This window comes from Cherax quadricarinatus, chromosome 19, assembly GCF_038502225.1.
Source record: "Cherax quadricarinatus isolate ZL_2023a chromosome 19, ASM3850222v1, whole genome shotgun sequence".
NCBI classification, from domain to species: Eukaryota; Metazoa; Arthropoda; class Malacostraca; order Decapoda; family Parastacidae; genus Cherax; species Cherax quadricarinatus.
The window spans coordinates 455,272-700,000 of record NC_091310.1 but is presented as its reverse complement, the minus strand read 5'-3'; the positions used below and the strand labels follow the sequence as shown (position 1 = coordinate 700,000).

At 41.4% G+C, this 244,729-nt stretch overlaps 1 protein-coding gene across 31 annotated transcripts; it reads right to left on the bottom strand.

The window, feature by feature from the left end:
• Nucleotides 1–118,250: 118,250 nt before the first annotated feature.
• LOC128690345 (uncharacterized) lies at nt 118,251–244,240 on the bottom strand. Of its 31 annotated transcripts, none has more exons than XR_011392170.1 (8): nt 240,188–240,296; nt 181,198–181,293; nt 180,011–180,081; nt 167,177–167,269; nt 145,305–145,381; nt 142,343–142,441; nt 140,695–140,735; nt 118,658–118,756 (listed from the first exon to the last, which is right to left on the bottom strand). XR_011392170.1 is itself a non-coding variant. In XM_070086534.1 (7 exons), the coding sequence occupies exons 2-7, from the start codon at nt 181,206–181,208 to the stop codon at nt 118,394–118,396; spliced, it is 678 nt and encodes a 225-aa protein (XP_069942635.1). In that variant the 5' UTR covers nt 181,209–181,293; nt 244,195–244,240; the 3' UTR covers nt 118,251–118,393. The 31 variants fall into 31 exon arrangements, 29 of the variants coding, with proteins under 29 accessions (XP_069942635.1, XP_069942633.1, XP_069942618.1 ...); XR_011392171.1 differs by having other exon boundaries at nt 118,681–118,775; nt 240,188–240,297; XM_070086534.1 differs by lacking the exons at nt 145,305–145,381; nt 240,188–240,296 and adding an exon at nt 244,195–244,240 and having other exon boundaries at nt 118,251–118,756.
• Between the last annotated feature and the right edge of the window lie 489 nt (nt 244,241–244,729).

The window sequence follows — 244,729 nt, the reverse complement described above, 5'->3', positions numbered from 1 at the left end:
ATCCATCGCCCTGGACGGGCTTCCCTGTCAAATTTAATCTAATTGGAAAGGTTTCACTGTCATATTCCATCGCCCTTGACAGCTTTCCCTCTCATATTTCGTCGCCCTTGACTGGTTTCCCTGTCATAATCTATCGCCCTGAACAGGCTTCTCTTTCATATTTAATCGGCATGGACAATTATCCAGGTCATATTTCACCGCCCTGGACGGGTTTCCCTGTCATATTTCACCGCCCTGGACGGGTTTGCCTGCCATATTCCATCACCCTGGACAGGTTTCCCTGTCATATTTCATCGACCTGGACAGGTTTCCCTGTAAAATATCGACGCACTGGACAGGTTTCCCTCTCATATTTCATCGTCATAGACGGATTTCTTTGTCTTATTTCGTCGCCCTGGACGGGTATCCCTGACATATATTGTCGTCTTGTACGGCTTTGCCTGTCATTCTTTATCGCCCTGGACTGGTTTACCTGTCATATTTCGTCGCCCAGGATGGGTTTCCCAGTCATATATTGTCGCCCTGGGCGGATTTCTCCTTTATGTCTGTTCGCCCTGCACAGGTTTCCCTATCATTTCGTCGCCCTAGACTGGTTTGCCTTTCAAATTTTGATTTTCTGCACGGGTTTCAATGTCTTATATTGCCACCTGGGACAGGTTTTCCTCTCGTATTTCACCGTCCTGGAAAGGTTTCGCTGCCATCTATTGTTACCCTGGACAATTTTTCCTGTCATATTTTACCACCCTGGACAGGTTTTACTGCATAATAAATCGCCCTGGAGAGGTTTCCCTGACATATTTCGTCGCTTTGGATATGTTTCCCTGTCATATTTTAGCCCTAAACGGGTTTCCATGTAATATTTCGTCGACCTGGACGGGTTTGCCTCCCACATTTCGTTTCCTAGACGGGATTCCCTGTCATATTTCACTGCCTTTGACAGATTTCACCGTCATATTTCATCGCCTTGGACGGGTTTACTTATCATACTCAATCGCCCTGGAGAGGTTTCCCTGTCATACTTCTTCGCTCTGGACAGGTTTCCCTGTCATATTTCATCGTTATGGGCGGATTTACCTGTCGTATTTCGTTGCCCTGGACGGGTTTCCCTCTCATGTATTCTCGCCTTGGACAGGTTTACCTGTCGTATTCCATCGCCCTGGGCAGGTTTTCCAGTCAAATTTTGACGCCCTGGACAGGTTTCCCTGTTATATCTCGTCGCCCTGGGCAGATTTTATTCTCATATTTCATCGCCGTGGACGGGCTTTCCTCTCATATATGGACAGGTTTCCCTGGCATACTTCGTCGCCCTGTAAAGATATTCTGTCATTTTTCACCGCCCTTGACGGGCATCCCTCTCATATTTGATCGCCCTGGACAGGTTTGCCTGTCATATTCCTGTCATATTTTCCGTGTCATATTTCGTGGCCCTGGTGGGTTTTCCCTGACATATTTCGTCGCCCTGGGCATGTTTCACTGTCATATTTCCTCACCCCGGACAGGTTTGCCTGTCATATTCCATCGCTTAAGACAGATTTCCCTGTCACATTTCATTGTCTTCAACAGGAATCCTTGTTACATTTCGACGCGTTGGACAGGTTTACCTGCAATATTTTGTCGTCATGTACAGGTTTCACTCTCATATTTCATCGCTCTTGCTATGTTTCCCTGTAATATTTCGTCGCCCTGCACTAGCTTACCTATCATATTTTGTCGCCCTGGACAGGTTTTCCTGTAAGATTCCGACGCCTCGGAGAGGTTTCTCTCTCATATTTCGACTCCCTGGACAGTTTTCTTTGTCATATTTCGACTCCCTGGACAGTTTTCTTTGTCATATTTCGACTCCCTGGACAGTTTTCTGTCATATTTCGTCTCCCTGGACGGATTTCTTTATCATATTTCATCGCCCTAGACGCGATTCCCTGGAGAGGTTTCCTGGACCGGTTTATCTGTCATACTCCATCGCCCTAGACTGGTTTCCCTGAAAATTCGGACGCCCTGGACAGGTTTCTCTTTCATATTTCATTGTGATGGACGGATTTCCTTGATATATTTCGAAGCCCTGGACGGGTTTCCCTGTCATATTTCATCTGCCTGGACAGGTTTCCCTGTCATATTTCATCTGCCTGGACAGGTTTCCTTTTCATATTTCGTCGCACTAGACGAGTTTCCCTGATATATTTCATTGCCCAGGACAGGTTTCCCTGATATATTTCATTGCCCAGGACAGGTTTCCCTGATATATTTCATTGCCCAGGACAGGCTTCCCTGATATATTTCATTGCCCAGGACAGGTTTCCCTGATATATTTCATTGCCTAGGACAGGTTTCCCTGATATATTTCATTGCCCAGGACAGGTTTCCCTGATATATTTCATTGTCCAGGACAGGTTTCCCTGATATATTTCATTGCCCAGGACAGGTTTCCTGATATATTTCATTGCCCAGGACAGGTTTCCCTGATATATTTCATTGCCCAGGACAGGTTTCCCTGATATATTTCATTGCCCAGGACAGGTTTCCCTGATATATTTCATTGCCCAGGACAGGTTTCCCTGATATATTTCATTGCCCAGGACAGGTTTCCCTGATATATTTCATTGCCCAGGACAGGTTTCCCTGATATATTTCATTGCCCAGGACAGGTTTCCCTGATATATTTCATTGTCCAGGACAGGTTTCCCTGATATATTTCATTGCCCAGGACAGGTTTCCCTGATATATTTCATTGCCCAGGACAGGTTTCCCTGATATATTTCATTGCCCAGGAGAGGTTTCCCTGATATATTTCATTGTCCAGGACAGGTTTCCCTGATATATTTCATTGCCCAGGACAGGTTTCCCTGATATATTTCATTGCCCAGGACAGGTTTCCCTGATATATTTCATTGCCCAGGACAGGTTTCCCTGATATATTTCATTGCCCAGGACAGGTTTCCCTGATATATTTCATTGCCCAGGACAGGTTTCCCTGATATATTTCATTGCCCAGGACAGGTTTCCCTGATATATTTCATTGCCCAGGACAGGTTTCCCTGATATATTTCATTGCCCTCGACAGGTTTCCCTGATATATTTCATTGCCCAGGACAGGTTTCCCTGATATATTTCATTGCCCAGGACAGGTTTCCCTGATATATTTCATTGCCCTCGACAGGTTTCCCTGATATATTTCATTGCCCAGGACAGGTTTCCCTGATATATTTCATTGCCCAGGACAGGTTTCCCTGATATATTTCATTGCCCTCGACAGGTTTCCCTGATATATTTCATTGCCCAGGACAGGTTTCCCTGATATATTTCATTGCCCAGGACAGGTTTCCCTGATATATTTCATTGCCCAGGACAGGTTTCCCTGATATATTTCATTGCCCAGGACAGGTTTCCCTGATATATTTCATTGCCCAGGACAGGTTTCCCTGATATATTTCATTGCCCAGGACAGGTTTCCCTGATATATTTCATTGCCCAGGACAGGTTTCCCTGATATATTTCATTGCCCAGGACAGGTTTCCCTGATATATTTCATTGCCCAGAACAGGTTTCCCTGATATATTTCATTGCCCTCGACAGGTTTCCCTGATATATTTCATTGCCCTCGACAGGTTTCCCTGATATATTTCATTGCCCAGGACAGGTTTCCCTGATATATTTCATTGCCCAGGACAGGTTTCCCTGATATATTTCATTGCCCAGGACAGGTTTCCCTGATATATTTCATTGCCCTCGACAGGTTTCCCTGATATATTTCATTGCCCAGGACAGGTTTCCCTGATATATTTCATTGCCCTCGACAGGTTTCCCTCTCATAAATCATCTCTTTGGACAGGTTTCCTCGTGAAGTTTCGACGCCCTGGAGATGTTTCCCTGTCATACTTCATCGCCCTTCACAGGTTTCGCTGTCAAATTTCGACGACCCGGAGGGGTTTCTGTGTCATATTTCGTAACCCCGAATCCGCTACTCTTTCATATTTCGACTACCAGCACGGGTTTCACTGTCATATTTCATCGCTCTGGACAGGCTTCCCTGTCATATTTCGACGCCCAGGACATGTTTCCTTGTCATGTTTCATCTCCCTGGACAATATTCTCTGTCAAATTTCGACGCACTAGACAGGTTTTCCTGTCACATTCCATCTCCCTAGTCTTGTTTCCCTGTTACATTTCATTGCCTTGGGCAGGTTTCCCTGTCAAATTTCGACGCCCTGGACGGGTTTCTTTTACATATTTCATGGCCTTGAACAGAGTTCCCTCTAAAATTTCGTCGACCCAGAAGGTTTCCCTGTCATATTTCGACGCCCTGGACAGCTTTTCTTCTCATATTTTCTCTCTCTGGACGGGTTTCCCTGTCATATTTCATCGCCCTTAACGGGTTTCCCTCTCATATTTCGTCGCCCTGCACAGGATTCCCTGCCATATTTCACCGACCTGGACAGATTTCACTCTCATATTTCATCGCCCTGGACGGGTTACTCTGTAAAATATGGACGCCCTGGACAGGTTTCCTTCTCAAATTTCATCGTTATGGACGGATTTTCTTGTCATATTTCGAATACTTAGACGGGTTTTTCTGTCATACTCCATTGCCATGGAGAGGTTTCCCTGTTATATTTCATATCCATGGACAAGTTTCCCTGTCATATATGGGCGCTATGGACAGGTTTTTCTGTCAATTTTCGACGCCCTGGACGATTTTCCGTGTCATATTTCGTGGCCCTGGTGGGTTTTCCCTGACATATTTCGTCGCCCTGGGCATGTTTCACTGTCATATTTCATCACCCCGGACAGGTTTGCTTGTCATATTCCATCGCTTAGGACAGATTTCACTGTCATATTTCACCGCCTTGAACAGGAATCCTTGCTATATTTCGACACGCTGGACAGGTTTGCCTGCAATATTTCGACGCCTTGGACGGGTTTCTCTGTCATATTTCATCGCCCTAGACGGATTTCCCTGTCATATTTCATCACACTGGACGGGTTTCCTTGTCATATATATTGTCGCTTTGGACGGGTTTCCTGACATGTTTCGTCACCCTAAACAGGTTTTCCTGTCATATATCATCGCTCTGGATGGGTTTGCGTTTGAAATTTTGACAACCTGGACAGGTTACACTGTCATATTTCATCGTCCTAGACAGGTTTCCCTGTCATATTTTGTCGCCCTGGACAGGTTTCCCTGTAAAATATCAACGCCTTGGACAGGTTTCCCTGTCATATTTCGTCTCCCTGGACAGTTTTTTTGTCATATTTCGTTTCCATGGAAGGATTTCTCTATCATATTTCATCGCCCTAGACGGATTTCCCTGGCATATTTCGCCGCCCTTGAAGCGAATCCCTGTCTTATTTCACCGCCCTAGAGAGGTTTCCTGGATCGATTTATCTATCATACTCCATCGCCCTAGACAGGTTTCCCTGAAAATTCGGACGCCCTGGACAGGTTTCTCTTTCATATTTCATCGTGATGGACGGATTTCCTTGATATATTTCGAAGCCCTGGACGGGTTTCCTTGTTATATTTCATTATTTTACACAACTTTTCTTGTCATATTTCGTCTCTCTAGACAGGTTTCGCTGTCAAATTTCTACTCCCTTTACAGGTTTCCTTCTCATATTTCTGCGCCCTGGACGGGTTTCCCTGTCATATTACATCTGCCTGGACAGGATTCCTTGTCATATTTCATCTGCCTGGACAGGATTCCTTGTCATATTTCATCTGCCTGGACAGGTTTCCCTGTCATATTTCATCTGCCTGGACAGGTTTCCCTGTCATATTTCATCTGCCTGGACAGGATTCCTTGTCATATTTCATCTGCCTGGACGGGTTTCTCTGTCATATTACATCTGCCTGGACAGGTTTACCTGCCATATTTCATCTGCCTGGACAGGTTTACCTGCCATATTTCATCTGCCTGGACAGGTTTCCCTGTCATATTTCATCTGCCTGGACAGGATTCCTTGTCATATTTCATCTGCCTGGACGGGTTTCTCTGTCATATTACATCTGCCTGGACAGGTTTACCTGCCATATTTCATCTGCCTGGACAGGTTTACCTGCCATATTTCATCTGCCTGGACAGGTTTCCCTGTCATATTTCATCTGCCTGGACAGGTTTCCCTGTCATATTTCATCTGCCTGGACAGGTTTACCTGCCATATTTCATCTGCCTGGACAGGTTTACCTGCCATATTTCATCTGCCTGGACAGGTTTCCCTGTCATATTTCGCCTGCCTGGACAGGTTTCCTTGTCATATTTCATCGCCCTGCACAGGTTTCGCTGTCAAATTTCGACGACCCGGTGGGGTTTCTGTGTCATATTTCGTAACCCTGAACCCGTTACTCTTTCATATTTCGACGCCCTGCACGGGTTTTATTGTCGTATATCATTGCCCTGGACCGGGTTGACTGTCATATTCCATAGCCCTGGCCGGATTTCACTCTCATATTCAATCGCCCTGAATAGGTTTCTCCTCTCATAAGGAGTCGCCCTTGACGGGTTTCCCTGTCATATATTGTCTCCCTGGACAGGTTTCCCTGTCATATTTCATCTCCTTGGACAGGTTTCCCTCTCATATTGCGTGGCCCTGGACCGGTTTCCCTGTCATATTTCATATCCATGGACAACTTTCCCTGTCATATATGGGCGCTATGGACAGGTTTTTCTGTCAATTTTCGACGCCCTGGACGATTTTCCGTGTCATATTTCGTGGCCCTGGAGGGTTTTCCCTGACATATTTCGTCGTCCTGGACAGCTTTCCTTGTCATATTTCATCTCCCTGGTCGGGTTTTCGTCTAATATTTCGTCACCCTGGACAGGTTTGCCTGTCATATTCCACCGCCCTGGACATGTTTCACTCTCATATCTCGACGCAATGGACAGGTTTTCCTGTCATATTTCGTACTCCTGGGCAGGTTTCCTTTTCATATTTCTACTACCTGGACGGGTGTCGCTGTCATATAACGTGTCCCTGGACGGATTTCCCTTTTATATTTCATCACCCTGAACGCGTTTGCCTGTCATATGCCATCGCTCTGGACAGGTTTCCCTGTCATATTTCATCGCCATGGGCGGGCTTCCCTGTCATTTTTCACTCTACTGGGCAGGTTTCACTTTCATATATCGTCGCTCTAGACAGGTTTCCTGGTAATATGTCATCCCTTTGGACAGGTTTCCCTGTCAAATTTTGGCGCCCTGGACAGGTTTCCCTGTCGTACTTCATCCCTCTAGACGGGGTTTCCCTGTCATATTTCGTCGCCCTGGTCATATTTACTTTCGTATTTCATCTCCCTGGACAGGTTTCCCTCTCAAATGTCGTCGTCTTGGAGAGGTTTTCCTATAATATTTCATCGCTCTGGACAGGTTTCCCTGTCATTTCTCGTAGTCCGGTACCGGTTTCCTTGTCCTATTTTGACGACCTAGAAAGGTCACCCTGTCATATTTGGACACCCTGGACGGGCTTCATTGTCATATTTCATTGCCCTGGACGGTATTCCCTGTCATATTTCGACGCCCAGGACATGTTTACTTGTCATATTTCGTCTCCCTAGACAGACTTCACTGGCTTATTTCGACGCCCAGGGCAGGTTTCTTAACAAATTTCGACGCACTGGACAGGTTTCCCTGACATATTTCATCTCCCTGGACAATATTCTGTCAAATTTCGACGCACTAGACAGGTTTTCCCGTCATATTTCATCGCCTTGGGCAGGTTTCCCTGTCAAATTTCGACGCCCTGGACGGGTTTCTCTTACATATTTCATGGACTTTAACGTGTTTCCCTCTAATATTTCGTCGACCCAGAACGTTTCTCTGTCGTATTTCGTCGCCCTGGATAGCTTTTCTTGTAATATTTCGTCTCCCTGGACGGGTTTCCCTGTCATATTTCTTCGCTCTGGACGGGTTTATCTGTCCTCTCGTCGCCCTGCACAGGACTCCCTGCCACATTTCGTCGCCCTGGACGGGTTTACCTCTTATATTCCATCTCCCTGGAAAAGCTTCCCTCTCATATTTGATCGCGCTGAACAAGTTACTCTGTAAAATATGGACGCCCTGGACAGGTTTCCTTTTCATATTTCATCGTTTTGGACGGATTTTCTTGTAGTGTTGCGAATACTTAGACGAGTTCCCCTGTCATACTCCTTTGCCATGGACAGGTTTTTCCCTGTCATATTTCGACGCCCTGTACAAGTTTCACTTTCATATTTCGTCTTTCTAGACAGGTTTCCCTGTCATAATAAATCACCTTCTACAAGTTTCCCTGTCATATTTCAACGCCCTGGACAGGTTTCATTGTCATATTTCGTCATTCTGGACGGGTTTCCCTGTCATATATTGTCGCCCTGGAAAGGTTTTTCTCTCATATTTCGGTGCCCTTGAAGTGTTTCCCTGTCACATACTGTCAATCTTCACGGGTTTCCCTGTCATATTTCATCGCCCTGGGCAGTTTTCATTGTCATATATCGTCGCTTTAGACAGGTTTCCCCTGTTACATATCATGACCTTGTACAGGTTTCCCTGTCAAATTTTGGCGCCCTTGAGAGGTTTCCCTCTCACACTCCAGCTCCCTGGACAGGTTTGCCTGTCAAATTTCGACGCACTGGACAGTTCTCCTAGTCACATTTAATAGCTCTAGCCGGGTTTCTCTGACATATTTCGTCGCCTAGACATTTTTCCTTTCGTATTTCATCTCCATGGACATGTTACCCTGTCAAATGTCACTTCATTGAGAGGTTTCCTTGTCATATTTCATCGCCCAGGTTTGCCTGTCATATTCCATCGCCCTACACATGTTGCACTGTCATATTTCATCTCCCTACATGGGTTTCTCTGTAATATTTCCGAGCTCTGGAAGGGCTTTTTCTTTTATACTTCATCGCCCTCGACGTGTTTACCTGTCATATTTCACGTCCCTGGACAGGTTTCATTCTCATATTTCATCGCCCTGGTCGGGTTTACCTCATATACTATATCTCTCTGGATAGGTTTTCCTGTCATAATTCATCGCCCTGGGCACGTTTCCTTGCCATATTTCGTCGTCCTGTACAAGTTTCACTCTCATGTTTCGTCGCCCTAGATAAATTTTCCTGTCAAATTTCATCACCATGCTCATATTTCCCTGTCAAATTTCGACGCCTTGAACATATTTCCCTGTCATATTTCCTCTCCCTGGACAGGTTTGCCTCTCAAAATTCGACGCCCTTTACAGGTTTCCCTAATATTTCGACGCCCTGGACGGGTTTCCCAGTAATAATTCGACTCCCTGGACTGGTTTCCGTATCAGATTTCGACGCCTGGACACGTTTCTTTGTCATATTTCATCTTCCTGCACAGGTTTCTTTGTCAAATTTTGACGCCCTGTACAGGTTTTCTTATCATATTTCATGGCTTTAGACGGATTTCCCTGTCATATTTCATATCACTGGGCAGGTTTCACTGTCAAATTTCGACACCTTGGACGGGCTCCTGTGTCATATTTTGTGGCCTTGGACGAGCTCCTGTGTCATATTTCGTGGCCTTGGACGGGCTCCTGTGTCATATTTCGTGGCCTTAGACAGGCTCCTGTGTCATATTTCGTGGCCTTGGACGGTTTTCCCTCTCATTTTTCGTCACGCTGGAAGGGTTTGCCTGTCATAATCCATCGCCCTGGACAGGTTTCCCTGTCATTTCATCGCCCTGGTGAGGATTCACTGCCATATATCGTCGTTCTGGACAGGTTTCCCTGTCATATTTCGTCCTGGAAGGTTTCCCTGTCAAATTTTGGCGCCATTGACAGGTTTCCTCCCCATTCTCCATCTCTCTGGACAGGTTTCCCTGTCCAATTTTCTACGTGCTGGACAGTTCTCCCTGTCATATTTAATAGCTCTAGCCGGGTTTCCCTGTCACATTTCGTCTCCCTGGAAATTTTTCCTTTCGTATTTCATATCTTTGGACAGGTTTCCCTGTCAAATGTCGACGTCCTGGAGAGATTTGCCTGTCATATTCCATCGCCCTACACAGGATTCCCGGTCATATTTTGTCGTCGGAGACAGGTTTCCTAGTCATATTTCGACGACCTAGATAGGCTACCCTGTCATATATGAACGTCTTGCACGGGTTTCCCTGTCTTATTTCATTGCCCTGGATTGGTTTCCACTTCATATTTCGATGCCTTTGAAGTGTTTCCCTGTCACATATTGTCGCCCTGCACGGGTTTACCTATCATATTCCATCGCCCTGGACAGGTTTCCCTGTCATATTTCATCGCCCTGAGCAGTTTTCACTGTCATATATCGTCGCTATGGACAGGTTTCCCTGTTATATTACATCACCTTGGACAGGTTTCCCTGTCAAATTTTGGTGCTCTTGAGAAGTTTAATTCTCATACTCCATCTCCCTGGACAAGTTTCCCCGTCAAATTTCGACACACTGGACAGTTCTCCCTGTCATATTTAATAGCTCTAGCCGGGGTTTCCTGTCGTATTTAGTCGCCCTGGACATTTTTCCTTCCGTATTTTATCTCCCTGGATAGGTTTCCCTGTCAAATTTCATCGCTCTGGGCGGGTTTGCCTCTCATATTCCATCGCCCTACACAGGTTTCCTAGTCATATTTCGACGACCTAGATAGGTTACCCTGTCATATATAGACGCCTTGGACGGGTTTCATTGTAATATTTCATCGCCATGGATTGGTTTCCCTGTCACATTTCATTCCCCTGGACAGTTTCCCTGTCAAATTTCGACGCCATGGACGGGTTTCCCTCTCATATTACATGGCCTTGGACGGATTTCCCTCTAATAATTCGTCAACCCAGACTGGTTTGTCTGTTATATTTCGTCGCCTGCACAGCTTTTCCTGTCATTTTTCGTCACTTTGGACCGGTTTCCCTGTCATATTTCGTCGACCTGGGCGAGTTTACCTGTCATATTTCGTCGCCCTGAACAGGTTTCACTCTCATATTTCATTGCCCTGGACAGGTTTCCTCTTATACTCCATCGCCCTGGTGAGGTTTCCCTGTCATATTTCATCGCCCTGGGCACGTTTCCCTGTCATATTTCGATGCGTTAGACAGGTTTCCTTGTCATATTCCATCGCCCTGGATATTTCGATGCCCTGGACGGATTTCCCTGTCATATATTATCACCCTTCACGGATTTACCTGTCATAATTCATCGCACTGGATAAGTTTCCCTGTTATATATCATCACCTTGGACAGGTTTCCTTGTCAAATTTCGATGCCCTGGACAGATTTCGTTGTCATATTTTATTTCCCTAGATAGGTTTTCCTGTCAAATTTCAACGCCCTTTACAGGTTTCTCTCTCATATTTTGTCGCCCTGCACCAGTTTCCCTGTCATTTATTAACGTCCTGGACAGGTTTCTGTCATATTTCGTCGCCCTGGACGGATTTCCTTGTAATATTTCGACGTCCTTTACAGGTTACCCTATCACATTTCGACTTCCTTGACAAGTTTCCCTCTCATATTTCACCTTGCTGGCCAGGTTTCCCTGTCAAATTTCGACACCCAGGACAGTTTTCCCTATCATATTTCGTCGCCCTGAACATTTTTCTATGGCGTATCTCATTTCTCTGGACAGGGTTCTATCTCAAAAGTCGACGTCCTGGAGAGTTTCCATGCCATATTTTTTCGCCTTGGACAGGTTGCCTGTCAAATTTCGACGCCCTGGACGGGTTTCTCTGTCATATTTCGTCTCCCTGGATGGGTTTCTTTTTCATATTTCGCGCCCTGGACGGGTTTGCATGTCATATTCCATCGCCCTGGACAGGTTTCAGTGTCATATTTCGTCTCCCTAATCGGTTTACCCTGTAATATTTCAGAGCCCTGGACGGCTTTTTCTGTCATACTTCATCGCCCTCGACGGATTTACCTGTCGTAGTTCATCGCCCTGGAGAGGTTTCCCTGTCACTTTTCGACGCCGAGGACTGATTTCAGTGCCATATTTCGACGTCCTGGGCAGGTTTCCCTCTCATATTTCAAGTCCCTGGTCAATTTTTCCTGTCAAATTTCGACTCATTGGACAGGTATCCCTGCCATATTTCATTGCCCTGGACGGGTTTCCCTCAAATATTTCATCGCCCTGGACGGGTTTCTCTATCAAATTTCGACACCCTTGACAGGTTTCCCTGTCATATTTCTTGGCCTTGGTTGGGTTTCTCTATTACATATTGTCGCCCTGGGCGGGTTTCCCTGTAATATCTCGTCGTCCTAGACAAGTTTTCCTGTCTTATTACATTGTACAGGACGGGTTTCCCTGTAATATTTCGTAGCCCTGGACGGGTTTCCCTGTAATATTTCGTCTCCCTGGACGGGTTTCCCTGTAATATTTCGTCTCCCTGGACGGGTTTCCCTGTAATATTTCGTCTCCCTGGACGGGTTTCCCTGTAATATTTCGTCTCCCTGGACGGGTTTCCCTGTAATATTTCGTCTCCCTGGACGGGTTTCCCTGTAATATTTCGTCTCCCTGGACGGGTTTCCTGTAATATTTCGTCTCTCTGGACGGGTTTCCCTGTAATATTTCGTCTCCCTGGACGGGTTTCCCTGTAATATTTCGTAGCCCTGGACGGGTTTCCCTGTAATATTTCGTCTCCCTGGACGGGTTTCCCTGTAATATTTCGTCTCCCTGGACGGGTTTCCCTGTAATATTTCGTCTCTCTGGACGGGTTTCCCTGTAATATTTCGTCTCCCTGGACGGGTTTCCCTGTAATATTTCGTCTCCCTGGACGGGTTTCCCTGTAATATTTCGTCTCCCTGGACGGGTTTCCCTGTAATATTTCGTCTCCCTGGACGGGTTTCCCTGTAATATTTCGTCTCCCTGGACGGGTTTCCCTGTAATATTTCGTCTCCCTGGACGGGTTTCCCTGTAATATTTCGTCTCCCTGGACGGGTTTCCCTGTAATATTTCGTCTCTCTGGACGGGTTTCCCTGTAATATTTCGTCTCCCTGGACGGGTTTCCCTGTAATATTTCGTCTCCCTGGACGGGTTTCCCTGTAATATTTCGTCTCCCTGGACGGGTTTCCCTGTAATATTTCGTCTCCCTGGACGGGTTTCCCTGTAATATTTCGTCTCTCTGGACGGGTTTCCCTGTAATATTTCGTCTCCCTGGACGGGTTTCCCTGTAATATTTCGTCTCTCTGGACGGGTTTCCCTGTAATATTTCGTCTCTCTGGACGGGTTTCCCTGTAATATTTCGTCTCCCTGGACGGGTTTCCCTGTAATATTTCGTCTCTCTCTGGACGGGTTTCCCTGTAATATTTCGTCTCCCTGGACGGGTTTCCCTGTAATATTTCGTCTCCCTGGACGGGTTTCCCTGTAATATTTCGTCTCCCTGGACGGGTTTCCCTGTAATATTTCGTCTCCCTGGACGGGTTTCCCTGTAATATTTCGTCTCCCTGGACGGGTTTCCCTGTAATATTTCGTCTCCCTGGACGGGTTTCCCTGTAATATTTCGTCTCTCTGGACGGGTTTCCCTGTAATATTTCGTCTCCCTGGACGGGTTTCCCTGTAATATTTCGTCTCCCTGGACGGGTTTCCCTGTAATATTTCGTCTCCCTGGACGGGTTTCCCTGTAATATTTCGTCTCTCTGGACGGGTTTCCCTGTAATATTTCGTCTCCCTGGACGGGTTTCCCTGTAATATTTCGTCTCCCTGGACGGGTTTCCCTGTAATATTTCGTCTCCCTGGACGGGTTTCCCTGTAATATTTCGTCTCTCTGGACGGGTTTCCCTGTAATATTTCGTCTCTCTGGACGGGTTTCCCTGTAATATTTCGTCTCCCTGGACGAGTTTTCCTGAGAAATTTCATCGCTCTGGACAGGTTTCAATATCATATTCTAATGCTGTCATATTCTTTCACTATCATATTCTTTCACTATCATATTCTTTCCCTGTCATAATTCATCGCCCTGGACATATTTTCCTGTCATATTTCGTCTCCCTAAACGGGGTTTCCTGTAATATTTCGTCTCCCTAAACGGGGTTCCCTGCAATATTTCGTCTCCCTAAACGGGGTTCCCTGTAATATTTCGTCGTCCTAGACGGGTTTTCCTGTCATATTACATTGTCTTGGATGCGTTTCCTCGTCATTTTCCATCGCTATAGACGGTTTTCTTTATCATGTTTCGACACCCTGGACAGGTTTAGCTGTCAAATTTCGACGCCCTGGTCAGGTTTCCTTGTCATATGTAATCGCCCTAGACGTGTTTGCCTTTCAGATTTCTTGGCCTTGGACGGGTTTATTTATAATATTTCGTTGCCATGAACGGAGGTCCCAGTCATATTTCATCGCCCTCGACGGGTTTACCTCTCATAAACACTGATACATCCCAGTACATAATAACAGTATGGGAGACATTAACACACAGTCGTACTGGCCAGGTTGTGGCAACACACAGTCGTACTGGCCAGGTTGTGGCAACACACAGTCGTACTGGCCAAGTTGTGGCAACACACAGTCGTACTGGCCAGGTTGTGGCAACACACAGTCGTACTGGCCAGGTTGTGGCAACACAGTCGTACTGGCCAGGTTGTGGCAACACACAGTCGTACTGGCCAGGATGTGGCAACCCACAGTCATACTGGCCAGGTTGTGGCAACACACAGTCGTACTGGCCAGGTTGTGGCAGCACACAGTCGTACTGGCCAGGTTGTGGCAACACACAGTCGTACTGGCCAGGTTGTGGCAACACACAGTCGTACTGGCCAGGTTGTGGCAACACAGTCGTACTGGCCAGGTTGTGGCAACACACAGTCGTACTGGCCAGGATGTGGCAACCCACAGTCATACTGGCATTTATGGGTTTGGAAAGGCGTATGATAGGGTGGATAGGAGGCAATATGGCAGATGTTGCAAATGTATGGAACAGGAAGTAGGTTACTGAAAGCATTGAGGAGACTTCACAAGAATAGTGAGGCTCAGACAAGAGTATGTAGCAGAGAAGGAGATTATTTCCCAATAAAATTAGGATTTAGATTGGGATGTGTGATGTCACCATGGGGTTGTAAGAGAAGTGAATGCTTAGGTGTTGCAAAAGTTGTGGGAGTTATCACAGTTGCTCTTGCTTTTGGGAGATTCTGAAGAGAAGTCACAGAGGTTAGTGGATGAGTTTGGTAGGGTATGTAAAAGAAGGAAATTAAAAGTGAACATAGGAAAGAGAAAGTGTTGAGGATGACAAAAAATTTAGTTAATTAACGATTGGATATTAGGTTGGAGGGAAGGAGTATGGAGTAAGTGAAGGTATTCAAATATTTGGGAGTGGACTTGTTAGCAGATGCGTCTGTGAAAGACGCGATGAATCAGAATTGATGAGGGGGGGGAGGTGAGTGGTGCACTGATGGGTGTGTGGAAGCGAAGAAGGAAATGTATAAGAGTATAGTTATACCGTCACTTTTATATGGGTGTGAAGCATGTGTGGTGAATGTTACAACACTGAGAAGACTGGAGGTAGTGGAGATGAGGTGTCTGCAAGCAATGTAGTGTGAATATAAAATTCGTGGTTTGAAAATAAGGAGGACGTGTGGGGTTTTTAAAAGTTTTATTCAGTGGGCAGAAAAAGGGCTGTTGAGGTGATTAAGACATTTAGATAGGACGAAAAGAATTAGAATGGCTTGGAGAATGTATAAATCTGTAGTGGAGGGAAGGCGGGGTAGGGTTCGGCCTGGGTTAAGTTGGAGGGAGGGGGTGAAGGAGGTTTTACATACTCCTATCATGCTCACGCACCCGTGACCATGATAGATAGGAGCGAGTGGAGGGAAATGGCTTTTATGATTTGACGAGCTATTAGAGTGTGAGCAAATAACATTTACGAAATTATTATTATCACGGGGAGCGCTAAACCGGTAGGAGTATACAGTAAACTGGAACACAGATCCAATTCCCTAGATCAAGAGCCCCTCACCAGCGTCAAGGAATCTTCCTTGAGGGCAGCATTTAAAAGATTTAGGGAAACCAGCAAGCCAGACTTGAGTCCTGTACTTAGTACAGTGCCTGCGCTCTGAAGGAGAGGTGTTGATATGTTCCAGTTTTATAACTGTAGTGTAGACACCTCTGACAAGACAGTGATGTGCTGATTGCCGATGAAAGTGTTGCTATATTTTTCAGGTCACCTTGCCTTGGTGGGAGACGGATACCTACTTAACCTTATTATAACAAGCGCAATTTAATTTAGCCTAATCAAACTAAATATATTTTGGGTAAGTTTACAATAATTTAATAAAAAGACAAACACAATGAAATATATTTTCTTCGTTAGGTTCAGAATGATTTTTGCAAAATTATTGCATACATAAGTTTTCACTTGCCTTATTTGGAAGAAGAGAATTGCTTTCTAAGCCAAAATCGCAAGTTTTACCTATTCAGCACGATATATATATATATATATATATATATATATATATATATATATATATATATATATATATATATATATATATATATATATATATATATATATATATATGTATATATATATATATATATATATATATATATATATATATGTATATATATATATATATATATATATATATATATATATATATATATATATATATATATATATATATATATATATATATATATATTTATATATATATATATATATATATATATATGCAAAACAACCACTCTGAAAGAATAGAGAAATTCCAAGCGCTTTCGTGACTACTCACATTATCAAGGAACTATGAAAGTGAAGCATCCAAGGAAGCTATATAAGGGGTCCGGCCAGCACCTCACTATCAGATCCCACAACGGTTAAACACGTGACGCGCGGCGAGCCAACTTGGATAGGTCCTTTGCACAACTCACCCCCAAGCTATTTATTTGTCCAGTGTATTATTAAATTCTTCCCAAATTCTATTAATTATAAATGGATCTAATTTATATAAACCAAAGGAAATATTCATATTATTGTCAAAACTGCTTTTTATGAAACAAGATTCAATTATATTCCTGTCGACCATGGACTTGCTTGATACTACTTTCTCAACTTTTTGAAAATCAATTGGATGGTTAAAATCTCTTACATGAATAAATAGAGCATTGGAATCTTGTCCAGTTCTAATGCTATATTTATGTTGTTTTAATCTTAGTTCGAGATTTTTACCAGTTTGACCGTAATAAACTTTATCGCAAATTTTACAAGGAATCTTATAGACACATCCATCAGCATTTTGGGGGAATTCTTTATCAAAAGTTTTTTACTGTATCAAGATTTTTGAATACAACTTTAATATTAAAAGTCTTAAGAAGAGAAGGCATATCAACCAAGTTTTCATGGTAAGGGAGAACCAACATATTTTTAGTAGAATAAGGCTGGTTGCCCCTTTTTGGATTGTAAAAAGTGTTTCTAGCAACTTTAAAAGATTTATCAATTACATTTCTTGGGTATTTTAAATCATTACCTATTTCATAAATTTTGGATATTTCCTCATCTATGAACTCAGGACTACAAATTCGTAAAGCTCTCAAAAACATTGATGAGAAAACAGACAGTTTGACTCTTTCAGAGTGGTTGTTTTGCATATTTTGAAATCACCTGTTTACTGTGATCTTATTGCATATATATATATATATACATGTATATATATATATATACATATATATATATATATACTGTATATATATATATATATATATATATATATATATATATATATATATATATATATGCGTATATGTCTGTAATTCTGTCGGTCCCGTTTCCCACTGGTCCTCATTAAGGCTGTGTGTCAACAGTCCTGTAATTACCCACACACAAGGGTAATTAGTAGTAGTAGTAGTAGTAGTAGTAGTAGTATTAGTTGTAGTAGTAGTAGTAGTAGTAGTAGTAGTAGTAGTAGTAGTAGTAGTAGTAGTAGTTGTAGTAGTAGTAGTAGTAGTAGTAGTTGTAGTAGTAGTAGTAGTAGTAGTAGTTGTAGTAGTAGTAGTAGTAGTAGTTGTAGTAGTAGTAGTAGTAGTAGTAGTTGTAGTAGTAGTAGTAGTAGTTGTAGTAGTAGTAGTAGTAGTAGTAGTAGTTGTAGTAGCAGTAGTAGTAATAGTAGTAGTAGTAGTAGTAGTAGTAGTTGTAGTAGTAGTAGTAGTAGTAGTAGTAGTTGTAGTAGTAGTAGTAGTAGTAGTAGTTGTAGTAGTAGTAGTAGTAGTAGTAGTAGTTGTAGTAGTAGTAGTAGTAGTAGTAGTAGTAGTTAGTTGTAGTAGTAGTAGTAGTAGTAGTAGTTGTAGTAGCAGTAGTAGTTGTAGTAGTAGTAGTAGTAGTAGTAGTAGTAGTAGTAGTTGTAGTAGCAGTAGTAGTAGTAGTAGTAGTAGTAATAGTAGTATCAGCTAAACATATATACGGAATTATATATGAACTTAAATATTCTCTGTTGAGTTGTTACTCTTTAATTATGTACAAATCTTCATGTGTAAACAGCATGTGTAGTGAACTTGGTGATTTAAATCAAAGATCAGCTGGTGACTGTGATATAACAAAGATCAGCTGGTGACTGTGATATAACAAAGATCAGCTGGTGACTGTGATATAACAAAGATCAGCTGGTGACTGTGATATAACAAAGATCAGCTGGTGACTGTGATATAACAAAGATCAGCTGGTGACTGTGATATAACAAAGATCAGCTGGTGACTGTGATATAACAAAGCTCAGCTGGTGACTGTGATATAACAAAGCTCAGCTGGTGACTGTGATATAACAAGCTTGTGTGTGTGTTGATATCTTATGTCTGTTTATTGTGTCTGTGTTAAGTCTGATGTGTGTTAGTTTCTGTCTGTTCCCTGTGTATGTTTCTTGTGTTTAATCTTTGTGTCTTCCTTGTTTCTCTTCCCTGTATCTGTTCCTTGTTTCTGTTCTTTGTTTCTATTCTTTGTTGCTGTTCTTTGTTAGTGTTCTTTGTTTCTGTGCCTTGTTTCTGTTCCATGTTTCTGCGCCATATTTCTGCTAGTTGTTTCTGCTCTTTCTTTCTGTGCCTTGTTTGTGTTCCTTGTTTCTGTTCCCTGTACCTGTTCCTTGTTACTGTTCCCTGTATCTGTTTCTTGTTTCTATTCCCTGTATCTGTTTCTTGTTTCTGTTCCCTGTATCTGTTTCTTGTTTCTGTTCCCTGTATCTGTTTCTTGTTTCTGTTCCCTGTATCTGTTCCCTGTATCTGTTTCTTGTTTCTGTTCCCTGTATCTGTCTTGTTTCTGTTCCCTGTATCTGTTTCTTGTTTCTGTTCCCTGTATCTGATTCTTGTTTCTGTTCCCTGTATCTGTTCCTTGTTTCTGTTCCCTGTATCTGTTTCTTGTTTCTGTTCCCTGTATCTGCTCCCTGTATCTGTTTCTTGTTTCTGTTCCCTGTATCTGTTTCTTGTTTCTGTTCCCTGTATCTGTTTCTTGTTTCTGTTCCCTGTATCTGTTCCCTGTATCTGTTTCTTGTTTCTGTTTCTTGTTTCTGTTCCCTGTATCTGTTTCTTGTTTCTGTTCAATGTATCTGTTCCTTATTTCTCTTCCCTGTATCTGTTCCTTATTTCTCTTTCTTGTTTCTCTTCTCTTCCTTGTTTCTGTTCCTTGTTTCTCTTCCTTGTTTCTGTTCCTCGTTTCTCTTCCATGTTTCTCTTCCTTGTTTCTGTTCCTTGTTTCTGTTTCTTGTTTCTGTTCCTTGTTTCTGTTCCTTGTTTCTGTTCCTTGTTTCTGTTCCTTGTTTCTGGTCCTTGTTTCTGTTCCTTGTTTCTCTTTCTAGTTTCTCTTCCTTGTTTCTCTTCCTTGTTTCTCTTCCTTGTTTCTTTTCCTTGTTTCTCTTCCTTGTTTCTCTTGCTTGTTTCTCTTGCTTGTTTCTCTTGCTTGTTTCTCTTCCTTGTTTCTCTTCCTTGTTTCTATTCCTTGTTTCTATTCCTTGTTTCTCTTTTTTCTTTCTCTTCCTTGTTTCTCTTCCTTGTTTCTCTTCCTTGTTTCTATTCCTTGTTTCTCTTCCTTGTTTCTCTTCCTTGTTTCTCTTCCTTGTTTCTCTTGCTTGTTTTTCTTGCTTGTTTCTCTTCCTTGTTTCTCTTCCTTGTTTCTCTTTCTTGTTTCTCTTCTTTGTTTCTCTTCCTTGTTTCTCTTCCTTGTTTCTCTTCCTTGTTTCTCTTCCTTGTTTCTCTTCCTTGTTTCTCTTCCTTGTTTCTCTTCCTTGTTTCTGTTCCTTGTTTCTGTTCCTTGTTTCTGTTCCTTGTTTCTGTTCCTTGTTTCTCTTCCTTGTTTCTCTTCCTTGTTTCTGTTCCTTGTTTCTGTTTCTTGTTTCTCTTTCTTGTTTCTCTTCCTTGTTTCTCTTCCTTGTTTCTTTTCCTTGTTTCTCTTCCTTGTTTCTCTTGCTTGTTTCTCTTGCTTGTTTCTCTTGCTTGTTTCTCTTCCTTGTTTCTTTTCCTTGTTTCTATTCCTTGTTTCTCTTCTTTGTTTCTCTTTCTTGTTTCTCTTCCTTGTTTCTTTTCCTTGTTTCTCTTCCTTGTTTCTATTCCTTGTTTCTCTTCCTTGTTTCTCTTCCTTGTTTCTTTTCCTTGTTTCTCTTCCTTGTTTCTCTTGCTTGTTTCTCTTGCTTGTTTCTCTTCCTTGTTTCTCTTCCTTGTTTCTCTTCCTTGTTTCTCTTTCTTGTTTCTCTTCTTTGTTTCTCTTCCTTGTTTCTCTTCCTTGTTTCTCTTCCTTGTTTCTCTTCCTTGTTTCTCTTCCTTGTTTCTCTTCCTTGTTTCTCTTCCTTGTTTCTCTTCCTTGTTTCTCTTCCTTGTTTCTCTTCCTTGTTTCTATTCCTTGTTTCTGTTCCTTGTTTCTCTTTTTTTTTTTTTTTTTTTTTTTTTTACACAGGGTTTGACAAGGTTAAGGATCCCTAGCTTTATTGACAGCTATTTACAGGTTAAGGATTCCTAACTTTATTGGCAAGCTAAGAGCTGTTACCTACATCAGCTCATTTGAAAGCATTTTTATTGTTATGAGACATACAAGTAGGGAACAGGATGAAGTTGGAGCCATCTGTGGGCCAGCATTTTCATTTGATCAACTGACGTTATCTCGTTGACATCATTATGCTGTACGAATGTGTTCCATACTCGAGTCATCCTGGGTATGTATGATCTCAGATGGAGTGATGTTCTGGAGAAGGGTACAGCCAGAGTGAAGTTGCTGCTTTCTGCCCGTCTTGTGGCATAAAAGCTTGTTTCACGCTGTCCTCGAAGTGGATCCAAGTGTGGTATTTTGACAATATTGGCCTTATACATAACAGTAAGGCCACCCACATCCCTCCTATGTTGAAGGCTCTGCTGAAATGACAGATCTATCCAGGATGGGTCCAGGCGAGAGATGAGACGTCTTGCTCTGTTCTCTACTCTGTCAAGCAGTCGCAGATGAGAGGGGGGGCAGGCAAACCAAGAAAGTGGAGCATACTCAAGGTGTGAGCGTACTTGTGCCTCGTACAGGATCTTGCAACCCCTACTGTCAAGCAGATGCGAGATACGGCGAAGTGCTGTAAGCTTCCTGGCTGCCTTGTTTGCAAGATTTACAACATGGTTCTTCATGGTTAGTTTGGAGTCAAATTTCACCCCAAGGATATCAACTTCTTCTCCAGGTGCCAACATCGTCCCATTCATCCTTACTACTGCACCAGCATTACCATCATGGTGCCTAGAGACGATCATCATTTGCGTTTTCTCAGGTGCAAATGTTACTTGCCATCTATTTCCCCAAGCTGATATAGCTCTCAGCTGGTGATTGATGTAGTTTAGAGCAGCTGGCATTTCTTCTCTTGGATAAGTGAATGTCAGTGTACAGTCGTCTGCATATGCATGTGATTCTGGGATGAGATGAAGAAGGTCGTTGAAGTAGACATTCCATAACAGTGGACCCAGCACACTTCCTTGTGGAACGCTTGCCCCAATAGGATGCCTTGCTGATTCCGTTCCATTGAGGACTACACTTAGAGATCTACCATGTAGGTAATCACTGAGGAGACATAGCGTAGAGCCTGCAATTCCCAGTGCTTGAAGTTTTGCTAAGAGGCCCTGGTGCCACACCCGGTCGAAAGCGCCAGCAATGTCCAGTGCTACCACACAGCTGACTTTGGATTCATCCAGTGACTGGTGCCACTTAGTGGAGAGGTTTAACAACAGATCAGCAGCAGAGTAACCTTTCCTGAAGCCATATTGACGATCACAAAGTAGTGAGTGGTAGTCAAAAAAATCTGTCATTTGTCTTGAGATTATTGTCTCAAGGATCTTACCAGTGATTGACAGGAGTGACACTGGTCTGTAGTTGCTGATTTCTGCTCTGCTCTTCTTTTTGTGAACAGGGACTACATTTGCCTCTTTCCATGGAGAGGGCCATTTGCACTGTACTAGGCAGTGCTGAAAGATGCGAGTTAGAGGTGCTGCTAGCTCGTCTGCACATCTTCTCAACAATCTTGGGCTCAACTTGTCTGGGCCCACAGCCTTTTCCTGGTCAAGTGATTTAAGAAGGAAATGCACCTCCTCCTGCCTTATTGTCACCACTGACAGTTTTGACACAGTTCTTGCAGCTAGCCAAGGAGGGTCCCTTGCTGGATCAGGAACTTGCATTTTGGTAGCAAAGTGTTCAGCAAAGAGGTCCGCCTTCTCTTGACTACTAGTAGAGGTGGTCCCATCCTGTCGATTTAGAGGTGGAATAAGTTCATCAGGCAGATAACCTTGTCTGTCCTTGACCAGGGACCACCAGGTTTTGGAGCCTACCCTACCTGATGCTAACTTTCTTTTAGTGTCCACCTCCCATTTAGCAATGGCCCACTTTTGAACATCACCCATATGCCTACAGGCTTGCATGTGCAAGTTCCTGTTATAGGTGGTAGGATGTCTCTTATACCTTCGCCATGCTTTGTACTTAGCAGTAGCAGCCTCTCTACAACGAAAGCCAAACCAAGGCTGATCTGTAGGCTTTGTCACATATTGCCGGTGAGGAATGTGTTCTTGTTGCAGATTAAGGATGTGTCCAGTGAAGGCTTTCACTTGGTTGTCAACATCCCCCTGGAGAAGAGCATTCCAGTCGGTGGTGGCGAGCTCAGAGCAAAGGGCTGGCCAATTACCTCTTTCCCATAGCCAGGTTGTGCGTGTGGACTCCTCACCTCGTTCTGTTGGGATCTTAAGTGTGGTAAAAACAGCCTTGTGGTCAGACGATCCAACGTAGCCGAGGGGTTGACAAGTGACTATGCCTTCTGCCAGATCACTCACTACTGGGTCAAGGGAGGAGCCAGAGATATGAGTAGGGAAATCAACAAAGTTTCTCATGTCAAACACTGCAAGAAGGTCATCAAAGTCCCTCTGTATAAGGTGCTGGTTGAGGTCACCAACAATTATAATATGTTGACAGTTGTGTTGTAGCAGAAGGGAGTCAATATTTTTCATTAGGAAGTTGATAGGGTCTGCATGTTGCCACTGAGGTCTGTACATTGCACATGCTAGTACAGAGGTACTAGTGTTTATACAGAGCTTGAAGAACATCATTTCAAGATGTGTAGGGGTGGCAACATCTATGTGCTGGGCATGAACACTTTTAGAGAAGCACACAGCAACACCACCTCCTTGCCCTTGCCTGTCTCTTCTCATCCATGAGGTGTAGCCAGCAATTCTTGCAAAATTTTCTGGAGTCCTGTCATCCAAAAATGTTTCAACAACAGCTATCATGTCTGGACGTCGAGTGTTCACAAAGCTATGTGTGAGCTCTCCAACATTAGTAATGAAACCTCTAATGTTGGCCGACAGGATGCTGATAGACTGGCTCCTCATGATGAAGTGGTCAGCTTGAGGCGGTGGGTGTGTAGGGAATGTAAGGTGCCTGCCCTTGAGAGAGGTAGGGTACTGAGGCAGCTGCAGGGATGTAGGTCTGTGGTCTTGTATAAGGCCCAATCCCATCTGCTGGGCTGGGATAGGAGTAGCTAAGTGGGTGACGTGTGAGAGTGTTTACCAATTCAGAGATCCTGCTGGTTTGTTCTGAGAACAGGTCTCTAAACAGGTGGCCCTGTCTGTCAAGTTCCTTTTTCTTCCAACACTGGTCCTCCTTATGTCCTTTCTTGTAGCAGTAGTTACACCTGGTATCTCACAGGCAGTTGTTGGCAGAGTGCCCCTTCCGGTGACAGCGAGAGCACAGCCTAGGTGCCTGGGAGGGTGGACTAGGATTTGTTGCACCTCCTGTGTTTCGCAGATTTGTCCTCAGATTCTGCCGCTGGAACTGTGTTAGTGGAGGGTGAGACGGCTGTAGATGTCTTCCTCCACCACGTCCTCCTCCACGTCCTCTACCCCGCCCTCTACCAGTTCTGACAGATGTGTCCCTGCTGTTCGTACTTCGGCGCAGTAGGTGATCAGGTGCAGTGATAGTTCCCTGATCACTAACTGCACCGTTCTCTGGTGGAGAAACTCCTGGCTCAGAACTTGCTGTCGAAACACTACTACCAGATTCTAGAATAGTATCGGCAGGTGTGCTGACAGGTGTAGGATCAGAGATGGTATGTGCACTGTCAAGTAGACTGGCAGTGGCTGAAGCAGAGATGTCAGGTGTAGGAGAATTAACAGATCCAAGGCTTCCCACGTTGCTGGGAAGAGGATTTGTTCCCTCTGTGGTGGTCAGAGGAATTGTGTTAGAATTCCCAAAGGTAGTGTTTTGAACTCTGCCAGTCTGTGGGACCTTAGCGATGACAGAATTCCACCAGTCGTTTACCCCTGAGTTAAGCTCAGTGTGGGACTTCCAGTCTTTGTCAATAGTGTCGCCATCAGCTGAGCAGCTTATGTCACTTGATGCAGGCTTGCACTGACCTTCTACAATAGCTTGTAGGTTATCTAATGATTTGAGGAGCTCATGAAGTGCTTCCCTGTGATGGATTATCTTAGCTGCAACTTTACAACACAGCCCAAGAGGGCAGTCTTGATCTTTGGACAGGAGTCCCTGAGGTAGGACTTCTGAACCTTCCTCCTGTAGCTCCAGGCTTGTATCCACATATACCACAGGATTATGGATATCCTTAAATTTTCTGAAATTTTCAACCTGGCTGCAACAAAATTCTCCTTCTGGAGTGCAATCTGTGTGGCAGTAGTTGGAACAAGTAGGCTCCTTACATCCAAGAAGATCTTTGTCCCTTGTGGTATACCCACAAACACTGCAGTATCTACTGGGACAATAGCCAGATAGCGTAGATAATCTTGCTATTTTGCGGTGTGAAGTCATCCCAGAGGAGGCTTGTAGGTTTGAAGTTCACAGGAGAGAGAGAGGGTGGGTGGTGATGTCGTGGGGTGGAGTGTGGGTGGGTGGGGGTGTTTATAGCCGGTGGGTGGTGAGGGCGGGCGGCAGTGGGCCGACTAGCTGGAAGTGTTGCCTTCTCACTATCACTTAATAAACACTGTTTATGCTATCCACTTTTCCACTAAAGGAAGATGTTACACAAATCACTGTGTTGCATTGTACCAGCCACGTTGTTATAAAGCACCAGATGCTAGTACATAGCACAAAACACATATAATATTAGATGCTCACTCTGAAGGCAATAGTGAAGTCACTCCTAAGGCCTGCCGCTGTCCCCTCACTCACACCATGCCTTCACCATACCACACTTAATATCACTGATATTGCTTATATTCACTTCAGTGGAGGAGTTGGCTTACTTGTACTAATGTGTTGTAAGTAGTACTACGTCACTGAACAGTTTTTATCCACACCAACCCTCGTATTTAAGTAATATTAAGAAAGTTTGTGGAGCACACTGTGACACGTCTTCACCCTCCCTCTTCTCTCTCTCTCTCTTCCTTGTTTCTCCTCCTTGTTTCTGTTCCTTGTTTCTATTCCTTGTTTCTCTTCCTTGTTTCTGTTCCTTGTTTCTCTTCCTTATTTCTCTTCCTTGTTTCTCTTCCTTGTTTCTCTTCCTTGTTTCTCCTCCTTGTTTCTGTTCCTTGTTTCTATTCCTTGTTTCTCTTCCTTGTTTCTGTTCCTTGTTTCTCTTCCTTATTTCTCTTCCTTGTTTCTCTTCCTTGTTTCTCTTCCTTGTTTCTCTTCCTTGTTTCTGTTCCTTGTTTCTCTTCCTTGTTTCTGTTCCTTCTTTCTGTTCCTTGTTTCTGTTCCTTGTTTCTGTTCCTTGTTTCTGTTCCTTGTTTCTGTTCCTTTTTTCTGTTCCTTTTTTCTCTTCCTTGTTTTTCTTCCTTGTTTCTGTTCCTTGTTTCTGTTCCTTGTTTCTGTTCCTTGTTTCTGTTCCTTGTTTCTGTTCCTTGTTTCTGTTCCTTGTTTCTATTCCTTGTTTCTGTTCCGTGTTTCTCTTGCTTGTTTCTCTTGCTTGTTTCTCTTGCTTGTTTGTCTTGCTTGTTTCTCTTGCTTGTTTCTCTTGCTTGTTTCTCTTCCTTGTTTCTCTTCCTTGTTTCTCTTCCTTATGTGTGTTCCTTTTTTTCAGCTTCAGGATCTTACCGACTCTATCCCTTCTCCTCCTCCTAGCATTCCATCCCTTTAATTTACCTTCCTCCTCTTCACTCTTCTTACCTTCTATACTCTGGCAAGTCAGCCTCAATATTTGCCAGTCTTGCTTCTCCTCCAACAACCCCCTCCATCCCAATGACCTTCCACCATCTCCCTCAATCTCCATCAGTCTTCACTTGGTCTGGGAGGAGAGTTTCTTCTGGTAAGACAACTTCATCACGGCTTCCAAAACAACGTAAGCTTAAAAAAATCTGATGGCGGAATTAACCAGAAAATTGTGTTGTTACGGACAAGTTTAACGAAGAACAGGACAGATTAATGTTTCTTCGTTAGTCACGTTTATGGTATTATACATTATATTATTTATTAATATAGTCTTCTACTTCTTCTTCTTCTTCTTCTTCTTCTTCTTCTTCTTCTTCTTCTTCTTCTGTTTTCGTTATCATTATTTTTATTAGCATTTTCATTATTATTATTATTATTGTTATTATAATAAGCCAAGTCTCTCCTGCTGCTACTACTGCTGCTGTTTCTCTCACCTGTTCAAAGCACCACCAAGAATTATTAAATATTCGCCGGTATTCTCCTGGCCCGGGCCTCTTCCAAGTGGTGGCCCGGCCTTGGCTCCCTCTTTAGGGAGTGTTTGAGACCTAAGTCTCCCATGGGAGGAGGCACAAGTACCTCCTCATCTTTGGGACCAACTGTCCCCAGGCCTAGCCACAAGCTAGGCCTCTCTGGTCTGCCATCCCCGCCCCAAGGGGGCTAATGGGAATGACAGTCTTGTGAGGTGTAAACTCTGGCTCAGACACCTACCCTGCCCTAGAAGGGTTAGGCATGGTGTCGATACCACCAAGAATTTTTAAGTTACAATTCTGAAAGTTCTCTTGAGGAATTCCTTCTTCTCGCCTATTATACAAATATTACTATAATAAAAACTACATGTTGAGAAACTAAACACTGAGACTATAACCATAAAATAACATACACATATTTACAAGATCATAAAGAATAATAACCACAAGTGATATTTAAAGATGACAGAGGCCGTCAGTACAACATTACATATATAAATAAACATAAAAAAACCTGTGATCACAAAACCTGAAACTCATTACTGTTACAATAATCCCTATGCTAAATCCCACACAAAAAGAATGTGTCTTAACACTCGCTAGATATATCTGTGTACCACAGAGCTACAACCTTCATGTAGACCATCACAGTGTGTACCACACTGCTACAACCTTCATGTAGACCATCACAGTGTGTACCACACTGCTACAACCTTCATGTAGACCATCACAGTGTGTACCACACAGCTACAACCTTCATGTAGACCATCACAGTGTGTACCACACAGCTACAACCTTCATGTAGACCATCACAGTGTGTACCACACTGCTACAACCTTCATGTAGACCATCACAGTGTGTACCACACAGCTACAACCTTCATGTAGACCATCACAGTGTGTACCACACAGCTACAACCTTCATGTAGACCATCACAGTGTGTACCATACTGCTACAACCTTCATGTAGACCATCACAGTGTGTACCACACTGCTACAACCTTCATGTAGACCATCACAGTGTGTACCACACGGCTACAACCTTCATGTAGACCATCACATGTGTGTACACACAGCTACAACCTTCATGTAGACCATCACAGTGTGTACCACACGGCTACAACCTTCATGTAGACCATCACATGTGTGTACACACAGCTACAACCTTCATGTAGACCATCACAGTGTGTACCACACGGCTACAACCTTCATGTAGACCATCACAGTGTGTACCACACGGCTACAACCTTCATGTAGACCATCACAGTGTGTACCACACAGCTACAACCTTCATGTAGACCATCACATGTGTGTACACACAGCTACAACCTTCATGTAGACCATCACAGTGTGTACCACACGGCTACAACCTTCATGTAGACCATCACATGTGTGTACACACAGCTACAACCTTCATGTAGACCATCACAGTGTGTACACACAGCTACAACCTTCATGTAGACCATCACAGTGTGTACCACACGGCTACAACCTTCATGTAGACCATCACATGTGTGTACACACAGCTACAACCTTCATGTAGACCATCACAGTGTGTACCACACGGCTACAACCTTCATGTAGACCATCACATGTGTGTACACACAGCTACAACCTTCATGTAGACCATCACAGTGTGTACCACACGGCTACAACCTTCATGTAGACCATCACATGTGTGTACACACAGCTACAACCTTCATGTAGACCATCACAGTGTGTACCACACGGCTACAACCTTCATGTAGACCATCACAGTGTGTACCACACGGCTACAACCTTCATGTAGACCATCACAGTGTGTACCACACGGCTACAACCTTCATGTAGACCATCACAGTGTGTACCACACGGCTACAACCCTCATGTAGACCATCACAGTGTGTACCACACAGCTACAACCTTCATGTAGACCATCACAGTGTGTACCACACGGCTACAACCTTCATGTAGACCATCACAGTGTGTACCACACAGCTACAACCTTCATGTAGACCTTCACAGTGTGTACCACACTGCTACAACCTTCATGTAGACCATCACAGTGTGTACCACACGGCTACAACCTTCATGTAGACCATCACAGTGTGTACCACACTGCTACAACCTTCATGTAGACCATCACAGTGTGTACCACACAGCTACAACCTTCATGTAGACCATCACAGTGTGTACCACACGGCTACAACCTTCATGTAGACCATCACAGTGTGTACCACACAGCTACAACCTTCATGTAGACCATCAATATATATGTTGTACATCAAACAGTTCTTGTAATTTTAATTCATTACTAATTTACAACAACCTTTTGTAATCTAGTCAAAACTTACATTATGAGACTAACTTAACAGCAACACAATACCAGGTTTATAACCTATTATATGAACGTGAAATGAAAACAAACCGTCATATATAAAGGTTTTACATAATGCTTAGCCTATGACAAAAACTTATAACAAAAAAAACCTATACAGAAAGGAAAATGTTACAAAAATCCATAAAACAGATGCGCAGATCTGCGTGACACAAAGCAGTATGAGATATATCACAAAACTACAACACTTATCACATGTCATACATAAAACTACAAATAACACGCCATGACTCGAAAAAAAAGAAAATTACTCAAGAAATGTGTCAGTAAGACCAAAATATGCGTCCAAAAATACATAAACAAAAACCTTCGATGACACCTAACATTCATGCAATAACGGCCTCCCACCCTCTGTAACACTCTACTCAACCAGCATCTGACCATCTCTAACCCTTCACAAAAATAAACCACATGAAATGCAGTCTCCTTCCCTCCACAGATACCACACCCCCACCCTCTACAACCTTTCTGTTTCGTAGTATCACTCCTGACGGAAGAATACCATGCAGAAACCGAAACATCACCTCACGCGCCGTAGGGTTTAACTTCATCTTACTAAATCTATACCAAATGCTCTTCCACGTATACATGGGGAACAAGCCCTCAACTGGGACAATGCACCTACCTACAAGCAACCTACACAAAACCCTTATTCGAACATTTCTCAGTTCCTTAACCAACATCACGGCCCTCAAAACGATTTCGCATTCCCGCAAGTCCATTCCTCTATACCACATACCCAGCCTATCATGTATCCTTCCCAACTGCCCCGCGTTCACACCTACACGCAAAACTTCCCATTTAAGAAACACACATTTAGCCCTCCGTCTCAAATCCATCAACCCCAACCCACCTTGACTTACAGGTAACATTACAACTTCTCTCCTTAACCAATCACAACGTGAACCCCACAAAAATTTGTACACCCATCTTAAGATCCCCGCAATCGCTGTCCCTGTAATTGGGAACACAGCTGCAACATGCCAAATCTTACTATACAATAAAATGTTTACGACTATCACTCGCTGTACAAGAGTTAGGTGCTGGGGTCTCAAGACACCTAGACGCCCCACGATCCTTTCCAATAACCTATTCGAGTTTTCCACCCGCCCCGCCACCATGTCATCCCTATAAACAATACCACAAATCTTTAAAGACACCGCCCATTCTTTAACAACCTTACATCTCCCCCCCACACCCCCCATCCAAGAACCCAACCCCATGCACCTTGACTTCACACTATTTACTTGCATTCCCGTGGCACTTCCAAACAATTGCACAACCTCGTCCAAAACTCCCATTGACATCCCTTCACGAATGAGAACAGTGGTGTCGTCGACATAACCAATTAATCCCGGCCAGGCCCTCCCACCCCCCACACTTCCCTCACCTTGAGAACATAAGCTATATTCAACCATTCTATAAAAGGGGTCATGAAAACACGCAAACAAAATTTGGGACATGGGGCATCCCTGTCTAAGGCCTCTACCCATTGCAATCTCCCTCCCTATACACCCATTAATCTGTATCCTCATTTTTGGCCCCTTATACAACGTATTCACCCACTCGACTATTTCCTCCCCGTAACCCTGTCTCCTAAGTATAACCTGCAAAGCTCTCCTTTCCACTCTATCATATGCTCCCTGCCAATCTAGAGCCAACAAAACCGCCCCCTCCGCCCCCACCTTCAGCTTCCACAAAACTTCGCAGTATCCCATGTCCTTCAATCATCGACCTTCCCGGCAACACAAACTGAGTTTTCGACACCACCCTCCCCACAACACATTTGAACCTATTACCTAAAATTTTAGCGAAAATCTTATAATCTGCACGCATCAGCGATATGGCTCGGTACTCCTGAAGGGTGGGCTGCCCCTTGCCCTTCGGGACCAACACTACAACTGCTGTTACCTGCTTCTCCCCAACACACCCTTCTCCTTCATACGATTAAATAACCTAACTGTAAATCCCCGTATTAACACCCAATGTTGTAAATAAAATTCTACCGGGAGACCGTCAATACCCGGAGCTTTCCCCTTCCTCATTCCCCTTAACGCATTCTCTATTTCCTCTGCCGTAATAATCCCACCTAAAGCCTGTCTGTCGCTATTTCCTAAATTACAAGTTACATACGTACACACCTTGTCTAAAGCCACGTCACCCCCCCCCCCACTTGTCCAGTACTTCTCATACCGTGCCTCCGCATATGTACACATCCCTTCCGTGGTTCTTATCTCCTGCCCTGCTCTATAAGTCCCTACCGTCTCCGTTACCTCTAAATTTGGGATGGCCATCACCTCCTGCCTTTGCTTCTGATGCCGCAAAACACACACAGACGGCTTGTAGCCCCAAAGCACTTCTTCCACCCCTGCCTGCACCCTTACAGCTTGAAACCTTCCATTTTGTAACACCCTCAATCTCCCTTTTATTTTAGCTATTTCATCCATAGGAAAATTATTCCCAACCACCCCCTGCTCATAGCAGCCTCTTAACCTATCCTCTAAATAGTTAGCCAGCCCGTATTTTAAAGTATAATACATTTTCCCTCCCTCACATAAAACTTTCTAATCCTTTCCTTCGCAACACAATCCCACCATGTCACGATGTCGTCCACTCCCTGTTCTTCCACACTAAGTTCTCTCCATAGGACTGAAAACCCCTCCCCTTCACCCAACACACTTATATTTAGTTTCCAATAACTTCTGTATATTTCCGCGAGCGTCCCCCACCCTACCTTCAGCACCACTGCCCTATGATCTGACATTGTAGCCTCAACAGTACTGAAAGATTGTGAATCCACTCCCTGAGAAAGGTACACTCTATCTAGCCTCGCAGCATATCCACTCCTAACGAACGTATGTTCTGTCTCCCACGCACCCTTCCCCCCCAAACGCATCACGTAACCTAACATCCCTTAACAATTCCCTAAGAGCCACAGACATATATCCCGCCCCTTTTGGTTCCACGTCAGCCACCCTGTTTACACAATTCCAGTCCCCACCAACTATTATTACCACCTCTGGCAGTGCACGTAAGAAAAACACAAGATCCTCACACACAAATTCATTCTTTACCTGTGTGTTATTGTCCACTGGCGCATACACACTCACAAAAGACACACGCTTGCCCATCCACCACCCATCCACGCGCAACACCCTCCCTCCCCCCCCTCACTTCTCTGCAAAAGAAACGGGCTCGCCTCCCTTATTAAAATACCCACACCACCTTTTAGATGGGGAGATGGCAGGGTAACTACTCGAAAACCTGCCACCTCCTATATCCTACCCTCTTTAAAATTATGCTCCTGAAGGAACACGACATCCACTCTAGATTTATTCAGAAAAGTACGAAACCATTCTCTTTTCATATTGCTACATAAACCATTAATGTTTACAGTCATACACCTAAGGCCTCTTACATTTTCCACCCCTGCCTCCTCTCCTCACTCTTTACAATTCCAGAGCTTGAATTCCTGTTCGACACCTTCAGAGTACCCTCTTCCCCCCCCCTCTTCTTCTGGTGCCTCCTATCATGGCTACAACCACCTACACCACTACCTTCACCCTCCACCTCAGTCTGTTTCCCAGGCCTTTGCGCTGGCATCAGGACGTCATCAGAATCTGACGTAGCCGCCCTCTTCCTCGTGACAGTCACGTTACACATATCTTGATCCGGTGTTGCCTCACGATGAACCTCAACCTCCACCTGACAATGGTTCATTGATTCTAGGGATGACTCCAACACACCATCACTTCCCAAAATATCACGTCCCCGACATACTGGAAGCGACGACTCTCCCACAACACCTCTCTCAGATGTAAAGTCCCCCTCAGGCGGTGACAAAGTCTTCAAAACCTTTACCAATTCCTCCTCAATATCAATAACCTCCTCCTGTAGTTGCTGCTCCTCCCTATCCACAGGCGGAGACACCGGGTCAGGCAACTGGGAGAGGGACTCCAACCCACCTCCAGTCCTGTGTGCCTGATCCACTATCTCACTCCACTCGCATATAATCTAGTGATACCAGTGATTAGCAGAATACAGTGTTGTAGTAGCAACTAACCAGTATTATAATGGTACCTAGTGGAGTGGAGTGACTTTCATTAGTTTCTTTTTCTTGAAATACGAGACGTTACTGTGAATTTCATATAACCTGTAGTTACCAGCAGTCGAAATATACACAACGAGAAGCAATTATTACTACAGAAAAAGCGTCCTTCCTCCAAAATTTGCACCAGTCAACTATAGTGATAATATAGCATTTATTGTGGTGGAGACGGAAAAAAGAAAAAAAAAAAAAAAAAAAAGAGAAAAGCCAGATACAGCGATTGATAAACAAGGAGGTGACCGTTCGTCATTGTAGGAGCTGCCAGATATCACCGGCTCTTCAACACGCAAGTTATACTTTTGTATCAGTCAAATCACATATTACTCGGGTAGATAATTTCCAGTAGATCCTTCATGTGTTAGCTCAAATCACCGACCAGTATGTTTTAAAATAAGTGACCCACTGATCAGAGCAGATCGTCTGGCCCGAACCCTTGCCTGGTCCGAACCCTTGACTGGTCCGAACCCGGGACTGGTTTCAAACAGTTTCGTTGGACAATAAAGCAGACTGTAAACGGATGGGGTTGTAGGCGCCCTATAAACACAAACATTAAAAATCAGGAACGTGACGGTAAGCTGTCCAATATACAAAAAGAGTTAGAAACAGAAATACAAATAGCTAGAGCTTCATTTAAGGTTATTAATAGAATTTTCAAGAGGTTGCTAGTAGAATTGCAGTAAATCAACCATTCAAATCATTATGAAGCCCTGTGTAGTCTGTGGTCAGTCAAACAAACGGGCTTCCACATGGATAAATTGTCATTTTTGTGGAAATTGGTGTCACGCCCCTTGTGCAGATATCCCAGAACTAGCTACAAGCAGTATTAAAACAGAGAAGTGTTTTTGGGTATGCTCAAATGAGGAAAAACTGTGGACTAAAATCACAAGGGTATTAAAAGAGGACAACATCAAAGCTGCTTTCATAGAAAACCTGGAAGCTTTCTACAACAGATGGGAACATAAAAAGTCCGGGCTGAATGGTACTGTCCTTGATACTGGCCATGTAGTCATAAACTGTAAGGCTGGAGGTGATGTCCTGGTAGTCAGTAAATGTGGGGCTGATAGTGCTGTCCTGGGAGACAGTAATGGTGAAGCTGGAGGTGCTGTCCTGGGAGACAGTAATGGTGAAGCTGGAGGTGCTGTCCTGGGAGACAGTAATGGTGAAGCTGGAGGTGCTGTCCTGGGAGACAGTAATGGTGAAGCTGGAGGTGCTGTCCTGGGAGACAGAAATGGTGAAGCTGGAGATACTGTCCTGGGAGACAGAAATGGTGAAGCTGGAGGTGCTGTCCTGGGAGACAGAAATGGTGAAGCTGGAGATACTGTCCTGGGAGACAGTAATGGTGAAGCTGGAGGTGCTGTCCTGGGAGACAGAAATGGTGAAGCTGGAGATACTGTCCTGGGAGACAGAAATGGTGAAGCTGGAGATATTGTCCAGGGAGTCGGGAATTATACGCAGGAAGGAATACATATAAATGACCTCATAGGGGACAGGAGCCATAGTAGGGAAACAAGTGTAGTCAAAGATAAGATAAAACCAATATTGCAAACTAGAAATACCGCAGGAAATAGCAAACAAGAGGACTCCAATAGCAATAGTGAGGATAAATTACCAAAAACAACTGGTGGGAGCTCCATTGTTGGTGCTAGGGAGGATAGAAGTAAGACAGGGAAACATGCACCAACAGGGAATACAGTCACAGAAACCCAAGGCAAGCGGAAACCAAGACTGTGCACATACTATGCACTTGGTATCTGCTGGCATGGGAAATCTGGAAAAACAGATGGGACATGCAACTATGACCACCCTAGAAAATGCCATGCCCATATGAAAACAGGAAAATGCAAACTCCCTTCCTGTAAGCTTTTTCACCCTGAAATGTGTACCTCTTCAGTACAGGAAAGACTGTGCTATAACTTAAATTGCCAGGCATACCATCTAAAGGGGACAAAAAGATACAAAACATCCAGGCCAGGGGAAAACCTGGGTAGCCACAGCCACTCAAGAGGGAGAGGTTTTTTAGTGCCAGGAAGGAAAAAAAACTGGCAGGAAATGGCAGAAATCGTACACCAAATCCAGTCATTCCTGGAGTGGAACCACAGTCGATGGCCTCCACTCCAAACCAACAGATACAGATACTAATGCCGGAAAAAAAATCCCCCCCCAGTACCAACAATACCACCAGTCCGATAACATTCTTCTTTGCAAATATACAGGGTCTAAAGCCAGCTACAAACAACAAAATACCTTTCATCCGTGGACTGCTTGCAGAGGCAAAGGCAATGTTCGCGGCTTTCACTGAGACCCACATAAAGGATCACTTGGACAACGAAGTATGGATCCCAGGTTACAACCTATACAGATGTGACAGAGTGAACAGGCAAAAGGGGGGGGTTGGCCTGTACATTGCAGAGTCACTTGTTTGCACAGAACTGCTTAATGCCTCAAATGACGTAGTGGAAGTTTTAGCAGTAAAGGTCGAGAACCAAAACCTAGTCATTGTGGTAGTCTACAAGCCTCCGGATGCAACATCCCAGCAATTCCAGGAACAGCTGTTAAAAATTGACCACTGTCTGGAAAATCTTCCAGCTCCTGCACCCAACATCTTGCTCCTGGGGGATTTCAACTTAAGGCACCTAAAATGGAGGAATATAGCAAATAATATTGTTGCAGAAATAACACCAGGAGGCAGCTCTGATGAAAACTCACACTCACACGAGCTTTTAAATCTCTGCACAAAATTCAATTTAAACCAGCAAATAATAGAGCCTACAAGACTGGAGAATACACTAGACCTCATCTTCACTAACAATGATGATCTGATAAGAAATGTCACCATATCAAAAACAATATACTCAGATCACAACATAATTGAGGTTCAGACATGTATGCATGGAGCCCCAGACCGACAAAATGAGACTAGTCATGAGGGAGCATTCACCAAATTCAACTTCAATAACAAAAACATAAAGTGGGACCAAGTAAACCAAGTCCTAACCGATATAAGCTGGGAAGATATACTAAGCAACACAGACCCAAACTTATGCCTAGAACAGATTAACTCGGTGGCACTCGATGTATGCACAAGGCTTATTCCTCTAAGAAAAAGGAGGAGTAGATGTAAAATAGAAAGAGACAGGCGCTCCCTTTACAGGCGACGGAAAAGAATAACAGAGCGGCTAAAAGAGGTCAATATATCTGAAATGCGCAGGGAGACACTGGTCAGAGAAATAGCAAGCATCGAACTTAAGCTAAAAGAATCCTTTAGGAGTCAGGAATCGCGGGAAGAACTAAAAGCCATAAATGAAATCGAAAGAAACCCAAAGTATTTCTTCTCCTATGCCAAATCAAAATCGAGAACAACGTCCAGTATTGGGCCCCTACTTAAACAAGATGGGTCCTACACAGATGACAGCAAGGAAATGAGTGAGCTACTCAAGTCCCAATATGACTCAGTTTTTAGCAAGCCGCTAACCAGACTGAGAGTCGAAGACCAAAATGAATTTTTTATGAGAGAGCCACAAAATTTGACTAACACAAGCCTATCCGATGTTATCCTGACGCCAAATGACTTCGAACAGGCGATAAATGACATGCCCATGCACTCTGCCCCAGGGCCAGACTCATGGAACTCTGTGTTCATCAAGAACTGCAAGAAGCCCCTATCACGAGCCTTTTCCATCCTATGGAGAGGGAGCATGGACACGGGGGTCGTCCCTCAGTTACTAAAAACAACAGACATAGCCCCACTCCACAAAGGGGGCAGTAAAGCAACAGCAAAGAACTACAGACCAATAGCACTAACATCCCATATCATAAAAATCTTTGAAAGGGTCCTAAGAAGCAAGATCACCACCCATCTAGAAACCCATCAGTTACACAACCCAGGGCAACATGGGTTTAGAACAGGTCGCTCCTGTCTGTCTCAACTACTGGATCACTACGACAAGGTCCTAAATGCACTAGAAGACAAAAAGAATGCAGATGTAATATATACAGACTTTGCAAAAGCCTTCGACAAGTGTGACCATGGCGTAATAGCGCACAAAATGCGCGCTAAAGGAATAACAGGAAAAGTCGGTCGATGGATCTATAATTTCCTCACTAACAGAACACAGAGAGTAGTCGTCAACAGAGTAAAGTCCGAGGCAGCTACGGTGAAAAGCTCTGTCCCACAAGGCACAGTACTAGCTCCCATCTTGTTCCTCATCCTCATATCCGACATAGACAAGGAGGTCAGCCACAGCACCGTGTCTTCCTTTGCAGATGACACCCGAATCTGCATGACAGTGTCTTCCATTGCAGACACTGCAAGGCTCCAGGCGGACATCAACCAAATCTTTCAGTGGGCTGCAGAAAACAATATGAAGTTCAACGATGAGAAATTTCAATTACTCAGATATGGTAAACATGAGGAAATTAAATCTTCATCAGAGTACAAAACAAATTCTGGCCACAAAATAGAGCGAAACACCAACGTCAAAGACCTAGGAGTGATTATGTCGGAGGATCTCACCTTCAAGGACCATAACATTGTATCAATCGCATCTGCTAGAAAAATGACAGGATGGATAATGAGAACCTTCAAAACTAGGGAGGCCAAGCCCATGATGACACTCTTCAGGTCACTTGTTCTATCTAGGCTGGAATATTGCTGCACTCTAACAGCACCTTTCAAGGCAGGTGAAATTGCCGACCTAGAAAATGTACAGAGAACTTTCACGGCGCGCATAACGGAGATAAAACACCTCAATTACTGGGAGCGCTTGAGGTTTCTAAACCTGTATTCCCTGGAACGCAGGAGGGAGAGATACATGATTATATACACCTGGAAAATCCTAGAGGGACTAGTACCAAACTTGCACACGAAAATCACTCACTACGAAAGCAAAAGACTTGGCAGACGATGCACCATCCCCCCAATGAAAAGCAGGGGTGTCACTAGCACGTTAAGAGACCATACAATAAGTGTCAGGGGCCCGAGACTGTTCAACTGCCTCCCAGCACACATAAGGGGGATTACCAACAGACCCCTGGCAGTCTTCAAGCTGGCACTGGACAAGCACCTAAAGACAGTTCCTGATCAGCCGGGCTGTGGCTCGTACGTTGGTTTGCGTGCAGCCAGCAGCAACAGCCTGGTTGATCAGGCGCTGATCCACCAGGAGGCCTGGTCACAGACCGGGCCGCGGGGGCGTTGACCCCCGAAACTCTCTCCAGGTAAACTCCAGGTAAACAAAACACCACGCCCTCCTTCCAATGGTTGTTCCACACCTGCCACCTTTGAACCAGGGGCTGCGACGTCCACCACAGGTCCAGGCACACGTCTCCGCTGGTCAGAAGCCACTTCTATGTGGTCATACTCACCACATAGGCGGCACGTACGTCGTTGCCCTGGATACATAACCATGACCTGCGTCCTGAATTCTTGTAGATAAACATAGGACGGTATTGGGTGTCTCAAAGTCATTTTGAGGTTGAAAGTACCCTCTGGCAGACCAGCATAGGCGCCTGCCACCCACATACCATGCTGGGCAAAATGAACGGTTCCATACTTCTCAAAACCTTTCCTGATATCCGCCTCGTCCGCCTCAAAGGGAACGTTGCGTAACTTGATCCACGTATAATGCCGTGAAACATCAATCATTCTCACACAGACAGCTGGTATGACGGTAAGACTCACGTCCTGAAACCGGGTGACCAAAGATTCATAGACCGTTGTCGTAAGCAGTTTTACGAAAATTCTATGGACTCCATTTAATGCAACCCAATATAATTCGCCATCTTGTATGCCGTACGTCTCCCTGATGATCTTGGGTAATAAGACTTGCACAGAACTAGGCGTAATCGTTCCTCGAAGTAGCTCTATGCCGACAGTATTAATCCAGCGTCTGAGATTAACCGCCATTGTGACAACAGCAGTACACCAGCAGAGGCGCGACAGCATCACCTCACACCACTGCAGCCAGGTAACTGAGGAGCACCTGCACAGCAGGTCCACACAGCCCGTGAGCGATGAGGACAATTCAAAAAAAAAAAAAAATCTGATGGCGGAATTAACCAGAAAATTGCGTTGTTACGGACAAGTTTAATGAAGAACAGGACAGATTAATATTTCTTCGTTAGGCACGTTTATTGTATTATATATATTATTTATCAATATAGTCTTCTACTTCTTCTTCTTATTTCGTTATCATTATTTTTATTAGCATTTTCATTATTATTATTATTATTGTTATTATAATAAGCCAAGTCTCTCCTGCTGCTACTACTGCTGCTGTTTCTCTCACATGTTCAAAGCACCACCAAGAATTATTAAATATTCGCCGGTATTCTCCCGGCCCGGGCCTCTTCCAAGTGGTGGCCCGGCCTTGGCTCCATCTTTAGGGAGTGTTTGAGACCTAAGTCTCCCATGGGAGGAGGCACAAGTACCTCCTCATCTTTGGGACCAACTGTCCCCAGGCCTAGCCACAAGCTAGGCCTCTCTGGTCTGCCATCCCCGCCCCAAGGGAGCTAATGGGAATGACAGTCTTATGAGCTAAAGGCTCGGGCTCAGGCACCTACCCTACCCTAGAAGGGCTGGGCATGGTGTCGATACCACCAAGAATTTTTAAGTTACACTTATAGAAGTTCTCTTGAAGAATTCCTTCTTCTCGCCTATTATACAAATATTACTATAATAAAAACTACATGTTGAGAAACTGAGCACTGAGACTATAACCATAAAATAACCTACACATATTTACAAGATCATAAAGAATAATAACCACAAGTGATATTTAAAGATGACGCCGGCCGTCAGTGGCCCCTGGGGTGATGGGGGGGGAGGGGTGGGAGGGGGTAGGTACGAAGAGTGGAGGTACTGTACTGGTCTTCTGTGTTACTGTACTGGTCTTCTGTGTTACTGTACTGGTCTTCTGTGTTACTGTACTGTTCTTCTGTGTTACTGTACTGTTCTTCTGTGTTACTGTACTGGTCTTCTGTGTTACTGTACTGGTCTTCTGTGTTACTGTACTGGTCTTCTGTGTTACTGTACTGGTCTTCTGTGTTACTGTACTGGTCTTCTGTGTTACTGTACTGGTCTTCTGTGTTACTAGTGTGAGCTGATCGTCTTCCTCCTGAACAAGAGAATGGAAAAATAACTAATGAATTACTTGATGGATAATAATTATAATTTTCTAATTATTTTAATTAAAAATAAATAAAATAAAAAATGGCCGCTGTATTATGTTGAGACAGGATTATATTATTCGCAGGATGGTCTTGTGTGATGTTATAGAAGAAATAGTGTTGTCTATCCTGGGTGTAGGTATTCGTCTCATGTCCTGGAATTCCTGTTACTACTTGGTCCTAGTACCACAGTTCAGATTTCAGAGGTGAGGAGCCATAATGTCCCACTACGTCCTCTAGACAGGGATAATTCTCCAATTAATTAGCGTCTACCCTGGTTGACCAGGCCAGCATCTGTGTTGATAATATAAAAACAACACTGGTTACATAAGGGTTAAATAAGTATAACAGTGAAGAAAGACAAAGGCTGGTATTCTACTTCAATGTCATTACTGGTAACCAGGTAAATCAGTGAGAGTGAACACAAATACTCCTGGTAGATCACTTTACCTGATCAAGAGAAGAGTGCAGGTGAAATGCTTCTCTAAACTTCAACCCACACCAGGTAAGGTTAATACTACCAGGAGTAGAAATTAAAGCAAATCAGACCCGAGGACCTGAAGTTTAGCCTCAGCCCGCTAGATGGTAGTGCGGGTGGTAACACGCTAATGGTTCCTGGGTGTCTGGACAACTATAACCCCCACTTTTTAAGGTCTTTTTCATCCCCTCACAATATCCTCTTTCCAAAACTTATGGTCGGAGGCAGTAAGTTAATTTTCAGAGGGAAAAGTACTATGTATAACCTCGGCTCAGCCAATCTGAGAAGTGGTTTTCTGAGCCAGATATATATACAACTTTAAACTTATAGGACTGAATAGCCAAAGCCCATCTTAAGAGTCGGCTATTGGAACCTTTGAAGTTTTCCAGGTACATGAGTAGCCTGTGATCTGTATAAGTAGTATTTGAACCTACTTATACCCCAAACCAATGTATAACTTTCCTTCTCCACAGTGGAGTAACTTTATTCCTTCGGCAGAAGCTTCTTGCTGGTGAAAGATATAGGGAAGGGATTCTCATCATAATACTTTAGTAGAACAGCTTCAAAAGAGACAAAAGACAAGAGACAAAAGATTTTATTAATATCAGGTAATTTCAGAACAGGGGGAAGGTTGGAAAATATTCTTTTAATTTGCTCGAAGCTTTCTGCAGCCTCTTCACAACAAACAAGAGGTTCCGTTACATTCTTTTTCAAATAGTCTGTGAGAATGGAAGTCAGACCTCTTAAATTAGGTACAAAAATTCTATAGAAATTTACTGACCCTCGGAAACTTCTTAGCAATTTTTTTGTAGTTGGGAAAGTGCTTTCTAGAACTGCTTTAGTCTTGTTAGGAAGAAGTGGTACATTATTATCAGAAATAATAAACCCGAGAAACTGAACCTTGAAATAGCCAAGAAAACATTTCTGTGGTTTAATTGTAAGGCCATGAGCTGTTAGTCGTTTTAAAACAAGCGACAGTGTAGTAAGATAATCTTCCCGAACCTGGGTCATGATATAAATATTATCGAAATATTTTGAAACATTCTTGAGGTCAGAAAGGACTATCCTCATAAGCCGGATATACGTGGCACACGCGGTGACCAAGCCGAAAGACATTGTGCGATATTGCATTAGTCTTCTATGCGTAGGGAAAGCCGTGTATGGTTCAGAGTCTGGGTGTAATGACACTTGTTGTTAGGTAAGACACATATGCAACAGTTAGGTATCTTTATTTCGAAACGTTTCGCCTACACAGTAGGCTTCTTCAGTCGAGTACATAAAAGTTGATAGAAGCAGAAGATACTTGAAGACGATGTAATCAGTCCATCACCCTTAAAGTTTTGAGGTGGTCAGTCCCTCAGTCTGGAGAAGAGCATTGTTCCATGGTATGAAACAATATAGAGATGAAGTGACAGGATCGAGCGTTATATAGCGCCAAGAGGTGAGACGTAGGTCACTAGGAGAGGTAAGAACTCAGATGTTGGGAGGACAGGTCCCTCTCAAATCCAGCCGTTCTCACTAGTAGAGGTTGTCGAAAGTTGATTGTAGGTCTGTACCAAGATACCCTTGTGTTGCAGTGTCAGACGCTTGTGAGATGTCTAATTCAGAGAAGAGTTTACAGTCCTGAAATTTATACAAGTCATAATCGATTACTAACGTGGGCTCCGCGTCCCATTTAGTGATAACATTTAAATAACAAAAATCTTGTGCCAGTCGGTAAGAATTGTCTGGTTTCTTAATCATGACAACTAGTGAACAGAAAGATGATTTAGAAGGTTCAATGATATTTAACTTTAGGAGTTTGTCAACTTCGTTATCAAATGTTATCCGTAAGCGAATGAGAACAGGACAGAGCTATCCAACACCCATCCTATAGTCTCCCAGCGCACTTTAATGCACCTCCCCATAGAGCCCTAAGAATGACCCTCCAACAGAGAGTGCGAAGATTCATACACAAGGATACTGTCCAAAGACCAAAGATCTTGAGCGACCTCCCAGAAGATACAGATGACTGGGTAACACCAGAATCTTTTTAAGTCCAATACGGGTAACTCCACCCCAATTTATGGTGATTTCTCTTATTACTTGCCAACTATTACATCTCACCATGTAACATCAGCAAATCTATCAATGTTGGACATCACCTCTGTGGGAGCTGAGCCGACCAGTATCTCCAGGTAGCAGTCGACGCACATCAGTCACCTTGCTGTCGTTATTTCCAGCATTCCTCAAAGAAAAAAAAAGGATTGCACTCAGAATCATGCAGTTATATCTTTGTTATACCTGTGTGAAACTGTTGGGAAAGTGTTATATCACATTCAATTAAACTGATGTCTTTAATAACACTATACACATACATATACATGTATTATAATGCACCAAAGTGGTTGGGCCACTTGCCTTTAACACCCCACCTTCCATCCACCCTTCCTCCCCTTACCCATATTTCCATCCTTACCCATCCTTCCTCCTTCCCCATCTTACCCATCTTTCCTCCTTCCCCATCTTACCCATCCTTCCTCCTTCCCCATCTTACCCATCCTTCCTCCTTCCCCATCTTACCCATCCTTCCTCCTTCCCCATCTTACCCATCCTTCCTCCTTCCCCATCTTACCAAAGCTCTGGTCATACAAGCTCAAGTGATCCAGAAATGTCTCACACTTTCCACATTCTCACATCTCTCACAATGGAGTTTCTTCAATACACTCTAAAACTACATTCCTCATCTTTTATTTTCTATTATTTTTATTTTTTATTTTTACTTTAATTTTTATTTTTATTTTATTTTTTTTGTTATTTTTATTTTCCTTAATTTAATTTGAGAACACGTCCATGTGCATATGTTGCATTCAGTTTGGAATGTGTGAGTGTATGTTTCATGCAGGATTGTATGTTTGTGTTTGTGTATGTTTCATGCAGGATTGTATGTTTGTGTTTGTGTATGTGTGTGTGTGTGTGTGTGTGTGTGTGTTTGTATGTGTGTGTATGTGTGTGTTTGTATGTGTGTGTGTGTGTGTGTGTGTGTGTGTGTATGTGTGTGTGTGTGTGTGTGTGTGTGTGTGTGTGTGTGTGTGTGTGTGTGTGTTTGTGTGTGTGTGTGTGTGTGTGTGTGTGTGTGTGTGTGTGTGTGTGTGTTTGTTTGTGTGTGTGTGTGTGTGTGTTTGTATGTGTGTGTGTGTGTGTGTGTGTGTGTGTGTGTGTTTGTATGTGTGTGTATGTGTGTGTTTGTATGTGTGTGTGTGTGTGTGTGTGTGTGTGTGTGTGTGTGTGTGTGTGTGTGTGTGTGTGTGTGTGTGTGTGTGTGTGTGTGTGTGTGTGTGTGTGTGTGTGTGTATGTGTGTGTATGTGTGTGTTTGTATGTGTGTGTGTGTGTGTGTGTGTGTGTGTGTGTGTGTGTATGTGTGTGTGTGTGTGTGTGTGTGTGTGTGTGTGTGTGTGTGTGTGTGTGTGTGTGTATGTGTGTATGTGTGTGTGTGTGTGTGTGTGTGTCTGTGTGTGTGATAGTTACCATTTTGTCTTAGGCACATGTCGATTAGACACTAGGCCTGTTGTATATGCGTGCTTGTATATGTGTGTGTGTGTGTGTGTGTGTGTGTGTGTGTGTGTGTGTGTGTGTGTGTGTGTGTGTGTGTGTGTGTGTGTGTGTGTGTGTGTGTGTGTTTGTTAGTTACCATTTTGTCCTAGGCACATGCCGATTAGACACTAGGCCTGTTGTATATATTAGTACGTGTGTGTGTGTGTTAGTTACCATTTTGTCCTAGGCACATGTCGATTAGACACTAGGCCTGTTGTATATGAGTACGTGTGTGTGTGCGTGTGTGTGTGTGTGTGTACTCACCTATTTGTGGTGGCAGGGGTCGAGTCACAGCTCCTGGCCCCGCCTCTTCGCTGATTGCTACTAGGTCCTCTCTCTCCCTGCCCCATGAGCTCTATCATACCTCGCCTTAAAACTATGTATGGTTCCTGCCTCCACCACATCACTTTCTAGGCTATTCCATGGCCTGACTACTCTATGACTGAAGAAATACTTCCTAACATCCCTTTGATTCATCTGAGTCTTCAACTTCCAATTGTGACCTCTTGTGTCTGTGTCCCATCTCTGGAACATCCCGTCTTTGTCCACCTCGTCTATTCCGCGCAGTATTTTATATGTCGTTATCATGTCTCCCCTGACCCTCCTGGCCTCCAGTGTCGTCAGGCCGATTTCCCTCAACCTTTCTTCATAGGACAATCCCCGTAGCTCTGAGACTAGTCTTGTTGCAAACCTTTGCACTTTCTCTAATTTCTTGACGTGCTTGACTAGGTGTGTGTGTGTGTGTGTGTGTGTGTGTGTGTGTGTGTGTGTGTGTGTGTGTGTGTGTGTGTGTGTACGTGTATGTGTGTACGTGTGTGTATGTGTGTGTATGTGTGTGTATGTGTGTGTGTGTGTATGTGTGTGTGTGTGTGTGTGTGTGTGTGTGTGTGTGTGTGTGTACTCACCTAATTGTGGTTGCAGAGGTCGAGACTCAGCTCCTAGCCCCGCCTCTTCACTGATCGCTACTAGGTCCTCTCTCTCTATGCCTCCTGAGCTTTGTCATACCTCGTCTTTAAGCTATGCATGGTTCCTGCCTCCACTACATTACTTGCTAGGCTATTCCACTTCCTGACGACTTTATGACTGAAGAAATACTTCCTAACATCCCTCTGACTCGTTTGAGTGTTCAGTTTCCAATTGTGACCCCTTGTTTCTGTGTCCCACCTCCGGAACAACCTGTCTCTGTTCACCTTATCTATTCCACGCAGTATTTTGTATGTCGTTATCATGTCTTCCCTGACCCTCCAGTCTTCCAATGTCGTCAGTCCGATTTCCCTCAACCTTTCTTCGTAGGACATACCCCTGAGCTCCGGAACTAGCCTTGTTGAAAACCTTTGTACTTTCTCTAATTTCTTGACGTGCTTGACCAGGTGTGGGTTCCAAAGTGGTGTTGCGTGTGTGTGTTGCGTGTGTGTGTGTTACGTGTGTGTGTGTTACGCGTGTGTGTGTGTGTGTGTGTGTGTGTGTGTGTGTGTGTGTGTGTGTGTGTGTGTGTGTGTGTGTGTGTGTGTGTGTGTGTGTGTGTGTGTACTCACCTAATTGTGGTTGCAGGGGTCGAGACTCAGCTCCTGGCCCCGCCTCTTCACTGATCGCTACTGGATCCTCTCTCTCTCTGCTTCCTGAGCTTTGTCATACCTCTTCTTAAAACTATGTATGGTTCCTGCCTCCACTACTTCACTTGCTAGGCTATTCCACTTGCTGACAACTCTATGACTGAAGAAATACTTCCTAACGTCCCTGTGACTCGTCTGAGTCTTCAGCTTCCAGTTGTGACCCCTTGTCCCTGTGTCCCCTCTCTGGAACATCCTATCTCTGTCCACCTTGTCTATTCCCCGCAGTATCTTATATGTCGTTATCATGTCTCCCCTGACCCTTCTGTCCTCCAGTGTCGTCAGTCCGATTTCCCTTAACCTTTCCTCGTACGACATTCCCTTGAGCTCTGGGACTAGCCTTGTTGCAAACCTTTGTACTTTCTCTAACTTCTTGACGTGCTTGACCAGGTGTGGGTTCCAGACTGGTGCTGCATACTCCAGTATGGGCCTAACATACACAGTGTACAGTGTCTTGAACGATTCCTTATTAAGGTATCGGAACGCTATTCTCAGGTTTGCCAGGCGCCCGTATGCTGCAGCGGTTATTTGGTTGTGTGCCTCCGGTGATGTGCTCGGTGTTATGGTCACCCCAAGGTCTTTCTCCCTGAGTGAGGTCTGTAGTCTTTGTCCACCTAGCCTATACTCTGTCTGCGGTCTTCTTTGCCCCTCCCCAATCTTCATGACTTTGCATTTGGCTGGATTGAATTCGAGAAGCCAGTTGCTGGACCACATGTCCAGCCTGTCCAGGTCTCTTTGCAGTCCTGCCTCATCCTCGTCCGATTTAATTCTTCTCATCAACTTCACGTCATCTGCGAACAGGGACACTTCAGAGTCTATTCCTTCCATCATGTCGTTCACATATATCAAAAATAGCACTGGTCCTAGAACTGACCCCTGTGGGACCCCGCTCGTAACAGGCGTGTGTGTGTGTGTGTGTGTGTGTGTGTGTGTGTGTGTGTGTGTGTGTGTGTGCGTGTGCGCGTGCTTGCTTACAGGAATGATAATAGACGCAATCTTTCCAACCGAATATCAGATCATGAGGAAAGATAGAGGGAACAGGAGGGGGAGGAAGAGTTATACTGCTCACCAAAAGCCAGTGAGTTTTGAAGAGTTGAAAGGAGTTGACAGAAGGGAACCAAGGGACTACATAGTAGGAACACTTCAGACTGGGGGTTCCAAAGTGGTGATTGCAGAATAGCAGGACACCAAGACAAGAAAATGATGAGAGCAACAGAGCAATGGATGATACACTAGTTGAGGTAGCCAGAAGGGCCCACATGAGCAGGGCAAAGTTACTAGTTGTGGGTGATTTCAATCACAAGGAGATTGACTAGGAAAACCTGGAGCCACTTTGGGGACTAGAAATGTTGAGGCTAAGATGATGGAGGTGGTACTGGAAAACAATCATGCATCAACATTTTAAGAGGATGAACCAGCAAGGCCAGACCTCATATTCACCCTGAGTAGTTCAGACACTGAAGACATCACATATGAAAGGGCCCTCGGAGCTAGTGATCACGTGGTCCTGAGCTTCGCATACATTGTAGAGTTACATGTGGAGAGTGAAGCAGCACAGTGAGTGAAACTAAACTACAAAATTTCCCCCAAAAAATTCCTGCACGAGGTAAAATGGGAAAGAGAACTGGTGGGAAAATCAGTAAATGAAATGATGGAATACATGACCACAAAATGTAAGGAGGCAGAGGAGAGGTTCATACCTAAGGGCAACAGAAATAATAGGAAGATCAGGGCGAGCCCTTGGTTCACCCAAAGATGCGCAGTAACATAAACCAGTACAGTAACACAGAAGACCAGTACAGTAACACAGAAGACCAGTACAGTAACACAGAAGACCAGTACAGTAACACAGAAGACCAGTACAGTAACACAGAAGACGAGTACAGTAACACAGAAGACGAGTACAGTAACAGAGAAGACCAGTACAGTAACACAGAAGACCAGTACAGTAACACAGAAGACCAGTACAGTAACACAGAAGACCAGTACAGTACCTCCACTCTTCGTACCTACCCCCTCCCACCCCTCCCCCACCCATCACCCCAGGGGCCACTGACGGCCGGCGTCATCTTTAAATATCACTTGTGGTTATTATTCTTTATGATCTTGTAAATATGTGTAGGTTATTTTATGGTTATAGTCTCAGTGCTCAGTTTCTCAACATGTAGTTTTTATTATAGTAATATTTGTATAATAGGCGAGAAGAAGGAATTCTTCAAGAGAATTTCTATAAGTGTAACTTAAAAATTCTTGGTGGTATCGACACCATGCCCAGCCCTTCTAGGGTAGGGTAGGTGCCTGAGCCCGAGCCTTTAGCTCATAAGACTGTCATTCCCATTAGCTCCCTTGGGGCGGGGATGGCAGACCAGAGAGGCCTAGCTTGTGGCTAGGCCTGGGGACAGTTGGTCCCAAAGATGAGGAGGTACTTGTGCCTCCTCCCATGGGAGACTTAGGTCTCAAACACTCCCTAAAGATGGAGCCAAGGCCGGGCCACCACTTGGAAGAGGCCCGGGCCGGGAGAATACCGGCGAATATTTAATAATTCTTGGTGGTGCTTTGAACATGTGAGAGAAACAGCAGCAGTAGTAGCAGCAGGAGAGACTTGGCTTATTATAATAACAATAATAATAATAATAATGAAAATGCTAATAAAAATAATGATAACGAAATAAGAAGAAGAAGTAGAAGACTATATTGATAAATAATATAATATATAATACAATAAACGTGCCTAACGAAGAAATATTAATCTGTCCTGTTCTTCATTAAACTTGTCCGTAACAACGCAATTTTCTGGTTAATTCCGCCATCAGATTTTTTTTTTTTTTTGAATTGTCCTCATCGCTCACGGGCTGTGTGGACCTGCTGTGCAGGTGCTCCTCAGTTACCTGGCTGCAGTGGTGTGAGGTGATGCTGTCGCGCCTCTGCTGGTGTACTGCTGTTGTCACAATGGTGGTTAATCTCAGACGCTGGATTAATACTGTCGGCATAGAGCTACTTCAAGGAACGATTACGCCTAGTTCTGCGCAAGTCTTATTACCCAAGATCATCAGGGAGACGTACGGCATACAAGATGGCGAATTATATTGGGTTGCATTAAATGGAGTCCATAGAATTTTCGTAAAACTGCTTACGACAACGGTCTATGAATCTTTGGTCACCCGGTTTCAGGACGTGAGTCTTACCGTCATACCAGCTGTCTGTGTGAGAATGATTGATGTTTCACGGCATTATACGTGGATCAAGTTACGCAACGTTCCCTTTGAGGCGGACGAGGCGGATATCAGGAAAGGTTTTGAGAAGTATGGAACCGTTCATTTTGCCCAGCATGGTATGTGGGTGGCAGGCGCCTATGCTGGTCTGCCAGAGGGTACTTTCAACCTCAAAATGACTTTGAGACACCCAATACCGTCCTATGTTTATCTACAAGAATTCAGGACGCAGGTCATGGTTATGTATCCAGGGCAACGACGTACGTGCCGCCTATGTGGTGAGTATGACCACATAGAAGTGGCTTCTGACCAGCGGAGACGTGTGCCTGGACCTGTGGTGGACGTCGCAGCCCCTGCTTCAAAGGTGGCAGGTGTGGAACAACCATTGGAAGGAGGGCGTGGTGTTTTGTGGAGTGAGATAGTGGATCAGGCACACAGGACTGGAGGTGGGTTGGAGTCCCTCTCCCAGTTGCCTGACCCGGTGTCTCCGCCTGTGGATAGGGAGGAGCAGCAACTACAGGAGGAGGTTATTGATATTGAGGAGGAATTGGTAAAGGTTTTGAAGACTTTGTCACCGCCTGAGGGGGACTTTACATCTGAGAGAGGTGTTGTGGGAGAGTCGTCGCTTCCAGTATGTCGGGGACGTGATATTTTGGGAAGTGATGGTGTGTTGGAGTCATCCCTAGAATCAATGAACCATTGTCAGGTGGAGGTTGAGGTTCATCGTGAGGCAACACCGGATCAAGATATGTGTAACGTGACTGTCATGAGGAAGAGGGCGGCTACGTCAGATTCTGATGACGTCCTGATGCCAGTGCAAAGGCCTGGGAAACAGACTGAGGTGGAGGGTGAAGGTAGTGGTGTAGGTGGTTGTAGCCATGATAGGAGGCACCAGAAGAAGAGGGGGGGGAAGAGGGTATTCTGAAGGTGTCGAACAGGAATTCAAGCTCTGGAATTGTAAAGAGTGAGGAGAGGAGGCAGGGGTGGAAAATGTAAGAGGCCTTAGGTGTATGACTGTAAACATTAATGGTTTATGTAGCAATATGAAAAGAGAATGGTTTCGTACTTTTCTGAATAAATCTAGAGTGGATGTCGTGTTCCTTCAGGAGCATAATTTTAAAGAGGGTAGGATATAGGAGGTGGCAGGTTTTCGAGTAGTTACCCTGCCATCTCCCCATCTAAAAGGTGGTGTGGGTATTTTAATAAGGGAGGCGAGCCCGTTTCTTTTGCAGAGAAGTGAGGGGGGGAGGGAGGGTGTTGCGCGTGGATGGGTGGTGGATGGGCAAGCGTGTGTCTTTTGTGAGTGTGTATGCGCCAGTGGACAATAACACACAGGTAAAGAATGAATTTGTGTGTGAGGATCTTGTGTTTTTCTTACGTGCACTGCCAGAGGTGGTAATAATAGTTGGTGGGGACTGGAATTGTGTAAACAGGGTGGCTGACGTGGAACCAAAAGGGGCGGGATATATGTCTGTGGCTCTTAGGGAATTGTTAAGGGATGTTAGGTTACGTGATGCGTTTGGGGGGGGAAGGGTGCGTGGGAGACAGAACATACGTTCGTTAGGAGTGGATATGCTGCGAGGCTAGATAGAGTGTACCTTTCTCAGGGAGTGGATGCACAATCTTTCAGTACTGTTGAGGCTACAATGTCAGATCATAGGGCAGTGGTGCTGAAGGTAGGGTGGGGGACGCTCGCGGAAATATACAGAAGTTATTGGAAACTAAATATAAGTGTGTTGGGTGAAGGGGAGGGGTTTTCAGTCCTATGGAGAGAACTTAGTGTGGAAGAACAGGGAGTGAACGACATCGTGACATGGTGGGATTGTGTTGCGAAGGAAAGGATTAGAAAGTTTTATGTGAGGGAGGGAAAATGTATTATACTTTAAAATACGGGCTGGCTAACTATTTAGAGGATAGGTTAAGAGGCTGCTATGAGCAGGGGGTGGTTGGGAATAATTTTCCTATGGATGAAATAGCTAAAATAAAAGGGAGATTGAGGGTGTTACAAAATGGAAGGTTTCAAGCTGTAAGGGTGCAGGCAGGGGTGGAAGAAGTGCTTTGGGGCTACAAGCCGTCTGTGTGTGTTTTGCGGCATCAGAAGCAAAGGCAGGAGGTGATGGCCATCCCAAATTTAGAGGTAACGGAGACGGTAGGGACTTATAGAGCAGGGCAGGAGATAAGAACCACGGAAGGGATGTGTACATATGCGGAGGCACGGTATGAGAAGTACTGGACAAGTGGGGGGGGGGGGGTGACGTGGCTTTAGACAAGGTGTGTACGTATGTAACTTGTAATTTAGGAAATAGCGACAGACAGGCTTTAGGTGGGATTATTACGGCAGAGGAAATAGAGAATGCGTTAAGGGGAATGAGGAAGGGGAAAGCTCCGGGTATTGACGGTCTCCCGGTAGAATTTTATTTACAACATTGGGTGTTAATACGGGGATTTACAGTTAGGTTATTTAATCGTATGAAGGAGAAGGGTGTGTTGGGGAGAAGCAGGTAACAACAGTTGTAGTGTTGGTCCCGAAGGGCAAGGGGCAGCCCACCCTTCGGGAGTACCGAGCCATATCGCTGATGCGTGCAGATTATAAGATTTTCGCTAAAATTTTAGGTAATAGGTTCAAATGTGTTGTGGGGAGGGTGGTGTCGAAAACTCAGTTTGTGTTGCCGGGAAGGTCGATGATTGAAGGACATGGGATACTGCGAAGTTTTGTGGAAGCTGAAGGTGGGGGCGGAGGGGGCGGTTTTGTTGGCTCTAGATTGGCAGGGAGCATATGATAGAGTGGAAAGGAGAGCTTTGCAGGTTATACTTAGGAGACAGGGTTACGGGGAGGAAATAGTCGAGTGGGTGAATACGTTGTATAAGGGGACAAAAATGAGGATACAGATTAATGGGTGTATAGGGAGGGAGATTGCAATGGGTAGAGGCCTTAGACAGGGATGCCCCATGTCCCAAATTTTGTTTGCGTGTTTTCATGACCCCTTTTATAGAATGGTTGAATATAGCTTATGTTCTCAAGGTGAGGGAAGTGTGGGGGGTGGGAGGGCCTGGCCGGGATTAATTGGTTATGTCGACGACACCACTGTTCTCATTCGTGAAGGGATGTCAATGGGAGTTTTGGACGAGGTTGTGCAATTGTTTGGAAGTGCCACGGGAATGCAAGTAAATAGTGTGAAGTCAAGGTGTATGGGGTTGGGTTCTTGGATGGGGGGTGTGGGGGGGAGATGTAAGGTTGTTAAAGAATGGGCGGTGTCTTTAAAGATTTGTGGTATTGTTTATAGGGATGACATGGTGGCGGGGCGGGTGGAAAACTCGAATAGGTTATTGGAAAGGATCGTGGGGCGTCTAGGTGTCTTGAGACCCCAGCACCTAACTCTTGTACAGCGAGTGATAGTCGTAAACATTTTATTGTATAGTAAGATTTGGCATGTTGCAGCTGTGTTCCCAATTACAGGGACAGCGATTGCGGGGATCTTAAGATGGGTGTACAAATTTTTGTGGGGTTCACGTTGTGATTGGTTAAGGAGAGAAGTTGTAATGTTACCTGTAAGTCAAGGTGGGTTGGGGTTGATGGATTTGAGACGGAGGGCTAAATGTGTGTTTCTTAAATGGGAAGTTTTGCGTGTAGGTGTGAACGCGGGGCAGTTGGGAAGGATACATGATAGGCTGGGTATGTGGTATAGAGGAATGGACTTGCGGGAATGCGAAATCGTTTTGAGGGCCGTGATGTTGGTTAAGGAACTGAGAAATGTTCGAATAAGGGTTTTGTGTAGGTTGCTTGTAGGTAGGTGCATTGTCCCAGTTGAGGGCTTGTTCCCCATGTATACGTGGAAGAGCATTTGGTATAGATTTAGTAAGATGAAGTTAAACCCTACGGCGCGTGAGGTGATGTTTCGGTTTCTGCATGGTATTCTTCCGTCAGGAGTGATACTACGAAACAGAAAGGTTGTAGAGGGTGGGGGTGTGGTATCTGTGGAGGGAAGGAGACTGCATTTCATGTGGTTTATTTTTGTGAAGGGTTAGAGATGGTCAGAGGCTGGTTGATTGGGTGTTACAGAGGGCGGGAGGCCGCTATTGCATGAATGTTAGGTGTCATCGAAGGTTTTTGTTTATGTATTTTTGGACGCATATTTTGGTCTTACTGACACATTTCTTGAGTAATTTTCTTTTTTTTCGAGTCATGGCGTGTTATTTGTAGTTTTATGTATGACATGTGATAAGTGTTGTAGTTTTGTGATATATCTCATACTGCTTTGTGTCACGCAGATCTGCGCATCTGTTTTATGGATTTTTGTAACATTTTCCTTTCTGTATAGGTTTTTTTTGTTATAAGTTTTTGTCATACGCTAAGCATTATGTAAAACCTTTATATATGACGGTTTGTTTTTATTTCACGTTCATAAAATAGGTTATAAACCTGGTATTGTGTTGCTGTTAAGTTAGTCTCATATTGTAAGTTTTGACTAGATTACAAAAGGTTGTTGTAAATTAGTAATGAATTAAAATTATAAGAACTGTTTGATGTACAACATATATATTGATGGTCTACATGAAGGTTGTAGCCGTGTGTACACACTGTGATGGTCTACATGAAGGTTGTAGCAGTGTGGTACACACTGTGATGGTCTACATGAAGGTTGTAGCAGTGTGTACACACTGTGATGGTCTACATGAAGGTTGTAGCTGTGTGTACACACTGTGATGGTCTACATGAAGGTTGTAGCAGTGTGTACACACTGTGATGGTCTACATGAAGGTTGTAGCAGTGTGGTACACACTGTGATGGTCTACATGAAGGTTGTAGCAGTGTGGTACACACTGTGATGGTCTACATGAACGTTGTAGCAGTGTGTACACACTGTGATGGTCTACATGAAGGTTGTAGCAGTGTGGTACACACTGTGATGGTCTACATGAAGGTTGTAGCAGTGTGTACACACTGTGATGGTCTACATGAAGGTTGTAGCTGTGTGTACACACTGTGATGGTCTACATGAAGGTTGTAGCTGTGTGTACACACTGTGATGGTCTACATGAAGGTTGTAGCTGTGTGTACACACTGTGATGGTCTACATGAAGGTTGTAGCTGTGTGTACACACTGTGATGGTCTACATGAAGGTTGTAGCCGTGTGTACACACTGTGATGGTCTACATGAAGGTTGTAGCTGTGTGTACACACTGTGATGGTCTACATGAAGGTTGTAGCCGTTTGTACACACTGTGATGGTCTACATGAAGGTTGTAGCCGTGTGTACACACTGTGATGGTCTACATGAAGGTTGTAGCCGTGTGGTACACACTGTGATGGTCTACATGAAGGTTGTAGCCGTGTGTACACACTGTGATGGTCTACATGAAGGTTGTAGCAGTGTGGTACACACTGTGATGGTCTACATGAAGGTTGTAGCCGTGTGTACACACTGTGATGGTCTACATGAAGGTTGTAGCCGTGTGTACACACTGTGATGGTCTACATGAAGGTTGTAGCCGTGTGGTACACACTGTGATGGTCTACATGAAGGTTGTAGCAGTGTGGTACACACTGTGATGGTCTACATGAAGGTTGTAGCAGTGTGGTACACACTGTGATGGTCTACATGAAGGTTGTAGCTGTGTGGTACACACTGTGATGGTCTACATGAAGGTTGTAGCTGTGTGGTACACACTGTGATGGTCTACATGAAGGTTGTAGCAGTGTGGTACACACTGTGATGGTCTACATGAAGGTTCTAGCAGTGTGGTACACACTGTGATGGTCTACATGAAGGTTGTAGCTGTGTGTACACACTGTGATGGTCTACATGAAGGTTCTAGCAGTGTGTACACACTGTGATGGTCTACATGAAGGTTGTAGCAGTGTGTACACACTGTGATGGTCTACATGAAGGTTGTAGCAGTGTGGTACACACTGTGATGGTCTACATGAAGATTGTAGCTGTGTGTACACACTGTGATGGTCTACATGAAGGTTGTAGCCGTGTGTACACACTGTGATGGTCTACATGAAGGTTGTAGCAGTATGGTACACACTGTGATGGTCTACATGAAGGTTGTAGCTGTGTGTACACACTGTGATGGTCTACATGAAGGTTGTAGCAGTGTGGTACACACTGTGATGGTCTACATGAAGGTTGTAGCAGTGTGGTACACACTGTGATGGTCTACATGAAGGTTGTAGCAGTGTGGTACACACTGTGATGGTCTACATGAAGGTTGTAGCAGTGTGGTACACACTGTGATGGTCTACATGAAGGTTCTAGCAGTGTGGTACACACTGTGATGGTCTACATGAAGGTTGTAGCAGTGTGGTACACACTGTGATGGTCTACATGAAGATTGTAGCTGTGTGTACACACTGTGATGGTCTACATGAAGGTTGTAGCAGTGTGGTACACACTGTGATGGTCTACATGAAGGTTGTAGCCGTGTGGTACACACTGTGATGGTCTACATGAAGGTTGTAGCTGTGTGGTACACACTGTGATGGTCTACATGAAGGTTGTAGCAGTGTGTACACACTGTGATGGTCTACATGAAGGTTGTAGCAGTATGGTACACACTGTGATGGTCTACATGAAGGTTGTAGCCGTGTGTACACACTGTGATGGTCTACATGAAGGTTGTAGCCGTGTGTACACACTGTGATGGTCTACATGAAGGTTGTAGAAGTATTGTACACACTGTGATGGTCTACATGAAGGTTGTAGCTGTGTGGTACACACTGTGATGGTCTACATGAAGGTTGTAGCAGTATGGTACACACTGTGATGGTCTACATGAAGGTTGTAGCTGTGTGGTACACACTGTGATGGTCTACATGAAGGTTGTAGCCGTGTGTACACACTGTGATGGTCTACATGAAGGTTGTAGCTGTGTGGTACACACTGTGATGGTCTACATGAAGGTTGTAGCCGTGTGTACACACTGTGATGGTCTACATGAAGGTTGTAGCTGTGGGGTACACACTGTGATGGTCTACATGAAGGTTGTAGCAGTGTGGTACACACTGTGATGGTCTACATGAAGGTTGTAGCAGTGTGGTACACACTGTGATGGTCTACATGAAGGTTGTAGCTGTGTGTACACACTGTGATGGTCTACATGAAGGTTCTAGCAGTGTGTACACACTGTGATGGTCTACATGAAGGTTGTAGCAGTGTGTACACACTGTGATGGTCTACATGAAGGTTGTAGCAGTGTGGTACACACTGTGATGGTCTACATGAAGGTTGTAGCTGGGTGTACACACTGTGATGGTCTACATGAAGGTTGTAGCCGTGTGTACACACTGTGATGGTCTACATGAAGGTTGTAGCAGTATGGTACACACTGTGATGGTCTACATGAAGGTTGTAGCTGTGTATACACACTGTGATGGTCTACATGAAGGTTGTAGCAGTGTGGTACACACTGTGATGGTCTACATGAAGGTTGTAGCAGTGTGGTACACACTGTGATGGTCTACATGAAGGTTGTAGCAGTGTGGTACACACTGTGATGGTCTACATGAAGGTTGTAGCAGTGTGGTACACACTGTGATGGTCTACATGAAGGTTGTAGCAGTGTGGTACACACTGTGATGGTCTACATGAAGGTTGTAGCAGTGTGGTACACACTGTGATGGTCTACATGAAGGTTGTAGCAGTGTGGTACACACTGTGATGGTCTACATGAAGGTTGTAGCCGTGTGGTACACACTGTGATGGTCTACATGAAGGTTGTAGCTGTGTGGTACACACTGTGATGGTCTACATGAAGGTTGTAGCAGTGTGTACACACTGTGATGGTCTACATGAAGGTTGTAGCAGTATGGTACACACTGTGATGGTCTACATGAAGGTTGTAGCCGTGTGTAAACACTGTGATGGTCTACATGAAGGTTGTAGCCGTGTGTACACACTGTGATGGTCTACATTAAGGTTGTAGCAGTATGGTACACACTGTGATGGTCTACATGAAGGTTGTAGCTGTGTGGTACACACTGTGATGGTCTACATGAAGGTTGTAGCAGTATGGTACACACTGTGATGGTCTACATGAAGGTTGTAGCCGTGTGTACACACTGTGATGGCCTACATGAAGGTTGTAGCCTTGTGTACACACTGTGATGGTCTACATGAAGGTTGTAGCACTATGGTACACACTGTGATGGTCTACATGAAGGTTGTAGCCGTGTGGTACACACTGTGATGGTCTACATGAAGGTTGTAGCCGTGTGTACACACTGTGATGGTCTACATGAAGGTTGTAGCAGTATGGTACACACTGTGATGGTCTACATGAAGGTTTTAGCTGTGTGGTACACACTGTGATGGTCTACATGAAGGTTGTAGCAGTATGGTACACACTGTGATGGTCTACATGAAGGTTGTAGCCGTGTGTACACACTGTGATGGCCTACATGAAGGTTGTAGCCTTGTGTACACACTGTGATGGTCTACATGAAGGTTGTAGCAGTGTGTACACACTGTGATGGTCTTCATGAAGGTTGTAGCAGTATGGTACACACTGTGATGGTCTACATGAAGATTGTAGCCGTGTGTACACACTGTGATGGTCTACATGAAGGTTGTAGCCGTGTGGTACACACTGTGATGGTCTACATGAAGGTTGTAGCCGTGTGGTACACACTGTGATGGTCTACATGAAGGTTGTAGCAGTATGGTACACACTGTGATGGTCTACATAAAGGTTGTAGCCGTGTGTACACACTGTGATGGCCTACATGAAGGTTGTAGCCTTGTGTACACACTGTGATGGTCTACATGAAGGTTGTAGCAGTATGGTACACACTGTGATGGTCTACATGAAGGTTGTAGCCGTGTGGTACACACTGTGATGGTCTACATGAAGGTTGTAGCCGTATGGTACACACTGTGATGGTCTACATGAACGTTGTAGCAGTATGGTACACACTGTGATGGTCTACATGAAGATTGTAGCCGTGTGTACACACTGTGATGGTCTACATGAAGGTTGTAGCCGTGTGGTACACACTGTGATGGTCTACATGAAGGTTGTAGCCGTGTGGTACACACTGTGATGGTCTACATGAAGGTTGTAGCCGTGTGTAACACACTGTGATGGTCTACATGAAGGTTGTAGCTGTGTGGTACACACTGTGATGGTCTACATGAAGGTTGTAGCTGTGTGGTACACACTGTGATGGTCTACATGAAGGTTGTAGCAGTATGGTACACACTGCGATGGTCTACATGAAGGTTGTAGCCGTGTGTACACACTGTGATGGCCTACATGAAGGTTGTAGCCTTGTGTACACACTGTGATGGTCTACATGAAGGTTGTAGCAGTATGGTACACACTGTGATGGTCTACATGAAGGTTGTAGCCGTGTGGTACACACTGTGATGGTCTACATGAAGGTTGTAGATGTGTGGTACACACTGTGATGGTCTACATGAAGGTTGTAGCAGTATGGTACACACTGTGATGGTCTACATGAAGATTGTAGCCGTGTGTACACACTGTGATGGTCTACATGAAGGTTGTAGCCGTGTGGTACACACTGTGATGGTCTACATGAAGGTTGTAGCCGTGTGGTACACACTGTGATGATCTACATGAAGGTTGTAGCCGTGTGTAACACACTGTGATGGTCTACATGAAGGTTGTAGCTGTGTGGTACACACTGTGACGGTCTACATGAAGGTTGTAGCTGTGTGGTACACACTGTGATGGTCTACATGAAGGTTGTAGCCGTGTGTTACACACTGTGATGGTCTACATGAAGGTTGTAGCCGTGTGGTACACACTGTGATGGTCTACATGAAGGTTGTATCCGTGTGGTACACACTGTGATGATCTACATGAAGGTTGTAGCCGTGTGTTACACACTGTGATGGTCTACATGAAGGTTGTAGCCGTGTGTACACACTGTGATGGTCTACATGAAGGTTGTAGCAGTATGGTACACACTGTGATGGTCTACATGAAGGTTGTAGCTGTGTGGTACACACTGTGATGGTCTACATGAAGGTTGTAGCATTATGGTACACACTGTGATGGTCTACATGAAGGTTGTAGCATTATGGTACACACTGTGATGGTCTACATGAAGGTTGTAGCCGTGTGTACACACTGTGATGGCCTACATGAAGGTTGTAGCCTTGTGTACACACTGTGATGGTCTACATGAAGGTTGTAGCAGTATGGTACACACTGTGATGGTCTACATGAAGGATGTAGCCGTGTGGTACACACTGTGATGGTCTACATGAAGGTTGTAGCCGTGTGGTACACACTGTGATGGTCTACATGAAGGTTGTAGCAGTATGGTACACACTGTGATGGTCTACATGAAGATTGTAGCCGTGTGTACACACTGTGATGGTCTACATGAAGGTTGTAGCCGTGTGGTACACACTGTGATGGTCTACATGAAGGTTGTAGCCGTGTGGTACACACTGTGATGGTCTACATGAAGGTTGTAGCCGTGTGTAACACACTGTGATGGTCTACATGAAGGTTGTAGCTGTGTGGTACACACTGTGATGGTCTACATGAAGGATGTAGCTGTGTGGTACACACTGTGATGGTCTACATGAAGGTTGTAGCCGTGTGTTACACACTGTGATGGTCTACATGAAGGTTGTAGCCGTGTGGTACACACTGTGATGGTCTACATGAAGGTTGTATCCGTGTGGTACACACTGTGATGGTCTACATGAAGGTTGTAGCCGTGTGTTACACACTGTGATGGTCTACATGAAGGTTGTATCCGTGTGGTACACACTGTGATGGTCTACATGAAGGTTGTAGCCGTGTGTTACACACTGTGATGGTCTACATGAAGGTTGTAGCCGTGTGGTACACACTGTGATGGTCTACATGAAGGTTGTAGCCGTGTGTACACACTGTGATGGTCTACATGAAGGTTGTAGCTGTGTGGTACACACTGTGATGGTCTACATGAAGGTTCTAGCAGTGTGTACACACTGTGATGGTCTACATGAAGCTTGTAGCAGTGTGTACACACTGTGATGGTCTACATGAAGGTTGTAGCAGTGTGGTACACACTGTGATGGTCTACATGAAGATTGTAGCTGTGTGTACACACTGTGATGGTCTACATGAAGGTTGTAGCCGTGTGTACACACTGTGATGGTCTACATGAAGGTTGTAGCAGTATGGTACACACTGTGATGGTCTACATGAAGGTTGTAGCTGTGTGTACACACTGTGATGGTCTACATGAAGGTTGTAGCAGTGTGGTACACACTGTGATGGTCTACATGAAGGTTGTAGCAGTGTGGTACACACTGTGATGGTCTACATGAAGGTTGTAGCAGTGTGGTACACACTGTGATGGTCTACATGAAGGTTGTAGCAGTGTGGTACACACTGTGATGGTCTACATGAAGGTTCTAGCAGTGTGGTACACACTGTGATGGTCTACATGAAGGTTGTAGCAGTGTGGTACACACTGTGATGGTCTACATGAAGATTGTAGCTGTGTGTACACACTGTGATGGTCTACATGAAGGTTGTAGCAGTGTGGTACACACTGTGATGGTCTACATGAAGGTTGTAGCCGTGTGGTACACACTGTGATGGTCTACATGAAGGTTGTAGCTGTGTGGTACACACTGTGATGGTCTACATGAAGGTTGTAGCAGTGTGTACACACTGTGATGGTCTACATGAAGGTTGTAGCAGTATGGTACACACTGTGATGGTCTACATGAAGGTTGTAGCCGTGTGTACACACTGTGATGGTCTACATGAAGGTTGTAGCCGTGTGTACACACTGTGATGGTCTACATGAAGGTTGTAGAAGTATTGTACACACTGTGATGGTCTACATGAAGGTTGTAGCTGTGTGGTACACACTGTGATGGTCTACATGAAGGTTGTAGCAGTATGGTACACACTGTGATGGTCTACATGAAGGTTGTAGCTGTGTGGTACACACTGTGATGGTCTACATGAAGGTTGTAGCCGTGTGTACACACTGTGATGGTCTACATGAAGGTTGTAGCTGTGTGGTACACACTGTGATGGTCTACATGAAGGTTGTAGCAGTGTGGTACACACTGTGATGGTCTACATGAAGGTTGTAGCTGTGTGGTACACACTGTGATGGTCTACATGAAGGTTGTAGCCGTGTGTACACACTGTGATGGTCTACATGAAGGTTGTAGCTGTGGGGTACACACTGTGATGGTCTACATGAAGGTTGTAGCAGTGTGGTACACACTGTGATGGTCTACATGAAGGTTGTAGCAGTGTGGTACACACTGTGATGGTCTACATGAAGGTTGTAGCTGTGTGTACACACTGTGATGGTCTACATGAAGGTTCTAGCAGTGTGTACACACTGTGATGGTCTACATGAAGGTTGTAGCAGTGTGTACACACTGTGATGGTCTACATGAAGGTTGTAGCAGTGTGGTACACACTGTGATGGTCTACATGAAGGTTGTAGCTGGGTGTACACACTGTGATGGTCTACATGAAGGTTGTAGCCGTGTGTACACACTGTGATGGTCTACATGAAGGTTGTAGCAGTATGGTACACACTGTGATGGTCTACATGAAGGTTGTAGCTGTGTATACACACTGTGATGGTCTACATGAAGGTTGTAGCAGTGTGGTACACACTGTGATGGTCTACATGAAGGTTGTAGCAGTGTGGTACACACTGTGATGGTCTACATGAAGGTTGTAGCAGTGTGGTACACACTGTGATGGTCTACATGAAGATTGTAGCAGTGTGGTACACACTGTGATGGTCTACATGAAGGTTGTAGCAGTGTGGTACACACTGTGATGGTCTACATGAAGGTTGTAGCAGTGTGGTACACACTGTGATGGTCTACATGAAGGTTGTAGCAGTGTGGTACACACTGTGATGGTCTACATGAAGGTTGTAGCCGTGTGGTACACACTGTGATGGTCTACATGAAGGTTGTAGCTGTGTGGTACACACTGTGATGGTCTACATGAAGGTTGTAGCAGTGTGTACACACTGTGATGGTCTACATGAAGGTTGTAGCAGTATGGTACACACTGTGATGGTCTACATGAAGGTTGTAGCCGTGTGTACACACTGTGATGGTCTACATGAAGGTTGTAGCCGTGTGTACACACTGTGATGGTCTACATTAAGGTTGTAGCAGTATGGTACACACTGTGATGGTCTACATGAAGGTTGTAGCTGTGTGGTACACACTGTGATGGTCTACATGAAGGTTGTAGCAGTATGGTACACACTGTGATGGTCTACATGAAGGTTGTAGCCGTGTGTACACACTGTGATGGCCTACATGAAGGTTGTAGCCTTGTGTACACACTGTGATGGTCTACATGAAGGTTGTAGCACTATGGTACACACTGTGATGGTCTACATGAAGGTTGTAGCCGTGTGGTACACACTGTGATGGTCTACATGAAGGTTGTAGCCGTGTGTACACACTGTGATGGTCTACATGAAGGTTGTAGCAGTATGGTACACACTGTGATGGTCTACATGAAGGTTTTAGCTGTGTGGTACACACTGTGATGGTCTACATGAAGGTTGTAGCAGTATGGTACACACTGTGATGGTCTACATGAAGGTTGTAGCCGTGTGTACACACTGTGATGGCCTACATGAAGGTTGTAGCCTTGTGTACACACTGTGATGGTCTACATGAAGGTTGTAGCAGTGTGTACACACTGTGATGGTCTTCATGAAGGTTGTAGCAGTATGGTACACACTGTGATGGTCTACATGAAGATTGTAGCCGTGTGTACACACTGTGATGGTCTACATGAAGGTTGTAGCCGTGTGGTACACACTGTGATGGTCTACATGAAGGTTGTAGCCGTGTGGTACACACTGTGATGGTCTACATGAAGGTTGTAGCAGTATGGTACACACTGTGATGGTCTACATAAAGGTTGTAGCCGTGTGTACACACTGTGATGGCCTACATGAAGGTTGTAGCCTTGTGTACACACTGTGATGGTCTACATGAAGGTTGTAGCAGTATGGTACACACTGTGATGGTCTACATGAAGGTTGTAGCCGTGTGGTACACACTGTGATGGTCTACATGAAGGTTGTAGCCGTATGGTACACACTGTGATGGTCTACATGAACGTTGTAGCAGTATGGTACACACTGTGATGGTCTACATGAAGATTGTAGCCGTGTGTACACACTGTGATGGTCTACATGAAGGTTGTAGCCGTGTGGTACACACTGTGATGGTCTACATGAAGGTTGTAGCCGTGTGGTACACACTGTGATGGTCTACATGAAGGTTGTAGCCGTGTGTAACACACTGTGATGGTCTACATGAAGGTTGTAGCTGTGTGGTACACACTGTGATGGTCTACATGAAGGTTGTAGCTGTGTGGTACACACTGTGATGGTCTACATGAAGGTTGTAGCAGTATGGTACACACTGCGATGGTCTACATGAAGGTTGTAGCCGTGTGTACACACTGTGATGGCCTACATGAAGGTTGTAGCCTTGTGTACACACTGTGATGGTCTACATGAAGGTTGTAGCAGTATGGTACACACTGTGATGGTCTACATGAAGGTTGTAGCCGTGTGGTACACACTGTGATGGTCTACATGAAGGTTGTAGCCGTGTGGTACACACTGTGATGGTCTACATGAAGGTTGTAGCAGTATGGTACACACTGTGATGGTCTACATGAAGATTGTAGCCGTGTGTACACACTGTGATGGTCTACATGAAGGTTGTAGCCGTGTGGTACACACTGTGATGGTCTACATGAAGGTTGTAGCCGTGTGGTACACACTGTGATGGTCTACATGAAGGTTGTAGCCGTGTGTAACACACTGTGATGGTCTACATGAAGGTTGTAGCTGTGTGGTACACACTGTGACGGTCTACATGAAGGTTGTAGCTGTGTGGTACACACTGTGATGGTCTACATGAAGGTTGTAGCCGTGTGTTACACACTGTGATGGTCTACATGAAGGTTGTAGCCGTGTGGTACACACTGTGATGGTCTACATGAAGGTTGTATCCGTGTGGTACACACTGTGATGATCTACATGAAGGTTGTAGCAGTATGGTACACACTGTGATGGTCTACATGAAGGTTGTAGCTGTGTGGTACACACTGTGATGGTCTACATGAAGGTTGTAGCATTATGGTACACACTGTGATGGTCTACATGAAGGTTGTAGCATTATGGTACACACTGTGATGGTCTACATGAAGGTTGTAGCCGTGTGTACACACTGTGATGGCCTACATGAAGGTTGTAGCCTTGTGTACACACTGTGATGGTCTACATGAAGGTTGTAGCAGTATGGTACACACTGTGATGGTCTACATGAAGGATGTAGCCGTGTGGTACACACTGTGATGGTCTACATGAAGGTTGTAGCCGTGTGGTACACACTGTGATGGTCTACATGAAGGTTGTAGCAGTATGGTACACACTGTGATGGTCTACATGAAGATTGTAGCCGTGTGTACACACTGTGATGGTCTACATGAAGGTTGTAGCCGTGTGGTACACACTGTGATGGTCTACATGAAGGTTGTAGCCGTGTGGTACACACTGTGATGGTCTACATGAAGGTTGTAGCCGTGTGTAACACACTGTGATGGTCTACATGAAGGTTGTAGCTGTGTGGTACACACTGTGATGGTCTACATGAAGGTTGTAGCTGTGTGGTACACACTGTGATGGTCTACATGAAGGTTGTAGCCGTGTGTTACACACTGTGATGGTCTACATGAAGGTTGTAGCCGTGTGGTACACACTGTGATGGTCTACATGAAGGTTGTATCCGTGTGGTACACACTGTGATGGTCTACATGAAGGTTGTAGCCGTGTGTTACACACTGTGATGGTCTACATGAAGGTTGTAGCCGTGTGGTACACACTGTGATGGTCTACATGAAGGTTGTAGCCGTGTGTACACACTGTGATGGTCTACATGAAGGTTGTAGCTGTGTGGTACACACTGTGATGGTCTACATGAAGGTTGTAGCAGTATGGTACACACTGTGATGGTCTACATGAAGGTTGTAGCTGTGTGTTACACACTGTGATGGTCTACATGAAGGTTGTAGCTGTGTGGTACACACTGTGATGGTCTACATGAAGGTTGTAGCTGTGTGTTACACACTGTGATGGTCTACATGAAGGTTGTAGCTGTGTGGTACACACTGTGATGGTCTACATGAAGGTTGTAGCAGTATGGTACACACTGTGATGGTCTACATGAAGGTTGTAGCAGTGTGGTACACACTGTGATGGTCTACATGAAGGTTGTAGCAGTGTGTACACACTGTGATGGTCTACATGAAGGTTGTAGCAGTGTGTTACACACTGTGATGGTCTACATGAAGGTTGTAGCAGTGTGTACACACTGTGATGGTCTACATGAAGGTTGTAGCAGTGTGTACACACTGTGATGGTCTACATGAAGGTTGTAGCAGTGTGTTACACACTGTGATGGTCTACATGAAGGTTGTAGCAGTGTGTACACACTGTGATGGTCTACATGAAGGTTGTAGCAGTGTGTACACACTGTGATGGTCTACATGAAGGTTGTAGCAGTGTGGTACACACTGTGATGGTCTACATGAAGGTTGTAGCAGTGTGGTACACACTGTGATGGTCTACATGAAGGTTGTAGCTGTGTGTACACACTGTGATGGTCTACATGAAGGTTGTAGCAGTGTGTACACACTGTGATGGTCTACATGAAGGTTGTAGCAGTGTGTACACACTGTGATGGTCTACATGAAGGTTGTAGCAGTGTGTACACACTGTGATGGTCTACATGAAGGTTGTAGCAGTGTGGTACACACTGTGATGGTCTACATGAAGGTTGTAGCAGTGTGGTACACACTGTGATGGTCTACATGAAGGTTGTAGCAGTGTGGTGCACACTGTGATGGTCTACATGAAGGTTGTAGCAGTGTGGTACACACTGTGATGGTCTACATGAAGGTTGTAGCAGTATGGTACACTCTGTGATGGTCTACATGAAGGTTGTAGCTGTGTGGTACACACTGTGATGATCTACATGAAGGTTGTAGCTGTGTGTTACACACTGTGATGGTCTACATGAAGGTTGTAGCTGTGTGTTACACACTGAGATGGTCTACATGAAGGTTGTAGCAGTATGGTACACACTGTGATGGTCTACATGAAGGTTGTAGCAGTATGGTACACACTGTGATGGTCTACATGAAGGTTGTAGCAGTATGGTACACACTGTGATGGTCTACATGAAGGTTGTAGCCGTGTCGTACACACTGTGATGGTCTACATGAAGGTTGTAGCTTTGTGATACACACTGTGATGGTCTACATGAAGGTTGTAGCCGTGTGTACACACTGTGATGGTCTACATGAAGGTTGTAGCAGTATGGTACACACTGTGATGGCCTACATGAAGGTTGTAGCCTTGTGTACACACTGATGGTCTACATGAAGGTTGTAGCAGTATGGTACACACTGTGATGATCTACATGAAGGTTGTATCCGTGTGGTACACACTGTGATGGTCTACATGAAGGTTGTAGCCGTGTGTTACACACTGTGATGGTCTACATGAAGGTTGTAGCCGTGTGGTACACACTGTGATGGTCTACATGAAGGTTGTAGCCCTGTGTACACACTGTGATGGTCTACATGAAGGTTGTAGCTGTGTGGTACACACTGTGATGGTCTACATGAAGGTTGTAGCTGTGTGGTACACACTGTGATGGTCTACATGAAGGTTGTAGCCGTGTGTACACACTGTGATGGTCTACATGAAGGTTGTAGCAGTATGGTACACACTGTGATGGTCTACATGAAGGTTGTAGCAGTGTGTTACACACTGTGATGGTCTACATGAAGGTTGTAGCAGTGTGTACACACTGTGATGGTCTACATGAAGGTTGTAGCAGTGTGTTACACACTGTGATGGTCTACATGAAGGTTGTAGCCGTGTGTACACACTGTGATGGTCTACATGAAGGTTGTAGCAGTGTGTACACACTGTGATGGTCTACATGAAGGTTGTAGCAGTGTGTACACACTGTGATGGTCTACATGAAGGTTGTAGCAGTGTGTACACACTGTGATGGTCCACATGAAGGTTGTAGCAGTATGGTACACACTGTGATGGTCTACATGAAGGTTGTAGCTGTGTGGTACACACTGTGATGGTCTACATGAAGGTTGTAGCTGTGTGGTACACACTGTGATGGTCTACATGAAGGTTGTAGCAGTATGGTACACATTGTGATGGTCTACATGAAGGTTGTAGCTGTGTGGTACACACTGTGATGGTCTACATGAAGGTTGTAGCAGTGTGTACACACTGTGATGGTCCACATGAAGGTTGTAGCAGTATGGTACACACTGTGATGGTCTACATGAAGGTTGTAGCTGTGTGGTACACACTGTGATGGTCTACATGAAGGTTGTAGCTGTGTGTTACACACTGTGATGGTCTACATGAAGGTTGTAGCTGTGTGCTACACACTGAGATGGTGTACATGAAGGTTGTAGCAGTATGGTACACACTGTGATGGTCTACATGAAGGTTGTAGCAGTATGGTACACACTGTGATGGTCTACATGAAGGTTGTAGCAGTATGGTACACACTGTGATGGTCTACATGAAGGTTGTAGCTGTGTGGTACACACTGTGATGGTCTACATGAAGGTTGTAGCCGTGTGGTACACACTGTGATGGTCTACATGAAGGTTGTAGCTGTGTGTTACACACTGTGATGGTCTACATGAAGGTTGTAGCTGTGTGTTACACACTGTGATGGTCTACATGAAGGTTGTAGCAGTATGGTTCACACTGTGATGGTCTACATGAAAGTTGTAGCCGTGTGGTACACACTGTGATGGTCTACATGAAGGTTGTAGCTGTGTGGTACACACTGTGATGGTCTACATGAAGGTTGTAGCCGTGTGTACACACTGTGATGGTCTACATGAAGGTTGTAGCAGTATGGTACACACTGTGATGGTCTACATGAAGGTTGTAGCCGTGTTGTACACACTGTGATGGTCTACATGAAGGTTGTAGCAGTATGGAACACACTGTGATGGTCTACATGAAGGTTGTAGCCGAGTATACACACTGTGATGGTCTACATGAAGGTTGTAGCTGTGTGGTACACACTGTGATGGTCTGCATGAAGGTTTTAGCCGTGTGGTACACACTGTGATGGTCTACATGAAGGTTGTAGCCGTGTGGTACACACTGTGATGGTCTACATGAAGGTTGTAGCCGTGTGTACACACTGTGATGGTCTACATGAAGGTTGTAGCCGTGTGTACACACTGTGATGGTCTACATGAAGGTTGTAGCAGTGTGTACACACTGTGATGGTCTACATGAAGGTTGTAGCAGTGTGGTACACACTGTGATGGTCTACATGAAGGTTGTAGCCTTGTGGTACACACTGTGATGGTCTACATGAAGGTTGTAGCAGTGTGGTACACACTGTGATGGTCTACATGAAGGTTGTAGCAGTGTGTTACACACTGTGATGGTCTACATGAAGGTTGTAGCCGTGTGTACACACTGTGATGGTCTACATGAAGGTTGTAGCAGTGTGTTACACACTGTGATGGTCTACATGAAGGTTGTAGCCTTGTGGTACACACTGTGATGGTCTACATGAAGGTTGTAGCAGTGTGTTACACACTGTGATGGTCTACATGAAGGTTGTAGCAGTATGGTACACACTGTGATGGTCTACATGAAGGTTGTAGCAGTGTGGTACACACTGTGATGGTCTACATGAAGGTTGTAGTAGTGTGGTACACACTGTGATGGTCTACATGAAGGTTGTAGCAGTGTGGTACACACTGTGATGGTCTACATGAAGGTTGTAGCAGTGTGGTACACACTGTGATGGTCTACATGAAGGTTGTAGCAGTGTGGTACACACTGTGATGGTCTACATGAAGGTTGTAGCAGTGTGGTACACACTGTGATGGTCTACATGAAGGTTGTAGCAGTGTGGTACACACTGTGATGGTCTACATGAAGGTTGTAGCAGTGTGGTGCACACTGTGATGGTCTACATGAAGGTTGTAGCAGTGTGGTACACACTGTGATGGTCTACATGAAGGTTGTAGCCGTGTGGTACACACTGTGATGGTCTACATGAAGGTTGTAGCCGTGTGGTACACACTGTGATGGTCTACATGAAGGTTGTAGCAGTGTTGTACACACTCTGATGGTCTACATGAAGGTTGTAGCAGTGTGTACACACTGTGATGGTCTACATGAAGGTTGTAGCCGTGTGGTACACACTGTGATGGTCTACATGAAGGTTGTAGCAGTGTGGTACACACTGTGATGGTCTACATGAAGGTTGTAGCAGTGTGGTACACACTGTGATGGTCTACATGAAGGTTGTAGCAGTGTGGTACACACTGTGATGGTCTACATGAAGGTTGTAGTAGTGTGGTACACACTGTGATGGTCTACATGAAGGTTGTAGCAGTGTGGTACACACTGTGATGGTCTATATGAAGGTTGTAGCCGTGTGGTACACACTGTGATGGTCTACATGAAGGTTGTAGCAGTGTGGTACACACTGTGATGGTCTACATGAAGGTTGTAGCAGTGTGGTACACACTGTGATGGTCTACATGAAGGTTGTAGCAGTGTGTACACACTGTGATGGTCTACATGAAGGTTGTAGCCGTGTGGTACACACTGTGATGGTCTACATGAAGGTTGTAGCAGTGTGGTACACACTGTGATGGTCTACATGAAGGTTGTAGCAGTGTGGTACACACTGTGATGGTCTACATGAAGGTTGTAGCAGTGTGTACACACTGTGATGGTCTACATGAAGGTTGTAGCCGTGTGGTACACACTGTGATGGTCTACATGAAGGTTGTAGCAGTGTGGTACACACTGTGATGGTCTACATGAAGGTTGTAGCAGTGTGTACACACTGTGATGGTGTACATGAAGGTTGTAGCAGTGTGTACACACTGTGATGGTGTACATGAAGGTTGTAGCAGTGTGTACACACTGTGATGGTGTACATGAAGGTTGTAGCTCTGTGGTACACAGATATATCTAGCGAGTGTTAAGACACATTCTTTTTGTGTGGGATTTAGTATAGGGATTATTGTAACAGTAATGAGTTTCAGGTTTTGTGATCACAGGTTTTTTTTATGTTTATTTATATATGTAATGTTGTACTGACGGCCTATGTCATCTTTAAATATCACTTGTGGTTATTATTCTTTATGATCTTGTAAATATGTGTAGGTTATTTTATGGTTATAGTCTCAGTGTTTAGTTTCTCAACATGTAGTTTTTATTATAGTAATATTTGTATAATAGGCGAGAAGAAGGAATTCCTCAAGAGAACTTTCAGAATTGTAACTTAAAAATTCTTGGTGGTATCGACACCATGCCTAACCCTTCTAGGGCAGGGTAGGTGTCTGAGCCAGAGTTTACACCTCACAAGACTGTCATTCCCATTAGCCCCCTTGGGGCGGGGATGGCAGACCAGAGAGGCCTAGCTTGTGGCTAGGCCTGGGGACAGTTGGTCCCAAAGATGAGGAGGTACTTGTGCCTCCTCCCATGGGAGACTTAGGTCTCAAACACTCCCTAAAGAGGGAGCCAAGGCCGGGCCACCACTTGGAAGAGGCCCGGGCCGGGAGAATACCGGCGAATATTTAATAATTCTTGGTGGTGCTTTGAACATGTGAGAGAAACAGCAGCAGTAGTAGCAGCAGGAGAGACTTGGCTTATTATAATAACAATAATAATAATAATAATGAAAATGCTAATAAAAATGATAACGAAATCAGAAGAAGAAGAAGAAGAAGAAGAAGAAGAAGAAGAAGAAGAAGAAGAAGAAGAAGAAGAAGAAGAAGAAGAAGAAGAAGAAGAAGAAGAAGAAGAAGAAGAAGAAGAAGTAGAAGACTATATTAATAAATAATATAATGTATAATACCATAAACGTGACTAACGAAGAAACATTAATCTGTCCTGTTCTTCGTTAAACTTGTCCGTAACAACACAATTTTCTGGTTAATTCCGCCATCAGATTTTTTTAAGCTTACGTTGTTTTGGAAGCCGTGATGAAGTTGTCTTACCAGAAGAAACTCTCCTCCCAGACCAAGTGAAGACTGATGGAGATTGAGGGAGATGGTGGAAGGTCATTGGGATGGAGGGAGTTGTTGGAGGAGAAGCAAGACTGGCAAATATTGAGGCTGACTTGCCAGAGTATAGAAGGTAAGAAGAGTGAAGAGGAGGAAGGTAAATTAAAGGGATGGAATGCTAGGAGGAGGAGAAGGGATAGAGTCGGTAAGATCCTGAAGCTGAAAAAAAGGAACACACATTAGGAAGAGAAACAAGGAAGAGAAACAAGGAAGAGAAACAAGGAAGAGAAACAAGCAAGAGAAACAAGCAAGACAAACAAGCAAGAGAAACAAGCAAGAGAAACAAGCAAGAGAAACAAGGAACAGAAACAAGGAATAGAAACAAGGAACAGAAACAAGGAACAGAAACAAGGAACAGAAACAAGGAACAGAAACAAGGAACAGAAACAAGGAACAGAAACAAGGAACAGAAACAAGGAAGAAAAACAAGGAAGAGAAAAAAGGAACAGAAAAAAGGAACAGAAACAAGGAACAGAAACAAGGAACAGAAACAAGGAACAGAAAGAAGGAACAGAAAGAAGGAACAGAAACAAGGAAGAGAAACAAGGAACAGAAACAAGGAAGAGAAACAAGGAAGAGAAACAAGGAAGAGAAACAAGGAAGAGAAATAAGGAAGAGAAACAAGGAACAGAAACAAGGAAGAGAAACAAGGAATAGAAACAAGGAACAGAAACAAGGAGGAGAAACAAGGAAGAGAAACAAGGAAGAAAAACAAGGAAGAGAAACAAGGAAGAGAAACAAGGAAGAGAAACAATGAAGAGAAACAATGAAGAGAAACAAGGAAGAGAAACAAGGAAGAGAAACAAGGAAGAGAAACAAGGAAGAGAAACAAGGAAAAGAAACAAGGAAGAGAAACAAGGAAGAGAAACAAGGAAGAGAAACAAGGAAGAGAAACAAGGAAAAGAAACAAGGAAGAGAAACAAGGAAGAGAAACAAGGAAGAGAGAGAGAGAGAAGAGAGAGGGTGAAGACGTGTCACAGTGTGCTCCACAAACTTTCTTAATAATACTTAAATACGAGGGTTGGTGTGGATAAAAACTGTTCAGTGACGTAGTACTACTTACAACACATTAGTACAAGTAAGCCAACTCCTCCACTGAAGTGAATATAAGCAATATCAGTGATATTAAGTGTGGTATGGTGAATGAAGGCATGGTGTGAGGGGACAGCGGCAGGCCTTAGGAGTGACTTCACTATTGCCTTCAGAGTGAGCGTCTAATATTATATGTGTTTTGTGCTATGTACTAGCATCTGGTGCTTTATAACAATGTGGCTGGTACAATGCAACACAGTGATTTGTGTAACATCTTCCTTTAGTGGAAAAGTGGATAGCATAAACAGTGTTTATTAAGTGATAGTGAGAAGGCAACACTTCCAGCTAGTCGGCCCACTGCCGCCCGCCCTCACCACCCACCGGCTATAAACACCCCCACCCACCCACACTCCACCCCACGACATCACCACCCACCCTCTCTCTCTCCTGTGAACTTCAAACCTACAAGCCTCCTCTGGGATGACTTCACACCGCAAAATAGCAAGATTATCTACGCTATCTGGCTATTGTCCCAGTAGATACTGCAGTGTTTGTGGGTATACCACAAGGGACAAAGATCTTCTTGGATGTAAGGAGCCTACTTGTTCCAACTACTGCCACACAGATTGCACTCCAGAAGGAGAATTTTGTTGCAGCCAGGTTGAAAATTTCAGAAAATTTAAGGATATCCATAATCCTGTGGTATATGTGGATACAAGCCTGGAGCTACAGGAGGAAGGTTCAGAAGTCCTACCTCAGGGACTCCTGTCCAAAGATCAAGACTGCCCTCTTGGGCTGTGTTGTAAAGTTGCAGCTAAGATAATCCATCACAGGGAAGCACTTCATGAGCTCCTCAAATCATTAGATAACCTACAAGCTATTGTAGAAGGTCAGTGCAAGCCTGCATCAAGTGACATAAGCTGCTCAGCTGATGGCGACACTATTGACAAAGACTGGAAGTCCCACACTGAGCTTAACTCAGGGGTAAACGACTGGTGGAATTCTGTCATCGCTAAGGTCCCACAGACTGGCAGAGTTCAAAACACTACCTTTGGGAATTCTAACACAATTCCTCTGACCACCACAGAGGGAACAAATCCTCTTCCCAGCAAACGTGGGAAGCCTTGGATCTGTTAATTCTCCTACACCTGACATCTCTGCTTCAGCCACTGCCAGTCTACTTGACAGTGCACATACCATCTCTGATCCTACACCTGTCAGCACACCTGCCGATACTATTCTAGAATCTGGTAGTAGTGTTTCGACAGCAAGTTCTGAGCCAGGAGTTTCTCCACCAGAGAACGGTGCAGTTAGTGATCAGGGAACTATCACTGCACCTGATCACCTACTGCGCCGAAGTACGAACAGCAGGGACACATCTGTCAGAACTGGTAGAGGGCGGGGTAGAGGACGTGGAGGAGGACGTGGTGGAGGAAGACATCTACAGCCGTCTCACCCTCCACTAACACAGTTCCAGCGGCAGAATCTGAGGACAAATCTGCGAAACACAGGAGGTGCAACAAATCCTAGTCCACCCTCCCAGGCACCTAGGCTGTGCTCTCGCTGTCACCGGAAGGGGCACTCTGCCAACAACTGCCTGCGAGATACCAGGTGTAACTACTGCTACAAGAAAGGACATAAGGAGGACCAGTGTTGGAAGAAAAAGGAACTTGACAGACAGGGCCACCTGTTTAGAGACCTGTTCTCAGAACAAACCAGCAGGATCTCTGAATTGGTAAACACTCTCACACGTCACCCACTTAGCTACTCCTATCCCAGCCCAGCAGATGGGATTGGGCCTTATACAAGACCACAGACCTACATCCCTGCAGCTGCCTCAGTACCCTACCTCTCTCAAGGGCAGGCACCTTACATTCCCTACACACCCACCGCCTCAAGCTGACCACTTCATCATGAGGAGCCAGTCTATCAGCATCCTGTCGGCCAACATTAGAGGTTTCATTACTAATGTTGGAGAGCTCACACATAGCTTTGTGAACACTCGACGTCCAGACATGATAGCTGTTGTTGAAACATTTTTGGATGACAGGACTCCAGAAAATTTTGCAAGAATTGCTGGCTACACCTCATGGATGAGAAGAGACAGGCAAGGGCAAGGAGGTGGTGTTGCTGTGTGCTTCTCTAAAAGTGTTCATGCCCAGCACATAGATGTTGCCACCCCTACACATCTTGAAATGATGTTCTTCAAGCTCTGTATAAACACTAGTACCTCTGTACTAGCATGTGCAATGTACAGACCTCAGTGGCAACATGCAGACCCTATCAACTTCCTAATGGAAAATATTGACTCCCTTCTGCTACAACACAACTGTCAACATATTATAATTGTTGGTGACCTCAACCAGCACCTTATACAGAGGGACTTTGATGACCTTCTTGCAGTGTTTGACATGAGAAACTTTGTTGATTTCCCTACTCATATCTCTGGCTCCTCCCTTGACCCAGTAGTGAGTGATCTGGCAGAAGGCATAGTCACTTGTCAACCCCTCGGCTACGTTGGATCGTCTGACCACAAGGCTGTTTTTACCACACTTAAGATCCCAACAGAACGAGGTGAGGAGTCCACACGCACAACCTGGCTATGGGAAAGAGGTAATTGGCCAGCCCTTTGCTCTGAGCTCGCCACCACCGACTGGAATGCTCTTCTCCAGGGGGATGTTGACAACCAAGTGAAAGCCTTCACTGGACACATCCTTAATCTGCAACAAGAACACATTCCTCACCGGCAATATGTGACAAAGCCTACAGATCAGCCTTGGTTTGGCTTTCGTTGTAGAGAGGCTGCTACTGCTAAGTACAAAGCATGGCGAAGGTATAAGAGACATCCTACCACCTATAACAGGAACTTGCACATGCAAGCCTGTAGGCATATGGGTGATGTTCAAAAGTGGGCCATTGCTAAATGGGAGGTGGACACTAAAAGAAAGTTAGCATCAGGTAGGGTAGGCTCCAAAACCTGGTGGTCCCTGGTCAAGGACAGACAAGGTTATCTGCCTGATGAACTTATTCCACCTCTAAATCGACAGGATGGGACCACCTCTACTAGTAGTCAAGAGAAGGCGGACCTCTTTGCTGAACACTTTGCTACCAAAATGCAAGTTCCTGATCCAGCAAGGGACCCTCCTTGGCTAGCTGCAAGAACTGTGTCAAAACTGTCAGTGGTGACAATAAGGCAGGAGGAGGTGCATTTCCTTCTTAAATCACTTGACCAGGAAAAGGCTGTGGGCCCAGACAAGTTGAGCCCAAGATTGTTGAGAAGATGTGCAGACGAGCTAGCAGCACCTCTAACTCGCATCTTTCAGCACTGCCTAGTACAGTGCAAATGGCCCTCTCCATGGAAAGAGGCAAATGTAGTCCCTGTTCACAAAAAGAAGAGCAGAGCAGAAATCAGCAACTACAGACCAGTGTCAATCCTGTCAATCACTGGTAAGATCCTTGAGACAATAATCTCAAGACAAATGACAGAATTTTTTGACTACCACTCACTACTTTGTGATCGTCAATATGGCTTCAGGAAAGGTTACTCTGCTGCTGATCTGTTGTTAAACCTCTCCACTAAGTGGCACCAGTCACTGGATGAATCCAAAGTCAGCTGTGTGGTAGCACTGGACATTGCTGGCGCTTTCGACCGGGTGTGGCACCAGGGCCTCTTAGCAAAACTTCAAGCACTGGGAATTGCAGGCTCTACGCTATGTCTCCTCAGTGATTACCTTCATGGTAGATCTCTAAGTGTAGTCCTCAATGGAACGGAATCAGCAAGGCATCCTATTGGGGCAAGCGTTCCACAAGGAAGTGTGCTGGGTCCACTGTTATGGAATGTCTACTTCAACGACCTTCTTCATCTCATCCCAGAATCACATGCATATGCACACGACTGTACACTGACATTCACTTATCCAAGAGAAGAAATGCCAGCTGCTCTAAGCTACATCAATCACCAGCTGAGAGCTATATCAGCTTGGGGAAATAGATGGCAAGTAACATTTGCACCTGAGAAAACGCAAATGATGATCGTCTCTAGGCACCATGATGGTAATGCTGGTGCAGTAGTAAGGATGAATGGGACGATGTTGGCACCTGGAGAAGAAGTTGATATCCTTGGGGTGAAATTTGACTCCAAACTAACCATGAAGAACCATGTTGTAAATCTTGCAAACAAGGCAGCCAGGAAGCTTACAGCACTTCGCCGTATCTCGCATCTGCTTGACAGTAGGGGTTGCAAGATCCTGTACGAGGCACAAGTACGCTCACACCTTGAGTATGCTCCACTTTCTTGGTTTGCCTGCCCCCCCTCTCATCTGCGACTGCTTGACAGAGTAGAGAACAGAGCAAGACGTCTCATCTCTCGCCTGGACCCATCCTGGATAGATCTGTCATTTCAGCAGAGCCTTCAACATAGGAGGGATGTGGGTGGCCTTACTGTTATGTATAAGGCCAATATTGTCAAAATACCACACTTGGATCCACTTCGAGGACAGCGTGAAACAAGCTTTTATGCCACAAGACGGGCAGAAAGCAGCAACTTCACTCTGGCTGTACCCTTCTCCAGAACATCACTCCATCTGAGATCATACATACCCAGGATGACTCGAGTATGGAACACATTCGTACAGCATAATGATGTCAACGAGATAACGTCAGTTGATCAAATGAAAATGCTGGCCCACAGATGGCTCCAACTTCATCCTGTTCCCTACTTGTATGTCTCATAACAATAAAAATGCTTTCAAATGAGCTGATGTAGGTAACAGCTCTTAGCTTGCCAATAAAGTTAGGAATCCTTAACCTGTAAATAGCTGTCAATAAAGCTAGGGATCCTTAACCTTGTCAAACCCTGTGTAAAAAAAAAAAAAAAAAAAAAAAAAAAGAGAAACAAGGAACAGAAACAAGGAATAGAAACAAGGAAGAGAAACAAGGAAGAGAAACAAGGAAGAGAAACAAGGAAGAGAAACAAGGAAGAGAAACAAGGAAGAGAAACAAGGAAGAGAAACAAGGAAGAGAAACAAGGAAGAGAAACAAGGAAGAGAAACAAAGAAAAGAAACAAGAAAGAGAAACAAGGAAGAGAAACAAGGAAGAGAAACAAGGAAGAGAAACAAGGAAGAGAAACAAGGAAGAGAAACAAGGAAGAGAAACAAGGAAAAGAAACAAGGAAGAGAAACAAGGAAGAGAAACAAGGAATAGAAACAAGGAAGAGAAACAAGGAAAAGAAACAAGGAAGAGAAACAAGAAAGAGAAACAAAGAAGAGAAACAAGGAATAGAAACAAGGAAAAGAAACAAGGAAGAGAAACAAGCAAGAGAAACAAGCAAGAGAAACAAGCAAGAGAAACAAGCAAGAGAAACAAGGAAAAGAAACAAGGAAGAGAAACAAGGAAGAGAAACAAGAAAGAGAAACAAGAAACAGAAACAAGGAACAGAAACAAGGAAGAGAAACAAGGAAGAGAAACAAGGAACAGAAACAAGGAACAGAAACAAGGAACAGAAACAAGGAACAGAAACAAGGAAGAGAAACAAGGAAGAGAAACAAGGAAGAGAAACAAGGAAGAGAAACAAGGAAGAGAAACAAGGAAGAGAAACAAGGAAGAGAAACAAAGAAGAGAAACAAGAAAGAGAAACAAGGAAGAGAAACAAGGAAGAGAAACAAGCAAGAAAAACAAGCAAGAGAAACAAGGAAGAGAAACAAGGAAGAGAAACAAGGAAGAGAAACAAGGAATAGAAACAAGGAAGAGAAACAAGGAAGAGAAACAAGGAAGAGAAACAAAAAAGAGAAACAAGGAATAGAAACAAGGAATAGAAACAAGGAAGAGAAACAAGGAAGAGAAACAAGCAAGAGAAACAAGCAAGAGAAACAAGGAAGAGAAACAAGGAAAAGAAACAAGGAAGAGAAACAAGGAAGAGAAACAAGGAAGAGAAACTAGAAAGAGAAACAAGGAACAGAAACAAGGACCAGAAACAAGGAACAGAAACAAGGAACAGAAACAAGGAACAGAAACAAGGAACAGAAACAAGAAACAGAAACAAGGAACAGAAACAAGGAAGAGAAACATGGAAGAGAAACGAGGAACAGAAACAAGGAAGAGAAACAAGGAACAGAAACAAGGAAGACACAAAGATTAAACACAAGAAACATACACAGGGAACAGACAGAAACTAACACACATCAGACTTAACACAGACACAATAAACAGACATAAGATATCAACACACACACAAGCTTGTTATATCACAGTCACCAGCTGAGCTTTGTTATATCACAGTCACCAGCTGAGCTTTGTTATGTCACAGTCACCAGCTGATCTTTGTTATATCACAGTCACCAGCTGATCTTTGTTATATCACAGTCACCAGCTGATCTTTGTTATATCACAGTCACCAGCTGATCTTTGTTATATCACAGTCACCAGCTGATCTTTGTTATATCACAGTCACCAGCTGATCTTTGTTATATCACAGTCACCAGCTGATCTTTGTTATATCACAGTCACCAGCTGATCTTTGTTATATCACAGTCACCAGCTGATCTTTGTTATATCACAGTCACCAGCTGATCTTTGATTTAAATCACCAAGTTCACTACACATGCTGTTTACACATGAAGATTTGTACATAATTAAAGAGTAACAACTCAACAGAGAATATTTAAGTTCATATATAATTCCGTATATATGTTTAGCTGATACTACTATTACTACTACTACTACTACTACTACTGCTACTACAACTACTACTACTACTACTACTACTACTACTACTACTACTACTACTGCTACTACAACTACTACTACTACTACTACTACTGCTACTACAACTACTACTACTACTACTCACTACAACACACACTACCACCTACCACCACACCATCAACCACTACCACACTTACTACTACTACCTACCACAACAACTACTACCTACTACCACTACCACCAACTACTACCTACCACTACCTACTAACACTACCTACCTACCTACCAAGCACTACTACTACCTTACTCGCTACTACAACTACCTAACTAACCAACCACCACTACCACCACCACTACAACCAACTACACCTTACCTACTACTACTACCACCACCACTACCACTCCACTACCACTACTACCAACTACCTACCTACCATCCACCACCACTACCACCTACCTACCGCCTACCACCTTACCACCACTGCCTACCAACAACTACCACTTACCACCTACACACCACCACACCACACATACTACACCACAACATCACTACCACTACCTACCTACTCCACCACAAGCCACTACAACCTACTACTTACTAACTACCTACCACACTACCAACTACTACCACCACTACTACTACTACCACTACCACCTACTACTACCATCAACCACCTACCACCACTAACCAACCACCACTACCACCACCTACTTCCACCTGCCTACCTGCCTACTACTACCTGCACTACCAACCACTACCTACCTACCACCACTACTACTACCACCTACCTACAACCACTACCACCACTACCACTACACTACCACAACCACTACTACTACCTACTACTACTACCTACTACTCATCCACCAACCACCTACCATCACTACTACTGCCACAACCAACCACTACTACAACCAACTCCACTACCACTCACTACTACCACTGCCACCACAACCTACTACACTACTACCACTACTACAACTACCACTACCTACTACTCACATCTACAACCACTACCACTACTACTACTACTACCTACTACCACAACTAACCACACTACTACTACCACTCACTACTCCACACCAACCTACCACCACCACTACCTACAACCAACCACCTTACCACTACCACTACCTACCTACTCACTAACCACTGCCTACTACAACCACTACCACTACCAACCACCTGCCTACCACAACTACCACTACTAATCACTACAACCACCCCACCTACTACTACAACTACCACCACTACTCACTACAATACAACTACTACTACCTACTACCTACAACCACTACTACTACTACTACTATTACAACCTACTACTATTACTCTACTACTACTACTACAACTACTACCACATTACTCACCACTCAATCCACTACACTACTCACTACTACCACAACTACTACTACTACTACTACTCACCAACAACAACAACCTACTACTACTACCTACTACTACTACCTACAACCACCACTACTACTACTACCTACAACTACCTTACTACTACTGCTACTACCTACTACTACAACCTACTACTTACTACCTACAACCACTACTACTACCACCACTACTAAAAACTCCACCTACTACTACTACTACTACAACTACTACTACTACTACCTACTACTCACTGCTGCCACTACCACTACCACTGCTACTACAGCCTACTACCACTACTCTTACTACCTACAACTACCATACTACCTACTCACTACTACTACTGCTACAACCACTAACCACTACTACTACTACCACAACTACCTACTACTATACTACTACTACCACCACAACCACTACTACCACTACTACCACAACCACTACTACTCACTACTACTCCACTGCCTACTCCACTCACTACTACTGCTACCACAACCACTACTACCACTACTACCTAATCCAACTACTACTACTACCACTACCACTACTAACTACTACCAATCCACTACTACCTACTACTACCACCACCTACCTGCTACTACAACCACTACCTACTACCACCACTACCAACCAACTACTACTCAACCTACCTACTACCACTACTACAACCTACTACCTACTACCATCACTACCACAACTACCACTACCACTACCACCACTACTACTACCACTCTACCACTACCACTACCATACTACCACAACCACACCACTACCTACTACCACTACTTCACAACCACTACTACCACTACTACTCACTACCAACAACCACTACTACCTACTACTACTATTACTACAACCTACACTACCACTACTACACCACTATTACTACTACTACTACTACTAAACCACTACTACTACCACTACTACTACAACCTACTACCTTACTACTACCTACCACTGCCTACTACTCACTACCATCCACTGCCTACTACCACTACTACCTACCTACTACCACTGCCTACTACTACTACCTACCTACTACCTACCTACCTACCTACTCACTGCCACCATCAGCTACCACCACTACTACTGCCACCACCAACCACCTACCTACCACTACTACCTACCTACTACAACCACTACTACCTACTACCACTACCACAACTACTACCACTCCACCACTACTACCACCTACCTACCTGCACCAACAACCACCTACTCACCTACTACCTACTCACTTAACCACCTACTAACCTACTACCTACTACCACTACCTACCACACCACTACTATCAATACTACCACTACCACAACTAACAATACTACCACTACTACCTACCACTACTACTACCACCACATACACCACTACTACAACTACTACTACCACTACTAACCACTACCACTACTGACTACCACTACTACTACTAACTACTACTACTACCACCTACACACCACTACTACTACTTCACAATACCGCTACTACTACTACTCCACCTGCTACTACAACCACTACCACTACCACCTACTCACCACAACTACCTACCTACCTACTACCACTACCTGCCTACCACCACTACCACTCCACTAAACTACTACCACAACCTACCACTACTACCACTACCTACTACACCACCAACCACCACTACCACCACTACTACACCACCATCCACTACCACAACCACCTACCACCACTGCCACTACTCACCTACCTGCCTTACCTACAACCACCTACACCACCTACCTACTACCAACACCATCACTACCACCTACCTACCACCTACCACCAACCACCTACCACCACCACCTATCCACCACCATCCACTACCACTGGCCACCACCACTACCACCTACTACCTACCACTACCACAACCACTACCTACCACCACTCACAACCAACTACCACTACCACCACCACTACCACCTACCACCAACCACCACTACTACCACCTACCTACTACCACTACCACACCACCACTACCACCGCCACTACCACCACCACCACTGCCACACAACCACTACTACCACCTACCACCACCAACCAACCACCACCAACCACTACCACCACAACCACTACCACCATCCACTACCAACAACCACTACTACCTTACCACTACTACCTACCACTACCACAACCACTACCACCACACTACTACCTACCTTACCAACCAACTACCACCACTACCTACTCCACCACTGCTTACTACCTACTACTACTGCCACTAACCAACCACTACCTACCACTACCACACTACACACAACCACTACCTACTACTACTACACAACCACTACTACTACTACCACTACACCACACAACCACTACCACCACTACCACTCCACTACCACCAACCACAACCACCTACCTACCTACCATCAACCACTACCTACTCCCACCTACACTCACCACCACCTACCACCAACCACCTACTACTACTACCAACCACTACAACCACTACTCACCACTACCACTACTCCACCTACCACTCACCACTACTACAACCACACTCCACTACTACCACCACTACTACTACTCACCTACTACTACTACTACCACTACTACACTACCACTACCTACCTACTACTACACTACTACACTACAACCACTACTACTACTACTACAACAACTACTACCACCACTACTACTACTACTACTACAACCACTACTACTTATTACTACTACTACTACTACTACAACCTACTACTACTACCTACTACAACTACTACTACTACTACTACTACAACTACTCCACTACTCCACTACCACTACTACAATCCACACTACCTACTACTACCTACTACTACAACAACTACCTACTACTACTACTACCACCTACTAGCACCACCACTACCTACTACCACTAACTACCACACTACTACCTACTACACAACCAACCACTACTACTACCACAACTACTACTACTACCTACTAACCTACTACTACCACTACTACTACCCACAACCTACTACTACCACTACCACAACCACTACTACTACCTACTACTACTGCTGGCTACTACTACCTACTGCACTAACCAACTACCACTACTACTACTCACTACTACTACCACTACCTACTACCTACTACCTACTACTCCACTGCTACCACAACCTACCTACTACCACCACTACCTACCACTACTACCTACTACCACTACTACTGCTACTCCACACCAACACCACTACTACCACTACTACACTAACCACTACCTACCTACTACCACCAATACCACCACCACTACCACCTGCACCACCTACCACCTACTGACTACTACTACTACTACTACTACTACAACTACTACTACTACTACTACTACTACAACAACTACTACTACTACTACTACTACTAATTACCCTTGTGTGTGGGTAATTACAGGACTGTTGACACACGGCCTTAATGAGGACCAGTGGGAAACGGGACCGACAGAATTACAGACATATACGTATATATATATATATATATATATATATATATATATATATATATATATATATATATATATATATATATATATATATATATATATATATATATATATATATATATATGTATATATATATTTATATATATATATATATATATATATATATATATATATATATATATATATATATATATATATATATCGTGCCGATTAGGTAAAACTTGCGATTTTGGCTTAAAAAGCAATTCTCTTCTTCCAAATAAGGCAAGTGAAAACTTATGTATGCAATAATTTTGCAAAAATCATTCTGAACCTAACGAAGAAAATATATTTCATTGTGTTTGTCTTTTTATTAAATTATTATGAACTTACCTAAAATATATTTAGTTTGATTAGGCTAAATTAAATTGCGCTTGTTATAATAAGGTTAGGTAGGTATCCGTCTCCCACCAAGGCAAGGTGACCTGAAAAATATAGCAACACTTTCATCGGCAATCAGCACATCACTGTCTTATCAGAGGTGTGTCTACACTACAGTTATAAAACTGGAACATATCAACACCTCTCCTTCAGAGCGCAGGCACTGTACTAAGTACAGGACTCAAGTCTGGCTTGCTGGTTTCCCTAAATCTTTTAAATGCTGCCCTCAAGGGAGATTCCTTGACGCTGGTGAGGGGCTCTTGATCAAGGGAATTGGATCTGTGTTCCAGTTTACTGTATACTCCTACCGGTTTAGCGCTCCCCGTGATAATAATAATTTCGTAAATGTTATTTGCTCACACTCTAATAGCTCGTCAAATCATAAAAGCCATTTCCCTCCATTCGCTCCTATCTATCATGGTCACGCGTGCGTGAGCATGATAGGAGTATGTAAAACCTCCTTCACCCCCTCCCTCCAACTTAACCCAGGCCGAACCCTACCCCGCCTTCCCTCCACTACAGATTTATACATTCTCCAAGCCATTCTAATTCTTTTCGTCCTATCTAAATGTCTTAATCACCTCAACAGCCCTTTTTCTGCCCACTGAATAAAACTTTTAAAAACCCCACACGTCCTCCTTATTTTCAAACCACGAATTTTATATTCACACTACATTGCTTGCAGACACCTCATCTCCACTACCTCCAGTCTTCTCAGTGTTGTAACATTCACCACACATGCTTCACACCCATATAAAAGTGACGGTATAACTATACTCTTATACATTTCCTTCTTCGCTTCCACACACCCATCAGTGCACCACTCACCTCCCCCCCCCCCTCATCAATTCTGATTCATCGCGTCTTTCACAGACGCATCTGCTAACAAGTCCACTCCCAAATATTTGAATACCTTCACTTACTCCATACTCCTTCCCTCCAACCTAATATCCAATCGTTAATTAACTAAATTTTTTGTCATCCTCAACACTTTCTCTTTCCTATGTTCACTTTTAATTTCCTTCTTTTACATACCCTACCAAACTCATCCACTAACCTCTGTGACTTCTCTTCAGAATCTCCCAAAAGCAAGAGCAACTGTGATAACTCCCACAACTTTTGCAACAGCGTGCCAGCGTGTCAGCGTGCCTCGTTGTGCTCCCGGTTTGCTCGTGTTTTCACGGTCGCTCTTACGTGCTAGAACTTTAATTTGTGTCATCAATCCTATACGATACATCCCTCTAGCGCCTGGAACCAATCTTGGCCGGAAAACATTATATACTGAGTCAAAAAAGGAGAATTAGTGTGCACTGCGTAGCAGAGTTTACTGCCAGAGGGGAATCATAGGCCTATGTCCCGTGTGGAAAAAAATAATAATAATTGAACTTTTCATGTCAGAGGAAAGAAAGTCTCCCTGATATCATTGAGTATACATAGTGTATAGTGTATACTACAGTGGCTCCCTAGTATATTGATGATAAAGGCTAAAGTGTCATTTGAAAACAGGTGAATTTGTAAATGAAGGGATAAGCCTATAGAGGAAGGTGCCAGAAGTCGCCAGAAACTTACCACAGGTCAGCTGTTTTTAATAATCTTCCTGGCCTGCTAGTGTACTCGCATATAATCTAGTGATACCAGTGAATAGCAGAATACAGTGTTGTAGTAGCAACTAACCAGTATTATAATGGTACTTAGTGGAGTGGAGTGACTTTCATTAGTTTCTTTTCTTGAAATACGAGACGTTACTGTGAATTTCATATAACCTGTAGTTACCAGCGGTCGCAATATACACAACGAGAAGCAATTATTACTACAGAAAAAGCGTCCTTTTCTCCAAAATTTGCACCAGTCAACTATAGTGATAATATAGCATTTATTGCGGTGGAGACGGAAAAAAAAAAATAGAAAAGCCAGATACAGCGATTGATAAACAAGGAGGTGACCGTTCGTCATTGTAGGAGCTGCCAGATATCACCGGCTCTTCAACACGCAAGTTATACTTTTGTATCAGTCAAATCACATATTACTCGGGTAGATAATTTCCAGTAGATCCTTCATGTGTTAGCTCAAATCACCGACCAGTATGTTTTAAATAAGTGACCCACTGATCAGAGCAGATCGACTGGTCCAAACCCTTGACTGGTCCGAACCCTTGACTGGTCCAAACCCTTGACTGGTCCGAACCCTTGACTGGTCCGAACCCGGGACTGGTTTCAAACAGTTTCGTTGGACAATAAAGCAGACTGTAAACGGATGGGGTTGTAGGCGCCCTTATAAACACAAACATTAAAAATCAGGAACGTGACGGTAAGCTGTCCAATATACAAAAAGAGTTAGAAACAGAAATACAAATAGCTAGAGCTTCATTTAAGGTTATTAATATAATATTCAAGAGGCTGCTAGTAGAATTGCAGTAAATCAACCATTCAAATCATTATGAAGCTGTGTGTAGTCTGTGGTCAGTCAAACAAACGGGCCTCCACATGGATAAATTGTCATTTTTGTGGAAATTGGTGTCACGCCCCTTGTGCAGATATCCCAGAACTAGCTACAAGCAGTATTAAAACAGAGAAGTGTTTCTGGGTATGCCCAAATGAGGAAAATCTGTGGACTAAAATCACAAGGGTATTAAAAGAGGACAACATCAAAGCTGCTTTCATAGAAAACCTGGAAGCTTTCTACAACAGATGGGAACATAAAAAGTCTGGGCTGAATGGTACGCCCTTGATACTGGCCATGTAGTCACAAACTGTAAGGCTGGAGGTGATGTCCTGGGAGACAGTAATAGTAAAGCTGGAGGTGCTGTCCTGGGAGACAGTAATGGTGAAGCTGGAGGTGCTGTCCTGGGAGACAGTAATGGTGAAGCTGGAGGTGCTGTCCTGGGAGACAGAAATGGTGAAGCTGGAGATACTGTCCTGGGAGACAGTAATGGTGAAGCTGGAGATTTTGTCCAGGTAGTCGGGAATTATACGCAGGAAGGAATACATATAAATGACCTCATAGGGGATAGGAGCCATAGTAGGGAAACAAGTGTAGTCAAAGATAAGATAAAACCAATATTGCAAACTAGAAATACCGCAGGAAATAGCAAACAAGAGGACTCCAATAGCAATAGTGAGGATAAATTACCAAAAACAACTGGTGGGAGCTCCATTGTTGGTGCTAGGGAGGATAGAAGTAAGACAGGGAAACATGCACCAACAGGGAATACAGTCACAGAAACCCAAGGCAAGCGGAAACCAAGCCTGTGCACATACTATGCACTTGGTATCTGCTGGCATGGGAAATCTGGAAAAACAGATGGGACGTGCAACTATGACCACCCTAGAAAATGCCATGCCCATATGACAACAGGAAAATGCAAACTCCCTTCCTGTAAGCTTTTTCACCCTGAAATGTGTACCTCTTCAGTACAGGAAAGACTGTGCTATAACTTAAATTGCCAGGCATACCATCTAAAGGGGACAAAAAGATACAAAACATCCAGGCCATGGGAAAACCTGGGTAGCCACAGCCACTCAAGAGGGAGAGGTTTTTTAGTGCCAGGAAGGAAAAAAAACTGGCAGGAAATGGCAGAAATCGTACACCAAATCCAGTCATTCCTGGAGTGGAACCACAGTCGATGGCCTCCACTCCAAACCAACAAACTAATGCCGGAAAAAAAATCCCCCCCCAGTACCAACAATACCACCAGTCCGATAACATTCTTCTTTGCAAATATACAGGGTCTAAAGCCAGCAACAAACAACAAAATACCTTTCATCCGTGGACTGCTTGCAGAGGCAAAGGCAATGTTCGCGGCTTTCACTGAGACCCACATAAAGGATCACTTGGACAATGAAATATGGATCCCAGGTTACAACCTATACAGATGTGACAGAGTGAACAGGCAAAAGGGGGGGGTTGGCCTGTACATTGCAGAGTCACTTGTTTGCACAGAACTGCTTAATGCCTCAAATGACGTAGTGGAAGTTTTAGCAGTAAAGGTCGAGAACCAAAACCTAGTCATTGTGGTAGTCTACAAGCCTCCGGATGCAACATCCCAGCAATTCCAGGAACAGCTGTTAAAAATTGACCACTGTCTGGAAAATCTTCCAGCTCCTGCACCCAACATCTTGCTCCTGGGGGATTTCAACTTAAGGCACCTAAAATGGAGGAATATAGCAAATAATATTGTTGCAGTAATAACACCAGGAGGCAGCTCTGATGAAAACTCACACTCACACGAGCTTTTAAACCTCTGCACAAAATTCAATTTAAACCAGCAAATAATAGAGCCTACTAGACTGGAGAATACACTAGACCTCATATTCACTAACAATGATGATCTGATAAGAAATATCACCATATCAAAAACAATATACTCAGATCACAACATAATTGAGGTTCAGACATGTATGCGAGGAGCCCCAGACCGACAAAATGAGACTAGTCACGAGGGAGCATTCACCAAATTCAACTTCAATAACAAAAACATAAAGTGGGACCAAGTAAACCAAGTCCTAACCGATATAAGCTGGGAAGATATACTAAGCAACACAGACCCAAACTTATGCCTAGAACAGATTAACTCGGTGGCACTCGATGTATGCACAAGGCTTATTCCTCTAAGAAAAAGGAGGAGTAGATGTAAAATAGAAAGAGACAGGCGCTCCCTTTACAGGCGACGGAAAAGAATAACAGAGCGGCTAAAAGAGGTCAATATATCTGAAATGCGCAGGGAGACACTGGTCAGAGAAATAGCAAGCATCGAACTTAAGCTAAAAGAATCCTTTAGGAGTCAGGAATCGCGGGAAGAACTAAAAGCTATAAATGAAATCGAAAGAAACCCAAAGTATTTCTTCTCCTATGCCAAATCAAAATCGAGAACAACGCCCAGTATTGGGCCCCTACTTAAACAAGATGGGTCCTACACAGATGACAGCAAGGAAATGAGTGAGCTACTCAAGTCCCAATATGACTCAGTTTTTAGCAAGCCGCTAACCAGACTGAGAGTCGAAGATCAAAATGAATTTTTTATGAGAGAGCCACAAAATTTGATTAACACAAGCCTATCCGATGTTATCCTGACGCCAAATGACTTCGAACAGGCGATAAATGACATGCCCATGCACTCTGCCCCAGGGCCAGACTCATGGAACTCTGTGTTCATCAAGAACTGCAAGAAGCCCCTATCACGAGCCTTTTCCATCCTATGGAGAGGGAGCATGGACACGGGGGTCGTCCCTCAGTTACTAAAAACAACAGACATAGCCCCACTCCACAAAGGGGGCAGTAAAGCAACAGCAAAGAACTACAGACCAATAGCACTAACATCCCATATCATAAAAATCTTTGAAAGGGTCCTAAGAAGCAAGATCACCACCCATCTAGAAACCCATCAGTTACACAACCCAGGGCAACATGGGTTTAGAACAGGTCGCTCCTGTCTGTCTCAGCTACTGGATCACTACGACAAGGTCCTAAATGCACTAGAAGACAAAAAGAATGCAGATGTAATATATACAGACTTTGCAAAAGCCTTCGACAAGTGTGACCATGGCGTAATAGCGCACAAAATGCGCGCTAAAGGAATAACAGGAAAAGTCGGTCGATGGATCTATAATTTCCTCACTAACAGAACACAGAGAGTAGTCGTCAACAGAGTAAAGTCCGAGGCAGCTACGGTGAAAAGCTCTGTTCCACAAGGCACAGTACTAGCTCCCATCTTGTTCCTCATCCTCATATCCGACATAGAAAAGGATGTCAGCCACAGCACCGTGTCTTCCTTTGCAGATGACACCCGAATCTGCATGACAGTGTCTTCCATTGCAGACACTGCAAGGCTCCAGGCGGACATCAACCAAATCTTTCAGTGGGCTGCAGAAAACAATATGAAGTTCAACGATGAGAAATTTCAATTACTCAGATATGGTAAACATGAGGAAATTAAATCTTCATCAGAGTACAAAACAAATTCTGGCCACGAAATAGAGCGAAACACCAACGTCAAAGACCTGGGAGTGATTATGTCGGAGGATCTCACCTTCAAGGACCATAACATTGTATCAATCGCATCTGCTAGAAAAATGACAGGATGGATAATGAGAACCTTCAAAACTAGGGAGGCCAAGCCCATGATGACACTCTTCAGGTCACTTGTTCTATCTAGGCTGGAATATTGCTGCACTCTAACAGCACCTTTCAAGGCAGGTGAAATTGCCGACCTAGAAAATGTACAGAGAACTTTCACGGCGCGCATAACGGAGATAAAACACCTCAATTACTGGGAGCGCTTGAGGTTTCTAAACCTGTATTCCCTGGAACGCAGGAGGGAGAGATACATGATTATATACACCTGGAAAATCCTAGAGGGACTAGTACCGAACTTGCACACGAAAATCACTCACTACGAAAGCAAAAGACTTGGCAGACGATGCACCATCCCCCCAATGAAAAGCAGGGGTGTCACTAGCACGTTAAGAGACCATACAATAAGTGTCAGGGGCCCGAGACTGTTCAACTGCCTCCCAGCACACATAAGGGGGATTACCAACAGACCCCTGGCAGTCTTCAAGCTGGCACTGGACAAGCACCTAAAGTCAGTTCCTGATCAGCCGGGCTGTGCCTCGTACGTTGGTTTGCGTGCAGCCAGCAGCAACAGCCTGGTTGATCAGGCGCTGATCCACCAGGAGGCCTGGTCACAGACCGGGCCGCGGGGGCGTTGACCCCCGAAACTCTCTCCAGGTAAACTCCAGGTAAACACCTAAGCATTCACTTCTCTTACAACCCCATGGTGACATCACACATCCTAATCTAAATCCTAATTTTATTGGGAAATAATCTCCTTCTCTGCTACATACTCTTGTCTGAGCCTCACTATTCTTGTGAAGTCTCCTCAATGCTTTCAGTAACCTACTTCCTGTTCCATACATTTCCAACATCTGCCATATTGCCTCCTATCCACCCTATCATACGCCTTTCCAAACCCATAAATGCAACAAAAACGTCTTTTCCATTATCTATGTACTGTTCACCTTCATGTTTCACAGTAAACTCTTGGTCTACACACCCTCTACCCTTCGTAAAGCCTCCTTGGTCTTCTGCTATCCTGCTCACTCTTAATTCTTTCAGTAATAACTCTACCAAACATTTTACCAGGTATACTCAACAGGCTTATTCTGCTATAATTTTTACACTCTATTTTGTCCCATTTACCTTTATACAAAGAAATTATGCATGCTTTCTCTAAATCCATATTTACCTTACCCTCTTCCATACATTTACTAAATAAAATCATCAACCACTCCAAAACTATATTCCCACCTCATTTTAACAATTCTGTCTTCATTCCATCAATCCCAACTGCTTTACCCCCTTACATTTTACTCTGTGTGTATGTGTGTGTGTGTGTGTGTGTGTGTGTGTGTGTGTGTGTGTGTGTGTGTGTGTGTGTGTGTGTGTATGTGTGTGTGTGCGTGCGTGTGTGTGTGTGTGTGTGTGTGTGTGTGTGTGTAGTCACCTATTTGTACTCACCAATTTGTGATTGCAGAGGTTGATCCATAGATCCTGACCCCGCCTCTTCACTGGTCGCTTCTAGGTCCTCTCTCTCCCTGCTCCATGAGATTTACCATACCTCGTCTTAAAACTATGTATGGATCCACTATGTTGCTTGCCAGACTATTCCATTTCCTGACAACTCTATGACAAAGGATATACTTCCAAACATCCCTTTGACTCATCTGATTCTTCAATTTCTAACTGTGACCCTTTGTTTCTGTGTCTCATCCCTGAACATCCTGTCTCTGACCACGTCATTTCCTCGCAGTATTTTGTTACTGAGGTGTCGGAATGCTATTCTTAGCTTTGCCAGGCACCCATATGCTGCAGCAGTTATCTGGTTGATATGCACGTCAAGAGATGTGCTCAGTGTTATACTCACCTGAAAATCCTTTTCCTTGAATGAGGTTCACAGTCTTTGGCCACCTAGCCTGCACTCTGTCCGCGGTTTTCGTTTCCCTTCCCCGATTTTCATTACTTTGCATTTGGTGGAGTTAAATTCCAAGGGCCAACTGATGGACCTGACTTATCTTCATCCTATTTAATTATAATTAACTTCACATCATCTGCAAAGAGGGACACTTCTGAGCCTATCCCTCCCGTCATGTCGTTCACATATATCAAAAATAGCACTGGTATGCGGACTAACCCCATGTGGAACCCCGGTCCTCAAGGCGCCCACTCTGACACCTCGTCATATACCATGACTCCTCGTTGCCTCCCTGTCAGGAATTCTCTGATGCATTGCAGTGCCTGTCCTGTTATGCGTGCCTGATCCTCTAGCTTTTGCACTAATGACTAATCTCTTGCGAGGAACTGTGTGGAAGACCTTGCAGTCCAGGAAAATGCAATCTACCCATTCCTCTCTCTCGTGTCTTACTTTCGTTACCATGTCATAATACACCAGTAGGTTTGTGAAACTCTCTTCCTTCCCTAAAACCATGCTGGTTGTCATTTATAAGCTTGTTCGATTCTAGGTGCTCCACCACTCCCCCCTTGACAATCTTCTCCATGACTTTGCATACTGTACACATCAGTTCAATGCTTCATGCCTGCCTCCTTTCTTAAAAACTGGGACTATATTTGCCGTCTTCAATACCTCAGGTAGTTGCCCAGTTTCAGTTGATGTGTTGATTGTTGTTAGTGGCACACACATCATCTACGCTCCTTCTCTAAGCGCCCACCTTGAGATGTTGTCCGGTCCCACCATCTTTGAGGTATTAAGTTCACATAGCATCTTCAACTCATCCTCGGTTGTGTGTATTTCATCCAGCACTTCTTGATGTATCCCTTGTTGATGCACCCCCCCCCCCCATTCTGACTTCCCAGAGTCCTTCCTGTCTCCACTGTGAATACTTCTTTAAATCTCATGTTGAGCTCTTCACATACTTCTTGGTCGTTTCTTGTGAACTCCCCACCGTTCATCCTCAACCTGATTACCTGGCCCTTGACTGTTGTTTTCCTCCTGATGAGGCTATACAACAGCTTTGGGTGAGACCTGACTTTTGATGCTTGTTTTTAGCTCTTCAACTACTCTCTTCATTTTACTAGGCCCTTTGTCTTCCGTACTTTTTCCAGTCTCCTGCGCACCTGTTTTATGTCTCCGTACACTTCTGGGTGAACTAAGGGTTCGTTCTGATCTTCCTATTATTTCTGCTGCCCTTAGGAACAAACCTCTCCTCTGTCTCCGTGCATTTTGTTGTCATGTATTCCATCATTTCGTTTACTGATTTTCCTACCAATTCTCTTTCCACACTGAACCTCTTGCACTAAGTTCCTCATGCCTGAATAGTCCCCCCTCTTGCAGTTTGACTTCTCCCATCCTACTCCTGCTACCCTCTCCACTTGTAACTCTACGTATTCAACGTTCTGAACCACTTGATCACAAACTCCAAGGGGCTTTTCGTATGTGCTGGTCTTAATGTGGGAAGTGCTAAAATACGATTTCCAGTCGTGCTGGTTCATCCTCACCTCTGTCTCTGGTGGTGTCGCTAACATGTTGAAACATGAGGTTTCCCAGTATCACATGCATCATTTTGGCTCTCCATGTTTTGGGACCCCCATGTGGCCCCAGGTTTTCCAAGTCAATCTCCTTGTGGTTGAAATCACCCATAACTAGTTACTTTGCTGTCCACCACTGCTCTGTTCTCTTCATATTCTTCTCTTGGCCTCCTGCAGTTCTGTGATGGGTTGTACATCACTGCATTTACCACCTTTGGGACTCCAGACTGAATTGTTCTTACTCATTCCTTCCATTTCCTCAAATCTCAGTTTTTAATGAGCAGTGCAACTCCTCCCCTCCCCCCTGCTCCCTCTATCTTTCCTCAGGATTTGATATCCAGGTGGAAAGATTGCATTTATCCTCCCGGTGAGTTTTGTTTCTCTAAGTTCTATGATGACTGGGGATGCCTCCTTGATTCTTCCATGCCACTCCTCACATTTATCTGTTATTCCATCTGCATTTGTATACCAAACCTTCTTCTTTTCTAAAACTGTGATCTGGGGGTTAAGCTGTGGCTGGGGAAGCAGGAGACCTGTGATGACGGGGGTGGAAGCAGTGGGTAAGGCATATGGGTTTTGGGTTAGATTATTTGGTTGCATTGGTGTGTGTGTGAAACCAGCCTTCTTGCAAACCTTTGCACTTTCTCTAATTTCATGACATGCTTGACCAGGTGTGGGTTCCAAACTGGCGCTGTGTACTCCATTATGAGTCTGACGTACACAGTGTATAGAGTCTTGAACGATTCCTTACTGAGGTATTGGAACACTATTCTCAGGTTTGCTAGGCGCCCATATGCCGCAGCAGTTATTTGGTTAATGTGGACTTCTAGCCACGTGCTCGGTGTTATACTCATCCCCCAGATCTTTTTCCTTGAGCGAGGTTTGCAGTCTTTGGCCGCCTAGCCTATACTCTGTCTTCAGTTTTCTTTGCCATTCCCCGATTTTCTTGACTTTGCATTTGGCAGGGTTTAATTCTAGGAGCCAGTTGCTGGACCACGCACCCAGCCTGTCCAGGTCTCTTTGTAGACCTGACTGGTCTGTATCTAATTTAATTCTCCTCATTAACTTCACATCTGCAAATAAGGACACTTCTGAATCTATCCCTTCTGTCATGTCATTCACATATACCAATAATAGCACTGGTCCTAGGACTGACCCCTGTGGGACTCATCACAGGCGCCCACTGTGATACCTCATCATGTACCATGACTTGCTGTTGCCTCCCTGTCAGGTATTTCCTGATGCATTACAGTACCCTTCCTGTTATACATGCCTGATCCTCTAGCTTCTGCACTAATCTCTCGTAAGGAACTGTGTCGAAGGCCTTCTTACAGTTCAAGAAAATGCAATCGACTCACCCCTCCCTCTCATGTTTTACTTCAGTTACCTTGTCATAAAACTCCGGTATGTATGTGGCACAGGATTTACCTTCCATGAATCTGTGCTGGCTGTCGTTTATAACCTTGTTCCATTCCAGGTGCTCCACCACTCTCCTCCTGATAATCTTCTCTATGACTTTGCATACTATACACGTCAGTGACACTGGTCTATAGTTTAGTGCTTTGTTTCTGTCCCCTTTCTTCAAGATGGGGTGCGCATATGTCGTCTTCCATACATCAGGTAGTTGCACAGTTTCAAGGGATGTGTTGAAGATTGTGGTTAGTGGCATGCACGGTCTCTGCTTCCTCTCTATGGACCCACAGATAAATGTTGTCTGGTCCCACTGCCTTTGAGGTATCAAGGTCACTTAGAAGCTTCTTCACCTCCTCTTCGGTTCTGTGTACTTCATGCAATACTTGCTGGTATATCCCTTGTTGGTGTACCCCTCTGTTTTGTTTTTCCAGTGTCCCTTCTGCCTCCACTGTAAATGCTTCCTGAAATCTCGTGTTGAGCTCCTCACATTTTCTTGGTCGTTTCTTGTGAGCTCCCCACCTTCTTTGTTCAATCTCATTACCTGGTCCTTGACTGTTGTCTTCCTCCTGATGTGGCTGTAGAACAGTTTCGGGCCAGACATGAATTTCGATGCTATACCATTTTCGTACTGCCGCTGGGCCCCTCTCCTTATCTGTACATACTCGTTTCTGGCTCTTAGACTAATCTTTTTATTTTCCTGGGTCCTTTGCCTTCTGTACTTTTTCCATTCTCTAGCATACTTCGTTTTTGCCTCCCTACACCTTCAGGTAAACCAAGGGCCAGGACCTATAGGGGGTTGCTGTGGGAGTGGGGTCTGTGGTGTGTGGGGTGGGGGCAGAGAGCCTGTGGGGGGTTGCAGTGGGGGGTTGGAGTGAGGGGGATGGGGCAGAGGGCCTATGTGGGATTCAGTGGGGGTGGGGATTGCAGTGAGGGGGGTGGAGGTAGAGGGTATAGTGTGTGGGTTACTGTGGGGGTGGGTTTTGTGGTGAGGGGGATGGGGGCAGAGGGTACAGTGTGTGGGCTACTGTGTGTTACTGTCGGGGTGGAGTTTGTGGTGAAGGAGATTGGAGCAGAGGGTACAGTGTGTGGGTTTTGGATTAGGTTGTTTGATTGTATTGGAGTTGCCGTGGTTGGGTTCCTTCTGTGGGTGGTACTGAAGTAGGTTGTGTTTGTCGTTCTACCTGGGTCTGGTTTCTCCTGCTGCCCTCCTTCCTTGCCTCCCATTCTGCCTTGCGACATTGCACCCTCACTTTCAGTATCATCCTTTCTGGTACTCCAGTTTGTCCCTTAGACACGCTTTCTCCTGCAGGATCTGTTTTCGAGTCGATTCTGCCTTGAAAATCACTTTGACTGGATACTTTTTTCCTTTCACAAACCACCCAACTCTCCGAAAATTTTTCAGCTGGGTCGTGTCGTCCTCTCCTATAGCTTTCATAATGCTTTCAATCATTTTTCCTTTCCTCCTGTTTTCTTGCTTTGTAAGTTTCCACTTCTACTTCTTGGAGCCCATAGACAAAAAAATGCCCTCTCCCTTTCGTCCTCCCACTGTGCTTCCCTGAGCATCCTCTGAGATGAACTAGTTCCTGCCATTGATGCATATGTTCCTGTCTCTTTCCTAACTGGTGTCCCTGTGCTTACCTGTTCCTGGACATGCATTTGTTTGATACAGTCTTTGTGTATAGCTTAGCTCCCTCATTGACTTTGCTCCCCTCTTGTGTTCCTGCTGTTCTCCCTGTCTTTTCCTGGGCCCCACTTGGGTCTGGTAGAGTTATCACATATGGTGTAGCCCCTTTGCACCCCGCAGTCCCTTCATCTGTGACTGATGTAGCAGTTCTTAATGTCGTGGCTGTACTGTCCTTTGGATCTTTAGGCTGTTTCAGACTTTTTAGTTCTTCTACTAAGTCCTGTATCTTAGCTTCTGCTGCTATGACTTGTAACTCCCATTTCCTGCTCTCCTCAGCTATTTTCTCTTCCATTTTCTTGCCGAGCTCTTCCAGCCTCCTCCCCCACTCCTCCTCCCTTCTCGTGAGCTCTACGTCCTGATGTTTTTGCCATAACTGAGACGTGGTTTAATATGAAAAATAGGGACATGCCTGCTGAATGTCACATTCAGGGTTTTAAATTGTCCCAAGTAGACAGAAGTATTGGGAAGAGAGATGGGGTGGCACTCTATGTCCGTGATCGTTTAAATTGTTGCATAAAAATGGGTATAAAGTCTGGGCATGAAAAATTGATTTTAGGAGTGATATACCGTCCCCCAAACTTGGATAGAGACCAAGGAAGACTACTGAGGGAGGAAATTGTTAGGACCACAAGGCACGATAATGTTGTAATTCTAGGGGACTTTAGGCAGATTGATTGGAATTTTTTGACAGGGAATTTAAAATCTAACGACTTTTTAGAAGTAGTTCAGGATTGTTTTTTGAAGCAGTTTGTGACAGAACCTATAAGGGGAAATAACCTGCTTGACTTGGTTCTGTCAACCACAAATAAATTACCTCTAGCATTGAATGGAAGTATGATAATAAGGATAACTCAGTAATGGTCCCAGATTTTTGCTCAGCAAATTACAATGAGCTTACAGAACAACTATCATCTGTTGACTGGAGTAACGAAGAGAACTATCAATATGACAGTTTTCTAAAGAGGTGAGGATCTTCTTATGAATCAGTATATTGATATTAAGAGGGACGTTAAAAGGGGGATAAGAAAAGCTAAACGGGACTACGAAATTAAAGTTGCTAGGGATTCGAACACTAACCCAAAAAAGTTTTTTCCAGGTTTATAAGATAAAAGTTAGAGATAAGATAGATCTCCTTAAAAAATAACTATGGGTTTCTTACTGACAAAGAGAATGAAATGTGAATATAACATAAGAATGGAGTAACAATGCAGAAGGCCTACTGTGCTTGAGCAGCATACGTTGCAACACTGCAGAATCCTTTCTCCTTCTGGAGCCTGAGACGGGTTATCGCAAGATTAAGACCCGTGCCAGGACTCCAGTCTTGGTGAACGTTATACATTTTGTTAGTGTGACTTTGTAAATGGTCAAAGTCGGTCCTCTCTCCCCTGTGCGGCTTATTTGTGTATTCCCCTTATAAACTTCAATCAAATCCTCCACCATTCTTCGTCTTACAAGAAAATGTAATGATTTAAATTTTTCTTCGTATGGAAGACATCTTATGCTATGGATTAATGTTGTCATTCTTCTCTGAATATTTTCTAACAATTTAAATTCATTCGGTATTATGGAGATCAGAACTGAGCCGCATAATCTAAATGAGGCTTTACTAATAATGTGTGAAGCTGTGGTACAGCGTCTAGACTCCTGTTGTTTATATTTCTTGACATGGTATAAACCTTGGTAATAAATACCGACAAGTTGGTTTAGAAAGACACGTAAGCAAACACTATGACATATTTATTAGAAAACGTTTCGGTCCTGGGACCTTGATCACTTCTAGAAGTGATCAAGGTCCCATGACCGAAACGTTTTCTAATAAATATGTCATAGTGTTTGCTTACGTGTCTTTCTAAACCAACTTCTTGACATAAATTCCACGTACACTTAGGCATTGTTGTCTTGGCTTCAGGTTCCTGCTAACCATAACTCCCAATAAGCAATATTTTGTTTTTAAAATTATTATTATTATTATTATTATCACACTGGCCGATTCCCACCAAGGCAGGGTGGCCCGAAAAAGAAAAACTTTCACCATCATTCACTCCATCACTGTCTTGCCAGAAGGGTGCTTTACACTACAGTTTTTAAACTGCAACATTAACACCCCTCCTTCAGAGTGCAGGCACTGTACTTCCCATCTCCAGGACTCAAGTCCGGCCTGCCGGTTTCCCTGAACCCCTTCATAAATGTTACTTTGCTCACACTCCAACAGCACGTCAAGTATTAAAAACCATTTGTCTCCATTCACTCCTATCAAACACGCTCATGCATACCTGCTGGAAGTCCAAGCCCCTCGCACACAAAACCTCCTTTACCCCCTCTCTCCAACCTTTCCTAGGCCGACCCCTACCCCGCCTTCCTTCCACTACAGACTGATACACTCTTGAAGTCATTCTGTTTCGCTCCATTCTCTCTACATGTCCGAACCACCTCAACAACCCTTCCTCAGCCCTCTGGACAACAGTTTTGGTAATCCCGCACCTCCTCCTAACTTCCAAACTACGAATTCTCTGCATTATATTCACACCACACATTGCCCTCAGACATGACATCTCCACTGCCTCCAGCCTTCTCCTCGCTGCACCATTCATCACCCATGCTTCACACCCATATAAGAGCGTTGGTAAAACTATACTCTCATACATTCCCCTCTTTGCCTCCAAGAACAAAGTTCTTTGTCTCCACAGACTCCTAAGTGCACCACTCACTCTTTTTCCCTCATCAATTCTATGATTCACCTCATCTTTCATAGACCCATCCGCTGACACGTCCATTCCCAAATATCTGAATACATTCACCTCCTCCATACTCTCTCCCTCCAATCTGATATTCAATCTTTCATCACCTAATCTTTTTGTTATCCTCATAACCTTACTCTTTCCAGTATTCACCTTTAATTTTCTTCTCTTGCACACCCTACCAAATTCATCCACCAATCTCTGCAACTTCTCTTCAGAATCTCCCAAGAGCACAGTGTCATCAGCAAAGAGCAGCTGTGACAACTCCCACTTTGTGTGTGATTCTTTATCTTTTAACTCCACGCCTCTTGTCAAGACCCTCGCATTTACTTCTCTTACAACCCCATCTATAAATATATTAAACAACCACGGTGACATCACACATCCTTGTCTAAGGCCTACTTTTACTGGGAAATAATTTCCCTCTTTCCTACATACTCTAACTTTAGCCTCACTATCCTCGTAAAAACTCTTCACTGCTTTCAGTAACCTACCTCCTACACCATACACTTGCAACATCTGCCACATTGCCCCCCTATCCACCCTGTCATACGCCTTTTCCAAATCCATAAATGCCACAAAGACCTCTTTAGCCTTATCTAAATACTGTTCACTTATATGTTTCACTGTAAACACCTGGTCCACACACCCCCTACCTTTCCTAAAGCCTCCTTGTTCATCTGCTATCCTATTCTCCGTCTTACTCTTAATTCTTTCAATAATAACTCTACCATACACTTTACCAGGTATACTCAGCAGACTTATCCCCCTATAATTTTTGCACTCTCTTTTATCCCCTTTGCCTTTATACAAAGGAACTATGCATGCTCTCTGCCAATCCCTAGGTACCTTACCCTCTTCCATACATTTATTAAATAATTGCACCAACCACTCCAAAACTATATCCCCACCTGCTTTTAACATTTCTATCTTTATCCCATCAATCCCGGCTGCCTTACCCCCTTTCATTTTACCTACTGCCTCACGAACTTCCCCCACACTCACAACTGGCTCTTCCTCACTCCTACAAGATGTTATTCCTCCTTGCCCTATACACGAAATCACAGCTTCCCTATCTTCATCAACATTTAACAATTCCTCAAAATATTCCCTCCATCTTCCCAATACCTCTAACTCTCCATTTAATAACTCTCCTCTCCTATTTTTAACTGACAAATCCATTTGTTCTCTAGGCTTTCTTAACTTGTTAATCTCACTCCAAAACTTTTTCTTATTTTCAACAAAATTTGTTGATAACATCTCACCCACTCTCTCATTTGCTCTCTTTTTACATTGCTTCACCACTCTCTTAACCTCTCTCTTTTTCTCCATATACTCTTCCCTCCTTGCATCACTTCTACTTTGTAAAAACTTCTAATATGCTAACTTTTTCTCCCTTACTACTCTCTTTACATCATCATTCCACCAATCGCTCCTCTTCCCTCCCGCACCCACTTTCCAGTAACCACAAACTTCTGCTGAACACTCTAACACTACATTTTTAAACCTACCCCATACCTCTTCGACCCCATTGCCTATGCTCTCATTAGCCCATCTATCCTCCAATAATCTTAAATCATTAATAATCTTAAATCATTAGATTTTTTATTATACCCTTGTTGTGCGGGGTGGGGGAGTGGGGTTGGGGGGTTGGGGGGTGGGAGTGGGGGGTTGGGGGGTTGGTGGTCGGGGGGGCGGGGGGGGGGGGGCGGGGTTTGGTGGGGGGGGGGTGTACATTAATGTTACCACTGCCAGTGGTAACATTAAAATTAACTTAACATTAACTAAACAATGATATATTCAGTGTTAACAATAAAAGTAAACAAATTACAACATGAAGTATTATTATTATTATTATAATCAAAAAGAAGCGCTAAGCCACAAGGGCTATACAGTACAACAAGAAGTAAAAATGAGTATTTTAAACAATGAAATTTTAATATTTCAATTAAGAAGCATTATAGTTGAAGAAATTTGTAGCAGAACAACGTATAACAAAATGATCAGTATACTAAATGAAGTCATACAATTTATTAATCCGATCAAATTGAATATAATCAATGATTTGTAGTGCAGAAAACAGGTCATATTGTCACTAGATGAGTAACTGAACATTCATAAGAATGGAGTATTTTATTTGGTAATATAATTAAAAATACATAGTTTGATAGTGTCACAGCTTATACATTCATGAGATACAGTTATTCAGTATTTATCTAGTTGTGGGTGAGTAAGTGGTTTTTAAGAAGAGTCTTGAATTTATAAAGTGTTTCTTCTGTATTCACATTATTATTATTATTATCAAGAGGGAAGCGCTAAACCCGGAGGATTATACAGCGCCTGGGGGGGGGGGATGTGGAAGGCATTCAGGCTTAATTCGGGGAACTGGAGCACAGATCCAATTCCCTAAATCAAGAGCCCCTCACCAACATCAAGGAACCTTCCTTGAGGGGTCTGTATTCACAGGTAATGAATTCCAGATTTTTGGGCCTTTTGTTGTGTATCAAATTTTTACATAGTGTGAGATGGACACGAGGAACATCAAAGTGATCTGTGCCTTGTGCTATGGTCATGTGTTCTGTTGAGGTTGGTAAAGAGATGTTTGAGGGGAGGGTTTATATCAGAGTTTAGTGTTCTATGCACGTAGTAGGCACAATAATAACTATGGATGTCTTGTACGGTGAGTAAGTTTAGAGTTTTGAATATTGGTGGAGTATGTTGCCTGGAGTGGGAATTTGTTATCATTCTTACTGCAGCCTTTTGTTGGATATTTAATGGTCTGAGATGATTTATTATTGTTGAGCCCCATGCACAGATTCCATAGGTGAGATAGGAGTAAATGAGTGAGTGATATAGGGCCAGGAGAGCTGATTGTGGAACATAGTACTGTATCCTTGTTGGTATACCTACGGTCTTGGAAACTTTCTTGGAAACTTGTTGAACATGTGTTTGAAATTTGAGTCTATTATCAAGATGGATTCCTAAGAATTTTCCCTCTGTGAGGTTTGCGATAGGTGATCCATTTATCATTATATTAAGAGGAACATCTGTAGTTCTGTTTCCAAAGTGAATGAAGTAGGTTTTGTCAATATTGAAAGTAAGCTTGTTAATCATCATGCAGGTAGATATTTTCTGTAATTCAGTATTTATAGAATTAGTATGACTGGGCTTGGGTGAGAGAAGACGTACGTGTCATCTGCAAATAGTGTGGGTTTGAGTAGTTGCGACGCATTTGGTAGATCGTTTATGTAAATGAGAAAGAAGAGGGCCAAGGACACTTCCTTGTGGGACACCAACTGTAATTGGTTGTGTAGAAGAGTTTGCTCCATTTGTGTACACATACTGGCTTCTGTTGCTAAGGTATGACTTTAGGTAGTTGAGGGAGTGCCCTCTTATACCATAGTGTGATAATTTTATGTGCAACAAATCATGGTCAACTGTATCAAAAGCTTTATGGAAATCAGTGAAGATCCCCAGTGAGACTTCTTTTTTCTCGAGTACAGTGTATATTTGTTTAAGCGTGTGTTTAATAGCATCATTCGTATTTTTATTAGGCCTGAATCCAAACTGACAGGGGTTGAGTATGTTGTGGGAGATGAGGTAGAAATAGATTCGCTTATTAATTAATTTTTCAAAGATTTTAGAGATAAGGGGTAAGTTATTCAAGTCTGCTTGATCTCCTTTATGTATCAGGGTGACCCTCACTATTTTGAGAACTGTAGGGAAGATAGAGGATTCGATGGATTTGTTAAAGAGTGTTGCAATGATTGGTGAAAGTACTTGTACTTAAGTGTAGACTTGTTGTTTAGAGTACATACTTATGAAAGGTATTACCTGTGAAATAGTAAAGTATAAATACAGTAAACCCTCAATGTAACAAACCAATGGGTAGGGTACAGGTGGCCAGTAATGATGATGGTGATGAATAAAGATGAGTTTATTGTGCCATGATGTTATAACATGGGAGATTATTATTATAATCAAGGGGGAAGCGCTAAACCCGTAGGATTATACAGCGCCCAGGGGAGGGGGGATGTGGAAGGCATTCAGGCTTAATTCGGGGAACTGGAGCACAGATCCAATTCCTTAAATCAAGAGCCCCTCACCAACATCAAGGAACCTTCCATGAGGGGATAACATGGGAGAATTCTGTAACCAATGGATTTTTGTCCATTTGTTTCCAAATCGGTTGACCCAGCGGATTTTATCCTTTATTTCTGAGGCCTGTTAAATCAAGGGTTTATCATACAACAAAAATAAATATGTCGCATTCACTGATCCTAATTACAGTCAAGGCATTTTAACTGTATATACAAACTAGTTTCTGTTGTTGGACACTTCTTACTGGTCTCTCATATTTCAGGCTCTTTCAGCATTCTGATAAGATAAGATAAGATTTCGGATTTTTAACCCCGGAGGGTTAGCCACCCAGGATAACCCAAGAAAGTCAGTGCGTCATCAAGGACTGTGTAACTTATTTCCATTGGGGTCCTTAATCTTGTCCCCAGGATGCGACCCACACCAGTCGACTAACACCCAGGTACCTATTTGCTGCTAGGTGAACAGGACAACAGGTGTAAGGAAACGTGTCGAAATGTTTCCACCCGCCGGGAATCGAACCCGGGCCCTCCGTGTGTGAAGCGGGAGCTTTAGCCACCAGGCCACCGGGCTTCCTCTGCTGGTAAACCCATCAAAGGAGGGAGGCCTTGATCCAAGGAACTGGAGATACCCATCCCCTTGATCAAAATTGTCTACCATTCCCAGGGTACTGTATAATAACCCTTATGGGTTTAGCATTTCCTCATGATCATTTATTATATTTAGAGGGAAATGCTAATTATTATTATAATCAAGGGGGAAGCGCTAAACCCGGAGGATTATACAGCGCCTGGGGGGGGGGGGGTGTGGAAGGCATTCAGACTTAATTCGGGGAACTGGAGCACAGATCCAATACCCTAAATCAAGAGCCCCTCACCAACATCAAGGAACCTTCCTTGAGGGGTTTGTGACAGTAAAGTGTTCTTGATCCCAGAAACTGGACTAATCCTCCCCTTCCTTGGATTCAACCTGAATTCTTCCTATTTCCTAGGTGTTGTAGCCATAGGGGTCACCTTGCAGGATAGGTAGCACTTCTCCCTGTTAGAATATTGTAGCCATAGGGGTCACCTTGCAGGATAGGTAACACTTCTCCCTGTTAGAATATTGTAGCCATAGGGGTCACCTTGCAGGATAGATAGCACTTCTCCCTGTTAGAATATTGTAGCCATAGGGGTCACCTTGCAGGATAGGTAGCACTTCTCCCTGTTAGAATATTGTAGCCATAGGGGTCACCTTGCAGGATAGGTAGCACTTCTCCCTGTTAGAATATTGTAGCCATAGGGGTCACCTTGCAGGATAGATAGCACTTCTCCCTGTTAGAATATTGTAGCCATAGGGGTCACCTTGCAGGATAGGTAGCACTTCTCCCTGTTAGAATATTGTAGCCATAGGGGTCACCTTGCAGGATAGGTAGCACTTCTCCCTGTTAGAATATAAAAGAGAAAGAGGCAATTGTGTTTGATCGAAGGAAGAAGAGTCCAATTTCTTTGATCAACCAACCTCCTTCATTACATTAATAAGAGGGTGCTAAACCCATAGGGGTCACTTTAATCAGTGAAGTGCTAAACCTGCAAGGGTCATATAATAAAAACTAAGCACCATACCCACAAGGGCTCAGTTCACTGTATAACCTGCTTAATTTGATTATAATAATCAGGTTCAGTAACTGTTTTGCATGATGGTAGGATTGCTGGTTTCTTTTTCTGTCTCATAAACACGCTAAGATAACAGGGATATCTTGCTACTCCTACTTACACTTTGGTCACACTTCACAGACACGCACATGCATATATATATATACATACATCTAGGTTTTTCTCCTTTTTCTAAATAGCTCTTGTTCTTTTTTATTTCTTCTATTGTCCATGGGGAAGTGGAAAAGAATCTTTCCTCCGTAAGCCATGCGTGTCGTATGAGGCGACTAAAATGCCGGGAGCAATGGGCTAGTAACCCCTTCTCCTGTATACAATTACTAAAAAAGAGAAGAAGAAAAACTTTATAAAACTGGGTTGCTTAAATGTGCGTGGATGTAGTGCGGATGACAAGAAACAGATGATTGCTGATGTTATGAATGAAAAGAAGTTGGATGTCCTGGCCCTAAGCGAAACAAAGCTGAAGGGGGGAGGAGAGTTTCAGTGGGGGGAAATAAATGGGATTAAATCTGGAGTATCTGAGAGAGTTAGAGCAAAGGAAGGGGTAGCAGTAATGTTAAATGATCAGTTATGGAAGGAGAAAAGAGAATATGAATGTGTAAATTCAAGAATTATGTGGATTAAAGTAAAGGTTGGATGCGAGAAGTGGGTCATAATAAGCGTGTATGCACCTGGAGAAGAGAGGAATGCAGAGGAGAGAGAGAGATTTTGGGAGATGTTAAGTGAATGTATAGGAGCCTTTGAACCAAGTGAGAGAGTAATTGTGGTAGGGGACTTGAATGCTAAAGTAGGAGAAACTTTTAGAGAGGGTGTGGTAGGTAAGTTTGGGGTGCCAGGTGTAAATGATAATGGGAGCCCTTTGATTGAACTTTGTATAGAAAGGGGTTTAGTTATAGGTAATACATATTTTAAGAAAAAGAGGATAAATAAGTATACACGATATGATGTAGGGCGAAATGACAGTAGTTTGTTGGATTATGTATTGGTAGATAAAAGACTGTTGAGTAGACTTCAGGATGTACATGTTTATAGAGGGGCCACAGATATATCAGATCACTTTCTAGTTGTAGCTACACTGAGAGTAAAAGGTAGATGGGATACAAGGAGAATAGAAGCATCAGGGAAGAGAGAGGTGAAGGTTTATAAACTAAAAGAGGAGGCAGTTAGGGTAAGATATAAACAGCTATTGGAGGATAGATGGGCTAATGAGAGCATAGGCAATGGGGTCGAAGAGGTATGGGGTAGGTTTAAAAATGTAGTGTTAGAGTGTTCAGCAGAAGTTTGTGGTTACAGGAAAGTGGGTGCAGGAGGGAAGAGGAGCGATTGGTGGAATGATGATGTAAAGAGAGTAGTAAGGGAGAAAAAGTTAGCATATGAGAAGTTTTTACAAAGTAGAAGTGATGCAAGGAGGGAAGAGTATATGGAGAAAAAGAGAGAAGTTAAGAGAGTGGTGAAGCAATGTAAAAAGAGAGCAAATGAGAGAGTGGGTGAGATGTTATCAACAAATTTTGTTGAAAATAAGAAAAAGTTTTGGAGTGAGATTAACAAGTTAAGAAAGCCTAGAGAACAAATGGATTTGTCAGTTAAAAATAGGAGAGGAGAGTTATTAAATGGAGAGGTAGAGGTATTGGGAAGATGGAAGGAATATTTTGAGGAATTGTTAAATGTTGATGAAGATAGGGAAGCTGTGATTTCGTGTATAGGGCAAGGAGGAATAACATCTTGTAGGAGTGAGGAAGAGCCAGTTGTGAGTGTGGGGGAAGTTCGTGAGGCAGTAGGTAAAATGAAAGGGGGTAAGGCAGCCGGGATTGATGGGATAAAGATAGAAATGTTAAAAGCAGGTGGGGATATAGTTTTGGAGTGGTTGGTGCAATTATTTAATAAATGTATGGAAGAGGGTAAGGTACCTAGGGATTGGCAGAGAGCATGCATAGTTCCTTTGTATAAAGGCAAAGGGGATAAAAGAGAGTGCAAAAATTATAGGGGGATAAGTCTGTTGAGTGTACCTGGTAAAGTGTATGGTAGAGTTATAATTGAAAGAATTAAGAGTAAGACGGAGAATAGGATAGCAGATGAACAAGGAGGCTTTAGGAAAGGTAGGGGGTGTGTGGACCAGGTGTTTACAGTGAAACATATAAGTGAACAGTATTTAGATAAGGCTAAAGAGGTCTTTGTGGCATTTATGGATTTGGAAAAGGCGTATGACAGGGTGGATAGGGGGGCAATGTGGCAGATGTTGCAAGTGTATGGTGTAGGAGGTAGGTTACTGAAAGCAGTGAAGAGTTTTTACGAGGATAGTGAGGCTCAAGTTAGAGTATGTAGGAAAGAGGGAAATTTTTTCCCAGTAAAAGTAGGCCTTAGACAAGGATGTGTGATGTCACCGTGGTTGTTTAATATATTTATAGATGGGGTTGTAAGAGAAGTAAATGCGAGGGTCTTGGCAAGAGGCGTGGAGTTAAAAGATAAAGAATCACACACAAAGTGGGAGTTGTCACAGCTGCTCTTTGCCGATGACACTGTGCTCTTGGGAGATTCTGAAGAGAAGTTGCAGAGATTGGTGGATGAATTTGGTAGGGTGTGCAAAAGAAGAAAATTAAAGGTGAATACAGGAAAGAGTAAGGTTATGAGGATAACAAAAAGATTAGGTGATGAAAGATTGAATATCAGATTGGAGGGAGAGAGTATGGAGGAGGTGAACGTATTCAGATATTTGGGAGTGGACGTGTCAGCGGATGGGTCTATGAAAGATGAGGTGAATCATAGAATTGATGAGGGAAAAAGAGTGAGTGGTGCACTTAGGAGTCTGTGGAGACAAAGAACTTTGTCCTTGGAGGCAAAGAGGGGAATGTATGAGAGTATAGTTTTACCAACGCTCTTATATGGGTGTGAAGCGTGGGTGATGAATGTTGCAGCGAGGAGAAGGCTGGAGGCAGTGGAGATGTCATGTCTGAGGGCAATGTGTGGTGTGAATATAATGCAGAGAATTCGTAGTTTGGAAGTTAGGAGGAGGTGCGGGATTACCAAAACTGTTGTCCAGAGGGCTGAGGAAGGGTTGTTGAGGTGGTTTGGACATGTAGAGAGAATGGAGCGAAACAGAATGACTTCAAGAGTGTATCAGTCTGTAGTGGAAGGAAGGCGGGGTAGGGGTCGGCCTAGGAAGGGTTGGAGGGAGGGGGTAAAGGAGGTTTTGTGTGCGAGGGGCTTGGACTTCCAGCAGGCATGCGTGAGCGTGTTTGATAGGAGTGAATGGAGACAAATGGTTTTTAATACTTGACGTGCTGTTGGAGTGTGAGCAAAGTAACATTTATGAAGGGATTCAGGGAAACCGGCAGGCCGGACTTGAGTCCTGGAGATGGGAAGTACAGTGCCTGCACTCTGAAGGAGGGGTGTTAATGTTGCAGTTTAAAAACTGTAGTGTAAAGCACCCTTCTGGCAAGACAGTGATGGAGTGAATGATGGTGAAAGTTTTTCTTTTTCGGGCCACCCTGCCTTGGTGGGAATCGGCCGGTGTGATAATAAAAAAAAATAAATCAGGTTCAGTTTAAGGGAAGGATAAATCAGATTCCTTGGATCAAGGCCCCCTCACTAGCATAAAGGCACACCTTTTGCTACATTCCTGGTGGAGGAAGTGCTAAACCTGTAGAAGTCATAGTGCCTGAGGGAAAGGAAGCCGTTCTGGCTTGATTCAAGGAATTGAAGCACTGGGTTAATTCCTTAACAACAGCAATCTATTTCTACAAGTACATGGATAAGGTATACAGGCCTAGCTGACATCACTGACATACTACTATATAGAAAGTTCCTTGTTATGTACAGGATTCTGGGCAAATTAGGTCAGCTTTGTCCAGGGATATGACCACACCTGTTAGACTAAACACTCAGGTACCTATTTTACTGCTAGGTGAACATGCTCAGCAGGTGTCTTAAGGAAGCACGTCCTATTATTGTTATTATAATAAAAAAAGAAGCTCTAAGCCACAAAGGCTATACAGCGCTGCAGGGTAGGGAAGGAAGCGAGGGTATAGGATGGCAGAAGGGAGGAGGGATGATCAGTAGGTTACAGAAAACAGCGGGGCAGGGAATAGTACGGGGGTAGAGGGTAGCAAGAGATTGAAGTAGAAAGGGCTGAAGGTATCAGAATTTGTGAAGTAAGTCGATTGTTGTCAAAAAGTCAATGAGAGAGTCTGGATGAAAGGTGGGTCCATCAGTGAGAAGGGAAGGTAGAGAGAGACCAGCAGAGCGAAGACGACGACAGAGGTAAATTCTGCGTGCTCGTTGATAAAGTGGGCAGTCCAACAGAATGTGGCTAACTGATAATGGAACTTGGCAATTCTCACAGAGAGGAGCAGGGCGCCTCTCCATGAGATATCCATGAGTAAGACGAGTATGGCCAATGCGAAGACGGGAGAGAGTAGTCTCCCAACCTCGACACTGGTGATAAGAAGACGGCCAGTAACCTATACTTGGTTTAATAGATTGAAGTTTGTTGCCGAGCATAGTAGACCAACGTTGTTGCCAACGGGTGTGAAGTTGGGAAGATATTGCAGCAAAATAGTCCGTAAATGGAATACCTCTACATGAAACTGGTAGGTCATGTACTGCTGACCGCTCAGCAGTGTCTGCCTGTTCATTGCCCTGTACGTCAACATGACCAGGGACCCAACAAAAAACAATATCTTTATGCTTGGTAAAGATATGGCGTAGCCAAAGTTGGATACGGAGGACTAAGGGGTGAGGTGTATCAAATTTCTGTATAGCCTGTAAAGCACTAAGGGAGTCTGAGACAACCACAAATGATGACACAGGCATAGATGCAATACGGATAAGTGCTGTAAGGATGGCATACAATTCAGCAGTAAAAATACTAGCCGAAGATAGTAAATGCCCTTGTATGACGCTGTCCGGAAACAGTGCTGCGAATCCTACGCCATCAGAAGACTTAGAGCCATCTGTGTACACAGCAATGGCATGAGAATGAGAGTGAAAGTGGTCAAGAAAAAGAGTGGGAAGCGACCATAGACAGTTGGGCTTTCAAGCAAGGGAGAGAGAAAGAACAGACTCGAACAGCTGGAACTTCCCAGGGGGGTAGGGAAAAGTGAGATGCTACATGTACATAGAAAGGTGGTAATTGAAGAGAAGACAAGAGCGAATGAAGGCGAAGAGAGAAGGGAAGGAGTAAACAGGGGCGACGAACAAATAAAGAACGTCTACTAATATCAGTGACCATTCTATAAATGGAAGGATTGCGGAGATCATGAGAGCGTACATAGTAGCTAAGGCAATGGGCATCACGGCGATCGGATAAGGATGGAACGTTCGCTTCTGCATAGAGGCTCTCGACAGGGGAAGAGCGAAAAGCACCAAGGCATAACGTAATCCTTGGTGATGAATGGGGTTAAGGCTAGAGAGAGTAACAGGAGATGCCGCTGAATAGATCTAGTCACCATAATCAAGTTTCGATAAAATAAGGGTGGAATGTAGGCGAAGGAGGGTTCGACGATCAGCTCCCCATGAAAGATGAGCAAGGGTTTTAAGAAGGTTCAGCCGGCTGTGACAAGTTGCCTTCAGAGAGGTAATGTGAGGTTTCCAGGATAACCTACAATCAAAGAGGAGGCCCAGAAACTTGACTGTATCACGTTCAGGGATACGGGAGCCATAGAGGTACAAAGGATGATCGGAGATGACAGAGCGTCTAGTGAAAGTAATTTGGTGGGTTTTAGTGCTGGAAAATTTAAACCCACGTGTGGTGGCCCAATTGGAAACACGGTCGACTGCATGCTGGAGAGAAACTGTAATAAGGTGACAGTCAGTGCCTGCACAGGCAATAGCGAAGTCATCAACATAGAGTGATGACCAAATATTTGATGGAAGACTAGAGGCCAAATCATTAATAGCAAGGAGAAAAAGTGTCGTGCTCAGAACACATCCCTGGGGGACACCTTCAGCTTGGATAAAGTCCGGGGAGAGCACATTATTAACCCGAACACGGAAATGCCTGTCAGTTAAAAAGTTCTTAAGGAACGATGGTAGATTGCCTCGAAGGCCTAAGGAGTGGGCTTGGGCTAAAATATTATACCTCCAAGTTGTGTCATATGCCTTCTCAAGGTCAAAAAATATGGCAATAACTGAGTGGTTATTCGCAAAGGCATTACGAACATACGTATCCAAGCGTAGTAAGGGGTCTATGGTACAACGTCCCTTACGAAAGCCATATTGACGAGTGGAGAGACTGTTGTGTGTCTCTAAATACCACACTAAACGTCTATTTACTAGGCGTTCCATCACTTTGCAAACTGCACTGGTAAGAGCAATGGGACGATAGTGGGAGGTTTCATGTCCTGCAGTGCCTGGTTTGCGGAAAGGGAGAACAATGGCGGATTTCCACAGCTGTGGAAGAACTCCTTGTGACCAAATAAGATTGTAAAGGTGTAATAGGACTGCAAGGGCTGACTGATGTAAATGTTGTAGCATATGAATATGAATGTCGTCGGGCCCAGCTGCCGATGATCGGCAAGCTGAGAGTGTTGCCTCCAGTTCTTGAAGTGTAAAAGGCACATTATACTGTTCTTCTCTGAGAGAAGAAAAGTCCAAGGGTGCTAACTCTCTGGCAGACTTTGAGGAAAGAAATGAGGGGCATAGATGGAGTCACTGAGAAATACGGACCAGATGATTGCCAATTTCATTGGCAACATCTAGTGGGTTTCCTATATCAACACCGGCAACCCGCAGAACAGGAGCCGGGTCAGGAGAATATTTACCACTCAGTTTTCGTACTTTTTTCCAGACTGTACTCATAGAGGAAGCAGAGGTGATGGTGGAGACATAATCTCGCCAGCAAGTGCGTTTAGCGTCACGGATGACACGGCGAGCAATCGCACGCTTCTGCTTAAAATCAAGAAGTCTCTCTGTGGTTCTATTGTACCGGTACCTGCCCCATGCAGTGCGTTTCAAACGTACTGCACGAGCACAAGCAGGAGACCACCAAGGCACGCATTTCTGTGAATGCCTGCCCAAAGTTTGGGGTATAGAATGAGAAGCTGCGGTTAAAACGGAGGACGAGAAGAGGTGTAAAAGCTCATCGATGGAGGACGAAGAAGGAACCTCTCTAAAAACAGTTAGGTGTGAGTAAAGGTTCAAATTTGCCTGATCAAATTGCCAGCGTGGGATGCGAAGAGGTGGTGAATATGAAGGGGAAGTAAGAATGATTGGGAAATGATCGCTGTCAAGTAAGTCCGGAAGAACAGACCAAGTGAAGTCTAATGCGGTGGAGGAAGAGCAGACTGAGAGATCGATGCAAGAGAGAGTGTGAGTCCGAGGATCAAAATGGGTGTGAGTACCTGTATTTAAAACATGGAGGGGGTGGGTGGCAAGAAAAGCCTCTAACTGAATGCCACGGGAATCACAGTGAGACCCCCCCAGAGGAAATGGTGGGCATTAAAATCACCAAGTAACAGAATCGGTGGTGGTAATAACGAAACAAGAAAGGCAATATCCGGAATAGATAATGCCCGAGAAGGAGAGAGATATAAAGAACAGAACGTATACCACTTATGCAAGTGGATACGGGCTGCTGTGTAATGCAGCGAAGTACGAACAAATAGCTGATGGTACGGAATATCAGTGCGTAGAAGAAGGGCACTTTCATTAAAGGTCCCATCAGGAAAAGGATCTGAAGAATACAATAAATTATAGCCTGAGATGGGAGAGATAACAGCAGAGTGTAATTTTGGTTCCTGTAAGCAAACACCAACAGGGGAAAACTGGGAGAGTAACATCTGAAGCTCACCCCGATTACCCCTGAGGCCGCGTTATTCCACTGCAAATAGGCCATGATTGGCAATGATAAAGATACCTGAAATCCGCAGGTAAGGGTTCCTACGGACTAGAGGGGTTAGAAAAGTCCACATGCGGAGGCAGTGGAAAACGTTCAAGCAGCGAAGGAATGGTGTGCAGTGAAGAAAGGAGTTGCGCAGATGGAGTAGAGGAGAGAGAAGGAGCGGAGGGTGGATCAGTGTCCATTGACGGTTTGGTCTCTGCAATATATTCAGAGATTGCTTCAAGTGTTTCAGAATTCAGAGACGTCGTATGGGAGACAATATTGGAAATGGTAGGGGGAGGATGAGTAAAGATTGGAACTGTAATGGACTGTACCAAGGTAGGGGGGGGCAAAAGGGTGGAGGGAACTGGAGAAGCATGGAAGGGGACAGAAGAGGCAGAAACCTGGGAGGTGGCAGAAGAGGAAGAAACTTGGGGAGGAAGGTACAGTACGAGGAGGAGGGTGAACCTCTACACTTGTAACAGAGCCAGTGAGAGGGGGAGAACCAGGTACAGAGACAGGGGAGGGAAAATGAGGAGGTGGAAGATGGGTAGGAGGTGTTAACGGACCTTTTTTTGACTTTTGAGAAGTAGAGGGACGATTGGGAGGTGTCATACGAGATCTCGTCGCTACTGAGGCTTGTGAGAGAGAACACGAAGAAGCAAGATCAGACTGAGACGTTCAAGTAAGGACGTCTGAGCCGAGGACAGCAAAAGAATTAGCTACAGGAGTGACTATGGGAGAGGTAACCACAGAGGTGGGTGCAGAAGATGGGATACCAGAAGTGGGGGGACGTTTTGAAACACGGGAATAAGAAACACGAGGTAGTCTCCCTTGGAGGCGGAGATGAGAAACTGCCATGGCATAAGGGAGACCTTCTGCCTCTTTGAGGTAACGGATTTCCCGCTCGTTTAAGTAGACTTGACAACGGCGAGAGTACGAAGGGTGAGCCTCATGACAATTAAGGCAAGAGGGAGGTCGATTGCAAGACGTATTAGAATGGTCATCGGCACCACAGACTGGGCATTCGGCAATAGATCTGCAATATTTCGCTGGATGGCCAAATTGCCAGCAATTTCTACACTGTTGCGGTGTAGGGATCACCTTTCAAGCTTGTAACTGATGTCCTGCTACATAAACTGAGGATGGGAGTTCACGGCTGTCAAAAGTTAAACGAGCCACATTGCTAGGGTATCGTCTCTGCCCACGGGCAGGAAGAACGTAAGTGTCTACCTTGAGGATTGGAAGATCTTGGAGTTCCAGCTGTTCAAGAATGCCAGTGCCACATGTCTGGAAATTTTGTTGAACTATGGTATGGGGCAGAATGACGGTACCACTACAAGAATTGAGGGAATGATGCTTTTCAATAGTTACAGGAACAGTATCGATATGGGAAAGACGAGAAAGCTCATGAGCCTGGGTAGCATTCTGTACGGTGACGATGCGCGTACCGCTCTTAAGAGCATGAAAAGAAATATCTTTACCAACATGGTGTAGGAGTGCCTTGCCAATACTGTAGTCAGAAAGATAGGCAGTAGAGGAAGTCGGTCGTAAAGTGAAGAATTTAGTCCATTGTGCAGTCTGAAACTGAGCGTGGAAAGGTAGTGAAGAACGTGTCGATCTTTTCTGAGAAGAACGAGAAGGTGGAGAAGTATCATCAGCAGGTAATTGTCGTTGTCGTTTATGCATGGGACCAGAGTTGGTCCGACGTGGAACGGGCCGGCGATTCGAAAATTGCCGCACTGTAGAGGGAGAGGCCGGAAGCATAGTCAGAGGAGAGCGAAGGTCAGATAAATCGAAGGAGTCAGTCGAGGCCTCAGTACCTGAAGCGGGTGAGGAAACAGCACCAGCAAGAGGTACAGAGGCATGAGGAGTGTCCGAAGACGGTCCAAAGACGAGGCGGGATCAGAACTGGGTGCGGTATCAAGAAGGGGCCCGGGGGTAGCAGGTTCATGGACTAGGGCTGCCATGGTTAGGTTACTTCTTTCTTTTTGTTTTTAAGAAAAAAAAGAAAGAAGAAAAGAAAATAAAAATAAAAAAAAGAATAAAAAAAGGGGGGACCGGGGAGGGATAGTTCCTAGGAGGAATGAAAGGGCCAAAAATCTCCCTCCGCGCCCAAGAGGACCTCAGCACAGCAAGTAGCGCAGATGCAGCATTGAACCCGTGCCATACCCTACCCATCATGCCAGTAAACCGGCAATCCGGGATAGCAACCTCACATCTGCCGAGCTACCTTGGTGGACAAAAGAGAGGGCGGCCGGAAATCCGCCACAAAGCATACCTCCTTCGGCCACCACCCCCGGAATCCGAAAGGTGGCTTCCAGAGATACACCCGTCGCCCGAGAGACACCCAAAGCCACCCTCCGGGATACCGGAGAGGGATCAGGACATCCCCAGGCAATCCAGATTCCACGGCAAACTACGCCACCGCCAAGAACCTCAACGGAATGGGATGGACCCCAGTACCCTTTCCCCTACCTAGGAACTAGCGTGCCTGTGGAAAAAAAAAAAAAAAAAAAAAAAGGAAGGGCAAAAGGGAGGGGTGGGGAGGAGGAGGAGGAAAGGAAAAAGGGGAGGATGGGGAGGATGGGATAGGGAACGGGGGATTGGGGGGTAATTAGGTTCGGTCTGAGGAAGTAGACTGACAGGTCTAATTCCTCAGACCACGAGCCTCTTCACCACGCCAAGGAGCCCCCCTTGAAGAGGAAAGCACGTCCTAACATTTCCAACTGTACTGGGGATCGATCCCTGGACCTCAGTGTGAGAGCTGAGTGCAGTAGCGATTGAGCTTCCTCATCAGCATCAAGGTGCCTCCCTTGACGGGTTAATTAATAAAGGATCGCTAAGATACCCATGGTCTTAACTTAAAATAGCAGCATGACTAGCAGATATATAGTTTTTAATATTGTTTATTACCCTGTCATAATATTTGACATCCAAGTAGTAAATACCATCAATCATTGCCCTCTGTTACATCAGTTTCAGGTTTAGTGCTTAATTTGATTTTTAGTATTACATCCCTTCAATCCCTGGCTACAGACTTCTGGCATCCTTTAGTCAACCTTCTCTTCTCTTATCCCTACAGCAAGAGGCTCTTAATCCTAGGAACTGCACTTATCCTTCCCTTTGACTGAACCTGAACACCCCTTATTCCATGTGTGTTATAAAACCCTCAATTATTTTAACATGCTGGCCGTCTCCCACTAAGGGAAGGTGACCCTCGAATGCAAGCAAGAGATAAATGATAATATACACTTCGAAGGTCCTGGAGGGATTGGTACAGAACCTGCACATGAAAATCACTCCATATGAAAGCAAAAGACTCGGCAGGAGATGCAACATTTCCCCGATGAAAAACAGGGGCGCCACGAGTACACTGAGAGACAACACAGTAAGTGTCTGGGGCCCAAGACTGTTCAATTGCCTCCCAGCATACATGATGGGGGATTACCAATAGACCTCTGGCTGTCTTCAAGAAGGCACTAGAGAGGCACCTAAAGTCAGTACCTGACCAACCGGGCTGTGGTTCGTACGTCAGCTTGTGTGCGACCAGCAGTAACAGCCTGGTTGATCAGACCCTGATCCATCACGAGGCCTGGTCTCGCACCCTCCAAACTGCCAATATCCCAAAAAATCCTCCTTTAAAGTGCAGGCATTGTACTTCCCATTTCCAGTACTCAAGTCCAGCAATATAAAATAACTGGTTTCCCCGAATCCCTTCATTAAATATTACCCTGCTCACACTCCAACAGCTTGTCAGGTCCCAAATACCATTCGTTTCCATTCACTCCTATCTAATATGCTCATGCACCCTTGTTGGAAGTCCAAGCCCCTCGCCCACAAAACGTCCTTTACCCACTCCTTACAACCTTTTTGAGAACGGCTCTTACCCTGCCTTCCTTCCCCTACAGATTTATATGCTCTCCATGTCATTCTACTTTGATCCATTGTCTCTAAACGACCAAACCGCCTCAACAACCCCTCTTCATTTCTCTGACTAATAATTTTATTAACTCTACACCTCCTAATTTCCACACTCTGAATTCTCTGCATAATATTCACACCACACATTGCCCTTAGACAGGACATTTCCACCGCCTCCTCGCTGCAGCATTTACGACCCAAGCTTCACACCCATATAAGAGTGTTGGTACCACTATACCTTCATACATTCCCTTTGCCTCCATAGATAACGTTTTTTTTTTTGTCTCCACAGACACCTCAATGCACCAATCACTTTTTTTCCTTCATCAATTCTATGGTTAACCTCATCCTTCATAAATCCATCCGCTAACACGTCAACTCCCAAATATCTGAAAACATTCACTTCTTCCATATTCCTTCTCTCCAATTTGATATCCAATTTTTCTTTATCTAAATCATGATACCCTCATCACCTTACTCTTTTCCATGTTCACTTTCGACTTTCTACATTTTTAAAACAGTTCATCCTAATTTTCCAATTTGTCTTGTTTTGCACATACATAATGTACATACACACAGGGAGTGAATACAACGAAAAAATTACAGCTACTGTATCATGTAAATATGGTTTAATGAATTTACATGTACCAGGTTGAAGAGATTCACAATCTCAAGTCACTTTTAAATAATTTTCATTGCACCACCACAAGCAGCTGCCTTTGTATGTGAGGATGTTCAGAATTATAAGGGTAATAAAAAACTGACATATACTGAAGGTTGGAATAGATATTTCTCAGCAGCTTAACAGTTAATAGCAGTCTCAGGTCACAGTTTAGTGAAGACAATATGTCTACTACAATAATGCATTAAGATAATATTTGTGGAACAACATATTCATATCCCTATTGTTCAATTATTAATGAATAAGTCATATAGATTTAAGTATAAAAATACATAAGCAAATTTACAGTTAAATTTATGACACAATTTATCTAAGAAAAATAGGTACATGTCTCTTAGCTTCCTGTGTGAACTGTCCTCTTTACTACTGAAATGTCTGCTTAACCATGGATACTCTGACAATCCTGGTATGGAAGGATTTAATGAAGCCAGTTTCATGAGCAAGTGGAAGGTATAGTACGTACACTCTAATGGAGAGGTGGGGCTGTTGTGGATCGAAGTGTCATCTGAATTGTGATGTCCATGGATTTGTGGCAGAACATCTATTGAATAAGTGATGGTGATGTATTTCCATTTTTTAGGCCACTCAACCTTCGTGAATAAAAAAAGACTGATGTGAAAAAAAACAAATAAATAATGATGAAAAGACAACACTTTCAAAATACTGTAGGTGTATGAGTAGTAACAAAATAGTGTAGCTGTATGAGTAGTAACAAAATAGTGTAGCTGTATGAGTAGTAACAAAATAGTGTAGCTGTATGAGTAGTAACAAAATAGTGTAGGTGTATGAGTAGTAACAAAATAGTGTAGGTGTATGAATAGTAACAAAATAGTGTAGGTGTATGAATAGTAACAAAATAGTGTAGCTGTATGAGTAGTAACAAAATAGTGTAGGTGTATGAGTAGTAACAAAATAGTGTAGGTGTATGAATAGTAACAAAATAGTGTAGGTGTATGAATAGTAACAAAATAGTGTAGCTGTATGAGTAGTAACAAAATAGTGTAGGTGTATGAGTAGTAACAAAATAGTGTAGCTGTATGAGTAGTAACAAAATAGTGTAGCTGTATGAGTAGTAACAAAATAGTGTAGCTGTATGAGTAGTAACAAAATAGTGTAGGTGTATGAATAGTAACAAAATAGTGTAGGTGTATGAATAGTAACAAAATAGTGTAGGTGTATGAATAGTAACAAAATAGTGTAGGTGTATGAGTAGTAACAAAATAGTGTAGCTGTACGAGTAGTAACAAAATAGTGTAGCTGTATGAGTAGTAACAAAATAGTGTAGCTGTATGAGTAGTAACAAAATAGTGTAGCTGTATGAGCAGTAACAAAATAGTGTAGGTGTATGAATAGTAACAAAATAGTGTAGCTGTATGAGCAGTAACAAAATAGTGTAGGTGTATGAGTAGTAACAAAATAGTGTAGGTGTATGAGTAGTAACAAAATAGTGTAGGTGTATGAGCAGTAACAAAATAGTGTAGCTGTATGAGCAGTAACAAAATAGTGTAGGTGTATGAGCAGTAACAAAATAGTGTAGGTGTATGAGTAGTAACAAAATAGTGTAGGTGTATGAGTAGTAACAAAATAGTGTAGGTGTATGAGTAGTAACAAAATAGTGTAGCTGTATGAGCAGTAACAAAATAGTGTAGGTGTATGAGCAGTAACAAAATAGTGTAGCTGTATGAGCAGTAACAAAATAGTGTAGGTGTATGAGTAGTAACAAAATAGTGTAGCTGTATGAGCAGTAACAAAATAGTGTAGGTGTATGAGCAGTAACAAAATAGTGTAGCTGTATGAGCAGTAACAAAATAGTGTAGGTGTATGAGCAGTAACAAAATAGTGTAGGTGTATGAGTAGTAACAAAATAGTGTAGGTGTATGAGTAGTAACAAAATAGTGTAGGTGTATGAGTAGTAACAAAATAGTGTAGGTGTATGAGCAGTAACAAAATAGTGTAGCTGTATGAGCAGTAACAAAATAGTGTAGGTGTATGAGCAGTAACAAAATAGTGTAGGTGTATGAGTAGTAACAAAATAGTGTAGGTGTATGAGTAGTAACAAAATAGTGTAGGTGTATGAGTAGTAACAAAATAGTGTAGCTGTATGAGCAGTAACAAAATAGTGTAGGTGTATGAGCAGTAACAAAATAGTGTAGCTGTATGAGCAGTAACAAAATAGTGTAGGTGTATGAGTAGTAACAAAATAGTGTAGGTGTATGAGTAGTAACAAAATAGTGTAGGTATATGAGTAGTAACAAAATAGTGTAGGTGTATGAGTAGTAACAAAATAGTGTAGCTGTATGAGCAGTAACAAAATAGTGTAGGTGTATGAGTAGTAACAAAATAGTGTAGCTGTATGAGCAGTAACAAAATAGTGTAGCTGTATGAGTAGTAACAAAATAGTGTAGCTGTATGAGTAGTAACAAAATATACTGAGGTAACAAACAATAATCTTCAATTAATTTCCTTTCCCTAGTGTACTATCCAGTTTTATATGAAACAAGAACTACTACAAACTGTAATTATCAGATTATAAAAATTATATAAAAAAAAATAGAGAAAAAAAGTTATATTGGGAAGACTTCTACAAGCGGCAGGACTCCATGTTGCCATCAGGTGAGCATCCAGTGCCAACTTTGTGCCATTTATCTCAATAAGTACTGACCCTAATTTTTTTTTTTTTTTGGTCTTATCACACACAGAAAATTACTCTCTTTAATGCTTTATCTGTCCAAATGTAGATCTATGTTCTTACCGCTAGCGCTCCAAACGTAGACCTACATTTTAATTTTCCTGCCTCCAAATTTGGCACGATTGGCCTAAGATGCCTGGTCAGCATAGAATGGGTCTTAACCCTCAATGTGTGCTGTACCCTGTGGGAGCACCAGTTCCACTGAGCACCAGAAAGAACAAACTGCACAACAAACACTAAGGATTCACTGATGTCATGTCGTATTAACACGACTTTTAAGAGGAAAGTTTCATCCTGCCAGAATGTACCATAACATATGTCCTAAGTAAAAAGAAACAATTCTGGAACTGTAATTTCAGCAGGCTGGCTGGCCAGCTGGCTGGCAGATTGGCTGTCTGTATCTCTGTCTGTCTGTATCTATCTCTAGCTATGTCTGTCTCTTCATCTGTCTCTATCTCACAAGAACACATAGTAAATACAATTATACATAGTGTAAATTACCTATGATAACCTAAAAAATCCAGACAAAGTACTATACTGAGCTTGTAGAAAGTGATCGTGTGTAATACCAGCTGGTTCATGAGCAACTATGAGACAGACAGATAGACAGACACAGACAGACAGACATGTTTATGTGCAAGAGTGAAAACAAATAAATTGAAGGGTCATCAAATGTCACCACTGTCATTCGCAGAGAGATAAGACATGCTCATCAAATGTCACCACTGTCATTTGTGGGGTGATAAGATGACACTCATTAGTGTCAACAGTGGAGTGAAGAGATAAGTGACACACACTTATATCAAGCTTCAAGGAAACTTAGTAGTAGTAGTAGTAGTAGTAGTAGTAGTAGTAGTAGTAGTAGTAGTAGTAGTAGTAGTAGTAGTAGTAGTAGTAGTAGTAGTAGTAGTAGTAGTAGTAGTAGTAGTAGTAGTAGTAGTAGTAGTAGTAGTAGTAGTAGTAGTAGTAGTAGTAGTAGAACTACTACAAATTGTCATTATCAGAACATAAAAACTATACGTATTAAAAAAATGAGAAAAAAAGGTATATCGGCAACACATCTGAAAGTGGCAGCGCTTCACGTTGCCATCAGATGAGTGACAAGCGACAACTTTGCGGCTTTACATCTCTTAAGTACTTACTCAAGAATTTTTTTTTTTTACATTACTTTGTGTAAAAAAACAAAGTCCTCTTCATTAACCCTTTGACTGTTTACGTCTTATATATACTAGCGGCTTTAAATGAAGCGGGAGAAAGCTGGTAGGCCCACATGTGAGAGAATGGATCTATGTGGTCAGTGTGCACCACATAAAAAAATCCTGCAGTACGCAGTGTGTAATGAGAAAAAAACAACTGACCGTTTTTTTGGATTAAAACGTCGACTTTGAGGTGTATTTTCGTATAGTATTTATCGTTGTATTCTCGTTTTCTTGGTCTCAGGTGATAAAATGGAAAACATATTACAGAAATAGAGATGATTTTGATTACTTTCACGATGAAAACTACCTTGAAATTGAGCTCAAAGTAGCGGAAATGTTCGATTTTTACCAATGTTCAGGAGTAAGCAAATCACACCACACGTCCAATACACATCAACTGGGGAGTCTAATATTCTTTCACTAGTGCACTGATATTATTTATACCATTTTTACAATAATGCAGTAGTCTGCATAACAGTAAATTTTGTATTTTTTTGTATAAAAATCAAAATAGAAAGCAATAGTAATATAAGAGAGGCCTAGAGACGTGACTAATGAACAGAGGATATGTTATTTTAGTGCCAAGAATGTCTACATTGTTTATTCTGGGCCCTATTTTGAAATTGGCATATTTTTTAATTTGCGTGAAATTGGCCAAATTGCCAATTTCTGACCACTATATTGGGTAGTTCAAATCGGTAAATGGGCGGTTTCTTGTACTCAACTGATGAATAAAATGGAGTTCTAAAGAAATAGCTATGAGTTTGGTCAACTGGAACAACGGAATTGGCTAAAAATAGTGCTCAAAGTCGGCGAAATCGCCAATACGTATATGTCGCCGAGACCGCTAACTTCGCGGGAGCGTAATTCCGTGAGCTTTCGACCAAATTTCGTACTTTTGGTGTCATTACCATCGGGAAAAGATTCTCTATCATTTCATAAGAAAAAATATTTTTTGTTTTTTCCAAAAATTTATCGACATAGAATGACAGTTTCAGAAAGGGGCAGCAACAGTCAAAGGGTTACACAAAAAAATGTTTTTTTTTTTATTTTTCAAAATACAGTGGAACCTTGACTTACGAGTGTCCCAACATACGAGTTTTTTGAGATACAAGCCGGTACTGGGTCAATTTTTTTCTCTGAGTTACAAGCCAGCATTTGAGTTATGAGCCAGCTCCCCCTCCCCCTCAACCCAAAATCTGGACACCTCGCTTGTTTATCTATGACTTCATGCTTTCATGGAAATCATTCTCTTTTTCTTCTCAGCAGTGTCCTTTACACTTACTTTCTTAGGACCCATGCTTAGAAAAACAAAATTTGGCCAAATGACTTAAAAATGTAAGCAAAGCCAGAGAGAAGTGCTCCAACAGCGAGGTAAACAGTGCACTGAGTTGGCGGCGTTCGTTATAATAATAAAAATAATTATTATTATTATTAGTTATTATTAATTTAAGTAACTAGAGCTTTGTAGATGAATGGTTCAGAGAACCGACATGTTGATAAATTAGACACATTTGCAACTCTTGGGTATCTTTATTGAGGAAACGTTTCGCCACACAGTGGCTTCATCAGTCCATACAAAGGAGAATCTTGAAGAACAGGAGGAGAATGAGGTAATCAGTCCCTCAACCTTGAGTCGATGTGGTCAGTCCATCAATCTTGAACAGAATACGGCATACGTGCTGAGAAGGAGCTTATAAACCGGGGAGGGTTTAGAGGGTTGCCAGGGAGGGGGGGAGGGTTGCCCAAGGAGGGTGGGAGGGTTGCCCAGGGAGGCGGGGAGGGTTGCCGAGGGAGGCGGGGAGGGTTGCCGAGGGAGGGGGGGAGGGTTGCCCAGGGAGGGGGGGGAGGGTTGCCCAGGGAGGGTGGGAGGGTTGCCCAGGGAGGGTGGGAGGGTTGCCCAGGGAGGGGGGAGGGTTGCCCAAGGATGGGGGGAGAGTTGCCCAGGGAGGGGGGGAGGGTTGCCCAGGGAGGGTGGGAGTGTGGCCCAGGGAGGGTTTAGAGGGTTGCCAGGGAGGGTGGGAGGGTTGCCCAGGGAGGGGGGGAGGGTTGCCCAAGGAGGGTGGGAGGGTTGCCCAGGGAGGGTGGGAGGGTTGCCCAGGGAGGGGGGAGGGTTGCCCAAGGATGGGGGGAGAGTTGCCCAGGGAGGGGGGGCGGGTTGCCCAGGGAGGGGGGGAAGGTTGCCCAGGGAGGGAGGGAGGGTTGCCCAGGGAGGGAGGGAGGGTTGCCCAGGGAGGGGGGGAGGGTTTCCCAAGGAGGGTGGGTGGGTTGCCCTGGGAGGGGAGGAGGGTTGCCCAAGGAGGGGGGAAGGATCGCCCAGGGAGGGTGGGAGGGTTGCCCAGGGAGGGGGGAGGGTTGCCCAGGGAGGGGGGAGGGGGGGAGGGTTGCCCAGGGAGGGGGGAGGGGGGGAGGGTTGCCCGGGAGGGGGGGAGGGTTGCCAAAGGAGGGTGGGAGGGTTGCCCTGGGAGGGGGGAGGGGGGGAGGGTTGCCCGGGAGGGGGGGAGGGTTGCCAAAGGAGGGTGGGAGGGTTGCCCTGGGAGGGGAGGAGAGTTGCCCAGGGAGGAGGGGAGGGTTACCCTGTGAGGGGAGGAGAGTTGCCCAGGGAGGGGGGGAGGGTTGCCCAGGGAGGGGGGGAGGGTTGCCCAGGGAGGGGGGGAGGGTTGCCCAGGGAGGGGGGGAGGGTTGCCCAAGGAGGGTGGGAGGGTTGCCCAGGGAGGATGGAGGGTGGCCCATGGAGGGTGGGAGGGTTGCCCAGGGAGGGAGGAGGGTTGCCCAGGGAGGGGGGGAGGGTTGCCCAGGGAGGGGGGAGGGTTGCCCAGGGTGGGGGGAGGGTTGCCCAGGGAGGGTGAGAGGGTTGCCCAGGGAGGGGGGGAGGGTTGCCCATGGAGGGTGGGAGGGTTACCCAGGGAGGGGGGGAAGGTTGCCCAGGGAGGGGGGGAGGGTTGCTCAGGGAGGGGGGGAGGGTTGCCCAGGGAGGGGGGGAGGGTTGCCCAGGGAGGGTGGGAGGGTTACCCAGGGAGGGTGGGAGGGTTGCCCAGGGAGGGTGGGAGGGTTGCCCAGGGAGGGTGGGAGGGTTGCCCTGGTAGGGGGGGAGGGTTGCCCAGGGAGGGTGGGATGTTCATCTTGTCAGACACTGCAACACATGGCCTCTTGGTACAGAAAACGCCTTAGACAACCCTTTCAAGTGAGAACTGTTGGATCTGAGAGGGACCTGACCTCTCAGTGGCTACATTCTCACTACTACTGGTACTACTACTCTGCACCTCTCCTTCCGACAGTATTTAAGCCTCTGCACTGTCGCTTGATCTTCAGATAGTTCCTGACTATGGAACTGAACTTCTCCAGGCCGAGGGACTGACAACCTCAAATTCTAGGACTTCAAGGGTGATGGACTGATTACATCGTCTTCACATCTCTACTGTTCCTGCCTACTTTCTGTATTCGACTGAAGAAGCCTACTGTGTAGGCGAAACGTTTCAGAATAAAGTTGCCTAACTGTTGCCTATGTGTCTTACCTACCAACCTGTCAGTATTATATACCATTGTGATGTTCATCTTGTCAGACACTGCAACACATGGCCTCTTGGTACAGAAAACGCCTTAGACAACCTTTTCAAGTGAGAACTGTTGGATCTGAGAGGGACCTGACCTCTCAGTGGCTACATTCTCACTACTACTACTACTACTCTGCACTGTCGCTTGATCTTCAGATAGTTCCTGACTATGGAACTGAACTTCTCCATGCCGAGGGACTGACAACCTCAAATTCTACGACTTCAAGGGTGATGGACTGATTACATCGTCTTCACATCTCTACTGTTCCTGCCTACTTTCTGTATTCGACTGAAGAAGCCTACTGTGTAGGCGAAACGTTTCGGAATAAAGTTGCCTAACTGTTGCCTATGTGTCTTACCTACCAATATGCAGGTTACATATACAATCGACCCCGGTTATCGTAATTAATCCATTCCAGAGAGAGTGACTAAACCCAATTTCCAAATTCATTTTTCCTATAAGAAATACAGTGGACCCCCGGTTATTGGCAGTAATCCATTCCAGAAGGTCAGCCAATACCGAAATGGCCGATAAACGAATTAATATTTCCCATAAGAATTAATGGAAATACAATTAATTCGTTCCAAACAAAAATATATATTTTTTAACAATTACGTAAGTACATGTATAAAAAAAAAAATACTTTCATCAAAAGATTTTGCAGATATACGTACACATTAAATATTATGTAGGTAGTAGGTTGGTAGACAGCAACCACCCAGGGAAGTACTGCCAGATGACTGTGAAACAGAAACCTGTAACCGTTTTACATGATGGTAGGATTGCTGGTGTCTTTTTCTGTCTCATAAACATGCTAGATAACAGGGATATCTTGCTACTCCTACTTACACTTTGGTCACAGACACGCACATGCATATATATATACATACATCTAGGTTTTTCCTCCTTTTTCTAAATAGTTCTTGTTCTTCTTTATTTCTTCTATTGTCCATGGGGAAGTGGAAAAGAATCTTTCCTCCGTAAGCCATGCATGTCGTATGAGGCGACTAAAATGCAGGGAGCAATGGGCTAGTAACCCCTTCTCCTGTAGACATTTACTAAAAAAGAGAAGAGGAAAAACTTTATAAAACTGGGATGCTTAAATGTGCGTGGATGTAGTGCGGATGACAAGAAACAGATGATTGCTGATGTAATGAATGAAAAGAAGTTGGATGTCCTGGCCCTAAGCGAAACAAAGCTGAAGGGTGTAGGAGAGTTTCGGTGGGGAGAAATAAATGGGATTAAATCTGGAGTATGTGAGAGAGTTAGAGCTAAGGAAGGGGTAGCAATAATGTTGAAGGATCAGTTATGGAAGGAGAAAAGAGAATATGAATGTGTAAATTCAAGGATTATGTGGATTAGAGTAAAAGGTTGGATGCGAAAAGTGAGTCATAATAAGCGTGTATGCACCTGGAGAAGAGAGGAATGTAGAGGAGAGAGAGAGATTTTGGGAGATGTTAAGTGAATGTATAGGAGCCTTTGAACCAAGTGAGAGAGTAATTGTGGTAGGGGACCTGAATGCTAAAGTAGGAGAAACTTTTAGAGAGGGTGTGGTAGGTAAGTTTGGGGTGCCAGGTGTAAATGATAATGGGGGACCTTTGATTGAACTTTGTATAGAAACGAGTTTAGTTATAGGTAATACATTTCAAGAAAAAGAGGATAAATAAATATACAAGATATGATGTAGGGCAAAATGACAGTATTGTAATAAAGTTGGTAGAATTACCGACAATATGTAAAGTAAAAGGACACAAGTGCAACTAATGTGACATTTTATTGTGGCAACGTTTCGCTCTCCAGGAGCTTTGTCAAGCCATTACAAACAATACATGGACACAAAGGGTATATAAAGGCTCAGAGTGAGGTGCAATACTAGTGAGGTACCATTTCGATGTTCACTAGTGGTAGTAGTAGTAGTAGTAGTGACAAAGTAATACAATATGGTAGAGCAATTAATTCGTACGTACATGAGTAAAAGCTATTACTTGTTATCCAAGTAATAGCTTTTACTCATGTACGAATTAATTGCTCTACCATATTGTATTACTTTTGTCACTACTACTACTACTACTACCACTAGTGAACATTGAAATGGTACCTCACTAGTATTGCACCTCACTCTGAGCCTTTATATACCCTCTGTGTCCGTGTATTGTTTGTATGGCTTGATAAAGCTCCTGGAGAGCGAAACGTTGCCACAATAAAATGTCACATTAGTTGCACTTGTGTCCTTTTACTTTACAAAATGACAGTAGTTTGTTGGACTATGTATTGGTAGATAAAAGACTACTGAATAGACTTCAAGATGTACATGTTTATAGAGGGGCCACAGACATATCAGATCACTTTTTAGTTGTAGCTACAGTGAGAGTAAAAGGTAGATGGGATACAAGGAAAATAGAAGCAACAAGTAAGAGAGAGGTGAAGGTGCATAAACTAAAAGAGGAGGCAGTTAGGGTAAGATATAAACAACTATTGGAGAATAGATGGGCTAGCGAGAGTACAGTGGACCCTCGCCTAACGATATTAATCCGTTCCTGAAAACTCATCGTTTGATGAAATTATCATTAGCCGAATTAATTTTCCCCAAAAGAAAAATGGAAATCAAATTAATCCATTCCTGACGCCCCAAGGTATGAAAAAAAAAAAAATTTACCACGCGAAATATACATTTTCCTACACACAAACAGAAGATATGCACAATTACTACTGTACTAAATAAAGAATACATGACACTTACCTTTACTGAAGATTTGGTGATGATTGATGGGATGGGAGGAGAGGAGATGGTGGAAGTTGTTATTGTTTGTAAGGGGACTCCCCTTCCATGAGGACTTGAGGTAGCAAGTCCTTTTTCGGAGTTACTTCCATTCTTCTTTTAATGCCACTAGGACCAGCTTGAGAGTTACTGGACCTATGTCGCACAACAAATCTGTCCATAGAGCTCTGTACCTCGCGTTCCTTTAAGATTTTCCTAAAATAGGCCACAACATTGTCATTGTACAGGTTGCCAACACGGCTTGCAATAGCTGTGTCAGGGTGATTTTCATCCATAAAAGTTTGCATACATTTCCTTAATCTTTGAAGTAGGCAACTTCTTCAATTTCTCTCTCCCCTCCTCTGAAGCAGTTTCCTCAGGTCTGGCCTCTTGCTGTTGCAGATGCTCTTGCAGCTCATCAGTGGTTAGTTCTTCATCGTTGGCCTCCACCAACTCTTACACATCCTCCCCACTAACCTTCAACCCCAAGGACTTCCCCAATGCCACAACAGAATCCACAACTGGCATAGGCTTCTCAGGGTTAGCCCCAAACCCTTCAAAATCCCTCTCTTCTACACATTCTGGCCACAATTATCTCCAAGCAGAGTTCAAGGTCCTTTTAGTCACTCCCTCCCAAGCCTTACCTATAAGGTTTTCACAACTGAGGATACTAAAGTGATCTTTCCAAAACTCTCATAGGGTCAATCGAGTGTCTGAGGTCACTTCAAAGCACTTTTGAAACAGCTTTTGTGTAGAGCTTTTTTAAATGACCTGCTGGTCCATGGGCTGCAGGAGAAGAGTGGTATTAGGAGGCAAAAACTTGACCTTAGTGAAGCTCATGTTCCCAGAAATTCACTCTGCCAAGTCTGAAGGATGACCAGGAGCACTGTCTAATACCAAGAGGCACTTATCCCTTTGGGGGTTTCAGACGTACTTGTTCGGCTTACGACCCAGGGTTTTTGACGTACTAGTACGCCTAAATTATAGCGCCCTCAAATCTAGTGAAAGAAAGCTGGTAGGCCTACATATGAAAGAATGGGTCTATATGGTCAGTGTGCACAGTATAAAAAAAAATCCTGAAGCACACAGTGCGTAATGAGAAAAAAAAAACTTTGACCGTGTTTTTGGATTAAAACAGTGACTTTGCACTGTATTTTCGTATGGTATTTATTGTTGTATTCTAGTTTTCTTGGTCTCATTTTATAGAATGGAAGACATATTACAGAAATTGGGGTGATTTTGACTGGTTTTACAATGAAAAGTACCTTGAAATTGAGCTCAAATTAGCAGAAATGCTCGATTTTTACCAAAGTTCAAAAGTAAACAAATCATGCCAAGCGTCCAATATACATTAACTGGTGAGTCTAACATTCTTTCACAAGAGCGATGATATTATTTATACCATTTCTACACTAATGTAGTAGTCTGCATAACAGTAAATCTTCTATTTTTTTTAAGAATAAAAATTCAAAGTGGAAAGCCAAAGAAATATAAGAGGGGCCTGGGAATGTGACTAACAAACAGAAAACTTCTTATTTTAGTGCCAGGAATGTCTTTCTTGTTTATTCTGAACCCTATTCGGAAATTGGCATCTTTTGAAATTTGTGTGAAATTGGCAAAATTGCTAAATTCTGACCACTTCATTGGATAGTTGAAATTGGTAAATGGGTGTTTCTTGTACTCATCCGATAGAAAAAATGGAGTTCTATCGAAATAGTTATGATTTTTGTCGACTAGTACACTGGAATTGGCCGAAAATAGGGCTCAAAGTGGGCAAAATCGCCGATGTTTACGGATCGGCGAGACCGTTAACTTCGCAAAAGCATAATTCCTTAAGTTTTCCATCAAATTTCATACTTTTAGTGTCATTATGATCGGGAAAAGATTCTCTATCTTTTCGTAAGAAGTTTTTTTTTTTTTTTTTTAAATTTGGCCGACCCTAAGAACAAGTCTCTGAGAGGGCCTGTCGACCCCCAAAGGGTTAAGGTCCAATTTATTTTCCAGGAGGTAATTTTTCACAGTGGGAGCAAACTCATGGTGAAACCAGTTATAGAGAAAGTCCCTAGTGACCCATGCCTTACTGTTTGCCCTCCACATCACACACAAATTAGCCCTGAGGACATTGTTTTGCCTGAACATTCTGGGAGTTTCAGAGTGATACACCAATAAAGGTTTCACTTTGCAATCACCACTAGCATTACCACATAACAAAAGTGTAAGCCTGTTTTTCATAGGCTAATGTCCTGGGAGTGCCTTTTCTTCCTGAGTAATGTAGGTCCAGTTTGGCATTTTCTTCCAAAACAGGCCTGTTTCGTCAATTAAACACTTGTTGGTTTTTCAATCCTTCAGCATCTATGTACTCCTTGAATTCCTGCACATATTTTTCAGCCGCTTTTTGGTCCAAACTGGCAGCCTCACCATGCCTTATCACACTATGTATGCCACTACGATTCTTAAATCTCTCAAACCAACCTTTGCTGGCCTTAAATTCACTCACATCACCACTAGTTGCTGGCATTTTTTAAATTAAATCGTCATGCAACTTTCTAGCCTTTTCACATATGATCGCTTGAGAGATGCTATCTCATGCTATCTGTTTTACGATTATACACATCAATAACAGTCTCTCAACATCTTTGAGTACTTGTGATCTCTGTTTCGAAAGCAAACTTGCACCTTTTGCAAGAACAGCTTCCTTGATTGCCATTTTGTTGGCCAAGATAGTAGCAATGGTTGGTTGGGGTTTGGTATACAACCTGGCCAGCTCCGAGACATGCACACCACTTTCGTACTTTGCAATTATCTCTTTCTTAATTTCCATACTAATTCTCACCCTTTTTACCACAGGGTTGGCACTAGAGGTTTCTTGGGGCCCATGGTGACTTATTTTGCAGTTACAAGCACTAAAACAATGGGATAATGTGAAATGTACCGAATGTATGCGTAGATGCGACCGCAATGGCTGGCTTGTAGACAATGGCACCCATGGGGCAGCTGAGCCACACTCAGGCCACATGTGGGATGCGTACTGGACGAATCACATTGAGCGAGTTTTTTGTTACGCGGGCCAAAATTTTTACAAACACTTTGTTAGGCGGATTTAACGTTATGCGATGCGTTCGTCAGGCGAGGGTCCACTGTGTAGGCAATGGGGTTGAAGATGTATGGGGTAGGTTTAAAAATGTAGTGTTCGAGTGTTCAGCAGAAGTTTTTGGGTACAAGAAAGTGGGTGCGGGAGGGAAGAAGAGCGACTGGTGGAACAATGATGTAAAGAGAGTAGTAAGAAAGAAAAAGTTAGCATATGAGAGGTTTTTACAAAGTAGAAGTGATGCCTAGGGAACAAATGGATTTGAAAGTTAAAAATAGGAGAGTTATTAACCCTTTGAGGGTTTCAGCCATACTAGTACGGTTTACGACCCAGGGTTTTTCATGTACTAGTACGCCTAAATTCTAGCGCCCTCAAATCTAGTGAGAGAAAGCTGGTAGGCCTACATATGAAAGAATGGGTCTATGTGGTCACTGTGCGCAGTATAAAAAAATCCAGCAGCACACAGTGTGCAATGAGAAAAAAAAAAACTCTGACCCTGTTTTTGGAATAAAACAGCGAATTTGCACTGTATTTTCGCATGGTATTTATTGTTGTATTCTAGTTTTCTTGGTCTCATTTTATAGAATGGAAGACATATTACAGAAATTGAGATGATTTTTGAATGGTTTTACAATGAAAAGTACCTTGAAATTGAGTGCAAAGTAGCCGAAATGTTCGATTTTTATCTAAGTTCAAAAGTAAACAAATCATGCCAAGCGTCCAAAACACATCAACTGGTGAGTCTAATATTCTTTCACAAGTGCGCTGATATTATTTATACTATTTCTACACTAATGCAGTAGTTTGCATAACAGTAAATCTTCTATTTTTTGTAAGAATAAAAATTCAAAGTGGAAAGCCAAAGAATATAAGAGGGGCCTGGGGATGTGACTAACAAACAGAGAACTTGTTATTTTAGTGCCAGGAATACCTTTCTTGTTTATTCTGGACCTTATTCGGAAACTGGCATCTTTTGAAATTTGTGTGAAATTGGCAAAAATTTTTAACTCTGACCACTTTATTGGATAGTTGAAATTGGTAAATGGGTGATTTCTTGAACTCATTCGATAGAAAAAATGGAGTTCTATCGAAATAGTTGATTTTTGTCGACTAGTACATTGGAATTGGCCGAAAATAGGGCTCAAAGTGGGCAAAATCGGTGATGCGTAAACATCGTCGAGACCGCTAACTTCGTGAGAGCATAATTCTGTAAGTTTTCAATCAAATTTCCTACTTTTGGTGTCATTATGATTGGGAAAAGATTCTCTATCTTTTCACAAGAAAAATAATTTTTTTTTTTCTGGGGAAATTTGGCCGACCCTGAGAACAAGTCTCGGAGAGGGCCTGTCGACCCTCAAAGGGTTAAATGGAGGGTTAGAGGTATCAGGAAGATGGAGGGAATATTTTGAGGAATTGTTAAATGTTGATGAAGATAGGGAACCTGTGATTTCATGTATAGGGCAAGGAGGAATAACATCTTGTAGGAGTGAGGAAGAGCCAGTTGTGAGTGTGGGGGAAGTTCGTGAGGCCGTGGGTAGAATGAAAAGGGGTAAGGCAGCTGGGATTGATGGGATAAAGATAGAAATGTTGAAAGCAGGTGGGGATATAGTTTTGGAGTGGTTGGTGCTATTATTTAAAAAATGTATGTTAGAGGGTAAAGTACCTAGGAATTGGCAGAGAGCATGCATAGTTCCTTTGTATAAAGGCAAAGGGGATAAAAGAGAGTGCAAAAATTATAGGAGAATAAGTTTGCTGAGTATATCTGGTAAAGTGTATGGTAGAGTTATTATTGAAAGAATTAAGAGTAAGACAGAGAGTAGGATAGCAGATGAACAAGGAGGCTTTATAAAGGTAAGGGGTGTGTAGACCACGTGTTTACAATGAAATATATAGGTGAACAAAATTTAGATAAGGCTAAAGAGGTTTTTGTGGCATTTATGGATTTGGAAAAGGCATATGACAGGGTGGATAGGGGAATATGGGCAATGTGGCAGATGTTGCAGGTGTATGGTGTAAGAGGTAGGTTACTGAAAGCAGTGAAGAGTTTTTACGAGGATAGTGAGGCTCAGATTATGTAGGAGAGAGGGAGATTATTTCCCAGTAAAAGTAGGCCTTAGACAAGGATGTGTGATGTCACCATGGCTGTTCAATATATTTATAGATGGGGTAGTAAGAGAAGTAAATGTAAGGGTCTTGGCAAGAGGTGTGGAGTTAAAAGATAAAGAATCAAACACAAAGTGGGAGTTGTCACAGTTGCTCTTTGCTAATGACACTGTGCTTTTGGGAGATTCTGAAGAGAAGTTGCAGAGGTTTGTGGATGAATTTGGTAGGGTATGTAAAAGAAGAAAATTAAAATTGAATACAGGAAAGAGTAAGGCGATGAGGATAACAAAAAGATTAGGAGTTGAAAGATTGGATATCAGATTGGAGGGAGAGAGTATGGAGGAAGTATTCAGATATTTAGGAGTGTACTTGTCAGCAGATGTGTCTATGAAGGATAAAGTGAATCATAGAATTGATGAGGGAAAAAGGGTGAGTGGTGAACTTAGGAGTCTGTGGAGACAAACAACTTTGTCCGTGGAAGCAAAGAGGGGAATGTGTGAGAATATACTAGTTATACCAACACTCCTATATGGGTGTGAAGTATTGGTGATAAATGTTGCAATGAGGAGAAGGCTGGAGGCAGTGGGGATGTCATGTCTGAGGGCAATGTGTGGTGTGAATATAATGCAGAGAATTTGTAGCTTGGAAATTAGGAGAAGGTGCAAGATTACCAAAACTATTATCCAGAGGGCTGAGGAAGGGTTGTTGAGGTGGTTCGGGCATGCAGAGAAATTGGAACAAAACCGAATGACTTCGAGAGAGTATAAATCTGTAGTGGAGGGAAGGCGGGGTAGGGGTCGGCCTAGGAAAGGCTGGAGGGAGGGGGGTAAAGGTGGTTTTGTGTGCGAGGGGCTTGGACTTCCAGCAAGCATGCATGAGCATATTTGTTAGGAGTGAATGGAGTTTACTGGGAGAGGGTTTCGGGGGTCAACGCCCCCGCAGGCCAGTCTGAGACCAGGCCTCATGGTAGAACAGGGTCTGAACAACCAGGCTGTTACTGCTGGACAAACACAAACTGATGTACAAACCACAGCCCGGTTGGTCAGGTACTGACTTTAGGTGCCTCTCCAGTGCCTTCTTGAAGACAGCCAGGGGTCTACTGATAATCCCCCTTATGTATGCTGGGAGGCAATTGAACAGTCTTGGGCCCCGGACACTTATTGTGTTGTCTCTCAGTGTACTCGTGGCACCTCTGCTTTTCATCGGAGGAATGTTGCATCTCCTGCCGAGTCTTTTGCTTTCATAGGGAGTGATTTTCATGTACAGGTTTGGTACCAATCCCTCCAGGACCTTCCAAATGTACAGTGGACCCCCGGTTAACGATTTTAATCCGTGCAAGAGGGCTCATCGTTATGCGAAATAATCGTTATGCGAATGAATTTTCCCCATAAGAAATAATGGAAATAAAATTAATCCGTGCAAGACGCCCAAAAGTATGAAAAAAATTTTTTTTTACCACATGAAATGTTAATTTTAATACACACAAACTGAAAAAGGCATGCACAATTACATGACACTTACTTTTATTGAAGATCTGGTGATGATTGATGGGATGGGAGGAGGGGAGAGCATTATCTTCTTACTGTTTAGAAGGGGAATCCCCTTCCATTAGGACTTGAGGTAGCAAGTCCTTTTCTGGGGTTACTTCCCTTCTTCTTTTAATGCCACTAGGACCAGCTTGAGAGTCACTGGACCTCTGTCGCACAACAAATCTGTCCATAGAGCTCTGTACCTCCCGTTCCTTCAAGACTTTCCTAAAATGGGCCATAACATTGTCATTGAAATAGTCACCAGCACGGCTTGCAACAGCTGTGTCAGGGTGATTTTCATCTATAAAGGTTTGCAGTTCAACCCACTGTGCACACATTTCCTTAATCTTTGAAGTAGGCACAATGGATTCCACAACTGGCATAGGCTTCTCAGGGTTAGCCCCAAACCCTTCAAAATCTTTCTTAATTTCCATACTAATTCTCACCCTTTTTACCACAGGGTTGGCACTAGAAGCTTTCTTGGGGCCCATGGTCACTTATTTTCCAGAAACAGCACCGAAAACACTGTAATAATACGAAATATTCCGAGTGTATGCTTGGATGTTACCGCGGAGGCTGGCTGGTAAACAATGGGACGGCCGGCACATGTGAGGGCACATTGGACGCGTCTCGGACGAAAATCGGTAAGCGGGTTTTTAATCGGTATGCGCGGCAAAAATTTTGCGATAAAAGTAATCGTTATGCGGAAAAATCGCTATGTGATGCCATCGTTATGCGGGGGTCCACTGTATATTATTTTGTATCTCTTTCGCCTGTATTCGAGGGAATACAGATCAAGGACCTTCAACCGTTCCCAGTAGTTTAGGTGCCTTATTGTACTTTTGTGTGCCATGAAAGTTCTTTGTACACTCTCCACGTCTGCAATGTTGCCAGCCTTGAAAAGGGCCTTTAGTGTACAGCAGTATTCCAGCCTAGAGAGCACAAGCGATTTGAAGAGAATCATCATGGGCTTGGCGTCCCTAGTTTTGAAGGTTCTCATTATCCATCCTGTCACTGTCCTAGTGGATGAGGTAGATACATTGTTGTGGTTTTTGAGCGAGATCCTCTGACATTATCACTCCCAGGACCTTCACATTACTCTTCCGCTCTACTGTATGGTTAGAATTTGTCGTATACCCTGAAACATTTTTAATTTCTTCAAGTTTCCCATATCTGAGTAGTTGAAATTTCTCCTCGTTGAACTCCATATTGTTCTGAGTGGCCCATTCAAAGATTTGGTTGATGTCCGCTTGGAGTCTCGTGGTGTCTTTGATGGAGGTTACTGCCATGGTAATCCGGGTGTCATCCGCAAAGGATGACTTACATCTCTATGTCAGAAATGAGGATGAGGAATAGAATGGGAGCAAGTACTGTGCCTTGTGGAATAGAGTTTTTTTTACCATGGCTGCCTGGGATTTTATTCTGTTTAATATTACTCTTTGTGTTCTATTTGTTAGGAAGCTGTAGATCCATCTACCAACTTTTCCCGTTATTCCTTTATCGCGCATTTCGTGTGCTATTACACCATGGTCACACTTGCCGATAGCTTTTGTAAAGTCTGTGTATACATCTGTATTTTGTTTATCCTCTACAGCATCCAGGACCTTGTCATAGTGGTCCAGTAGCTGGGACAGGCAGGAGCAACCTGCTCTAAACCTGTGTTGCCCTGGGTTGTGTAACTGATGGGTATCTAGGTGGTTGGCAATCTTGCTTCTTAGAACCCTCTCAAAGATTTTTATATGGGATGTTAGTGCTATTGGTCTGTAGTTCTTTGCAATTGCTTTACTGTTACCTTTGTGGAGTGGGGCTATGTCTGTTGTTTTTAGTGTGTGTGGGATGACCTGTGTCCATGCTCCCTCTCCATAAAATGCTGAAGGCACAAGATAGGGATAGGGGCTTCTTGCAATTCTTGATAAACAGAGTTCCACAAGTCTAGGCCTGGGGCAGAGTGTATGGGTATGTCATTAATTGCCTCTTCAATATCTTGTGGAGTAGTATGTCACTGATGTCAGCTAGGCCTGTATACCTTGTACATGTACGTGTAGTAAATAAAGATATTATTATTATTTTCTCAGTTGTTTGTTGGGTTATCTTACTCAAACTTGGGCAATGTATGATGGAAAGATACTTCTTAACATAGACCAAAAATGAAAGAAATCAGACCATAAATAGTGGAGTTCACTTCTCAGCCATTAGCGGCCGCTTAGCTGTATATTTTTGTATGTTTTTATGGTTATATTCTCATTTTTTCAGTCTCATTTGATAGAATGAAAGATATATTACAGAAATAGATATGATTTTGATTGCTTTCATGACGGAAAGTACCTTGAAATTGCGCTCACAGTAGCAAAAATGTTCTATTCTTTAGCGAAGCTCAAGAGTAAACAAATGACATCACCGTCCAATACCTGTCCGCCTGCCAGTCCAATACACAGTCAAGAATGGGTTGACATTATTTATACAATTATTACAATAATGCAGCAGTCTGCATAACAGTAAATCTATTTTTTTGTGAATAAAAATTCCAAATGGCAAGCAAGAGTAATATAAGAGGGGCCTGTAGCCGTGACTAATGAACAGAGAAAATGTTATTTTAGTGCCAAGAATGCCTGCATTGTTTATTCTGGACCCTATTTTGAAATTGGCATCTGTTGAAATTTGTGTGAAATCGGCCAAACTGCCAATTTCTGGCCACTTTATTGGGTAGTTGAAATAAGTGAATGGGCAGTTTCTTGTACTCAGTTGACAGACTAGAAGCAAATAAGTTTAATCAGGTATACACAAATACAGTTACATAGATTATCATACATCACAGTGTATGTATAGAGAACCTGGGATAACCCAGAAAAGTCAGACAAAGTGACTTATTTCCAGTACCTGGCTTGGGCTTGCCATATATGATTTTTGGTAAATATTTTTTTTTTCTTGGTTTGTTGGGCTATCTCATTGAAACTTGGGCAATGTATGATGGAAAGATGCTTCTTAATGTACAAAAAAAATAAAAAAGACAGACAATAAATAAGGGAGTTCACTTCTCAGCCATTAGCCGCCTCTTTGCAGTATATTTTCGTATGGTTTTTATGGTTGTATTCTCATTTTTTGGACTCATTTGATAGAATGGAAGATATATTACATAAATAGACATGATTTTGATTGCTTTCATGACGAGAAGTACCTTGAAATTGAGCTCAAAGTAGCAGAAATGTTCGATTTTTGCCGATGTTCAATGAACTTTGTGTAAGTCAAGTTGGTTAATTTTATTAAGTGTATTCTAACCTAACTACTCTGTAATCTGGCAAACTCAGTAATCCAGCACACTACAGGTCCCAATGATGCCAGATTTGTGATGGAGGACACATAGTAAGATGTTTGGGGCAGGAGTTTGGAGATTTTCCAGACATTGGTCAATTTTTTCAAGATGCTCCTGGAATTCTTGGGAAGTTGCATCTGGAGGCTTGTATACTACCACAATGACAAGGTTTTGGTTTTCATTCTTTACCGCCAAAACTTCAACTATATCACTTGAGGTGTTTAGTAGTTCTGTGCAAATGAGCGACTCTGTGACATACAGGCCAACCACCCTTTGTTGCCTGTTTAGTCTGTCGTATCGGAATAGGTTATAACCTGGGATCCATATTTCGTTGTTATAATGATCCTTTATGCGGGTCTCTGTGAATGATGCAAACATTGCATTTGACTCCGTGAGCAGTCCCTTGATGTAAGGAATTTTATTGTTCTTTGACAGCTTTAGACCCTGTATGTTTGCAAAGAAAAATGTCATTGTATTAGTGGAATATAAGGGGGTTTTATTTGCTGGCTTTAATATCTGTTGTTCTGGAATAGAGGTCAATGTCCGTGCCTATTTTATTCATTCTAAAGTATATATCATGCTTCTCTGTTAATTACGTATATTGTTTATCATGTCATATTAGATGAATTTTGATAGAAAAATAAGCCGTAGAGCTGATATTAGCTTATACTGAAATATTTTGTCCTGCTGCTGGGGTGGATTAATGGCATTTCAATTAATTTAAAAGAGGAAAATTGATCTGATATACAAGCAAATTGAGTAACGAGCTAGGTCACAAAACAGATTAAACTCTTAAGTCAAGGTTCCACTGTACTGTCATTATGCCCTATATCATATCTTATATACTCATTTATCTGCTTTTTCTTAACCTTTTCAGGGTCCCCAGGCCTTCTCCCAGCCTTGTCCTCAGGGCCGCCCAAACTACAAAAAAAAAAAAAAAAAAAAAAAAAAAAAAAAACTAATGAAAAGATAGAAAATCTTTTCCCAATCATAATGACACCAAAAGTATGAAATTTGATGGAAAACTTACGGACTTATGCTCTCGCGAAGTTAGCGGTCTCGGCGATGTTTACGCATCGGCGATTTTGCCCACTTTGAGCTCTATTTTCGGCCAATTCCAGTGTGCTTGTCGACAAAAATCATAACTATTTCACTAGAACTCCATTTTTTCTATCGAATGAGTACAAGAAACCACCCATTTACTGATTTCAACTATCCAATACAGTGGTCAGAATTTAGCAATTTTGCCAATTTCACACAAATTTCAAAAGATGCCAATTTCCAAATAGGGTCCAGAATAAACAAGATAGACATTCCTGGCACTAAAATATCATTTCCTCTGTTCATTAGTCACATCCCCACACCCCTCTTACATTTTTTTGCTTTCCACTTTGAACTTTTATTCTAACAAAAAAATAGAAGATTTACTGTTATGCAGACTACTGCATTAGTGTAGAAATGATATAAATAATATCAGTGCACTTGTGAAAGAATATTAGACTCACCAGTTGACGTGTATTGGACGCTTAGCATGATTTGTTTACTTTTGAACTTTGATAAAAATCGAACATTTCTGCTACTTTGAGCTCAATTTCAACGTACTTTTCATTGCAAAACCAGTCAAAATCATCTCAATTTCTGTAATATGTCTTCCATTCTATAAATTGGGACCAGAAAAACTAGAATACAACAATAAACACCTTACGAAAATACAGTGCAAAGTCGCTGTTTTAATCCAAAAACACGGTCAAAGTTTTTTTTTTCTCATTACGCACTGTGTGCTGCAGGATTTTTTTTAAACTGTACACACTGACCACATAGACCCATTCTTTCATATGTAGGCCTACCAGCTTTCTCTCACTAGATTTGAGGGTGCTAGAATTTAGGCGTACTAGTACGTCAAAAACCTTGGTGCATAAACCGTATTAGTACATCCAAAACCCTGAAAGGGTTAGAAGATGTGTTACCTATAACCAAACCCCTTTCTACACAAAGTTCAATCAATGTTCCCCATTATCATTTACACCTGGCACCCCAAACTTACCTACCACACCCTCTCTACATGCTTCTCCTACTTTAGCATTTAGGTCCCCTACCACAAATACTCTCTAATTTGTTTCAAAAGTTCCTACACAGTCACTTAACATCTCCCAAAATTTCTCTCTCTCATCTACACTCCTCTCTTCTCCAGGTGCATACACACTTATTATGACCCAATTTTCACATCTGACCCTTATTTTAATCCACATAATCCTTGAATTTATACATTTATACACTCAGTATAATTATTATCTTACCTTCCACGAGACGCCAGCATTTTGTTGCCTTGATCCATACACTGAGAAGCAAGAAACATATGCATTATTTACTATAATTATTATTAAGAAATTAGTATATTAAAATAAAGCAATAGGATACAATGGAAGGGAAAGGAGCTAAGATGCAAGGAGTGATCCACCAGCAAATGAGAATATAAAAAATCCTTTTTTAAACCCTTAGCTGTAACCTGAGGGGACCCTACCATCTCTTTTCAATGGACATTTACCAACTTAAAAGTGAAGATATTGTGGTCTTTAAGCCTATTTACAGGTTGGCAAAAATTTTACTTCCTGAATGTTTATTTTATAGTACTTAGGATATCTAAACTGTCATATATGAGTGCCTCTGCAAGGACAGTGATTATGCATGAGTGATGGTGACAGTGTTGAATGATGATGAAAATTTTTTCTTACTTTTCGGGGTCACCCTACCTCAGTGGGAAATGGCCAATGTGTTACATATATATAAAAAAAAAGGGTGGTGTGAATAAAGCAAAAGAGGAAACTGTCAAGAGTGTTAGGAGCAAGATGAGTTGACCAAGAGAGTGAATAACTCTCTGGTTATAAATAATAAATAAATATATAAATTTTTATTTCTTTGCAAAGCTTACAATGTGTGGTTTACATATTATAAAATTTTAATTATAAGGAATGCCTCTAGCATGCCTAGGTATTTCAGGCAGACTAATCCTAATTCTTACTCTAAACTGACACAGGTTATGAAGCAGTGCATTTTAATATAGTATCTTACTGCATACTAGGTAACTGAAGAAATGAATTAGATTTATAATAATGAGGAAGTACAAAACATATAACAAAATTAAAATTAGTAAATTTAGGGACGGGAATGATAATTCTTGGCATGATACATTGTTCCTATTGAAGCTCCTATAATGGGAGAGTTTCTTAGGCAACTTAGGCAATAGTTATACAGTGGACCCCCACCTTACGATCAGCTCCCGACTCGACCAATTACGTAAGTGTATTTTTGTAAATACTTTTGTACGTGTATTTTTGGTGGTCTGAAACGGACTAATTTAATTCACAATATTCCTTATGGGAACAAATTTAGTCGGTAACGGCACCTGAACAGACTTCTGGTATGAAATAATATCGTAAGGCGGGGGTCCATTGTATTAGGAATTTTATGTTTACAGTCATTTGGGTGAGTGTAAGTGTAAATTAGGGGGAATCACAGATATTGAGAGTAAGTCTATTTTGTTTTGGATGTGTGCATGATACGAATAAGAGATTGATGGAAGGATGAAGAGGATGTCCCAGGGAAAAGTTAGGGTATGAAGGAAGTTAGAATAGTAAGGACTTCGGTATCCAACAGACGTGTGTGAGTGTTACAGAAGATTTGAGACAAGTAGTTATTGAGATTTTGTGTGGTATTGAAATCTGAGCAAGGTAGGGTCAATGCCCTCATGACCTGGTCTATGACCAGACCTGCACAGCTTCAGTTTTAGGGTTGGTTGAGATGTTACAGTCAGGAACATCATTTAAACAGTGATGTCTGTGCACTACTTGAGAGACAGCTACAGAAAACGTGATGGTGAATGCTTTTTCTAAGGGTTACCCTACTTTGTTGGAAAAAGCGAATGCAAGAAAAGTAAATATGACTTACTATGAAGAATCAGGCCTGTGTTTGGCCTGAACTTTAATTTTTTTTGAAGGGGGCTACTCGATTCATCGTACTCAGTAAAAATTCTTTTCCCCTTCCTGCCTGTAGAAAAATAATTAAAAACACTGCATAACTTATTAATCTTCAAACACAAATTAATCTTCAATATAAATGCTGGATGAAAAAGGCACACAAAACAGCATAAGCCTTAATAATAATGTTGGTTGGGATCTTTATTAAACTAATCTGATAAAGCTTCTTGAACATAAGAACTGAGGAAGACTGTAGCAGACCTACTGGCCCAAACAAGACAAAAACAATATCACAATAGAGGCTTATGTTTTGTGTGTGCCTTTCTCATCCACTTGTCTGCTCACAGCCTCCTCTTCCTATATATAAATGCTATAAAAGTAAATAGGTAGTAGGTTGGTAGACAGCAACCACCCAGGGAGGTACTACCGTCCTGCTAAGTGAGTGTAAAATGAAAGCCAGTAATTGTTTTACATGATGGTAGGATTGCTGGTGTCTTTTGTCTGTCTCATAAATATGCAAGATTACAGGAACGTCTTGCTACTTCAACTTACACTTAGGTCACACTACACATACATGTACACATTTATTTATACACACTCATCTGAGTTTGATTTTATCTTAATAGTTCTTGGTCTTATTACTTTTTCTTTTATATCCATGGGGAAGTGGAATAGGAATCTTTCCTCAGTAAGCCATGCGTGTTGTAAGAGTCAACTAAAATGCCAGGAACAATGGGCTAGTAACCCCATTTCCTGTAAAGATTACTAAAAAGAATAAGAAGAAGAAAACTGTCAAAGTGGGAAGTCTGAATGTGCGTGGATGTTGTGCAAATGATAAGAAAGAGACGATTATGGATGTTATGATTGAGAAGAAGCTGGATGTCCTGGGGGTGGGAGTGTTTCAGTGGAGAGGAATAAATGGGATTAGGTCAGGGGTTTCAAATAGAGTTAGAGCTAAAGAATGAGTAGCAATAATGTTGAAGAATAAGCTATGGCAGGAAAAGAGGGACTATAAATGTATTAATTCAAGGATTATGTGGAGTAAAATAAAGGTTGGATGTGAAAAGTGGGTTATAGCAAGCGTATATGCACCTGGAGAAGAGAGAAGTGTAGAGGAGAGACAGAGAGATTTTGGGAAATGTTGAGTGAATGCGTGGGGAGATTTGAACCATATGTGAGAGTACTTGTGGTTGGGGATTTCAATGCTGAAGTGGGTAAAAATGTTATGGAGGGAGTAGTAGGTAAATTTGGGGTGCCAGGGGTAAATGTAAATGGGGAGCCTTTAACTGAGCTATGTGTAGAAAGAGATTTGGTAATGAGTAATAGATATTTTATGAAAAAGAGGATAAATAAATATGCAAGGTATGAAGTAGCACGTAATGAAAGTAGTTTGTTAGATATTGTATTGGTGGATAAAAGGATGATGGGTAGGCTCCAGGATGTACATGTTTATAGAGGGGCAACTGATATATTGGATCATTATTTAGTTGTAGCTACAGTTTGAGTAAGAGGTAGATGGGACAAGAGGAAGGTGGCAACAACAAGTAAGAGGGAGGTGAAAATGTATAAACTAAGGGAGGAGGAAGTTTGGGTGAGATATAAGCGACTATTGGAAGAAAGGTGGGCTAGTGCAAAGATGAGTAGTGGGGGGGGAGGGCAGTGAAGAGAGTTGGAATAGTTTTAAAAATGCAGTACTAGAATGTGGGGCAGAAGTTTGTGGTTACAGGAGGGTGAGGGCAGGAGGAAAGAGGAGTGATGGGTGGAATGATGAAGTAAAGGGTGTGATAAAAAAGAAAAAGTTAGCTTATGAGAGATTTTTACAAAGCAGAAGTGTTATAAGAAGAGCAGAGTATATGGAGAGTAAAAGAAAGGTGAAGAGAGTGGTGAGAGAGTGCAAAGGGAGAGCAGATGATAGAGTGGGAGAGGCACTGTCAAGAAATTTTAATGAAAATAAGAAATTTTGGAGTGAGTTAAACAAGTTAAGAAAGCCTAGGGAACGTATGGATTTGTCAGTTAAAAACAGAGTAGGGGAGTTAGTAGATGGGGAGATGGAGGTATTAGGTAGATGGCGAGAATATTTTGAGAAACTTTTAAATGTTGAGGAAGAAAGGGAGGCAGTAATTTCATGCACTGGCCAGGGAGGTATACCATCTTTTAGGGGTGAAGAAGAGCAGAATGTAAGTGTGGGGGAGGTACGTGAGGCATTACGTGGAATGAAAGGGGGTAAAGCAGCTGGAACTGATGGGATCATGACAGAAATGTTAAAAGCAGGGGGACACATAGGGTTGGAGTGGTTGGTACTACTTTTGTTTAATAAATGTATGAAAGAAGGGAAGGTACCTAGGGATTGGTGGAGAGCATGTATAGTCCCTTTATATTAAAGGGAAGGGGGACAAAAGAGATTGTAAAAATTATAGAGGAATAAGTTTACTGAGTATACCAGGAAAAGTGTACGGTAGGGTTATAATTGAAAGAATTAGAGGTAAAACAGAATGTAGGATTGCGGATGAGCAAGGAGGTTTCAGAGTGGGTAGGGGATGAATAGAACAAGTGTTTACATTGAAGCATATATGTCAACAGTATTTAGATAAAGGTAGGGAAGTTTTTATTGCATTTATGGATTTAGAAAAGGCATATGATAGAGTGGATAGAGGAGCAATGTGGCAGATGTTGCAAGTATATGGAATAGGTGGTAGGTTATTAAATGCTGTAAAGAGTTTTTATGAGGATAGTGAGGTTCACGTTAGGGTGTGTAGAAGAGAGGGAGACTACTTCCCGGTAAAAGTAGGTCTTAGACAGGGATGTGTAATGTCACCATGGTTGTTTAATATATTTATAGATGGGGTTGTAAAGGAAGTAAATGCTAGTGTTCGGGAGAGGGGTGGGATTAAATTATGGGGAATCAAACACAAAATGGGAATTGACACAGTTACTTTTTGCTGATGATACTGTAGGTAGCAGGTTGGTAGACAGCAACCACCCAGGGAAGTACTACCGTCCTGCCAGATGACTGTGAAACAGAAACCTGTAACTGTTTTATATGATGGTAGGATTGCTGGTGTCTCTTTCTGTCTTATAAACATGCTAGATAACAAGGATATCTTGCTATTCCTACTGACACTTTGGTCACACTTCACAGACATGCACATGCACATGCACAAATATATATATATATATATATATATATATATATATATATATATATATATATATATATATATATATATATATATATATATATATATACATATATGTTGTAAGAGAAGTAAATGCGAGGGTCTTGGCAAGAGGCGTGGAGTTAAAAGATAAAGAATCACACATAAAGTGGGAGTTATCACAGTTGCTATTTGCTGATGACACTGTGCTCTTGGGAAATTCTGAAGAGAAGTTGCAGAGAGTGGTGGATGAATTTGGTAGGGTGTGCAAAAGAAGAAAATTAAAAGTGAATACAGGAAAGAGTAAGGTTATGAGGATAACAAAAATATTAGGTGATGAAAGATTGGATATCAGATTGGAGGGAGAGAGTATGGAGGAGGTGAATGTATTCAGATATTTGGGAGTGGACGAGTCAGCGGATGGGTCTATGAAAGATGAGGTGAATCATAGAATTGATGAGGGGAAAAGGGTGAGTGGTGCACTTAGGAGTCTGTGGAGACAAAGAACTTTGTCCTTGGAGGCAAAGAGGGGAATGTATGAGAGTATAGATTTACCAACGCTCTTATATGGGTGTGAAGCATGGGTGATGAATGTTGCAGCGAGGAGAAGGCTGGAGGCAGTGGAGATGTCATGTCTGAGAGCAATGTGTGGTGTGAATATAATGCAGAGAATTCGTAGTTTGGAAGTTAGGAGGAGGTGCGGGATTACCAAAACTGTTGTCCAGAGGGCTGAGGAAGGGTTGTTGAGGTGGTTCGGACATGTGGAGAGAATGGAGCGAAACAGAATAACTTCAAGAGTGTATCAGTCTGTAGTGGAAGGAAGGAGGGGTAGGGATCGGCCTAGGAAAGGTTGGAGGGAGGGGGTAAAGCAGGTTTTGTGTGCGAGGGGCTTGGACTTCCAGCAGGCATGCGTGAGCGTGTTTGATAGGAATGAATGGAGACAAATGGTTTTTAATACTTGACATGCTGTTGGAGTGTGAGCAAAGTAACATTTATGAAGGGGTTCAGGGAAACCGGCAGGCCGGACTTGAGTCCTGGAGATGGGAAGTACAGTGCCTGCACTCTGAAGGAGGGGTGTTAATGTTGCAGTTTAAAAACTGTAGTGTAAAGCACCCTTCTGGTAAGACAGTGATGGAGTGAATGATGGTGAAAGTTTTTCTTTTTCGGGCCACCCTGCCTTGGTGGGAATCGGCCAGTGTGATAATAAAAAAAAATATATATATATATATACATATATATATTTTCTTTTTTTTTCAACAAGTCGGCCATCTCGCACAGAGGCAGGGTGACCCAAAAAAGAAAGAAAATCCCCAAAAAGAAAATACTTTCATCATTCAACACTTTCACCACACTCACACATTATCACTGTTTTTACAGAGGTGCTCAGAATACAACAGTTTAGAAGCATACACATATAAAGATACACAACATATCCCTCCAAACTGCCAATATCCCAAACCCCTCCTTTAAAGTGCAGGCATTGTACTTCCCATTTCCAGGACTCAAGTCCGACTATATGAAAATAACCAGTTTCCCTGAATCCCTTCACTAAATATTACCCTACTCACACTCCAACAGATCGTCAGGTCCCAAGTACCATTCGTCTCCATTCACTCCTATCTAACATGCTCACGCACGCTTGCTGGAAGTCCAAGCCCCTTGCCCACAAAACCTCCTTTACCCCCTCTCTCCAACCCTTTCGAGGACGACCCCTACCCCACCTTCCTTCCCCTATAGATTTATATGCTTTCCATGTCATTCTACTTTGATCCATTCTCTCTAAATGACCAAACCACCTCAACAACCCCTCTTCTGCCCTCTGACAAATACTTTTATTAACTCCACACCTTTTCTTAATTTCCACACTCCGAATTTTCTGCATAATATTTACACCACACATTGCCCTTAACCCTTTGAGGGTCGACAGGCCCTCTCCGAAACTCGTTCTCAGGGTCGGCCAAATTTCAAAAAAAAAAAAAAATTATTTTTTCTTATGAAAAAAATAGAGTATTTTTTTCTAAACATTATAGGCTAAACAAAAAAATTTTAACGTCAATACTTACCGAGATATGGAGGTGTGAAATTTGCCAAAATTGAACAACATATGGTAACATCGCCGACTGCCGTCACCCGGTATTTTTCTATTTACTTTTTTATGTACTATTTTCAATTTTTTTTCAATTTTTCTTTTTCTGAGTAACTTTTATGGCCTCTGAGGCCAACATGATCAGTATTTTGTAAGTTATTTCTTTTTCAATACTACACAATAAGGGCATAAACACTGTTGTCATTATTTTGTTTACAGAAAATATTTACAGAAACAAACAATATGAAATGTTGTTTATTACTATTTTTCTATATTTTATATACACATATACAGTCACAGGACATGTTTCTAGAAGTTCTGCAGCCTGTGGAACTCTTTGAAACATGGTGTCATGCACAGTGGAGTTTTGCACTCCTCACACATAAAACGAGTGTCTCTGCGTTGTCGTGGGCGTTTTTTTGTATGTGAACAGACGTAACACCTCTTCTGAGCCTTTTTCTTCAAAGCAGTAGCAGGCAGTTTTACCAGGAAGTGATCACCATGCTTCAGACGAGCAGGTAGTTGTTGATAATTTGGTGGGCGGTCAATTGCAGGTGCATTTCCTTGGTACTTGAATACTATTTGTCTGATGACAAACAGAATTCGCCGTACTGTGGTTTGTTTCTGGTGCTCATCTTATACATATTATAAGCATTGAGCATGGAAATGTCCAGAAGATGGAAAAACAGTTTGATGTACCACTTATAACTCTTGCGAACACAATCAGCAAACCCAATCTGCATGTCACATTTGTCCACTGAACGCATGTTGAAGGTGTAATCAATCACAGCTGCAGGCTTTAGAATGGGTTCATTTCTCTCTCTATGCTGCCTGCCACTGTCTGCCATTTCATTAGGGTGAATTGATGACAACAGTGTGACATCTCGTTTGTCATGCCACCGAAATGCCATGATGTCATTGGCAGCAAACGCCTGCACCTCACCTCTGCGAGTGCCAGCATCAAACCTGGGCATATGTTTTCGATTTGCACGCACTGTGCCACACACATCTGTCATGTTCACTCGCAAAAAATCACTGAGTGAGGGGCTTGTGTACCAGTTATCTGTATATAATATATGCCCCTTACCAAGGTATGGTTCTATCATTGTTCGAACCACATCACCTGAGATGCCCAATAACTTCCTGGTATTTTGCAATGTATAACTTCCAGTGTACACAAGAATATCCAATACCAGACCACTGTAACAATCACAAAGCACAAACAACTTTATACCAAAGCGTTTCCTCTTGCTTGGTATGTACTGCTTGAAAGAGAGTCTTCCTTTGAACAGAATCAAAGACTCGTCAATTACAAGCTTCCTGAAGGGATAAAAATGAGTACTGAATTTCTGTTTCAGATACACAAACACATTCCTAATCTTATATAACCTGTCAGTTCTGTCAGGCCTGGTTTTATCTGAGAAGTGAAGCATACGTAACATTAGCACAAATCGATTCACTGGCATTATATCACTGAAACCTGGTGTTGCAATCAGGGGGTCTGTTGACCAGTATGATTTCACTTTGTGCTTATACACATGTGGCATAAGCATTATTGTGGCAAAGAAAAGATACATCTCAGCCACAGTTGCCTCCTTCCATTGGTGTAGACGTGATTTTGGTGAAAGTATTGTGTTTGCCATGGTGTACTCGTAGTATGTGTTGCTTTCCATGACAATACTTTTCATCAGTGGTTCGTCAAAGAATAACTCGAAACATTCCAGTTCAGTGGCATTGTTCCCAAGTGCACAAGATGGCCGTATTCCACTTTGGCTGCCATCAAACTGGTGGGGATTTGGAACAAAATTGACAGCTTCCTGCCAATCCCAGGTGCGGTCTGCTGGTGGGTACTGGACAATGACAGGTGGTTGTGGTTGTGGAGGTTGTGGTTGTGGAGGTTGTGGTTGTGGAGGTTGTGGTTGTGGAGGCTGGTGTGGTGGGGGATGGTGGCCTTTGTTCTAGATCAGCTGAGGCAGCGGCGTGGCTGGCAGCGTGGGTGGCAGCATGGCCCACTGCTGGTGCCTCACCGCCGGCACCACTACCACCAAGCACATTTTCCATCCCAACTGCAACAGTATCTTCGTCATTTTCACTGTCTGTTCCTGTTGTACAGCCACGGGATGTACTCCGAGATACACTCCTTCCCCTTGGTATAACATATGGCACACTTCCAGAGCGCATATATCGTCGTATATACTGACGCTTCACTGGGGAATATTGCACTTCACTATCACTACTGGAACTAGTTTGAAGAGCTTGTAGTTCATATTCACTATCACTATCATCACCCATGCTCTCATCTGAGTCTGGGATTTGGGAAAATAGAAGTTTCCTCTTGGGTTCTGGAACAACTGAACGTGAACACGAGGGCCCAGCACCAGAGGTGGAAGGCTGAGGGTCGTCTGGGTTTTCTTCACTATTACCGATATTATGGTCATTAGTTTCGGTCAAAACCTCACTAAAACCACGAAACTCATCTTCACTGGCACTTCCATCACTATTAGAACTGTCACTGGGGAACAAAAGTGTCCCAATTCGCCGAGGAGTGAGGAGCTTCTTACCGCGAGGCATGGTGGACATTGTTTACTAAGAGGGCATTCCCACAATGCACCACTGGGTCCCAGATTTTTTTTCTACCGCGCACACTGACCACGCAGACCCATTCTCTCACACCTAGGCCTATCAGCCTTTTCGCGCGAGATTTGAGGCCGCTAGAATTTATGCGTACTAGTACGTCAAAACCCCCTACGCGTAAGACGTACTAGTACGACGAAAACCCTCAAAGGGTTAAACAGGACATCTCCACTGCCTCCAACTGTCTCCTCGCTGCTGCATTTACCACCCAAGCTTCACACCCATATAAGAGTGTTGGTACTACTATACTTTCATACATTCCCTTCTTTGCCTCCATAGATAACGTTTTTTGACTCCACATTTACCTCAACGCACCACTCACCTTTTTTCCCTCATCAATTCTATGATTAACCTCATCCTTCATAAATCCATCCACCGACACGTCAACTCCCAAGTATCGGAAAACATTCACTTCTTCCATACTCCTCGTCCCCAACTTGATATCCAATTTTTCTTTATCTAAATCATTTGATACCCTCATCACCTTACTCTTTTCTATGTTCACTTTCAACTTTCTACCTTTACACACATTCCCAAACTCATCCACTAACCTTTGCAATTTTTCTTTAGAATCTCCCATAAGCACAGTATCATCAGCAAAAAGTAACTGTGTAAATTCCCATTTTGAATTTGATTCCCCAAAATTTAATCCCACCCCTCTCCCGAACACCCTAGCATTTACTTCCTTTACAACCCCATCTATAAATATATTAAACAACCATGGTGACATTACACATCCCTGTCTAAGACCTACTTTTACCGGGAAGTAATCTCCCTCTCTTCTACACACCCTAACCTGAGCCTCACTATCCTCATAAAAACTCTTTACAGCATTTAATAACTTACCACCTATTCCATATACTTGCAACATCTGCCACATTGCTCCTCTATCCACTCTATCATATGCCATTTCTAAATCAATAAATGCAATAAAAATTTCCCTACCTTTATCTAAATACTGTTCACATATATGCTTCAATGTAAACACTTGATCTACACATCCCCTACCCACTCTGAAACCTCCTTGCTCATCCGCAATCCTACATTCTGTCTTACCTCTTATTCTTTCAATTATAACCCTACCGTACACTTTTCCTGGTATACTCAGTAAACTTATTCCTCTATAATTTTTACAGTCTCTTTTGTCCCCTTTCCCTTTATATAAAGGGACTATACATGCTCTCCGCCAATCCCTAGGTACCTTCCCCTCTTTCATACATTTATTAAACAAAAGTACCAACCACTCCAACGCTATATCCCCCCCTGCTTTTAACATTTCTGTCATGATCCCATCAGTTCCAGCTGCTTTACCCCCTTTCATTCTACGTAATGCCTCACGTACCTCCCCCACACTTACATTCTGCTCTTCTTCACTCCTAAAAGATGGTATACCTCCCTGACCAGTGCATGAAATTACTGCCTCTCTTTCTTCCTTAACATTTAAAAGTTCCTCAAAATATTCTCGCCATCTACCTAATACCTCCATCTCCCCATCTACTAACTCCCCTACTCTGTTTTTAACTGACAAATCCATACTTTCCCTAGGCTTTCTTAACTTGTTTAACTCACTCCAAAATTTTTTCTTATTTTCATTAAAATTTCTTGACAGTGCCTCTCCCACTCTATCATTTGCTCTCCTTTTGCACTCTCTTTACCTTTCTTTTACTCTCCATATACTCTGCTCTTCTTATAACACTTCTGCTTTGTAAAAACCTCCCATAAGCTACCTTTTTCTCTTTTATCACACCCTTTACTTCATTCCACCAATCGCTCCTCTTCCCTCCCGCACCCACTTTCCTGTAACCACAAACTTCTGCTGAACACTCTAACACTACATTTTTAAACCTACCCCATACCTCTTCGACCCCATTGCCTATGCTCTCATTAGCCCATCTATCCTCCAATAACTGTTTATATCTTACCCTAACTGCCTCCTCTTTTAGTTTATAAACCTTCACCTCTCTCTTACTTGTTGCTTCTATTTTACTTGTATCCCATCTACCTTTTACTCTCACTGTAGCTACAACTAAAAAGTGATCTGATATATCTGTGGCCCCTCTATAAACATGTACATCTTGAAGTCTATTCAGTAGTCTTTTTTATACCAATACATAGTCCAACAAACTACTGTCATTTTGCCATACATCATATCTTGTATATTTATTTATCCACTTTTTCTTGAAATATGTATTACCTATAACTAAACCCCTTTCTATACAAAGTTCAATCAAAGGGCTCCCATTATCATTTACACCTGGCACCCCAAACTTACCTACCACACCCTCTCTAAAATTTTCTCCTATTTTAGCATTCAGGTCCCCTACCACAATTACTCTCTCACTTGGTTCAAAGGCTCCTATACATTCACTTAACATCTCCCAAAATCTCTCTCTCTTCTCTACATTCCTCTCTTCTTCAGGTGCATACACACTTATTATGACCCACTTTTCGCATCCAACCTTTACTTTAATCCACATAATTCTTGAATTTACACATTCATATTCTCTTTTCTCCTTCCATAACTGATCCTTCAACATTACTGCTACCCCTTCCTTTGCTCTAACTCTCTCAGATACTCCAGATTTAATCCCATTTATTTCCCCCCACCGAAACTCCCCTACCCCCTTCAGCTTTGTTTCGCTTAGAGCCAGGACATCCAACTTCTTTTCATTCATAACATCAGCAATCATCTGTTTCTTGTCATCCGCACTACATCCACGCACATTCAAGCATCCCAGTTTTATAAAGTTTTTCGTCTTCTCTTTTTTAGTAAATGTCTACAGGAGAAGGGGTTACTAGCCCATTGCTCCCGGCATTTTAGTCGCCTCATACGACACGCATGGCTTACGGAGGAAAGATTCTTTTTCACTTCCCCATGGACAATTGAAGAAATAAAGAAGAACAAGAGCTATTTAGAAAAAGGAGAAAAACCTAGATGTATGTATAAATATATATATATGCATGTGCGTGTCTGTGAAGTGTGACCAAAATTTAAGTAGGAGTAGCAATATATCCCTGTTATCTAGCGTGTTTATGAGACAGAAAAAGAAACCAGCAATCCTACCATCATGCAAAACAGTTACAAGTTTCTGTTTCACAGTCATCTGGCAGGACGGTAGTACTTCCCTGGGTGGTTGCTGTCTACCAACCTACTTTATATATATATATATATATATATATATATATATATATATATATATATATATGGTAGAGTTATAATTGAAAGAATTAAGAGTAAGACGGAGAATAGGATAGCAGATGAACAAGGAGGCTTTAGGAAAGGTAGGGGGTGTGTGGACCAGGTGTTTACAGTGAAACATATAAGTGAACAGTATTTAGATAAGGCTAAAGAGGTCTTTGTGGCATTTATGGATTTGGAAAAGGCGTATGACAGGGTGGATAGGGGGGCAATGTGGCAGATGTTGCAAGTGTATGGTGTAGGAGGTAGGTTACTGAAAGCAGTGAAGAGTTTTTACGAGGATAGTGAGGCTCAAGTTAGAGTATGTAGGAAAGAGGGAAATTTTTTCCCAGTAAAAGTAGGCCTTAGACAAGGATGTGTGATGTCACCGTGGTTGTTTAATATATTTATAGATGGGGTTGTAAGAGAAGTAAATGCGAGGGTCTTGGCAAGAGGCGTGGAGTTAAAAGATAAAGAATCGCACACAGGGTGGGAGTTGTCACAGCTGCTCTTTGCTGATGACACTGTGCTCTTGGGAGATTCTGAAGAGAAGCTGCAGAGATTGGTGGATGAATTTGGTAGGGTGTGCAAAAGAAGAAAATTAAAGGTGAATACAGGAAAGAGTAAGGTTATGAGGATAACAAAAAGATTAGGTGATGAAAGATTGAATATCAGATTGGAGGGAGAGAGTATGGAGGAGGTGAACGTATTCAGATATTTGGGAGTGGACGTGTCAGCGGATGGGTCTATGAAAGATGAGGTGAATCATAGAATTGATGAGGGAAAAAGAGTGAGTGGTGCACTTAGGAGTCTGTGGAGACAGAGAACTTTGTCCTTGGAGGCAAAGAGGGGAATGTATGAGAGTATAGTTTTACCAACGCTCTTATATGGGTGTGAAGCATGGGTGATGAATGTTGCAGCGAGGAGAAGGCTGGAGGCAGTGGAGATGTCATGTCTGAGGGCAATGTGTGGTGTGAATATAATGCAGAGAATTCGTAGTTTGGAAGTTAGGAGGAGGTGCGGGATTACCAAAACTGTTGTCCAGAGGGCTGAGGAAGGGTTGTTGAGGTGGTTCGGACATGTAGAGAGAATGGAGCGAAACAGAATAACTTCAAGAGTGTATCAGTCTGTAGTGGAAGGAAGGCGGGGTAGGGGTCGGCCTAGGAAGGGTTGGAGGGAGGGGGTAAAGGAGGTTTTGTGTGCGAGGGGCTTGGACTTCCAGCAGGCATGCGTGAGCGTGTTTGATAGGAGTGAATGGAGACAAATGGTTTTTAATACTTGACGTGCTGTTGGAGTGTGAGCAAAGTAACATTTATGAAGGGATTCAGGGAAACCGGCAGGCCGGACTTGAGTCCTGGAGATGGGAAGTACAGTGCCTGCACTCTGAAGGAGGGGTGTTAATGTTGCAGTTTAAAAACTGTAGTGTAAAGCACCCTTCTGGCAAGACAGTGATGGAGTGAATGATGGTGAAAGTTTTTCTTTTTCGGGCCACCCTGCCTTTTTTGGGAATTGGCCAGTGTGATAATAAAAATAATAATAAATATATATATATATATATATATACATATATATACATAATATATATATATATATATATATACATATATATATATATATATATATATATATATATATATATATATATATATATACAGTGGACCCCCGGTTAACGATTTTAATCCGTGCAAGAGGGCTCATCGTTATGCGAAATAATCGTTATGCGAATGAATTTTCCCCATAAGAAATAATGGAAATCAAATTAATCCGTGCAAGACGCCCAAAAGTATGAAAAAAAATTTTTTTTACCACATGAAATGTTAATTTTAATACACACAAACTGAAAAAGGCATGCACAATTAAATGACACTTACTTTTATTGAAGATCTGGTGATGATTGATGGGATGGGAGGAGGGGAGAGCATTATCTTCTTACTGTTTAGAAGGGGAATCCCCTTCCATTACGACTTGAGGTAGCAAGTCCTTTTCCGGGGTTACTTCCCTTCTTCTTTTAATGCCACTAGGACCAGCTTGAGAGTCACTGGACCTCTGTCGCACAACAAATCTGTCCATAGAGCTCTGTACCTCCCGTTCCTTTACGATTTGTCTAAAATGGGCCACAACATTGTCATTGAAATAGTCACCAGCACGGCTTGCAACAGCTGTGTCAGGGTGATTTTCATCTATAAAGGTTTGCAGTTCAACCCACTGTGCACACATTTCCTTAATCTTTGAAGTAGGCACAATGGATTCCACAACTGGCATAGGCTTCTCAGGGTTAGCCCCAAACCCTTCAAAATCTTTCTTAATTTCCATACTAATTCTCACCCTTTTTACCACAGGGTTGGCACTAGAAGCATTCTTGGGGCCCATGGTCACTTATTTTCCAGAAACAGCACCGAAAATACTGTAATAATACGAAATATTCCGAGTGTATGCTTGGATGTTACCGCGGAGGCTGGCTGGTAAACAATGGGACGGAGCGGCACATGTGAGGCTGGCTGAGGGCACATTGGACGCGTCTCGGACGAAAATCGGTATGCGGGTTTTTAATCGGTATGCGGGGCAAAAATTTTGCGATAAAAGTAATCGTTATGCGGAAAAATCGCTATGCGATGCCATCGTTATGCGGGGGTCCACTGTATATATATATATATATATATATATATATATATATATATATATATATATATACATATATATATATATATATATTATGCAAAACAACCACTCTGAAAGAATAGAGAAATTCCAAGCGCTTTCGTGACTACTCACATTATCAAGGAACTATGAAAGTAAAGCATCCAAGGAAGCTATATAAGGGGTCTGGTCGGCACCTCACTATCAGATCCCACAACGGTTTAAACACCTGACGCGCTCCGACCCAACTTGGAAAGGTCCTTGGCACAACTCACCCCACAAACTATTCTACCCAAGAAATAAGAAATTTTAAAGATTATTTGTCCAGTGTATTATTAAATTCTTCCCAAATTCTATTAATTATAAATGGATCTAATTTATATAAACCAAAGGAAATATTCATATTATTGTCAAAACTGCTTTTTATGAAACAAAAAGCAGTTTCGACAATAATATGAATATTTCCTTTGGTTTATATAAATTAGATCCATTTATAATTAATAGAATTTGGGAAGAATTTAATAATACACTGGACAAATAATCTTTAAAATTTCTTATTTCTTGGGTAGAATAGTTTGTGGGGTGAGTTGTGCCAAGGACCTTTCCAAGTTGGGTCGGAGCGCGTCAGGTGTTTAAACCGTTGTGGGATCTGATAGTGAGGTGCCGACCAGACCCCCTATATAGCTTCCTTGGATGCTTTACTTTCATAGTTCCTTGATAATGTGAGTAGTCACGAAAGCGCTTGGAATTTCTCTATTCTTTCAGAGTGGTTGTTTTGCATATTCTGAAATCACCTGTTTACTGTGATCTTATTGCATATATATATTATATATATATTATATATTATATATTATATATATATTATATATATATATATATATATATATATATATATATATATATATATATATATATATATATATATAAATAATGTAGTAGGTTGGTAGACAGCAACCACCCAGGGAGGTACTACCGTCCTGCCAAGTGAGTGTAAAACGAAGCCTGTGATTGTTTTACATGATGGTAGGATTGCTGATGTCTTTTGTCTGTCTCATAAATATGCAAGATTACAGGCATGTCTTGCTACTTCTACTTACACTTAGGTCACACTACACATACATGTACACATTTATTTATACACACTCATCTGAGTTTTCTTTGATTTTATCTTAATAGTTCTTGGTCTTATTAATTTTCCTTTTATATCCATGGGGAAGTGGAATAAGAATCTTTCCTCCGTAAGCCATGCGTGTTGTAAAAGTCAACTAAAATGCCGGGAACAATGGGCTAGTAACCCCTTTTCCTGTAAAGATTACTAAAAAGAATAAGAAGAAGAAAATTGTCAAAGTGGGAAGTCTGAATGTGCGTGGATGTTGTGCAGATGATAAGAAAGAGATGATTGTGGATGTTATGAATGAGAAGAAGCTGGATGTCCTGGCTTTAAGTGAAACAAAGCTGAAGGGGGTGGGAGAGTTTCAGTGGAGAGGAATAAATGGGATTAGGTCAGGGGTTTCAAATAGAGTTAGAGCTAAAGAAGGAGTAGCAATAATGTTGAAGGATAAGCTATGGCAGGAAAAGAGGGACTATAAATGTATTAATTCAAGGATTATGTGGAGTAAAATAAAGATTGGATGTGAAAAGTGGGTTATAATAAGCGTGTATGCACCTGGAGAAGAGAGAAGTGTAGAGGAGAGAGAGAGATTTTGGGAAATGTTGAGTGAATGCATGGGGAGTTTTGAATCAAGTGTGAGAGTAATGGTGGTTGGGGATTTCAATGCTAAAGTGGGTAAAAATGTTATGGAAGGAGTAGTAGGTAAATTTGGGGTGCCAGGGGTAAATGTAAATGGGGAGCCTTTAATTGAGCTATGTGTAGAAAGAAATTTGGTAATAAGTAATACATATTTTATGAAAAAGAGGATAAATAAATATACAAGGTATGATGTAGCACGTAATGAAAGTAGTTTATTAGATTATGTATTGGTGGATAAAAGGTTGATGGGTAGGCTCCAGGATGTACATGTTTATAGAGGGGCAACTGATATATCGGATCATTATTTAGTTGTAGCTACAGTTAGAGTAAGAGGTAGATGGGAAAAGAGGAAGGTGGCAACAACAAGTAAGAGGGAGGTGAAAGTGTATAAACTAAGGGAGGAGGAAGTTCGGGTGAGATATAAGCGACTATTGGCAGAAAGGTGGGCTAGTGCAAAGATGAGTAGTGGGGGGGTTGAAGAGGGTTGGAATAGTTTTAAAAATGCAGTATTAGAATGTGGGGCAGAAGTTTGTGGTTATAGGAGGGTGGGGGCAGGAGGAAAGAGGAGTGATTGGTGGAATGATGAAGTAAAGGGTGTGATAAAAGAGAAAAAGGTAGCTTATGAGAGGTTTTTACAAAGCAGAAGTGTTATAAGAAGAGCAGAGTATATGGAGAGTAAAAGAAAGGTAAAGAGAGTGGTGAGAGAGTGCAAAAGGAGAGCAGATGATAGAGTGGGAGAGGCACTGTCAAGAAATTTTAATGAAAATAAGAAAAAATTTTGGAGTGAGTTAAACAAGTTAAGAAAGCCTAGGGAAAATATGGATTTGTCAGTTAAAAACAGAGTAGGGGAGTTAGTAGATGGGGAGATGGAGGTATTGGGAAGATGGCGAGAATATTTTGAGGAACTTTTAAATGTTAAGGAAGAAACAGAGGCAGTAATTTCATGCACTGGTCAGGGAGGTATACCATCTTTTAGGAGTGAAGAAGAGCAGAATGTAAGTGTGGGGGAGGTACGTGAGGCATTACGTAAAATGAAAGGGGGTAAAGCAGCTGGAACTGATGGGATCATGACAGAAATGTTAAAAGCAGGGGGGGATATAGTGTTGGAGTGGTTGGTACTTTTGTTTAATAAATGTATGAAAGAGGGGAAGGTACCTAGGGATTGGCAGAGAGCATGTATAGTCCCTTTATATAAAGGGAAAGGGGACAAAAGAGACTGTAAAAATTATAGAGGAATAAGCTTACTGAGTATACCAGGAAAAGTGTACGGTAGGGTTATAATTGAAAGAATTAGAGGTAAGACAGAATGTAGGATTGCGGATGAGCAAGGATGTTTTAGAGTGGGTAGGGGATGTGTAGATCAGGTGTTTACATTGAAGCATATATGTGAACAGTATTTAGATAAAGATAGGGAAGTTTTTATTGCATTTATGGATTTAGAAAAGGCATATGATAGAGTGGATAGAGGAGCAATGTGGCAGATGTTGCAAGTATATGGAATAGGTGGTAAGTTATTAAATGCTGTAAAGAGTTTTTATGAGGATAGTGAGGCTCAGGTTAGGGTGTGTAGAAGAGAGGGAGAATACTTCCCGGTAAAAGTAGGTCTTAGACAGGGATGTGTAATGTCACCATGGTTGTTTAATATATTTATAGATGGGGTTGTAAAGGAAGTAAATGCTAGGGTGTTTGGGAGAGGGGTGGGATTAAATTATGGGGAATCAAATTCAAAATGGGAATTGACACAGTTACTTTTTGCTGATGATACTGTGCTTATGGGAGATTCTAAAGAAAAATTGCAAAGGTTAGTGGATGAGTTTGGGAATGTGTGTAAAGGTAGAAAGTTGAAAGTGAACATAGAAAAGAGTAAGGTGATGAGGGTGTCAAATGATTTAGATAAAGAAAAATTGGATATCAAATTGGGGAGGAGGAGTATGGAAGAAGTGAATGTTTTCAGATACTTGGGAGTTGACGTGTCGGCGGATGGATTTATGAAGGATGAGGTTAATCATAGAATTGATGAGGGAAAAAAGGTGAGTGGTGCGTTGAGGTATATGTGGAGTCAAAAAACGTTATCTATGGAGGCAAAGAAGGGAATGTATGAAAGTATAGTAGTACCAACACTCTTATATGGGTGTGAAGCTTGGGTGGTAAATGCAGCAGCGAGGAGACGGTTGGAGGCAGTGGATATGTCCTGTTTAAGGGCAATGTGTGGTGTAAATATTATGCAGAAAATTCGGAGTGTGGAAATTAGGAGAAGGTGTGGAGTTAATAAAAGTATTAGTCAGAGGGCAGAAGAGGGGTTGTTGAGGTGGTTTGGTCATTTAGAGAGAATGGATCAAAGTAGAATGACATGGAAGGCATATAAATCTATAGGGGAAGGAAGGCGGGGTAGGGGTCATCCTCGAAAGGGTTGGAGAGAGGGGGTAAAGGAGGTTTTGTGGGTAAGGGGCTTGGACTTCCAGCAAGCGTGCGTGAGCGTGTTAGATAGGAGTGAATGGAGACGAATGGTACTTGGGACCTGACGATCTGTTGGAGTGTGAGCAGGGTAATATTTAGTGAAGGGATTCAGGGAAACCGGTTATTTTCATATAGTCGGACTTGAGTCCTGGAAATGGGAAGTACAATGCCTGCACTTTAAAGGAGGGGTTTGGGATATTGGCAGTTTGGAGGGATATGTTGTGTATCTTTATATGTGTATGCTTCTAGACTGTTGTATTCTGAGCACCTCTGCAAAAACAGTGATAATGTGCGAGTGTGGTGAAAGTGTTGAATGATGATGAAAGTATTTTCTTTTTGGGGATTTTCTTTCTTTTTTTTGGGTCACCCTGCCTCGGTGGGAGACGGCCGACTTGTTGAAAAAAAAAAAAAAAAAAAAAATATATATATATATATATATAGACACACATACATACACACATACATATATACATACATATATACATACATACATACATCCAGGTGTGGTAGGTAAGTTTGGGGTGCCAGGTTCAAATGATAATGGGAGCCCTTTGATTGAACTTTGTATAGAAAGGGGTTTAGTTATAGGTAGTACATATTTTAAGAAAAAGAGGATAAATAAGTATACAAGATATGATGTAGGGCGAAATGACAGTAGTTTGTTGGATTATGTATTGGTAGATAAAAGACTGTTGAGTAGACTTCAGGATGTACATGTTTATGGAGGGGCCAGAGATATATCAGATCACTTTTTAGTTGTAGCTACACTGAGAGTGAAAGGTAGATGGAATACAAAGAGAATAGAAGCATCAGGGAAGAGAGAGGTGAAGGTTTATAAACTAAAAGAGGAGGCAATTAGGGTAAGATATAAACAGTTATTGGAGGACAGATGGGCTAATGAGAGCATAGACAATGGGGTCGAAGAGGTATGGGGTAGGTTTAAAAATGTAGTGTTAGAGTGTTCAGCAGAAGTTTGTGGTTACAGGAAAGTGGGTGCAGGAGGGAAGAGGAGTGATTGGTGGAATGATGATGTAAAGAGAGTAGTAAGGGAGAAAAAGTTAGCATATGAGAAGTTTTTACAAAGTAGAAGTGATGCAAGGAGGGAAGAGTATATGGAGAAAAAGAGAGAGGTTAAGAGAGTGGTGAAGCAATGCAAAAAGAGAGCAAATGAGAGAGTGGGTGAGATGTTATCAACAAATATTGTTGAAAATAAGAAAAAGTTTTGGAGTGAGATTAACAAGTTGAGGAAGCCTAGAGGACAAATGGATTTGTCAGTTAAAAATAGGAGAGGAGAGTTATTAAATGGAGAGTTAGTGGTATTGGGAAGATGGAGGGAATATTTTGAGGAATTGTTAAATGTTGATGAAGATAGGGAAGCTGTGATTTCATGTATAGGGCAAGGAGGAATAACATCTTGTAGGAGTGAGGAGGAGACAGTTGTGAGTGTGGGGTAAGTTCATGAGGCAGTAGGTAAAATGAAAGGGGGTAAGGCAGCTGGGATTGATGGGATAAAGATAGAAATGTTAAAAGAAGGTGAGGATATAGTTTTGGAGTGATCGGTGCTATTATTTAATAAATGTATGGAAGAGTGTAAGGTACCTAGGGATTGATAAGTCTGCTGAGTATACCTGGTAAAGTGTATGGTAGAGTTATTATTGAAAGAATTAAGAGTAAGATGGAGAATAGGATAGCAGATGAACAAGGAGGCTTTAGGAAAGGTAGGGGGTGTGTGGACCAGGCATTTACAGTGAAGCATATAAGTGAACAGTATTTAGATAAGGCTAAAGATGCTTTTGTGGCATTTATGGATTTGGGAAAGGCGTATGACAGGGTGGATAGGGGGGCAATGTGGCAGATGTTGCAGGTGTATGGTGTAGGAGGTAGGTTACTGAAAGCAGTGAAGTTTTTACAAGGATAGTGAGGCTCAAGTTAGAGTACGTAGGAAAGGGAGATTATTTCCTAGTAAAAGTAGGCCTTAGACAGGGATGTGTGATGTCACCGTGGTTGTTTAATATATTTATAGATGGGGTAGTAAGAGAAGTAAATGCAAGGGTCTTGGCAAGAGGCGTGGAGTTAAAAGATAAAGAATCATACATAAAGTGGGAGTTGTCACAGTTGCTCTTTGCTGATGACACTGCGCTCTTGGGAGATTCTGAAGAGAAGTTGCAGAGGTTGGTGGATGAATTTGGTAGGGTATGTAAAAAAATAAAAATAAAAGTGAATACAGGAAAGAGTAAGGTTTTGAGGATAACAAAAAGATTAGGTGATGAAAGATTGGATATCAGATTGAAGGGAGAGAGTATGGAGGAGGTGAATGTATTCAGATATTTGGGAGTGGACGTGTCAGCAGATGGGTCTATGAAAGATGAGATGAATCATAGAATTGATGAGGGGAAAAGGGTGAGCAGTGCTCTTAGGAGTCTGTGGAGACAAAGAACTGTGTCCTTGGAGGCAAAGAGGGGAATGTATGAGAGTATAGTTTTTACCAATGCTCTTATATGGGTGTGAAGCATGGGTGATGAATGTTGAAGCAAGGAGAAGGCTAGAGGCAGTGGAGATGTCATGTCTGAGGGCAATGTGTGGTGTGAATATAATGCAGAGAATTCATAGTTTGGAAGTTAGGAGGAGGTGCGGGATTACCAAAACTGTTGTCCAGAGGGCTGAGGAAGGGTTGTTGAGGTGGTTCGGACATGTAGAGAGAATGGAGCGAAACAGAATGACTTCAAGAGTGTATCAGTCTGTAGTGGAAGGAAGGCGGGGTAGGGGTCGGCCTAGGAAAGGTTGCAGGGAGGGGGTAAAGCAGGTTTTGTGTGCGAGGGGCTTGGACTTCCAGCAGGCATGCGTGAGCGTGTTTGATAGGAGTGAATGGAGACAAATGGTTTTTAATACTTGACATGCTGTTGGAGTGTGAGAAAAGTAACATTTATGAAGGGATTCAGGGAAACTGGCAGGTCGGACTTGAGTCCTGGAGATGGGAAGTACAGTGCCTACACTCTGAAGGAGGGGTGTTAATGTTGCAGTTTAAAAACTGTAGTGTAAAGCAACCTTCTGGAAAGACAGTGATGGAGTGAATGATGGTGAAAGTTTTTCTTTTTCGGGCCACCCTGCCTTGGTGGGAATCGGCCAGTGTGCTAATAAAAAAAAAAAAAAAATACTCTGCTTATTGGAGATTCTAAAGAAAAATTGTAAAGATTAGTGGATGAGTTTGGGAATGTGTGTAAAGGTAGAAAGTTGAAAGTGAACATAGAAAAGAGTAAGGTAATGAGGGTATCAAATGATTTAGATAAAGAAAAATTGGATATCAAATTGGGTAGGAGGGGTACGGAAGAAGTGAATGTTTTCAGATACTACTTGGGAGTTAACGTGTCGGCGGATGGATTTATGAAGGATGAGGTTAATCATAGAATTGATGAGGGAAAAAAGGTGAGTTGTGCGTTGAGGTATATGTAGAGGCAAAAAACGTTATCTATGGAGGCAAAGAAGGGAATGTATGAAAGTATAGTAGTACCAACACTCTTATATGGGTGTGAAGCTTGGGTGGTAAATGCAGCAGCGAGGAGACAGTTGGAGGCAGTGGAGATGTCCTGTTTAAGGGCAATGTGTGGTGTAAATATTATGCAGAAAATTCGGAGTGTGGAAATTAGGAGAAGGTGTAGAGTTAATAAATGAATTAGTCAGAGAGCTGAAGAGGGGTTGTTGAGGTGGTTTGGTCATTTAGAGAGAATGGATCAAAGTATAATGACATGGAGAGCTTTTAAATCTGTAGGAGAAGGAAGGAGGGGTAGGGGTCGTCATCGAGAAGGTTGGAAGGAAGGGGTAAGGGAGGTTTTATGGGTGAGGGGCTTGGACTTCCAGCAGGCGTGCACGAGCGTGTTCGATAGGAGTGAATGGAGACAAATGGTATTTGGGACCTGACGATCTGTTGGAGTGTGAGCAGGGTAATATTTAGTGAAGGGATTCAGGGAAACCGGTTATTTTTATATAGCCAGACTTGAGTCCTGGAAATGGGAAGTACAATGCCTGCACTCTAAAGGAGGGATTTCGGGATATTAGAAGTTTGGAGGGATATATTGTGTATCTTTATACGTATATGCTTCTAAACTGTTGTGTTCTGGGCACCTCTGTAAAAACAGTGATTATGTGTGAGTGAGGTGAATGTGTTGAATGATGATGAAAGTATTTTCTTTTTGGAGATTTTCTTTCTTTTTGGGTCACCCTGCCTCGGTGGGAGACGGCCGACTTGTTAAAAAAAAAAAAAGTAACTGATGAAGAGCCCTTGATTTTAGGAATAGGAACTACTTTTCTTTCTTAGCCTACCCAATCCTTAACCGTTTGACTGTTTTAGTCATATATATACGTATTACAAGCCACCGTTTTTTACTTATATACATGTATATTCATAAATTCTAGCGGCTTCAAATCAAGTTGCAGAAAGCTGGTAGGCCCACATGTGAAAGAATGCGTCTGTGTGGTCAGTGTGCACCACGTAAAAAAATTCTGCAGCATGCAGTGTATAATGAGAAAAAAAAACTCCGACTTTTTTTAATTAAAATGCCGACTTTGTGGTCTATTTTCATATAGTATTTATGGTTGTATTCTCGTTTTCTTGGTCTCGATTGATAGAATGGAAAACATATTATAGAAATAGAGCTGATTTTGATTGGTTTTACTAAAAGAAGAGCCTTGAAATGGAGCTCAAAGTAGGGGAAATGTTTGATTTTTGCCGATGTTGAAAAGTAAACAAATGATGTCATTTTCCAATAAATGTCCAACTAGCCATTTTAATATGCAGTCATGAATGGGTTGACATTATTTATACAATTATTACAATATTGCAGTAGTCTGCATAACAGTAAATCTTCTATTTTTTGTTTGAATAAAAATTCAAAATAGAAAGCAAGAGTAATATCAGAGGGGCCTAGAGACATGACTGATGAACAAAGAAAAAGTTATTTTAGAGTCAGGAATGTCTGCATTGTTTATTCTTGACCCTATTTTGAAATTGTCATATTTTTTAATTTTCGTGAAATTGGCCAAATTGCAAATTTCTGACCACGTTATTGGATAGTTGAAATTGGTAAATGGGCAGTTTCTTGTACTCAATTGATAGAAAAATATGGAGTTCTAAAGAAATAGCTATGACGTTGGTCGACTGGAACAATGGAATTAGCCGAAAATAGGGCTCAAAGTGGGCAAAATCGCTGATTCGTAAATATCGCCGAGGTCGCTAACTTCACGAGAGCATAATTCCGTCAGTTTCCCATCAAATTTTGTTTATTTTGTGTCATTACAATCAGGAAAAAAATTCTCTATAATTTCGTAAGAAAAATATTTTTTCTTTTTTTGGAAATTTTGCAACACCAGGAGACACCTTAGGATTTGGGCTTGCAACAGTCAAGGGGTTAAGCACTGTACAGGTCGGCCATCACTAATCTGGCATCACTGGGACCTGTAGGGTGCTAGACCTGGCATGGTAAATCACAGGATACCGAGTCATACCTTTAAAAGACCTGGGACGTAAACTTTTACCAATGACACTAGCTGAAATTAGTGCCAGATTACTGATGGAACTGGGTTAGTGAGTGCTTAACCAGTGATGGCCAACCTGTATAACCCTCGTGGGTTTGGCGCTCTCCATATAAATAATAATGATACTCTTTGCAAGCATTTCAAAAATCTCACCAAGTGGTCTTTCACCTTCCATCAGTAACTGATTATGACATTAACCCTTTCAGGGCCCATGCCGTAGATGTAAGGCTTTACGTTGAGGGTCCAAACCGTAGATCTACGGAGTGAGCTCAGGTCACTCTGATAAGTTGTGAGCAGTAAATTTGGGCCTAGATATGAGAGAATACATCTATGTGGTATGTGTGCACCACATAAAACAAATCCTGCAGCACACAGTGTATAATGAGAGAAAAAACTGAGACCGTAATTTTCTATTAAAACAGCGACTTCTCAGTGTTTTTTCGTATGTTTTTTATACTTGTATTTGCGATTTCTTGGTCTCATTTGAAAGAATGGAAGATATATTACAGATATAGAGATGATTTTGATTGGTTTTAGTACTGAAAATGGCTTGAAACTGACCTCAAAGTAGCAATGTTAAATTTTTGCCGATGTTCATGAGTAAACAAATGACCTCACACGTCTAATACACTCCAGTTCATGGGTCTAATATATGTTCACAAATGTGGTGATATTATATATACAATTATTACAACATTGCATAACAGTAAATCTTCTATTTTTTGGTTTGAATAAAAATTCATTATGCGAATAAAAAATCAAAATGGAATTCATTTGTAAAGCCTGAAAATGTAACTGATGAACAGAGGAAATGTTAGTTTAGTGCCAAGAATGTCTGCATTGTTTATTCTGTACCCTATTTTGAAATTGGAATATTTTGAACTTTGCATTAAATTGGCCAAATTACCAATTTCTGATCACTATTTTGTAGTTGAAACAGTTAACTTGGCGATTTCTTATGCTCAGTCAATAGAACAGAAGTAATATTAGTGAAATAGCTAAGAACTTGGTCAGCTGGAATAATGTAATTGGCCTAAAATGGGAGTCGAAGTCGGCAAAATCGCCGATGCGTAAATATCGCTGACATATCAAAATTCAATCAAATTTCGTACTTTTTGTTTTATTATCTTCAGAAACAGATTCTCTACCATTTCATAAGAAAAAATAACAAAATTATTTTATGAAAATTCTTGGACCCTGGTGCACACTTTGAAATTTGGCCTCTGGACCCTGAAAGGGTTAATTCAAAACATAACATAAATTTAGTTTTGAAAGTGAGTAAAACTGAAGAGCAGTTTGCTCGTAATTCCTAATGAAGAATGAAGTGTTATTCCTAATAAACTCTTGTTGCAAAAATGGCAAGGAATTCTTAAGCTTACCTTTGGCTTGAACTTTTTTCTTTCTTTGGGTGTCCTCTTCACTATCAGGCCTCTTGTACTTCAAAACGCCATCTACTTCGTGGAGTACAAAGGCTGTGAGAATTCCACCAATGGGTAGTCTCATTTTTATCTCAGCATTAAAGGAAGGAGACAGAAGGGAGAAGGAAAGACAGCGAGGAAGAGGAGGACGGAGGAGTAAGGAAAAAAGGAGAAGGATGGAGGAGTAAGGGATAAAAGAGGAGGATGGAGTAGTAAGGGATAAAGGAGGAGGAAAGGACAGAAGTGGCAATTAAAATAAATTATTGTAGATCTGGTTTAAACATTTATCAGTGATATAAAAGCTGGTGAATGAAATCATAAAATCAATTTATAATAAATTACAGCGGAACCTTGATTTTCGTATGCCCTGGTTTTCATAGGATTTAGTTTTCGACGACATTTTTCGTCGAAATTTTGCTCCAGTCTTCGTACATTTGCTTGGCTTCCATAGAGTTGGCAATGGTCCACTGTACCAAATGCGTTACCCCAGGTGTTCATCCGAAACATTTCGTAATAATCTGTTGTTTTTTGTGCTTATTTATTGAGTGCAACTGCTAAATAAGCCACCATGGGGCCAAAGAAAGTTACGAGTGCCAGCCCTAAGATAAAGAACACAAGAAACAATAGAATTCAAGAAAAAACTCGTAGCAAAATAAAAAAAAATAGCAGCATATCCTGTCAGGAGTTTACACTTTTCTTAACCCTTTGACTGTCACAAGCCCCTTTCTGAAACTGTCATTCTATGTCGCAAAATTTATGGAAAAAAAATGATTTTTTCTTATGAAATGACAGAGAATCTTTTCCCAATGGTAATGACAGCAAAGGTACAAGATTTGGTCGAAAACTCACAGAATTACGCTCCCGCAAAGTTAGCGGTCTCGGCGATATATATGCATCGGCAATTTCGCTGACTTTCAGCCCTGTTTTTGGCCAATTCCGTTGTTCCAGTTGACCAAACTTTAGAACTCCATTTTTTTTCTATCAACTGAGTACAAGAAACCGCCCATTTACCGATTTGAACTACCCAATAAAGTGGTCAGAAATTGGCAATTTGGTCAATTTCACGCAAATTAAAAAAGATGCCAATTTCAAAATAGGGTCCAGAGTAAACAATGTAAACATTCTTGGCACTAAAATAACATATCCTCTGTTCATTAGTCACGTCTCTAGGCCCCTCTTATATTACTATTGCTTTCTATTTTGATTTTTTATTTATACAAAAAATAGAAGATTTACTGTTATGCAGACTACTGCATTATTGTAAAAATAATATTAATATCTGTGTACTAGTACTAGTGTACTAGTAAATAATTCCAGTGTACTAGGAACATTAGACTCCCCAGTTGATGTGTATTGGACGTGTGGTGTGATTTGCTTACTCTTGAACATTGGTACAAATCGAACATTTCCGATACTTTGAGCTCAATTTCAATGTTGTTTTCATCATGAAACTAATCAAAATCATCTCTATTTCTGCAATGTGTTTTCCATTTTACCACGTGAGACCATGAAAATGAGAATACAACGATAAATACTATATGAAAATACACCTCAAAGTCTGCGTTTTAATCCAAAAAAATGGTCAGGTTCTTTTTCTCATTATGCACTGCATGCTGCAGAATTTTTTTTTATATGGTGTACACTGATCACGCAGACCCATTCTCTCACATGTGGGCCTACCAGCTTTCTCGTGCTAGATTTGAAGCTGCTAGAATTACTGAGTACATATATGTCCAAAACACTGGCTCATAAGACATATATATACGACCAAAACAGTCAAAGGGTTAAGAACTGTTATGTACAATTTTTATCCCACTACACTATGTATCTCCTGCGAGCTTTCTCCGTCAACCATGTCAACAGCAGCTTTTCCATCTTATCAGTGACAGAGGTCTGCTGCTTAGAAATTATTGTAATGCCCTTTACTGGTGCTATAGCCTTTATAGACTTCACCTGCTTTAGTATTGTACATATAGAAGAGGGGCTACGTTTGTACTCACTTGCCAAGTCCTTAACCCTTGTACCTAGTCTGTGCTTATCAATAATTTCTTCCTTTAATTCCATGCAAATCATGTTGACGGCTTTGAGGGGACTTGAGCTAGTTTGTCACGGCCATACTAGAAGGAGATTCATCTGTAAAAACTTGCATTTGTGGACACAGTGGTGCCTATGCTAACCTTCCTATGGTGTAGAAATATACCTAGTTGGACGAATCTTATTGAAGCTAGCTGGTCTAGTGGCTAACGTGACGGTCTGGAGTTTTGAGACTCTTTGACCGTGGGTTCAAATCCCGCCCGTGGTATGGTTTGTTTGCAATCATGTCATTACGATTTCGTGAGTCATCTTTTTCTTCTTAGCACTGTCCTTTGCACTTACTTTCTTAGGCCCCACGGTTAGAAGAAAGAAATCTGGTGAATATACTGTACGACACGTAAGGAAATCATGAGACTTCTTTGCACTGGAAGGGTAGCTCTGTAAGCACTTGTGCAATGGTGAGCATTGTGGTGGTGTTGTCAAACTAAATTATATGCAGTACGTACATAGAATTATAATTATTATTGTACTATCACATATTATATTATGTATATTATTATTATATACAGTCAATGGTCCAAGTCGGACCGAAACGTCGTCGTAAGCTTCTCTCTTTTATGTGCGGGTTATTTGTGTATTGTGTATATACAGTGGTCCCTCGTTTTTCGTAATTAATCCGTTCCTGGAGGAGCTACTGTAAACGAAATTTACGATTTGTGAATCAATTTTCCCCATAAGAAATGATGCAAGTACAATTAATCCGTTCCTGACACCCAGAAGTATTAAAACAAAAAATTTTTTCACATGAAATATGCATGTAGTACATAAACAATACAATGGGAAATGATGAATGAAACATTAACAGCATAACACTTACCTTTATTGGAGATTCTTCTTAGTGTATGGGAGACTGGAGGAGGAGAGAGATTGGATTGTTTACAGTTTGGAAGGGGAATCCCCTTCCAGCAACACCTCAGGTACCAATTGCTTCTCTGGGGTTGCTTCTCTTCTCTGTTTCTTAATGCCACTAGGACCACCTTGAGAGTCACTCTAGTCCTGTCTCGCAAAGCAACTGTGGAGAGAGCTCTGTTTCTGGCGTCTCTAACACTTCCCTAAAATGGCCCAAGACTTTGTCACTGTACATACTTCTCACCTTCTTTACCACAGGCTTGGCACTAGCTTTCTTTGGAGCCATGGTAGTTTATTTAGTACTTGCAAGCACTAAAATGAGTGGAATATTATGAAATATTTCGTAGGAGCACTTGAGGGGACCTTCACTCACTGGTAAACAATGCCAGACTGGCTGGGTAGGGAGGCCGCCCCGGCTCACACCGTGCGTGCTCGTCCCGGACGAACTACTATTCGCGAATCAACCTATAAAAAGCGAGTCCATGTTTATACGAAAATACCCCTATGATTGGCAAAATTTACGATTGCCGAGAACTACGAAAAGCGAGGGACCACTGTAGTATTTTATTATTCTTTCTTTCAACACACCGGCCGTATCCCACCGAGGTGGGGTGGCCCAAAAGGAAAAACGAAAGTTTCTCCTTTCAAATTTAGTAATAAATACAAGAGAAGGGGTTACTAGCCCCTTGCTCCAGGCATTTCAGTCACCTCTTATGACATGCATGGCTTAAGGAGGAAAAATTCTGTTCCACTTCCCCATGGAGTATTTTATTATTACGTATCATATGTAATTATTATTACAAACAGTGGTCCCTCGATAGTCATCATTCTCGGAAATCGTCGCGTAATTTTCGTCAAAACATTGGCTCGCAAATGGTCGGTTGACTCGCTAATCGTCATTTGTCCTGGAATCGTACTCACAGCTCTGAGCCGCCTCAGTCTCCCTTCCCAGCCAGTGTGCCATTGTTTACCAGTGAGCGACGGTCCCCTCACTTGTTCATACGAAATATTTCATAATATTCCATTTATTTTAGTGCTTGCAAGTACTAAATAAGCTACCATGGCTCCAAAGAAAGCTCCTAGTGCCAAGCCTTTGGTAAAGAAGGTGAGAAATGAGACTGAATTTAAGATAAACATCATTGAACAATATGAAAGTGGCGTACGTGTGGCCGAACTGGCCAGGATGTATAACAAATCCCGTACAACCATATCTTCCATCGTGGCCAAGAAAAAGGAAATCAAGGAAGCTGTTGTTGCAAAGGGGGTAAATATGCTGACAAAAATGAGACCACCAGCACTCGAAGATGTTGAGAAGTTATTATTGGTGTGGATAAACGAGAAACAATTAGCATGAGATAGTCTTATGACGTCGATTATTTGTGAAAAGGCTAGGCAGTTGCATGACGATCTGGTAAAGAAATTGCCTGCAACAAGTACTGATATTTGTGAATTTAAGGCCAGCAAAGGTTGGTTTGAGAGATTTAAGAACCGTAGTGGCATATACATGTACAGTGTGATAAGGCATTGTGAGGCTGCAAGATCGGACCAAAAAGCAGCTGAAAAATATGTGCAGGAATTCAAGGAGTACATAGAGGCTGAAGGACTGAAACCTGAACAAGTGTTCAATTGTGATGAAACAGGCCTCTTTTGGAAGAAAATGCCAAAAAGGACCTACATTACTCAGGAAGAAAAGGCACTGCCAGGACACAAGCCAATGAAAAATAGGCTGACGCTCATGTTCTGTGCTAATGCTAGTGGGGATTTCAAAGTGAAGCCGTTACTAGTGTACCATTCTGAAAATCCCAGTGTGTTCAGGAAAAACAATGTTATGAAGAGTAAATTGTGTGTGTTTTGGAGATCTAATAATAAGGCATGGGTCACGAGGGAAATTTTCGTCGAGTGGTTCAATGAAGTGTTTGGCCCTAGTGTGAAGAATTACCTCCTGGAAAAGAAATTGGATCTCAAGTGCCTCCTAGTAACGGACAATACACCTGCTCATCCTCCAAACTTGGATGACCTAATTCTGACGGAGTTTGGGTTCATCACAGTAAAGTTCTTGCCCCCGAATACCACTCCTCTCCTCCAGCCCATGGACCAGCAGGTCATTTCAAACTTTAAAAAACTCTACACCAAAGCAATGTTTCAAAGGTGCTTTAATGTGACCTCAGACACTCACTTGACCCTAAGAGGTTTTTGGAAAGAACACTTCAGTATTCTCCATTGCATAAGCCTTATAGGTAAGGCTTGGGAGGGAGTGACTACCAGGGCTTTTAACTCTGTTTGGAAAAAATTGTGGCCAGATTGTGTCCACAAGAGGGATTTGGAAGGGTTTGTGGCTGCCCCTGATGAGCCTATGTCAGTTGTGAAATCTATTGTGGCATTGGAGAGTTCCATGGGGGTTGGATGTGAGTTTGGAGGGTGTGGAAGAGTTGGTGGAGGACCACAACGAAGAGCTAACCACTGAGGAGCTACAAGAGCTTGCAGGAACAGCAACAGATCGCAGCTCAGAATCTTGCTGCAGGAGGAGGAGGAAGAGAGATGGAAGAAGGTGCTTTCTTCAGAAATTAAGGAGATTTTTGAAATGTGGGGTAGGATGGAAAGATTTATGGAGAAACATCACCAGCAACTTGTACAGTGACAGAGTCTTGGCCCATTTTAGGGAAGTTTTAAAGAGATGCCAGAAACAGAGCTCTCTGGACCCTTTTTTTGCAAGACAGGACTCCAGTGACTCTCAAGCTGGTCCTAGTGGCATTAAGAAACAGAGAAGAGAAGTAACCCCCAGAAAAGGACCTGAGGTGTTGATGGAAGGGGTTCCCCTTCCAAACAGTAGCTAATCCAATCTCTCTCCTCCTCCAGTCTTCCATACACTAAGAAGAATCGCCAATAAAGGTAAGTGTTATACTGTTAATGTTTCATTCATTATGTCTCACTGTATTGTTTATGTACTACATCTATATTTCATGTAAAAAAATTTTTTGTTTTAATACTTCTGGGTGTCAGGAATGGATTCATTGTATTTACATTATTTCTTAAGGGGAAAATTGATTCGAAAATCGTCTTTTTCGACAATCGTCACACTTCCAGGAATGGATTAACGACGATAAATGAGGGACCACTGTATTATCGTTATTATTAGTATGTATGTATTATTATATTATTATTCTAGGGACCTAGAGCACAGATCCAGTTCCCTTGATCAAGAGCCCCTCACCATGTACTACTACTACTAATAATGATAAAAATAATCATTATTATTATAACAATAATATAATACAGTACTAATAATAATAATAATAATAGTAAGGAGAAACTTCAAAAGGCCACCAGTAGTTGGCACCACCATCAGCAAAACATTGGTAACCACTACTTTTCACCTGTCTAGACTTCAGTAATCTATTATATTAGGTTTAATCTGCCTGAAATGCCTCGGCATAATAGTGCCTTTCTTTGCTCCAGTCATATTATGATATGTAAACACACATTGTAAACTTTGCAAAGAAACAAATATTTTATTTATTTATTTATTTATTTAAGGAACTTCCCATGAGTGGGAAGTTTGCATACTGAAATTTTGTTCGTATCCAGATGCAAAAAATTGACCGAATGACGGTTCATATCCTGAAAAATTCACATGGTGGGGCATTCAAAAGCCGAGGTTCCACTGCATAAGTAAGTACAGTGGACCCCCGCTTAACGATCACCTCCAAATGCGACCAATTATGTAAGTGTATTTATGTAAGTGCGTTTGTACGTGTATGTTTGGGGGTCTGAAATGGACTAATCTACTTCACAATATTCCTTATGGGAAAAAATTCGGTCAGTACTGGCACCTGAACATACTACTGGAATGAAAAAAGTTCGTTAACCGGGGGTCCACTGTACTTGTACATATAATAAAATTTTAAATATGTTAAAAGAGGTGCACTGGTAAACACAAATAACTGACAAAGTTACCATCACATTTAGCTGAAACTTACTTGGTCACTATTCAGTGCCATTGGAAATCCTTGCATACACAAAAAATTCAATTAGAATGTTTTTTAACCCCTAAACAGTCCAAACATATATATATATACACGTTTCATTTTTCATTCCTTCAAAATTGGCGCGATGTGCCCGAGACGCCTAGACATGAGAGAGTGGGTGTTCGCACTCAGTGTGCGCCATATGAAAAAAGTCAGAGATGCCTGGATACCACATTCAGTTCCATCTTGGGTCAACATCATTGCACATCCTCGTGATTCACTCACGCCTCATCGTATTAACACTCTACTATTCGAGGAAAGTGATATAGAACATGAGTTTAGTGGATTTGACACCAATGGGGGCCACTAATATTCAAGGAGTTAGTGAAAATATCGACGATAACCCAGATGACCCTTAGCCCATCACCTCTGGGATAGCCACACCAGACCCTGGGCCAAGCACTTCTGGGGTGGCCAGTGTGGCCACACAAGACCCTGGGCAAAGTGCAACCCTGGAGTGGTAAGTGTTACCCACACCCAACTTCGCAAGAGGAAACTATCATTTTCTAGGTGTTTTAGTGATAGTGAAAGTGATGTAAGTGACGATGAGATTGATTTTATGCCATTCGAGGATTCGTCTAGCGATAGCAAAGTTCATTATTCACCAGTGAAGCGCAATTTTAAGCATCATTGTCTACGTTCAAGCAATGTGCCATATGCAGTCCCCAAGGGTCGTGGCAGGTCACGATCCAAAACCCCAGCCACTGATAGTGATAGTGATCATGAGGGCGAATATGTGGGGATGGAGGAAGTAGTGGTGGGTGGCATGGTGCCTGGACCACATGGCACAGTGGGTGGATAGACAAAGGACCACCCGGCACCCCCTCAACCATGTGCTGCCTCCACTCCTACTCCCCCTCATCCCATGCCACAAGTCCACCCTGCACCATGTGATCGTGAGTGGAACTGGACACAAAGTATATTCGTGCCACAGCCTTGTGATTTTGATGCGAGTGGAAGTGGCATCCAGCTAGAATGTCCCCTAACGGACGAGTCTACAGAGTTAGACTTTTTCCAGTTATACTACTTTGACGAGCCTATAACGGACTTGATAGTGACCCAGACAAACAATTATTACCGATATGTCATGGACAACACAGCAGAGGGTGGAGAATCATCACGGCTGCGCATTTAGAAAGACACAACAGTGGCTGAAATGTATTTATTCCTTGCCACTGTCATGCTTATGCCATATACCTGTAAGAACAATATACGTAACTACTGGTCCACAGACCACTTCATCAGTACTCCAGTCTTCTGTGACCTCCTTCCCTGCAACAGATTCACTCTGTTGCTACGAATGCTGCACTTCTCAGACAGGAATATGCCAAACAGAAATGACCTTTTATACAAAATTTGGGAAGCGTTTATGTATTTGAAGCAGAAATTCAGTGCATACTTTTATCCATTCAGGAACACTGTTGTTGACAAGTCCTTGAGTCTGTTCAAGGGACGCCCGCCACTGAAGCAATATATACCGAGCAAACATAATCGCTTTGGTATAAAACTTTTTGTTATGTGTGTCTGTGAGAGTGGTCTTGTGTTGGATGTCATTGTATACACCGGGAGAAACACACTCGATGATGACAGACGGATGTTGGGCATTTCTGGTTCGCAGAATGATGGAACCATACCTTGGCAAGGGCCATACATTGTACATAGACAACTGGTATACAAACCCTATGCTTGCTGATTTCCTACATGTGAACAATACTGATATATGTGGAACAGTGAGAAGGAATAGAAAACATATTCCAAGGCAGTGCTGAAGGTGCAGTGCAAGTGTTTCATGCTAATGACATCATGGCACTGACGTGGCATGACAAACGGAATGTGACATCGCTGTCAACCATCCACAGAAACGAGATGGTACAAAAGTGAACAGGAAGACTAATGAACGCATTGTAAAGCCAGCTGCTGTCGTGGACTATACAAACAATATGCAACTAGTTGACAAGTGTGACATGATGATAGGGTTTGTTGACTGTACGTAGGAGTTGCAAGTGGTATATAAAACTGTTTTTTTCACCTTGTAGACATTGCAGTACTCAATGCATTCAATATGTATGAAATAAAGACTGGAAAACGACAACGTTTTGCAGAATTCTCCCGAATGTTGTAAAACATAGCAAGAAAGTATGGTACCACACCTGTACCTGCTCTTCAACAGTGACTTGTCCCACAACCACAGCCAGTTTACCTGGAGTTTACCTGGAGAGAGTTCCGGGGGTCAACGCCCCCGTGGCCCGGTCTGTGACCAGGCCTCCTGGTGGATCAGAGCCTGATCAACCAGGCTGTTGCTGCTGGCTGCAGGGGGAAGTGCCGGACTAAATCATCCCTGTCACTATCTGGTACCAATACCACCTACCCCAAAGAATTCCCAGAAAAAGTGTGTTGTGTGCTACCACCACAAAGCAATCCCAACAGTGGAAGGACACACGATTTATGTGTCTCCAGTGTGGGGTGGCACTCTATGAATCCATGCTCTATGGAGTATCATACAATCGTGGAATTCTAGAAACATAAGTGGATATGTAAATACTTGTATATAGTTGTAGATAATAGAATGTGATTCAGCCAGGTGTGCAAAATCACCTGTCAGTGTGTACATGTGTGTTTATGACAATATGACAATAATTTCGAATATAATATTGCTGTATAAACAACAATTGGCATTGAAATCAAACGATTTACTATAAAACATAATTATCACATCAGGAACACCAAGAAATTAAAAAAAAAAAAATGGGGGGAAAAAAAAAACGGTAAATATGTAGAATTTCTGCAAGCGGCAGAGCTCCATGTTGCCATCAGGTGATCGCCAAGTGCCAACTTCGCCGTCTCATATCTCGGTAAGTACTGTCCTTAAATATTTTTATCCTATAACACTTAAAAAATGTGCTCTTTCTTTCTATAAAAAAATGATTTTTTTTTTTCAAAATATTTGGGGCGCTGGGTGAGAGAATGTATATAGTATATACATTTGGACCATTTAGGGGTTAAATACCATTCCAGATAAAAAAAAAATGCACATAAAGGTCTGAAAGGCACACATGACTTATTATTCATAAACTGGCAAAAGTTTAAAAAGCTTCTATAGGAAATTGCAATGTAAGTTATTAAGTGTATTATGCACTAGCAGAATGACTAACTGGTATGGCTTTTACACGTAACGAAATCTTCCTTATTAAGGGCAACACCCAATAGAAAATACTTCTTTAGTAAGGACAAAACCTGACAGAAGCTCCTTTAGTAAGGGCAAGACCTGATAGAAGAAGCTCCTTAAGTAAGGACAAGACCTAACAGAAGAAGCTCCTTAAGTAAGGACAAGACCTAACAGAAGAAGCTCCTTAAGTAAGGACAAGACCTAACAGAAGAAGCTCCTTAAGTAAGGACAAGACCTAACAGAAGAAGCTCCTTAAGTAAGGACAAGACCTAACAGAAGAAGCTCCTTAAGTAAGGACAAGACCTAACAGAAGAAGTTCCTTAAGTAAGGACAAGACCTAACAGGAGAAGCTCCTTAAGTAAGGACAAGACCTAACAGAAGAAGGTCCTTCAGTAAGGAAGTAAGGACAAGGCCTAACAGAAGGTCCTTAAGTAAGGACAAGACCTAACAGAAGAAGGTCCTTAAGTAAGGACAAGACCTAACAGAAGAAGCTCCTTAAGTAAGGACAAGACCTAACAGAAGAAGGTCCTTAGTAAGGACAAGGCCTAACAGAAGAAGGTCCTTAAGTAAGGACAAGACCTAACAGAAGAAGCTCCTTAAGTAAGGACAAGACCTAACAGAAGAAGGTCCTTAGTAAGGACAAGGCCTAACAGAAGAAGGTCCTTAAGTAAGGACAAGACCTAACAGAAGAAGCTCCTTAAGTAAGGACAAGACCTAACAGAAGAAGCTCCTTAACCCTTTGAGGGTTTCGGACGTACTAGTACGTCTTACGCACAGGGGTTTTCGACGTACTAGTACGCATAAATTCTAGCGCCGTCAAATCTCGTGGGAAAAGGCTGGTAGGCCTCCATATGAAAGAATGGGTCTATGTGGTCAGTGTGCACGGTATAAAAAAAATCCTGCAGCACACAGTGCATAATGAGAAAAAAAAAACTTTGACCGTTTTTTTGGAATAAAACAGCGACTTTGCACTGTATTTTCGTATGGTATTTATTGTTGTATTCTAGTTTTCTTGGTCTCATTTTATAGAATGGAAGACATATCACAGAAATTGTGATGATTTTGACTGGTTTTATAATGAAAAGTACCTTGAAATTGAGCTCAAAGTAGCAGAAATGTTTGATTTTTACCAAAGTTCAAAAGTAAACAAATCATGCCAAGCGTCCAATACACGTCAACTGGTGAGTCTAATATTCTTTTGCAAGTGCGCCAATATGATTTATACCATTTTTTACACTAATGCAGTAGTATGCATAACAGTAAATCTTCTATTTTTTGTGAGAATAAAAATTCAAAGTGGAAAGCAAAAGAATGTAAGAGGGGCCTTGAGACATGATTAATGAACAGAGGAAATGTCATTTTAGTGCCAGGAATGTATTTCTTGTTTGTTCTGGACCCTATTCGGAAATTGGCATTTTTTGAAATTTATGTGAAATTGGCAAAATTGCTAAATTCTGACCACTGTATTGGATAGTTGAAAATGGTAAATGGGTGGTTTCTTGCACTTATTCAATAGAAAAAATGTAGTTCTAGCGAAATATTCATGTTTTTTGTCGACTAGTACAGAGGAATTGGCCGAAAATAGGGCTCAAATTGGGCAAAATCGCCGATGCGTAACATCGCCGAGACCGCTAACTTCGCGAGAGCATAATTCCGTAAGTTTTCCATCAAATCTCATAATTTTGGTGTCATTATGATCGGGAAAAGATTCTCTATCTTTTCATAAGAAATTTTTTTTTTTTTTTTTTAAATTTGGCCGACCCTGAGAACGAGTTTCTGAGAGGGCCTGTCGACCCTCAAAGGGTTAAGTAAGGACAAGACCTAACAGAAGAAGCTCCTTAAGTAAGGACAAGACCTAACAGAAGAAGCTCCTTAAGTAAGGACAAGACCTAACAGAAGAAGCTCCTTAAGTAAGGACAAGACCTAACAGAAAAAGCTCCTTAAGTAAGGACAAGACCTAACAGAAGAAGCTCCTTAAGTAAGGACAAGACCTAACAGAAGAAGCTCCTTAAGTAAGGACAAGACCTAACAGAAGAAGCTCCCTCCTTAAGTAAGGACAAGACCTAACAGAAGAAGGTCCTTAAGTAAGGAAGTATGGACAAGGCCTAACAGAAGGTCCTTAAGTAAGGACAAGACCTAACAGAAGAAGGTCCTTAAGTAAGGACAAGACCTAACAGAAGAAGCTCCTTAAGTAAGGACAAGACCTAACAGAAGAAGGTCCTTAGTAAGGACAAGGCCTAACAGAAGAAGGTCCTTAAGTAAGGACAAGACCTAACAGAAGAAGCACCTTAAGTAAGGACAAGACCTAACAGAAGAAGGTCCTTAAGTAAGGACAAGACCTAACAGAAGAAGCTCCTTAAGTAAGGACAAGACCTAACAGAAGAAGCTCCTTAAGTAAGGACAAGACCTAAGAGGAAGCTCCTTAAGTAAGGACAAGACCTGAGAGAGGAAGCTTCCTTAAGTAAGGACAAGACCTGAGAGAGGAAGCTTCTTAAGGACAAGACCTGATAGAGACAAATCATAAATAACAAATTACATTAAGACTAGCTAGAATGAGCTAACTATACTTGCTACAAGACCCAGAAAAAGCATCATAATACAACTTCATCGGTCAAAATCTTATATGTATTATTGAAGTCACTGTTGTTACACATAACTTACAATTGTCAGATGGAATTTCCTTCTTGGCTGTTTCTGCCTTCTTGATACATTTATGCTTCTTAATTAACTTCCTGATGAAACAATGAACAGTATTAGAGGTTATATAAATACAAGCTATCATACTCTCTGCTACAAAACAGTATTAAAGGTTATATAAATACAAGCTATCATACTCTCTGCTATAAAACAAATACACAAGATATGCAAAGGCAGTGATACAAAATTATTTAACAATTACAAAGGAAGGACCAATGAATTCTAAATTAACCTTGTAAAAATAATCTTTACAACTATTATTGAAAATAAATCCTGAAACAAACAAATAAACATTGTATACATATATACAGGTACCATCCGACTTACGACCGAGCTTGGTTCCGACCAATCAGTCGTAAGTCAAAATGGACGTAAGTCGAACCTTCGAAATTTGCCGACATACTGGGTAGGGCATAATGTCAAACCTTTCTTATATAAACTACTTACATAGTACTGTAATGTAATGTACAATCATTATTTCATTCTTTTTACCATAATTTACTTCTATTGTTATATTTTAATTATTTATGTACTGTACGTATATAATGTATACATGGTAGTGAACTGTATTGTAAATTTTACATCGCATACAGTATCATATGTTACTGTTATCTTTATGTATTGTCGACACAGTGGAATGGGAGAATAACACTGGTAGTGTCATCCTGCCAGAATGTTGTGTAACCTATACCCTAAGTAAAGAGAAACAACTCTGGAACATGTGTAATACGTATCAGGCTGGCTGGATGGGTGGCCAGGTCTGTGGGTGGGTAGGTGGTTGGGTGGGTGGGTAGGTGGTTGGTTGGGTGGGTAGGTGGTTGGTTGGGTGGGTAGGTGGTTGGTTGGGTGGGTGGGTGGGTGGGTGGGTGGGTGGTTGGATGGGTGGTTGGCTGGGTGGGTGGTTGGCTGGGTGGGTGGTTGGTTGGCCGGGTGGGTGGGTGGGTGGGTGGGTGGGTGGGCTGCCAGTTCTCCCTAGCTAACTTATCCTAGTGTTTGCCTACATTATCGGCCTATTACTACCTATGTTAAGGTCTTAGGTCTACATTATCATTATCTACAGATGCCTTAGTAAACCTAATATTAGTGTACTACCAGTAAAACTACCTACTCCTTCCCTGAAGAGTAAATCTATAAATTAAATACATGCCTACCAAGAATCCATCGCCGACAAGAGAATGCTTCCCTGTTTGGGTGGGGTATAAGGGCCATCCAGCTCAGCCGTCCCGTACGGCCATGCTGGATCTGTCCTGTGGAATTTTAGGGACCAAATAAATTTCCACAATAATAATATTAATATTAAACTATAATATAATAATCATGTCCACTCATTACTTACCTTAAAATATCTGTAGTCTTAATGTAGAGTGAGAGGTGAGTAAACAAGATTAAATGAATAAATGAGAGAATGAGAGTGTAGAAGATTCGCGAGTTATGTAAACAAACGTTGTTGTTGTTGTTGTTACCAGCCTGAACATGAATGGTTTTTGTTCACTCTGTCAAGCTGACCAGAAAAACATCTCAAATTTGTTAATTTATATGTTTATATGTTATGTAGCATGTTTATTATATAATTTTGAAAAAAAAATCATAGATGGATTAAGCAAAATGTCTATATTAACGTTTTATACACATTTAATGTGCCTCAGTGATTATTAGTGTGTTATTATCATTATTAATATGGCATTTTCAAGACCAATTACACTCTTAATGAGTGGCTCTGAGACAGACAAGCAGACAGAAAGACAGACACAGGTAGACAGAAAGACACACAGGTAGACAGAAAGACACAGGTAGATAGACAGACACACAGGTAGACAGACACACACAAGTAGACATAAAGACAGACACACAGGTTGACAGACACAGGTAGACAGAAAGACAGACACAGGTAGACAGACATACAGGTAGACAGAAAGACAGACACACAAGTAGATAGAAAGACAGACACACAGGTAGACAAAGACAGACACACAGGTAGACAAAGACAGACACACAGGTAGACAGAAAGACAAACACACTGGTAGACAGATAAACAGACACACAGAGATACAGACAGACACAGATAAACAGGCAGACAGATACAGACAGGTTTATGTGCAACAGTGAAAACAAATAGAGAGTTCGAGAGTAAGAGACTTTCTTGCCACAATCTCCAGTGCAAGATTCAGACTTCATCTTAGGGGCCATGGTGAAATTTACTGTCCAGTTAGTACGGTTAATACAGTATGATGCTGCTGATAGGGCAGGGTAACTCAAACTGATGCTGCCTGCATGACGCATTGCTGCCGCGGTAATCATCAAATATTGTACAGCGGTTTGCATCAGTCGGCCCAGACCAGCTGCCAGATGCACGGTCGTAAGTCGAGTGGACGTATGTCGAGCAGGTCGTAAGTCAGATGGTAGGTGTACATATTTTTTTTTAACATGATGGTGAGCTCCCACCAAGGCAGGGTGACCCAAAAAAAAAAAAAAAAAAAAAAAAAAAAAAATAATCATTCAACACTTTCACCTCACTCATACATAATCACTGTCTTTGCAGAGGAAACACACACACACACACACACACACACACACACACACACACACACACACACACACACATACTTACATACATATATAGTGGTACCTCAAGTTACCACCATAATCCATTCCAGAAGCTTGGCCGAAACAAAACGGCCGAAAGTCAAAGCAATATTTCCCATAAGAAATAATATAAATCTAATTAATTTGTTCCAGACCCCCAAAAATATTCACAAAAAATTATTTTTTTAAAGAATAACTATAGTTTTATATACATAAAACAACCATAAATACATATAGTATGTACTTAAATGAAATAGACAAATAAACATTTAAAATCATATTTACGTACTTTTATTGAAAACTCTTGTTGGCGTCTGGAAGACAGGGAGGAGAGAGAGGACTTATTATTGTTTGGAAGGGGAATCCCCCTCCATAAGGATTTCAGGTATCAAAGCCTTGTGTGAAAATTCACAGATTTACAGCATGGGTTATTCACTGAATAGTAGCAATGGGCATACTGGTGCTACTGCCTCCACTGCTGCCTCAACCACTGCCTCCACCACTGCCTCCAACACTGCCTCCACCATTGCCTCCACCACTGCCTCCAACACTGCCTCCAACACTGCCTCCAACACTGTGGTGCACTGCCTAGTATTTTACTACAATTTCTTTCTTCAATTCTATCATGTTTCTCACTTTCTTTACCAAAGGGCTGGCACTAGGAAATTCTTTGGTCCCATGGTCAATTATGTAGCAGTCACACTCAATCAACAAGTACAAAATACAATGAATACATGTAACTGTGAAATTTTTGGATGAGCACACAGGGTAATGTTCACTTGAAGAGAAACAAAGCCACACAGACAAGACCTGCGTCAGCGCAAGTGAGGTGACAACAACAACGCCTAAATGCTTGTACTGCTGCACTGACCCACACGGAACCAGTAACAATCAAAATAAGGCTGCTAATGATGTAGAAAGCTGACCAAACACGACTAAAAGAGGATTGCCTGGCATACCAAACACCACCAATACCAAATACCACCTAAGCAAAAGTTACCACTACAGTAAATCCATATCACTCCACTAGTGATCTTATGGGACACAAATATAGAAGAAGTAACACCAAGACAGACACCAAACCTTCTAGGAAACTGTTACCCACAATGTCTACCCTGAAGGATGCCAATGCATCTTCCACCCTCTCACCACCGCCCAGACCAACACAACAACAATGGTGGATGACTCCAAAACGTTCTCCGGATTCTCTCAACATTCATCCTCATCCACAGCTCGCACCCAAGTTGACTTCTCTTCAACTATGGATAACACCCAAGATCTCTTCACCCCAAATGGCAACATAGATTACAACTCATCAACACCCACAGGTATAGCCCAGGAATGCAGTCCTTAACAACGACCTGACACCATTGACAAAAATCTACAGGAAAATAGTATGCTGAGATGGCAAAACAAAACCTACGAAAAACTCATTGGGGACCTAGAGTGCTCTCTACATACCCAAAACTTTACACCTCTATATCCTGGTAAGAAATAATCGTATTTTTTTTTTTTTTGGGGGGGGGAGGTTATTGCAACCCCTGAATGGGTCACAATGTATACAGTGGACCCCCGCTTAATGATCGCCTCCAAATGCGACCAATTATGTAAGTGTATTTATGTAAGTGCGATTGTACGTGTATGTTTGGGGGTCTGAAATGGACTAATCTACTTCACAATATTCCTTATGGGAAAAAATTTGGTCAGTACTGGCACCTGAACATACTACTGGAATGAAAAAAGTTCGTTAACTGGGGGTCCACTGTATAATGTATATTACCTGTTCATATATTTTTTTTTTTTTTTTATTATCACACTGGCCGATTCCCACCAAGGCAGGGTGGCCCGAAAAAGAAAAACTTTCACCATCATTCACTCCATCACTGTCTTGCCAGAAGGGTGCTTTACACTACAGTTTTTAAACTGCAACATTAACACCCCTCCTTCAGAGTGCAGGTACTGTACTTCCCATCTCCAGGACTCAAGTCCGGCCTGCCGGTTTCCCTGAACCCCTTCATAAATGTTACTTTGCTCACACTCCAACAGCACGTCAAGTATTAAAAACCATTTGTCTCCATTCACTCCTATCAAACACGCTCATGCATACCTGCTGGAAGTCCAAGCCCCTCGTACACAAAACCTCCTTTACCCCCTCTCTCCAACCTTTCCTAGGCCGACCCCTACCCCGCCTTCCTTCCACTACAGACTGATACACTCTTGAAGTCATTCTGTTTCGCTCCATTCTCTCTACATGTCCGAACCACCTCAACAACCCTTCCTCAGCCCTCTGGACAACAGTTTTGGTAATCCCGCACCTCCTCCTAACTTCCAAACTACGAATTCTCTGCATTATATTCACACCACACATTGCCCTCAGACATGACATCTCCACTGCCTCCAGCCTTCTCCTCGCTGCAACATTCATCACCCATGCTTCACACCCATATAAGAGCGTTGGTAAAACTATACTCTCATACATTCCCCTCTTTGCCTCCAAGGACAAAGTTCTTTGTCTCCACAGACTCCTAAGTGCACCACTCACTCTTTTTCCCTCATCAATTCTATGATTCACCTCATCTTTCATAGACCCATCCGCTGACACATCCACTCCCAAATATCTGAATACATTCACCTCCTCCATACTCTCTCCCTCCAATCTGATATTCAATCTTTCATCACCTAATCTTTTTGTTATCCTCATAACCTTACTCTTTCCTGTATTCACCTTTAATTTTCTTCTTTTGCACACCCTACCAAATTCATCCACCAATCTCTGCAACTTCTCTTCAGAATCTCCCAAGAGCACAGTGTCATCAGCAAAGAGCAGCTGTGACAACTCCCACTTTGTGTGTGATTCTTTATCTTTTAACTCCACGCCTCTTGTCAAGACCCTCGCATTTACTTCTCTTACAACCCCATCTATAAATATATTAAACAACCACGGTGACATCACACATCCTTGTCTAAGGCCTACTTTTACTGGGAAATAATTTCCCTCTTTCCTACATACTCTAACTTGAGCCTCACTATCCTCGTAAAAACTCTTCACTGCTTTCAGTAACCTACCTCCTACACCATACACTTGCAACATCTGCCACATTGCCCCCCTATCCACCCTGTCATACGCCTTTTCCAAATCCATAAATGCCACAAAGACCTCTTTAGCCTTATCTAAATACTGTTCACTTATATGTTTCACTGTAAACACCTGGTCCACACACCCCCTACCTTTCCTAAAGCCTCCTTGTTCATCTGCTATCCTATTCTCCGTCTTACTCTTAATTCTTTCAATAATAACTCTACCATACACTTTACCAGGTATACTCAGCAGACTTATCCCCCTATAATTTTTGCACTCTCTTTTATCCCCTTTGCCTTTATACAAAGGAACTATGCATGCTCTCTGCCAATCCCTAGGTACCTTACCCTCTTCCATACATTTATTAAATAATTGCACCAACCACTCCAAAACTATATCCCCACCTGCTTTTAACATTTCTATCTTTATCCCATCAATCCCGGCTGCCTTACCCCCTTTCATTTTACCTACTGCCTCACGAACTTCCCCCACACTCACAACTGGCTCTTCCTCACTCCTACAAGATGTTATTCCTCCTTGCCCTATACACGAAATCACAGCTTCCCTATCTTTATCAACATTTAACAATAATTTTATATTGCTTATATTTGAGATATTAGCTAAATCGTAATTTTTTTTTTCAATAAGTCGGCCGTCTCCCACCGAGCCAGGGTGACCCAAAAAGAAAGAAAATCCCCAAAAAGAAAATACTTTCATCATCATTCAACACTTTCACCTCACTCACACACAATCACTGTTTTAGCAGAGGTGCCCAGAACACAACAGCTCAGAAGCATATACATATAAAGATACACAACATATCCCTCCAAACTGCTAATATCCCGAAATCCCTCCTTTAGAGTGCAGGCATTGTACTTCCCATTTCCAGGACTCAAGTCCGGCTATATAAAAATAACCGGTTTCCCTGAATCCCTTCACTAAATATTACCCTGCTCACACTCCAACAGATTGTCAGGTCCCAAATACCATTCGTCTCCATTCACTCCTATCGAACACGCTCATGCACGCTTGCTGGAAGTCCAAGCCCCTCGCCCATAAAACCTCCCTTACCCCTTCCTTCCAACCTTTTCGAGGATGACCCCACCCCGCCTTCTTTCTCCAACAGATTTAAATGCTCCCCATGCCATTCTACTTTGATCCATTCTCTCTAAATGACCAAACCACCTCAACAACCCCTCTTCTGCCCTCTGACTAATGCTTTTATTAACTCCACACCTTCTCCTAATTTCCACACTCCGAATTTTCTGCATAATATTTACACCACACATTGCCCTTAGACAGGACATCTCCACTGCCTCCAACCGCCTCCTCGCTGCTGCATTCACAACCCAAGCTTCACACTCATATAAGAGTGTTGGTACTACTATACTTTCATACATTCCCTTCTTTGCCTCCATAGATAACGTTTTTTGACTCCACATATACCTCAACGCACCACTCACCTTTTTTCCCCTCATCAATTCTATGATTAACCTCATCCTTCATAAATCCATCCGCCGACATGTCAACTCCCAAGTACAGGAGGGCCCCGCTTTATGGCGTTTCACTTTACGGCGTTCCGCTAATACGGTCATTTCAAATTATGACCAAAACTCGCTATACGGCTCCCCCCACCTGACTTTCTAATACGGTCACCGCGCCCCACCCTGTTTGTTTACATTCTTCGTGAGCTCAGTAAGCACTAAGTCTCTCCATTTTGTCTGGAAACTCCAAAATTTCAAATGTTTTTAAAAGTTATTTCATATTTTATATATACTCTGATAACTATACTTATGTATACCTGTACTTAAATAAACTTACATACTGTGCTGGCATGCAGGTACACATTAAAATCAGTAAGAGTGTCTTATGTCTCCAGACGTCATATTAGTAATGATTATAATAATCGTCGAGTCTCATTTAAATGTCGTATATTACGTTAAACACACATTTTCATTAATCCATCTATGATATTTTTTCAAAATTATATAATAAACACGATACATAACATAAAAAGATGATAAATACACCCCACAACAGAATAAACATAAATATGAGATGTGGTAGCAGACGACTTGCACAAGTGACGCCATATTAGAAATGATAATAATAATAATAATAATAATCACCGAGTCTCATTAAATGTTGTATATTACGTTAATATACACATTTTCATTAATCCATCCATTATATTTTTTTCAAAATTATATAATAAACACGATACATAACATAAAAAGATGATAAATACACCCCACAATAGAATAAATAAACATAAATATGAGATGTGGTAGCCAGATAACTTGTACAAGTGATGCCAAGAATAACATTTTCTCTAATCTAACATAAGAGAAAATGTGTTACTGGGGGTAACTGTAGAAAATTATTCCTTTCGTATGTATGTAAGTTTATTCAGGTATACACAAATACAGTTACATAGATTATCATACATAACAACATGTATAGAGACCTAGGATAACCCAAAAATGTCAGAGTGACTTATTTCCATTGCCTTCACTCAGAGCATCATTTCTTCTCAAAATGATGTTACATGAGAATGGGAGTGTTGTTCTTTATTTATTCTACCGTATCAATGTAGAGACAACCTGTACACAATGTAACTTGTACACAAACCAGACGTGTACACTTTGTTTACAAAACTTACCTTCGCCTGGTTTGTTTACATAACTCTGCGCCTGTACTCTCTCATGCACTCATTCTTTCTCTCTCTCATTTATTCGTTTTATCTCATTTACTTACTCCTGACCCTACATTAAGACTACAAATATTTTAAGGTAAGTAATGAGTGAACTGTATATACATTTTATCGCTCTGGGATGCTTAAATGTAATAGAATATTATGTGTAGGTGGGTTGGCCTGGTATGGTAGCCCGGCTGACTACCATACATACCACACTTGATTTTTTACAATAAATACTACTCATCTCACCCTATATTTTAAGGTAAGTAATGAGTGAACTGTATATACATTTTATCGCTCTGGGATGCTTAAATGTAATAGAATATTATGTGTAGGTGGGTTGGCCTGGTATGGTAGCCCGGCTGACTACCATACATACCACACTTGATTTTTTACAATAAATACTACTCATCTCACCCTATATTTTAAGGTAAGTAATGAGTGAACTGTATATACATTTTATCGCTCTGGGATGCTTAAATATCATAGAATTGTATGTGTGGGTGGGGTGGCCTGGTATGGTAGCCTGGCTGACTACCATACATACCACACTTGATTTCTTACAATAAATTCAAATTCAAATTCAAAGTTTATTCTCTATAAGGATTACAATGCTGAGTTTACAGAAATTTGGTTATTGTGTGGTTTACATGTAGTAAAATAGTGATTACAGAGTGTACCACTAGAACGCTTAGCATGGCTAGGCATTTCGGGCAGACTTAGTTTTATTCTTAATTGTAAAATATTACAAATTATGAGGTAAGTTGGTATTATGGCTAAGTGACTAAATACTAGTTTGTGAGTTTAGCAATGTGAATGCTTTTGTTTTGGTACAGTACATAGTTTCAGTATTGGAGTATCACAGGATTCATTATTTTAAGATTGAGATTAATATTTCTGTTTATGGTCAAATGAGTGAGTGAGTGTAAGTGTGAACCACCAGGTGGTATTCGTGTAGTTAGTTGACGGGGATAAATACTACTTGTCTCACCCTAGATTAAGACTATAAATATTTTAAGGTAAGTAATGAGTGCACTAGGTGTGTATTGTACTTTTTTATTGTTTTTTGATGCCTGGTTCTATTGCTAACTTAATATATGTTAGTGTAAACTTGTTATCTAGTGTTTGTATGCATTTGTAAGTGTAAAAAAAAGGTGTTCCACTTTATGGCGGTTTCCGCTTTACGGCGGTAGCCTGGAACCTAACCAGCCGTATAAGTGGGGCCCTCCTGTATCTGAAAACATTCACTTCTTCCATACTCCTCCTCCCCAATTTGATATCCAATTTTTCTTTATCAAAATCATTTGATACCCTCATCACTTTACTCTTTTCTATGTTCACTTTCAACTTTCTACCTTTACACACACTCCCAAACTCATCCACTAACCTTTGCAATTTTTCTTTAGAATCTCCAATAAGCACAGTATCATCAGCAAAAAGTAACTGTGTCAATTCCCATTTTGTATTTGATTCCCCATAATTTAATCCCACCCCTCTCCCGAACACCCTAGTATTTACTTCTTTCACAACCCCATCTATAAATATATTAAACAAACATCGTAAATACTATATTGCTTTATATTATTTCTTCTTCTCTTTTTTAGTAAATGTCTATTATTTGACCTAGTTATATTATTAGGTAGGATGTAACATTTATATATTATTCAGTGATCATAGTTTGAGTGTTGAGTAGCTGTCGGCCTTGTCTAACTACTGTGTTTTCTCTCCGCTCGCTACGCTGCCGGCTTCTGTGTTGCTGGGCAGCAGCAATCCACGGAGTCACGTGATAGGTGGGGGGGAATCACACCTCACCTGGAGTAGTCAGCCTGGCCTGCGCTTCTTATTGTTGGTTGGACGTTGCTTCTAACAAGAGTTCCCTCTACTGCTCTCCCTTGTTGGCCCCTGTTGGAAGATCATCTCTGTCACTTTCTTGTTGTTGGTTCTGTGTAACTCTGTTCACAGAACATGGCCTAGACTTAGTGATTTTGGACATTGTACTGAGGTTGTGTGTTGCATAGACACTCTGAGAAGCTCAGGTCCTGAGCTGTAGCTTCTGACCTAATTTGTACTGGTATCTGTGCACTGTCACAGTCGAGGATTTTCCAATGCTGAACTTAGATTCAGTAGAATGAGTTTTGTGACTTTTGTGGAGGATCTGCAGATGGTCCCTACTTGTGTCGTTATATTATCTCCTTGTTCCTCATTCTGTGTCGCTGTTGCTTGTTATATTGCTGTTTGGCTTATCAGTCGTTTTATTGTTCAAGCAAGCTGTTCTGATTGCCAGGTTAGTCAAGAAGTTAGTTTATGTGAGGACTTTTAGTCAGTCACTGGTTAAGTCTAGTCGAGTCTTGAGACATAGCGAAGTTCTTAGAGCACTTACACACATACACACAAACTTACTTGTATATATTTGTATTATGTGTGTGGCAGCGGCGGCGGCAGCAGCAGCAACGGTATCCTACCAGCTCTTCTTTCTCAAAAAAACATTGCTCATCAAAACTTGTGATGGCCTAAGTGAAAGTTCAACTACATGAACCCACGTAGACCACAACATGACCCAAGAATACTAAGAATGTAACCCAAATCTTGACAAAATTAGAAGATCTAAGGAAGACAGCCCTGCTAACCCAAACACTGCCTCCGCTGCCAGACAACCACTTAACCCAAGCTCCGAGAAAACAAGCCTTCTCCTCCATTGCTACACAGTATCTACTCCAGTGATACTATGAAAGGATATCGCAGAAGAAACAACACCAGTAATAATAGAATAACAGCAAGGACCCTAGAACTCAACTTGTCTACCCAGCAGGACGCCAGTGTATCATCAACCCCCCTCACCGCCGCCACCCAGGGAACAACAACAACAAACATGGCTGACTCCCTCTCCAACTCCACTCCCTTCAAAGGATTCACCCATGATAACTCAGGTATGATTATTCCTGACAATATCAAGGACTACATCACTGCTCTAGAAAATGAAATAAAAGATATCAAAGCAACACTCGAGCGACGAGAATCCAAGATAACCAACCTCGAGAACAAGATCCAAAACCTTGAAGAGAAGATTACATCGGGAAGTGTTGACACAGAAAATACTCTGAAAGCAGCTATAGCCAGTCACACTGAGCAAATAACAACAATAAATATGAAGGTTGAAGAAGCAATCAAGGACTGAAATCAGAACATGCACACTCGACTAAATGAATACCTTGATTTCCAAGATGACAAAACTGAACAAGATAAGTTGTCTGATGCAGTTATAATAAACAGTCCACACATTCCTAGTGACATAACACAAGCACAGTGCAAAGAAACTGCTGTCAGGATAATACAGAACCACGTACAAGTCATCGTGCAAAACAATGAAATCAAAGAAACACGTTTGTTAGGAAAACCAGGAAGTAAACTCAGTATAATGATCCGACTTCATTCATACGATAAAAGAAAGGACCTAATTAAATTACAATTACAATGAAAAATGGAGTGTACATAAATGAGAGTCTAACAAAAAGCGTCAAAACCTTCTGTTCAGGCTGAGAAAACTTAAACAGGAAAACAAAATACATCAGTGTTTCACGCGAGATGGGAAAATACTAGTAAGGAAAACATCAACAGGACAACAATATACTATCTCAAACGAACACGATTTCTCTACCTTCCTTAGAAAAGCTGACATTTCTGTAACAGATTAGATAAGTGCCCTTAATACATATATACGTGTGGTGCATATAGTGTACGTTACTATTACATTGTGCATTATTATTCTTATTATTTTTCATCACTAGCTAATACCAACTACCTCCAATACTCTATACTTCTTTCTTACTGCTATTAATTGCTCATAATTTTAAATTACAAGTCAAATCTTACTCCAAATTAATAATATTCATTATTCTTACCTGTCCATTTAATTTTGTTTACCACTACTTGTTTTTTTAGTCACTTTTTATTGTGTGTGCAATTAGTGTATATTCCAATTACTTTTTTGCAAGTACCAAAACTATCTTTTGCTAGCTAGTACCAACTACCTCATTTTTTTTTACTTTTTATTGTGCAATAAACTGCTCAATTTATTTAATATTACAAATCAGATCTTACTCCTAAACCAATATTATTTCATAGTGACCATCTGTCCATTTAACTTTGTTTACCATTACTTAATTTTAGTCCCTTATATATTTTCTCCTTTATTTTAGCTTTATATAACTACCCTAGTTTATATATTCACAATTGTTAAAATAATCAAGGTGCTATTCTCAGGTGCTAAAGTAGAATAAGTTCACAATTTTGCCATTATATTCCAAAGCTCATTTATTTGATTACCACTTTATTGTTCACCACAACTTATATTAGTCCCTTTTATATTGGAAATAAATGGTATAAAATACCGACACAATGGAAATATAAACACAAATGCAGTATAATGTGATCCTTTATTGACTACGTTTCGCCCACACAGTGGGCTTTTTCAAGTTCTGTTTGTGACTTGAAAAAGCCCACTGTGTGGGCGAAACGTAGTCAATAAAGGATCACATTATACTGCATTTGTGTTTATATTTCCCTTTTATATTATAATTTTATACTATAATTCTAACTTTAAAGAATTACCTTTATAGTACTACCTACTATCATATTCCCAAGCTCCATTATTTGATCATCACTTTATCTGTATTAGTCCCTTTTATATTGTCTCCTTTATTTTAGCTTAAAAAAAAAAAAAAACAAAAAAAAAAAAAAACTACCTTAGCTCATTATTTTACATTTGTTAAATAATTCAGGTGCTATTTTTTAGCTTAAGACTATTTACTTTGTTTTATACTTAATTCTAACTATAGATTCACTACAAATCTTATGATTACAAGCATTGATCCTGATACCAACCTCTTATTTAATGATTTAAATGAATCAAACAGTTACTGTAATTACTACACTGCAGAACAATCAAAGGCACTTCTCAGTGCCAACAACAACATAACTATCTTTAACTACAATATCAGATCTTTAAGCAAGCATTACGATGACCTCATAGCATTACTAAATTCCTTACATGCCAATATGTCCATCATTACACTAACTGAAACCTGGCTAAAGCCTGATAGTACAGATGTCTATGCCATTCCTGGTTACACAGCCATACACAACTGTAGGCCAGACCAACAAGGGGGTGGCACAGCCATATACTACTCAGACCAACTAGAATGTATCACTAATACTTGCACAAGGGATGAACATGGGGAATATATAATAACTAAATTCAAATCCAAATACCTACAAAAACCTCTCACATTGATAAACATCTACAGAGTTCCACAGTCAAACATTAGCCAATTTAGTCAAAACCTAGGAAGTATGATAACTGATGCACGCATGAACAAAGATCACTTACTACTCTCAGGTGACTTCAATATAAATCTCCTGCAAGACCAGGACCCACACGTTACTGAATTCACAAACACAATGAGTAACTGTATGTTGCTACCAACAGTAACAAAACCTACAAGAGTTACAGAGACTAGTGTTTCCCTACTTGACCACATCTGGACCAACACCATATCCCCTTTAAAATCAGGCATAATTACAGATAATACCACAGACCACTACCCTACTTTCCTCATAACAACTCTTGGTAAACTACCCCAAGACACTACTAAAGTCACCTTCAGACTTCACAATGAGGCAGCCATTAATAACTTCACAACAGCAGTAGCAAACATTGACTGGCACACTGAGCTAGAAATCTATACAGATATTGACGAATGTATTAATAATTTTATAAAAAAGACCCAATACCTCTATAACAAGCACTGCCCTAAAAAAACTAAACAGATGACAGCTAAGAGACTGAACAGTCCCTGGCTAACACCCAGCATTCTCAAATCCATAAATACAAAACACCAATATGAAAAACAGTACAGAATGGGTCACATAACCAGAGACCAAACAAAACGTTACTCATCAATCCTAACCAGCCTGATAAGAAGGGCAAAAAAAATTGTATTATGAGAACAGATTATCCAACTTACGAGGTGATATAAAAAAGACCTGGAAAACCCTATCAGAAATTCTGGGAACAAAAAAGATATCACGAAATAGCGAAATAAAATTAGCAAAATCAGATGAACCCCAACTCCCACCAACAGAAACAGCAAACAGACTCAATGATTTCTTCTCCACTATAGGACAAAACCTTGCCAATAAAATCCCAAGCTCAGATACCCCACCAAATGACTACCTCACCGGCAACTACCCGAACACACTGTTCCTAGCTCCGACTAACCCATACGAAGTCTCCCTTATTATCAACGCACTAAAAAACAAGGCAGGAGATTTAAATACCTTACCACCCTTTATATACAAAAAAGTGTCACAAGTGCTATCACCAATCATTGCAACACTCTTTAACAAATCCATTGAATCCTCCACCTTCCCTACAGTTCTCAAAATAGCAAGGGTCACCCCGATCCACAAAGGAGGAGACCAAACAGAGTTGAATAACTATAGGCCAATATCCAACTTACACCCTCTCTCAAAAATCTTCGAAAAATTAATTCATAAACGAATCTACTCCTACCTTATCTCCCAAAACATACTCAACCCCTGCCAATTTGGATTCAGGCCTAATAAAAATACTAATGATGCTATTATACACATGCTAGAACATATATACACTGCAATAGAGAAAAAAGAAGTCCCACTGGGGATCTTCATTGATACAGTTGACCATGACTTGCTCCACGTAAAATTGTCACACTATGGTATAAGAGGGCACTCCCTCAACTACCTCAAGTCATACCTCAGCAACAGAAGCCAATATGTGTACGCAAATGGGGCAAACTCTTCTGCACAACCAATTACAGTTGGTGTCCCACAGGGAAGTGTCCTTGGCCCTCTTCTCTTTCTCCTATACATAAATGACCTACCAAATGCTTCGCAATTACTCAAACCCACACTATTTGCAGATGACACTACATACGTCTTCTCCCACTCGAGCCCAGTCACGCTAGCCAATACTGTAAATACCGAATTACAGAAAATATCTACCTGGATGAGGACTAACAAACTTACACTAAACATTGACAAAACCTACTTCATTCAGTTTGGTAACAGAGCTACAGATGTCCCTCTTAACATAATGATAAACGGATCACCTATCACAAAGCTAACAGAGGGAAAATTCTTAGGAATCCACCTTGATAATAGACTCAAATTTCATACACATATACAACAAATTTCTAAGAAAATTTCCAAGACTGTAGGCATACTATCGAAGATACGGTACTATGCTCCACAGTCAGCCCTCCTGGCCCTATATCACTCTCTTATTTACCCCTATCTCACCTAAGGAATTTGTGCATGGGGCTCAACAACAATTAACCATCTCAGACCACTAATTACCCAACAAAAGGCTGCAGTTAGAATGATAACAAATTCTCACTACAGGCAGCACACTCCACCAATATTCAATGCACTAAACCTACTCACCATACAAAACATCCATACTTATTACTGCACCTATTACATACATAGAACACTTAACTCTGATATTAACCCTCCCCTCAAACATCTCCTTGCCAACCTCAACAGAACACATGACCACAACACAAGGCACAGATCACTCTTTGATGTTCCTCGTGTCCATCTCACACTATGCAAAAACTCAATGCACATAAAAGGCCCTAAAATCTGGAATTCATTACCTGTAAATATAAAAGAAACACTACCTGTTTATAAATTCAAGTCTCTTCTCAAAGATCACTTACTCACCCAAAACCAAATAAATACTGAATAACTGAACCTTATAAATTGTATATCTTAAATGTTTCTCACGATTATATCACATAAATGTTAAACCTAAAACCCAATCTAACTTTATTATTTTTTAAATACACTACCTAACAGAATACTTCATATGACTGAATGTACAACAATGCATGCAACCATATGACCTGTCTTTGTAATACTCACTTGTGCTTTATAGCAATCTGTTTACATTAATGTTTTATCACTGATTTCATCATTGCTTAGTTAATCTTAAGTTAATTTTAAGCCAGCCCATAATGCTATGCATAGTATAAGTGGCTTTGGCATGCTGCTCTTATCTGTATTTTTTTGTACCTCTGTATGTGTGCTCAAATTGTTAATAAATAAATAAATAAATAAATAAATAAATATGCTAACAATGTACCAGACGGTACTTAAAAGCCATAAAGATGTGATATGTGCCTTCAGCACAATACTACTGTACACGAGAGAAGAGATTATTTTGATTATATTGATTACTTTGATCTTATATGCCTAGACAATTTTGTTATTGATAAACTTATTAAATTTTAATTTCTTTAGTTAGTACCCTACCAATTGTAATTCTGAAGCACTATTGAATTTTACTAAATTCTAATGGATAACTAGACCAGGATACTGACTACTTGTTACAAAAACCCAGTAACAGGCTAAATGCTAGAGGGGCAGTCCTTTTTAGTATTCACTGGAGATCTCTATCATTATTAGAAATCGCATTTCTTGTAACAGGGGGGCATAAAACAATCAGCAAATTAATCTTAACCCTTTGACTGTCGCAAGCCCCTTTCTAAAACTGCCATTTTATGTTGCAAAATTTTGGGGAAAAAAAATCTTGCGAAATGATAGAGAATCTTTTCCCAATGGTAATGATACCAAAAGTATGAAATTTGGTTAAAAACTCACGGAATTACGGTCCCGCGAAGTTGGCGGTCTTGGCAACATATACGCATCAGCAATTTCGCCGACTTGGAGCCCTGTTTTTGGTCAATTCCGTTGTTCCAGTTGACCAAACTCAGTTATTTCTTTAGAACTCCCTTTTTTCTATCAATTGAGTACAAGAAACCACCCATTTACCAATTTCAACTACCAAATAAAGTGGTCAGAAATTGGCAATTTGGCCAATTTCATGCAAATTAAAAAAGATGCCAATTTCAAAATAGGGCCCAGAATAAACAATGTAGACATTCTTGGCACTAAAATAACATATCCTCTGTTCACTAGTCACATCTCTAGGCCCCTCTTGTATTACTATTGCTTTCTATTTTGATTTTTTATTCATACAAAAAAATAAAAGATTTACTGTTATGCAGACTACTGCATTGTTGTAAAAATGGTATAAATAATATCAGTGCACTAGTGAAAGAATATTAGACTCCCCAGTTGATGTGTATTGGACATGTGGTGTGATTTGCTTACTCCTGAACATTGGTAAAAATCGAACATTTCTGCTACTTTGAGCTCAATTTCATAGTCGTTTTCATTGTGAAAGTAATCAAAATCATCTCTATTTCTGTAGTATGTTTTCCATTTTATCACATGACACCATGAAAATGAGAATACAATGATAAATACTATACGAAAATAAACCTCAAACTCGGTGTTTTATTGCAAAAAATGGTCTTTTTTTTTTTCTCATTATGCACTGCGTGCTGCAGGATTCTCTTTATATGGTGCACACTGACCACACAGACCCATTCTCTCGCATGTGGGCCTACTGATTTGAAGCCGTTAGAATTATTGAGTATATATATGTCTGAAACACTGGCTCGTAAGACGTATATATAAGACCAAAACAGTCAAAAGGTTAACATTCTGGTAAGAATTTTTTTTTTTTTGAATATTTTGCGACACAGAGACACTTTTGCACTTGGGATCACGACAGTCAAAGGGTCCAATAAGAAAATGTATTTTTTTTTTTTTTATCACACTGGCCGATTCCCACCAAGGCAGGGTGGCCCGAAAAAGAAAAACTTTCACCATCATTCACTCCATCACTGTCTTGCCAGAAGGCTGCTTTACACTTCAGTATTTATATATATGAAATGATTTTTGCCTTTTTTGCCAGGTCCCAGCAATTCTGGTTTATATATGAAACTCGAAGATTGAGACACTTATGCAACATGTGGGAATCTTTACTGAAGAAATGTTTTGCCACACAGTGGCTTCATCAGTCCAATACAAAGCAGAAAGGTGTAAGGACAGAAGGAGTTTGAGGTAATCAGTCCCTCAGCCTGGACTCGATGTGTTCAGTTCATCAATCTTCTTCAAGATTTGTCCAATCTTCGGACAAAGACCTGTGTTGTTCCAGGCAGCAGCGACTTCCAAGCTCCGTACTTTTCTCCAACTACCAGAGCTACCAATGCTCCTATGATGACCTAGTTACAAGCAAAACTGCACTACCCAACGTAGCACCCAGAATGACCAAAGATTACCAACAGTGAAACCTACAAATCGAAAAAATAGAGATCAAAGGAAGACTGCAAACTAACCGTAAGCAACACCCCGCTGCCAGCCGAACAACGTAACCCTAAGCTTTGTATACTACAACTTCTTCTTAACTACAACAATTCCTGTAGTATTATGAGGCGCAATCTAAGAGGAAACAGCACCAAGGCCAGCAAGAAAACACCGAAAAATCAACTATTCAACAAGTGTAGTCAGGAGGACGCCGGCCCAGCAACCACCCCACTCACCACCACTCAAGGCGACACCACAACAATAACAACAAACATGGCTGCCACCAGCCCATCCTCCCCTCTCTTCCCCGGATTCAACCTACCAAGTAGTCTCTCAGGTATGACCAACGATCCAGATACCCTAAAGTCATGCATCTCCAACTTAGTTATTGAAAATATGAATCTTCGAGAGACGCTAGCAAAACAAGACACCAGGATGACACAACTCGAAAACAAAATCCTCAGTCTTGAACAAAAGTTTTCAACACCAGGAACGACTAACTGTGACAAGACCATCCAGACAGTCATAGATAGCCATACCCAACAAATAATATCTCTTAATACAAAGGTTGAAGAAGCAGTAAAAGAATGGAAGAGCAACTTAGATAACCAGTTCAGTGACTACTTTGCTCTCCAAGAAGATAAAACTGAACAAGATAAACTATCGGACGCAGTAATAGTTAACAGTCCACTTTTTCCCAGTGATATGAACCAAACAAACAGTAAAGACATTACTCTGCAGATCATAAAGGACCAAACAAGTGTTATTGTACCAGAGTCAGAAATAAAAGAAGCCAGGTTACTAGGATCCCATGGTAGAAAAAGTGTTATGCTTAGATTCCACTCACATGACAGAAAAAAAGACTTAATTATTGCATCTATTAAAGTAAAGAAAGAGGTATATATAAACGAGTGTCTTACCAAAAAATGTCAAAACCTCCTGTATAGAGTCAGAAAACTTAAGCGAGAGAATAATGACACAATACACCAATGCTTCACTCGGGATGGGAAAATTCTAGTTAGGAAAACAAATGTAGGTCAACTGTACACAATCACGAACGAGAATGATCTATCACGATTTCTCAGGGATACCAATCTTACAGAGAATAACTAAACAATGTCCAACTAAAAAGCCTACGTAGTGTAGTGTACGTTTTGCTCCATTATTGTTCAAATTTCATTGTACAATCTCTTAGTAATTAAATAATCAACTACCTCATTTTGTGATTTTACTAGTAAGCATAAGTCACCTTATGTGATTTTGTTATTTACTATTGTTCGCTTAAACATTAGCTGAATTGATACTTTCTCTGTCCATATTACTACCTCATATTTTTTTTTTAAATACTATCAATTGATATTACTTACTAAAATTAATAAATATCATTTTTACTAAAATTTCAATTTACTCTTAACATTTTTGACATTTAATAACCATTACTTGTCTAATTACCTTTACCTGTTTTAATACCACATTTACTATCCTAGATTACTCTTAATTACCTTGTACTGCCATATAACCTCAAGTATAACTACCAGTGCAATATTGAATGAAATAAACATTACTTTTTCACTTTTTTGTAATCATTATTACTTACTAAAATTTTATTAAACACCATATTTACTACCAGTCAATTTTAATTTTGTACATTAAACATTATTTTATACTTCTCATAACATTTTGTAGCCAAATTTTCAAGTTTTTATATTCAACCCCAACCTTTATATTATCCCTTGTACCTGTGTACCTGTCTACCCTCTTACTATCATATTATAATCAAGACATTACCATTGTTATTTTTTTACTATTATTCTTTTGGTACTTTAATTGTGAATTTTATTTTGTCAATTTAAATCTAGGTATAATCTTGATCTTGTCAACAACCTATACCAGACTCTAGTGCAATTGCAAGTACCAATTCAAATTGTATTTTTATATTATAAGTTTATAATATAATTCCTACCATCTGCCCATTTAACTTTGCTTACCATTACTTAATTTTAGTCCCTTATATGTTTTCTCCTTTATTTTAGCTTTATATAACTATCCTAGTTTATATATTCACAATTGTTAAAATAATCAAGGTGCTATTCTTAGGTGCTAAAGTAGAATAAGTTCACAATTTTGCCATTATATTCCAAAGCTGATTTTTTTGATTACCACTTTATTGGTCACCACAACCTATATTAGTCCCTTTTATATTATAATTTTATACTATAATTCTAACTTTAAAAAATTACCTTTATAGTACTACCTACTATCATATTCCCAAGCTCCACTATTTGATCATCACTTTATTTGTATTAGTCCCTTAGCTCATTATTTTACATTTGTTAAATAATCCAGGTGCTATTTTTTAGCTTAAGACTATTTACTTTGTTTTATACTTAATTCAAACTATAGATTCACTACAAATCTTATGATTACAAGCATTGATCCTGATACCAACCTCTTATTTAATGACTTAAATGAATCAAACAGTAACTGTAATTACTACACTGCAGAACAATCAAAGGCACTTCTCAGTGCCAACAACAACATAACTATATTTAACTACAATATCAGATCTTTAAGCAAGCATTACGATGACCTCATAGCATTACTAAATTCCTTACATGCCAATATGTCCATCATTACACTAACTGAAACCTGGCTAAAGCCTGATAGTACAGATGTCTATGCCATTCCTGGTTACACAGCCATACACAACTGTAGGCCAGACCAACAAGGGGGTGGCACAGCCATATACTACTCAGACCAACTAGAATGTATCACTAATACTTGCACAAGGGATGAACATGGGGAATATATAATAGCTAAATTCAAATCAAAGTACCTACAAAAACCTCTCACATTGATAAACATCTACAGAGTTCCACAGTCAAACATTAGCCAATTTAGTCAAAATCTAGGAAGTATGATAACTGATGCACGCATGAACAAAGATCACTTACTACTCTCAGGTGACTTCAATATAAATCTCCTGCAAGACCAGGACCCACACGTTACTGAATTCACAAACACAATGAGTAACTGTATGTTACTACCAACAGTAACAAAACCTACAAGAGTTACAGAGACTAGTGTTTCCCTACTTGACCACATCTGGACCAACACCATATCCCCTTTAAAATCAGGCATAATTACAGATAATACCACAGACCACTACCCTACTTTCCTCATAACAACTCTTGGTAAACTACCCCAAGACACTACTAAAGTCACCTTCAGACTTCACAATGAGGCAGCCATTAATAACTTCACAACAGCAATAGCAAACATTGATTGGCACACTGAGCTAGAAACCTATACAGATATTGACGAATGTATTAATAATTTTCTAAAAAAAAACCCAATACCTCTATAACAAGCACTGCCCTAAAAAAACAAAACAGATGACAGCAAAGAGACTGAACAGTCCCTGGCTAACACCCAGCATTCTCAAATCCATAAATACAAAACACCAATATGAAAAACAGTACAGAATGGGTCACATAACCAGAGACCAAACAAAACGTTACTCGTCAATCCTAACCAGCCTGATAAGAAGGGCAAAAAAATTGTATTATGAGAACAGATTATCCAACTTACGAGGTGATATAAAAAAGACCTGGAAAACCCTATCAGAAATTCTGGGAACAAAAAAGATATCACGAAATAGCGAAATAAAATTAGCAAAAACAGATGAACCCCAACTCCCACCAACAGAAACAGCAAACAGACTCAATGATTTCTTCTCCACTATAGGACAAAACCTTGCCAATAAAATCCCAAGCTCAGATACCCCACCAAATGACTACCTCACCGGCAACTACCCGAACACACTGTTCCTAGCTCCGACTAACCCATACGAAGTCTCCCTTATTATCAACGCACTAAAAAACAAGGCAGGAGATTTAAATACCTTACCACCCCTTATATACAAAAAAGTGTCACAAGTGCTATCACCAATCATTGCAACACTCTTTAACAAATCCATTGAATCCTCCACCTTCCCTACAGTACTCAAAATAGCAAGGGTCACCCCGATCCACAAAGGAGGAGACCAAACAGAGTTGAATAACTATAGGCCAATATCCAACTTACACCCTCTCTCAAAAATCTTCGAAAAATTAATTCATAAACGAATCTACTCCTACCTTATCTCCCAAAACATACTCAACCCCTGCCAATTTGGATTCAGGCCTAATAAAAATACTAATGATGCTATTATACACATGCTAGAACATATATACACTGCAATAGAGAAAAAAGAAGTCCCACTGGGGATCTTCATTGACTTACGTAAAGCTTTTGATACAGTTGACCATGACTTGCTCCACGTAAAATTGTCACACTATGGTATAAGAGGGCACTCCCTCAACTACCTCAAGTCTTACCTCAGCAACAGAAGCCAATATGTGTACGCAAATGGGGCAAACTCTTCTGCACAACCAATTACAGTTGGTGTCCCACAGGGAAGTGTCCTTGGCCCTCTTCTCTTTCTCCTATACATAAATGACCTTCCAAATGCTTCGCAATTACTCAAACCCACACTATTTGCAGATGACACTACATACGTCTTCTCTCACCCGAGCCCAGTCACGCTAGCCAATACTGTAAATACCGAATTACAGAAAATATCTACCTGGATGAGGACTAACAAACTTACACTAAACATTGACAAAACCTACTTCATTCAGTTTGGTAACAGAGCTACAGATGTCCCTCTTAACATAATGATAAATGGATCACCTATCACAAAACTAACAGAGGGAAAATTCTTAGGAATCCACCTTGATAATAGACTCAAATTTCATACACATATACATCAAATTTCTAAGAAAATTTCCAAGACTGTAGGCATACTATCGAAGATACGGTACTATGTTCCACAGTCAGCCCTCCTGGCCCTATATCACTCTCTTATTTACCCCTATCTCACCTATGGAATTTGTGCATGGGGCTCAACAACAATTAACCATCTCAGACCACTAATTACCCAACAAAAGGCTGCAGTTAGAATGATAACAAATTCTCACTACAGGCAGCACACTCCACCAATATTCAATACACTAAACCTACTCACCATACAAAACATCCATACTTATTACTGCACCTATTACATACATAGAACACTTAACTCTGATATTAACCCTCCCCTCAAACATCTCCTTGCCAACCTCAACAGAACACATGACCATAACACAAGGCACAGATCACTCTTTGATGTTCCTCGTGTCCATCTCACACTATGCAAAAACTCAATGCACATAAAAGGCCCTAAAATCTGGAATTCATTACCTGTAAATATAAAAGAAACACTACCTGTTTATAAATTCAAGTCTCTTCTCAAAGATTACTTACTCACCCAAAACCAAATAAATACTGAATAACTGAACATTATAAATTGTATATCTTAAATGTTTCTCACAATTATATCACATAAATGTTAAACCTAAAACCCAATCTAACTTTATTATTTTTTAAATACACTACCTAACAGAATCACTACCTAACTGAATGCATATGACCTGTCTTTGTAATACTCACTTGTGCTTTATAGTTATCTGTTTACATTAATGTTTTATCACTGATTTCATCATTGCTTAGTAGCAGCGCTGTATAGTCCTTGTGGCTTAGCGCTTCTTTTTGATTATAATAATAATAATAATCATTGCTTAGTTAATCTTAAGTTAATTTTAAGCCAGCCCGTAATGCTATGCATAGTATAAGTGGCTTTGGCATACTGCTCTTATCTGTATTTTTTTTGTACCTCTGTATGTGTGCACAAATTGGAAATAAATAAATAAATAAATAAAGTGGATGGTTCCACTATTACCCCCCCCCCTCTCCTCCTGGTTTGCCTCACCTGACAGCAGTATACTATAAGCCACTTCTATGGCCCTATGCTATACTTTCTACAAGATTGATAGACTGAGCACATAGACTCCAGGCTGAGGGACTGATTACCTCAAACTCCTCCTCTCCTTACACCTTTCTGCTTTGTATTGGACTGATGAAGCCACTGTGTGGCGAAACGTTTCTTCAGTAAAGATTCCCATATGTTGTGTAAGTGTCTCAATCTTCAACTTGTCGGTTTTAAACCATTTATCACATATATGAAACTCCTTGAAGCATGGTGTAAAATGAGTGTCACTCCAGTGCTGACAGTGCAGCAGCTCTGTCTGTGTGTCTGTGTCTCTCTCTGTTTCTGTCTATCTCTGTCTCTGCTTATGTCTTTTTGTCTGCCTGTGTTTCTGTCTTCCTGTCTCTCTACCTGTCTCTCTGTCTCAGAGACAGCCACTTATGAACCAACAGGTATTACACATGATGCAAAGTCATCAAGTTTGATTCCTGAACAAGTGAAAATGTGTATTACTTGCCAGTCATGCTTATTATGCCTTATATCTACAAGCATATTATAGCACTGCCTAGATTTTTTGGGTTATCCTAGGTAATTAACAACATGTATAACTGTATTTATGTGCACCTGTGAGATAGAGACAGAGATAGATAGACACACAGACAGAGATCAATACAGACAGACAGGAGATAGAGACAGTCAAAGCATATCAGTCAGCCAGCTGGCCACCCAACCAGCCGGCCTGCCAAACATGTATTACACACGTTCCAGAATTGTTTCTCTTTACTTAGGGCATACGTTACAGAATATTCTGGAAGGATGACACAACCAGTGGTATCAAAATTGAAAGGATGTTACACGTTGATTTTTCATATTTTCTCGGTATCTCCTGTGAGTGGCAGCGTATCTGAAACTCGCTCGTAACTCGGATTTTGGCTAGTAACTCAAAGCAAAAAATCGACCGAGTGATGGCTCGTAACTCAGAAAACAGGTAAGTTGGGACACTAGTAAGTCAAGGTACCACTGTATACATAATTTTTTTTTTTAACATGTCGGCCATTTCCTGAGGCAGGGTGACCCAACAATAAAGAAAAACCCCCCCAAAAAAAAAACTTTCATCATTCAACACTTCCACCATCACTTATACATCATCACTGTCTTTGCAGAGCCGCTCAGATACCACAGTTTAGAAGTCCCCCAAAGATAGAAAACTACAACATTTATAGAAGTGATAGAATTAATATCCATTTATTTATTTATGTCTTTGCAAATAGTACATTGAGATTTTGTATTGACAATAATGGGTTGCAATGCAAAAGAGAACCTCTATTATGCCTAGGCATTATGGGCCGACTTAACATTATTGGCTTACAGACTACTTAACACTAAGAATTATATCATAGTTATACATGTACAGTAGAATAGTAATTACTTCATAGTTGTACAGTAGATTATTAATTTTAAGCGAATCTAATTTGTATAAGACAAAAGATATATTCATATATTCAAAAATGCTTTTTGTGAAAACAATGATTCAATTATATTCCTGTCAACAATGGATAAAAGGTTCAAAATAATTGTTGAAATTATGATGTGGGAGTACATAGGTGAGTAAATGTGTACTGAGTATTTAGCATTTAGTCTAGGGTGATTAAGTGGCTTTTGAGAAGAGTCTTAAATTGATTTTCAGACTGGGTTACTTTAATATCTTCTGGTAATGAATTCCATATTTTGGGGCCCTTTATGTGTATAGAGTTTTTACAGTGTCTGTTATGGTCACAGGGAGGAGTAGGAATCTATGTAAAGGATACTTTCTGTTGCACAGAAGTGCTGAATTCTACGAATGATATAGTAGAAATTCAAAGCATTAACCCTTTCAGGGTTTCAGAAGTACTACTATGGCTTATGCACCAGGGTTATTGACGTACTAGCACGCTTAAATTCTAGCACCTTCAAATCTAGCAAGAGAAAGCTGGTAGGACTACATATGAAGGAATGGGTCTATGTGGTCAGTGTGTGCAGTATAAAAAAAATCCTACTGCACACAGTGCGTAATGAGAAAAAAAACTTTGACTGTGCTTTTGGGTTAACAGCAACTTTGCACTGTATTTTCGTATGGCATTTATTGTTGTATTCTAGTTTCCTGGTCTCATTTTATAGAATGGAAGACATATTACAGAAATTGAGATGATTTTGATTGGTTTCACAATGAAAAGTACCTTGAAAATGAGCTCAAAGTAGCAAAAATGTTAGATTTTTGCAATTTATGCAATGCGTCCAATACACATCAACTGATGAGTCTAATATTCTTTCACAAGTGCACTGATATTATTTATACCATTTCTACACTAATGCAGTAGTCTGCATAACAGTAAATCTTCTACTTTTTTGTGAGAATAAAAATTCAAAGTGGAAAGTAAAAGAAATGTAAGAGGGGCGTGGGGATGTGACTAATGAACAGAGGAAATGTTATTTTAGTGCCAGGAATGTCTGTCTTGTTTATTCTGGACCCTATTTGGAAATTGGCATCTTTTGAAATTTGTGTGAAATTGGCAAAATTGCTAAATTCTGACCACTTTATTGGGTAGTTGAAATTGGTAAATGGGTGGTTTCTTGTACTCATTCAATAGAAAAAATGGAGTTCTAACGAAATAGCTATGATTTTTTTAGACTAGTATATTAAAATTGGCTGAAAATAGGGCTCAAAGTGGGCAAAATCGCCGATACGTAAACATCGTCGAGACCGCTAACTTCGCAAGAGCCTAATTTCGTAAGTTTTTCATCAAATTTCATACTTTTGGTGTCATTATGATCGGGAAAAGATTCTCTATTTTTCATAAGAAAAAATAATTTTTTTTTCTGAAAAATTTTCGACCCTGAGAACAAGTTTAGGAGAGGGCCTCTCGACTCTGAAAGGGCTAAAGTTGAAAATAGGAATTTTGTAATTATCCTAGTATACAAACCACCAGCAGTAACAGCCTGGTTGATCAGACCCTGATCCACCACGAGGCCCGGTCTCAGACCAGGCTGTAGGGGCATTGACCCCCGAAACCCTCTCCAGGTAAAACCATCAGCAACTGCTGAGAAATTCACAGATCAGCCAAGGAAAATAGATAGCTAACTTGATAGGCTAGAAAATCCCACACCAAATATTTTACTCCTTGGAGATTTTAATCTCCCTCATGCAAAATGGAAGATGGCGCAATGTAATGTTATACCAGAAATATCTCCGAGAAGTACCCCAGCTCAACAGGCACATACCAGGGAACTAATGAGGCTTTGGGAAAAGCAGTCATTAAACCAACAGGTGATTAATCCCACTAGAAATGAAAATACCCCATATTTGATATTCACAAACAACGAGGAACTGATCAGAGACATAACAGTTACAAAGACAATATACTCTGATCATAACATCATAGAAGTTCAAACGAGTATTAACCCTTTGAGGGTTTTCGTCGTACTAGTACGTCTTACGCGTAGGGGTTTTTGACGTACTAGTACTCATAAATTCTAGCGACCTCATATCTAGTGGGAGAAAGCTGGTAGGCCTTCATATGAAAGAATGGGTCTATGTGGTCAGTGTGCACAGTCTAAAAAAAATCCTGCAGCACACGGTGCATAATGAGAAAAAAAAAACTTTTTCCATTTTTTTTTAATAAATCAGCGACTTTGCAGTGTATTTTCGTATAGTATTTATTGTTGTATTCTAGTTTTCTTGGTCTCATTTTATAGAATTGAAGACATATTACTGAAATTGAGATGATTTTGACTGGTTTTACAATGAAAGGTGCCTTGAAATTGAGCTCAAAGTAGCAGAAATGTTCGATTTTTACCAAACTTCAAAAGTAAACAAATTGTGCCAAGCGTGCAATACACGTCAACTGGTGAGTCTAATATTCTTTCACAAGTGCACCAATAATATTTATACCATTTTTTACACTAATGCAGTAGTCTGCATAACAGTAAATCTTATATTTTTTGTGAGAATAAAAATTCAAAGTGGAAAGCAAAAGAATATAAGAGGGGCCTTGAGACGTGACTAATGACTAGAGGAAATGTCATTTTAGTGCCAGGAATGTCTTTCTTGTTTATTCTGGACCCTATTCCGAAATTGGCATCTTTTGAAATTTGTGTGAAATTGGCAAAATTGCTAAATTCTGACCACTGTACTGGATAGTTGAATTTATAAATGGGTGGTTTCTTGCACCCATTCGATAGAAAAAATGGAGTTCTAGCGAAATATTCATGTTTTTTGTCGACTAGTACAGTGAAATTGGCCGAAAATGGGGCTCAAAGTGGGCAAAATCGCCGATCCGTAAACATCGCCGAGACCGCTAACTTTGCGAGAGCATAATTCCGTAAGTTTTCTATCAAATTTCAAACTTTTGGTGTCGTTATGATCGGGAAACGATTCTCTATCTTTTCATAAGAGAAAATAATTTTTTTTTTTTTTTTAAATTTGGCCGACCCTGAGAACGAGTTTCGGAGAGGGCCTGTCGACCCTCAAAGGGTTAACTCAGGGTTAGGAAACTGCGTCACTAATGTTTCAGACGGGATGTTCAGCAAGTTTAATTTTAACAACCATAGAACTGACTGGGAAAAAATAAAACAAGAGCTATCAGACATACCCTGGGAATCAGACATGAGCGACCTAAATCTCCACCAGTGCCTAGAGAAGCTGAATGCAGAAGCATACAAGGTATGTATGATGCACGTACCACTGAGGAAACCCAGAAGATCAGACAGAGAGTGTAGGAGATGGTACAAAAGAAGAAAACAGGTTACTGAATTGCTCAAAAACATAAATATGTTGCAACAGAGGAAAGATAGCCTTAGCCGAGAGATCACTGAATTAGAGCAAAAACTTAGGATGTCATACCTCACAGAAGAAGCACAAAGGGAACAGAGGGCCATACAGCATATTGCAAGAAACCCAAAATATTTCTATTCCTATGCAAAACCCAGGCTAAGCACTATCTGTAGAATTGGACTACTACTGAGAGGAGATGAACAGGAAATGAGTGAAATCCTAAAAGATCAGTATGAGTCAGTGTTCAGCAACCCACTAAATGACAGCAAGGTAGAAAATGTAGAAATATTTTTCATTCCAGAAGAAGGCCACACAGACCAACTAACTGACATTAGTACAAATCCCATATTTTCCAAAAAGAAATGGAAAACATGTCCACTCACTCAGCACCTGGACCAGATTCATGGAATGCTCTATTTATAAAAAAGTGCAAAGTACCACTAGCACGAGTCCTCAGTATTCTTTGGAGAAAGAGCTTAGATCTAGGTGAAATACCGGAGGCCTTAGAGAGTGCAGACATAACTCCTTTGCATAAGGGAGGTAGTAAAGCACTAGCTAAAAATTACAGACCAGTTGCCTTAACCTCTCACATCATAAAAATATTCGAAAGTGAGATGAGATGACAGATTACAAATTTCATGGACCAGCACAACCAACATAACCAGAACCAGCATGGTTTTAGAGCAGGACAATCATGCCTGTCACAGCTGTTGAACCATTATGACAGAATTACGGTGGCACTGGAAGATGACCAAAACACATGTGATTTACACAGATTTTGCAAAGGCGTTTGACAAATGCAATCATGGAGTGATAGCACATAAAATGAAGGCCTTGGGCATTACAGGGAAGGTAGGCAGGTGGATTTTCTGGTTCCTAACACACAGAACACAAAAAGTAATAGTGAACAGGGCAAGATCCAGCATCAGCGAGGTCAAAATCTCAGTGCCCCATGGTACTGTCCTGGCACCTCTACTGTTTCTCATCCTCATAGCAGACAGACAAAAACACCCGGCACACTTTTGTATCATTATTTGCAAATGACACTAAAATAAGCATGAAAGTCAGTACGGTAGAGGACACTGAAAAAGTACAGGAAGACATAAACAGGGTTTTCCAGTGGGCAGTAGAGAACAACATGACATTCAATGGTGATAAGTTCCAGCTGCTTAGGTATGGAAAGAATGAAGAACTCAAAAGGAAAACTATATACAAAACTCAAGAGGGCCACCAAATAGAATGTAAGGAAAATGTAAAAGACCTGGGAATAATTATGTCAGTGGACCTTTCTTTTAACCCTTTCAGGGTCAGCAGGCCCTCTCCTAAACTTGTTCTCAGGGTCGGAAATCCCCCCCCCCAAAAAAAAAAAAAATTATCAAATGATAGAGAATCTTTTCCCGATCATAATGACACCAAAAGTAAGAAATTTGATGGAAAACTTACCGTATTATTCTCTCACAAAGCTAACGGTCTCGAAAATGTTTACGCATCAGCGATTTCGCCCACTTTGAGCCCTATTTTCAGCCAATTCTAATGTACCAGTTGACACAAATCATAACTATTTCGCTAGAACTCCTTTTTTTCTATCAAATGAGTACAAGAAACCACCCATTTACCAATTTCAACTACCCAATAAAGTGGTCAGAATTTGCCAATTTCAAACAAATTTCAAAAGATGCCAATTTCCAAATAGGGTCCAGAATAAACAAGACAGACACCTGGCACTAAAATAACATTTCCTCTGTTCATTAGTCATGTCCCCAGGCCTTTGTTACATTTCTTTTGCTTTCCACTTTGAATTTTTATTCTCACAAAAAATAGATTTACTGTTATGCAGTATAAACGGTATAAATAATATCAGCGCACTTGTGAAACAATATTAGACTCACCAGTTGATGTGTATTGGATGTATGGCATGATTTGTTTACTTATGAACTTTGAGATCATTTCAAGGTTCTTTTCTTTATGAAGCCAATCAAAATCATCTCAATTTTTTGTAATATGTCTTCCATTCTATAAAATGAGACCAGGAAAACTAGAATACAACCATAAATAGCATACAAAAATGCACTGCAAAGTCGCTGTTTTAAACCAAAAACACGTTTTTTTTTCTTATTATGCACTGTTTGCTGCAGAATTTTTTTTATACTGCACACACTGACCACATAGACCCATTCTTTCATGTGCAGACCTACCAGCTTTCTCTCACTAGATTTGAAGGCGTTAGAATTTATGCGTACTAGTACGGCACCAACCCTGGCGTGCAAGCCGTACTAGTACAGCGCCAACCCTGAAAGTGTTAACCCTTAAACTGTCCAAACGTATATCTACATTTGCACGCATAGCGCTCCAAACGTAGATCAACATTTTATTTTTCATTCCTTCAAATTTAGCACAATAGGCTTGAGTCGCCTAGACATGAAAGAATGGGTCTGTGCACTCAGTGTGCGCACTATTAAAAAAATCTGGAAGCACTTACTACCTTGTGGGAGCACCAGTTCAATTGAGCACCTGCTAGAGCAAATAGTGTGGCAAACACCAGGGATTCACTGATGCCATGTTGCATTAACACTTCCATTTTAAGAGGAAAGTAAAAATAGGTTAGATAAACACTTGAGTGAGTGTGGGTGGGTGTGAGTTGGACGTTACTAGCTTGTGCTAGTCAAAGGGGTGGGGGGAGTGTGACATGTACCTTGCCATGCATGGGTCAGTAGGCCTGCTGCAGTGTTCCATCTTTCTTATGCTCTTATGCATTCGGCAGGCTGGACGGCTGGCTTGCTTTGGATGTCTCTGGCTGTCTCTCTGTCTATATCTCTCTCTGTCTATATCTCTGTCTATATATCTGTCTATATCTCTATCTGTCTATATCTCTGTCTATCCATATATCTGTATCTATATCTCTATCTATCTGTATCTCTGTCTATCTGTATCTCTGTCTATCTATATCTCTATCTATATCTCTGTCTCACATGTACACATAGGTACAGTTATTATGCTTAGTGTAAATTACATAGGATAATCAAAAATTCCAGGCAAAGATAGACAGACAGATAGATAGACAGAAACATGTTTGTGTGTATCAGTGAAAACAAAGCCAGGGCTCCCCCGAGCACCCATTTATCAAATGTCACTGAGCTGATAACAGATGTTATAACACGATTCTTCAAGGAGAGAGACAAGACATGTTTGTGTGTAACAGTGATAACAAATACAGTGAGGGTTAGCTGGAGCAGTGTGCATTTATCAAATGTCACTGGGCTGTCAACAGTATAAGGATGCCTTTCATAACAACATGATTCAAGGTATATGCCAGGGTACCTAAAACATTGCTGAGACCTGTAAATATTTTGTATATATTTCTAGACAATAGTAAATAACCCAGGCAGGTGTAAATGTTCACCTGTCAATGTGATTGTGACTATTTGAGCACTATTTCAGTACCTAATATTAGTGTCAGAACAAAGATTGGCTATGAAATTACAAGAAGTATTACAAGAAGTATTATAGAAATGTTAAAAGCAGGTAGGGATATAGTTTTGGAGTGGTTGGTGCAATTATTTAATAAATGTATGGAAGAGGGTAGGGTACCTAGGGATTGGCAGAGAGCATGCATAGTTCCTTTGTATAAAGGCAAAGGGGATAAAAGAGAGTGCAAAAATTATAGGGGGATAAGTCTGTTGAGTATACCTGGCAAAGTGAATGGTAGAGTTATTACTGAAAGAATTAAGAGTAAGACGGAGAATAGGATAGCAGATGAACAAGGAGGCTTTAGGAAAGGTAGGGGGTGTGTGGACCAGGTGTTTACAGTGAAACATATAAGTGAACAGTATTTAGATAAGGCTAAAGAGGTCTTTGTGGCATTTATGGATTTGGAAAAGGCGTATGACAGGGTGGATAGGGGGGCAATGTGGCAGATGTTGCAGGTGTATGGTGTAGGAGGTAGGTTACTGAAAGCAGTGAAGAGTTTTTACGAGGATAGTGAGGCTCAAGTTAGAGTATGTAGGAAAGAGGGAAATTATTTCCCAGTAAAAGTAGGCCTTAGACAAGGATGTGTGATGTCACCGTGGTTGTTTAATATATTTATAGATGGGGTTGTCAGAGAAGTAAATGCGAGGGTCTTGGCAAGAGGCGTGGAGTTAAAAGATAAAGCATCACACATAAAGTGGGAGTTGTCACAGTTGCTCTTTGCTGATGACACTGTGCTCTTGGGAGATTCTGAAGAGAAGTTGCAGAGATTGGTGGATGAATTTGGTAGGGTGTGCAAAAGAAGAAAATTGAAAGTGAATACAGGAAAGAGTAAGGTTATGAGGATAACAAGAAGATTAGGTGATGAAAGATTGTATATCAGATTGGAGGGAGAGAGTATGGAGGAGGTGAATGTATTCAGATATTTGGGAGTGGACGTGTCAGCGGATGGGTCTATGAAAGATGAGGTGAATCATAGAATTGATGAGGGGAAAAGGGTGAGTGGTGCACTTAGGAGTCTGTGGAGACAAAGAACTTTGTCCTTGGAGGCAAAGAGGGGAATGTATGAGAGTACAGTTTTACCAACACTCTTATATGGGTGTGAAGCATGGGTGATGAATGTTGCAGCGAGGAGAAGGCTGGAGGCAGTGGAGATGTCATGTCTGAGAGCAATGTGTGGTGTGAATATAATGCAGAGAATTCGCAGTTTGGAAGTTAGGAGGAGGTGCGGGATTACCAAAACTGTTGTCTAGAGGGCTGAGGAAGGGTTGTTGAGGTGGTTCGGACATGTGGAGAGAATGGAGCGAAACAGAATAACTTCAAGAGTGTATCAGTCTGTAGTGGAAGGAAGGCAGGGTAGGGGCCGGCCTAGGAAAGGTTGGAGGGAGGGGGTAAAGGAGGTTTTGTGTGCGAGGGGCTTGGACTTCCAGCAGGCATGCGTGAGCGTGTTTGATAGGAGTGAATGGAGACAAATGGTTTTTAATACTTGACGTGCTGTTGGAGTGTGAGCAAAGTAACATTTATGAAGGGGTTCAGGGAAACCGGCATGCCGGACTTGAGTCCTGGAGATGGGAAGTACAGTGCCTGCACTTAGAAGGAGGGGTGTTAATGTTGCAGTTTAAAAACTGCAGTGTAAAGCACCCTTCTGGCAAGACAGTGATGGAGTGAATGATGGTGAAAGTTTTTCTTTTTCGGGCCACCCTGCCTTGGTGGGAATCGGCCAGTGTGATAATAATATATATTATAAATTGTAATTATCAGAACATAAAAAATATATAAATTAAAATAAAAACGAGGGAAAAGGGTATATTGGCAACACTTCTGCTTCTAAACTGTTGTGTTCTGGGCACCTCTGCAAAACCAGTGATTATGTGTGAGTGAGGTGAAAGTGTTGAATGAAGATGAAAGTACATATTTTCTTTTTGGGGATTTTCTTTCTTTTTGGGTCACCCTGCCTCAGTGGGAGATGGCCGAGTTGTTGAAAAAGAAAAAAAAAAAAATCTTTTCGGGTCACCCTGCCTTTGTGGAAGACGGCCGGTGAATTAAAAAATACATAATCCAGTACGAGTTTTTTTTCTCTCAGTGGCAGTTTCCCACCAAGGCAAGATGACAAAGAATAAAGCCTCTCCAGCAGAGCACCAAACTGCAACAACTCCCACCCCTCTAAAAGTGTAAACACTGTGCTTCCCAATCTCCTAAACTTAAATCTGGCTAGCCAATTTTCTTGAATCCCTTCCTTATTATACTATCCCCACCTGCTTTCAATAATTTTGTCTTAGTCCAACCCATGTTTTCATTCTGTACTTATTATAAAAGATCTCAGATAATTGTCACTACTTTAGATGCAAAAAACTATGAATTCAGACAAACTTCCTCCGTGCTCTTTCTGCTTTCTCTGATCTGAGGAGCTTGCGCCTGGACACTGGAGCTAATTTATACCACTCTGTGATCGGATACACTTCGAAACAATCCTCTTGTTTTTTTAAAATGTAATGGTCTTCTGACAGTCCTCTCAAATAATTACCTCTATATCTGTCAAAATGAAACGCACATCGTAAATATTACATACTGTACCTCTGAATCTCTCAAAAAAAATGCTAAATTAATTAAACATAAATATACATGTTAGAGGAGAGAGAAATTCTGTAAGAACATTACATATTACATGAATGTTACAATAAACTCAGCAGAGTAATTTTTATCCAAAATTCTCCTAACTAAAAGCATCTATGATCTATTAACTAAGAACATATAAAATGTTCTTCACTTCACATGATGGTACATTGCATATCATGTTGATTTTCAGGAATGTAACTACATGTTATGAGAGGGTTTGCTGTATGTGTAGAATTCTTTAAGAACATTATGTATATAGTTTTACTGTTCAATCATTTACATTTTATGGTAAAACAATGATTGTATGTTGGAATGTTTGGGGACAGTGTTTACAATGTTATAATTCTCTTAAAAGTATAAACCCTTTCAGGGTCGAGAGGCCAAATCTCTAAGTGACAGCCAGGAACCAAGAATTTGCGAACAAAAAAAAAAAAAAAATTCTAACAGAATTAAAGATATTTTTCTATAGATAATAAAACAAAATAAACAAAAATATTCTAATCTGTACTTACAAAGATACAGAGGCATGAAGTTAATCCTCAATGACCACGCGGCAACATCGGCGACTTCAGTAAAGTCACACTTTTTTATTTTACGTTTTTGTTACTCTTTTCTTTTCTTTTCTAATTCATTAGTACCTCGGGATATGAACTTATTTCGTTCCAGAAGGCTGTTCGAGTGCCTATACCAAAAGAATTTGTTCCCATAAGGAATAATGTTAATTAGATTTAATCCATTTCAGACCCCCAAAAATACAATTACAAAAGCATTTACATAATTGTTCATGTTATGAACTTTTGTGGCTTGTGAGACCAATATAATGTATGTATAGTAGAGCCCCGCTTTACAGTATTTCGCCTTATGGCATTCCGCTAATACGGTAATTTCAAATTATGACCAAAATTTGCTATACGGCAATTGGTCTTTCAAATACAGCATGCCCAACCCAGTTTGTTGACATTCTTTGTGAGGACATCGATTAGGTCTGGAAATTTTCCAAAATTTTAAGTGTTTTAACCTTTTCAGGGTCCGTGCCGTAGATCTACGGCTTTACGTTCAGGGTCCAAATCGTTGATCTATGCCATGAGCTTAGCTCACTCTGATAAGTTGTGAGCAGTAAATTTGGGCCTAGATATGAGAGAATACATCTATGTGGTATGTGTGCACCACATAAAACAGATCCTGCAGCACACAGTGCATAATGAGAGAAAAAAAACAGACCGTAATTTTCGATTAAAACAGTGAATTTGCAGTTTTTTCTTATGTTTTTTATAGTTGTATTTGCAATTTCTTGGTCTCATTTGATAGAATGGAAGATATATTATAGAAATAGAGATGATTTTGATTGATTTTAGTACTGGAAATGGCTTGAAACTGAACTCAAAGTAGCAGAAATGTTAAATTTTTTACGATGTTCAAGAGTAAACAAATGACCTCACAAGTCTAATACATGACAGCTGGTGGGTCTAATATACATTCACAAATGTGGTGATATTATTTATACAATTATTACAGTATTGCATAACAGTAAATCTTCTTTTTTTTGGTTTGAATAAAAATTCATTACATGAATAAAAAATCCAAATGGAATTCATTTGTAAAGCCTGAAAACGTAACTAATGAACAGAGGAAATGTTAGTTTAGTGCCAGGAATGCCTGCATTGTTTATTCTGAATCCTATTTTGAAATTGGAATATTTTGAACTTTGCACTAAATAGGCCAAATTACCAATTTCTGGTCACTATTTTGTTGTTGAAACAGTTGGCTTGGTGATTTCTTGTGCTCAATTGATAGGATAGAAGTAATACTAGTAAAATAGCTAAGAATTTGATTGACTGGAATACTGTAATTGGCCTAAAATGGGAGTCAAAGTCGGCAAAATGGCCAATGCGTAAATATTGCCGACATCAAAATTCGCAAGAGCATAATTTCATCGATTTTCCATCAAATTTCGTACTTTTTGTTTTATTACCTTCAAAAAAAGATTCTCTACCATTTCATAAGAAAAAATAGAAAAATTATTTTTTGAAAATTCTTGGGCCCTGGTACACACTTTGAAATTTGGCCTCTGGACCCTGAAAGGGTTAAAGTTATTGCGTATTTTATATGTACTCTGGTAATTATGCTTATATGTACCTGAACCTAAATATACTTACACACTGTGCTGGCATGTAAGTACACATAAAAATCACAAGTGTCTCTCTACTCATGATGCCATAGTAATACTATGTAATAATAATCTCTCTAGGGCACATTAAATGTCTTATTTTACGTTAATAAAGACATTTTCATTAATCCATCTATGATATTTTCTTCAAAATTATATAAGAAACACATTACATAGCAGATAAACATTATATATACACCACAGAATAAAAATTGACAAATATGAGATTTGTTTACAAAGAGGCTCTGTAGGAGTGTCGGAAGAATTATGTTTTCTCTAGTCAAACACTGGGGAATAACTGTAGATAAATATTCCTTTCATATGCCTTCACTCTATATATAGCAATTCACGACCCTTGTGGGTTTAGTGCTTTTTTATGATTATAATAATAATTTGCAATAATAATTTGTAATAATAACTTACAATAATAATACGTAATAATAATAATTTGTCAGTGCATCATTCCTTCTAAAAATTACATGAGAATGGAAGTGTTGGTCTTTATTTATTCTACTGTACCACTGTGGAGACAACTTGTACACAATGTAAGGTGTTTGTATGAATGTTTATGAACCATAACCAGATGCATCATCTGTTTGTTTACATAGTGGGTGGGGTGGCCAGACTGGCTTCCCTACACTACCCTACCTACTACACCACTTTCTACAAATACCTAAATACTTTTCACCTTTCACCCTACATTAAGACTACAAATATTTTATGGTAAATAATGTGTGTGTAAAGGTAGAAAGTTGAAAGTGAACATAATAATAATAATAATTCTATCTCTTTGTAAAAGTTACAATGTGTAATTACAATTTTGATTTGCTAAGTACATTATTATTATTGTAATAAAAAAGAAGCGCTAAGCCACAAGGTTTGCTAAGTACAGTGGACCCCCTGTTAACGATATTTTTTCACTCCAGAAGTATGTTCAGGTGCCAGTACTGACCGAATTTGTTCCCATAAGAAATATTGTGAAGTAGATTAGTCCATTTCAGACCCCCAAACATACACGTACAAACGCACTTACATAAGTACACTTACATAATTGGTCACATTCGGAGGTAATCGTTATGCGGGGGTCCACTGTACAAAGATAACCACTATCATGTCGAGGCATTTCAGGCAAATACATAGTAACTAATTAAAACTAGATAAGATAATAGTACATTTAATTCTCAATTCTTATGACCAGAGTCTTTGGTAAGATGGGTAAGGAAGAAGGATGGGTAAGGATAGAAATATTGGAAAATGGTGGGAGGGGGGAGTGAGGCAGGATATTAAAGGTAAGTGGCCCAACCACTTTGGTGCAATTTAAAAAGTGTATGTGGAATAATAAAAAATTCATGAAGGGGTATAATACTAACCCATCAGTCACATATATATAACAGATATATAAGTACATGACTCTGAATTGGTAGTAAATATACAAGTTGCAATTGCTTTTTTTTTTTCTGCGATTGCACAACGAATATTTAAACGACAATGAAGGCAATTTTCTGGACACTTCATAAAGGATTACTTTACACATTAGCTTCTTACAAGGTGGTGTCCTGCCATAGTAAATGTAGCATAATTTCTACAGTAGAATGTTATACAAGATATCTCCCTAATTGGGGGCGATGATTTTCTTAGTACAGTACAGTGGACCCTCGCATACCGTTGGCATTACATAACGTTAAATCCGCATACCGATACATTTTATCGCTAAGATTTTGCCTCGCATACTGCTAAAAAACCCGCTCAACGCTGTTCATCCGAGACGTGTCTAATGTGCGGCCTGAGCCAGCCTCACATGTTCCGCCGGTGGCATTGTTTACCAGCCAGCCTCCGCGGTAACATCCAAGCATACAATCGGAACATTTCGTATTATTACAGTGTTTTTGGTGATTTTATCTGCAAAATAAGTGACCATGGGCCCCAAGAAAGCTTCTAGTGCCAACCCTACAGCAATAAGGGTGAGAATTACTATACATTGCTAAGTATGAAAGTGGAGTGCATGTCTCCGAGCTGGCCAGGTTGTATAATAAACCCCAATCAACCATTGCTACTATTGTGGGCAACAAAACAGCAATCAAGGAAGCTGTTCTTGCCAAAGGTTCAACTGTGTTTTCGAAACAGAGATCGCAAGTGATGGAAGATGTTGAGAGACTCTTATTGGTATGGATAAATGAAAAACAGATAGCAGGAGATAGCATCTCTCAAGTGATCATAAGTGAAAAGGCTAGGAAGTTGCACGAGGATTTAATTAAAAAAATGCCTACAACTAGTGATGATGTGAGTGAATTTAAGGCCAGCAAAGGTTGGTTTGAGAGATTTAAGAAGCGTAGTGGCATACATAGTGTGATAAGGCATGGTGAGGCTGCCAGTTCGGACCACAAAGCAGCTGAAAAATATGTGCAGGAATTCAAGGAGTACATAGACAGTGAAGGACTGAAACCTGAACAAGTGTTTAATTGTGATGAAACAGGCCTGTTTTGGAAGAAAATGCCAAGCAGGACCTACATTACTCAGGAGGAAAAGGCACTCCCAGGACATAAGCCTATGAAAGACAGGCTTACTCTGTTGATGTGTTCCAATGCTAGTGGTGATTGCAAAGTGAAGCCTTTATTAGTGTATCACTCAGAAACTCCCAGAGCGTTCAGGCAAAAGAATATCCTCAAGGCTAATTTGTGTGTGCTGTGGAGGGCAAACAGTAAGGCATGGGTCACTAGGGACTTTTTCTATGACTGGTTACACCATGCATTTGCCCCAATGTGAAAGATTACCTAACTGAAAAGAAATTAGACCTTAAGTGCCTCCTGGTGTTAGACAATGCCCCTGGTCATCCTACAGACGTGGCAGAGCGACTTTATGGGGACATGAGCTTCATTAAGGAGAAGTTTTTGCCTCCTAATACCACTCCTCTCCTGCAGCCCATGGACCAGCAGGTTATTGCAAACTTCAAAAAAACTGTACACAAAAGCTCTGTTTGAAAGGTGCTTTGTAGTGACCTCAGAAACTCAACTGACTCTAAGAGAGTTTTGGAGAGATCACTTTAATATCCTCAATTGTGTAAACCTTATAGGTAAGGCTTGGGAGGGAGTGACTAAGAGGACCTTGAACTCTGCTTGGAAGAAACTGTAGCCAGAATGTGTAGACCAAAGGGATTTTGAAGGATTTCAGGCTAACCCTGAGAGGAGTATGCCAGTTGAGGAATCCATTGTGGCATTGGGAAAGTCCTTGGGGTTGGAGGTTAGTGGGGATTATGTGGAAGAGTTGATGGAGGAGGACAATGAAGAACTAACCACTGATGAGCTGCTAGATCAACTTCAACAGCAAGAGGCCAGACCTGAGGAAACTGGTTCGGAGGAGGGGAGAGAGAAACTGAAGAAGTTGCCTACTTCAAAGATTAAGGAAATGTGTGGAATGTGGCTTAAAGTGCAAACCTTTTTTGATGACAATCACCCTAACACAGCTATTGCAAGCCGTGCTGGTGACTATTACACTGACACTGTTGTGAAACACTTTAGGGAAGTCATAAAGGAACGAGAGGTACAGGCCACTATGGATAGATATGTTGTGAGACAGAAGTCCAGTGACTCTGAAGCTGGTCCTAGTGGCATTAAAAGAAGAAGGGAAGTAACCCCAGAAAAGGACTTGACACCTCAAGTCTTAATGGAAGGGGATTCCCATTCTAAACACTAAGACTCTCTCCTCCTCCCATCCCATCAATCATCACCAGATCTTCAATAAAGGTAAGTGTCATGTAACTGTGCATGCCTTTTTCAGTTTGTGTGTATTAAAATTAATATTTCATGTGGTAAAAATTTTTTTTTTCATACTTTGGGGTGTCTTGCACGGATTAATTTGATTTCCATTATTTCTTATGGGGAAAATTCATTCGCATAACGATAATTTCGCATAACAATGAGCTCTCAGCAACGGATTAATATCGTTATGCGGGGGTCCACTGTACACATAGAATGGTTCTGGTGTTACCCAATCATCATCTGCAGGGAGGTTGCTCAAGATCATTGGTCGATGGTAATCGTCTTTATGGATGAAGCGATGCACCCTCTGTGGGAGAGTCATTCTTTGGGTCCTGTGAGGAGGAGTATTGATGATATAATGAGAGGTATTTTCAACTAGGAGAGGATGTTCTCTATCTGGCATGTAGAGTTCTTGCATTGCATAGAGTTGTTTCTTCTTCAGGGTGTCAAGGCGTACATTTAAGGCAATAATATCCTGTTGTACGTGTAAATCTGCCATTTTAACTCTGTCTCTCCTCCTGGTGCCCGTAATAAAGCGGAGAGCTCTATTCTGGACCGGTTGCAACTTTAGCATGTTGGTCTTTGTTGCTAACAACATTGGGACACATGGGTATTCGAGTATTGGTCTTATCACCATTTTATACAGATGTTTTTTGACATGTAGAGGGGCTTGACTAAATCTAAAGAGACTGCAAAGACCAGCTTTGGCTATGTTGATCTTTTTATTTACATGAGATGTTGAGTGGAGCAGCCTGTCTATTTCATATCCCAAGATTCTGTTAGGATTTCTAATGGCTACAGGTGTTCCTCTGATGGAGATACCCCCCTTATCTTCGATGGTTGATGCAAAACATCCTATCGTGCTAACAAGGACTTTGTCAGGGTTAGTCATAATTCTCCATTTCTTTTCCCAATTAGATGTTCGACGAAGTTCAATATTCATTTTTTCTATGACTCTCATACTTGTATTTTCCTGTTACCGGAGTTGATGAGACGACATGGATAACATCATCTGCAAATTGCGTTATAATTGTACCATTAAACTCTGGTTGAGGGAGATCATTCACATAAATGTTGAATAGAATTGGACTATGACAAGAACCTTGTGGGACACCAGCTGTCGGTATAAAAGGCTCTGTCGATCTGCCGTGAAAGGTGGGAATGATTTTTCTTTGAGTTAAGACGTTATATATTAACCTGAGAAAGGTCCAGTTATGGTCTGGTAGGTCAATAAGTTTGTATATAAGACCATCATGCCATAAGCTATCAAATACTTTATGAACATCTCTGGTGGCAATTAGGGCAAGATTGCCCTGATGTTTTAGACTCACAACAGTATCGAAAATAATATTTATTGCATGATGGGTACCTCTATGTGTTCTAAAGCCAAACTGTTTTTCAGTAAAAAGGTGATTAAACTCCATATAGTAATTCAGTCTGTTGGAAATGATCTTTTCAAGAACTTTTCCAGTGACTTCAAGTAAAGATATAGGTCTATAGTTCCGTGGTTGGTGGATGTCTTTATTGGGCTTAGCAAGAAAGATCATCTTAGCAGTCTTAAAATCAACTGGAAAATGTCCTGAGGCCAAGATGGTATTAAAGATATTAACCAAAGACTGTTTACAATTTCTGGGTAGGAACTTTATTTGTTTCATTGTTATTCCAGAGAGACCAGAGGCTCTATTTCTCATTCTTCCAATAACCTGACTTATCTCAAGTAATGTAAGTGGGTGGGCGTCTTCAAGAGTTGATGTATTGATGGAAGGTAGTGGTTGTAGATCATCTAAGTTCTCATCTCTCCATTCATTTACCAACTGATAGTGATTATTGTTAAATCGACGACTGTTATTGTGGGAGAGAATTTTCTCCCATACATCACCCATCAAATTAGCCTGGTCCTGTGGATCGCCTAGTTTAATCTCCACATCTTCATCAGTGAAAGTACGAACTAGGTAGTTAGGAGCCTTGTGCATTGCCCCTAAAAGTTGTCGGATCTTACTCCAAAATTTTGCTGGCTCACGTTTATACTGATTAGCTTGGAGAACTAGCAATTTCCATAAGTCACGTTTGTGATGACTAATCATGTTAATTAATTCTTGCCTCAATCTATTCAATGTAGCTACTGGTGGTTGCCACGTTTGAAGATGCCTTCGACATTCTGCTTGATAATTTCTTAAAGCATCTCTAATTTCCCTAGTAGGTTTATATTGTTGATAGATCTTTGTGGAAGCTAACTGGCAAGTTGCATTAGTAGCTTCAATTATTCAATTGTGAAGGGACCTGATCACGTCATCAGTTGCAGTGGAAGGTAGATTTTCCAACGACACAATTTCATCTTCACCTAGAAATGCCCTAAAGGGGTCAAATCCTAGGGTGTTCAGATTGGGTTTAGGAGGTATAGGTATTCTAAATGGAGAAGTTTGTAGTTGTATTATAATAGGGATATGGTCAGATCCTACGTTTCCACCAGGAGAGATACGACAACGAAAGAGGTCACAGTCTCTGTTTGTCAGGACTATATCTGGTGTCCCTGGATGAGGTCCAATATACGATTTAAAGAATGGGCCTTGAAATGACAAGTTTCTGGCTGTCATGTTATTAAATAGTTGTTTTCCTTTTAAGTCACCCAGTGGAATACCAGCTCCACAGTTAAAGAGGGTAGGGTGATGAGCATTAAAATCTCCCACTAGAATTGTTGGAATATTTCTGATTAATATCCTATGTAGAGGAATTGACTATATATTGTTGTCTCGGGGGAAAATATCCAGTTCCTATCACTAGTTGGCCATGAGACGTCGTCATTTCTATTGCAAGAATGTTATCTTCATCAACATGATTTTTAAATGTACACGTATAGCCTAATTTAACTAAGATGGCTACACCACTAAAGGGTCCTCTCGATTTCTCCACAGTAGAGTAACCACGTAATTTAATATGTTGATCAACTCTTGCAGCTGTCTCATTCAAGAGGATAACATCGGGATTGTAATTATGTAGTTCAACTTCAAGGAGGTAACAGTTATTAAAGAAATGTTGAATATGAAGTTGTAAAATTGTAATCCCCATTATTTCGTGCACTTCGGACGTGTACTGTGGACTGAACGCCTGCAAGTAATTCCTGCTGGACTCGTCAAGGGGAGGAGGGAAGTTCTGAGTAGTTGCTTGTGTATTGAAAGTGTCATTATCTTCACTAGAATTGGTAATATTAACAGAATCATTAGAGTCATTATTAGAAAACTGAGGTGTGACATTCCCAGTTTCAGGAAGCAGAGGTTCGTGAGAGTTAATGGGAGACTGTGGAGGCTCCAAGGGGAAATTTGGAAGGCCAGGTGAATTACCCTGGGAAAGTTCCTGTTCAACAGGATCAGCTGCAATAGCGGAAGAGTAAGCACCAATCTCTGGGGCATCGTTAGGGTCAGGTATTGACTTATCGGGTCGAGGGAAGTTGACAACTTGGTTATGCGAGGCGGGTGATCCCTGGACAAGGGATGAATTAGACTTATTTGTAGAAGTAGAGTAGGGAACATACTTCTTGTTATGAGAAGGCTGGGCCATAATTGCCTTAACATTATCTGGGATAGTAATGGGAGTGATCCCATTAGCCATTAACAGATCATTTAAAACCTTAGGGCAGAGTTGAATGTCACCACTTGCAATGTCTTTGGCCATCATATACATTAGTTGCGCTCTCGTCATATCCCCGGCTGAGGATACCTGAGACATGGGAGGTGAGGTTGAACTTTGTTGTTGCGTTTGTGTATGTTGTAGGTGAGGGTTAGATTGGGGCACTCCAAGAGGGGCAGAATTCCAAACATTGGAACCAGTGGTAGAGACCTGAGGAGTCCCACTAGATCAAGGCAAAGCTGGGAAGGAAGTTTGGGACATTGTTGGAGGTGCCTGGGGAGTGGTCTTCTTAGAAGTGAACAGTTTCTTACCTTCTAGAATTTTCTGCATTTCCTTTTTCCTCTCAGGACAGAAAGCAGAAACAGCATGGTGTTTTCCATTGCAGAGGATACACTTGGGCGTATTTTTATTATTACAATCTCTATAAGAATGTTGGCCAGAGCAAATGCTGCAAATCTGTGCTTGAGTACTGCATTTGTTGGTGGTATGACCAAATGCGTAACATTTAAAACATTGTGTAACACTGACAAATCGTTCAAGAGAGATTTGGTCAGGTGTACATCTGGTGCCAAAACATTTGAAGCCATTTTGACACACAAGTTTGGCCTCTTCTGGTGTCACAAGTGTTAACTTGAATGTTACCTGGTTGTTGCCAGATTTGGAGAATTTATGTGCTTGGACAGCATGAAATTCAGAATTCTCAGTATTAAAGTCCTCAACAATTTCCTGCACTGTGCTATCTCTCATGATGCTGTTGATTCTGGCAACAAACACAGTTCACTGAGCTTGATAGCTTTCAGGTGCAATTAGGTGGATTCCAAAAGTCGTCAATTTGTCCAGGACGTCCTGCTTAAGTAGTTGAAGTAACTCTTCTTCAGAAGAGAGGAGAAGTACTACCCCAGCGTGGGTTGTAAAAACTTCCACTGGAGCAACAGTTGAATTGGAGCAGATACATGCTAGAATTTCTTTCTTCTTCTTTAGGTTACCATCTACATGTAATCTTACTCTTATTCGCGCCATGATGTCCAGGAAGGTACATCTGGCACATAAGTTGCTTTGACAAAAAGGGTTTTTCCTTAGTGTTTGTCTAACATCCTATTTCAGCTGACTTATGAAGGTCAGCCCCTAAGATAGCCTACCCTCGAGTGGTGAGGGGGAAAGGGCCCAAGGCAAAGATAAGCCGGATTTTAAAAAACCACACGGGCTACCAGATGGTCAAAATGCCTTGTGTTAACTCGCCAAAGGCGAAGTTGTCGAAAAAGAAGAAGATAGGAAAGTCAGAAGGATAGCAATGTAAGTAGTATGTTAGTGTGTGGGCCAGTGTAGATGTTTGGGTGAGGGGAGGATGGGGAAGGATGGGGGGATGGGGAAGAGAGGGGTGAACAAGCAAGTCACCACCTTACCCTCTTGATGGGATGGGGCTCGAAGTGACTGCAAACAAGTTTCCTCTCAGCTCTGGTCAAGAACAACTCAGGATAACCCAAGAAAAATCTCGAGTAACAGTGTTCAGAGTTGCTCTGCTCGAGAATTACTCAGGATAACTGAAGAGCAGGAATGGCAACGTCTTCTCTTCACGGCGGCTGGACGGCTTCTCTCTGTATATACAGTGGTCCCTCGCTTTTCGTAGTTCTCGGCAATCGTAAATTTCGCCAATCATAGGGGTATTTTCGTATAAACATGGACTCGCTTTTCATAGGTTGACTCGCGAATAGTAGTTCGTCCGGGATGCGTACACACGGTGTGAGCCAAGGCGGCCTCCCTACCCAGCCAGTCTGGCATTGTTTACCAGTGAGTGAAGGTCCCCTCAAGTGCTCCTACGAATTATTTCATAATATTCCACTCATTTTAGTGCTTGCAAGTACTAAATAAGCTACCATGGCTCCAAAGAAAGCTCCTAGTGCCAAGCCTGTGGTAAAGAAGGTGAGAAATATGTACAGTGACAAAGTCTTGGGCCATTTTAGGGAAGCGTTAAAGAGACGCCAGAAACAGAGCTCTCTCCACAGTTACTTTGCGAGACAGGACTAGAGTGACTCTCAAGGTGGTCCTAGTGGCATTAAGAAACAGAGAAGAGAAGCAACCCCAGAGAAGCAATTGGTACCTGAGGTGTTGCTGGAAGGGGATTCCCCTTCCAAACTGTAAACAATCCAATCTCTCTCCTCCTCCAGTCTCCCATACACTAAGAAGAATCTCCAATAAAGGTAAGTGTTATGCTGTTAATGTTTCATTCATCATTTCCCATTGTATTGTTTATGTACTACATGCATATTTCATGTGAAAAAATTTTTTGTTTTAATACTTCTGGGTGTCAGGAACGGATTAATTGTACTTGCATTATTTCTTATGGGGAAAATTGATTCGCAAATCGTAAATTTCGTTTACAGTAGCTCCTCCAGGAACGGATTAATTACGAAAAACGAGGGACCACTGTATCTGTATCTCAGTGTATTTTCTGTATATCTGTATTTGCATATCGAGTGTCTGTATTTTCTGTATTTCTGTCAATAGTACGAAGTAATTATTGCTTAAAACTAAACATAGAATAGTGGTTAGCTGTTTTACAATCTTGTTTGGACTTAATCTTATGTATACTTAATCTTATGTATACTTAATCTTATGTATACTTAATCTTATGTATACTTAATCTTATGTATACTTAATCTTATGTATACTTAATCTTATGTATACTTAATCTTATGTATACTTAATCTTATGTATACTTAGTACAAACTCTAATTTACAAGGAATGGTGCAGGTGGTAATATTTTATGGAATGGCAGAATTAAAAGCCAGGTCACATGATAAAACTAGCCAGTAGATGTTTGGCTGATTTGGTTAATATTTTGTGATAAGATGATTTTTTAGCAGAGTCCTAAATTTATAAGTTGTCTGGGGATCCTTGACTTGTTCCAGTAGTGAGTTCCAGATCTTTGGGCCTTTTATGTGCAAAGCGTTCTTGCATAGTGAGAGTTTTACTCGAAGGATGTTGAAAAGGGTTTTATGCCTTGTATTGTGACTGTACATTCTGTTGTAACTGTCGAGTAGTAGTTTTAAGGGGGGGGGGTTACAATGGAGTTTAAAGTTCTGTATATGTAGTAGGCACAATAATAAGAGTGCATGTTTTGTATATTTAGCAAGTTGAGTCTTTTGAAAAGTGGTGGGGTGTGCTGTCTAGCGCAGGAGCTGGTTATCACCCGCACAGCAGCTTTTTGTTGGATTATTAAGGGTCTAAGGTGGTTGGCTGTGGTAAAGCCCCAGACACATATACCATAGGTGAGGTAAAGATATATTAGAGAGTGGTACAAGGTAAGGAGAGTCGTTTTTGGTACATAATAGCGTATCTTGGAAAGGATTCCTACTGATTTGGAAATTTTCTTGGAAATTTTACTCTCCCCTCCTCCCATCCCATCAATCATCACCAGATCTTCATTAAAGGTAAGTGTCATGTATTCTATTGTTAGTAGAGTACTACAAACTGTGCATGTCTTCTTCAGTTTGTGTGCATTAAACTTAATATTTCATGTGGTAAAATTTTTTTTTTCATACTTTTGGGTGTCTTGTCTGGCCCTCAGCAACAGAAGCCAATATATGTACACAAATGGGGTAAACTCTTCTGCACAGCCAATTAAAGTTGGTGTCCCACAGGGAAGTGTCCTTGGCTCTCTTCTCTTTCTCATATACATAAATGACCTACCAAATGCATCGCAACTACTATTTGCAGATGACACTACATACGTCTTCTCTCACCCGAGCCCAGTCATGCTAGCCAACACTGTGAATACCGAATTACAGAAAATATCTACCTGGATGAGGACTAACAAACTTACTCTAAACATTGACAAAACTTACTTCATTCAGTTTGGTAACAGAGTTACAGATGTCCCTCTTAACATAATGATAAATGGATCATCTATCACAAAGCTCACAGAGGGAAAATTCTTAGGAATCCACCTTGATAATAGACTCAAATTTCAAACACATATACAACAAATTTCCAAGAAAATTTCCAAGACCGTAGGCATACTATCGAAGATACGGTACTATGTTCCACAGTCAGCCCTCCTGGCCCTATATCACTCATTTATTTACCCCTATCTCACCTATGGAATTTGTGCATGGGGATCTACAACATTAAACCATCTCAGACCACTAACTACCCAACAAAAGGCTGCAGTCAGAATAACAAATTCCCACTACAGGCAGCACACTCCACCAATATTCAAAACTCTAAACCTACTCACCATACAAAACATCCATACTTATTACTGCATCTACTACATACATAGAACACTTAACTCGGATATAAACCCTCCCCTCAAACGTCTCCTTACCAACCTCAACAGAACACATGACCATAACACAAGGCAGAGATCACTCTTTGATGTTCCTCATGTTCATCTGATGCTATGCAAAAACTCAATACACATAAAAGGCCCTAAAATCTGGAATTCATTACCTGTGAATATAAAAGAAACACAGTCTGTTTATAAATTCAAGTCTCTTCTCAAAAATCACTTACCCACAACTAAATAAATACAGGTCCTCCATCACAAATCCGGCATCATTGGGACCTGTAGTGTGCCAGATTACTGAGTTTGCCAGATTACAGAGTGGTTAGGTTAGAATACACTTAATAAAATTAACCAACTTGACTTGCACAAAGTTCACTGAACATCGGCAAAAGTCGAACATTTCCGCTAATTTGAGCTCAATTTCAAGGTACTTTTCGTCATGAAAACAATCAAAATCATGTCTATTTCTGTAATATATCTTCCAATCTATCAAATGAGTCCAAAAAAATGAGAATACAACCATAAAAACCATACGAAAATATACTGCAAAGAGGCGGCTAATGGCTGAGAAGTGAACTCCCTTATTTATCGTCCGTCTTTTTTATTTTTGTTGTATGTCAAGAAGCATCTTTCCATCATACAGTGCCCAAGTTTCAATGAGATAGCCCAACAAACAACCGAAAAAAAAGAAATATTTACCAAAAATCATATATGGCAAGCCCAAGCCAGGTACTGGAAATAAGTCACTTTGTCTGACTTTTCTAGGTTATCCCAGGTTCTCTATACATACACTGCGATGTATGATAATCTATGTAACTGTATTTGTGTATACCTGAATAAACTTATTTCCTTCTAGTCTGTCAACTGAGTACAAGAAACCGCCCATTCACTTATTTCAACTACCCAATAAAGTGGTCAGAAATTGGCAATTTGGCCAATTTCACACAAATTTCAACAGATGCCAATTTCAAAATAGGGTCCAGAATAAACAATGCAGACATTCCCGGCACTAAAATAGCATTTTCTCTGTTCATTAGTCACGGCTACAGGCCCCTCTTATATTACTCTTGCTTACCATTTGGAATTTTTATTCACAAAAAAATAGAAGATTTACTGTTATGCAGACTGCTGCATTATTGTAATAATTGTATAAATAAGGTCAACCCATTCTTGACTGCGTATTGGACTGGCAGGCGAACAGATATTGGACGGTGATGTCGCTTGTTTACTCTTGAGTTTCGCTAAAGAATAGAACATTTTCGCTACTGTGAACGCAATTTCAAGATAAGATAAGATTTCGTTCGGATTTTTAACCCCGGAGGGTTAGCCACCCAGGATAACCCAAGAAAGTCAGTGCGTCATCGAGGACTGTCTAACTTATTTCCATTGGGGTCCTTAATCTTGTCCCCCAGGATGCGACCCACACCAGTCGACTAACACCCAGGTACCTATTTGCTGCTAGGTGAACAGGACAACAGGTGTAAGGAAACGTGTCGGAATGTTTCCACCCGCCGGGAATCGAACCCGGGCCCTCCGTGTGTGAAGCGGGAGCTGTAGCCATCAGGCCACCGGGCCACCAATCAATCAAAATCATATCTATTTCTGTAATATATTTTTCATTCTATCAAATGAGACCAAAAAATGAGAATATAACCATAAAAACCATACAAAAATATACCGCTAAGCGGCCACTAATGGCTGAGAAGTGAACTCCTCTATTTATGGTCTGTTTCTTTCATTTTTGGTGTACGTTAAGAAATATTTTTCCATCATACATTGCCCAAGTTTGAATAAGATAACCCAACAAACAAATGAGAAAATAATAATAATAATAATAATAGTATCTTTATTTACTACACGTACATGTACAAGGTATACAGGCCTAGCTGACATCAGTGACATATTACTGTATAGAAAGGCACTTGTTATGCTGAGTATTTCAAGAAAATTAGGTTAGTGTCCCAGGATAACACCCACACCAGTCAACTAACACCCAGGTACCCATTTACTGATGGGTAAACATAGACAACAGGTGTAAAGAAACACTCCCAATGTTTCTTCCCTGGCTGGGAATCGAATATTTACCAAAAATCATATATGGCTAACCCAGGCCAGGTACTAGAAATAAGCCACGTTGACTTTTTTGGGTTATCCTAGGTTCTCTACACACATGCTGCTGTGTGTGATAATCTATATAGAGAAAATAACTTTTCTGTTTCAGGTTTATAGTGCAGTACGAGTGTATATCACAGTTAGCCCTGTTCTATACTCCGTTTTCTCTAATATAAGCCCCAAGACAGGGATAGGAGAATGGTATTTGTATACCATATCCTCTTCATACCTTTGTTGAACTGCTTGGTATTACGCCAAATATTATTTATTCTGGAGTATTTGACATGTTTTATGTTATTTATATTGTTTATTATATCATATTAGATCAATTGTGATAGGCAATAAGCTGTAGTGTTGATATTAGCGTAATAATAGAGCATATTCTCCTGCATCATGAGACTGAGCTCATGACAACCAACAGTGGCTTCAAAGCCACCTTATCTTTAATGGATAATGTGTAGATGAATGGTTCAGAGAACCAACATGTTGTTGAATTAGACACATGTGCAACTCTTGGGTATCTTTATTGAGGAAACGTTTTGCCACACAGTAGCTTCATCAGTCCATACAAAGGATAAACTTGAAGAACAGGAGGAGAATGAGGTAATCAGTCCCTCAGCCTTGAGTCGATGTGGTCAGTCCATCAATCTTGAATATAATACGGCATATGAGCGGTTTATAAGCTGCTTCTCCGCTCATATGCCGTATTCTATTCAAGACAGCGGCAGCAGCAACAGGAACCTTGTCCTCTATTTTTACTTCTACCTGAGGTTCCCAGCAGCCCAGTGATGACCTAATCAAGACCTGCATAACACTAACATGTGTGGATACCCAGAATGATATAAAACAACTGCAGAAATCACCCAAAAGTTCACAAATTTACCAACTAATAAGACTCGTTCTAGCAACTCCTACCCCGCTGCCACTGAAGTGATACTCCACAACATTCACCCAACACCCATCGCCTACTATTCACCCGAAGCCACAGCCAATGGACAAGGGTCAGAACAATAAAAGAAGATCCAGTAACCAGCTAAGGACTCCTAACATCAAAGGTGAGAGCAGTAATAACACGAGGAAAACTTGTAGTACTGCCAGCCAGGACACAACCCTCATCACCCACCGACATCACCACAACACACGAAAGACAACAACAAACATGGCCGCCGCTACATTCCAAGATAACTCCTTCCCAGTATTTGATGTCAAGAAGATCACCGACCCAGAAATAGCTAAACTCCTTATGATTCAGAACCAAACGATCACCAAACTAACTCAAGAAATGCAGGAACTAAAGGCTAGCAATGCAGATTACCTCAACAAGATCACTGCTCTAGAACATAAACTAGACACTCTGGAACAACAAAGCAACACCCACACCCGGTCCCTAGACACCATTAACACTCTAAAAGACCAAGTCACCCTACTTACTACCAACATTACAGAGGAAAGATCAAGAGTGGACCAACAACTTGCCAATGTCATAACCAACTTCCAAGACCATAATGACCAACAGCAGCTATCTGACGCTGTTGTAGTTAACAGCAAACATCTCCCACCCACAGTCACCCAAGAGACCTGCATGGAGACCACCCTACAGCTTATCAAGGACCACCTTCGCCTTAACATACGTAGTGATGACTTAAAGGATTGCAAACTGATGGGCTATCAAGCAGGTAAAAAAACAGTGCTGTTAAAATTCCAAACTAGCTTACAAAGAAACAACCTACTAAAAACATCTATTTCTATGAAAACTGATGTTTACGTCAATGAGTGCCTTACCAAAACGAGACAAAACCTTCTTTATCGGCTAAGAAAATTGCGCTATGCCCCAAAAATCCACCAGTGCTTTGTGAGGGATGGAAAAATAGCAGTTAGGAAACAGCCCACTGGGAAGAGATACTTCATCTCCACAGAACATGACCTTAAAACATTCCTAAGTGAGGCTGGACTAACAGAATCAGAGTAAAGTGCAGATAATACCCATAGTCCACCGTTAGTGTTATATTGTCATAAATTTGTGCCCCCCTAAAATTCTAATACTCCAACTACTTTTAATTGTCATTGTTGTATTCAACGACCATTCTACCTCATAGTCTTAATTGTATTTAATATCTACAGAATCTATCTCCTTTTTTACAACTTACCACATCACTGTTCCATCTTATTTTTTTTATAAACTAACCATAACTTGTCTTCAATAATTCTACCTCACTTTAAAAAATACTCAATTGCCCAATTTTATTTTAAATCCCTATTATTGCCCAATTTTACTTTAAACTATATTGATCAAACTTACTGTAAACTTCTTTTATTGACCATTTTTATTCCATACTTTTTTAACCTATTATTTTCAACTACAACTTTTATATCATCCTGTCTACCATCTTACTAGCATATTATAACCAAGTCATTGCCAATTTTATTTTTATCATTTTTTTTTTATTATTTTGCTACCTTAATTTGTGTATTTTATCCTGTCAATTTAAATCTAATTATACTCTAATTCTTGTAAACAACTTATATAAGACCTTAGTGCAATTACAATTGAGAGTCTTGTTCCTTTATTATATTATTAGATTAATCACAGTTTTACTCTAGCTCATTCTAGCTCAATACATAGTCAATACCAAATTCACTATACTAGACCATAGGGCAATCACTAGTGAGAGACTGGTGCTATTTGTAATTTGTATTTTTATACTATTAGACTAAACCTAGTTGTACTATAGCTCTTTCTAGCTCAATACATAGTCAATACCAAATTCACTATATTAGACCATAGTGCAATTACTAGTGAGAGACTGGTGCTATTTTTAATTTGTATTTTTATATTATTAGATTAAATTCAGTTGTACCATAGCTCATTCTACCTCAAGACATAGTCAATACCAAATTCACTATATTAGACCATAGTGCAATTACTAGTGAGAGACTAGTGCTATTTTTAATTTGTACTTTTATATTATTAGATAAAACCTATTGTACTTTAGCTCACTCTAGCTCAAAACATAGACTCCACAAAAGTCATTATTAGACCTTAGTGCAATTACAAGTGAGAGTCTTGTTCTATTTTTAATTTGTATTTTTATATTACTAGTTTATACCTAGTTGTACTTTAGTTCATTCCAGCACAACACATAGACAACATCAACTTTTTAATAACCATAATTTAAACCTAGAAGATGATTGATCACGTTGACCCTGATCTAAACCTCCATAATCTGACACCCAATCAAAACCTATTGGAAAGTAACTGCCTTTATTACACAGCATCACAAGCCACCACTATCCTAAACAATGCTAAAAGTCTATCAGTACTTAACTACAACATCAGGTCCTTAAGCAAACACTATGATGACCTCCTAGCACTCCTTGAATCACTAAAGACACCCTTCTCCTGCATTATTCTTACTGAGACCTGGCTTAAGCAGGACACAATAGATATCTACCCTCTACCAGGATACACAGCAATTCACAACTGCAGAACAAACCAAGTTGGGGGTGGTATTGCAATCTATTACTCTAACCAATTATCTTCTCTTAGCACCACTTGCTTTAGTGATGAATATGGGGAATACATTTTTGCTAATTTTACTGTAAAAAACCTTAAGACGCCTATAACAATCGGTGCCATTTACCGGATACCTCACACAAACATCCCAAATTTCAGTGAGAAATTAAAGTCACTAATAACAAACAGACAAATGAATAAGCACCACCTTCTCTTAGCTGGAGACTTCAACATCAACCTTGGCTTACTAGATGATCAGCCTGTAACTGATTTCATCAACAATATGAACAACACACTTCTCATACCAACAATAACTAAACCAACCAGGCTCACTGAGACAAGTGCAACCATAATAGACCACATATGGACCAATATACTAGCCCCCCTTAAATCAGGGATAATCACAGATAGCACTACAGACCACTACCCTACCTTCCTCCTGACAAACATTAGTAAACCACCACTTGAATACAACAAAGTCTCATTTAGACTCCATGACGAGGCCTCAGTAAGGAAGTTCACAGCTGACCTAGAGACTGTTGACTGGCCTACAGAATTCTCCAAGGCCAATGGTATTGATGACTGGACAGACATTTTTCTTAACAAATTACTTAGACTATACAACAAACATTGTCCTATAAAAACAAAACAGATCACAAACAAACGGCTTGGTTGCCCATGGCTAACCAGCACCATTCTGAAATCCATTGACAAGAAACACCAATATGAAAAGCAATATAGACAGGGCTTAATACACAAAGATACTCTTAAACACTATTCATCAGCTCTCACCAAAGTGATAAAAAAAGCCAAACAACTATACTACTCCAGTAGATTCACAGACACTAGAGGAGATACAAAAAAGACCTGGAAAACACTCTCTCAGATTCTAGGGACCCACAAACTGAGAAAAACCAAGAATATTGTCCTAACTAAACCTAATGAAACACCACTACATCCCACTGACACAGCTAACAAGATAAACGACTTCTTCTCAAACATAGGATCTAATCTCGCCAGTAAAATCCCACATACCAATGCCCATGCCGGGGACTACCTAGATGGAAATTTCCCTAATTCCTTCTATCTTGCACCAACTGAGCCCACGGAAGTCATTGAGATCATAAAGTCACTTAAAAATAACTCGGGGAATCTGTCTCATGTCCCACCATTACTGTACAAGCGAGCGGCCCATGTCCTTTCGCATGCTATTTCATTACTTTTTAACAAGTCAATAGAGACTAGCACCTTCCCGAAACTACTCAAGATGGCAAGGGTTACACCAATACATAAAGGTGGTGACCCTACAGACTTAAACAACTATAGGCCAATATCTAACTTACCATTGCTATCCAAAATCTTTGAGAAACTCGTGCACAGGAGACTGTATTCATTTATAACGGCTCAAAACATACTCAACCCCTGCCAGTTTGGATTCAGGAAAAATAAAAGCACTAATGATGCAATCATAAAAATGCTAGATCTGCTTTACACAGCATTGGAAAATAAGGAATATCCACTAGGAATTTTTATTGACCAAAGAAAAGCTTTTGACACAGTAGACCACGACATCCTACTCCACAAATTTGATCACTACGGTATAAGAGGCCATGCGCTTGCTTATTTCAAATCTTACATTACTAATAGGTATCAGTACGTCACCATTAAAGACACAGCATCAGCAACACGGCCACTTGATACTGGAGTTCCGCAGGGAAGTGTCCTTGGTCCCCTGCTCTTCCTCATATACATCAATGACCTTCCAAACGTATCCCAACACCTGAAACCCATTCTCTTTGCTGATGACATGACTTATGTCATCTCTCACCCTAATCTTGCCACCCTCAACACCATTGTGAATGAGGAGCTGATTAAAATATCGACTTGGATGACAGCCAATAAACTTACGCTTAACACTGACAAAACCTACTATATTATGTTTGGTAGCAGAGCAGGAGATGCACAAATTAACATTAAGATTGACAACACTCTAATTACCAGAAATAATGGGGGAAAATTCCTAGGCAACAACCTGAATTTCAGCACCCATATCCAGCATATAGCCAAAAAAGTATCCAAAACGGTTGGGATCCTCTCCAAGATACGATACTATGTGCCGCAAAATGCCCTTCTCACACTATACCACTCACTTATTTATCCATACCTCACCTATGCTATTTGTGCTTGGGGATCAACTGCAGCAACACACCTAAAGCCAATAATAACCCAACAAAAAGCTGCAGTAAGAATAATCACTAAATCCCATCCCTGGCAACACACCCCCACACTCTTCATAGATCTAAACTTACTCCCAGTTCAGTACATCCACACTTACTACTGTGCAATCTACATCTACAGGGCCTTAAACTCTAATATCAACCTTGACCTAAAACGCTTTCTTGATAGTTGTGACAGAACCCACAGGCATAACACCAGACACAAACATCTCTATGACATTCCCCATGTCCGACTAAACCTTTACAAAAATTCAATGTATGTCAAAGGCCCTAAAATCTGGAACACCCTATCTGAGAACTCTAGAACTGCAGACACATTCATCACCTTCAAAACTACCATTAGAAAACATCTTATCTCCCTGATACACCCCGTCAACTAACTACACGAATACCACCTGGTGGTTCACACTTACACTCACTCACTCATTTGACCATAAACAGAAATATTAATCTCAGTCTTAAAATAATGAATCCTGTGATACTCCAATACTGAAACTATGTACTGTGCCAAAACAAAAGCATTCACATTGCTAAACTCACAAACTAGTATTTAGTCACTTAGCCATAATACCAACTTACCTCATAATTTGTAATATTTTACAATTAAGAATAAAACTAAGTATGCCCGAAATGCCTAGCCATGCTAAGCGTTCTAGTGGTACACTCTGTAATCACAATTTTACTACATGTAAACCAAACAATAACCAAATTTCTGTAAACTCAGCATTGTAATCCTTATAGAGAATAAACTTTGAATTTGAATTTGAATTTGAATTTGAAGATTGATGGACTGACCACATCGACTCAAGGCTGAGGGACTGATTACCTCATTCTCCTCCTGTTCTTCAAGTTTATCCTTTGTATGGACTGATGAAGCTACTGTGTGGCAAAACGTTTCCTCAATAAAGATACCCAAGAGTTGCACATGTGTTTAATTCAACAATGGATAATGTACTGTGTAGGTGCTTTACATAATGAGAAGCATTTCTTTTATTCATTGGAACCATGGCTAGGGCTAAACGTAAGCAGGTTAAAACAATAAATGGAGAAAAAGAAATTGGAATGACTTATGCAGCAAGTAGCACCACCAAACAGTACCAGCAGGTTGGTGTGGCGACCCTGGAAATTTGAAATTATGCTAGCCAAAATTAGTGCCGAATAACTGAAGGAACCAAATAACTGATTGCCGGATTTGTGATGGCGGACCTGTACTGAATAACTGTATCTTATAAATTGTATCTCACAAATGTTTCTCATAATTGTATCTCATAAATGTTTAACCTATGATCCAATCAAACTTTGTAATTTTTTATTACATTACCTAACTGAATACTCCATTCTACTGACTGCACAGCAACACAGTAAATGACCTTATGACCTGTCTTTGTAATGCTCATTTGTGCTTAATTGTAATCTGTTTACAATAATGTATTACCACTGAATATATCATTGTTTAATTAATCTTAAGTTAACTTTAAGCCTGCCCATAATGCTCACATACAAGGGACTTTGGCAAGTTACACTTAATTACTGTATTTCTTTGTACTTCTCTGTATCATGTTCAAATTAATAAATAAATAAATAAAATATAAATGCAGTTCATATCAGGTATTTTACAAGGTAAGAATAACAAATATTAATGAGTACAGTACCATTATTTAGTGAATTGTAATGTTTTGGTTTGCAATTTTCCCAGGTAAACTCCAGGTAATTTTTCAGGAGCTTTTAGATCAGATAGACAAAACTTCAGAAGGTCACCCACGCTAACTGATCAGAACTTAGTGTTCAACTATATATAAAACGGCACTACTAAAAATATCTTAATTAAAATTCTGAATCTAAATTTATTTTAAATAATGAAATTAAAACAATATACAGTTCTCAGAAGAGTCCCTTACTCTTACCTTTCCTCCCTCTTTCTCTACCTTTCCCATTCTCTATTTTTCTCATTCCCTCTTTCTCACTCACTCCCACCTTCTCTCACTTTGTATCTGACACAACACTATATACATGTATACTCACCATCCCCTCGCTATTGTGTTTGATGTAGCATACACGGACTCTGTGAAAGCCTTCGACAAGTGTAACCACGGTGTAATAGCACACAAGATGTGTGATAAAGGAATAATGGGAAAAGTTGGCAGATGAATCAACAACTTCCTAACAACTGTAACACAAAGAGTAATAGTAAACAGAGTAAAATCTGAGGCTGCTATGGTGAAAAACTCTGTTCCACAAGGCACAGTACTCACTCCCATCCTGGTCCTCATCCTCATATCTGACATGGAGATGTAAGCCATAGCTCTGTGTCTTCCTTTGCTGATGACGCCCAAATTGCCAGGACAGTGTCCTCCATCGAAGACACCGCAAGCCACCAAGCGGACATCAACCAAATCTTCAAGTGTGCCACTCAAAACAATATGAAGTTTAATGAAGGGAAATTTCAACTACTCAGATATGGAAAACTTGAAGAAATTAAAACTGTATCAGGGTACACAACAAATTCTAACCATACAATAGAGAGAAAAAATAATGTGAAGGACCTGGGAGTGATATTGGCAGAGACGACAACAATGTACATGTATCTACCACATCTGCTAGGAAAATGAGAGGATGGGTAATGAGAACCTTCAAAACTAGGGATGCCAAGCCCATGATGATTCTCTTCAAATCACTTGTTCTCTCTAGGGTGGAATACTGCTATACACTAACTACCACCTTCAAGGCGGGCAAAATTGCTGACCTGGAGAGTATACAAAAAAAGAACTTTCACGGCACACATAAGAACGATAAGGCACCTAAATTACTGAGAATGGTTGAAGGCCCTTCTGTATTCTCTGGAGATCAGGCGAGAGAGATTAGTACCAAACTTGCACATGAAAATCACTCCCTATGAAAGCAAAAGACTCAGCAAAAGATGCAACATTCCCCCAATGAACAGCAGGGGTGCCACCAGCATGATAAAAGACAACACAACAAGTGTCAAGGGCCCAAAACTGTTTAACTGCCTCCCAGCATATATAAGGGGGATTACCAACAGACCCCTGGTTGTCTTCAAGGTGCTGGACAGGCATGTGAAGTCAGTACCTGATCAGCCAGGCTGTAGATTGGACATCAGTTTTCTTGCAGCCAGCAGTAACAGCCTGGTTGATCAGACACTGATCCACCATGCGGCCTGGTCTGACCGCCGAAATCCTCTTCAGGTATAGGCTACAGGTTAAGAAAAGATTTACTAGAGAAATAGTCTTACTCCACATCTCTAGTAACTATTATCAGAAACCTAGTAAAATATTAAGAGAAAAACAGATTTAACAAGAGTTAGGCTAAAATAGACTGGTATAAGGTAGTTATATGGGTCATACATAAACAATTATTTAAAACTTAAATCATCACTATTTATACAATTAACTTTAATCACAATATACAGGTATTATTTGTGTTATAATAATAAAAGGACCCCAATGGAAATAGTTACTCTGTCCGACTTTTTTTGGTTATCCTACGTTTTTATACATATGCTACTATGTATTAGATTTCATTCAGATTTTACCCCGGAGGGTTAGCCACTCAGGATAACCCAACAAAGTCAGTGGGTCATCGAGGACTGTCTGTCTTATTTCTTTTATGGTCCTCAATCATGTCCCCCAGGATGCCACCCACACCACTCCACTAACACCCAGGATGCCACCCACACCACTCCACTAACACCCAGGTACCTACTTGCTGCTAGGTGAACACAACAGGTGTAAGGAAACATGTCAAAATGTTTCTACCCCGCCGGGAATCGAACCCGATACCGGGAATCGAACTTATACCCACATTAACACAGGTTATAAAGTTTGTGTCAACTTATACCTACATTAACACGGGTTATAAAGTTTGTGTCAACTTACACCTACATTAACACGGGTTATAAAGTTTGTGTCAACTTATACCTACATTAACACAGGTTATAAAGTTTGTGTCAACTTATACCTACATTAACACGAGTTATAAAGTTTGTGTCAACTTACACCTACATTAACAAGGGTTATAAAGTTTGTGTCAACTTATACCTACATTAACACAGGTTATAAAGTTTGTGTCAACTTACACCTACATTAACACAGGTTATAAAGTTTGTGTCAACTTATACCTACATTAACACGGGTTATAAAGTTTGTGTCAACTTACACCTACATTAACACAGGTTATAAAGTTTGTGTCAACTTACACCTACATTAACACAGGTTATAAAGTTTGTGTCAACTTACACCTACATTAACACGGGTTATAAAGTTTGTGTCAACTTATACCTACATTAACACAGGTTATAAAGTTTGTGTCAACTTATACCTACATTAACACAGGTTATAAAGTTTGTGTCAACTTATACCTACATTAACACGGGTTATAAAGTTTGTGTCAACTTACACCTACATTAACACAGGTTATAAAGTTTGTGTCAACTTATACCTACATTAACACAGGTTATAAAGTTTGTGTCAACTTATACCTACATTAACACAGGTTATAAAGTTTGTGTCAACTTATACCTACATTAACACGGGTTATAAAGTTTGTGTCAACTTATACCTACATTAACACGGGTTATAAAGTTTGTGTCAACTTATACCTACATTAACACAGGTTATAAAGTTTGTGTCAACTTATACCTACATTAACACGGGTTATAAAGTTTGTGTCAACTTATACCTACATTAACACGGGTTATAAAGTTTGTGTCAACTTATACCTACATTAACACAGGTTATAAAGTTTGTGTCAACTTATACCTACATTAACACAGGTTATAAAGTTTGTGTCAACTTATACCTACATTAACACAGGTTATAAAGTTTGTGTCAACTTATACCTACATTAACACAGGTTATAAAGTTTGTGTCAACTTATACCTACATTAACACGGGTTATAAAGTTTGTGTCAACTTATACCTACATTAACACGGGTTATAAAGTTTGTGTCAACTTATACCTACATTAACACGGGTTATAAAGTTTGTGTCAACTTATACCTACATTAACACAGGTTATAAAGTTTGTTTACACAATAATTTACCATCACAGTTTCAATACAACTTCTTCACAAAACTACAAAAGCGGTTCAACTCGCCTCTATATATCTTATTTCAACTCACAATAATTACTACAATAAATACTAATACTAGCAAAATAAACACACACATAAAAAATTAACTTTATGCCCTATATTACTGCTAAAAATAAATTCTAGTGACAACATATTGGAACCAACAATAATTGAACATCAATAACAGGTTAAAAATCGTAACGAAATCTTATGTCTTATTGAATACCTACTGAGTACCTACTGAGTACCTACTGAGCACCTACTGAGCACCTACTGAGTACCTACTGAGTACCTACTGAGCACCTAATGAGTACATACAGTTTAGGCGAAACGTTTCGGAATAAAGTTGCCTAATTGTTGCCTATGTGTCTTACCTACCAACAGTTTGTTAGGTTTTTTTTTTTTTTTTTATATTTTATTTAAAACATGACATTACAAAAATATAATATGTAAAACTCATTTAAGTCTATAAATTAACACAATCCTCCCTACAGCTAATGTTCCAGGGAGGGGACACAGAAACAAGAGGCCACAATTGGAAGTTGAAGACACAAATGAGTCAGAGAGATAGTAGGAAGTATTTCTTCAGTCATAGAGTTGTAAGGCAGTGGAATAGCCTAGAAAATGACGTAGTGGAGGCAGGAACCATACACAGTTTTAAGACGAGGTTTGATAAAGCTCATGGAGCGGGGAGAGAGAGGGCCTAGTAGCAACCGGTGAAGAGGCGGGGCCAGGAGCTAGGACTCGACCCCTGCAACCACAAATAGGTGAGTACCACACTTACAACTCCGTGTGGGTACACCCCCCCCTCCCTGCTCCCTCATCTTATCACTTAACCCAAACCTGTTGGAGCTAATCAACAGAATTACATGATATGAACAACACTTTTATATACACATCCCTCGAAATGGTACTTAATAATCGACTACAGACCATGCAATGTATTGCACTGAACATATTATACAGACATATTACCCCCCCCCCCGTGGTTATCCAACCACCCCACTATTTACAACCTAACACACTATAAACAATGAATGTTGCCTAATCTAATATCACACAGCAATGATCAAAACATTAATTTATGTAATTGTCCTAATGGTTCAGTTACATAACAATATGTATTACATAACAATGGTGATATAGAAAAGTCACAAAGACATACAAAATTACTACAAAACCATAAGAATAAACTTAGTTTCAAAATCCAACACATGTAAGCCTCTACACATTTAAACATGCAATTCCAGTGTTAAAACAATAACACAGCTTCAACTATGACATTCAAGCTCTATACAGCTTATATGGACATTACATAGTGCTATTGACAACAGTACAATACAACATAAAATATAACCATGACATAAGTAACACATAAATACTGTGCCTAGCACGCACCTAACCATAAAAACCTATAACACCACTGTTGCCCAACTTTATTTACACTATCTGACGTACATTAACCTCTCTACTCTCAAAACAAAACTGAAAATTGCAGAACACCAGTGACAAACAATAATGCACAGACATTAATACAAACATATCACAATATATCACTGGACACCGTGCATGATCACAGCATCAACACTATGCAGTGCAAGGCACCTAGAAAACAAGTTGGAGCAAATACATGCAATTATTATAGCAAATCCCAAATTACAATGTCATTACCGTAAATCAATATTACCACACACAATATGTATAATAAGTGTAAAGTCCAGTCACACAAAAACTGGCCAGCTCCACAGGTGCTAGCACCCGTGGTCCACATATTATTCACTCATGCATCACTCATCCAACACTCTCGCAAAACTTTTGTTATCCATTACCAGGGAGGCAACCCTGTTTTCACCCCTGACTTCCCTACCCCAGCAACACTTTCCAATCATACCCTCCCCTCCCTCGTATATTACAAGTCTAATAAAACCTGTAACGTAAGTTGCCTATATCCCTCTGAAAAATCCTTCACCCACCTCCTCCCATAAATTTCCTTATTTCTACATACCGTTTTATAGAACGTTAACGCTAACACCCTCCTCTTCACCTCAGTAACCTGTTTCCCCCGCAATCCCCACACTATATAGATATAATCTGCCATAATGTATCCCACAGCTCTGATTTTTTTTTTATATTTTATTTAAAACCAACAATATACAATAGACAAAAGGAAAAACCATAAAGATGACAATATATGAACAATAACTGAAAAAACATTACATTAGATATTGAAACATTAACGAATAACATAACAATATAACAAATATGACCACTATTACCTACATATAAAATCAGATACCGAAGCTTAAAATTGTCCTAAACTAGCTACATGTGGATAAGTTAACTTTCGCAAAAACATGCAAACCTATATTAACTCTTCCTCAAATTAATCATCCTTGCTCTTAATTTACACTAGAATAATAAAATACAAGTATAATAAAGAGCAGTTTGAATCAAAGAACATTCCACAATTATCATAAATTTACCCTAACCTAACCTAGTATTTCATCTGTATTATAAATGTCTAATCAACACGAAAATTT

What these genes read in the sequence shown, in the direction of transcription:
- LOC128690345 (XM_070086516.1), bottom strand. Translation starts at nt 243,960, where the DNA reads ATGTGGACCACGGGTGCTAGCACCTGTGGAGCTGGCCAGTTTTTGTGT. An exon ending in GATGGATTCTTGGTAGGCAT is followed by an intron (nt 180,078 to 181,189) that starts GTATTTAATTTA and finishes TTCATCAGGAAG; the next exon opens with TTAATTAAGAAGCATAAATG. An exon ending in ATGCTGGCGTCTCGTGGAAG is followed by an intron (nt 118,757 to 140,694) that starts GTAAGATAATAA and finishes TTATTCACGAAG; the next exon opens with GTTGAGTGGCCTAAAAAATG.